This window comes from Cibotium barometz, chromosome 5, assembly GCF_041138505.1.
Source record: "Cibotium barometz isolate CiBa-2024 chromosome 5, ASM4113850v1, whole genome shotgun sequence".
Lineage (NCBI taxonomy): Eukaryota > Viridiplantae > Streptophyta > Polypodiopsida > Cyatheales > Cibotiaceae > Cibotium > Cibotium barometz.
In genome coordinates, this window is record NC_141050.1 from 26,391,745 (window position 1) to 26,680,102 (window position 288,358).

Below are 288,358 nucleotides of genomic sequence, written 5' to 3' on the forward strand. Positions count from 1 at the left end.
AAATGCTAATGAAGTTAATTGGTGAATAGTAGTGAAGAGTTACATAATTTAATAAATGCTATAGAAGTTAATTTCCACTTATATTTAAATTCTAATGGTTTTTATAATTTCTCTCTCTCACTCAAGAAATGGTCATACTCATGACCCATTCTCAATCCAAATGAAGCTTTTCATAAAGCTTTTCCTTAATCCAAGATTAAGCTATTCTTGAGGCCAAATTAATGGCTTTTTGCTATGCTTTTAGTTTATGCACATTGATGATTCAATCCATTATGGATTGATGACCCAATAAGAGACCATTCTAATTGTTTTCTTAATGATCCAATTAGAGACCATTATGGATTGATGATCCAATTAGAGACCATTCTAATTGTTTTCTTAATGATCCAATTAGAGACCATTATGGATTGATGATCCAATTAGAGACCATTCTAATTGTTTTCTTAATGATCCAATTAGAGACCATTATGGATTGATGATCCAATTAGAGACCATTCTAATTATTTCTTTAATAATGAGCTTTATCCCTTAGAAAAAAATTGAGATTTATCAGTCATAGTAGCGGAGCTATGGCAAAATTTTTATAGAAATTACGCATAAAATAAATTCATTCAAAGCATAAAAAGAGGACTTTCTACCATATTCTAGGAACTATCATCCTAGATTAATTAAAAGAATTTTATTACGCATATAGATGTGGATGTATGGATGTGAATATACGATATGCGATGTGAGGGAATCTGAAGTGATGAGATAGAAATGATGTGATGGGATGAGTATACATATAAATGGAATATGGAATAAGTAATGTAGATTGATAAAGGATAATGTGGAAATATGAAAGTTAAAATAGAATTGTGTTGTAAACTGTTGTAAAATACTGTTTGTAAATACTGTTTGTAAATGCTGTTTGTAAATGATTGTTTTATGTCAAGAATGCTGGGGGGAGCATTTTGACCGTCTTGTGATTAAAGTCGTGATGGTAAAGTTGCAACTGCTGACGGGGAGTCAATGAAGGACGTCTCGCGTAGCAAGGTCGGTCGAGGTCTTGACCAGCCTCGGTGCGATTAAAATGGTGAGCTTCCGGTACGGTGGATGAGGGGCCAAGGAAGCGGCCTATGCGTGAAGCGCTAGGTTACCTGCGAAGGATCCTAGAGGGTGCTGACCATACGGTGCTCGGGCTCTGGGTTGCCTAGGATACCCACGCGTGCGTCGAGGAAGATATTGGAACAGAGTTGGAGTTGTTTTCTGAATCGGGCATGGATCTGGTTGATTGACCTTGCTGGTCTTCAATGGATGAGTCCATGGCCCCTTATATGGATCTGTTGGTTGATCTTGCTGATCTTCAACGAGAGTCCATCTTGATAAGTGATTATATTGCCAAGTATTAAAGGCTAGGAACTATCGAAACGGCCCCTGAGCGTTCTAGTTGCCAATGATGCCATATATACTCTGATGAAGGAATGATGGAAAATTATTAAAGGCTAGGAACTATTGAAACGGCCCCTGAGCGTTCTAGTTGCCAATGATGCCATATATACTCTGATGAAGGAATGATGGAAAATTAAGAATCAATGGGATAAATTGGAAGATGGTGATCAATGATACTATGGTTTTATTAAAGGATTGTTTTAAACTGGTTGAATCTGGTTGGAAAAAAGGCAATTTCATATTGGGTGTGTGAGTGGTGTGACTAGTTTTATTTTGCATGAACATCCGGCTAGGGGGCCTTGGAACTCTTTTCCTTGGTACCCGGGACAAAACCTAACCAAATTTTTTAATTGGATCCCATCACTACAGTGGTTGGGCGGTTGGCTAACCCATGGGATCGGATGGGGTTAGGCTGGACTGATGGATCCGTAAACCGAGACTCAAACTTTTGTTTTTACGATAGAAAAAAAAAATATAAATCCCGGACAGTAACTGTTCTATGGATAGGAATCAACGGCTGTGCCTCTTGAATGGGGAAAAAAGCGTTGATCCCAATGATCCAAGTGCAAGTTTCTTCCTTGAACTGACTAAGTATCTTATAGATGTAATCAGATCATCTCGATCAGAAATGATCTTGACTACGTTAGAGTAAAAAGTTATCCTGGTGGAATCGCCCGTGCTTTCCGGTAAAGGAAGTTTTTCCGGGTTCGGTTTTGGAACAACCGACGGATTAGTCTCTTATCCGGATATCCGTGGGCGAGGCCCCGAGTGTGGGATCCCTGTCCCACGCGAGAAGCGCTACTTCCGCTGCCAGTACCCCGAATCCGTTGCTCGGTGGGAACAGGGATCTTACAAACATTCCACACCAATAGATGCAAGGGATCTTCAATGCATAGTCATTCACAGACATACTCTTTTTCTCCACAGTATAAAGTTCATTCTTCAACTGTATCTTTCATGCCTTGGTATTTGTTTCATAGAGTTTTACCAAGGTGTCCCACGGCTCCTTGGGGGACTTGGCATCCTGTATGTGCCCAATCATGGTGTCCTGTACACTGATAGAGAGCTAATACATAACTTTTCTGGCTCCTTGGTTCCAATCCTTGAACTCTTTCACATCTGCAGTAGTCGCATTGATCTCCGGTATCTTCCGTGCCTCTTCATGCTCACCTTCTATGTAGTCCTAATAACCCTTTCCCATTAGGAAATTCATCAACCTGAACCTCCAAGCATAGAAGTTGTTCTTATCAAGCTTCTCAGCAACAATCTGGTTTATGCCATCATTTGACATCTTGCCAGACACACAAATTTACCAGAAATGACACTCTGGTTTGTCCTGCACAAACTGCTCTATTTTCTGCAACGGTACTGTAGTACACTCAAATGTCACAAAACCAGTGACCTCAATGTGCATACATACACCCAATGGCAACTATTGATCTCCTTGCAGCACACACAATGTCTGCACAACCAATCTGTCTTCCTGTAGTTCTTAAAACAGAGTTCTGCTCTGCAGAGAATCGATGACTTACCTGCAGTGCTCGAAATCGCATGCTTTTTGAAAAACGGAGGTCCTAACGTGCCCAAAACGGAGGTCCTAACGTGCCCAAAACGCATTTTCGGCTCGAAAAATTTTATTCGATTAGGACACTATAGTTGCCCTATAGCTTTACTCCCATGAAGAAGGCTCCACAATCAGAGATCGTTTGCCGATGCCTCCTATAGGGCTCCTCCCGGACAAGGGTGTAGTCGCCAACACAAATAGGGAAGAGTAGTTGAAGCTCTTACCCTAGTACCACTTCCTGTGCTTCTCTTGCTTGCAGCTTAGCCCTTAGCATGAACTAGGCTTTGATATACCATGAAAAGATGCAGGGAGAAGAGAGCTTGAGCTCTTGCAAGCACACACATACTCACAAAACCCTAATAGAGAACACACAAGGCGAGAGGCTGAAAATCTTCTTCTTCTTCACACCATATACAAAGACAAGAGTACACACATATGAAAGGGTACTCAACCAAATACATACTAGGGTTCTCTATAGTGTGAACCCAACTAAATGAGCTGGCGCTATAACTATGTCAGTCTCTAGAATGGCTGTCACACTCAACACACCATATACAAAGACAAGAGTACACACATATGAAAGGGTACTCAACCAAATACATACTAGGGTTCTCTATAGTGTGAACCCAACTAAATGAGCTGGCGCTATAACTATGTCAGTCTCTAGAATGGCTGTCACATAGCCTCTCATCCCACTGGCCGCATATCACCCATGATCTCACCAACCATGCCAGTGGTGTAAGTGTAGGGCCTATCCCCCAGCAGGTGAGTCATCAGTGTCCACCACCTCACTAGATGAGCTCAATATCTTAACAATCAGCATCATTCTAAATGTCCCTACCAACAACAGAGCTATGCAGGTTTTTCCTGAGGCCTTTACAGAAATAATCTCCTGATTGTTCAGGTGTTGGTCTCTGATTTACCAACAACTTGTTATAGAGGGTTCTGAATCTCTGTGCATGATCCTTTACTCCAAGTTTTTTTTGTTTTAACTCTCTGAGCTTCTTGAGCACATCCTCAGGCGTTTTCTCTTTTCTGAACTTGGCCAAGAATGCTGCTCTGAGAGCTGCATAATCTACAAAATGTGTTAATCCATATTGAGAGAACCAACTCACAGCTCAACCTTCCAATGTAGCTGCAAAATGCTCCTTCTTCACAGCATCCGAGAACACCCCATAACCACTAGCCTGCCATTTGGTTTCAAATTGACCAACATGGCTGTCAGCATTTGCTTTCTTTGAGCCGCTGAACTTGCCTGGGCCAACCTTTGGGTTTATTGGGGGACCGAGAAGAAGTGGAGGATTCAAAGCCATTACTGGTTGGAGTCTTCTTGTGTCTCCTTACTCTCAACAAATGAGCTCCCAGTGCTACTCTTAAGCCAATGAGATTTGAAATTCTTCTATAATCTTTAGCATTAGTTGTTGATGTCTCTGTTGTCCCTCCTGCAAAGTTAGGTGCACATGACTCTACCTATTCTTTTGCAAAGTCAGGTGCAGGTAACTCTGCCTGTCCTTTTGCAAAGTTAGGTGCAGGTGCTTCTTCATCTGAATTGTCATTTTCAGGGGTATTTGGTGGGTTATTTTCTGGGTGGATATTTTTGCATCTAACGCAAACCTTTCTCCTAATCTACCCTTTAATCTCGTATCATACCCATGAGTAGGTCTTCTGAGATTGTAATCTTCCCCACTCATTCACTGGTTTTCCTAATGCAATGCTTGTGACCACCACAAACCCCACATGCATGAAATTGCTGATAATAGGACTCCTTGAGAATTCTTCTAACCCTTCGTGGACCGTTAACCACCCCAAAAGGCAAAAAGTTTTGCTTTTGTTTGTTCCACACCTGGGTTTGTATGCACCTCACCACGTCTGTATAGGTAAGGAAGGAAATTGTTCTTGCAAGAATTTCTCTGCGTACGCGGCAGATTCTTTTTCTTCTGTCACCCAGTTGTTACTGAACTCTTGTCTCCATTCATCTTAACAGTTCTTCTGTAAATTCCTGTTGTCTTGTCCCTTTCCCATGAACAAGGACCCTAGGTTTAATACTGCAGGATTGCCAAAAGTGTTGAGGGTTAACTTAGCACCAAATAATCTTTACATTAATTCTTCCTGTCATTTCAAGTATTCTGTCTTCAACACAATCTGAACATTTACAGCACTTCATTCAGTGGTAATACATTGATATCTTTTAAATTGAAGGCAAACATGTCGAACATAACACAATAGTAAAAACAGTAAAAAAATGCTTCCAAGTTAACATACATTTTTTCAATAGCTACACACATTTTTATATGTGCATACGGAATTCGAAGCTTAACCGCCTTCACCCATGAAGATCCTAAGAGACATAACATGACATGACTCTTTAACTCATGACTCCCAACATCTCCGGTAAAGGTTTAAAACCTAATAATACTTAATACTATCCTGTAAAGCCATAGGTTTTACAATGTGACCCTCAAGTAAGTACATTCTTCATGACTATCTCGTGTATATACCTTTTTTAATGCACTATACTAAATGTCATGCTTTTATTTAATGTTAGTACAAACTATATAATGCAATATGGTCAAAGGGAATGCACCTTCGCATGGAGCATGTGGATTCTAAAAGAAACACATTTGATTGTGGTGTGATGGCAACTTTTGAGTAAGAAGAAAGTCGAGCTAGTAGACATGATACCAATGTCATAGAGGACAATCTTGAGTATTGTAAAACTATTTAGGATATTCTTGAGGTTGGATTTAGAGCATTTAGTCTATTCATCTTTGATGTCAAATGGCTCAAGGTGATATATAGAGGTGCTCAAGAAACCGTGAAGAAACATCCACCAAATGGGTTCTTTCAAATTGATTCTACCAAGTTTTGGAATGATGAGAAAGATACCTTCATAATACCTCAACATTGTCAACAGGTTAGTAACCCAACCAATCCCAAATTAAATCTTGATGTAGTATAATAAAAGTGTAACCCCTTTGCTTGTGATATATTAGGTTGTGTTTCACGCCGATTGAATTGATCCAAAATGGTGGTATGTTATACAAGTTTCCCCTTGTTCAAAACATATCTTTCAAGATCAAGATGTGGAGGCCGAACCAATAACACCAAGAAGAAACCTAATAGACACTTATTCAGATTGGTAGAAGATAAAGAAAATAGGGAACTCGTGGGACAGATCAAGGATAAAAATGGACAAGACTTGGGGGAGATTGATCAGGTGTAAAAGAATGTTCCTAGCTAAGGACAATCTTTTAGGTTTGATTAAAGGTTGATGCGCCCTATTCAAATTGGGAAAAGAAAAGTCCCCTGGATAGGATGGGCTCTTTGTGGAATTTTTTATTGCTTTTTGGCCTTCATTAAATGAAGTGGTATGGAACATTTGCAGAGAGGAATTTTATACTGGTATCCTAGATAAAGACCTGAAGGAGGGAGTGGTGAAAACTTTGTTAACTGTAATTTATAAAATTCTAGCCAAAGTCATTGCCTTGAGGATCTCTTCTATTCTCTAAGAGATTATGTCTAGGAAACAATATGGTTTCATAAAAGGTAGATCCATTTATGATAACATAGTTACTACTATGTTAGGGAGGGATGTGGCCCAAAGGATTGATCAAAAACGCATTCTGCTTCAACTAGATTTGGAGAAAGCATATGATAGGATCCATTGGTCTTTTGTGTCAAGGGTAATGGATAAGTTGGGCTTTGGATTCAAGATGGCTTCTTGTATCTACACACTTACTCTTGGGGGACACTCTAAATTTCTTTTGAATGGAAGACTTGTGGGAGGGTTTCAGGTCAAGAGGTTAGTGAGATAGGTATTCCCTCTTTCCCCTTTTCTCTTTGCTATTACCTCTCACCCTCTCATGGTGTCCCTTCAAGATGCCTATGAAAAAGGGAGGGTGGCTGGACTAAAATTGAGTGGTGAGAAACTTGTAATTCAATGCTTGCTGATGATTCATTAATTTTTCTAAGAGCACAGAATGATAATTTGATGGTAGGCATTATCCATTATATAGGATTTTGCTAAAGCTTCTGGTTTCAGATGTAACATTCATAAATCCAAGATAATTGGTTTGATTGAGAAAAATGAATTTAATTTGGAAAGATGGGTATGCGAGGTGATTAGGAGAGGCCAAATAATTAGACATATGGGAATTACTTTTGGGGTGGAGGTGACAAATAAACAACTAACTGATTGGGCCGCCCTACGGAGATTCGCTCAGAAGTTGAAGAAATAGGAAGGGGTAAGGGTTCCATTTCATGATAGACTAACCATTTGCAATGTTGGTCTAAATGTCTACATGACGTTTCTATGTCTAGTGATCAACTTTGGTAAAGGTTAGTGGAAGAAAATTATGGGACCTGTAAGTGATTTTCTGTGGAGAAATAGGACCAACACAATAGGAGAGTGGCAGCTTAGCTTGCCTAGGACAAACTGAGTATGCCAAAGAGTAAAGGAGGCATTGGTATCCTCCATCTTCCCACTCATGCCTTAGCTAGGATAGATCTTTTCCTTCCCAATTAAGTGTTTACATCAGGAAGATTCATGGACCAAAATGTTAAAGGAATCAGTAGAATACTCTTAAGTCCTTCTAAAAGACAGATGTCTGGGGCTAAAATGGAAAGACAATTTGCTATCATATGCTCCACTCATGCCTTAGCCAAAATAGCTCTTTTCCTTCCCAAGTTTACATCAAGAAGGTAGATGGCTGGGGCTATAAACTGGAAAGACAATCTGCTATTGTATGCTCCACTCATGCCTTAGCCACCAAAATCTTCTCTTTTCCTTCCCCAGTGTTTACATCAGGAAGAGTCATGGACCAAAATGTTTACATTAGGAAGAGTCATGGACCAAAATGTTAAGGGAATTAGTGGAAGACTCTCAAGTCCTTGTAAAAGGAAGATGGTTGGGGCTAAATTGGAAAGACAAGCTGCTATCGTATGCTCCTCTAAAATTACAAGCTCTCCTTTTTGTAACTTTCTATGTGGCAGATGGAAGGAAGTGTTGAGGCTGATGTTATGGGATGGATGCCTCAGAGCTACAAGTAATTCTATTTTTAGTTTGAGGCTATGGTGGACCCGTAAATTTAATCCCCCTCTAGCACCTTTGGGGACATCACTCTGGCCAAAAAACTGAACAACAAAGGCTTGAGAAGACTGGCTGATTGTTGGGAGTGGTCACTAGTAGGATGGAAAGAGTTGAATAAGATGCTAGAAGAATTTGGATTATTATCAAAGGAAAGGCAGTTGGTGGGATAGGTGTTGACAGAAGTTCAGAAAGAATGGGTTTCTATAGCCTTTGATGAGTCATGCTGGATAAATGATTGGGTGTGGTCTAATGGAGTCAAGTTAGAAAAAGGGATAGCTAAGGCTATATATATGTGGAACTAAGAAAGAGTGAGGTGAATGCAGAATATTGTAACAAAATTTGGAAGGTAAGATGGAATAATATCATCTAGAGGAAGAGGTGGATAAATATGTGGGAAGCTAGAGGGTGTGCATGTGGGCCCAACCTTTAGGACTCAAGGTTTTACAAAGAAAATTCACATGTAGTTGTTATCCCAAGTGTATAACTACTCTGGAAGATGGGAGGAATGCCTTCTCGGATGGATATGGGGTAGAACTCTTCACTAAGGCCCAGGCTATCTTTGAGTTGTTTGCAAGAGATCTTCTATTTATGGATCATAGGTTGATGCATGCAATCCCATTCGACCCATTTTTTGATGTAAATAGAAGTCTATCTGAGGCTTGTCCCATCTGGGTAGAGGTGGTAGGATTACCTCCTTGGATCCGACCAGCGTTCAGCAAAATAGTTGCGATCGGTCCTATTTTGTATCTTCCAAAAGAGGATGTGGGAAACCGCCAGGCTAATAATGTGTGTATTTCATGGAACATCACAATAGAGACTTGTAAAACTGTCATGGTGTATCTAGGTGAGCTAGGCAAATTGGAACTGATTTTGGAATTTGGGCCTTTTCCTAGGGCAAGCTTTAGATGTAGTGGGTTTGGGCATATAGCAAGGAACTATGTAAAGGGGGTACAATCTAAACCAGAGGGGGAAAACAAAGGATAAGCAAGAGACTGGGGTAGATAACACGACTAATGAAAAGGAGGCTTGTAGAAATAGTGTAGAAGAAGATAAAGGAAAAGAGATCCTGGTTAATGAGGGGGATTCGATAGGAGATGGAGGGTGGAGAAAGGTAAAAGGGAAAACAAGCTTAAGACAAGCTAAGGAGGCGGCTAGAAAGAATGTTAATGAAGGTGGGGCTTGGGCTAACAAGCAAGTAAATCATTTGATAGTCTAAGTCCTCTAGTTTATTTGAACCCTTTTAATCCATTAGGAGAGGAGGAAAGTTGGACCTCTTTTGTTTAGAAATTTAACTGGCAAGTGGATGAAGCTTGGAACAAAATACAGAAGGAGGGGGATCATGGGGGGAGTGGGGAGAGGTAGAAATGGTGCGTGAAATTTCTTTAACATGATTTGGCATTAAAAATTATGGTTGCAAGTGGAATGTGAAGGGAATCAAAGATAAAAAGAAGAATGTTGTTTTTTGGGGCTTAGTCAACGAGTGGGGTTTGTCCATTTTGGCTATTCAAGAGCATAATTTATACAGGCCTAAAATTTTGAGAAAAGGTAGATTTAAGGATTGGGTTGTGATGTATGGGGGTGTGAATGGAGGGTATAGTGGAGTTATGACCATTGTTAAAAGTTGTTTAAAACCTAACATCATAGCTAATCATCCTAGTGGTAGAATTTTGGTTGTGGAAATAGTTCTAGAAGGGGAGAGGATTTGGATAATAAATGCTTATGGGGCTTATAATCATAATGTGAGAAGTGGGATGTGGGAATGGATAGGGTCATTTTGGTTGTGGAAATAGTTAAGACAAATTTAGGAATTTTGGGAATTATTCAAGTCCCATTTCTTATAGGATTGGTTGGAAACTCGGTATTTTTGTGTAGTTTGAGCTAACATCTATTTGTTGGTGCACTCTTTGTGCCAATAGATTATATCTTGACACAACTATTTGGCGTATTTGTTTGTAGTTGTATAGATACATACGTGACACTAAACTTAATTGAGATTATACAACACCTTTCATATGAAGAAGATAATGTTAAATACTATCTCCACTTTGAGACATTGAAGTAAAAACATGGGGTTTATTTAATTTGCCAAAAGAATTCTAAATATCATTATAAAAAGGAACCTTAAAAATGAGAGATCTCTAAAGGGTGTGGTGTTAGAAACAACAAAACAAAAAGTAAATCTCAATGACAGTAACAATATGCTAAGTTTACGATTGATCCACAGATAAAAACCCATCTTAGACACTATATCAAGATTATAAATCATGATATATATGCTCAAATTTGAGGGACATTGAAGTAAAAACATGGGATGATAATGCCAAAGAACACTTGTTACATTCAATGAGATTGTTACATTCAAGTTTACAATTTATCCGAAGACAAAAATCCTTCGTCAAGATAATAATTGAGTACAAATTGTATCTCAAACATAGCGTTTTCTCATGTATTGCTCCAATACATACAAAGTTTCTCTATCATAAGCTGCTTCATTTACTAAAGTGTTGCAAGTATACTCCCGTTTGTTCTTTGCATAAATCCAACCAAGTAACCATGCGCTGATTGTTGTCTCCAAAAAACTTTGAAGCTCCTCTATATTTTGATTCCACATCTTTGGAAAAATCAAGTAGGTTCCGGGCATATTCCACATTACATTGTAGAGGGTATCATCAAAAATTAGTGTGTTATTTCCATCCAGGTCATGAAAAATTCTCCATGCTACATCTAAGTTTTTGTGGTATACAAATCGATATCCAATAAGAAGATCCGTCTTTTGACATGCTGCATGCCCTGCTACGACCTTAAACTTTTGATGGTGCCGAGGAAAGCACAACTCAAGAATGCGTCGAGTCCTTTGTAGTCTATTAGTACTCCAGATCCATACCTCAAACCATTGCATACAAAAATCAAGGAAAGTGAATGCATCTTTGCGAATCAAATGCCAAACACTTGTATTCTCTTCCACAAGATGCATATGTTTGGCCCAGTCTGGACATACATCACCATGTTGCATCTCAATGGTCTTAAGTAAAACACCATTGAGTTCAAGTATCAATACTCTTCTTTGTTTCCTTATTGTATCTGGGGGTGGTGGAACTCTTTTGCCTCTAGGTACATAAGTCACCAATGATTGGTGCCACCTCAATAGTAAGTTTTCTGTACACTTGAAATCAAAGCTATATGCTTCAACATATCTTGTTGAAAACAAAATGTTTGGTTAATGTACATTCAAAATTTTGAATAAATATATTATGTGCCAACAACATAAATTCATCCATGATATGGATGGTCTTAAACCTTCATAGACAAATGCTCCAATACCTCATTAGTTCAACCAAAAAAATAAAAGAGCGAGTATATTGTCAATGCTAAATATCATCAAATTTATTGAATATGATGTATAAAAAATTTCACTATTGAGATAATTGAGTCTATCCAAATTAAATTATTATGATATTCATAGCCTTACACCTTGACAAGGCAATATATTCAATAAAAAACAAACACATCTTTATTGCAATCGAATTGCAAATATTGACAAAAGAGATAATCAAATGACAGTAAGTTTGAAGGCATTTGATTTCTTGATACAATAGTGTAAAGATTTGGCTCGTACAATCCAAAAATTAAACCCATCTAAGTACATTGTTTTGGCCAAAGCTTAAGTCTATCTTATGGGCTTTTAGGTACAAAATGGCTCCAAACATTCTGCACCCAACAAGTGTTGATATTTGTACAGATCTCATACTTCAAACTGCACGTTTAGACCTCAGAAATGGTTTCCTTCGACCTGCACAGCAATAACTAGTTTGGGTTAGGTTGGAATCTGATTATACTGTCACTCAATGTTTAATGAAACCAGACATTATCCTTCCCATAAGCTCAAGTAAGCCTTTTGTAGCCTTGATATGTATGCTTTTGCTGCAACTCCACTTATGAGATGACCACGATCATATCCCAAGCGAGTAGCATAAGCAATAGCGTGTTGATCACTCAAAATCCTTCTTTTGTAACACACTTTTAACAAGCTTAGCTGGTCTTTGGATAGTAATGGTACTCCAGCTTTGGATGCCAACATTGCTAGATCCTTGCTTATAGATTCTACTTCTCTTTTTTCCCCTCTTGATTGGACATACTTTAGCTTATCACCATATAATGGTAAGTGTGAAGATGCAGAAGATGAGTTTTCCACTTCTTCTCGCAAAAATAGGGAGGTGAATTGAAGCCATTCTTCCAGTACATCTTGAAAATTGATAAATAAATTATGGCCATGTGTGATAGGAGATTGACCTAGCCGATTAAGCAAAATAATAGACCTAATGTCATTTGTATTATTTAGATTTAAAAGGTAGGGTAGAAGGTCATTGCACAGTACGTAGTCGTGCCCTCCTTGAAAACTTTCAGGGAAGAGACAGTTGTCTTTTGGATTAACACATCCCTTGAAAGGGCTATCATCAATAAGCAATGTATTCTTCTTATTGCAAATATCTTGGAACTGATTCCAAACCTTGAGTAAAGGTTTAAACATAGCCTCAACAGTAGGCTTATCTGGCCTATACACTTTTCGAAGATTATGGATATAACATTCTTCTTGTCCCCACACCATAAAGAAATGATATTTCTTATGTGCATACTGTTCAAGAGTGTTAACATAGGCACAAACATTCTTGTGTAGCATGGTGGACCAAATACCAACATGAAAGTACTGGCAAATCTCATCCAAAAATTCAAAACACCCGGGGCGAATAACAACTGTGGTGCGACCAATATCAATTCGAATACAATTTGTTTGTGGATGCCTCTTCTCTTCCTTGTTGAGTAAAACTCCATTAAGATCAAGTATAAGTGCATGTTTCTTTATGGTGATTGCACGAGGAATATTTTCTGCATACAATACAGAAGAATGATAACACTTTAATGTGTTTACATACTTAACAATATTAAAACAAGTGATCCTATATTATCAATGAGAGCTAATTACAACAAAACATCCACAAGTTTACTTTCGTTTCATGCTCCCATATTCATCTATGACGATGGCTCCTAGACGTGATTGCATTTCCCTATTGATTGGTGAAGATTGAAATACTAATCTATCTCCATCTCTCTCAAAAGAATATAAACTTCCTAGAGGCCTACTCTTTTGTGTATCGGAACGTAGCTCCTCAACACGTTGCTCTATTTCTTGCGTACTTAACTTGTGATTGTTAGAAGCAGCTATACCTGCAAAAACAACTCTCGCTGAGAAACATACTTTTTAACACACAAAATTGCTGAATAAATCATCTTAAATAACATCCTATTGAAAAAGATATACCTTTAGTTTTCTTGGCACCCTCTACCACCACAGAGTCCTTGATTTCAACTATTCTCTCTTTATTCGTAGCATATGTAGCCTCATCAATTTCTTCAACACCCTCTGCCACCCACAGAGTCCTTGATTTCAACTATTTTCCCTTTATTTGTAGCATATGTAGCCTCATCCATTTGTTCAACAATCTCTTCTTGTCTCTCCTTGGTTGCAGAAGTGTCTTGAAGCTCTTCATTGACTTTATCTTTATTCTCACTAACCTCAACATTAACTTTCAAATTAGGAATGTCCTTAGTCTCTTTAGTCCTATCACTTGAAGGCCTTGAAGATGTTTGCAAAGCTGAATCATTGATGTGATCTACCTCCACCATGTTGTCTTCATTATTTCTAGCATTTAAATCATGAGAGTTGATCTCTCTAGTAGGGCTTTCATGATGATGTTCTAGTTGAGCAATGTTATCTTCGTCTTTCCCTTCTTTGTATATATCTGTAAGATTAAAATAAAATGCTATTACTTTTAGGATTTAAATAATACAACAAGGCTAATACAATACTAGTCATTTTTATATCTACACATATACTTTGTATCCAAACTTAGATTACTAAACTTCGACTGATGTACCATAATGAATTAGGAACCATAACATAAGAGTCAAACTTGAGTTTGAGCCTCACTTACAAGGGCAACGTAAAGATTGCTCAACTTGAGATTGTGCCTTGTGTTGGAAGACATCCCCAAGGTTGGACATAAGTGGAGGTACGGTTGAAACTTAAGTTTGAGACTCACCGCTACACTAGGATATGGAGTAAGTGTAATTTCTTAATAGTAAGTGTGCGTCATCATTTGTATTAGGCTCAAACTTAATTTTGAGCCTCACTGCTACACTAGGATATGGAGAAATTTCTTAATAGTAAGTGTGCATCATCATTTGTACTAGACGTTGGCATGAAATAAAGGATAAATAGAATAGAAATATTCACTTTAATAGAAAAATGTTAAAAGTGAATCCAAAAAAGCCAATGTATTAATCAAAAGACAAATTATTAATTCAACAAATCCACACTTTGAACAAAACCTTTGCTAATATTAGTTGTTGATAAGCTCCTTTCAATGATTCGTTGTACATTCATAATAAGCACTATCAATGCACTTTTCTACCTTTCTTTGGTTGAGAGCTTGATGGGCTATGAGCATGGAAAGCCTTGTTGACATCTGTATCCCCAATCTTCTCAACGGCCATAGCAACCCCAACATTTGTAGCTTCCATGGCTTTTGCAGAATCCAATATATCATCACCATTCCCACCTTCATCATCATTTTCATGCCTTCCAATATCTTCAAAATTGTCTTCGGCATCCTCATTGAATAGAGCATCATTCCCTTGGTCCTCTTCATTCCTTTGCCTTGCATCTTCAAAGTCTATAGCATCCCCAACTTCTTTATCATCATCTGTGTCATTTTTGTTGTCAATATCATCACCTTCCTCTTCGTCCTCTGTACTTGGTGGGTCATCAATGTGAAGATTTTGAAGGTTCTCTTTTTCTGCATCATCTAGTGTTTGCTTTTTTGTGCCGCCACTTGCACCACACCACTCTTGCAAGGACGGGTGACCATCTAAAAGAGCAGAGCACTTTGATTCTAATGCCATCGCTTCCAAATCATCTTTGCATAAAGCAATACATCGTCTCTTCTTTAGCAAGCTCTCCTCTAGCACAACTCCACCACAATATATCTCTACAACATAGCTCTGTTCAGGACAAAACCCTGTGATGAGACCATCAATAAAGCCTTTGTCGATGAATTCTCTATTTTGGCCACTAGATCCTGAGATGAATACCTTTTTTGTGAGAACCTTATCAATGGCCTCAAACTTGTCAACCTTGCTGATGAAAAGAATAACAGTTGCAATCTCAACTGTTCCAGATGTCCAGGCATCATCTTTTTGTGTGTGGATCACACCAAATTCATAGTGCACCTTTGTTGACTGGCTAGAAATCCCTTCGATAAGCATTCCAATGGTGATGAAATCAACAAAACACACAAGAATATATTCATATTGTGAGTTTAGTGTGTTCAAAGCAAGTGCCAACTTGGAGAAAAATTCTGACGAGAGCTGCTCCTTTGTACCATGTAGGTCCATGATTGCCAGCTGAAATGGTACATGCTCTTCACTACAGAAGGCTATAATCTTTGTCATATCAAAACCCACCCCCCTAATTTTCCAAGGAATAGACTCTTGTTGAGATACAATACCCATAGATGCTCTATATAGGTGATTCAGTAAAGTTACTACACTTTTTGAAAGTGAAGGATTTTTTTTTGAAGGATTGAGAGCATCCCTAACAAAGGACTGGCTGTAGCTCCTCAATTGATTATACTCATACTCCCCTAGCTTATATGTCTCACACACCTGTTCCCAAGTCATCTTTTCCCTTGTCAGATCAAAATAGAAGGCGGTTATTGCATCTTTGAGAACTCGATCTGTTTTTAGCTTCCAAGCCATCTCCTCCATATCCATTCTTTGATGGGTTTGCTTTCCCTTTTTAAGCAGTATTCTCTTGTCAAGAAGTGATGTTTGAATGTCCAAAACTTCACTCTTCTGAAGGCCTAAAATGCACCTAAACAGCGTTGGGCCTAGTTGGACTGTTCCTGGTGCCTGCTGAATTTGCCCACTCTTCAAAGTTGGAAGTCTGGGATTTTGATCAAGACCTTTAGTTGGAGTTTCGCCCTTTGTATTTGGTAGCAAGCCTTTTGCATAAAGCCTCATGATCTTAACCCAGTTCTGCCATACATCATCATCACATAGAAGCAAGTGTAAATCATTTTTGACAAAGTTCTTATGTAATGTGTGCTCCGTGGTCTCCACAAAGGCCTGCAAAGTTGCAAAGTAAGAAGTTAGCCCCCTCACTATAGATATCACAAAATATTAGGAGGAATTATGCATCTATGGGTTTTCAATCATTTGGAGCTTATGCTCAAACTTGAGTTTGAGCCTCACTTGCAGTGCTAAACTAGTATATAATCGTGATGCTCGATCTTAGGTTTGAGCATCACCTCCGTATGCAAATCTAGCACTTGAAAGTGAGGCTCCAACTTAAGTTCGAGCCATAATTAGATATGCAAGTGCTACACCATCACAGAGAGGTGAGGCTTGAAGTTCAATTTCAAACCAAACTATTAAGTTTATGTAGTTTGAGAAGAAGCCTTACATGCATCTTTCTTATGCTACTGCTATACTTAAAACTATAGATCTATGAAGAAGTAAAGAAGAAGTAATGTAGGTCTATGATTTACCAAGATATAGCAAAGAATCAAAAGAGTACCTTCCAAGACTCGTCCATCTTGGGTTGATTGACACCAGGCAAAGGTTTACTAGGACGACCGTTTGCATGCCATTGTGCTCGAGCTTGTAGAAGTTGATCGAGGAATGGCTCCTTTTGCATTGACTTTGCAACAGATAAATTCGCATCCTTGGAAATGTCACGAGAAATCTTGGGCGGGCAATTTACAATTATCTTACATCTCCTGAACCTGAATTGCTGACGCAGTGGAGGGGTCACTTTAGCCATATTTAGAGCTTGCAAGCTTTTTGCAGCACTAATGGAGTGTTGACCAGAGATAATCCAATATTCAACTTTATGAATATCTTCTTTTGCGAGTTTATCAAGGGGTTGTTTTGTAGCACGATTACAGGGCATCAAAATTGCAAGTATCTCCTCTTGCTTTGGGTCCTCAATAAAGTCTTGGGTCAAAATACGAACCCAATCCTTATTTAACCTTCTATACACATAGTTTGAAGGAGCAGGATAACATTTCATCACATCAATGCTGAAGACCTCATTTAGACCAAAGGGATAATATCCCTTCTTTATTTCTAATGAGATAATTGCATTGCTGCCCTTGTTTAGAGTCTCAACCTCCATTAGCTCGTCCTCGGACGCATCTATCTCCTTTGAACCACTTGCTGGTTTTGTCCTTTGCCTCTTTAAAGAGATTTCCTGAACCTTTGTGGAGTGCTTTGCCTTTCTCTTCTTTGCAAGGGCTTGCTCCTCTTCTTGCACCTGAGAGCCTGCCATGTCTTCAGCTGCTATTGTGCTTACATCAAGGACTTTTATTTTGTCACCCTCCTTTTTATGTTTTGAAGAAGTTGCACCAGCATTTGTAGATGCTTCAAGTGCACTCTTCACTATGGCCGTGCCTTTTTTCTCCACAATTTTCCTAACTTGAGTGGTTGTTGTCTCCTTTTCAGGTATGGACTTTTTTCGTGAATCCAAAGCCTTCTTTGCATGCCTCACTGCTTTCACCAGGTCCTCCACATTATCCACCCCTGAGTCTTCTTGATTGGAAAAGTCAATGATCTTCAATCCTAACTTTACAATACAATTGTCCTTTCCTAGTTTACTGCCAGTCATGTCTGCTGGGTGAAAAGTTTCCAATGATAAGCAAAACTTATTTGCTTTTGTAGTTTCTCCTTCTGGCAATACAGTGCATGTGAAGCATGGATTTGCTCTTGCATCCACATCATCCTTAGCGCCTACCACAATCCCCATATCTCCATATGATGTATCACCTTGAGACAAAAACAAATGGAGGACTCCTTTGAAGTTTGCACTAGCATCGTAGCTATCCACAAACCATTTTACTCCTTCTTTGTTACTCAATTCGAAGGTTTTATCCACCTTAATTCTAGGAGTGACACTTTTAGCTTGAGTTGTTGTTTCGAGAGCATCTAGAGTAAAGATTGGTGCACCATGTGGTTGCGAGGTAGCGGGCGCTCTGCTAGCTTCCATTCCTGTGAAACAAAAAAAAAAGTTTCAAAACCTTAGAAAAAAATGGATTTAAATGCTACATATCAAATCAAAACCTATCAAACTTAAAAAACTTAATGCATGCTACAAAAAGTTATCTTGAATAGCAAGAGCCTCACTTGCATTTACTTAATCTATACAGAAGCTCGACTTGGAGCCTAGATCCAAGTTGTGTACTCATATGCTAGGGGTACGCTAGCATAGAGAGACAAGGCTCAAACTCAAGTTTGAGCCTTAAGGCGAAGTTCCATGTATGGGAGACTTGAACTTAAGTTGGAGTCTTAAGAGGCCAGAGTACAGTAGCATGGAGAACAAAGGCTCAATCTGAAGTTCGAGCCTTAAGGCCAGTGTACACTAGCATCGAGAGCCAAGGCTCCAACTCTAGTTCGAGCCTTAAAGCCGGTGTACACTAGCATGGAGAACAAAGGCTCCAACTCAAGTTCGAGCCTTAAGGCCGAGGTGCACTAGCATGGAGAGCAAAGGCTCAAACTTAAGTTCAAGCCTTAAGGGGCCGGGGTGCATTAGCATGGAGAGCAAAGGCTCAATCTGAAGTTCGAGCCTTAAGGAGCTGCGGTGCACTAGCATGGAGATCAAAGGCTCAATCTGAAGTTCGAGCCTTAAGGGACCGGGATGCACTAGCATGGAGAGCAAAGGCTCAAACTGGAGTTCGAGCCTTAAGGGACCGGGATGCACTAGCATGGAGAGCAAAGGCTCAATCTGAAGTTCGAGCCTTAAGGAGCCGGGGTGCACTAGCATGGAGAGCAAAGACTCAAACTCAAGTTCGAGCCTTAAAGCCAGAGTACACTAGCACGGAGAACAAAGGCTCAATCTGAAGTTCGAGCCTTAAGGGGCCGGGGTGCACTAGCATGGAGAGCAAAGGCTCAAACTCAAGTTCGAGCCTTAAAGCCAAAGTACACTAGCATGGAGAACAAAGGCTCAATCTGAAGTTCGAGGCTTAAGGCCAAGTGTACACTAGCATCGAGAGCCAAGGCTCCAACTCAAGTTCGAGCCTTAAGGCCCGTGTACACTAGCATCGAGAGCCAAGGCTCCAACTCAAGTTCGAGCCTTAAGGCTGGCGAGAGCCAAGGCTCCAACTCAAGTTCGAGCCTTAAGGCTGGGGAGAGCCAAGGCTCCAACTCAAGTTCGAGCCTTAAGGCCGGTGTACACTAGCATCGAGAGCCAAGGCTCCAACTCAAGTTCGAGCCTTAAGGCTGGCGAGAGCCAAGGCTCCAACTCAAGTTCGAGCCTTAAGGCCGGTGTACACTAGCATCGAGAGCCAAGGCTCCAACTCAAGTTCGAGCCTTAAGGCTAGCGAGAGCCAATGCTCCAACTCAAGTTTGAGCCTTAAGGCCGGTGTACACTAGCATCGAGAGCCAAGGCTCCAACTCAAGTTCGAGCCTTAAGGCTGGGGAGAGCCAAGGCTCCAACTCAAGTTCGAGCCTTAAGGCCGGTGTACACTAGCATCGAGAGCCAAGGCTCCAACTCAAGTTCGAGCCTTAAGGCTGGCGAGAGCCAATGCTCCAACTCAAGTTCGAGCCTTAAGGCCGGTGTACACTAGCATCGAGAGCCAAGGCTCCAACTCAAGTTCGAGCCTTAAGGCTGGGGAGAGCCAAGGCTCCAACTCAAGTTCGAGCCTTAAGGCCGGTGTACACTAGCATCGAGAGCCAAGGCTCCAACTCAAGTTCGAGCCTTAAGGCCGGTGTACACTAGCATCGAGAGCCAAGGCTCCAACTCAAGTTCGAGCCTTAAGGCTGGGGAGAGCCAAGGCTCCAACTCAAGTTCGAGCCTTAAGGCCAGTGTACACTAGCATCGAGAGCCAAGGCTCCAACTCAAGTTCGAGCCTTAAGGCCGGTGTACACTAGCATCGAGAGCCAAGGCTACAACTCAAGTTCGAGCCTTAAGGCCGGTGTACACTAGCATCGAGAGCCAAGGCTCCAACTCAAGTTCGAGCCTTAAGGCTGGGGAGAGCCAAGGCTCCAACTCAAGTTCGAGCCTTAAGGCCAGTGTACACTAGCATCGAGAGCCAAGGCTCCAACTCAAGTTCGAGCCTTAAGGCCGGTGTACACTAGCATCGAGAGCCAAGGCTACAACTCAAGTTCGAGCCTTAAGGCCGGTGTACACTAGCATCGAGAGCCAAGGCTCCAACTCAAGTTCGAGCCTTAAGGCCGGTGTACACTAGCATCGAGAGCCAAGGCTCCAACTCAAGTTCGAGCCTTAAGGCCGGTGTACACTAGCATCGAGAGCCAAGGCTCCAACTCAAGTTCGAGCCTTAAGGCTGGGGAGAGCCAAGGCTCCAACTCAAGTTCGAGCCTTAAGCACACTAGCATCAAGAGCCAAGGCTCCAACTCAAGTTCGAGCCTTAAGGCCGGTGTACACTAGCATCGAGAGCCAAGGCTCCAACTCAAGTTCGAGCCTTAAGGCTAGCGAGAGCCAATGCTCCAACTCAAGTTCGAGCCTTAAGGCCGGTGTACACTAGCATCGAGAGCCAAGGCTCCAACTCAAGTTCGAGCCTTAAGGCTGGGGAGAGCCAAGGCTCCAACTCAAGTTCGAGCCTTAAGGCCGGTGTACACTAGCATCGAGAGCCAAGGCTCCAACTCAAGTTCGAGCCTTAAGGCTGGGGAGAGCCAAGGCTCCAACTCAAGTTCGAGCCTTAAGGCCGGTGTACACTAGCATCGAGAGCCAAGGCTCCAACTCAAGTTCGAGCCTTAAGGCCGGTGTACACTAGCATCGAGAGCCAAGGCTCCAACTCAAGTTCGAGCCTTAAGGCTGGGGAGAGCCAAGGCTCCAACTCAAGTTCGAGCCTTAAGCACACTAGCATCGAGAGCCAAGGCTCCAACTCAAGTTCGAGCCTTAAGGCTGGGGAGAGCCAAGGCTCGAACTCAAGTTCGAGCCTTAAGCACACTAGCATCGAGAGCCAAGGCTCCAACTCAAGTTCGAGCCTTAAGGCTGGGGAGAGCCAAGGCTCCAACTCAAGTTCGAGCCTTAAGCACACTAGCATCGAGAGCCAAGGCTCCAACTCAAGTTCGAGCCTTAAGGCTGGGGAGAGCCAAGGCTCGAACTCAAGTTCGAGCCTTAAGCACACTAGCATCGAGAGCCAAGGCTCCAACTCAAGTTCGAGCCTTAAGGCTGGGGAGAGCCAAGGCTCCAACTCAAGTTCGAGCCTTAAGCACACTAGCATCGAGAGCCAAGGCTCCAACTCAAGTTCGAGCCTTAAGGCTGGGGAGAGCCAAGGCTCCAACTCAAGTTCGAGCCTTAAGCACACTAGCATCGAGAGCCAAGGCTCCAACTCAAGTTCGAGCCTTAAGGCCGGTGTACACTAGCAACGAGAGCCAAGGCTCCAACTCAAGTTCGAGCCTTAAGGCTGGGGAGAGCCAAGGCTCCAACTCAAGTTCGAGCCTTAAGGCTGGCGAGAGCCAAGGCTCCAACTCAAGTTCGAGCCTTAAGGCTGGGGAGAGCTAAGGCTCCAACTCAAGTTCGAGCCTTAAGGCTGGGGAGAGCCAAGGCTCCAACTCAAGTTCGAGCCTTAAGGCCGGTGTACACTAGATTGGAGAACAAAGGCTCCAACTCAAGTTCGAGCCTTAAGGCTGGGGCGGGGTACACTAGCATGGAGAGCAAAGGCTCAAACTCAAGTTCGAGCCTTAAGGCCGGTGCACTAGTATGGAGAACAAAGTCTCAATCTAGGTCGAGCATTAACACATAAGTTCTATGTAGAGGAGGCTCGAACTTAAGGTGGAGTCTATATCCAAGTTGTGGAGTCTATCTTGGATCAGTTTTACAGGTTCTTGACATATGTGAAGATACAAAAGAGAGCAGCAAGAGGTGGAAACCATCTACGACGAGCAACGATCGACAAATGACACACTTAGCGTGCAATCAAGTAAGCGTTTATATTAGTGTAGACAATCAATTAAAGAAGGACTTACTTGCTGAAGTCTCCGATGTTGCACAGTCTTGATCTTGACGGATGCTTGAGGTATCCGTGGAAAAGAAACCGCTAGAAACGCAGGGCTGCAGAGACTATTGCTGCGAGAGGTCTGCTCCGGGGTGCGCTTGAAACGCAGGGCTGGATCTGCTCCAAGGTGCGCTTGAAACGCAGGGCTGCAGAGGGCGCGCTTGAAACGCAGCGCTGCAGAGACAGAAGGAGCGGAGAGTATTGCTGCGAGAGATTTGGTCGAGGGTGCGCAGGTTTTTTGTATGGGCGAAACGCGAGGTCGGCCGTTTTTCCTTTCTGCGAGCGAAGGCGGGTGCGCAGGGTTAGTTTGCAAGGTCGGTCGATTCTGCGAGAAGGCGAAAAAAGTTTTTTCGGAGAGAGAAGGCGAAAAAAGTTTAGGGGTCGGAGAGAGGGGGCCGTGGGCGGGCCTGTGCGCCGGAGGAAGGGGGGGGGCAGGGCGGTGCGCCGACGCCGGGAGAGGAGGAGGGCCGACGCGGAAGGGCGGGGCTGTGCGCCGACGCCGGGAGAGGAGGAGGGGGGGCCTGTGCGCCGGAGGAAGGGGGGGGGGGGGGCGGGGCGGTGCGCCGACGCCGGGAGAGGAGGAGGGCCGACGCGGAAGGGGGGAGGAGGAGGACGTTGACGGAGGAGCGCCGGGACGGCCCGGCAGAAAGGTGTTTCGGTTTCGGTTTCATTCCCCAAGCCCAAGCCCAAGCCCAAGCCCAAGCCCAAGCCCAAGCCCAAGCCCAAGCCCAGGCCCAGGCCCCAGGTCCCAGGTCTTTTGATAATAGTCACTATCACTTTTGGTTATATACTCATCTTCATCCACACCCCACTTGCTCTATGGGATTAGGCTAGTTTCCCTCTCTATTCCTACTTGCTTGTGTAATAGACAAGGCTCCAACTCAAGTTCGAGCCTTGAGCTTGACCTTGACCTTGAGATTTTTTGTTTTCTTTCCTATTTTTCTCATACACCCAAATATACTTATAAACTATGCGATTAAAAATTCAACTAAAATCTATATAATGCACAATGGCTCATTCCCCAAGCCCAAGCCCCAGGTCCCATGAGTATAGTTACTTTCACTTTTGGTTATATACCCATCTTCACCCACACCCCACTTGTTCTATTGGATTATCCTAGCTTCCCTCTCTATTCTTACTTACTTGTGTAATAGACAAGGCTCCAACTCAAGTTCGAGCCTTGAACTTGACCTTGACCTTGAGATTTTTTGTTTTCTTTCCTATTTTTCTCATACACCCAAATATACTAATAAACTATGCGATTAAAAATTCAACTAAAATCTATATAATGCACAATGGCTCATTCCCCAAGCCCAAGCCCAAGCCCAGGTCCCAGGTCTTTTGATTATAGTTACTTTCACTTTTGGTTAGTTACCCATCTTCACCCACACCCCACTTGTTCTATTGGATTATCCTAGCTTCCCTCTCTATTCTTACTTACTTGTGTAATAGACAAGGCTCCAACTCAAGTTCGAGCCTTGAACTTGACCTTGACCTTGAGATTTTTTGTTTTCTTTCCTATTTTTCTCATACACCCAAATATACTTATAAACTATGCGATTAAAAATTCAACTAAAATCTATATAATGCACAATGGCTCATTCCCCAAGCCCAAGCCCCAGGTCCCATGAGTATAGTTACTTTCACTTTTGGTTATATACCCATCTTCACCCACACCCCACTTGTTCTATTGGATTATCCTAGCTTCCCTCTCTATTCTTACTTACTTGTGTAATAGACAAGGCTCCAACTCAAGTTCGAGCCTTGAACTTGACCTTGAACTTGAGATTTTTTATTTTCTTTCCTATTTTTCTCATACACCCAAATATACTTATAAACTTTGCGATTAAAAATTCAACTAAAATCTATATAATGCACAATGGCTCATTCCCCAAGCCCAAGCCCACAGGCCCAGGTCCCAGGTCTTTTGATTATAGTTACTTTCACTTTTGGTTATATACCCATCTTCACCCACACCCCACTTGTTCTATTGGATTATCCTAGCTTCCCTCTTAGCAAATTAGCATTGATAGGTGAGATTCAAACTTTGGTTGGAGCCTGAACTCATGTTGAGATTGAATTACATTTATAGTTTTGTGTACTACCGCAAAAACATCGCTTCAGTCTTTCTTATTGAGATTTTGATTTTTTCAGGGATTGGAGGGTCTAAAACAAGGTGCTTCAGTGTTTCTCATTGATGGTTCTGCAAGGAAGGCACGCGGGGTTATTCATTCTATTGATGCATCTCAAACATGTGGTTTTCAATTCATTGGTGAGACATGTGCAGCAATACATGTTCAACAAAGCTTTGATGACACATTTCTCATTCCATTTGCCACAATGGATGCAAGAACAATGTCTCAAGCAGTTGGAAGCATCATCAAATGGCCATTGGTCAACCTTGTTATGGACAGAGACATTACTAATACCAAAGAGGATAATTTTGCGAAACTTCTTGTTGATCAAGAAGATCACTTTATAGATAGGGAGAGCTGGAAAGAGAAAAGTGTCATCCTCTGGGATGACAACAGATCTACAAAACTTGGCAATGGAGTAGTATTGCTGGTCCACCCATACGAGGCTATAAATTGTAGAGAACTAGGGGAGAGTAGCTTGGGTGTCATTGTAGAAGGATCTTTGCATCCAAGTTCAACTTGTGTTTCAGGTTTGAATTTGGTTAGTTGGCCGATCAGGCAACTCACATTTGAGAATGGTGAACCATTAGTGAAGGACACAGAATCTTCTTCTATTGATGAGGGTATTCAAGATCACTTCATGCAAAAAAATATTGACAGCCTAAACAATTCAAGTGATGAAAAAGAGGATGATGATGTAGAGGGCAATGATGGCGATAGTTCTGATGACAAACACCATGATGCCATGATCACTGACTATGATATCATTGAAGGGACAAATAAGAAAAGGAGCTATGTCCATAGGGTAAGGGTAATGAAAAATTACGATAAAACCCATGGAGCTGGCAAAAAATGTGATGTTGCAAACATTCACAACGTCGCAACCATTGATTGTTGCGAGAACCGATGTTGTCAAATTGGAGATAGATCCAAAATCATGCAAGCTAGGGTACACTTTTGGGGACAGAGCTATAGTACACGATACACATTTGTACTAGATTGCATGGGCATGGCCTATAGACAAGGTCAAGATGACGAGTGCTTTGAGTTCACATTTGATGGGAAGAAGGTTTGTAGTAAAGCATGGTATGTAATGCATGGCATCGGTAAGTCAACGTTCTATAGGCTCAGAAAGAAGTTCTTGAATGGTGCATGTAATGTCAGTCATGGCAACAGTGGGATAATACGGAAGGGCATGACACATGTTGAGATGGCAAAATCAATCATACAGGGCTTCATAGATAATAATGCCGATCAAATGCCACATAGGTCAAGGACAACTATGCATGGAGCCCGCGAGACCCAACGTGTTCTACCAACAATGTACAAACAGGTGGGCATATTGCGTGAAGTGAATGACACACTTGTCTCGTTCGAATACCGGCCACTGTCACAACCATCATTCTCAAGATTGTGGAACACAGAGTTCAAGACAGTTAGTTTATCAAAAACTAGCACCTTCTCAAAATGCGACATTTGTACGGCAATCAAGGTCAAGTTGGAATCAACAAAAAATCAAGAGGAGCGTGCCAGATACATGGCACAAAGAAGGGCACACATGTTGAAACAAATGAGTTGTAGAAATCTATACTATGCTTGGAGGAGCTCTTCCGAAATGAACCCAAACAGGTATTTGTGTATTATACATGATAAGATGGACCAGAGCAAGACTGCCATACCACAAATTAAACCAGTTCCTAAATCTCTCAATGGGGTTGAGAGGCTTCCAGTATCCTTAACAGGAATGCTCACTCATGGACATGGACAAACAGCTTATGGTCACTTTGCCTTGGGGTTATGGCCAAGTGATCCCAACTTCACAATTTCATCTCTCTCAAAATGTTTAAGAAACTTAGAAAGAGGAGAGCAACACATGTATGGTGACTTGAGCTCACAAAACTCAGATGCTGAACCACGAACAGATCTTTTTGATTGTGTTTTGTCTACTATGGCCCTGTATCAGCATATGGAAGTACTGAAGGAGAGAAATGCATATTGCAAGCAGAGCATTGAGGATGCAGATGCAGAGACAGAAACAAATGTGGATATAGAGGAAAATTGTTCTTCACATATGCAGTCAGTCTTTCATACTAACACACATGTGCAAGATAGGGGCAATGGAAATGCGTCAAGTTTAATGCCATCAAATTCAAGGACATTTTTTAAGAGATTGCCAAGGACGTTGTTGTTGCAACTTGACAATTGTGGTTCTGAAAATAAGAACCGTTATGTATTTGCCTATCTATCCCTATTGGTTGCACGAGGAGTGTTTGACATGGTGCAGCTTGGTTTTCTTATGGTTGGTCATACTCATGAAGATATTGATGCATTGTTCAGTCGCTTCTCTGAGAAGTTAAGGAAACAAACCATTTTCACATTTCCACATTTGATGAAGATCTTTAATGAGTGTGTTAGCATGCATCCAGCACCCTTTCTCCTACAAAAGGTGGCAGACTTCAAAGGCTTTGTCAAGGGATGCTTACATGATGGAGCCGATAGCTTGATTGGACATTCAAAGCCATTGCAATTCAGGTTTTATATGAGTGATGGAATACCTTTGATGCAATACAAAGTACATCCCAAAAATGTTGATTGGTTACCAGAAAGCGGTATAGAGTTATGGAAGAGAAATGACGAGGGAGGACCCAAGCTTCCTGAAGGTTTTCCAAAAGTATTGCCACCCTTTGAGTATGTTAAGGAAAATGAGAAGGTTGTGGAGGGCTTAAAAAAACATGTCAATTGGTGGAAAGAGCACTTGCAAGAGAAAGGAGACCAAAGTGATTATGCTAAGTGGATCAATCCGGTCCTTGCCTATTGGGAGAATCTTATGCTAAACATGCAAACCCCTAGTGCAAGGGAAGACATTGGATTTTATGACTTTTGGCCAAGGAGTGTATGCAAAAAAGCTGAGCCTCTTAACCTTCAAGTGGAGGATAATGTAGATGAAGGGTTTGATGTAAATGAGGACCATTATTGTGGTCCAATGCGCAACAAACCTGCTGAAGAGTTCAACCCGACTCTTGATGTGTCTAAAGGAGATTTTGCACTTGTACAACCTTGTGATGCAAATTACCCAATATGGTTGGGAGTGACAACAAGTGATGTTGATCAAAACAACAACTCGATAAACTACCTACAAGTTCAGATACAATATTGGGCACCAATTTCAAAGAAGAAGAATGCAAGTGATGTGGAGGTTTATAAGGATTGCTGGAACAAGTATTGGCGAGAGAACATAAATGATCCTCAGCGCTGGGAAGATACTAGCTGCATCATTTGGGCATGGAAGCCCAAGGGTGGACGACTTCCAGAGAAAATCAAGATTCCAAAGGCTATAATACTGAAGGCCAAACAGAATCAATTGAATCAACATGTCAGTGCAGTTGAGCAAGAATGATTTGTTAGCATATGGGCAACTAGCTTCGTAATCTTTTAGCAATGTTGTATGAAGCTACCAAACTCATAGTTCGATCATTATTCAGATTGTAAGGCTTTCTTAAGCTTTTAGATTTATGGTTCACCCATTGTTCAAGAATTTTGATTCAATACAGATGGTGATCTTTTTAATTCTATCACCTAGACTTTCTTACAACTTAAAGTTACATTGAATATCCTTTCTTTGTTAAAGTTTCTGTGTTTGATGGTCAACTGCTGGAGGCTATGTGATATAACAAGCTTAATTCCTGGTGTGCATGTGTGTGTGTGTGTGCAGGCAAATTTACATCCCACCACCAACATCATATACACTTGTTACAAATGTACAATAGTATACAAATCATATCGCATTATTCAAATGCTTGTTGAGAACATCCAATAATAAATCTTGCATATCGTATAGTAAACATTGTATTGGATCTAACAACAAAGAATGCTTGTTGAGAACATCCAATAATAAATCTTGCATATCGCACAGTAAACATTGTATTGGATCTAACAAAGAATTGTCCCAAAATTGTGCATATTTCCCAAAATTCCTAAATTTGAGTTAGTTCTAGAAGGGAAGAGGATTTGGATAATAAACACTTATGGGGCTCATAATCATAAAGTGAGAAGTGGGATATGGGAATGGATAGGGTCATTGCATATTTATGGGGGGACTTTAATATGGTTGAGAAACAGAGGGATAGGTGTGGGGGGAGCATTGTTTTGATGGGTTAAGAGAAGATGAAGTGGGAAGGACTGAGAGGGGGATTGGGCCTAAGGGATGGGTGATTGGGGTTCAGATCTTGGGCACACTAATTTTAGTTTGCAGTATTTTGGGTCATCCTCCAGATTAGATAAGGTCTTTTTTAGTCAACACTATAAGAGAATCATTGTTTTTTGACGGTTAGTTTCCACACTTGGTCGCATCATCGATATGTGCATCGAAATAGGCGTCAAAGATATGCGTGGAAAAATGCGTTGAAATAAGCATGGAAAAAGTCGTCGGAATAAATGTCTAAATAACAGTCAAAATTTTTCTTTAAAAAAAATGAATTTATATATAATATTTGCTAGTTTCCATCCTGGGGTGTGTTTTAGCCTTCTCTCTCTACCTCTTTGCAAGCATATGTGTCTATGAGAGAGAGAGAGAGAGAGAGAGAGAGAGAGAGAGAGAGAGAGAGAGAGAGAGAGAGGGGGGGGGAGCCGAGGGAGAGAGGAGGGTATAACTTCCATCTCTCTCTTTAAAGGAGAAATAATGCTAGCTCCTCCTCCTCATCACTAAGGTGGTGCAATCAAGAAAGTGCTCCATTTTACAATGAAATTAAAGTTCATCATCAACTTGCTCGTCCTCAATGAGATCCATGGCTCCAAATAAATCTATTTCTAGAAAAACTCCATCATTGTTGTCAATTGGTGGAACCACTTGTCTTGTAGTAGTAGAAGGTAATTCATCCATGTCATCATCCTCTTCTAGCTCTAGCATGAGAGTTGTCGATGCATCATGATCATACTCAGCTTGCGTCTCTTCTTCTTCTGGATTATCTCTAATGTCTGTTTCTCGTTCAAGATGTATTTGCTCAATGAGTACAACTTCATCCGATCCTAATCCCGTGTGAGCCTCACCTACTTCCTCAACTAGTATGTCTTCTTCTTGTTCTTCTTGCTGTTCAATAGGTGCTAGTGGTGTATGCTCAACCATCACATGATCTGGGGGAGTTCCTCAGCATCTGGCAAACAGTCAACTGCTATTTTCACCTCTTCAAATATTTATTTTCCATGTGGATTTATTTGAATCACAAACAACCATTTATGATCTGTCGAGTCTTCCACAAAGATGACTTGCTCATAGTGCTTTGGTAGCACAAATGTGTCCCTTTGGTCAGTCCATATCTTTGTGCGGTCTACTTGAAGAAATCTACACTTGTCTTTGTGTACAGTTACTTGCGCCCCTTGAGTTACCAACTTGAACCATTTCACATAAAAAATGAACATATCAAACTTTCTGAATCCAACCTTGATAATATCTTAGATTGTTCCACAATAATCTAGCATGCCTACTTCAGAATCGCCATCACTTGCACTTGAACGACTTTCTTGCATGAAATTAGCCTTCACACCACAATCAAATGTTGTTCTATTTTTATCTATTCCTTCTACTCGAAAGTGACGTCCGCGTGACCAAATTGCCCCAAGATTACGATACTGCAAGCACAATAAATAAGTACTTTTATTGTATAAATTCACGAAAGCACAACATAAATAATTACTTTTATTGTATAAATTCACGAAAGCACAACATAAAAAGACAATGCGTAGATATCTCTAACTCACATACATGGAAATCACAACCATATGCAAGCTCCTCCTCCTCCTCATCACTTATTGATTCACCATTGCGTTTAGCTTGTAATATCGTTTGCTCAAGCCATTTATTAGAAGGAAAGTCTAGAAGAAGTGCAAGTTCTATTGGGTAGTGGGGGTTGTTCGACTCCTTCTAAAACTCAAACGAGCTTGGTCCCTTTGTCTTCACCAAGTTATATCTCTCGATCCATTTCTCCATAGCATGTGAGTTTAAGATGCAAAATTTATTGATTTTCTCACGTAATGCTACGTCCATTGTTCTCACAAGGCCTTTCCCTTGTGGCTCTTCCCCAACTAGTCGATCATCTTCTTCTTGTGTCCATATAGCTGGGTTGAGGAGTGAACATGAGAAATGCATCAAGAGAGAGGAAATTAGATACAAATGGAAAACTTTTAATAACAAAAGGAAGCCAGATGGGTATCTGTTTAAGCTAACTGAGGGGATGAGGGTTAAGGAGGTTATGGGTTGGGTCCTAGATGAAAGTGGTCTGGAGATAGAGGGGATGAGGTTAATAGAGCCAAAAAATGGGTGGAGTTTCTAGGTTCAACTCTCAGTCTCAAAGAAGATTATTCAACCAGAAGGTTCCAAGCTGAGGCCAAATTGCCAGAACAAATTAGCACAGGAGATTGGATCCTGATAGGGCAAAATGGTTGGAGAGAAATATTGAGTTATATGAATGCTGGGATGCCCTTCTAAATCTGGGAAGAGAGAAATCATTTGGATCAGATGGACTATCTATTCAGTTCTTCATTGCCTTCTTCTAGCCATCATTAAAGGAATTTGTATGGAGAATTTGCAGAGAAGCATTCAGGACAGGAAATTTGGATAAGGATTTGAAGGAAGGGTTGGTGAAACTCATTCCTAAACAAAATGCTTGTGATAGATTTAATCATTGGAGGTCTATTACATTGTTGACTCTTATATATAAAATATTGGCTAAAATCATTGCCATCAGGATCACTCCTACTCTTCAAGAGATCATATCTAAGAAACAACATGGCTTTATAAAAGGAAGGTCTATATATGAAATATCTATGCTGCTATGTTGGGGAGAGGTTTGGCTCTGAGAACTAAGCAGAAATGCATCCTTATGCAACTTGATTTGGAGAAGGCTTACAGGGTACATTGGTCATTTGTGGCTAGAGTAATGTAAAAAATGGGGTTTTGATTCATACTGGCCTCTTGTATATACACCCTTACTTTGGGAGGAAATTCCAAGTTGTTGCTGAATGGGAGGGTGGTTCAGGGATTTGAAACAGGTCAGTTAGACAAGGTTGTCCCCTGCTCCTCTAATATTTGCTATTGCTTCTCACCCTTTGATTGTGTCTTTAGAACATGCCTTTGCTGAGGGGAGGGTAATTGGGCTAAAGTTGAGTAATGGGGAACAACTGGTTATTAAATGCTTTGCAGATGACTCATTACTCTTATGAGGGTTGATAATGATAATGTCAGACTAGCTTTAAGCATCATACAGGAGTTTGATGATGCCTTTGGATCCAAATATAATATCCATAAGTCTAAATTAATAAGCCTCTCTGAGGATAATGATTTTGACTTAGAAAGATGGGGCTGTGAGGTTGTTAACAATAGAGGCGACAAATTGTTAGATATTTAGGTGTCCCTTTTGGGGTTGAGGTGGCCAACAAACAGTTAACAGATTGGGAATTGGATAGATTCCATTTGAAACTAAAGAAATGGGAAGGCATCAGAGTTCCTTTCCATGATAGGGTGGCTATATGTAACACAGTATTGGATGCCTATATTATGTTCTTGTGCCCAGTGTTGGATTTTGGAAAAGGACATTGGTAGAGGATTGTAAAACCTATAAAAGACTTTGTATGGAGGAATGCTAGTTCCAATAAAAAGGCTATAGCCTGGCTGGGTTGGGACAGACTTAGTCTGCCTAAAAGTTAAAGAGGCCTTGGTATTCTTCATCTTCCCTCTCACACAATTGCTAGGTTGGCTTTGTTTCTACCCAAGTGTCTTCAGCAAAAGGAGATTTGGACAAGGATGCTAAAAGAGTTAGTGGATTGTTTAGCTATCTATTTTGAAGGTATTTGGCAAGGCCTAGGATGGAAAGATAAACTCTTCTCTTATGCCCCTCTTAAGATTACAGGGTCTTCCTTTTGCAGGATGCTTTGAACCAAATGGAAAGAGGTTTTAGAATTAATGGTGTGGGATGGATGTGGTAGGGCTTTAGGAAATTCTCTACTATGTTCAGGGATCTGGTGGACTCATAAGTTTAATCCTCCCTTTCTCTGCAAGATCCTAGAATAGCCAAAATTTTGAACAACAAATGCTTGAGAAGGTTTTCTGATTGTTGGGATGTTGTATCAGTTGGGTGGAAGGAGCCTAAGTAGCTGGAAGTGGAACTTGGCTTGTCTTATAGGGAAGGGCAACTTGTTAGATATGTATTGGATGAGGTACAGAAACGATAGACCTCCACAGCTGTGGATGAGTCTTGTTGGTTAAGGGATTGGGTCTAAACTAGACAGTGGTGCAACCAAGGCTCTGTACAAAGCATCGAGAAAGAGTGCGGATAATGTTATTTATTGTAATAAAAATTGGAGAGTGAGTTGGAGTTCTAGTTGCTGGAGAATGAAATGGAAGCCAATATGGGAGATTGAAATGCCTATAAAATCTCGGGTCTTTCTATGGAGAGTGTGCATGGGAGCCTTGCCTATTGGATCAAAGTTGATACAGAGAGGAATTTTACCAGTGGGATGCTGTCCTATATGCATGACTGCTTTGGAAAATGGAAAGCATGCATTTTGGGATTGCCTTGCCACATTAGGAGTGCTTGGACCAAGATTGGAAAATGGAAAGCATGCATTTTGGGATTGCCTTGCCACATTAGGAGTGCTTGGACCAAGATTGGAAAATGGATTTATAGTAACTTAGGGGTACATGGGCAATGGGGGACTGTTTATTAGGGAGATGGACAGTCAATGTTGGACATGTTGATTTGATTTTTAATATAGTGAGGTTTTGTTGTTTGTGGGAGATCTGGAATTCCAGGAACTGTATTGTATTTTAGAAGGCTTGTGACACAGGAATTGATGTGAATGGGTTGATATATAAATGTATATGTATGTGTTGGTCCATATGTTTGGTTAACAAGTTGAATGGGGTGGAGCTAGTTCAGATGATTTAGGCCATCTAGACAACCATCACTTGATCTTTTCCTATGGGAGAGACCTTCATTCATACTGGGCTTGCCTAACTGTGTGGTGTATTTGCTTTTAGAGCCTTGCAAAGTTGAAGTTGGAGTCTAAACTAGACAAGTTTGGACCTAAAACTAAGAGATGGTACAAGAAGGCGAAGCAGATAAACTACACTTTTGTTGCCTTTGTTGAGAACCCATCTTGCACTAGACCCATAGTCAAAATCTGGTCCAAGAAAAGGGATGTGTTCGAGAAACCGACACCCACCACAGGTTGCACCACTGAAGCTATGGTTAAAGCCTACATTCTGCTTGGATATCAAATATCTTGGGAAAAAATCTCTTTTGTATTTGAGGATGATAGATGGGATCTGATTTGTAACTTACTTAATAGATTTTGAAGGATAAATTAGCAGTTGTTGTAAGTCTGATATGATGTAATGTTTTTTGATATATATATATATATATATATATAAAGATTCCTTTGGCTTTAAAATCTATTGTTTCTAAGAGAAGAACTGTAAGAAAACTTTTTGTAAGGTGATACCTTTGTTAATATTATATATATTTACCCTTCAAAAAAAAAGGATTTGAGAGGAGCTTTTATCTTTTATTCCTTTTTTTTTGGGGGGGGGGGGGTCCAAAGAGGGATATTATAGCTATACTCATTAAAGAGAGGTGGGGTGTGAGATGGAGGGTTGAGTGTGCCTTTTGTTGGTGTGGTTGGTGGTTTTGTGGCCAGGAGGTGGCCAGGAGGCACCTCCTGGAGCATTATTGAATCTCGCAATAGCTTCTCTCCGTTATCCATGGGGCACCTTGATCGCTCGCACACACATCAAGCTGCAGCGGCCTTGCAAGTTCACTTTTTAACAACTCTCGAAGCTGTTCGCAAACTTGGCTTTTGCTGCGGACAGAGACACCATTTTTCATATCAAATCACCAAAATTATCACCACAAAATTCTGAATTTTTTTGTCCTTGAGAAATTTTCCTCCTCAATAATATCCCGAAATGAGATTTTTGGGCTACGATACCTTGATATTCTTAAGGATTTTTTTGAAATTAACAAGAATAAAATCTACTTGTGTAAATATTGAAAGCGCCATTATATATATAGTTCGCAGGTTGCTTTCGTCCCATCAAGCAAAATTGGCAAATGCATGTCCAAATTCAAATACGGGTTGCACGTTTTTTTTTCTTTCTAAAGGGTCAAATTAAAATCAGATTTTTCGGGGACAATGCATGTGCGCCAAACACTCAATCACTTTGATAGGAGCTATTCACACGAGAGCACCCATTTCAACCTGGAGTTCAGTACATGCACCAATGGACCACCCGTGTTAAACACCAGCTGGGGTGAACTGTTAATAGGACCTCCAGTGGGACGACCTCAGTACGTGCACCAATGGACCACCCGTGTTAAACAACAGCTGGGGTGAACTGTTAATAGGACCTCCAGTGGGACGACCAGTTGGCCTCCCTCTATCTCGTGTGAACAGGCCCATATTAGGCCCTTTCCTCACATATCTATCCATCAGTGATAGCAAAAAAAAATATTTTTCCAAAAAAATGGAAAACTTTTATCTAAAAATAATGGAAAACCTTTATCTAAAAATTGTAAAATTATTTATAAAAAAAATCTTGAAATCTCAAAGTTTTTTTTTCTATAACTTCTCAAAATTTGAATTTGAAAGTATTTGTACTTTCAAGTTTTAAAGTGAAGGTATTTATACCTTCAAGTTTTAAATTTGAAAGTATTTTTCAAAATATAAAGGTACAAACTACACTAAACTGGTTTTTTTCAAAGTATCCAAGATCCATTCATCCGATCCTCTTGTCTAGACTCTATATGCATTCAGTGTGCGTAGCTATTTCATTGTGTATATGCATTCAATCCTCTTGTCTATATGCAATCAGTGTGCGTAGCTATTTCATTGTGGATCTACATTCAAGGTGCCTAGCTACTTCATGTTCCCATAATCCCATTGGTGCCAAGATTACATCAGGTTGAAGTGGCGATCTAGTTTTCCTGTGTGTTCACTTAAAAGAGCTTGGATGGCTTTGGCTTCTTGCATTTAAATTCTGCATTTAATCATCCTCCAACCTTGCAACCAGTCGGAGACTCCGTGGCGCATCAAAATCAACCATGGTCCCTTACTGTGCCAAAATATTTTGGCACACGTAGGCTTTTTCCAACGACCCAGTTGCAATTAGTGCATTTGCCCGTGAGAAAAAGCCCTTAGAAAGTGGGTGATTTTGGTGATTTGTTATGAAAAATTAATGATGAATCAATAGTAAAGCTATAAATAGCCACTGCTCAAGTGCATAGAACAGTGTAGAGTTAGCAATGCTCAGCATACACTTTCATTACAGTTAATATCATATGCAAGCAGGATCAGCAGTCCACATTAGTAGGAAATCTTCCCGACTTCAACGTAAAAATGGCCAGCCCTCGTGGTGTGCTATATACCTTTCCATGGGAACGTTTGGGAAACTGGAAGGTTTGTCTCACGACTACTGGCTTTTTATGCTCGCATCTATGTTAATTAAAAGGTTAATGCGGATACAGTTAATCATATCAAACAGCACAGTTCAAAGTATCTGTAATCGACCTGCTGGGTAAACTTTGTTGTGCGCAGTATCTGATCTTCCTCGCAGTCGCAGTGAAAGCTTATCAAGTGACTGCGCATCACGGAGTGACCATGCTAAGCAACAGTTATGTTCATATCCTAGCGCTGTCCGCCGTTAGATATCTTCTTTTTCAGATATGGTGCACTGCCTCACGCCTGCCTTTAATCTCAAGAAAGTACCAGATTCAAAATAAGGGCATCAAGTTCGAACAAATCGACCATGAGGCTGGCTGGTAATGATAGTGTCACAATAGCATTCCATGCTTTCATCTCATGTTATTAACTAACTAATAAACGCTCATTTCACGAAGCTTCACAATGCTAGAAGGGTTTACTAAGGTCCTACGTTAGTTCGTCTCGCTGTGCATTTGCATGCCACCAAGCCCCGGTCTCGTACCATGCCTCTTCTTTTTCGGCAAAGCAAGCCACAACATAGAGGGACGTCTCTCTCTCTCTCTCTCTCTCTCTCTCTCTCTCTCTCTCTCTCTCTCTCTCTCATATTAGGGTTTTGGGTAGGTTCTAAGGAGTTGCAACGACCTCTCCTCTCTGTCTCATGCCTTCTTTCTTCTCTCTGTGCAGAGTGACCTCTATCTGTGTGTGTGTTGTTGTTGTTGTTACAGAGTGTTTTTAGTAGGTACGAATTACGGTACTTAAGATAGGTACAGAGGGTTCAGACTCTCTAATCCATTTAGGCGACCTGAGGTGATCTGGTCATAGAGGGTTAAATGTCTCTCTTGCAGCAAAAGCAAATTGTCGAATGTCTCTCATTTTCTATTTCCCGCATGCACCGCTACATGCCCTCTCTCTCTCTCTCTCTCTCTCTCTCTCTCGGGCTTAACACAAACACATGGTAGACTACTCTCCCACATGCTCTCTCTTTGAGAGACCAAAGCAAATAACTTGGTGCAGCGTTGTGTGAGGCGTAGATGGGAGGTTGTGCGTAGGGGCCGTAGTGGTTGGCGAGAAAGCGGGTCTGCGTATGTTCTCAGCCCTAAGGTGATCGTGTGCTGTCAATGGCGCCTCGTTCGTGGGAGGGTTGGACATTCATTTTTTAGTCTTTTATTGTTTTCTCTAAGGTTTTCATGATGAGGACTCGGGTTAGATGTGTAGGGGCTACATGATGGACAGCAACACATGGAGCACGTACAACTGAAAAAAAGAACAGAGCTTATGTTAGTCGGCACCTATTATAATGTTGGTGGGTGCTAATTAATGTAACACGAATAGGATACACACATAAAGATAGTCATCATCCATCCTGCCACTAATGCAACTCCAGATTAAAAAATGTCATCTAAATTCCTATTGCTAGATGTGTAGGCATGAACCAACTAGAACTAAAACTATTCTAATTAATGTAACACAGATAGGATACACATAAAGATAGTCATCACCCACCGCCACTAATGCAACTCGAGAATAAAAAATGTTATTTAACTTCCTATTACTAGATGTGTAGGCATGAACCAACTAGAACTAAAACTATTGGTAGCTAAGTTTCCTTGATAAATATCCTATGACTTGTCGGTTTTACAACCTCAAGAAGCTAAATTAACATTAGTTTTCTTCAAGGCAAGGTAAAACTTCAATGGTTTGTTTTTTGAATTTTAGCTACTATAAAAATTACAAGTGTCAGTTTGTTTTAGCACTAGTTATAAGGATTAAAAATATATGATGTTTTTTAGCTAGTAATGAGTTTGGCTACTATAAAAATTACAAGTGTCAGTTTGTTTTTAGCACTAGCTAGGATTAAAAATATATGATGTTTTTTAGCTAGTAATGAGTTTGGAGTGTAAGCTCAGGGGGTTCAACTCAAAAAATATTAGTGTACCACGTGAGTTCAACAGGAGGGGTTTTTTAATTAGATACATTGAGAAAAATTAACACAATTATATTAACATGAGGGGTTTCTTAATTCAATTTTAGAAAAAAATCATTTAGTTCATAAGTAAAGAGGGGTTGTTTTATTGTGGGGAAAATTTAGTTAAGGGGTTTTTAAAATACCTCTTGAAGGCATGTGATACCTAGGGTTTTCTAGTAGTGCACCCCCCGAGAGTGTAAGCATCATTTTTAAGTATCACAATGTTTTAGCACTAGTAATACATATATCAAATGTTAATTATGTCCTAACTATTCATTGCTTTACAAGTGTTTGAACAGGGAGAATGCAATTTTTAATACTGTTATCTTGGCATGGGTTATTCAAGCTTTAGCTCCGGCAAGCTTGTCAACAAATCTTCCGGCATGGAATGGGAGGGGAGTGGCTCTAGCTTTCCTCATGCATGTGGGGCCCATCGAATGGATATACTATTGGGCTCATCGGGCCCTTCATCACCATTATCTCTTCACTCGTTATCACTGCCATCACCACTCCTCCTTTGTCACACAACCCATCACTTGTGAGTCCATTGCTTCTAGCTTTTAAACTTATGTTTAGGTCTATAATTTGGTTTTTTTCTTCTTTCTAAGTTATCAGACTTGGTTTCAAAGCTATCTAAGTCATTCATTTGTGTGCATGCATGTGTATATGGATGGCTATCTAGCAAAATCCTTTATGTGTGGACGAGTGCTATCATAATCACTTATATAATTATGCATCATGTGTGAATAAGTCATTAGTTTGTGTTTGTGCATGTGTAAAATTAGTGGACAAAAGCTAGCATAATTGGCCTTTATGCATCATTCTCACAAACAAGAGATCGTGGGACTGGTGTGGGTTTAAGCCATGGTTGTTGGACTTTGGTTCCCTCATTTGGATCATATGTAGTCCACATCTTTAGCCCACTATCTCTACCACCCATCTTAAATTTCTCAATTGGTACTTATATACTAAATAGAAAACCCAATGCCCAAGATGCCCACTATTAAACAATCAAAATAAGCTCCTAAGCTCGAGGCCAAAGAGTAATCACAAGGATTTTAGGTTTAAAGTCTTCTTGCTTCACACAAGTTTGCTATCCAACCAACATTCTGATATATTATCTGATTATAACTCTTAATGGACATTTTGATATATAATCTAATTAGATACAACTCTTAATGGACATTCTCTTGACCAAATATTTAAAAATACAACTATATGATAAGAAAAAATTATTTGTTGAAACATACATCCATATTTCCATTTTCCATCTAGTGGTACTTCTTTTTTGAATCTCATGTTGTTGAAATTCTATTTGATTATATGTTTTGTATGCTATGTTTTCTATGCTTTTTTCCATCACCCATGCTAGAGAGTCTATTCTATAACATATTGTTTATGTGAAGTTTTGGTCTCTCTTTTCTAATCTCTTGTTGTAATTTCATCTAATTTTGACTCACATGTTTTATTTTTAATGCAGCTAGTAATCACCCCATGTTGGAGCATATGTTCTACAATGCACTTTTTGGGGCAGTTCTTGGAATTCTAATTGTTCTAAGATGTGCCTCTTTTGCATTATTCTACATCTACATATTGTTTATAGACTTCATGAATGCATGGGGACATTGCAATTTTGAGTTCATCCCAATATGGGTTTTCGATAGCATACCGCTCTTGAAATACATCATCTACAGCCCTACGTAAGAGTCTAGCTCATCAAGGATACTATAAATAATTTTGTAAATATATACATTAAAAAAGATTTCAAAACAAGCATATCTTAATGTTCATAGTAGAAAATTTTGTTGTTTTTGAAATAGGATTTTTAAAAAGGAAAATAAACGTTATAAACTTGCATTTTCCAAGAGAAAACTAGGATGACTAAATATTTTGATTTTTTCAGGTTCCATTCCTTGCACCATATGAAGGTGCACACAAATTTCTCACTCTTTATGCCTCTTTATGATTACATGTATGGAACTTTTGATGCAACATCTTATCAACTGCATAGAATGATAAGAAAAGGTAAGACTTTATACCTTCTATTAAATTAAAAAAAAGTATGTGGTAGTTACATCCTTTGGATTTTAGTCCTACTTTTGGTCATATAAACCACAAGGTAGACTAAGTATTAGTAGCTCTTTCTTAAAGTTACTATTTGAGAAACTTTCTCATGTGAATCTTCTCGGCATGGGTTCAAGAGCAGATGGTAATTTTGAACAGAGATTTACTTTATACTTTATCTGATTAGAACTATTCTATGAAATAACGAAGGAGGATTTTTTCCTTCCCTTCTCAATATGAGGATTTTTTTTAAAATTTAAGTGAGCTCTAAGATAAAGTAAAACCATCTTATCTCAAACTCGCTTGATGATTTTATTTATATTCTTCATTTCTAAAAGTTACATTGATATTTTATGGCGTGTAAGAAAATACTCATAGGTAGGTGTATGTGTTGAAGAATCTTAAGTGATGCTTTTCAATATTTACATTTTATATGTTTAGTTAGTTTTATGTAAGAGGATAATAATACAAACAATAATGCCTTGGTGTAGGTGACAAATAGACTTGGTTCTAGTTTTGATATGAACTATTTCACATGAGTCCAAACAAGAGTATATCCAATGGGTATCTAGTTACTAATATAATAGTTAAGTGGGAATTAAAGGCTTGGATTCAAGTTTTGAACCACCAACTGGTAACCAGTTAATGTTCCATGTGAACATGATCTTAGGTGCCTATATTACATAGCAAGTAGAAATAAGGAAAACTCTGCTAGGAGGACCAATGTATAATACAATAAGTAAACTTTGAAGCCACTTGTAATTGTTTTGATTTTTTAGTGCACATGCGTATGCACCTTTTGAGAGCTTGATTTGCTAGTTTCTTGTATAGGGAATAAGAATAGAGTTGATTGTGTGTATGTGACACATGCAACGGAGTTGCTATCAATTTTCCACCTACAATTTGGATTTCAAACATTTGCTGCCCAACCTTACACAAAAAAATGGTATATATGGGCATTATGGCCAATAACATTCCCTATAATGGTGATGGCATGGCTTTTTGCAAAGCCTTTCATTGGTGCTACACACCTCATCGGCAAAAGCTTTGAACTCCAAACATGGGTGATTCCACGTTTCAACTTCCAAGTAAATCTCTAATCGATTTCACTTCTCAATATAATGTACTCGTTCAACTTAATGTCACACTAAGAATTTCTCAAAATTATGCATGTCCGGCACTAACAATCTGTTTTTTCTTTGATTTATATTTAATTACCTCATTATAATTTAGTGTATGTCAACTTGTCCAACAGTATAACATGAGCTCAGAGAAATCAAGGATTAGTGGATGGATTGAAGAATGTATTTTGCAAGCCCAACAAGCTGGTGCAAAAGTCATTGCTTTAGGATTGTTGAATAAGGTACTTAAAAATACTTGAAAAGGGCTTTTTAAAATATGTGGGAAAGAGGGTTGGTCTTATGAACAACCCTCTAGTATATTAATCTTATATACCTATTTTTGTCTTTTTTACCCCTTTATTTTTTTAAAAAAGCCATGGCACCAATTCTTATTATATTTAAGCTATGTAAACTATCATAAAGGGTGTGTTGCACCATTGAGTAGATTTACAACTTCTCTTTATTTACAATGCAACCAATTAACACAAAATAATGCTTTCTCTAAGCACATTGAAGACAAAACGATATTTTAAAAAAAATAATGGTCCATTGACGATTACATTCAGAAGACTTCGGTGTTGCTATTGTTAGGACCGATTACATGAGAAGTTCATGACAAGGAGTAAAGCATTGAGCATACCCATTGTCACTGGAGAAACCTTAGCGGCAGCCATTATTGTTAAGAAGATAATAGCACTCGGGTCGAATGAGATTTTCCTATCTCCAACAGATTCGCGAGTTGGTCGAGCCATTGCTACGTACCTCTGTGAGCAAGGAATAAGAGTTGTGGTATGATGTTACAATATTGTGAAGCTTGCGTTAACAATTATTCTTCATGAAGATATTAATCAAGAACTAGTTGCTAAATTATCACTAGGTTAATTTGGTTCAATTGAGAATCGATTTCCTTTAGTTTTGAACGAGGAGATTAATCGAGAAATAGTTTCTATATTATCAGTACATTGACTTCTCTACGAGGAGATTAATTATTGCGTCATGATGATGATCACTAGGCTTTGCTACCTTCAATGGATCAATTTACGAATCTACGTGAGAAGGTTTCCCCGGGCTTTCAACATAACCTTGCGTATGCTACCGAGTATGAAGATGGAAAGGATTGCAAGGTTAGATCATATCAGCTATCATTTAATTCAAGGATTAAGAATAATTTAGATAATGTATTATCGCTTATGGAATCCTGATAATGTTGTAGGTTTGGGTCGTGGGTGAAGAAATAGTGACTGAAGAACAGAGATGGGCGCCTTCGGGGACTCATTTTTACCCGTTCAATGTGTTCCCTCTACATGCTTGCAGACGAGATTGCAGCTACGAGTGTGTCCCCGGGCTAAGGCTACCTGATTATGCAAAAACCATCAACGCATGTGAGGTAAATATGGGTGGAATTAAATAGATGCTGACCACTATTTATTTTTAGCCAATATCCTTTTTATAAATTGCATGCTAAACCCCCAAGCAAATCATCCCACCATGCCCTCCTTACCCTTTCGCTTTGGTCACTGTAGCTTCTTCTGATGATCACCATCTTTACCGATTCTATTTGTAGCCACAATCTCCAAAAAGGGTAACCTAATATGAACACTTTTGTTAGAATGTCCTTAGTAATATCCTTTTTCTTTTGGAAGAAAGTTTTGTTATTTGGTAGTGATAGCATATCTCACAACTCTAATGACCAGCATGTAAGAGGATACAATGTGTGGTGTATATAAGAGATCACTCATAAAGATCTTTCACATCACAAAACTTTATAACTCAAGGATGATCCGGAACTACTAAAATGGAGGTTGTATGCTAGTAGAAACTAGGGAATAAACTCATGGTGATGACTAATGAATTGTGTGGAGAAGGGAATGGCCATGTATCTTTATAGGCCTACATATGCACAGTAGCCGTGATATGACCATGTAGGTCTATGATCATAGTCGCAAGTGCCACCGTCTGTGGTGTAGACTCGACCCATTACGACGTACTGGATAATACGTAGTAATTTCCCCACCTCCCACGGCCATCTGGGCTCATCTTGGGCCTCATTTGGACCACACAATGTTATGGTAGGGTGTCTAAGAAACTCTATGTGTGGAGGACCATCATGAGATAACGGAGCAATGTAACATGTAGCCTATTTGGAAATGTGCCAAATCTAATCTAAATTGTCTCTAAACCATCTAACCTCATAAGTCACCTTATTGGGTGCTCGAGTTACTCAACCATGGCTACTTCTTATAATGGGGGCCATACAAACATGAGCTAGCTAATTCTTGGATAATATAATATGAGGTGGAGAATTGATATCCAACACATCAAGGTTCACCTTTACTTTTAAAAATAATTCATTGAACATTTTACTTTTGTTTTGAAATTCGAAGGGTGTTTTGGCATATCATCATCCCTTTGATTTGAATTGTGTAAAGAAATATCTAAAGTGTTCTTTGCCTCAAATACATTCAATCTTGGGATTTTTGTTATTAGAAGGTTGCATATAACTAGATATTACACATGCTAATATATGTCTATTATTTTCTCTTGAGATGTTGAGCTTTGTATAACTTCTCAATACTCTCCATAAATCAAACGATAGATATACAATTACCAAAACACTCGGTCTAAATCATCAAAAGAAGTAAATATCGATGTACCTTTTCTTGCAGGATGTAATGCCAAGGTATGTGGTAAGGGCTTGCTATGTAGCGGCCATAGTGCATGCACTGGAAGGATGGCGCCACAATGACTTCATTGAAGAAATCCCTGCATATCGCTTGGAGGCTTCTTGGGAAGCAGCCTTAAAACATGGTTTCTCCTTTCACAACAAAGAGTCATAGGTCATTAATTCTCATATCTTTTATCTTTTCATTATGGTTTTTTCAATGTTATTACCATGAAGGATAAGTGAAAAATTTGTTAGACATTGTGTATCTAACCAAGTCAAGACTTATAACTATGTTGGTTGAGAAACCATCTCTTTCTAGATGGTATATGTGAGTATATTGCTATTGTTGAAGAGAAAACAAAAGGGTCGATATATCAAGAGAACATACTCTACAAAGTCTCAATACGACCAACAAAAATAGTAGGTTTTGCCTCATATTTGTACATACTATAAGAGATTACTATTACATGTATTATATTTGACAATAAAAATCTAATTAGAATCATGTTACATTATCTAAGTTGTATTCTTGATTCAAGTCACATGCCATGTATTTTAATATACAATTTATGTGTTGAATTAAGCAACAAATATTCAAGGATTTGGCTCATGCTTCTATATATATTATAAGAGACTACTTATAAAAGTAATATAACTAGAATTTTAAAGAAAATGAAAGTGGCCTTGCTATGCTATTTGAGTTATATTCTTAATACAAGTCACATGCCACATGTTTTTTTAAACGTAATAATATTAGGGTAAGTTGAATGTGTTCCCTCTACATGCTTGCACATGAGATTGCACCTACGAGTGTGTGCCCGAGCTAAGGCTACTTGATTATGCAAAAACCATTAACGCATGTGAGGCAAATATAGGTGAAATTAAATAGATGATCACCACTATTTATTTTTAGCCAATGCTATTTGAGTTATATTCTTAATACAAGTCACATGCCACATGTTTTTTTAAACGTAATAATATTAGGGTAAGTTGAATGTGTTCCCTCTACATGCTTGCACATGAGATTGCACTTACGAGTGTGTGCTCGAGCTAAGGCTACCTGATTATGCAAAAACCATTAATGCATTTGAGGCAAATATAGGTGAAATTAAATAGATGATCACCACTATTTATTTTTAGCCAATATCCTTTTTATAAATGGCATGTTATTCCCCCCCTTAATCCGTTCCTTTAGACAAAATGACCCCACCATGCCCCCCTTACCCTTTTGCTTTGGTCATTGTAGCTTATAATATGATCAGCATCTTTACCGATTCTATCCATAGCCAATCTTCAAAACAGGGTAAATTAATATGAAAACTTGTTAGAATGTCCATAGAAATATCTTGGAGAAAGTTTTGTTATTTCGTAGTGATAGCACATCTCACGATTTAATGAACAGCATGTAAGAGGATACAACGTGTGGTGTATATAAAAGATCTCACAATTCACACTTCACAATTTACTGAACAACATGTAAGAGGATACAACGTGTGGTGTTTACAAAAAATCACTCATAAGGATCTTTCACATCACAAAACTACAACATGTGGTATATACAAGAGATCATTCATAAGAATCCTTCATAGCAAAAAACTTTAAAACTCAAATTGCACAATAAGAGAGTTAGAGAAGAATATTATATTATTTATTTGATACAATAAATGGCAAATCCTTACACCTGTGTGCTCCTGTGTCGAAGGGTGCTTCGATGGATGATCTGGAACTACTAAGATGGAGGCTATATGCTAGTAGAAGCTAGTGAGTAAACTCACACTCATGAGACTAATGAACTGTGTGGATAAGGGGATGGTCATGTATCTTTATAGGCCTATATATGCTAGGTACCATGATATGAGTCCCACGTAGGTCTATGATCATAGCCGTCGGTGCCACAATCCGTGGTGTAGACTTTGCCCTCATAAAGATGTACTAGACAATACGTAGTAGATTTCCCACCTCCCACAGCCATCCGGGCTCATCTTGGGTCTCATTTGGGCCACACAATGTTATGAAAGGGTATCCAAGAATAAAATCTACTCCATGTGTGGACCGTTATGAGATAACGGTCCAGTGTAGCATGTAGCAAGTTGTCTCTAAACCATCTAGTCTCATAGGCCACCTTCAAGTGTGAATATATATATATGGATGCCGAATGCTTGGGTTTCTCAACCATGGCTACTTCTTATAATGGAGGCCATATAAACGTAAGCTAGCTGGTTCTTGGATAATACAATATGATGGTAGGGCATTAATATCCAACATAGCATGGTTCACCTTACTTCACAATGCATGCACCTTGTCAACCACTTTTAAAAATAATTCATTGAACATTATACTTTTGTTTTGAAATTCAAAGGGAGATTTGGCATATCATCATCCCTTCATTTAAATTGTTTAAAGTAATATCAAAAATTTTATTTGCCTCAAATACATTCAGTCTTGGGATTTTTGTTAGAAGGTTGCATATAAAGTCTAGATATGACACATGCTAATATATGTCTATTATTTTCTCTTAAGATGTTGAGCTTTATGTAACTTCTTTATAAATCTTTAATACTCTCCATAAAGAAAACAATAGATATACAATTAACAAGGTATGTGGTAAGGTCTTGCTATGTAGTAGCAATAGTGCATGCACTACAAGGATGGCACCACAACGCTACAAGGAAAAGCGAATATAGGTGCATTTTTAGACGCGTTTTGACAACGTGCTTTAAATTGTTTACGGGCGCGTCTATAACTACATCTAAAAGCGCATCTACGGACACACATCTATACACGCGTCTATTTACGTGTCTATATTGGTGTCTATAAGCGCGTCTATATTGATATAGATGCGCATATAGATGCGTAAATAGACACGTATATAGACGCATAAATAGATGCTAATATAGACGCCAATATACACTACAAGACAATGCTTCCATACACGCGTTCGATACACGCGATAAGTTACGGGTGCGTGTATGGTCGTGCATGTACATGAGTAATATCGGGCGCGTGTATATAGGCATCTAAATTTGCGTGTATATTGAGTTCATAAACTTGTAAAACAAAGCGTGTATATACGCGTAAACACTGTGTTTTAGATGCAGATATACACGCTTTATTACACGCGAGAGCAAATATTATTTAAGAAAAAATCCATACCTTTAAAAAAATATAAACCATCTCATAGTACATTACAATATATATCATTACACAATCCCACTACATGCATTTACAACAATATATATTCAAAAACAAATCATGAGATGATAATTAAAAGACAACATATACAATAGAATTGTCATCAATTTAGAACGATACAATGATGGATTGTTTTAGGATTCAATCTCATCTTCAATAAGATCCATCCTTGCCAAACGATCAACATCAATATCCATTTGATCAATTTGTAAGGCTATGATTAAATTTATTCCACTATCGATATTCTGTCCATTGATAATGGTACCGATGCCGTGATCATCCTCATCAACATCACCATCATCATCAATGGTAAGGTCATCCTCATGATCATGAGAAATGGCACGCTCATCCTCATTATCATGATCATCTCTTATTTCTTGATCATCGATCACAATATCTTCATTGGCATGTTCGACATCATCTTCATTGCGGCGCCTGCTACATCCTCCATATACTCCATATCAGTGAATGTATTATACATCACTTTGAACGTGGTGCCACAGGGATGATGTACTACCATTTAGTGTCATGCACCATTGGCAGATAGATAACCTACTCAAATACACATATTGCAATGTATTAGCATATTAAAAGTGTCAAGGGGTACGTGAGCTTAGATATATATGTACATGAAACACATTAGTAAAAAAATGCATGCCTCCTCACATTGTTGTGGCAATACAAGCCTATCTTTCTTTGTTTGCCAAAACTTTGTAGAGTCAATAGTTACATAGCCACTTGCATGACGTTTTATTGTTGCATTAGGCCCTTTTTCCGCCACGTTCATTTACCATTTGACATCCAAAACATACATAAAGAAGCGACGAAAGTCAAGCCTAAATATGTTTGGATTGTGCCACAATAATCATACATTTTTCCATTGGCTCCCAAAGCTACTAATGACACCGCAGTCTTGTGTATTCCTCTTATCATCAATTCTTTGTGTTCGAAAATGCTTTCCTTCACACCATATAGCATTGAACATAGTGCATTGGACCAAAATAGAAGAAATATTTGTGTAAGCAATGTGAATAAATATTAAAAGAAAATCACTTATACAATTAATGCAAAACATTAGTTCTACGTACCTTTAACATGCATCCTCGTGCATGCTCCCATTCTTCCGCCGTGATATGGAGCCTCTCATCTCTCTCTACTCTCTCCATTTCCTCATGCAACCAATCAACATGGATATCATTCGGAAGTGTCGCTAGATGCTTAGGGTATGCCTTACGAGAGCCATGTTGCCTCCGAAAGAGAGCTCTTTCTGCTTGCCTTCTTGTCTTTGCATCCTCATATCTTATAACCCATCTGCTCATCACATCACTATTAAGAATGCAAGTTAAATTGAGATCATCAATCAATGCTCTGTCAATTACTTTACTCTGTCCTTTTCCTTGAGACACAATAGAGGTCATCCTCAAGTCCTCTTCATTTCTCCATAGTCGCAGCAAAGAGCTGTCCACTTGACTAAGAAATTCTGAAATATATACAAGAGACTCTTGTATCAATCAACCCTTGGCCATGCTTCCTTCGGGCCTTTCACTTTGCCTCATAAAGTCTTTTAATGTGAGGTCCCCGTCCGCTTGCTCCGGGGCTCCTGCCGAGACGGACTGAAGTGGCGTCGGCCTCCCGCGCATCGCAGGGGTCCTACACACTTGGGGCCTCGCCCGCGGATGTTCAGGACGAGAGGCTAGCCTGGGGGCAGTCCCTCCGAGACCAGGCCTGGAAGACTCCCCTTGCCCGGAAGGCATAGGCGATTCCGCCAAGAAGGTGAAAAATCTTTAACCAGGAGATTACTCTAACAAGTCAAGTCATGACTAAATTAAACTGATCTGACCAAGCCTGAAGTCACATGGTCAGCAGACTAAGAAGAAACTTGCACTATCAAAATCAAATCTCGACCATTCACTATTTGAGGTAAAGGGATACAATCTCCACCGTCCACATATCTCAAACGAGATATTGAGATCAAATCTCCATAGTCCAAATAGCTCGTTCAAGATACAGAGATACAATCTCCACCGTCCAAATATCTCGTTCGAGATACAGAGATGCAATCTCCACCGTCCAAATATCTCGTTCGAGTTACAGAGATGCAATCTCCACCATTCGATCGAGCTATATAATGAATCTTGACCGTCGACATACCTTGGTCGTGGTAATGACTTAAAATCAAAGCCGTCCATGTACCTCGAACGAGATACTAATATCAAATCTCAGCCGTCGATCCTTTACCAACCCTAAAATTAAGTGTGTATCTTGGTCGTATGTTTCACTAACCCTAAAATCCAGAGCGTACATCTTGCAAACCCTAAATTGCATGATGCCACCGAACCTCGATCGAGGTTATAAAACCGAAAAACTTTTTTTTTGCCTCATTGTCAGAAGTCGTTTTCACTCTCCTTGCTCTCTTGATTTGGATTAGCATTAGTGGGCCCATTAACATTGTTTTATAGCTTCATTAGTACTACTTAGCACTAAGCATTGGACCCTTCAAATTGGACCTTTGTGTTAGGCTTAGGTTTTAGCATGGAGGGCCACGAGGAGGGCCGCTCATCTATTGTGGACCTCATCGCGGAGATAGACCGCGAGTTAGCGGCTATCCGTAGGAGTGCTAGAGACACACCATCTACATTACATATCGTGGCAGACTTGGACGTTTGTTACATTAAAGGAGTGGCGCATAGCGAGGCGATGCTTTCGTCCCTTCATAGCCTTCACGATATTGTTTATGTAGATGAGTGGATAGCCCACCATCGCACTGCTCCCGTGTCACATGGCCTGACATATCGTCAGGTCTGTGATCTTGGTCCGATTAGGGATGGAGCCTACTTAGATCTTTTCCTCGATAGTCGTGGGATGAAGCCTGGGGCAGGCAAGTCCCTTACTATTTCGCGGTGTTCACATCCTCGTATGGCGGCACATATCTATAGTCGATATGTTGCCGCATATGGGAGGATGCCGAATAACCGCCAAATTCCCATATACTTTGCAAAGCAATTATATGCGGAGTTTGTCTTATGGGAGGAGGTGGATTATACTAGCCATCGGCCGGGTGGTGGTGCTAGCCGAGGCCGTCTCCAGGACCAAGGTAGGCGGCCTCCACCAGCCCTTCGTACAGTTCCTTCATTTGTGCCTATGTCGACAATAGAGGCTCTTGGCACGAGGTTGGCATCTACGTACGGAGTACCACGGAGAGCATCCAGCACGTGGTGCGCCTGTTCTCACGATCGATACCGACGACGACAGATGTCGAGGTATTTACATATTTATTACTTCATAAGTTTTTTTAGTCATTTATTTACATGTTTATATGTATTTTTCTATATTTTTACATGAGTGGCATGGTTGATTGTGTCACGTAGGGTCCCACACCTACCACTGAGAGACTCACTCAGGAGTTGGTAGAGGCGAGAGCGGAGATTGACCGCCTTAGAGAGCTGCATTACAAACGGCAAAGGCAGCTACTGCAGAGGCACATCATCTACCTAATGAGAGAGACTAATCAATTATTTTTAGGCTTTACTTTTTTGCGTAGGCTCGGACCAAGGTAGAGAGCTCTAGAGCTGAGGCACAGCATCACCAGATTATGGAGCGGATTGCCCAGCATAGGGCAGAGTAGTTGATGCTGCATGTTCGAGAGTTTCGCAGATCCTCGGACGTGATAGTGCCTTACCTACCTTTATATCCACGGCCTGTTACAGAGGTTTTTCGACGACCTCTCCCTCAAGATGCACCACCCTTCCTATGTGATGCGTGCTACGCTCTATGTATCGAGGACATTGACACTTTTGGTGGATATGCCCTGGGATGTGGACTTTCTTTCCATTTGTCTTGCATCACCCACAAGCTAGTACGCTTCTCAGCATGTCCCTCTTGCCGTGCACGCATCGACCTAGTGACATACAGAGTTTTGGCCATTGATGATCTTCACCCAGGCCTCGTTCGAGTAGATGCAGGACTGGGAGGCCTATTGATTTTACATCAGCTACTGACTTGGGACTCGACGCCTTCGATGATAGAGATCAGGAGCCTGAGGTGCCTCCAGAGATTGAGTGGAGCTCACGAGTTTGATGCATACCAGAGAGTCCTACAGGAGAGCCAGATCACAGCATACGAGCGTGTGGGTGGTGCTGGTCCTAGTGGCACCTCGGGTGATGGTGCTAGCAGTAGTGCTGCTTCTCATGAGCAGCGTGTCCTTACTGCAGAGGAGCTTACACGAGTAGAGTGGCAGACATGTACCATTGCAGATTATAGATTTTGGGTTTACAGACAGAGACGTCTTGCATTAGCACGACGTAGAGAGAGGGAGAGGGCTATAGCAGCTTTTGGGACTCGTGAGCTCCCGAGTACACCGGCACCAGCTCACGATCTTGCCTTTGAGGCAGACCTCCCCGCAGACATTCGACGACCCCCGCAGTCGGCATAGCCTCCTCGACGTGCACAGCAGCCTCGACACGCACGTCGATCGTTAGGGATGACGATTTTGATTGGGTTGCCGTTGATAGTGACTAAACTCAGACTAGCTGGGTTAGCTCACTTACATTGTACTTAGATTTATGGGCAGTGACTAACCTCAGACTAGCTGGGGTAGCTCATTTTCATTCTGATGTACTTATTTGATGTTTATATCATTATGAGTTTTTGCATTATTGAGTATCATTACATTTTAGTTGATGTTAGTGATTTTATTAAATTTTTTAACACTTTGGCTATCATATTATTTGTTGAAAATCTCCATCCCATCGTACCCAAACATGCCACGATGGGAACCAAACTTTGCAAGCACGTGGGGGGACCCCACCCCCACATGCATGCAAAGTTTAGTCACAATCGGATCATGTTTGGATTGGTAATTAGCGCACAGTGCGGATTTTTCAAGTCTCTTGGTGCTTAAGAGGCCATGGAAAATCCGGGCCTTCCCCATACCATCATATCCAAACATGCTCCGATGGGGACCAAACTTTGCAAGCATGTGGGGGGGACCCACCCCCACATGCTTGCAAAGTTTGGTCACAATCGAGGCATGTTTGGATTGGTAATTAGCGCCCAGTGCGGATTTTTCAAGTCTCTTGGTGCTTAAGAGGCCATGGAAAATTTGGGCCTTCCCCATACCATCGTACCCAAACATGCTCCGATGGGGACCAAACTTTGCAAGCACGTGGGGGGGACCCACCCCCACACGCTTGCAAAGTTTGGTCACAATCAGAGCATGTTTGGATTGGTAATTAGTGCCCAGTGCAGATTTTTCAAGTTTCTTGGTGCTTAAGAGGCCATGGAAAAACCGGGCCTTACCCATACCATCGTACCCAAACATGCTCCAATGGGGACCAAACTTTGCAAGCATGTGGGGGGGACCCACCCCCACATGCTTGCAAAGTTTGGTCACAATTGGGGCATGTTTGGGTTGGTAATTAGCGCCCAGTGTGGATTTTTCAAGTCTCTTGGTGCTTAAGAGGCCATGGAAAATCCGGGCCTTCCCCATACCATCATATCCAAACATGCTCCGATGGGGACCAAACTTTGCAAGCATGTGGGGGGGACCCACCCCCACATGCTTGCAAAGTTTGGTCACAATCGAGGCATGTTTGGATTGGTAATTAGCGCCCAGTGCGGATTTTTCAAGTCTCTTGGTGCTTAAGAGGCCATGGAAAATCTGGGCCTTCCCCATACCATCGTACCCAAACATGCTCAGATGGGGACCAAACTTTGCAAGCACGTGGGGGGGACCCACCCCCACAGGCTTACAAAGTTTGGTCACAATCGGAGCATGTTTGGATTGGTAATTAGTGCCCAGTGCAGATTTTTCAAGTTTCTTGGTGCTTAAGAGGCCATGGAAAATTCGGGCCTTACCCATACCATCGTACCCAAACATGCTCCGATGGGGACCAAACTTTGCAAGCATGTGGGGGAGACCCATCCCCACATGCTTGCAAAGTTTGGTCACAATCAGAGCATGTTTGGATTCGCCCAGTGCGGATTTTTCAAGTCTCTTGGTGCTTAAGAGGCCATGGAAAACTAGGCCTTCCCCATACCATCGTACCCAAACATGCTCCGATGGGGACCAAACTTTGCAAGCATGTGGGGGGGACCCACCCCCACATGCTTGCAAAGTTTGGTCACAATCAAAGCATGTTTGGATTGGTAATTAGCACCTAGTGTGGATTTTTCAAGTCTCTTGGTGCTTAAGAGGCCATGGAAAATCCGGGCCTTCCCCATACCATCATACCCAAACATGCTCGGATGGGGACCAAACTTTTCAAGCATGTGGGGGTGGGTCGCCGCTTGCAAAGTTTGGTCCCCATCGGAGCATGTTTGGGTACGATGGTATGGGGAAGGCTCGGATTTTCCATGGCCTCTTAAACATGGTATGGGGAAGTGTTAAAAAATCAGAAAACCATGAACATCAACTAAAATGCAATGATCCTCTCAATAATGAGAAAACTCATAATGATATAAACATCAACTAAATACATCAGAATGTGAGCTAACATAGCCACTCTGCGTTTAGCCACTAACTCAAAAGATCAAGGTATTTTGAAAATGAGCTACCCCAACTATTTTGAGATTAGTCACTCCCAAAAAATCTAAGTACAATGTAAGTGAGCTAACCCAGCTAGTCTGAGTTTAGTCATTATCAAGATAGAGATCTAGTCAGCAGCACCCTCTCTAGCTCTCAACTGCTCTAGAATGCTCTCATGGTCATCCACTCAAAGCCGAAAACGAGGGTGAGAACTGTGTTTTCGGCTCTGTACTCGATCAAGAGTGAGCCTGGTAGCAACCACTAGATGAGAGAACTGAAATGCCTCTAACTCCCACTTCCATTGCTGGAACTCAAGACTCCCCCGCCGATGAAGTCAAATCTGTTGGTAGAACCGGCCTGCCACAATCATGCTATGGGCGTCATAAGAAAACCCATGATCATCCACTGTATCCTGGTCAAGGATGCACTTTGGCCTAGTGCAACTCATCAGATAGTAGTCTACTCCCTTGCTATTTCCCTCACTGGCAATAACAGCAAATACATCACCCTCCTGTAGCAAATCTGTTAGGTCATCATAACACCATGAACGTAGGACCTGTGTGCTCATCAGACAACACTGGATGTGAAGGATGCTTGGATCATCGCCAACGGAAGGTGTTGCTCGTTGACGTGCTCTCCACTCTCTCTTTCTCTCACGAGCTACCCTTCTCCTCTCCTCCTCTTGAACTTGGTGGACGGGGGGAAGTCTAGTCCTATCACGTTTCCGACTCCTACGACTTTGAGAACCCATTCTCAAGGAAGCTAAGAGAGAAAATATTATAAAGGCTTAGTACTAGAGATAAGTTTGGGATAGTACTAGAGATGTGTGATTATATAGGAAAAATAGGTTATCCACTTCAAATCTCATTGGATTTCCTATCTAAGATTGATTGGATAATTAAGATAAACATAAAGATAATTAAAGATAAACTATTATCCACTTAAAAATTAATATTATTAATAATATTTATTAACAAGTCTAAATATTTATCATTACTAGATATATCAATATATCTTTAAATATATCTTTTATTTTATAATTATATAACTATTTTTTAATAAAGTATTTTTTTAAACTTTATTCAAATGTTTATTCTACATAAAATTTTTTCAAGAAATATTAAATTAAAAAATTTATTTTTTAAATTAAATAATATAAACTTTAATAATAATATTATTGATATAATTCCAAAATATAATCCTTTAAAATTAGTGATTTTAAATTCTTTTATTTAATAAGTTATATATATTTTGTTATTTAAAATTCTATATTCTATTTCTCTAAATTACTAAATTAACTTTTTCAAAAATATGTTTTTGAAACAAAAGGGGAAGTGGGAAGGAGGTGCCACGTGTCACATGCGTGCATGACACATGGCATTCTCTTGACATGTGGCACTATTATGGTTGATGTGGCAATTCCATGATATGGCATGCCATGTCACCAAGTGCGAGGTGGCATGCAAAGGTGGCAAGAAGATGTGGCATTAATGATGACTAGGATGATGAGGTGGGGAGTCAACTAGGTTGACCATGTTGACATGGAGGGTGGAGGTGGCAAGCTGAGGTGGCAAGCTGCTTATGTGGATCTTCTCGAAGCTCATGTGGACATAAAGTGGCATGCATATATAAGATTTGTGCCTACCCAAGCCTCACACATGGAATGATACCTAAGATTTGAAGTTTACCAAGACTAGATCTCCAAACCTAGCTAGGATTGGTTTTAGACTTGAAAAGGGGAGAGTGGACACGATATGGGAATTTTCACTTGGGAGGATTGAAAATGGACCTTCCCATACTCAAATTAAGCCAAATTCTTTTTAATAAATTCATGGCAACAAGAGTATTGATCCCTAGAGTTTTTAGATTGAAAGATTCAATATTTAATTTTCTAGAATTAAATTACAATTGATTTAATGGGCCTCTAACAGTCATAACAAATTTTCCAAAGTAAATCTATAAAAATCCAACCGTTAGATTTGTAATTTTGCCTTATACCCACATTATTCTAATCTTTCCCAATCTAATCATCACTAGATCCATACAATTTGAGCATTTTAAATGGTAGATGTGGTGGGAGGATAAAATAGTATGCTTTTTAACAATTCTAATACCATTTAAATAATATAGAAAATAGTAGAACACATCAAAAATTACTCGATAAATCGAGTTAAGCTCTATGTTATTTGTATTTGTGATATGCAAAGTGGGAACATCATATGAGTAATAATGTAAAAGTTATAGGCAATTTACTCACATTCATTGTACCTGTCTAAACCTACGAACAGGGCCTGTATACAAACTTGGTTCCCAAAGAAAAGGGGATTTGCAATTACTGGATATTCGATCAGATTATAGTTTTAGGTGACAAACTTTGCATATGATGTTTCATTAGAAGACCTTGAAGTGAAACTCCTTGGCTAACTAGGAGATATTGGCTATTCTTCTTGAAAAAATGCATGTTTTCCAGCTAAAGCCAACGGCGCCCACTACATGAAACTAGATATAACCTCATCCTGCAACCACCCTTATCCAACTAGATTCTTGGTGAGATTGGTCAGGGAAAAACTAGATTAGTTTCGGTAGTCTATTCTTTCCATTTAGTAACTGGAATTGGTCACGAAGTTTTTGTCTGATTTAGTTCGAGAGAAAAACAATTAGGTTTACTGTCCGACCTCACGTAGTCTAACTAAATTCATTCAGTTTAGTTCTACCAGGATTCCTTTCAACTAAACATCTAGTTTTCGGGTAAATATCCATTTAGTGATTTTTCCAATTCAATTATCCAAGATTTTCTTTTTTTCCACATAAATTCTCAACCTTAATTCATTAGGTAGAATTATGATGGAAATTTATCTTTTGACATTAGAATGGCCACTAACTGAGTCCAACTGAGTTCTAGAATTTTCTAGCTTTAGTTTGGCTGAATTTGGACAAGTTCTGGACTAGTTTGGCTCCCTTTTTGATTTGGTTTGATTTAGGAGAGAGGAGAGACAAAAATATCCAATTATTTTTGAGTTTTAAACTCATCTAAGCATGTGAAATAGTCGCCTCCTTAAAAGTCTCCCTTTCCCTTACACATGTGTCAAAAATGCATGATTACTCTAAAATATCTCATTTTTTAATTAATACACCATAATTTTTAACTAATAGACCTAGTACTTGGTCAACTCTTCATCTTATGTGGGCATTTACTCATTTTTGGGTATTTTCTTTTGTTCTTTGGATTCATCTTATCCCAGCACTTGGATAAACCTTATTGGTCCATAGGAACCTTAATTGGACCATAGTCAAAAAAATTTCAAAAATTTGGACCCTTAGACTAAGGTCTTCTGAATCAATTTTAATTAATTTCAATTGCACCTTGGAAAATCTATTTTGATTTTTTGTTTCAGGGAAACATTTTTTTGATATTTGAAGAATTTATTTATCCAAAAATATCCCAATTGTGATTTACCACTCTCTAGAATTTTTTTATCTCACTAGGCAAAATAAGGAAAAATGATATTTTCTTATATTCATAATCATAGAATGATTACAAGGGATTGAAGCAGAGGCTTATTTGATATTCATGCTCTTGAGGGGGAATCTTACATCCTCTCCCACTTGAAAAACGCGAGATGTCCTCATCTCGCAAAGTGGGAGTAATCCTTCGCCAACTCTTCTTCTTTCTCCCAGGTGGCATCTTCTAGAGGGAAGAACTTCCACTTTACTAAGACTTTTCTCAGGACTCTGCTCCTCAGAATCTTCTCCCAAACTTCAAGGATTTCCTCAGGGTTGGAGTACCATCTGGCCTTGAGTTGGAGTCTAGATCAATTGCTCATCATCGAGCACGTGATTTAGGCTAGATACATACTTCTTAAGCAAACTGACATGGATTACATCATGTACCTTGAGATGGGGAGGCAGAAGAAGTTTGTAGGCTAGATCGCCCACTTTCTTTATGACAGCATACGGCCCACAGTATCTGGGAGAGAGCTTCTTGATCTCAAATCTGGGTACTACTAGATCAAAATCAAGGAGCAAGACATCCAAAAGACAGCATTCAATACTCGCAATGGGCATTATGAGTTCACAGTCATGCCGTTTGGATTGACTAATGTCCCGGCAACATTCAATCGTCTTATGCAAGATATTCTCAGAGAATACGTGGATGATTTTGTTCTTGTCTTCTTTGATGATATCTTAGTATACTTAAAGAATGCTGCAGACCATGAAGATCATGTGCGAAAAGTCCTGGACATCCTAAGGAAACACCAACTCTTTGCAACAAAGAAGAGCAAGTGTTCCTTCTCTGTTGAGTAGGTGGAATAATTGGGATTTATAGTGTCAAAGGATGGGATTTCTCCTGACCCTGCAAAGATCCAAGCACTAGTTGAATGGCTAGAACCCAAGTCAGTAAAGGAAGTTAGAGGATTCCTAGGGTTAACCGGATGGTATAGGATCTTTATACCTAGGTATGCTCAGATAGCATCCCCTTTAACTAACCTTCTCAAGAAAAGTACACTTTTTCAGTGGACTGCAATGTGTCAGAGTGCCTTCGAGACAGCCTTAGTAACCAACCCTGTCCTTAAATTGCCAGATTTTACCAAACCCTTTGAGGTAGTTTTACTGATGCTAGTGGATTTTCCTTAGGCGGTGCTCTAATGTAGGAAGGTCATGTATGGCCAATGAATCCAGAAAACTCAGAACACATGAGAGGAATTATGTCGTCCATGACTTGGAGTTACTCTCAGTAGTGTATGCTCTAAAGTTATGGAGACATTATCTTTTGGGACAAAGATTCACCTTGATATGGTAGATCATCAAAGTCTGAAGTGGATCTTCACCCAAAGGGATCTCAACATGCATCAAAGGAGATGGATGAATTTGATTTTGAAATAAAGTATCGGCCAGGAAAAGAAAATGTGGTTGCAGATGTGCTCAGCAGAAAAGCCTCCTTCCTTGCAATTACAGTGGTGTCAAATCCATTGATTAATGAAGCAAAGGAGAAAATCATGCAGGACAAATTCTTTGCCCCTATTGCTACCCTTCTGATGCAGGAAAGCAAGACTCCTTAGGAAATGAGTGGAGTTCTTGGATGAAGGATGCATGTATTATAATAATCGGCTATGTATCCCCAATGATGCGGGAATAAAGGGAAGAATTTTGAGAGAAGCCCATGATAGCCTGATAGTTGGACATCCAGAGTTTATAAAAACCCATATGTCTGTGAAGAAAAGCTTCTTTTGGCCAGGACTCAAAAAGGATGTACTTGATCATGTAAGAAAATGCTTAATGTGCCAAAGAGTCAAGGCAGAGAGAGTCAAGATGCCAGGGAAACTGTAGCCTCTAGACATTCCACAGATGAAGTGAGAATGCATCAGTATGGACTTTGTCACTGGATTACCTTCACTGCAATCAGATTACAACTCCATTTTTGTGGTAGTTGACAGGCTAACCAAGGTTTCCCATGTGATTCCAGTGAAAGAAACATACTCTGCAGTGGATGTTGCCAAAGTTTTCCTTAAGGAGATCTTCAGATTGCATGGTTTACCCAGGAGGATAGTAAGTGACCGAGATCCCAAATTCACATCGAAATTCTGGACTGCATTCTTTGAAGTAGTAGGAACTTTCTTGGATCTCAACATAGCCTACCACCCCAAAACATATGGCCAAACGGAAAGGGTGAATCAAGTAATTGAAGATATCCTTCGGTCATGCTGCAGCAGCAGGGAACCCAAGAAGTGGTTAAGTCATTTACATATGGTCGAATTTGCTTACAATGCTTCTTATCATGGGAGCATTGGGATGAATCCTTTCAAAGCTTTGTATGGACAATATTGCCTTACACCGTTGACTTGGTCTGACCCATTGATCAGAGTCGAAATGTCTAGACAAATGCTTGATGACATGGACCAGCACATGCAATCAATCCGTAAAGATATAAAGGCAGCCCAAGACAGGCAAAAGTAGTATGCAGATAAAAAGAGATCTGAGAGAGAGTTTGAAGAATCACATATGGTCTTCATTCGAGTACGACCAAAAACCAGTCTTAACATTCCATCTTTCTTCTTTTGAAGAGAAAGGTGAGACACTGGGTCTGACGAATCCCTGCTCTAACAATTGTCTTAACTACTCCTTAAGTTCTATGGCTTTAGGGATTGACATTTTGTATGCACGCTAGGCTACCGGTTGAGCTCCGGGGCTTAATTTGATCTCATGATCTACTTCACGAGACGGAGGCATCTCAGTCAGCTCTTTAGGAAATACATCAGCATACTCACTTAAGCACTCTGGTTCTTTAGCCTTGCATTTTATGTCTACCGGATTCATTTTAACAACATACATAGCTTGCCTTTTTCTGAGCCCTTTTAATAATTTGGAAGCCTTGACTAATTGTAGCACTGGGGATCCGAAAATTCCAATTCCTTGAACTTTATTCCCGTGAAGGTCTAGGAAAGAGATGGTTCCTTTGTGACAATGAATATCAGCCTGATTCTTTTGGAGCCAATCTATTCCAAGGATTCCATCATATATTCCCAGGGGTAGGACTCTGAACTGGCACTCTGTTACGTTCCCATCTAAGCTAAACTGAATAAGGTCAGTCTCAAGGTGAGTGAAAAGAATCTTCCCACTGGCTAATTCCACTTGCATAGGTTTCCTTGATTTTTGATTTAGGACTAATTTACGCAGACATCTTGGGGAAATAAAAGAATGAGTACTGCCTGAATCAATCAAAAGCTTGAATTTCTTACCTTGGTACTCTGCTGGAGTCTGGAGGACTGAGAATTGACGGTCATTCCCGTGATGCTTAATTGCTGCATATATCTGTCCTTTCTCTTCCTCCACTTTCTCAGCTATGGTGACTGCTTTGGCTACTGTAGTCTGAGGTGGATCTCTCTCTCTTCGATTATTCCAATTCTAGAAGGGAGTTCGGAGACTACTTTGCATGGAGGCTGCAGGCTAAGCTGGCACTCTTCTGGGGTTACCCTAATTTTTGCGCTGGGGACCCTGATTGGACTAATATGAAGGAGTCTATCTCGAAACTCTGGGACCTTGGATTCCTTGGCCCACAGAAGGAGATGGGAAATCCTTGAGCTGGTGCCCAATTCCTTGACATCCGAAGCATCTCTTCTTGCTTCGAAGGTCTTCCCTTTGCATTCTGGAGAGAGCCGGAGTTCCTGAGAATGTGCTTCCCAGGGGAAAGGTCTTCCCAGGGGAAAGGTCTTCCTTCATTTCTGAAGCTTCCCATCTCCACATTCTGGTCAGGACCTTGGTGTCTCTTTGAAGGTGGAAAGTCGGAAGAAATTCCTGGTGTCTGAAATCTCTTGAAGGATGAGGGAGATGGCTTTGGCGATGAAGGCTTTGGCAAAGTCCTTCGCTATTCTAACAGCTTTTGCCATGGACACTGGCTTGGAATTTTTGACCAGTGTATCCAAGGGTTGGTTCATTCCTTGAATGAACCTGGCCATAAGTTCCTCTTCATCTAGAGGTGGTGAATATTTGAGTAGAAGAGCAAAGACCTAGTGATATTCCTCGATGGTTTTGCTCCCCTGCTTTAGCTCTAAGAATTTGTTCATTTTGGTTTCCAAAAATCCAGGGGGACAAAATCTCTTTCTCAAATAGGTTTTAAGGTCATTCCAAGACTGAGTATTTCTGTCCAGACGGTTGGTGTCACAGTGGTTCCTCCATGCCACCCTGGTTGTTTCCACTATTTTCAGTCTGGCAAGAGCCATTTTGCTTTGCTCATTGTAGCCTAAGACGTCAAAATATTCTTCCATGGCTTCCACCCATTTCTCCACAGCCTCGCCCAGGTTCTCCCCTTCTCATTTGAAGGGTCCTAGCTAAGTCCTATGAAGAGCCTTGCGAACATCAGAGTCAAGCTCATCATCTTCAGAGAGAGGGTCTGGCTAATGGCCATGGTTTCCTCGTCTCATGATTCTGCCAAAAATTATATATTATTAAATTTTTATTTTGATATCGTCCACGAGATCCTAAGCCTCAAGAGGTTTGGAAAACAATTACTTAAACAAGACAATGATCTTATTGGATATCTATGACATATGTTTGATAACAAATTTTTCTTTAACAGTTCGTCCATAAACAATCACTTATACAACAGGGAATGTTTCTCCAAAAAACATTTCTTTATTTATATAAAAGTTGCAATATGTACATAGAGCGGCTCGGCTCTAGAATTCAAAATCTCCTCGGGAGACGCATAAGACGACGGTACTGGGCCATAGCCATGCCTTGATACAAACGTTCACTTATTGACAAGGGGGCTATTATCTTCTCCTTAGGAATAAAGCAACTAAGGAGTCTATAGACTTGGCATGAAAGTTTGAAATTCCAAGGCGTCGAATGATATAGAAAGACACCACGCACCATTTTCAGCTTTAACAGAATCATTGCCAATGAGAGGTTCTGCCACAGCATTGCACACTGGTCGCAAGAGGCATGGACATACTACGTGCAGACCACTTATGCTGTTGTCTCTCCGCTAGGTCAAGAAAATATAAATCCTCGAAATGGCATGCGAGTCTTGCTCGGCTTGTTCGAGTTGAAGCGGAAGAGATGAGATGCTTGAAGGGGAACACAGTCATATCTTGAGACTAGGTGAGGTCGGGAATACCCGATAAATAGGAAACTTCCATCTATAAAAACAATTTCTTTGATTAAAAATTCTTCATTAAAGAAGCTTATGGAATGAAAATACATTATGAAAATGCTTTTTTTGAGTTTTTATTATCAATTTCTGATAAGAATTTGTTTATCCTTATTAGCTTTCAACAACGCTCTGATACCAGTTGTGAGGTCCTCGCCCACCCGCCGCTTCGAGGCTCTTGTCGATAGCGGAAGCGGCGTCGGCCTCCCGCACGGGGCGGGGGTCTTGCACACTTGGGGTCTCACCCATAGATGTCCGGTATGAGAGGCTACGCCGGGGGCCCGGTCCTGGCCCGGAAGACTCCCCTCGCCTGGAAGGCACGGGCGATTCTGCCAGGAAGGTGAAAAATCTTTTAACCAGGAGATTACTCTAACGAGTCAAGTCATGACTAAATTAAATTGATCTGACCAAGCCTGTAGTGACATGGTCAGATCAAGAAGAGACTTGCACTTGGTCCATGGAATCACTGCTTTTTTCCTCATTTTCGAGGCACAGCCGCCGATGATCCCTTCCCACAGAACAAGGTCTTCTCAGGATTTAGATTGATTAACATAACCAATCGTATCTAGTTGTTTCTCAAGAATCCTTCGATCCAGCCTAACCCCATCCGGCCCATGGGTTAGCCAACCACCTGACCACTGAATTGGTGGGATTCCTTTATAAAGATTTGATTGGGTTTTTGCCCGGGTACCGAGGAAAAGAGTTCCCAAGCCCGATTCATACAAAAATCAAATAGTCACACCACATACACACCCAATATGAAATTGCCATTTATAACAGATTCGACTGGCTTTAAGACAATCTTTGAATAAAATCATAATATTTTCGATCATCACCCAATATGAAATTTCCATTTATAACAGATTCGACTGGCTTTAAGACAATCTTTGAATAAAATTATAATATTTTTGATCATCATTTTTCAAAATTCCAAGTCCATTGTTTTATAAAAATGCATCATCTGAACTCTCCGTTGAAGACCAGCTGGCCAACCAACGAGATCCAGTATTAAATTTTTGTTCCCAAAAACCTTTCCTTTTTGTCCATCAGATATCTTCCTCGATGTACGCCTGGGTGTCCTAGCAACCGCGAGCCCGTGCATTGCCTGGTTAGAACCCTCTAGGATCCTCCTTAGGTCTCCTAGCACTTTACTGAGGGACCGCTTCATCAGCCCTCACCCATCGTACCGGAAGCGCACCATTTTAACCGTATCGAGGCTGGTCAAGACCTCAACAGGCTTTGCCGCGGGCGACGTCCCTTGACGACTCCCCGCTAGCTATTCCAATGAACCTCCTTTAGAAAAACATAAGCCAAATGCTTCCTCCTACATTCTGGCGTAAAACAATCCTTTGAAAGAAAAACAGAGTTTCCAATGCAAGTGCGATTCCAGTCTGAGATTGGTTCCAAAGACCCTTTTTCCAATAATTCCCTGTTTCATAAATGAGGATCCTTGATCTCTCATGAGGGTAATCTACCCATCATTTTATCCATTTATCCAACTAGATTCTTAGTGAGATTGGGAAAAACTAGATTAGTTCCAGTAGTCTATTCTTTGGATTTAGTAACTGGAATTGGTCACGAAGTTTTTGTCTGATTTAGTTCGAGAGAAGGACAATTAGGTTTACTGTCCGACCTCACAAGGACAATTAGGTTTACTGTCCGACCTCACATAGTCTAACTAAATTCATTCAGTTTAGTTCTACCAGGATTCCTTTCAACTAAACATCTAGTTTTTGGGTAAATATCCATTTAGTGATTTTTTCAATTCAATTATCCAAGATTTTCTTTTTCCCACATAAATTCATTAGGTAGAATTATGATGGAAATTCATCTTTTGACATTAGAATTTAATTCAAACCCATCTTTTGACATTAGAATTTAATTCAAACCCATCTTTTCTCAATTATCATGGAAATTCATCTTTTAACTAAAATATCAATGCCTATTTTTTTTGAATAAACTTGAAATTCTTCTTTTTCTCATTTCAATGAGTGCAATCCAATTATCATGGGAATTCCTCTTTTTCCTAAATTAAATCTATTAAAATTCTTCTTAAAAATTACATAAAAATAACCATTAATTCCTTTAAGCTAAAAATTCCACTTTTCTCATCTAAACATTTGAATTCCAATATAGTAGGAATTCCTCTTTTATCATTTAAACTTATCTATGCAAAAAGATAAATTTAATTAAATTTTTCTCTTAAAATTTAATTAAAAATCTCCATTAATTACTTTGCACTAGGAATTACACTTTCTTCATTTAATTAATTGGACTCCAATATGGTGGGAATTCCTCTTTCATCATAAAAATTATCTATACAAAAAGATAAATTTAACTATATTTTCTCTTAAAAATTTAATAAAAATCTTCATTAATTCCTTTGTACTAGGAATTATACTTTCCTTATTTAAATATTTGAATTTCAATAAGGTGGGAATTCCTCTTTCATCATAAAAGTTTATCTATACAAAAAGATAAATTTAACTAAAATCTTTCATAAATTATACATTATTTTAGCATTCCAATTTTATTCTCTAAATCATTGGAATGCATGGATTTCCAATGTCTTGGGGATTACTCTTTTAACATAAAAATAAATTACCAAAAATTCATCTTTTTTCTAATTTACTAATTATGCATAATCATAAAAATAAATTTCTTCATGATTACAATGAGAATCATTCAATTAATCTAGAATGATAATTTCTAGAATATGGTAGGAAGTCCTCTTTTCATATTATGAATGAAAACGTTTTATGTGTTTATTTTACAGAAATTTTACCATAGCTCTGCTGCTATTACTCAATTGGATCATTATCAAATTATGGATTGATTCATAATTTCTCTATGAAATAAATATCATAAAAGCATTAAAAAGCCATTATTTTGGCCTCCAATTAGAAAAGCATAAAAATTACTTTTGGAGTAGAGAAATGCTTCATGAGAAGCTTCATTTGGATTGAGAATAGGTCATAGGAATGACTTTTCTTTGGAGGGAGGGAGAGAAATGCTTAAAAACCATTAAAATTAAGCATAAATAGAAATTTATGTGTTTCTTTATTACAATACATTAAAACATTTCAATAATATTCAAAAGCCATTCAAATTAAAGCTTCTCAAGCTTGAGAGGGGTTGAGAAGAAAGAAACATTTAGAAATTATAGAAAAAAGACCATAATCCATTCTTTACCTCCTAAAATGTTGGATTCTTTAGTCACTGTTGTAGAGGCCCCCAACCAATCAATTGGTTTGGTATGTGGTAGGAGTCACCAAGGAAGATTGAAGAGAGAGAGAGAAGCTTCAATCTCTTCAATTTTGTAGAGGTTTTTACAGGATAATAGAAATTAAGCTTAGTGTAGAGTAATATTGGCATAGTTTAATTCACAGAAAATAATACAAAGGAGAGGGTTTATTTATAGGCGAGGGAGGCCACTAACTGAGTCCAACTGAGTTCTTCAATTTTTCAGCTTCTGTTTGGCTGAATTTGGACAAGTTTTGGACTAGTTTGGCTCCCTTTTTGATTTGGTTTGATTTAGGAGAGAGGAGAGAGGAGAGACAAAAATATCTAATTATTTTTGAGTTTTAAACTCATCTAAGCATGTGAAATAGGTGCCTCCTTAAAAGTCTCCCTTTTCCTTACACATGTGTTAAAAATGCATGATTACTCCAAAATATCTCTTTTTTTTATTAATACACCATAATTTTTAACTAATAGACCTAGTACTTGGTCAACTCTTCATCTTATGTGGGCATTTACTCATTTTTGGGTATTTTCTTTTGTTCTTTGGATTTATCTTTTCCCAACACTTGGATTAACCTTATTGGTCCATAGGAAAAATCCTCTTCAATTGTAAAATATACAAGTGGTGGATCTAAAAAATCTTGAAACCTTTCTATTTTTAATTGGACCATAGTCAAAAAAAATTCGAAAATCTAGACCCTTAGGATAAGGTCTTCTGAATCAATTTTAATTAATTTCAATTGCACCTTGGAAAATCTATTTTGATTTTATGTTAATAGGGAAACATTTTTTTGATATTTGAAGAAATTATTTATCCAAAAATATCCCAATTTTGATTTACCACTCTCTAGAATTTTTTTATCTCACTAGGCAAAACAAGGAAAAATGATATTTTCTTGTATTCAGAATCATAGAATGATTACAAGGGAATGAAGTAGAGGCTTATTTGATATTCAGGCTAAGGAGGAATCTTACATTTAAGGTCTTCATGAAGCGCTCTAGGAAGAACATCCAACGTGCATGCACAGTGCCGCACATAAAGCAATTTCGTCCACCAAATGCACAATGAGATGTAGTTGGCTTGTGAGAATGGTTCTCGAAAAATTTTCCTCTACCAAGCAAACCACCTCCACTACCATAATACGTGCATCATCCAATGTGGCTGGATCAATTGCTTTGGAACTAACATATCTGAAAAACAAATGAATAGTACGTTATTCCTCGCCTCATGCACGTTCATTTTGAAAAACTATCAAATCAAAGTGCAAGGTATAATGAAGGGTGATCTAACATGGGTTTTACATGCCTCACAAGCTCGCCCATCTTATAAATACATTTTTTCAAACTTTTGTTTGCATAATGGTCTATGCTAGTAGGTAGTATGAACTGCGCACATAAGAGCTGCGCACATAAGAGCACATGTATATATGGTTTGAGGCATTACAAAATTTAATTTCAATGTATAAGACTTGGAAAACACTTACTTGGAGCATCTTGTGCCAATCGTGGGACTTCAACCCATATAGTTGCTCAACACCTCTTTTTTAAGTGGTTGTAAAGGCTCCCTTCAACGATCTCATGCATCCAGTGGGAGTACGCAAAGTAGTGATGGCCTGCTTTATTTGCTTCTCCTCCTGCTTTGATATAGTCCATGGTGTACGTGAAAGACGAACGTGCCCACCCTCCTCTTGTGGCCAAGCTTGACGCATCCGTCCTGCGACCCGCAAGTCCTCCCGTATGCTGACATTGTTTCGTTTACCAATGTACATGTTTGTCACATTCTTGAAGATGTGCATGGGATGGGTCCAATATGGTAGCCGAAAAAAATGGAGTACCTACACAAGAGATTCCATGACATGATTGCTCTATGTGATCTTTAATCCAATTAGACACTACACAAAAGAAGATTGAAAACATTATCCTACCTGTTCATGCCATCTGGAGGAAGAACATTTGTACTCCCAAATGCGCTTCCAATATTTTGCATGAAGTGTGGAGGAATGTTGCTCTTACTAGCAACATATTTAGGATGATCTGATGGGAGAAATCGATGATGATTATCAAATATGGTCTTACACAAACCATCAGCATACTCATATACTAATGAAGGGCCACAAACAGGACATGCATGTTTACTTGATGTTTTCAAACCTGTTAAAATATAAATAGAAGTTAGAATAATAAAGTCAATAGTTGTAGTTAATATAACCAATAGTATTAGAGTAGGGAGTTATTTGAATTCTTACCAAAACAATTGCTGTATCCTAGAAAGTCATGCATTGTCCACATCAACACTGCTCTCAAGTCAAAGTGTCAAGAGGAGGGAGGCCTACTAACATCCACCACCGCAACACCTCTCCATAGTTCCTCCAACTCATCAATCAACGGTTCGAGATAAACATCCATGTGATTTACTTTATGTTTCCCTGGAATTAGAAGGGATAACATAAGATGTCCCTTCTTGATTGCCATTGATGGTGGAAGGTTGTAATTCACCAACACAACTGGCCACACGCTATATGCGGTGCTTTTGAAACCAAATGGATTCACTCCATCCATACCTAGGCCAAGTCTCAAGTTTTTGGGCTCTGTTTTGAAGCTGGGTCACTCATCTTCATATGCTTCCAAGCAGGAGTGTCTGCGGGAATTTTCCACATGCTATCATCCAATCGATGTGAGGAATTCCATGACATGAGCTCTGCTATGGATTTGCACTTGAACATGTGTTTGATGCGAGGAATTATAGGAAAGTGTCGCAAGACTTTACGAGGTACATCAAAACTCTTCACATCTATTCTATACCTTGTATCTACACAAGTGGGACAATGTCGAGCCTCCTTATGCGTCCCACGAAAGAGAATGAAATCATTGTTGACGCATGCATGTATGCGATCATAATCTAATCCTCCAAGAGATGTCACATAGCGCCTCGCTATGTCTCTTGAGGTGGGTAGTCTATTCCCCTTTGGAAGCATGTTTGATAATAGCCTGCATCCAATATCATCAATTAACGATTAAAACATATTGAGATTTATTGCGAAACCCTTAACCACTAATTCAAATTTACAAGTTAGAATGCTCACTTCAATAATGCGTCAAGACTTGCATTGCTCCATCCATAAACTGTTTGTAGATTGAGTAATTCAAGTGAAGCACGTAAAATAGTGAATGTGCACCCTTCAAATACTGGTGTACTCGATGAAGCCTTGTAAAGATGCTCTTGATCAGTTTCATCGTCGTCCATACCTTTGGGATCATCCCTAAAAAGATGCCGCACCATATCATCAAACACTTCCTCTTGCACCACGACTTTGTGGGGTGCAGGGCTATTGTTATCCCTTTCCCACTCATCTCTGACAATAGATCTCGAAGCTCCAGCATCATCTCGTCGACGCTTTGCATGCTCTCGCCGAGTGTAGGGCACCATGTTAGGGTGTGGTACTGCATCTTGCTCCAATTAGAGTATATATATTAACAACTCCATTAATTTGGACACCATGAGTCATTTGGATACTATCAATTTACATCTACTCATTTCTAAACCTGTTTGATTCCATTCTCCATACATGGAGATGTGATTCAAGGTAATTCGACTTGCTCCTACAATGCATCCTTGACATCGATTGCACATACACTTGATCCTTTGTCCCAACCACACATCGCAATTCCGGGGTGATGCATTGTCTCATCTTCACTAGAACTGCTTAAGGAGGTTGATGACATTATGTGTACAAAATTATGTGCACAAAAGAGCAAATACATAATCATAATCAGTTTTTAATCAAAGTATAAAAAGTCTCTATATCGCGTGTATAACCACGTGTATCTATGCATTTACCCTATGTCAAAACACGTGTATTTGCATTGCAATGTTACCATACACACAATTATACACGCGATCATACACGTAGAGGTCAATGTTATACTTAAAACAAAAGCCACCGCCTACTCCAAAACCCTATTGCATTCTTCACCAAAGCATCACAAGTGCAAGGAGCTTTCATCTTCTTCGTTACCACCAAAGCATCACAAGTGCAAGGAGCTTGTAGGCAGGTGGAAGGAGCATACATATATGGGTGCACACAAAAGCCAAAAAGGAGACTCACTTGTCAAGAGGTGAGTCAGTTGGTCTTGTCTCTTCCCTTCCTTTTCTTTATGCAAATGTCCCTAGTGTCTCTGTCCTTTCTTCTCTTTCCTGCAAGTGTCCCTTTTCTTTATGCAAGTGTCCTTTTCTTTATGTGAAAGTGACGTTGGTCAGTAGGCGGCCCTTTTTGGTACTTTTTTTCGCAGAATCGAGTGTATGCCTGCGTGTACTTTGCTAGATAGTTTTTTCACGCAGAGATACATGCGATCCTGGATGGGATTTTACACGTGATACACTTCATGATGCATGATGCATGATACACTTCATGATACATGATGCATACAAATGGATTCTTTTTGCAGATTCTTCATGGATCCAGGTTCTTCATTCGATCCATTTGCATACGGCACTTGGATGATGGAGATGCTAAATCATTTTGGGTGCCACCCTGGCCCAGTTGAGCTTACAGAGTATATGTATGCCCATCCTCCTCCTAGATTCCCTAGTATAGTCACTCCGCTCCCGAGTGCCCATGTCACTCCACAACCTTCTGTGCCTACAAGTCTGGCGCGACGGGAGACATACCCCTTCCCAGACACTCTCATGCACCCCCTCCCAGGCACCGTCACATCAGGGCAGCTCATAGCCACCATCACGTACTCCCTCATCCACCGTTATGCTTAGTGTCATGTCTACAGTCACGTACACAATCCCCCAATCGTGACTCCACCTGCAGTACAGAGGAGAGCAGACGCCACTGTTGGGAGAGTAGATGCCATAGTAGGGAGAGTGGGAGTGGAGGATGGGGAGGATGCGGCAGATGCTTTGGTGGGTGAGGTGGTAGGGCATGCGATGAGAGAGGAGATAGAGGGAGAAGAGTTGGAGGAGATAGTAAGGATGAGGAGGTGGTGAGAGAGGTAGAGGGAGAGATATACTATGATGTGACGGGTAGGGGCGGGATAGTGATGGATGTGAGGGGGAAAGAGGTAATGGAATACATGCATGGGGTAGTATCAAACTTGTATAGAAATTGTTTTATTAAATTTAAAGATCAAAATAGCCGATTAGTTGGGGAGGTGATAGATGCTGTACATAGTCGGTACCCCAATACCCCACATGCAACATTCTGGGATGTATGGGAAAGGACGTGAATAAGGGAGACCTTAAGTAATAAAAAAGATCTCACCTTAACAAACTCACGTATGATGATGGGGTAAATCAAGCTACGGGTGGCTATCCTACCGAGAAACCTGCCACTGCCCACAAACGCGAGTGGAAGGGAGGCAAAGAAACAAGCAGAGGGTGGCGTGAAGAGCAGGCAGCATGTGGAGGCACGATGGGTCCACATGGAGACCATTGGATCTTTGCATTTTGGATCTGGAGGCGTCGAGTCGTGGGAGGCAGAGTTCATAAGTATCTTGCCACCTTATTTGATTTTTTACTTAATTCATTGATGCGGTGATTGTTTTAATCTTACAAATTGTGTTGATTATGTTACAGCGAGACGGGTTATGGAGGAGGAAACCCACAGCCCACGAGAATGTGTATGCTTGCTGGCATAGCAGACATGACACGTGGGCCCTCTTCAAAACCAAGGAACGTATTACGGACGTGCAGTTTGAGATGGCCACCATGAGACCGTACGGTCGACAGGTACTTGAAAACTCTAAACGAATGATTTTGGTTTATTAAATTTTGAATTATGTATATATATACTTATATATGATATATTACTTGAACAAGCATAAGCTGCTGCTATACCTGTTGATGCTCCTATTGCTGATGATCCACCCGCCATCGCTGCTTCTGCTTCTCCTACTAGACGTGAACAACAGGGTGAGCACTACTCTTTGGATATGTATACCGATGTGAGCTCATCTAATCCCCTGGAGGGAGCAGCTCGTCATCATCTGAGTCTGAGTAGTACTCAGACTTATAGTATCACATCCGTATTGAGGATGTGGTTGTATATATATTTTTGTAACTGAAGCCATGGGCTTTTTTAGAAAAACCAATTTGATTTTGTATATATTTGTTTATATTGAAGCCATGGGCTACTTCGACATATGGACTCCCTTGTGTATATGTTTTTACATAATAAAAGCCATGGGCTTATTTCAGCACACATAAAATTTTGATAGTATTGCATTCATGTCTTTCTTGAATCCTTTATTGATAATGTCGTTCTTGAATCGTGTATTGACAATGCAGAAAGTTTTCTCTGTGGATGGGGCAATGCACCAAAAAAAAATCCAGAGAGTGCTATTGGGTGCTAGAATGCTAGAATAGATTTCAGGCACCAAATACCACTCTCTGGATTTTTTATTTTTGCTCTCTGTTCGCGTGTATCTACGTGTAAAGTTTGCCAAAGTCGTGTTTATATGCGCAGAAAATCTATTAAACATGCGTGTATCGGTGCAACAAAACTGATAAAACGCGTGTATAAGCTCGTGTATCAATGCATCTGACGGGCATCATATATGCGCTTTTACACGCATGTCTGTGGCCACGATTATACATGCACTGATACACGGGCCTACTACTTTCTTTTCACAAGTCATTTTCCATGGCTAACAACGCGGGTATGAGCCCGATCCCTTGTAGTGATAGATGCCTAAATATACGCACATATAGACGCTTAAAATAGATGACATATAGACTCCCAAATAGACTCCCTTATAGCCTCTATTATAGACGCACTTATAGATGCACTCTAGAATTTAAGAAAAATCCAGAGAGCTACCTCTATAGATGTACAGTTGCATTTTCTACACATGCAGCTGCATTTTCCGCACAGGCAGCTCTCTGGTTTAAGGTTTTGCTTACTTGTACATAGACAAATCAAGATCAACAAAGATATCAACATAAAAACTTAAATTAAAGATAGATATGCACAAAAAGATTTGTAAACACTTGGAATATTGATGGTCCTTAATCTTTAAAAATGTGAATTTTGACATCTCATGGGACTGAGAAGCATGCTTCAAGGAGGCACCTAGAAGTCCCATCAAACCCCCATTTTCTTATTCAAAAATTCTCCAAAAGCATGGGATATTTCATCTCTCATCTCTCCTCTTCCAAACTAGATCAAAAAGTGGGCATAACTAGTCTAAATCTTGTCCAATTTGACCCAAACTAAAGCAGGAAGCCTCTTGAAATATCCTTGCCGCCTTCGTGCCACAAATTCGGGGGTGCTAGCAGCGGAAGCACTTCTTGCGCACGGAAGAGCCTCTCACTCGGGGCCTTGCCCACGGATTTAAGGACAAGAGACTAATCCCTCGGTTCTTCCAAAACCGAACCCAGAAAAACTTTCCCCGCCCTAGAAAGCACGAGCGATTCCTCTAGGATATTTTTATTCTAACATAGTCAAGAGCCTTAATTAACCTAACTGATCCGCAGAACCCGTACGTCACATGGTCAGATCAAGGAAAATACTTGCACTTGGATCATAAATACCAACACTTTTCTCCTCATCGAGAGGCACAACCGTTGATTCTTTTCCATAGAACAAGGACTATCTGGGATTTACTTCATCTATCGTACCATAACAGAATTGAGTCTCATTTTTGCGATCCATCCGTCCAGCTAACCCCATCCAATCCCATGGGTTAGCCAACCTCCCAACCACTGTAGTGATGGTATCCATTTAAGAATTTGGTTAGGTTTTGTCCCAGGTACCAGGGAAAGAGTTCCCAGGCCCCCTAGCTGCGCTTCAGGCAAACTTCAAGATAGTCACACCACTTACACACCTAATATGAAATTTCCTTTTCCACAGATTCAGCTGTCTTTAAAACAATCTTTTAATGAAACCATAGTATCACTGATCATAATCCTCCAAAATATCCGATTGAATTCTAATTTCCAACCATTCCTTAATCGGTGCACCTATGGCATCATTGGCAAACCAAAACGCTCACCACCTGTCCATTCAAGGGCCTTTTCAATAGTTCCTAGATCATAATATCTGGAAATATATTCACTTATAAAAATACAGATGGACTGTCCATTCAAGATCAACAAGATCAACCAACAGATTCATATAAAAGAGCCATGGACTCATCCGTTGAGGACCAACAAGGTCAATCAAACAGATCCATGCCCGGTTTTAGAAAACAACTCTAACTCCTTGTTTCATTTTCTTCCTCGAGGCACACGTGGGTATCTTCGGCGACCCAGAGCCCGAGAACCATATGGTCAGCATCCTCTAGGATCCTTCGCAGGTCACCTAGTGCTTCACTCATAGGCCACTTCCTTGGTCCCTCATCCACCGTATACCGAAAGATCACCATTTAAATCGAATCGAGGGTGTCCTCGGCCGACCTTGCTATGCGAGACGTCTTCCATTGACTCTCCGTCACAGATGTTGCAACTTTATCACTTAGGTCTCCACGACCTCATTCACAAGACGGTCAAAATGCTTCCCCAGCATTCTTGACATAAAATAGTCATTTAAAAAAAGGTCATAAATATAGTTTCTAGAACGAACTCTCGTCTTTCCACATTGTTTCACCTCAATCTACATTTCTTAATCCACGTCCAATCATATGTATTCCCATCGTCCTTCATCCATTCTCATCCAATCACATCATATTCCATCTCATCACATCTATCCACATTTATCCTTATCACATCTCATCCATTCGCATCTACCCATGTCCACATCTCATCACATTACATTCATTCACATCTCATCCATTCATATATACCCTAATCCACATCACATCACATCACATCCATTTCACATCACATCTCCTCCATTCCATCTATCCCGATTCACATCACATCACATCGCATCCATTTCACATCACATCTCATCCATTCACATCTATCCCGATTCACATCACATCCATTCACATCCATCACACCACATCCATTCACATCTATTATATTCATTCTCATCACCATCCCATCACATACATTCTATCCACATTACATCACATCCACATCATATCTCATTCATAAACATCCCATCTCATTCATCTGCATCCATCCAGTCATTCACATGCACGACTATTCACATCCATCCATTCATTCACATTCACACCTATCCCTTCAAATCTCATCACATTCACATCCACATCCCTTTACATCACATCACATCCATTCACATCCACATCCATTTACATTACATCACATCTTATCACATCTACATCCACATCCATTTACATCCTATCACATCCACATCCACATTCACATCCATTTACATCCTTTCATATAACCTCAAATCAAATTCTCATCTCATCATTCACATTCACATTTATTTACATCACATTCTTTCACATACACATCCACATCCATTTACTTCACATCTCATCCTTTCACATAACCTCACATCTCATTCTCATCTCATCATTCACATCCACATTCTTTACATACACATCCACATTCTTTACATCACATTCTTTCACATACACATCCACATCCATTTACTTTACATCTCATCTTTTCACATAACCTCACATCTCATTCTCATCTCATCATTCACATCCACATTCATTTACATCACATTCTTTCACATACACATCCACATCCATTTACTTTACATCTCATCCTTTTACATAACCTCACATCTCATTCTCATCTCATCATTCACATCCACATTCATTTACATCACATTCTTTCACATACACATCCACATCCATTTAATTTACATCTCATCCTTTCACATAACCTCACATCTCATCCTCATCTCATCATTCACATCCACATTCATTTACATCATATTCTTTCATATACACATCCATATCCATTTACTTCCCATCTCATCCTTATTCATTTACATCACACCACATCCTATCACATCTCATTCACATCTTATCACATCCATTCACATCCTATCACATCCCATTCACATCGTATCACATCCCATTCACATCTTATCACATCCATTCACATCGTATCACATCCCATTCACATCTTTTCACATCCATTCCCATCCTATCGCATCCCATTTACATCTTATCACATCCATTTCCATCCTATCGCATACATCCCATTACATCTTATCACATACATTCACATCCTATCGTATCCCATGTACATCTTATTCCCATTTAGTAGCTTTTCTTACTTCGATATCGATAATGGGACTTTTTCTAAATTTTTGCCAATTGCTTGGCCTAGATAAATGTTCTTTTTTTCAAAGGCTATTTCCATATTCTTTCTCAATTTCTCAAATGAATTGTATTCAATATTCTTCTTTTGAATAAAAGATTTCATGGGATTTACAAAAATTAATTCTACCCATATTTTCCAATAATGCTCAAAATTATACTTTTGATAAATACTCATAATTTGAATTATGCTAAAAATTCCTTTTTTTTTCCATTTAATGTCTTGGATCTCAAATATCATGGGAATTCCTCGTTTTACATTTAATTGATTGAATTCTAAATATCATGGGAATTCCTCTTTTTATCATCAAATAAATTTATCTAAAATTTCTCTTTTCTTTAATAAAAATATCCATTAATTCAATATATTAAGAATTCCACTTTTCCCATTTAAATGATTGAACTCCAAATGTCATGGAAATTCCTCTTCTATCATTTAAATAAAATTACCATAATTTTCTCTTTTCTTAATTATTTAATTCTGCATAAATCTTAAAAATTAGTTTTTCATTGAATGTGATGAAAATCATTATTTTAGCATAGGATGACCAATCCTAGAATATGGTAGGAAGTCCTCTTTTCACGTTATGCATAAGAATGAATTATGTATCAATTTCTTAAAAATTTTGCCATAGCTCCGCTGCTATTACTGATAATTTTTAATATTTTTGAAAAGAATAAACTTAGTAATACAATTATGATAGTATAACTATCTTCTAAACTTAAATCCAATTTATGGATTGAAATCATAAGACTACCATAATTTTAGAAGCATAAAAGTATAAAAAGCCACTTTCTTGACGTCTAGCGTCACAAGCCTAGAGTTTTATTTGTGAATTGAGAATTTATCAAAATGAGAAGCATCATTTGAATAGACAATTGGTCATAAAAAATGACCATTCTTTTGGGGAGAGAGAGATAAACATAAAAAGCATCCTAATTAAGCATAAATGTAAACTTTTCTTAATTATTCATTACAATAAAAAAAGCTTGATTTGCATCATAAACACTTGCTTCTCTATCTTAGAAGAAGCCCCCAACTGATCAATTGGTTAGTGTGTTGAGAGGAAAGCCCCAAGGATGGTTGAAGAGAGAGAGAAGATCCACTCTCTCCAAAAGTAGAGGATTTTTAAGGGATAATAGAAAATATGAGTATTTTAATGTAATACTGGCATGGTATAGCTCAAAGATGAGAATACAAAATAATGAGGGTTTATTTATAAGTGAGTGAGGCCACTAATTGAGTCCAACTAAGTTCTATAATTTTCCAATTTTAGTTTGGCTGAATTTGGACAAGATTTGGACCAGTTTAGCTCCCTTTTTGATTTGGTTTGATCCAGGAGAGAGAAGAGATAAAAATATCACAATTTTTTTGAATTATACTCTCATCCACATGTGTGAAATATGAACCTACCTTAAAGGTCTCCCCTTCCTTACCAAGGTGTCTAAAATTAATCATTCCTCCAAAATATCTCATTTAAACCTTATCCTTAGTCAACTCTTCATCTTATGTGAGCATTTACTCATTTTTCAGTATTTTCTTTTATTCTTTGGATTTATCTTATCCAAACAATTGGATTAATCTTATTGGCTCATAGGAACCTTAATTGGACCATAATCCAAAATTTTCAGAAAATCTTGACCCTTAGGCTCAGGTCTTTTATACACATTTTCAATTAATTCCAAATTCACATTGGAAAGTTCTTTTTGAATTTATGTTTCACGGGAAACCATTTTAGACACTAGGAGGATTTTTTATATCAAAAAATATCTCAATTTTAGATTATCTCTCTCTAGACATTTTCTCTCTCTAGGCCAAAATAGGGTAAAACAGGATCTTTGTTCTATTTCAGAGAGGGGAATAATTACAAGAACAGAAGGGGAGGCTCTTACACCTTTACACCTCAAAAGCTGGAGGGAGGAATCTTACATCCTACCGCACTTAAAAAACGCGAGATGTCCTCATCTCGCAGCTAGAGGACAACTCTTTTCCTTAAGATCCAACTAATTCTACGGTTCCTTATAGTTTGGTCAACCCAATGGAGTCCTGGGATAAAGATCCCTTCTATAAGAAGAACATATAGAATTCATTATCAGATAATAATTCATTCATAATATATCATTCATATCCTTAAAACAATAATGGTCCATCAGACCAAAAATTCCATCTGAACATTCCTCCATGGGAATTTCAGTTATGTAGGTTTTTAATTTGTCATCCCTTAACTTGATCCACTAGGTCAAGTGTTAACAACAGCAATCTGTCAAAGCACAATCCACTGATCTCATAGTGATTTGCTGAAGTCATTATCGCCATTCCAGTTATTAACATCATTACTGGGATCTGTCCCATTCATCCTCATTGTGGTTTTGTACAACTTATCTTCTTTCAACTAGAATTCAGGAATCATCATCTTTCAATTGGAATCCAAATCAACTCATCAATTCTCAACAACCAGAATTTTAAAATCATATCAACCAGCATTCGAGTTCATCATCTGGATAGCATTTTTGCTTATAATTTCAAGGTCTTAGATTTACTCGTATATACTGCCCCAGTAAAGAGCTGCAGTTATACCCTTGGTATATACAGGTAGTCACGGTCCTTGTAATTATAAGGTAAATACCATCATGTCTAGGCCTCAAGCAAGTCACGGATTCCATACAATTGTGGTACTTCCATTTGAAGACCCAATTACCTATTTATGAATCTTTATTTTGAATATCAAATTGTATAAATTTCATCACACAATTACAACCTTTTATTGCTACTTCATAAATTTTTGACATTTCTAGCTTCTCGGTTGATCCACTTTAGCCAATTCGCTCTGATACCAGCTGAAAGATCCCTGCCCTCTCCGAGCAACGAATTTCCGGGTGCTAGCAGTGGAAGTAGCACTTCTTGCGCAGGGTAGAGCCTCTCACTTGGGGCCTTTCCTACCATGGATATCCGGACAAGAGACTAATCCCTCGGTTCTTCCAAAACCGAACCCAAAAAAACTTGCCCCGCCCAAAAAGCACGGGCTATTCCTCTAGGATATTTTTATTCTAACGTAGTCAAGAGTCTTAATTAACCTAATTGATCTGACCGAACCCATAAGTCACATGGTCAGATGAAGGAAAAGACTTGCACTTGGATCATAGAGACCAACGCTTTTTTCCTCATCGAGAGGCACAGCCGTTGATTCTTTTCCATAGAACAAGGACTATCTGGGATTTACTTCATCTATCGTACCATAACAAAATTGAGTCTCATTTTAGGGATCCATCAGTCTAGCTAACCCCATCCAATCCCATGGGTTAGCCAACCTCCCAACCACTATAGTGATGGGATCCATTTATGAATTTGGTTAGGTTTTGTCCCGCGGGTACCAGGGAAAAGAGTTCCCAGGTCTTTAAAACAATCTTTTAATGAAACCATAGTATCACTGATAATAATCCTCCAAAATGTCATGTTGAATTCTAATTTCCAATCATTTCTTCATTGGTGTACCTATGGCATCATTGGCAACCAGAACGCTCACCACCTGTCCACTCAGGGGCCTTTTCAATAGTTCCTAACTCATAGAACCTGGAAATATATTCACTTATAAAAATCTAGATGGACTCTCTGTTGAAGATCAACAAGATCAACCAACAGATCCATATAAAAGAGCCATGGACTCATCCATTGAGAACCAGTAAGGTCGATCAACCAGATCCATGCCCGGTATTAAAAAACAACTCTAACTCCTTGTTCCATTTTCTTCCTTGACGCACGTGTGGGTATCTTTGGTGAACACTTCGGCGAACACCATATGGTCAGCACCCTCTAGGATCCTTCGCAGGTCACCTAGCGCTTCACTCATAGGCCACTTCCTTGTTCCCTCATCCATCGTACCAGAAGCTCACCATTCAAATCAAACCGAGGCTGGTCAAGACCTCGACCGACCTTGCTACACGAGACGTTCTCCATTGACTCTCCGCCGTCATCTGTTGTAACTTTTTTACATTTACAAGACGGTCAAAATGCTTCCCCAGCATTCTTGACATAAAATAGTCATTTAAAAAAAGGTCATAAATATAGTTTCTAGAACGAACTCTCGTCTTTCCACATTGTTTCACCTCAATCTACATTTCTTAATCCACGTCCAATCATATGTATTCCCATCGTCCTTCATCCATTCTCATCCAATCACATCATATTCCATTCTCATCCAATCACATCATATTCCATTCTCATCCAATCACATCATATGTATTCTCATCGTCCTTCATCCATTCTCATCCAATCACATCATATTCCATTCTCATCCATGTCTAATCACATCATGTTCCATTCTCATCCAATCACATCATATTCCATCTCATCATATCTATCCACATTTATCCTTATCACATCTCATCCATTCGCATCTACCCATGTCTGGATCTCATCACATTACATTCATTCACATCTCATCCATTCATATCTACCCCCATCCACATCACATCACATCCATTTCACATCACATCTCCTCCATTCACATCAATCCCGATTCACATCACATCACATCACATAACATCCATTTCACATCACATCTCCTCCATTCACATCTATCCCGATTCTCACATCACATCACATCACATCCATTTCACATCACATCTCCTCCATTCACATCCATCCCGATTCACATCACATCCATTTTACATCACATCTCATCCATTCACATCTATCTCGATTCGCATCACATCACATCACATCACATCCATTCACATCCATCATTTTTATTCTCATCACCATCCCATCACATACATTCTATCTCCACATTACATCACATCCACATCTATCCACATCATATCTCATTTAGACACATCCCATCTCATTCATCAACATCCATCCAGTCATTCACATGCACGACTATTCACATCCATCCATCCATTCATTCACATTCACACCTATCACTTCACATCTCATCACATTCACATCCACATCTCTTTACATCACATCACACCCACATCCCTTTACATCACATCACATCCATTCACATCCACATCTATTTACATCACATCACATCTTATCACAACCACATTTACATCCATTTAAATCCTATCACATCCACATCCACATCCATTTACATCACATCCACATCCATTTACTTTAAATCTCATCCTTTCACATAACCTCACATCTCATTCACATCCACATTCATTTACTCTACATCTCATCCTTTCACATAACCTCACATCTCATTCTCATCTCATCATTCACATTCACATTCATTTACATCACATTCTTTCACATACACATCCACGTCCATTTACTATACATCTAATCCTTTCACATAACCTCACATCTCATTCTCATCTCATCATTCACATCCACATTCATTTACATCACATTCTTTCACATACACATCCACATCTATTTACTTTACATCTCATCCTTTCACATAACCTCACTTCTCATTCTCATCTCATCATTCACATCCACATTCATTTACATCACATTCTTTCACATACACATCCACATCCGTTTAATTTACATCTCATCCTTTCACATAACCTCACATCTCATCCTCATCTCATCATTCACATACACATTCATTTACATCACATTCTTTCACATACACATCCACATCCATTTACTTCACATCTCATCCACATTCATTTACATCACACCACATCCTGTCACATCCCATTCAAATCTTATCACATCCATTCACATCCCATTCACATCTTATCACATCCATCGCATTCTATCGCATCCCCTTTACATCTTATCACATCCATTCCCTTCATATCACATCCCATTTACATCTTATCACATCCATTCACATCCTATCGCATCCCATTTACATCGTATTCCCATTTAGTAGCTTTTTCTACTTTGATACCGATAATGGGACTTTTTAAATTTCTGCCAATTGCTTGGCCTAGATAAAGGTTCTTTTTTTCGACTGCTATTTCCATATTCTTTCTCAATTTCTCAAATGAATTGTATTCAATATTCTTCTTTTGAATAAAAGTATTCATGAGATTTACAAAAATCAATTCTACCCATATTTTCTAATAATGCTCAAATTTTTACTTTTGATAAATACTCATAATTTGAATTATGCTAAAAATTCCTCTTTTTTCCATTTAATTTCATGGATCTCAAATATCATGGGAATTCCTCCTTTTACATTCAATTGATTGAATTCTAAATGTCATGGGAATTCCTCTTTTATCATCAAATAAATTTATCTAAAATTTCTCTTTTCTTTAATAAAAATATCCATTAATTCAATATACTAAGAATTCCACTTTTCCCATTTAAATGATTGAATTCCAAATGTCATGGGAATTCCTCTTTTATCATTTAAATAAAATTACCACAGTTTTCTCTTTTCTTAATTATTTTATTATGCATATACCTTAAAAATTAGTTTTCCATTGAATGTGATGAAAATCATTCTTTTAGCATAGGATGACCAATCCTAGAATATGGTAGGAGTCCTCTTTTCACGTTATGCATAAGAATGAATTATGTATCAATTTCTTAAAAATTTTACCATAGCTCCGTTGCTATTACTGATAATTTTTAATATTTTTGAAAAGAATAAACTTAGTAATACAATTATGATAGTATAACTATCTTCTAAACTTAAATCCAATTTATGTATTTAAATCATAAGATTACCATAATTTTAGAAGCATAAAAGTATAAAAAGCTAATTTCTTAACCTCTAGCTTCACAAGCCTAGTGTTTGATTTGTGAAATGAGAATTTATCAATGAGAAGCATCATTTGAATAGAGAATTGGTCATACGAATGACCATTATTTTGGGGAGAGAGAGAGATAAACATAAAAAGCATCCTAATTAAGCATAAATGAAAACTTTTCTTAATTATTCATTACAACTGTCACAGAAAATGACAACTTCTATCCACTGATAGACCCAAATCTGCAAGTAGCTTTCTTAACCAAGCTACCTCACATGCTGCTATAGCAGCACCTCTATACTCGGCCTCTGTACTAGATAGAGCAACCGTAGGCTGCTTCTTGCTGCTCCAAGTCTCAGTAGCACTCCCCAAAGAAAACATTAAGCCACTAGTAGATCTTCTATCTGAGATACTACCAGCCCAATCAGCATCTGTACCCATGTACACATATCTCTGTCCCCATTTCATAAAATAGTCCACAATGCAAAGTAGACCTCACATACCCTAGTATGCGTCTCAATGTATCCAAATGCGACTTCCAAGGAACCTGCATAAACTGACTCACCAACCCAACATCATAGCTCAAATCTAGCCTGGTGATCATCATGTAGATTAAGCTTCCTACTATGCACCTATACATAGTAGGATCCTCCAAAATCTCTCCTGAATCTGCACTCAACTTGCCATTCTTATCCAATGGTACTGAGATAGGCTTACAGCCTGTCATACCATACTTGGACAACATGTCCAAGCCATACTGTCTCTGCACTAATCCAATACCATGTGGTGACCTAATCACCTCAATGCCCAAGAAATATCTGAGTTCCCCCGGATCCTTCATCTCAAACTTCTATCTAAGCAAGATCTTTACATCAAAGATCTGCACATCATGGTCCCCTGTAATGATAAGGTCATCTACATAGATGACAACAAGCACAACCCGTCACTATCACTGTGTCTCACATACAGCAAGAAATCTGCATTGGCTACATGAAAGCTAATAGTGACAAGATATTCAGAAATCTTGTCAGACCATGCTCTTGGTGCTTGTTTTAAGCCATACAAGGCTTTCGTCAACCTGCAAACATGCTCAGGGTGACTCACATCCTCATAACAACCAAGTGTGGCTGCAACATATACACCTCTTCCTGCAGATCCCCATGCAAGAATACATTCTTTACATCCATCTGATGTAAAGACCATTGCTTTGACAGAACCATTGCTATCACAACCCTCAATGTTGCCATCTTGGCAACTAGGCTAAAAGTTTCCTCATAATCAATGCCATATGTGTACGCATATCCTTTGGCTACCAATCTAGCCTTGGAACCTGCTTATGCTTCCATCACTATTATGTTTTACTTTGTACACCCACTTGCATCCAATGGCTTTCTTGCCTTCAGGCAATTGCACTAAATCCCAAGTCTCATTTCCATATAGTGCATCCATCTCCTCATCCATAGCTTTCTCCCAACACACATTTCCAATAGCCTCATCAATGCATGTGGGCTCTACAACTTGTACAACTTTTGCCATGTATGCATAGTGATGTGCCACATAACCATCATAGGTAAACCTCTGCACAGGATTCTTCACTCTCCCAGATCTTTGTATCTTTGCATTCATGGCTTCCATAGCCTTCTTTACACCAGGTGTTCTCATAGCTGGTATATCCCAAGATCCTCATCAAGGCTCATCTCTGAGCCACTAGACTCTCTATCAACATGAGAATGCCTTGCAGAAGTGTCAGGCATACTAAGGGCCTCAATCACTTTCTCTTTGCCTTTATGTGATGTACTAATCACATTTGCAGGACGACTGGTATTATGATGCAGCCTTCCACTCCATGGTCTATCAACTGAACCACTAGACTCTCCTAGTCCACTCAAAGACTATGATTGCTGACTTGCATTCTGTGCAACCACATTTCCACTCACATCAGCCCCAACAACAGCTTCTTTTTTAGCAGCATACCAGCTGCTCATCTCATAAAAAAAACATCCCTGCTTACCCTCAACTCACGTGTAGCAAGGTTATAACACTTGTATCCCTTTTCTCAAGGTAATACCTAATAAACACACATTTTTTAGCTTTTGGATCTAGCTTAGTTCTTCTCAGCTCATCTGGCACATGCACATATGCAATGCATCCAAATACTTTCAGATGAGACAAATCAGGTTTTCTGCCAGTAAACCTCTCCTCTGTAGTTACATCATGTATGGCTGCAGTTAGAGTCCTGTTCATGATGTAAACTGGTGTAGAAACAGCCTTAGCCCAATAGCTATGTGGCATATTCTTCTCTCCCATCAGTGCTTGTGCAATCTCAGCAATGTGATTGTTTTTGCACTCAGCAACTCCATTTTGCTGCGGAGTGTATCTGCATGTAAACTATCTCTGAATACCATTCTTCTTCATAAATTCAGAGAACTCATTGGAGAAGTACTCTCCCCCTCCATCTGACCTTAGGCACTTTACATATTTCCCTGTTTGCTTTTCAACCATAACTTTGAAATTCTAAAAATGAGTGAACACCTCACCCTTCTCCTTCATGAAGTATACCCACACTTTCCTTGTGTGGTCATCAATAAATGTCACATAATACGTGCAGCCTCCCATAGAAATGGTCTTCGTAGGACCCCATACATCTGAATGCACAACATCTAGTGCATTTTTGCTCACATTTTTGTCACATTTCTGTCACGTGAAAATACATGCTTTTTTTTCTTTCCAAATTGGCATGCTTCATATATTTTCTACATACCTTCAACTTTAAACTTTAGCAGCCCTGTCACAATTCCTTTAGTCTGCATAGACTTCATTCTCTGCACATTCACATGTCTAATTCTTTTATGCCAAATATCTGTGTCTGCAACAATTCCTGAACCATTTGCAAACATGGCAGCTTCAGGCATGTTTACATTCAATGTAAACATTCTTCCCACTCTGTTGCCTTTTGCAACCAACCTGCACTTGTCTTTAAATTCTTTAACATAACAACCATCAGGGTTAAACCAAACCTACAAACCCTGCTGAATCATCTAGCCAACTGAAACCAGATTCTTTGTTATGTTCGGAACATGAAGTATATCTGCAAGGTACTTCAGTTTGCCATCGTGCATAGACAATGGCACATCTCCAACAACATGGGCAATTGGATGAGCAGTGTCATCCCATGTTTCCACAAAACCTAGTCTTTCAAGGTTTTTCATCTCCTTGAACCACTCCCCCCATGACTTGTCATGTTGTTGCAATTTTGCATTTTGCATGTCAGCCTGCTTCTTATAACAATCTGCCTGCACATGTCCAGTCTTACTACAATAAAAGCATCCACATGTATCATTATACTACCTTTGCCAATTTCCACGACCTCTTTGACTCCCCCTGCCTCTGAATTGGCCTTTTCCACCTGCGTGTTGTTATTGTTGTGAATTCTGGGACTGTTGTTGTTGTTGCTGCTGGCCATAATTCTGATTACCTGCTCGGCCACCTCCTTGGCCGCGTCCACGGCCTCCTCTACCTCGTCCTCTTCTTGAACTTGTGTAAAAGGCCTGTTGCTCTGAACTATTTTTGTTTTGTGAAGGCTGTTGGTCTTCACCCAAGATCTTCTCTTCTATAATCAACATAGACACCAAATCTGTGAAGTTGGGAATGTTTTTCTGAGTCTAAATAGATATCTTGAACGCCTTGTATTGTGGCCCGAGACCACGTAGATAGACTTCCACCTTATCATCATCATCTACTAAAATGCCAATACATGCAAGGGATTCCACAATACCCTTGATCTTCAATGCATAGTCATTCACAAACATACTCTTTTTCTCCACAGTATGAAGTTCATTCTTCAACTGTATCTTTCATGCCTTGGTATTTGTTCCATAGAGTTTTACCAAGGTGTCCCACGCCTCCTTGGGAGGGACTTGGCATCCTGTATGTGCCCAATCATGGTGTCCTGTGTATACTGATAGTAGACTGCCAATACATAACTTTTCTGGCTCCTTGGTTCCAATCCTTGAAATCTTTCACATCTGCAGCAGTCGGATTGATCTCCGGTATCTCTGGTGCCTCTTCATGCTCACCTTCTATGTAGTCCCAGTAACCCTTTCCCATTAGGAAATGTGTCAACCTCAACCTCCAAGCATGGAAGTTGTTCTTGTCAAGCTTCTCAGCAACAATTTGGTTTATGCCATCATTTGACATCTTGCCAAACACACAAATTTACCAGAAATAGTACTCTTGTTTGTCCTGCACAAACTACTATATTTTTTGCAGTGGTACTATACTACACTCAAATGTCATAACCAATGACCTCAATGTGCATACATACACCCAATGGGAACTGTTGACCTCCTTGCAGCACACACAGAGTTCTGCAAGGAATCGATGACTTACCTCGTAGTGCTCGAAATAGCCTGCTTTCCAAAAAACGGAGGTCCTAACATGCCCGAAACACGTTTTTGGCCCAAAAAAAGAGTCCAATAGGACAATATAGTTGCCTTATAGCTTTACTCCTGTGAAGAAATCTCCTCAATGAGAGATTGTTTGCGCGGGTGTCTCCCGTAGAGCTCCCGACAAGGGTGTAGTCGCCAACACAAATAGGGAAGAGTAGATGAAGCTCTTACCCTTATATAGCTTCTTGTGCTTCTCTTGCTTGCAGCTCAGCCCTTAGCATGAACTAGGCTCTGATACCATAAAAAGATACAGGGGAGAAGAGAGCTTGAGCTCTTGCAAGCACATACACACTCACAAAATCCTAAAAGAGAACACACAAGGTGTGTATGTGCTTGAGCTCTTGCAAGCACATACACACTCACAAAATCCTAAAAGAGAACACACAAAGTGAGGCTGAAAATCTTCTTCTTCTTCACACAACACTCAACACACCATATACAAAGATAAGAGTACACACAATATGAAAAGGTACTCAACCAAATACATACTAGGGTTCTCTATAGTGTGAACCCTATAACTATGCCAGTCTCTAGAATGGCTCACATAGCATGTCATCCCACTAGCCACATATCACCCATGATCTCACCAACCATTCCAGTGGTGTGTGGGGCCTATCCCCCAGGCAGATCATCAGTGTCCACCACCTCACTAGATGAGCTCGATATCTTAACATGAAGTAAGTCACAGCATAATTCTTATTCTATGGGAAAGAATCAACGGTTGTGCCTCACTTGAGGGAAAAAGAACGTTGATCTCTATGAACCAAGTGCAAGTTCCTCCTTTGATTCGGCCATGTGAACCATGGGTTCGGTCGAAATACAAAGGATATTTAAGGCTCTTGATTATGTTAGAAAGATTCAAAAAGAAATTACTTGGAGGAATCTCCTATGTCTTTCCAATAAGAATTTTTTTTCAGGATTGGTTTTGGAACCAAAGAATCGAGAGATTAGTCTCTTTCCCGAATATTCGTGGGCGAGGCCCCGAGTAAGTCGCTCTACCCTGCATAGTCGTTATTCCACTGCTTGTTTTTTAGTTAAACTACAGGGTAGGGGTCTTACATCTTTGCCTTTTTGTGATGTACCAACTGCATTTTTAGGATTGGTATTTTGACGTAGTGCCCTGCCACCCCATGGTCTATCAACAGACCCAACACAAGAGGACTCTCTAGGTGCAGTCAATAAACTATGATTTTTGACTTGCATTTTGTGCAATCACATTTCTAGTTACATCAACCCCAACTACATCTTTTCCAGTAGCATACCAATTACTCATTTCATCAAACAAAACATCTCTACTTACCCTCAACTCATGTGTAGTAGGGTTATAGCATCTATATCCCTTTTTCTCAAGGGAATATCCAATAAGGACACATTTTTATGCCTTTGGATCCAACTTCTTATACAACTTATCTAGCACATGCACATAGGCAATGCATCCACAAACTTTCAAGTGAGACAAATCAGGTTTCTTGACACTAAATTTCTCCTCTGGCATTACATCATGTATGGCCTACAATAGGGGTCCTATTTATGATATAAAATTTTGTAGAAACAGCTTCAGTCCACAATAGCTACGTGGCATATTCTTCTCTATCATCATCATCAATGTTTTTGCTATCTGTGTAATGTGTCTCTTTTTCCACTCAGCAACTCCATTTTGTTGTGGAGTGTATCTACATGTAAACTGTCTCTCTGGATGCCATTCTTTTGCAAAAAGTAGAGAACTCATTGGAGAAGTACTCTCCCCCTCCGTCTTACCTTAGGCACTTCACTTTCTTTCTTGTCTGCTTTTCAACCATCACTCTGAAATTCTAAAAATGAGTGAAAACTTCACTCTTCTCCTTCATGAAATACACCCACACTTTTCTCATGTGATCATCAATGAATGTTACATAATACCTGCAACCACCCATAGACATAGTTTTTGCAAGGCCCCATACATCTGAATGGACAACATCTTGTAGATTCCTGCTCACATTTCTATCATGTGGAAATACATGCTTTGTCTACTTTTCAAATTGACATACTTCACACATACTTTCTACATATCATCAACCTTAAACTTAGACAGCTCTATCACATTTTCTTTAGTCTGCATAGACTTCCTTCTTTGTACATTTACATGCCCTATTCTCTTATGCTAAATTTCTGTATCTTCAACAACTCATGAGCCCTATGCAAAAATGACAGCTTTCACTTCAAGCATATTTACATCTAGTGTAAGCATTCTACCCACTCTATTGCCTTTTGTAACCAATGTGCACTTGTCTTTAAAATCTCACATAAAAACCATCAAGGTTAAAGTGCACCTGGAAACCCTGCTCAATCATCTGGCCAACAGAAATTAGATTCTTTGTAATATTTAAGAGGAAGTACATGTGCAAGATACTTCACCTTACCATCTTGCATAGACAATGCACATTTCCAACATGGGCAATTTGATTAGTAGTATCATCCCTTGTTTCAACAAATTCTGGCTTTTCATGATTTTTCATATCCTTGAACCACTCGCCCATAATTGTTCATGTGGTTCAAAGCACCTGAATCCACATACCATACATCATCCTCATTAAATGCGAATACATCATTTTTTGACACAGCATTAAGCACATGCCGCATAATAAACAATCTTTCATTGTCCTCATTACTTCGACTAGAGGACGCATAATTAATTTGCTGCACTTTTCTACTTCTCATGTTATTTTGCTTCTTATAGCAATATTCCTGCACATGCCCAAGTTTGCCTTAATAAAAATAGTCTCGTGTATCATTTGATTGCCTTTGCCAATTTCCATGACATGTTTGACTCTCCGTTCCTCTGGACTTGTGATTCATGGAACTATTATTGTTGACCATAATTTTGATTACCTATTTGGCCACGGCCTCGACCTTGTTGAAATGTCAAGCTCGTATACAGCTGGAGGATAGCACATGGGTGCTGAAAGAGTGACAGTATGGTAGATGGATATCGTGTGGTGTGTTTATGACCGCATCCAGCTGGTCATGTGTGGTGTGGACATTACATTAGGTTTACTTTGTAGTGTGGACATAACACTATGTTGTGTTCTCCTTTGTGTGTGTGAGAGAGATGATGACTATGGCTTCTCTCCTTCTTTATGATTGATGGATATGGATTAGGGTTTGCTTCTCTTGTGTGTGCTCCCTCCTTCTTCTATTTTTTATCATGGTATCAGAGCCTAGAGCTCATTAGTTGTGTTGTGAGAGTGAGTGAGAGAAGAGGGAAGAAGAAGAAGAAGTTGTGAAGATTTCCATTCAAGCTGTGGAGCAAAAGAAAGCTGTGGAGCTCACCTTGGATACAGATCTGAAAGCTAAGGACCACGGGTAAGTGCTACAAGACCCCCCCCTCTGTGGATTGCAGGTAACAAAAAGCAAATAACAGGCAAGATTGGTGTTGCCAAAGCAAGCAGAAAATTTTTGGTTTTGAAGCTTTCATGGAAAGCTTGTGAAGGAATGTATTTTGTCAAATGTATTGGGGCAAATACAAATGAAACACAGAGGTTCTCATGTATTGTGAAAGGACACATGTATTAGCAACACTGGAGCAAACCATTGCATGAAACATTGATGTATTTCAGGAGATTTGTGAAAGAAAAATTCTGGGTTTTTTGACTCCTGCAAACCAGAGAATATATGCCCCGTGGAGGATCAAATGTGGCAATACTACTCAAAATTGGAGCTTTCCCTTCATACCCATGATGCATTAGGTCATTGCTAAGAACCCTATCAATTCAAATGTGAAATGCCCCTCTTCTACAGCCCTCTGGAGCAAGCGGCGCATCTCTGAGCAGAATTCTGGACAGTTTCAATAGATATCATGCCATTCACTCATTACTACACCATTTGATGCCATTCAAAGCTTGGGGAGTTGAGCAAAGGCATTGCTAAGGCATTGTGAAGCTTGGTTGCAGCTCATTTGATGTATTTGAAGCTCATTGAAGTCAATTATCAGAGAGTTGCAGGTTTGCAAAAGTTCTCTCCAAAAACAGAGCATCACTAATCAAGGCATTAATTCTTGTCTATATCAAATTGGACAAATTACTTTGGTACAAGCAAGGAGCTATGAGTTGCTAAACTTTTGATTCAAAAAGTTTTGAATTTGGATCAGATTTGAAGGAGATAGAGCACTTTTAGTGAGAGGTGGTACCTGACATATGCAGAAAAAGGCAAACCAGGGAGCTACAAAACTTGGTGGTTCTCACTCAACTTGAAGAATTTGATCAAACCCTTCTAGTATATGTTGGAGCAATGTGTTATGAAGCCAATGAATGCATAAACATCAAATTTGAACAAGATTTGAAGGAATTAGAGCAAGATCTTTGACTGGTTCTCTGGCAAGAAAAAAAACCAGAAATTTTTTTGTGAAGAAGTATCATTTGTTTTCAACCTTGATCGAGTATACATTGTTGATGAAGCATTGTGGGATCTAAAAGCACATATATTGAAATAATTTTATGTGATTTGGAGCATTACAGGTACTTCATACATTGTGATCAAAGGGGTGCATCTACTACCTTGCAAACATGGGAGATGGTCCGATACAAATTGTTGGAGAGAAGCTTGACAGAACTACCTTTCAAGTGTGGAAGTTTCGAATGAAGAGTTTTTTGAAAGGCAAAGGTTTATGGAGTCTCGTGTGTCGGATGAAGACCTGGAGCCATTTCTACCTCCTCAACCAAATAATGCGCAGTTAGTGGCTCACAAGCAATGGGTAGAGCGGTCTTCAAAAGTGTTGCATTACTTTTCAATATGTGTAACAGATGCCTTGCTTATTCACATCCAAGATGCAGATACACCAAAAGAAGCATGGGATATATTGTGCCGAATGTATGAGACAGACACTAGTGCAAGGAAGATACAACTAAAGCAATAGATTCACAATGTAACATGAAGGAATAGGAGTATACATGAGTATGTTCAGGAAATCAAGGGTTATGCAGATTCCTTGTCATCAATCCATGCCCCAATGGATGATGATGATTTGGTTGCCCTCACATTGCGTGGTTTAGGCAAAGAATACAAATCTTTTGACACTTCCATCTCAGTAAGGTTGGGAGGAATGCCAGACTTTAATGAGCTTGTGTCATTGCTCATTGTGGAAGAATTAAAGCTTGGACTTGGTGGTATGAATATTACAGGTGGTGCATCCTCATCCAGTAATGATGAGCATGCAAGGAATCAGGCTTTTTACTCATCTAGAGGCTCTCGAGGCAGGGGGAGATTTGCCCCCCAAGGCTGTGGAGGACATGGTTGGAATGACAGGTTTAGTCAACCACAATCAAATCAGAATTTTCAGAATTCACAGTCATCATTTGGATCACGTGGAGGTCGTGGATTTCAATCCCATAGGGGGAGAGTTGGAATAGGTGCTCATGGTAGAGGACGATAGCAAGGTCCTCAACAAAATTTGAATGGGATTGAATGTCACTATTGTGGCAAACTTGGACATATGGCAAAAGATTGTTACAAAAAGCAGAATGATGTCAGGAATGGAAGACCACAACATGGAAATTATGCATCTACTAGTAACAATGATGGGAGTTCAAATCATCTTTTTGCAATGAAGCACATTATGGGGACAATGGATTCTCAGAATGCTGGAGATGAGTCATGGTATATGGATTCGGGTGCCTCAAACCACATGACATGTCATGGTGAGTGGTTTGAGAAGATGCAACCATTGGGTACAAATGGTTATGTGGTCAGAGGAGATGATACTCAGCATCTTATAACACACGTTGGCAGTGTGCCTTTGAGAATGCATGATGGAAATGTGAAGAATATGTCAGAAGTGCTATATGTACCATCCATCACAAAGAATTTGGCATCAGTAGGCCAAATGGTTGAGCAGGGACTACAAGTAAGATTCAATGAGAATGGCTGTTTTGTGGAAGACTTTAAGCATGGCTGTAGATTGATTGCCAAGGGCAAGAAGGAAGGAAGGTTGTTCAAATTGGATGCAAGCATACCAGAATTGAGCTCAGCCATGTTTTCAAAGAGCAATGGGATTGTGCAGGATATTGATATGTGGCACAAAAGGATTGGACATGCATATGTCCATCATATTTGAATCTAGGCAATCCACTGACAATGCCTCTTGTTTGCATGTTCTTTAATCTCTGTTTTTGGATGCGTAGCTTATGTACATGTGCCTGACGAAAGAAGAAGGAAGTTGGATCCTAAGGCAGAGAAATGTGTATTTGTTGGATATGCACAGGATCGAAAGGCATACAAATGTTATAACCCTCAAACTAGACAAGTGGTCATCTCACGAGATGTGGTGTTTGATGAGCTTACTAGTTGGTACAAAGCAAAAGATGAGGGATTCATTGAGTCACTTGAGGCAGATGTGCCTGTGAACTTGCCACAAGCAAGTTCTAGTTCTACTACTATGTCTGGGCCAGCAGCAGAAGCTGAGAGTAGCAGTGTACGTCCATGGTCAGGACGTTTGAGGCATGAGAGTGTGAGCACTGGGAGTAGTGCTATGGATAAAGGAAAGAAGAAGGTCGAAGGAATTGGAATCACAGGTTATGAGTCATCTAGTTCAGAGAGTTTGGATGAGGAGCTCGGCATACCTGTTTTACGCACACCTGGTGCTAGGCAGGACAGATATGTGCCCCCACATGCTAGAGTTACAGGTGTACAGAGTGACCCGCATGCATTGCGAAGATCCCAGAGAGTCAGATATCCAGTTAACAGATTAACATATCGAGATTTTGCTATGCACTATGCATACATGACATCTATGGTGAAGCATGTGGAACCTACATATAGAGGCTATTGGAGAGCATGTATGGGAGAAAGCCATGGATGAAGAGATGGATGCTTTGGACAAAAATGATACATGGGAATTGGCTGAGTTACTGTAAGGAAAGAATGCAATTGGTTGCAAATAGGTGTATAAGGTAAAGTGCAAGTCAGATGGCAGCCTAGAGAGACATAAAGCAAGGCTGGTTGCTAAAGGATATGCACAAACTTATGGTCTTGATTATGATGAAACTTTCAGCCCAGTGGCTAAGATGGCTACTATGAGGTCTATCACATCGCACTAGCAGCACAAAAAGGTTGGGCTTTACATCAAATGGATGTAAAAAATGCTTTCTTGAATGGTGAACTACAAGAAGAGGTGTACATGGAACAGCCAGAAGGATATGTACATCCAGAATATCCTACATTTGTTTGCAGGTTAAAGAAAGCAATATATGGTTTGAAGCAAGCACCTCGTGCTTGGAGTGACAAGATCAGCAGATATCTTGTCAGTATTGGATTTGTGGTTGGAAATGCAGACTCTTCACTTTATGTGAAGAAGACACATGATGGTATCGTGATGATAGTCATTTATGTTGATGATTTGATTATCACAGGTGATTGTGGAAAAGGCATTGATGAGGTTAAGGCCTCTTTATGCAAAGAGTTTGATATGAACAAACAAGGGTATATGGCTGGTGCAAAGGCAATATGCACTTGACATGCTGGCAAAGTATGGTATGACAGCATGCAAACCAATGTTGACACCATTAGAGCAAAACATGAAGCTTAGGGCTGATTTGGGTGATGAGATTGATGATATCACCATGTATAGAAAAATGGTTGGTAGTCTTATCTACATGACCATTACGAGGCAAGATCTCAGCTGTGCAGTTGGTTTGGTAAGTCAGTTTATGCAGAGTCCTCGTAAACCTCACTTGGATGCTGTGAGACGTATTCTGAGATACATCAAAACTACCGTGCATTATGGTCTTTTCTATGAGGCAAGAAAAGACATGCATGTCTATGGATATACAGATGCAGATTGGGCCGGTAGTGCATATGACAGGCGGTCTACTAGTGGCTATGTTTTCAGCCTTGGTAGTGGAGCTGTGAGTTGGAGCAGTAAAAAGCAACCTGCAGTTGCTTTATCTACCACAGAGGCAAAGTACCGTGGAGCAACCATAGCTGCATGTGAGGCTATGTGGTTGAAGAAGTTGCTAGACGATGTCAGGTTACAGAGTGATATGAGAGTTGTCATTCATTGTGACAACATGAGTAGTATTCAGCTTGCTAGCAACTCAGTTTATCATGCCAGGACCAAACATATTGAGGTCCACTATCATTTCATCAGAGAGAAAGTGCTAGATGGGCATGTTGATTTGACATATGTACAGACAGATGAGCAGGTTGCAGATATCTTTACCAAAGCACTTGGTAAGGATAAGTTCGAGTATTTCCGTACTAGATTGGGAGTCCTAGAGATGGACATGTCGAGCTTGAGGGGGAGTGTTGAAATGTCAAGCTTGTATACAGCTGGAGGATAGCACATGGGTGCTGACAGAGTGACAGTATGGTAGATGGATATCGTGTGGTGTGTTTATGACTGCGTCGAGCTGGTCATGTGTGGTGTGGACATTACATTAGGTTTACTTTGTAGTGTGGACATAATACTATGTTGTGTTCTCCTTTGTGTGTGTGAGAGAGATGATGACTATGGCTTCTCTCCTTCTTTATGATTGATGGATATGGATTAGGGTTTTCTTCTCTTGTGTGTGCTCCCTCCTTCTTCTGTTTTTTATCAGACCTCTACCTCATGGTCTACCTCCACTTGTGTAGAAGGCCTGTTGCTCCAAACTGCCTTTGTTTTGTGAAGATTGGTCTTCACCCAAACTCTTTTCTTCAATGATCAACATTGAGAACAAATCTGTAAAGTTGGGAATAATCTCTGGAATCTAAATAAATGTCTTGAATTCCTTGTATTGTGGCCCAAGACTGGCCCAAGACCACGTAGACATACTTCCACCTTATCATCATCATCAATAGAAACATCAATAGATGCAAGGGATTCCATAATGCTCTTGATCTTTAAGGCATAATCATTCACAAACAATTAACATATGAACATTCCCCATGGGAATTTCAGTTATATAGGTTCTTGATTCGTGATTCCACAATTGGGTCCACTGGGCCAAAGGTCAAGCTGCGAACAATCTGTTAGCACACGATCCACTAATCTTATAGTGATCTGCTAAAAGTCTTGATCGTCTAATCTTATAGTGATCTGTTGAAAGTCTTGATCATCTTCCAAGTTACTAACATCATCACTGGAATTCTCTCCATTCATCATTGATCATCATGACTTAAACTCATCTACTTTCAACCGGAATTCAAAAATCATCATCCTTCAATTAGAATCTAAATCAATCCATTAATTTTCAACTAGAATTCTAAAAATCATATCCACCAGCATTCGAAAAATGAAATCATCATCTGCATTTTTTTTTCTAATAGAGCATTTCTGCTCATAACTTCAAGGTCTTAGATTCACTTGCATATATTATCAGTAGTATAGAGCTGTAGTTATACCTAAGGTATATACGAGTTTTCACGCTTTGTGTTGGGGTTCATCAACACAAACACAAATACAACAAACAGACACAATTTCTCCACAAGAAACATGTTGAATAGGCAAAAATAGAAATTTAGACACAGCAGAAACTTAATGCACAGATAGAAATTCGACAGAGCAAGGTCACACAAGAGATAAAACACCCTAAAATCTGTCCTTCCTGGCATTGAAATTATTTTGTAGTTCTTGCATTAGTAGCCTGGTTTTTGCATTCGCCTTTCTCTGTTTCTCTATCATATCATCTCTCTCAATGTTCAATGCATTCTGCATGCTACAGAGCCGTTTGTAGAGGAGCTCCTTTTCGGTTGTCTGATTTGCAAGTATCTCCTTTGTCCTTTTTCTAGCTCTTCCTCTGCATTGTCCCCATCCATTTTGAATATCTCAAAACTGCTGATTCAGATCCTCCATGTACTTCTCTGCTTCTTCTCTTTTCTATTTTTATATCTCTACCAATCTTTTAGTAGCCTTAGCTTGCTCTCATGCCTGCAAGGCCTTTGCTTCTGCCTCCTCTACCCTTGCTTGTTGAAAGAACAGTAGAGGGGGAGGAGACACACATAGAGGAGCAAACCCTAACCATAGAGGGAAGCCATCTCCACTCTCACACAAAGCATAAAGCCATAATCCATAATACACACAACACACTATGAGTTGTGTCCACACACTACTAACCCTAGCTAATGTCCACACACTATGACCAGCTGGACACGCGGTCATTTATGTCTCACACATGTTCCTACCTAACATGCCAGCACATAGCATAGTTGGCTCACACTGACATCGAGCTTGAATCTCAACAGCCCCTCTCAAGCTCATGATGTACTGCTGATGAAGATGTAGATGAGCTTGGGATATCAAGACTCTCAACACTCCCCCTCAAGCTCATCCCATGTACTTCCAACATAGTACGGAAGTACTCAAACTTCTCCCTGCTAAGTGGCTTCGTAAAGATATCTGCCACTTGCTCATAGTGAAAATCAACTGTACCATCCAGCACCTTCTCTCTGACAAAGTGATAATGGACCTCTATGTGTTTGGTCCTCGCATGAAACACTGGATTCTTGGCCAACTGTATACTGCTCATGTTGTCACAATGAATGACAACTTTGCCATCAATAGGCTCACATAAATCTACCAAGAGACCCTTTAACCATACTGCCTCACAAGTAGCAATGGCTGCACCCCTGTATTCAGCCTCTGTACTGGATAAAGCAACTGTAGGTTGCTTCTTGCTACTCCAACTCACCACGGCACTTCCAAGTGTAAAAGCATATCCACTAGTAGACCTCCTGTCATATGCGCTACCTGCCCAATCAGCATTTGTGTAGCCATTTAAGCCAAGCTTTTACCACTCTCATAAAGTAGACTATAATGTGCAGTGGTCTTAACATATCTCATAATGCGTCTCACTGCATCCAAATGTGGTTTTCTGGGGCTCTGCATAAACTGGCTTACTAGCCCCACAGCATAACTCAAATCCGGGCGTGTGATAGTCATGTATATGAGACTACCAACCATATTTCTGTACATAGAAGGATCATCCAATTCCTCGCCGCAACTTCACATTTTGCTCCAAAGGTGTACTCATAGGCTTACACCCTGTCATGCCATACTTTGCCAACATATCCAATGCATATTAGCGCTGTACTAACCATGTACCTGCATGACCTTTGACCACTTCTATTCTAAGAAAGTATCTAAACTCACCAAGGTCTTTCATGTCAAATTGCCCACTCAATGCTTTCTTGACATTCATCACATCTGCACCATGATCACCTGTGATAATCAAGTCATCCACATAGATGACGAGTAACACAATCCCATGCTGTGTCTTCTTCACATAGAGTGAAGAATCTGCTATATAGAAATCTGAAATCCAAGTGAGATAAGATATCTGCTCATCTTATCACTCCAAGCACGAGGTGCTTGCTTCAGAACATACAATGCCTTTTTCAATCTGCATACGTGAGTGGGATATCTTGGGTGTACATACCCTTCTAGCTGTGCCATATACACTTCCTCTTGTAGATCTCCATTTAGAAATGCATTTTTGACATCCATTTGATGCATTTCCCAGCCATTAGCTGTAGCCATAGTAATGACTGCTCTCACTGTGCCCATCTTAGCCACTAGACTAAAGGTTTCATCATAGTCCAATCCTTGGGTCTGTGCATAACCCTTTGCTACCAATCTTGCTTTATGTCTCTCAATAGAACCATCAGATTTGCACTTCACTTTGTAAACCCATTTACATCCAATAACTGTCCTTTGGTAATGCAACCAAATGCCATGTGTCATTATGGACCAATGCGTCCATCTCAACATCCAAATGTTGCTTTCTCCCATACATGCTCTCCAATAGCCTCTGTATAGCATGTAGGTTCCACATGCTTCACCATAGATGTCATATATGCATAGTGCATAGCAAAATCTCAATATGTCAATCTGTCAACAGGATATCTGACTCTCTGGGATCTCCGCAATGCATGCGGGTCACTCTGTACACTTGTAACTCTAGCATGTGGCACATATCTATCCTGCCTAGCACCAGGTGTGCGTAAAATAGGTATGCCAAGCTGCTCATCCAAACTCTCTGAACTAGATGACTCATAACCTGTAATTCCAATTCCTTCGACCTTCTTCTTTCCTTTATCCATAGCACTACTCCCAGTGCTCACAATCTCATGCCTCAAACGTCCTGACCATGGACGTACAGTACTACTCTCAGCCTCTGCTGGCCCAGACATACAATCTCATGCCTCAAACGTCCTGACCATGGACGTACAGTACTACTCTCAGCCTCTGCTGGCCCAGTGCTCACAATCTCATGCCTCAAACGTCCTGACCATGGACGTACAGTACTACTCTCAGCCTCTGCTGGCCCAAACATAGTAGTAGAACTAGAACTTGCTTGTGGCAAGTTCACATGCACATCAGCCTCAAGTGACTCAATGACTCCCTCATCTTTTGCTTTGTACCAACTAGCAAGCTCATCAAACACCACATCTCGTGAGATGATCACTTGTCTAGTTTGTGGATTATAACATTTGTATGCCTTTTGATCCTGTGCATATCCAACAAATACACATTTCTCTGCCTTAGGATCCAACTTCCTTCTTCTTTCATCAGGCACATGTACATAAGCTATGCATCCAAAAACTTTGAGGTGTCCAATGTCTGGCCTATAACCTGTAAGCCGCATCTCTGGCATACTTCCATGAATGGCTGCTGTAGGTGTTTTGTTCAATATATACACTACAGTAGCACATGCTTCTGCCCAATAGTAATCTGGCATTCTCTTTTCATTGAGCATCGCCCTAGCCACTTCACATATGACTCTATTCTTTCTCTCAGCCACACCATTCTGCTGAGGTGTATACCTGCAAGTCAACTATCTTCTTATTCCATGCTTCCTCAAGAAATGCTCAAAAGCCTTTGAGGTGTATTCACCACCTCCATCTGTTCTCAAACATTTAATCCAACACCCATATTGCTTTTTTGCAAAATCTTTGAAATCCATGAACTTTTCCAACACTTTACTCTTCTCTCTGAGAAAGTATATCCATGTCATCCTGCTGAAATCATCTATGAATGTCACATAGTATAAACTGCCTTTGATAGATGGGTTTTGTGCAGGACCCCATACATCACTATGTACGATCTCAAGTGGCCTGCTACCCATATTTCCTTCTCTAGGAAACCTCAACCTTGCCTGCTTCCCAAACTGACAGGCTTCACAAACATGCATATTCCCATCATACTTGAATCTAGGCAATCCACTGACAATGCCTCTTGTTTGCATGTTCTTTAATCTTTGTATATTGATATGTCCAATCCTCTTATGCCACATATCAATGTCTTGTACCACATTCTTGCTTTTAGAGAACATGGCTTATTTTAGCTCAGGAATTCCAGCATCCAGCTTAAACAATCTGCCTTCTTTCTTGCCTTTAGCAATGACTCTACATCCATGTCTAAAATCCTCAACGAAGCAACCATGCTTGTTGAAACAAACCTGTAATCCCTGTTCCACCATTTGACCAACTGAGGGCAAGCTCTTTGTGATAGAAGGCACGTACAATACATCTGACATAGACTTTGTCTGACCATTGTGCATAACCAATGGTACACTACCAACATGTGTAATGGCATGCTGAGTATCATCACCTGTTTCCACATCGCCTTTTACATCCATAGGCTTCATATGCTCAAACCATTCACCATGACACATCATATGGTTTGATGCTCCTGAGTCCATATACCATGTATCATCATTCTCAGCATTTGTCATCATCGATCCCACAACATGCTTCATGGCAAACAAATGATTTGCAATGCCATCATTACTGCTTGATGCATAGTTTCCACCATGTTGTGCATAATTTCCACCATAATGACCACCACGTTGTGCTCTACCCCCTCTCAAATCATTCTGTTTGTGAAAACAATCTCTCGCCATATGACCATATTTGCCACAGTAATGGCATTCCACATCTTGCATAGAATTTTGTTGGCCTTGCCAACGTTCTCTACCACGGGGGTTACCTCTGCCTCGCTGAGGTGCATATCCACGACCACCTCGAGCACCATATGAAGGCTGAAAATTCTATTATGGTGACCTATCTTGCCATCCACGACCATTACCACCACGTCCACGTGATGTGAATCTCCCCTGCCTCTAAAGCCTCTCTGCCAGTAGAAAGCCTGATTTTTGCCATTATCATCATGGCTAGTAGATGCATCAAGAAATGAATCACTGAGTTTGATTTCCTCAACTAGCAAGAGTGAAACCAACTCATCAAAGTTTGGTAAACCTGTACTCCTCACGGAGATAGATGTATCAAAAGATTTGTATTCCTTGCCAAGACCACGCAAGGTAATATCCACCAAATCATCATCAGGCATGGGGGCATTTATTGTGGCCAATGCATCTGCAAACTTCTTGATTTCTTGCACATAATCATGTGCTCCTTTTATTCCTTTTCACATTATGTATCTGCTGTCGCAAAAAACTGAGACTTGTGAGCACTCGTATCTGTATCAAACATCTTGACCAAAGTATCCCATGCATCTTTGGGATTTTCAGCTTCCTGTATGTGTATGAGCATAGCATCAGAAATACATATAGACAGATAATGCAGCACTTTGAATGCTCTCTCTGACCATTTATGAGCAATAACCTGCTCTGCTGTGTAGGTTGTCGGGGTAGCTCAGGCTTTGGCTCAGCACCTGTGATGAGATTCCAAAATCCTTTTCCTTTCAAGAAACTTTTTATCCTGTACTTCCATGCCTGGAAGTTCTTCCTATCCAGCTTTTCACCAACAATCTGTACTGGATTATCCAACATGTTTGCTTAATGTGAACCTTCCGCACTCGTCCAAATCTGTAACCGAGCCTTCCTCAGCTCAACCACACTCCAATGAGTGTTCCAGATACTCCAAAGTAGCCAACAATCTTCAAATTTGATGTAGAAAATCAACCTGTATGCATCCAAGATGAACTGTCTCACGCAGTCCAAGATACCCTGTTTTGATGCGCTTTCCAAGGCTCCAAATCACAATGTAGTGGTGCAATCAAGTATGGGCAACTTGCATTGACACCTAAACAACCTCAATGTAGAGTATCAACACCATCTGACATGTGTATATATCAATTTTTGAAAACCCCTTTCTCTATTTTGGGAAAAACCAAAAAAATCAGTAGTAAAATGGCTCTAATTTCTTCAATATTTGTCCAAATTGAGCAACCAGGCATTCATTAGCTTAGCAATAGTGTCCATCAACTCCATGTAAGAGGAATTTGTCCAATTGTATAAGACCAAATATTAATTGCTCAATTAAAATTGATCTGTTTCTCTGCAACTAGGGACAGCCTGTTTAATCAGCTCATTCCCAGCTCAATTAAGCATAATTGATCAATCCAATCACATAGCCCTCTTCTCCAAAGTGTATAGCAACCAATTGCTAAAGCAATTGTGAAATATAACAAACAACCAATGAGAATTTGATCTCCTCGCTTCAAAATGAACACAAAACTGCCCTGTTTCTCTGTAGGAGCTGTGCCGCCTGCTCTACAGGGATTTTGGAGTGGTTATACTATTAATTGATGATGTCTACAAGTGCCCAAGACACCTAGGTATGTGTGCAACCAATCAATGGTTGGATTTTTGCCAAAAACACACTCCAAATGCATCAATTTGTGACTTCCTTTTCTCTGTTTTGTGAGAGCTCAAAAACTAGTAAATTCCACTCATTCAAATGCATTCAAATTGCTCCAAATTTTGTTTAAGGCTTGCATAGGAGTTGCCAATACATCCCTCCTTGTCAAACACATGTGTCTTTTGCCAGATTTGCATTGCCAGATTTGCATGTATTTCCACCATACATCAGTGTTTCCAAACTTTAATGGAAAGCTTCCAAAAACCAAAAAACCCTAGCTAATGTCCACACACTATGACCAGCTGGACACGCGGTCATTTATGTCTCACACATGTTCCTACCTAACATGCCAACACATAGCATAGCTGGCTCACACTGACATCGAGCTTGAATCTCAACATTGCTTCTACACCCTTCCTGAGGGTTCTTTCATGTTGGGCTGTGCATGCTGCATTGGTGGCTTCTTAACTTGCTCAATGCATTTTTAAAGGTGATTCCCCATCAGGTACATTCTAACACTCATTGCTTCTTGAGGTGACAATTGGGATTTTCCATTCAAGAAATTGTGAAAGTTAAGTAGCACGCTCTTGGAGATTGCCTTCGAGAAAGAGATCAAACATTTATTCACTATCTCTATTGCTGCTTGAACATGCCAAAATTTCATTGTTCCCCTCGTATCAGGAAAGAACTGACTTATCTTTTTCAACTCTTTTTGATAATCATCAGGCAAGCTCGAAACCTTGATTCCACCATCTACACTAATCTAAGCATCGATGAATAAATCTAAAACATCCTTTTTCTTCCACTTCTTTTCCAAGAATGATGATGTTGATCCTGTTCAATTAGTCCTTCATCGATGTTGATCTTGTTACCTTTACAGATGATGAATCCATCCTTCGTGTCCATTAAATCTATCAACTTGGTGAAGTTGATAGAGATCTCTCACGAGGAGCTCCCGTAACTCACGATATCAAGACCCGAGGGGGGGGAGATCATGTGAGAAGCTCTTGGATTGTGAAGAGGGGTTTTGGGAAGGATGTGTAAGGAGCTCTCGGCCTCTGCAGAGGGGTTTTGAAGGTTGTGTTGAGGCGCTCTCGGCCTGTGTAGAGGGCACTGACACGTTTTGGAGCTCGGTGCATCGTCTGAGGGGATCGATTGTGAGAGGGGATAGAAGTTGCAAGAAGAGTGCAAGGGAGTGTGAGAGGGGATAGTTGAAGAGTGCAAGGGAGCAAGGAAATGGAAGAGTGGAGGCCTAAGTAGACTGGGGAAGGTAATTAGGCCTTAGCTAGCCACCATGGTGGCATATTGAGGATAGGCCAGGATAGGCCCATTGAATATAATTCACCTTGATTGAAGGTGGCCCGTGATTATTTGGACATCTGCCACACCGAGCTTCTAATTTCCAGCCACACCAAGCTTGCATGCAATTGAGTGGCGGCTCGGATTTGGCATGTGAAATTAAGTGGCGGCTCGGATTTTGATTGAAGGAAGACCACCACCGAGCTTGTATGCAATTAAGTGGCAGCTCAGATTTTGATTGAAGGAAGACCACCACCGAGCTTGCATGCAATTAAGTTCATTGCAGTAAATGACCAGTCACTCATATTATTCAGACCACCACCGGGATTCTAATAGGATTTGGATCAAAGGTGCAGTCGGGTGCAGTCGGCTACATGATTATTTGGATTTCATTAAGATTAGAGTGCCATTAATTACCTAATACCAGTCATGATCATTTGGAGGGCACCATAGAGTCACCACACTAGCATGTGAAATTAAGTGGTAGCTATCAGTTGGAGGGCACCATAGAGTCAATTCAGTCACCATGTTGGCATGTGAAATTAAGTGGCGGCTCGGATTTTGAGTGATTGAAGGAAGACTACCGGGCCTAAGTGCTATCGGGGTGGCATCCGATACTTAATTACAAGTGTAAGATTCCTCCCCAGCCCCTTAAGATGTCCAGTTTCTTCCCCTGTAATCAATCCCCTTTTCAAAATAATAAAAGATCTTATTTCTACCTCTTTTATCCTAGAGAGAGAAAATGTTCTAGAGAGAGAGGTAATTCATTTTTAGATATCTTTGGATGGAAAAATATCCTTTCTTATTAAAATAAATTTCCCCCAAAATAGAAGTTTAAAAAGAAATTCCTAAGGTGCATTACAAATAAATTATAATATGCTCAAAAGACCTTAGCCTAAGGGTCCAGATTTTCTGAAAATTTTGGATTAAGATTCTGAGGGACCAATAAGATTAATCCAAATGTAGGGAGGAGATAAATTGAAGAAATGAAGAAAAACCCCCCAAAAATGGGTAAATGTTCACATAAGATGAAAAGTGGGCTAAGCACCAAAGAAAATAGTTAAAAATTTAATTTTTGACACCTCAGAAAGGGGATTCCCCCTCATGAAGGAGGCACCTTTTTTCTCATCATTACCTCCTATTTTAAATCAATAAAATGAGATATTTCATCTCTCCTCTCTCCTATTTCAAGTCTAGTTCTAAAAAGTAAGCTGAACTGACCCCAAAATAGTCAAAATTGACCAAAATGATCTGGAAAATTCTAGAGTTAGTTTGCTTGGTTTGAGGATCACTTTTTCCTATAAATAGAAGCCTCCCCTTTGTAAAAGCTTAATAGTGTTTATGCACTGTTACTCTACTCCTACACCCAGAGTGCCAATTACATTGAATTTTCTTCAATTGTTTTTGACTTAATCCTCTCCAAAGAAAGTGGTGGCCACTCTTGATCCAAACAAGAGTAGAACCCTCAATCCCTCAAGTCAAGAAAAGCTTACAAACTCCATGTTAGCTAAAATTTCTACTTTTTAATTTCAAATCTATGGTTTTCTGATTTTCTTGTTTTTTATAGTTGATTAAAGTAAATTTGATGCTATGCCTTGATGAAAAAACATCCCCTTCTCTTCTTTGAAATTCAGCCTTTCTTTATCCTAGAATGATTAACAAATAGAGTGATTAATTCTATGCATAGAAAGATGCATAATGAAAAATTTTATTATAAAAGTGTTATTTTCATTGAATTTAATATCTATGTATAGAAAGATGTATAATGGATTTTTTTATTATAAAAGTGTTATTTATATTTAATTTAATTTCTATGCATGAAACGATGCATAATGGGAATTTTTTTTTATTATAAAAGTGTTATTTTCATTGATTTTAATTTCTATGCATAGAAAGATGCATAATGGAAATTTTTTTTGTTTTTATAACAGTGTTATTTTCATTGAATTTAATTTCTATGCATAGAAAGATGCATAATGGAAATTTTTATTTTAAAAGTGTTATTTTCATTGAATTTAATTTCTATGCATAGAAAGATGCATAATGAAAATTTTTATTATAAAAGTGTTGTTTTCATTGAATTTAATCTCTATGCATAAAAAGATGCATAATGGAAATTTTTATTATAAAAGTGTTATTTTCATTGAATTTAATCTCTATGCATAGAAAGATGCATAATGGAAATTTTTATTATAAAAGTGTTATTTTCATTGAATTTAATTTCTATGCATAGAAAGATGCATAATGGAAAATTTTTTATTATAAAAGTGTTATTTTCATTGAATTTAATTTCTATGCATAGAAAGTTGCATAATGGAATTTTTTTTATAAAAGTGTTATTTTCATTGAATTTAATTTCTATGCATAGAAAGATGCATAATGGAAATTTTTATTATAAAAGTGTTGTTTTTATTGAATTTAAATTCTATGCATAAAAAGATGCATAATGGAAATTTTATTATAAAAGTGTGATTCTTGTAAAAATTGATTTTTATGCATAAATAGATGCATAAAGAAATTCTGTTATTCCTATTAAAATTGATTTTTATGCATAAATAGATGCATAAAGTGTTTTTATATCAAAATTAGAATTCTCTTTAATTCTATGTTTAATTTCTATGAGTATTTGATAAATGAACAAGTAAATACTCTGAGAGAGAAATTTCTATCGTTTTATATTCACTCGTATGGTAAAGAGAAAATTCAAGAAATCTATCGAAGTTTAAATATTCACATAAATGATAAATTATTCCTCATCAGAATTCATGATTAATTTATAAATCAGTTAAGTGAATATTCAATGAATGAAATTCAGTAAAATAGTAATTGAAATATCACCCCTTTTTGAGAAAGATAGTTAACGAAAAATCTTATCAAGACTCGAACCCTGAATCAGACTACGACCAAGACTAAACTCTTCGTCAGTTTCGAGGGGGAAAGAAGATGTGACGAGTTCCGAAAAATACACTCAAATCTCTCGCCAAACCTAAAACTAAGTTTGAGACCAATCAAATTGATCTGTGGAGAATCAAGGTTACAGAAATCGAGAAATTATGTTAGGAAATTCAGAATTACGATCAAGAAGTTTTGGGGATACTGATTTAAGATATACTCATCAAACTAAAAACTTGCATAGAAACCCTGTTCTCTTAAAGGACTGTCTTATGCCAGAATGCTGGAGGGAGCATTTGGTATGTGTTTTTCTAAGGGAAGTTTGGTTGCAATAGCTGGCAGGGAGTGTTCAAAGGACAGCTCACGCGGTAAAGCCGGCCTAGGTCTCGACTAGCCTCGGTACAGTTAAAATGGTGCGCTTTCGGTACGATGGACAAGGGCCGACGAAGTGGTCCGTGAGTGAAGTGCCAGGACACCTAAGGAGGATCTTGGAGGGTTTTGACTAGGCAATGCACGGGCTCGCGGTGCCTAGGACACCCATGCGTATGTCGTGGAAGATTGTATGATGGAAAAATGATTATTGTAATCTGTTTTACTGGATCTCATTTACTGACCACCTGGTCTTAACGGAGAGTTGAGAGTGATTCTGTTTTTTGAGAAACAAAGGACTAGATGGAAATTTTGAGTTATGACATCTGTAACCAATAAATATTTTGTCAATGGATTGTTTTATAAGTTAAAGTTTTAAAGAGGAGTGTGTGCGTATTTGTATTCGAAAGCAAAAGTTAAGAAAGGCATTCAATTACAGGTGGGTGAGTAATTGTCAGGTTCTACCGATTCCAGTGGTTGGGTGGTGACTAACCCATGGGCTGCATGGAATCAGTGGAGTTTTAATAATGAAATTGAATAATAGGAATATGCTTAGAACTAGAGTAGTTAAATAAAAACTTGAAGACTTCTCAAATGATTAGATCAATGACTGCGTGATTTTGGTTAGGAAAAAAGTGTTGATTTCTTAAAGTTAAGTTTGTAATCATTTTCCTTCTATTTGGTTTAATCAGGTGAAGGATAGTTTAGCCTCTTGACCCCGTTAAAAAATTCGTTTAAGAAAATAAAAAAGGTGGAATCGTCCCCGATTTTCGGGCAAGGGAAATTTTCCTTTCAGTTTCGGAATGACCACCAGATTAGTCTCATGCCCGGACATTCGAGGGCGAGGCCATGAGTGGGAAACCCTGCCTCGCGCAAGAGGAAGCTACTTCCATTGCTACCACAACGAGGAATCTGCTGGTGCACGGAGGGGGCAGAGGGGTCTCATAGCTGGTATGAGAGTGCTGTTGTAATCTTATGAAACAGTGGCAAAAATTGCCTAAAATTTTAAAGAAAATCTGGGAAATAATGTTTTTACAAGATTATGTTTGAAATGAATTCATAGATTGAAAACTCATAAATTGAACTGGATTTTTAGATAGATAGACCAAATCTGTTTAGCATTCCTAGACTTTTCGAGAGTCAAGATATGATCGCCTTTGCCTTCAAAAATCTCATCAACTCTACTCTACAGCCCAAGAAAGCAGAGTTGTGGCTCGCTTGTCACTTTGAGGATCTATACTTTCCTGATCTAGTAGAGCGATGTCAGCATATGTGGCTCTCCGAAGGGCGAACTATTAACGTCAATACCAATCAGCGTCAAAGACTCAGGCAGAATATCTTGCTAGCCATGATCTTGATAAGGCTAGGAGTTATTCATTATGTCCAACTCTATAATCATTCATTATTCATTATGTCCAACTCTATAATCATTCACCCCAAAATTTTAGAATTTCTTGCCGAATTTTAGACTTCTGAGCTACTTTATTCCTAGGAGTAGAATTACAGCACCATTATCAGTGATGAATCATGTATATCATAGCATGTCCCCATTGAAGTATCACCTTTTTATGCATACGCAATTGAGGTAGTGACTTTTGGATCCGACACGCTCTATCTATATATCAAAAACTTTTGATAATAAATGATGTTTTGCAAAAGATTCCAAATTGATTTCGTGGTTGTGAATATTGGTTAACAAAATTATCAGAGTGAATCTTGTTTTCAAAAATTATGATGGAATACTTATTGTTTAAGAAATAAATCTCAAAAATTAAATAGTCATAAATCTGATGACAAAGTTAAGTTGACAAAAATCTCGTTTTGTAAGAATCATGAGGTGCGCGGTTCGTGCAAGGCAGTCAGATCCTCTTGTTGATGTGATGAAGAGTTAGATCCGGACGTTCGTAAAGCCCTGCATCGATCCCAACCTGGTCCATTCAAGGGTGAAGGGGAACAGTTTAGGAGAAACAGTGGAAAAATGGATCGAGGCAATGGAAGAGTACTTTGATGTAGCCGATTATAATGAGAGGAGCAACATGGCTCTCGCGAGATTAAAAATTATGGAAACGGCCAGGGTCGCATGGAGGAACCATTGCGAGACAAACCGTCTCGACCGAAATACCCAGACTTGGTCGGATCTTAAGGCTTACCTCACGAAGAGGTTCTGTCCTCCGAGCTTCCTCGAAACTAAAATGAATGAATTATTAGAATTGAAGCAGGATAGCTGAACACTTGAAGAATACCATCAGGCATTCGCCCTTCTCCTCAAATATTCTCCACTTTTGGATGAAGCAGCTGATGGCTAGATTCTTTCGAGGAATGAACAAGCCATTAGATACTTTAGTGAAAAATGCCAAACCAGTCTCAATGGCTGAAGCTGTTAGAATGGCTAAGGACTTTGCCAAAGCATTTGTTGTTAAGGTCTTGCCAAAGCACCCTCAAACTTTAAAAGGTTCCAAACCCTGGAAAGTGCTTCAAACTTTCCACCCCCTAAGAGGCAGCAAGGCCCAAATCAAAATCAAGATGCTGGGAGATTCAGAAGTGAAGGAAGACCCTTCCCTTAGAACACTTTCTTAGGAGCCCCACCTTTTTGAAGGACTCAGAGGGATGAGCTTAGAAGTGAAATAGGTGTTTTGGGTGTTAGGGTTTCGGTCACCAGCTTAAAGACTGCCCGACTCCTGCCATGTCAAGAGGACAAGGAAGTCAAGGACCTAGAGTGCAGAGACCAGCCCCTTCGTATCAGTCAAATCAGGGTCCATCTCATCAAATCAGGGTCCATCTCATCAAAATCAGGGCAATCCCAGGAGGAATCTAGCTCAGCCATCTGCCTCTGTTGACAGTAATCTCAGAACTCCCTCCCAGAACTAGGGTAACCAAAGAGATAGAGTTCCATCCCAATCTGCAGGCAGCTAGAGCAATTACGATAGCAGAAGTAGTGGAAGAGGAAAGAGGTCAGATTTATGCCGTGATTGAGAACCAAGGACCAAATCGTCAATTTTCTGTCTTCCATACTCTAGCTGAGGTATAAGGGTAAGTCATTTAAGCTTTTGATTGATTCAGGCAGTACTTATTCATTTATTTCCCCTGTGGATGCTTGCGTAAGCCAGTCTTAGAACAGAAATCAAGGAAACCTATGCAAGTTGAATTGGCCAGTGGGAAGATTCTTTTCACTCACCATGAGACAGATCGTATTCAACTTAATCTAGATGGGAATGTAACTGACTGCTGCCAGTTCAGAGTCTTACCTTTGGGAGTTCTCGACGAAATCCTTGGAATGGATTGGCTCCACAAAAATCAAGCTGACATTCACTGTCACAATGGAACCATTTCCTTCCGTGACCTTCACGGGAACAAGGTTCAAGGAACTAGAGTTTTCAGATCCCCAGATCTGTAATTAGTAAAAGCTTCTAAGTTATTGAAAGGACTTAGAAAGAAGCACCTCATTTATGTTGTCAAAATGAATTCAGTAGACACAAAGTTAAAAGCTAAAGAACCAGAATGGTTAAGTGAGTATGATGATGTATTCCCAGCAGAGCTAACAGAGATGTCTTCGATTTCGGGAAGTAGATCATGTGATAGGATTGACCTCCGGAGCTCAGCCACAGAATTCTCTTTAATTCTATGTTTAATTTCTATGAGCATTTGATAAATGAATAAGTAAATACTCCGAGAGAGAAATTTCTATCGTTATATATTCATTGGGATTGTAAAGAGAAAATTCAAGAAACCTATCGAAGTCGAGATATTCAGATAAATGATTAATTTATTCCTCATCAAAATTTATGATTAATTTATAAATCAATTAAATGAATATTCAATGAATGAAATTCAGTAAAATAGTAACTGAGATATCACCCCTTTTTGAGAAAGATAGTTCAGGAAAAATCTTATCAAGACTCGAACCCTGAATTAGACTATGACCAAGACCAAACTCTTCATCAATTTTGAGGAAAGAAGATGTGACCAGTTCAGGAAAATACACTCAAATCTCCCACCAAACCTAAAACTAAGTTTGAGACCAATAAAATTGATCTATGGATCGAGGTTACAGAATTCGAGAAATTCTGTTATGGAATTCATAATTACGATCAAGAAGTTTTGGGGATACTGATTTAAGATATACTCATTGTATTCAAAAGAAAATCAAACTGAAAACTTGCATAGAAACCTTGTTTTCTTAAAGGACTCTCTTATGCCAGAATGATGAAGGGTGCATTTGGTATGTGTTTTTCTAAGGGAAGTTCGGTTGCAATAGCTAGCAGGGAGTGTTCAAAGGACAGCTCACGCGGCAAAGCCTAGTCTTGACCAGCCTCGGTACAATTAAAATGGTGTGCTTCCGGTACGATGGACGAGGGCCGACGAAGCGGTCCCTGAGCCAGGACACCTAAGGAGGATCCTGGAGGGTTCTGACTAGGCGATGCATGGGCTCGCAGTGCCTAGGACACCCATGCATATGTCATGGATGATTGTATGATGGACAAATGATTATTGTAATCTTTTACAGGATCTCATTGTTGACCAGCTGGTCTCAACGGAGAGTCCAGAGTGATTCTGTTTTTTGAGAAACAAAGGACTGAATGGTAATTTTGAGTTATGATATCTATAACAACCAAATAAATGTTTTGTCAATGGTGTAAGATCCCTGTCCCCACCGCGCAACAAATTCAGGGGTGCTGGGAGCGGAAGTAGCACTTCTTGTGCGGGGTAGGGTCCCACACTCGGGGCCTCGCCCCCACGGATATCCGGACAAGAGACTAATCCATTGGTTTTTCCAAAACCGAATCCGAAAAAACTTCCTTTGTCCGGAAAGCACGGGCGATTCCTCTAGGATAACTTTTCTCTAACGTATTCAAAAGCTTTAATTAACAGAATTGATCTAACCGAACCCATAAGTCCCATAATCAGATCAGGGAAAAGATTACACTTGGATCATAGAGACCAACGCTTTTTTCCTCATTGAGAGGCACAGCCGTTGATTCTTTTCCATAGAATAATTTTTTTAAATCCAGGATTTACCTCATCTATCGTACTATACAAAAATTGAGTCACAGAAATTGAGTCTCGAATTACGGATCCATCAGTCCAGCCTACTAACCCCATCCAGTCCCATGGGTTAGCCAGATCCAATTAGGAATTTTGTTAGGTTTTGTCCTGGGTACTAGGAAAAAGAGTTCCCAGGCCCCCTAGCCAGATGTTCATGCAAACATAAAACTAGTCACACCACTTACACACCCCCAATATGAAATTGTCTTTTTTTCTCAGCATCAGCTATCTTTAAAACAATCCTTTTTAATGAAACCATTGTGTCACTGATCACAATCCTCAAAATCTCTGGTTGAATTCTTATTTCCAATCATTCCTTCATCGGTGTACTTATGGCATCATTGGCAACCAGAATGCTCACCACTTGTTCACTCAGGGGCCTTTTCAATAGTTCCTAGCCATTCATACATCCATATCCACATTCCACATTCATACATCCACATCCACATTCACATTCATACATCCACATTCACATCTACATCCATACATCCATTTTCACATCCACATTCATACATCCACATCCACATTCATACATCCATATCCACATCCACATCCACATCCACATTCACATCTACATCCATACACCCACATCCACATCTACATCCATACATCCATTTTCACATCCACATCCACATTCATACATCCACATCCACATCTACATTCATACATCCACATCCATATCTACATCCACATCCACATCTACATCCATACATCCACATTCACATCTACATCCATATATCCACATCCACATCTACATCCATACATCCATTTTCACATCCACATCCACATCCACATCCATACATCCTTATTCACATCTGAATCCATACATCCATTTTCACATCCACATTCATACATCTATTTTCACATCCACATTCATACATCCATACATCCATTTTCACATCCACATTCATACATCCACATCCACATCCATACATCCATACATCCACATCCACTTATAGAATGTAAGAGAATTCTAATTTTTTGATATAAAGATTCTTTACGCATCTAATTAGGCATAAAGACAACTTTCGAGGAATAACACTTTTATAAAAGTCCCTTTATACATCTATTTATGCATCAATTCAATTTTAAGGAAAATAACACTTTCGAATTAAAAATAAACCTTTTATGCATTTTACTATGCATAAATTCCATTTTAATGAGAATAACACTTTCAAAATAAAAATAAATCTTTTATGCATCTATCTATGCATAAATTCAATTTCAATGAAAATAATACTTTCGAAATAAAAATAAATCTTTTATGCATCTTTCTATGCATAAAATCAAAATTGATAAGAATAACTCTTTTGGATTAAAAGTAAAATTCTTTATGCATCTATTTATGCATAAAATCAAAATTGATAAGAATAACTCTTTTGGAATAAAAATGAAATTCTTTATGCATACATTTATGCATAAAATCAAAATTGATGAAAATAACTCTTTTAAATTAAAAATAAAATTCTTTATGCATCTATTTATGCAAAAAATCAAAATTGATAAGTATAACTCATTTGGAATAAAAATAAAACTCTTTATACATCTATTTATGCATAAAATCAAAATTGATGAAAATAACTCTTTTGAAAAAAAAATTCTTTATGCATCTTTCTATGCATAAAATCAAAATTGATGAGAATAAAACTTTTGGATTAAAATAAATTCTTTATGCATCTTTCCATGGATAAATCCAATTTAGTAGGAATTACACTTTTAGAATAAAAGAATTTCTCTTATGCATCTAATTTATGCATAAAATCCATTTATGATGAAAATCACGCTTTTTATATAAAAAAATCTTTTATGCATACAAATCATTTATGATGAAAATCACTCTTTTAATATAAAAGAATTTCTTTTATGCATCTAATTTATGCATAAATTCTAATTATGATGAAAATCACGCTTTTAACATAAAAAAATCTTTTATGCATATGTTTATGCATACAAATCATTTATGATGAAAATCACTCTTTTAATATAAAAGCATTTCTTTTATGCATAAATTCCATTTATGATGAAAATCATGCTTTTAATATAAAAAAATCTTTTATGCATATGTTTATGCATACAAATCATTTATGATGAAAATAACACTTTTATAATCAAAATAACAATTTCAATATGCTTCCTTCTATGCATAGAATTTAATTCTAAAGAAAGTAACACTTTTTTAATAAAATATTTTTAGTATGCATTTTTCTATACCTAGGATGAAAAATAACACTTTTAGAATACATATACGATGGGAATTACTCTTTTTGAATAGAAAAGTAAAATGTATTTTACACAATTTTAGAAAAATTTTACCATAAACTCCTTTGTATGGCTGACCATTTTTCAAATTTTAACTCTCTAAAATTAATTAGAATTTCACCAAGAGTATTTAAATCATTCCAATGTAAACATTTTCTACTTATTTAAGAGAAACATTATGAAAAACTTGATTTTGTCCATTAATCATTCATCTAGGATAAAGAATGGTTGGATTTACTAAATAAGAGAGGGGAATGCCTTTTTTCCAATGAGGCATAACATCATATTCATTTTAGAGAAGATAAAAATCATAAAAACCATAAAAATTAAGCATACATGGGAATTTATGTTTCCTTACTTCCATTCATCAATTAACTTCAATAGCATTAAAAAGCTATTCCAATTAAGCTTCTCAAGCTTGAGAGGGGCTGAGAAGAGAGAAACATTGAGAAATTATGGAAAAAGATTAAAATTCACACTTTACCTTACAAATTGCTTGATTCTTTGATCACGGTAGAGGCCCCCAACCAATCAATTGGTTTGGTATGTTGATGGATCCACCAATGGAGATTGAAGAAGGAGGGAAGCTCCAATTTCTTCAATTTGGAGAGAATTTTAGAGAATAGTAAAAATTGTCATTATTTCAGCATAATTCTGGCATAGTATAATTCTCCTATTTTTTTTTACAAAGGGCTCAGGTTCTATTTATAGGAGAGGGAGGCTCTAACCAAGACCAACTAATTTCTAGAATTTTCCAGATTTGGTTTGGTTGAATTTGGACAAGATTTGGACCTAGTTTGGTTTTTGATTCGGTTTGATCCAAGAGAGAGAAGAGATGAAAATATCACATTATTTTTTAGTTTAAAACTCATTTAAGCATGTGAAGTAGGCGCCTCCTTGTAGGGACTCCCCTTTCTTACACATGTGTCAAAATGGAATCATTATACCCAAAATATCTCATTTTTTTAGTAATACTCATAGTTTTTTACTAATAACCCTTGTACATAGTCAACTCTTCATCTTATGTGAGCATTTACTCATTTTTGGGTATTTTTCTTCTACAAATTGGATTTATCTCCTCCCCACACATGGATTGATCTTATTGGCCCATAGGAACCCTAATTTAAAATTTTGAAAAAATCTTGATCCCTAGGATAAGGCCTCTTAAACAGATTATAATTTATTTCGAATGCACCTTCTGAAAATCTTTTTGAACTTCTGTTTCGGGGGAACTTATTCAAAGAGATATTTTTCCATCCAAAAATATCCAAAATCTGAATAACCTCTCTCTAGAATATTTTCTCTCTCTAGGCCAAAACAGGTAGAAACAAGATCTTTGATATTTCTGAAGAGGGATTTGACTACAGGGGAAGATGCTGGACCTCCTGAGAGGATGGGGAGGAATCTTACATTCTACACCACTTAAAAAATGCGAGATGTCCTCATCTTGCAAAACTAGAGGAGAATTCTTTTTCTTAAGATCCAACTGATTATGGGTTCCTTATATTTTGGTGAACCCAAAAAGAATCCTAGGATAAAGATCCCTTATATAAAACTCATTATTAAATAACAATTCACTCAGATCATAACATTCAATTCTTTATCACAATAATGGTCCATTAGACCAAATTTTCTCTCTGAACAGTCCTTCATGGAAAATTTTCATTTATGCAGATTTTTAATTTGACCTTACTTTAACTTGATCCACTAGGTCGAGTGTTAAGAGCAACAATCTGCCAGCACAATCCACTAATCTCATAGTGATTTGCTAGAGTCATTAACGTCATTCTAACTACGAACATTATCACAAGGACTTGTCCCATTCATCCTCATTGAGGTTTTGCTTAGTTATTACAATTCAGCCAACCAAAATTCAAAAATCTTCATTTTTCAATCAGAATCCAAATCAACTCATCATTTCTCAATCAGAATTTAAAATCATATCAACCACATTCGAATTCATTATCTGGATAGCATTAATGCTTATAATTTCAAGTCTTAGATTTACTCGTATACACTGCCAGTAAAGAGCTACAGTTATACCCTCGCTATATACGGGTAGTCACGGTCCTTGGAATTATAAGGTAAATACTATTCAACCACCAAAATTCAGAAATCTTCATTTTTCAATCAGAATCCAAATCAACTCATCATTTCTCAATCAAAATTTAAAATCATATCAACCACATTCGAATTCATCATCTGGATAGTATTTTCAAGTCTTAGATTTACTCGTATATACTGCCAACAGTAAAGAGCTGCAGTTATACCCTTGGTATATACGGGTAGTCACGGTCCTTGGAATTATAAGGTAAATACTATCATGTCTTGGCCTCAAGCAAGTTACGGGTTCTATACAATTGCGGTACTTCCATCTGAAGACCCAATTACCAAATTATGAATTTCAGTTTGAACATCAAATTGTATGAATTTTATCACACAATTACAACCTTTTATTGCTTCTTGATAAATTTTTGACATATTTGGCTTCTCGGTTGATCCTCATTACCCAAATAGCTCTGATACCAACTGTAAGATCCCTATCCCCCCCACCACGCAACAAATTCAGGGGTGCTGGCAGCGGAAGTAGCACTTCTTGGGTGGGGCAGGGTCCCACACTCCGGGCCTCGCCCATGGATATCCGGACAAGAGACTAATCCATCGGTTTTTCCAAAACCGAATCCAGAAAAACTTCCTTTGTCCGGAAAGCACGGGCGATTCCTCCAGGATAACTTTTCTCTAACGTAGTCAAAAGCTTTAATTAACAGAACTGATCTGACCGAACCCGTAAGTCCTATAATCAGATCAGGGAAAAGATTGCACTTGGATCATAGAGACCAACACTTTTTTCCTCATTGAGAGGCACACCGTTGATTCTTTTCCATAGAACAATTTTTTTTAAATCCAGGATTTACCTCATCTATCATACTATACAGAAATTGAGTCTCGAATCACGGATCCATCAGTCCAGCCTAACCCCATCCAGTCCCATTGACTCTCCATCACAGCAGTTGCAACTTTAACATATAGATCTCCATGACCTCATTCACAAGACGGTTAAAACGCTACCCCAGCATTCTTGACATAAAACAATCATTTACAAACAGGTCACAATTACAGTTTCTATAATGAACTCTCGTCTTTCCACATTATCCCTTATATCAGTCCACATTACTTATTCCACATTCAATTCATATGAGTACTCATTCTCATCCAATCACATCATTTTCCATCTCATCACATCAGATTCATTCACATCACATATCATTTATTCACATCCCAATCCACATGTCATCACATCTCATCCATTCACTCATATCGAGACGTCTCATCATTTCACATACACATTCGCGTTCATTATTCCCCATACACATCCACATTCGTATATCCACGTCCATACATCCAATTCCACATCTGCATTCATACATACACATCCATATCCACATCCATACATCCATATCCACATTCATACATCCATATCCACATCCACATCCATACTTCCATTTCCACATCCACATCCACATCCATACATCCATTTCCACATCCACATTCATACATCCACATCCACATCCACATCCACATCTATACATCCACATTCACATCTACATCCATACATCCATTTTTACATCCACATTCATACATCCATTTTCACATCCACATTCATACATCCACATCCACATCCACAGCCATACATCCATACATCCACATCCACTTATAAAATGTAAGAATTTTAATTTTTTGATATAAAGATTCTTTACGCATCTAATTAGGCATAAAGACAACTTTAGAGGAATAACACTTTTATAAAAATCCTTTTATACATCTATTTATGCATAAATTCAATTTTAAGGAAAATAACACTTTCGAATTAAAAATAAATCTTTTATGCATTTTACTATGCATAAACTCTATTTTAATGAGAATAACACTTTCAAAATAAAAATAAATCTTTTATGCATCTATCTATGCATAAATTCAAGTTCAATGAAAAGAATACATTTGAAATAAAAATAAATCTTTTATGCATCTTTCTATGCATAAAATCAAAATTGATAAGAATAACTCTTTTGGATTAAAAATAAAATTCTTTATGCATCTATTTATGCATAAAATGAAAATTGATAAGAATAACTATTTTGGAATAAAAATAAAATTCTTTATGCATCTATTTATGCATAAAATCAAAATGGACGAAAATAACTCTTTTGAATTAAAAATAAAATTCTTTATACATCTATTTATGTAAAAAATCAAAATTGATAAGAATAAATCTTTTGAAATAAAAATAAAATTCTTTATACATCTATTTATGCATAAAATCAAAATTGATGAAAATAATTCTTTTGAAAAAATAAAATTCTTTATGCATCTTTGTATGCATAAAATCAAAATTGATGAGAATAACACTTTTGGATTAAAATAAATTCTTTATGCATCTTTCCATGGATAAATCCAATTTAGTAGGAATTACACTTTTAGAATAAAAGAATTTCTCTTATGCATCTAATTTATGCATAAAATCCATTTATGATGAAAATCATGCTTTTTATATAAAAAAATCTTTTATGCATACAAATCATTTATGATGAAAATCACTCTTTTAATATAAAAGAATTTCTTTTATGCATCTAATTTATGCATAAATTCCAATTATGATGAAAATCACGCTTTTAATATAAAAAAATCTTTTATGCATATGTTTATGCATATAAATCATTTATGATGAAAATCACTCTTTTAATATAAAAGAATTTCTTTTATGCATCTAATTTATGCATAAATTCCAATTATGATGAAAATCACGCTTTTAATATAAAAAAATCTTTTATGCATATGTTTATGCATACGAATCATTTATGATGAAAATCACTCTTTTAATATAAAAGAATTTCTTTTATGAATCTAATTTATGCATAAATTTCATTTATGATAAAAATCACGCTTTTAATATAAAAAAAATCTTTTATGCATATGTTTATGCATACAAATCATTTATGATGAAAATATGACTTTTATAATCAAAATAACAATTTCAATATGCTTCCTTCTATGCATAGAATTTAACTCTAAAGAAAGTAACACTTTTTCAATAAAATATTTTTAGTATGCATTTTTCTATACATAGGATGAAAAATAACACTTTAAGTATATATATACGATAAGAATTACTCTTTTTGAATAAAAAAGTAAAACTTATTTTACACAATTTTAGAAATTTTTTGCCATAAACTCCTTTGTATGGCTGACATTTTTTCAATTTTTAACTCTCTAAAATTAATTAGAATTTCACCAAGAGTATTTAAATCATTCTAATGTAAACATTTTCTACTTATTTAAGAGAAACATCATGAAAAACTTGATTTTGTCCATTAATCATTCATTTAGGATATAGAATGGTTGGATTTACTAAAGAAGAGAGGGGAATGCCTTTTTTTAATGAGGCATAACATCATATTCATTTTAGAGAAGACAAAAATCATAAAAACCATAAAAATTAAGCAAACATGAAAATTTATGTATTTCCTTACTTCCATTCATCAATTAACTTCAATAGCATTTAAAAGCCATTCCAATTAAGCTTCTCAAGCTTGAGAGGGGTTGAGAAGAGAGAAACATTGAGAAATTATGGAAAAAGATCAAAATTCACACTTTACCTTATAAATTACTTGATTCTTTGATCACGGTAGAGGCCCCCAACCAATCAATTGGTTTGGTATGTTGATGGATCCACCAATGGAGATTGAAGAAGGAGGGAAGCTCCAATTTCTTCAATTTGGAGACAATTTTAGAGAATAGTAAAAATTATCATTATTTCAGCATAATTCTGGCATAGTATAATTCTCCTATTTTTTACAAAGGGCCGAGGTTCCATTTATAGGAGAGGGAGGCTCTAACCAAGGCCAACTGAGTTCTAGAATTTTCCAAATTCAGTTTGGTTGAATTTGGACCAGATTTGGACCTAGTTTGGTTCCTTTTTTATTCGGTTTGATTCCTTTTTGATTCGGTTTGATCCAAGAGAGAGGAGAGATAAAAATATCAAAATATCTTTTAGTTTAAAACTCATTTAATGTGAAGTAGGCACCTCCTTGAAGGGACTCCCCTTCCTTACACATGTGTCAAAATGGAATCATTATACCCAAAATATCTCATTTTTTAGTAATACTCATAGTTTTTTACTAATAACTCTTGTACATAGTCAACTCTTCATCTTATGTTAGCATTTACTCATTTTTGGGTATTTTTCTTTTACAAATTGGATTTATCTCCTACCCACACATGGATTGATCTTATTGGCTCATAGGAACCTTAATTTAAAATTTCAAAAAAATCTTGACCCCTAGGATAAGGCCTCTTAAACAGATTATAATTAATTTCGAATGCACCTTCTGAAAATCTTTTTGAACTTTTGTTTTGGGAGAACTTATTTAAATACAAAGAGATATTTTTCCATCTAAAAATATCCAAAATCTGAATAACCTCTCTCTAGAATATTTTCTCTCTCTAGGCCAAAACAAGTAGAAACAAGATCTTTGATCTTTCTGAAGAGGGATTTGGCTACAGGGGAAGATACTGGACCTCCTGAGAGGCTGGGGAGGAATCTTACAAATGGATTGTTTTATAAGTTAAAGTTTTAAAGACAAGTGTATGCGTATCTGTATTCTAAAGCAAAAGTTAAGAAAGGCACTCAATTACGGGTTGGTGAGTAATTGTCTAGTTCTACCAATTCTAGTGGTCGGGTGGTGGCTAACCCATGGGCCGAATGGGGTTAGGAAAAAAGTGTTGATTTCTTCAAGTTAAGTCTGTAATAGTTTTCCTTCTATTTGGTTTAATCAGGTGAAGGATAGTTTAGCCTCTTGACCCCATTAGAAAATTTGTTAAGAAAATCAAAAAGGTGAAATTGTCCCTGTTTTCTGGGTAAGGAAAATTTTCCCAGTTTTGGTTTTGGAATGACCACCAGATTAGTCTCGTGCTTGGACATTCGAGGGCGAGGACCCGAGTGGGAAACCCTGCCCCGCCCAAGAGGAAGCTACTTTTGCTGCTACCAACCTGGAATCCAGTACGCGGGCGGAGGGGGCAGAGGGGTCTCAGAACAACAAGGCTTGTGGCCTGGATTTTGATTGACTTCATTAATCTTGATTAGGGTACCATTAATTACCAATCATGATCATTTGGTAGAGTTGATTCAGTCACCACGATGGCATGTGAAATTAAGTGGCGGTGTTAATTTAGTCACCGCGTTAGCATGTGAAATTAAGTGGCGGCTTGGATTTTGATTAATTGAAGGAAGACCACCACCGGGCTTGCATGCAGGGCTTGCATGCAATTAAGTTCAGTGTAGTAAATGACTAGTCGCTCAGATTATTCAGACCACCATCGAGATTCCACCAGGATTTGCATCAAAGGTGCAGTAAATTTTGAGTCGGCTACATGAGTATTTTGGACATTTGCCATCCTATCAAGCTGCATGATTATTCGAACCACCAGTTCCATGAGATTAAGTAGAGTACACAACCAGCCCGGTGGAAGTAGTATTATTTAAGAGACTCCTACTTGGCTATTTCACGATACTGCATCACTTACTTTGTGATACCTCTGCTCTTCACTCTCCTCTACTTTGCTTCATTGCTCATCCGCTCCCTCCATCACCACACCCGCTCCCTCCACTCGCCCATCTGCTCCCTCCAACGCCACACCCTTTCCCTTCAACGACACCATCATCACGCCTTTTAACTCCACCCAAATGCCTCCTCGTATATCACTCTGCCTCCTACTCCTTGTATCGACGTTATCCCCATTTTGTCATCTTCCACCTACAAGGTGGCCATTTTGCATTCAAATCGGCTCTTACTAAATTCACTTGTGCACCATCTTTGAACTCTCGGTCGGTTCCCAACAGGATTCTACATCGTCCATCTATGGGAGATGCATGAAGTAGGCCTCTATTGTGTCGTCTTGTATGGATTCTGTGGATGTTGATGAAGGGATAGCAAGATTCATAGAGGAGTGGTCTCGTCTCACATCATGAGACTGTACTCTACATCCATTTTTGTGTACAAATACATTTTATGCTCGTCTCACATCATGAGACTGTATCATAAATCCTTCTCTGTAAACCCTTTTTGATGTACAAACACAAGGTCAATTTTGCCAATTGTGCTGACTACAATATAAAAAGGATAGAATTTTGCTGCATCCTTTTTTTCATGCGTGTAATCTCGTAAATTGTTCACTTTAAATGAATCTCTCAAATTGTTAACTTTTGATGAATTTGTATCTTTTGTTCTCTCAAATTGTTAACTTCTCATGAATCTGTATCTTTTGTTTCATACATGTCCACATGTGCGAGAGATAGTATAGTGTTGGCCATCGCGCTGGTGGAGATTGAAGGAGCTAGGATTTATTTAACCCTATGTAATGCCACCATGCTGGTGAATCATGCGATAATGCACAGCTTTTAAAGAATTGAATTTGATTAATTTAGGAGTGCAGTATCACAATTGATTGATTGAAGTTGCTGTGATTGGAGGTGGCTTAAAAGAGGGCTCCAATTTGATTCAATTTTGATTACAGAAGATACCTTCGCTGAAGTTTTTTTTTCCCCCACGGCAAAACACAAAAGTTTATTTATGAGAAGAGAAGTTGAAGTTTGTTTCTAAACGAATGTAGAACAACAAATTGAGCACAAATTTATAAGTACAATGGCAGGAGAGATGGAGATATGCGAAACCACGTGGTGGTTGAAATAGAACTTGAAAATATCACCAGTGCGGTTGGAATAGCAACGCGGTTCATTCTTTAAAATAGACCTAGCGCAATGGTATCACCTGCAAACACCAGCGTGATGGTGATTTTCATTAGATTGCATGCAAAAACCAGTGGTGGAGAGAGTTAACCAGTGCGCTAGTGGAGAGAGCCATGTAGTGACATGTGTCTAGCTCTGCGCAATGGGAAAGACCACCATGGTGGAGAGAGTCGCTAGTGGAAAGAGCCATGTAGTGACACGTGTCCAGCTCTGTGTGATGGGAAAGACCACTGTGGGTCTTTTCCAGAAAAGAGCGGGACCAGCAAGGCATGTGGGCTGCATAGTGACATGTGTCAAGCTCTGTGGTGTTGAGAACACGGAGTTTTGGCAGATTGCGTTTGCGTGATGACATTGACTCGTGACAAGGACCGTAAAATGTGCCCGGAGTAAATGCACGTGGTGACGCGTGTCAAGGTCTACTGTAAGATTCCTTCTCAGCTTGAATAATGAAAAAGCTTTTACCTCAATCCCTTGTAATTATCCTCTATTTCAAAATGCAAAAAAATATTACTTTTCCTTGTTTTGGCCTAGAGAGAGAAAATATTCTAGAGAGAGGTAATTTAGAATTGAGATATTTTTAGATATAAAAATTCTCCTAATATCTAAAATATATTTTCCTAAAATAGAACTTCAAAATAAATTTCCCAATATGAATTAGGTGTCAGTTAAATATGTGTATTAAAGGCCTTAGCCTAAGGTTCCACATTTCAGAAATTTCTGGATTATGGTCCAATTAAGGTTCCTATGGGCCAATAGGCTTAATCCAAGTGTTGGGATGAGATAAATCTAAAGAATAAAAGAAAATACCCAAAACTGAGTAAATGCTCACATAAAATGAAGAGTTGACTGAGTACAAGGTTTATTAGTTAAAAATTAAGAGATATTAGTTAAAAAATGAGATATTTAGAAGAAATGATGCATTTTTGACACCTTAGTATAAGGAGGGGAAGCCACATCAATTAGGAACCTTTTTATTAATCATTTCTTGGGTTTTTTAATTTAAAAAAAGTGATATTTTTCTCTCTCCTCTCTCCTAGATCAATAGGATCAAAAAGGGAACCAAACTGGTCCAAATCTTATCCAAATTGAGTCACAAACTGAAGCTAGAAAGCTCTAGAACCCAGTTGGACTTGGTTAGTGGCCTCCCTTACCTATAAATAGACCCTCATTCCTTTTTATTCTCATCTTTGAGCTATACCATGCCAATATTATCTTAAAATAAGCATATTTCTATTATCCCTTAATTTTGCTCTTCTTCTGGGGAGCTTGGAGCTTCTCTCTCTCTCTCCAAAAACTCTTGAAGTCTGCTCTTCTGCTCTAGGTGACCAATTGATTGGTTGGGGGCTTCACTGCTAATCAAGAATCAAGCCAAACTTAGAGGTAAGATTAATTTTTATGGTTATTTTTCAATTATCTCAATGACTTTCTTCTCAACCCCTCTCAAGCTTCAGAAGCTTTCAAAATGATTGTTCTTATTCAAATCAAGATTTCCCTAAGATTTTTAATGTCTAATTAGAATTAAGTTAATCTTTATGCTTATTTGTAATGCTTTCCTTAAGTAAATCTCTCTCTTAAAAATAGTAGACATCTTTATGGCTAAATCTTTAGCAAAAGAATGTTTCTCAATGATAATCTCTTATTTCAAAACTAAACTCTAGGCTTGATGAGCTCGAGATTAAGAATTGATATTTTCATGATTTTGTATTAGTAAAAATAATGGTTACTTCTTTTTTAGATTGTTTATGAGTAAAAATTACTTTAACTCATTCTAAGTGAGAAAAGGATTATCCTAACAAATTGAGATAAGAGGAATGTTTAAATTATCTTAATCAAAGGAGAAAAATCGTAAATATGCTTATAATTATGGTTAAAATTATGATATAAATACATAGTTTAAATTTAAGCTTAAAAGAAGAACTTCTATCATATTTTCATTACAAGTTTTTATTCTTTTAGAAAAAATTGAGAATTTATCAGTAATAGCACCGAAAGCTATGGTAAATTTTTTAGAAAAAAATACATATCTTATTTTTATGCATAATACTAAAAGAGAAATTCCTACCATACTGTAGGTTTAGAAATTTTAAGCAAAAAGAATGATTTTTATCATATTCATGAAAAAATACTTTTTTTGTATTTATGCATAATTATTTAATTAAGAGAAAAGAGGAATTATTGATAAATTTATTTTTTATGCATAGGAATTTAAATGTTAAAAGAGGAATTTCCATGACATTTGGTACTCAATCATATAAATGCTAAAAGAGGAATTTTTGGTATATTCCAAAATAATGGATAATTTTTATTTAATTTAAAAATGAGAAATTTTATGGTATTTAAGTAGAAAAAGGTTTAAATTGATTTTGATGATAAAAGAGGATTTTTCACCATAATTCCACATAAAAAATTAGGGTATAGCCGATGATTAAATTAGTGGAAAGAATATTTTAAGATATTTTTATGTGGATAAATCAACAAATTGATATATACCCAAAATTGGATTCGTGGAAGAAGAGTATTTTTTTAAATTCCGGATACTCTCGTATAGAACTATTTTTTTTTCTATTGTGGTTAGGATGGAAAGAAACTCATAAAGCTAGAATTTTTCTTACGATTAGAAGTTTTGTTAATTCATCTGAAGAAAATCCTTAGGAATCAAAGTTAGAAGTAAACCGAATAATTTTTGGTTAGACCACGACCGCCATGAGAATGGCGGCCAGTAAATTACTTGCCCATCTCTCGAATCTAAATCAAGCAAAAATCTCGTGGACCAATTCCAAATCTTGACACAAAGAATAGACTACCGTTGAATTAGAGTAGTTTTTCTTTAACCAAAATCACCAAGAATCAAGTTGGAAATTCAGTCAAATGATTGGTAGATTACACTGATATGAGTTCAATGATTCTCATAAGAAAATCCGGATTGTGGGAAAAAGGGTTTGGTGAATCAAACTCAAACCGAGAATTCTACTTACATAGAACCTCTGTTTATTTTAAAGGACTGTTTTACGCTAGAATGCTGGAGGAACCATTTGTTTTGTGATTTAACTAAGGAGAGACTCGTTACAACAACTGGCGGGGAGTCATTGAGGGAGGTCGCGCTCGTGCAAAGCCTGCCGTCCGCGAGGTCTTGACCAGCCTCGGTATGGTTAAAATGGTGTGCTTTCGGTACAATGGGCGAGGACCAACGAAGCGGTCCTCCCTGAGTGAAGTTCTAGGACACCTAAGTAAGATCCTAGAGGGTTTTGACCAGGTGATGCATGGGCTTGCGGTTGCTAGGACACCCATGCGTATGTCGAGGAAGATATGGATGAACTAGAAGGAATTACTTTTGTGAACTGAATTTTGATATTGGATCTCTAATGGACTCAATATTTTGGAGGATTATGATCAGTAATACTATGGTTTCATTGAAAGATTGTTTTAAAGACAGCCGAATTTGTTAAAATGGCAAGTTCATATTGGGTGTGTAAATGGTATGACTACCTTGAATTTTTCTTGAAGCGCCGACTAGGGGGCCTAGGAACTCTTTTCAAAAGGTGATGATATGCTCGAAGGTGACTTTCAGGTTTGATCGGATCAGTTTGATTAGTTAAGACTTTGACTCGATAGATTAGTTCTCCCGTTAGATGATTTTCCTGGTGGAATCTCCCGTGCCTTCCGAATGAGCAAAGTTTTTCCGGGTTGCCACCGGGCTAGTCTCTTTTCCGGACATCCGTGGGGGCAAGGCCCGGAGTGTGGATCCTGGCCCCGCAGGAGAAGCTGACACTGCTTCTGTCTCACCGCCGCCCGAGGAGGGGGCATCGCAAAGGGGTGTAGGGGTCTCACAGCTGGTATCAAAGCGTTGTTGGAAGCTAAGAAGGAAAAACAAATTATATCATAAATTTATAATAAAAACTAAGAAAGAGCATTTACGTATTGTGTTTTCATTCCTTAAGCTTCATTAATGTGAAGACTTTTAATCCATGAATTTGGTTTTATAGATGGAAGTTCCATGTTTATCCGATATTCTTGACCTCAGTCAGTCTCAGGATATGACTACTTTCGCCTTCGAGCATATTGACTCGAACGAGCAGAGCCAAGACTCGTAAACCACTTCGAGGATTTATATTTCCCAAACCGGTCGGCTAAGAGAAGACAGCATAAGTGGCACGCAGGGCAATATGTCCACGCCTCTTGCAACCAGTGCATGATGCTGAGGGAGAATATCTCGTTAGCCATGGTCCTCTTGAGCGTAAAAGTGATTCATGGTGCTATTCTGTATCACCCCACACCTCGAGATTTCAGACTTTCGTGCCATATTTATAGACTTCTTAGCTACTTTATTCCAAAGAGTAAGGTTGTAGTACCTTTAGCAATAAGGAAACATTTGTATCAGGGCATGTCTGTAGCCCAGTATGATCATGTTATGTATTTCCCGTGGATGTTTTGACCTTTTGGAGACTAGATGCTCTATGTAAATATTGCAACCTTTATATAAATAAAGAAATATTTGTGGAAAAATTCCATGTTATATAAGTGATTGTTTATTGTATGACGAATTCAAGAAGCAAGATCTGTTCCTCAGACATATGTCATAGATCTCCAATAAGATTGATTATCTTGTTTAAGCAATAACCTCGTAAGTCTTAGGACCTCGTTGACAAAATCAAATAGGAATTTAATAATATATCATTTTTGATAGAATCATGAGGCACACGAAGCATGGCTGACAGCCAGATCCTCTCACTGATGAGAAAGAGCTTGACCCTGATGTTCGCAAAGTCCTTCACAGAACTCAGCCAGGTCCCTTTAAGGGTGAAGGGGAGAATTTGGGCGAGGCTGTGGAGAAACGGGTCAAGGCAATGGAAGAAAACTTTGATGTCACCGGATGCAACAAGAGGAGAAAAATGGCTCTTTGCAAGGCTGAAGATAGTGGAAACAACCGGGGTGGCATAGAGAAACCATTGCGAGACCAACCATATGGATAGGAACACCCAGTCCTGGAATGATCTCAAGACTTAATTAAGGAAGAGATTTTGTCCCCACGGATTTTTGGAAACTAAGATGAATGAATTCTTAGAGTTAACCCAGGGGAGAAAAACTATTGAAGAATATCACCAGCAGGTGTTCGCTCTTCTCCTCAAGTACTCACCACCACTAGATGAAGAGCAGCTCATGGCTAGGTTCATTTGAGGAATGAATGAATCTTTGGACACTTGGGTCAAGAATGCCAAGCTAGTTTCCATGACTGAGTAAGGATGGTGAAGGACTTTGCCAAATCCTTTATTGGTAAAGTCCCGCCAAAGTAGCCCCCTCATCCTTCAAGAGATTTCAAACACTGGGAAGTTATTCCAATCTTCCGCTTCCAAAGAGACACCAAGGTCCCAACCAAAATTAGGAGACACGAAGTTTCAGGAATGAAGGAAGACCTTTTTCTCAAAGCTCTTTCTCAGGAACTCTGGCTCTTTCTAGAATGTAGAGGGAAGAGCTTCGAAGTGAAACTAGGTGTTTTGGTTGTCAAGGGTTTGGGCACCAGCTCAAGGATTTCCCAACTCCTTCTATGGGCCAAGGAAGCTAGGAACCCAGAGTTCAAAGACAGACTCCTTCGTATCAGTCCAATCAGGGTCCCCTGCACCAAAATCAGTCCATCCCCTCCTTCGTATCAGTCCAATCAGGCTCCCCTGCACCAAAATCAGGGCAACTCTAGAAGAGTGCCAGTTCAGCGTGCAACCTCCATGCAAAGTAGTCTCCAAACTCCCTCCCAAAATTGGGGAAACAAAAGAAAGAGAGTTCCACCTCAGAGTGCAGTAGCTAGAGCCGTCACTATAGCTGAGGAAGTGGAGGAAGAAAAAGGACATATCTATGCCGCGATTGAGCATCAGGGGTAGAATCGTTCAATTCTCAGTCCTCCAAACTCCAGTAGAGTACCAAGGTAAGAAATTCAAGCTTTTGATAAATTCAGGCAGTACTCATTCTTTTATTTCCCCACGATGTCTGCGTAAGTTAGTCCTAAATCAAAAGTCAGGGAAACCTATGCAAGTGGAATTGGCCAGTGGAAAGATTCTTTTCACACACCTTGAGACAGACCCTATTCAGTTTAGTCTAGATGGGAACATAACAGATTGCTAGTTCAAAGTCCTACCCTTGGGAATCTATGATGGAATCCTTGGAATGGATTGGCTCTGTAAGAATCAAGCTGACATTCATTGTCACAATGGAACCATCTCTTTCCTTGACCTTCACGGGAATAAAGTTCAAGGAACTAGAATTTCTGGATCCCTAGAGCTGCAATTAGTCAAAGCTTCTAAATTGTTAAAGGGGATCAGAAAGAGGCAAGCTATTTATGTCGTTAAGATGAATCATCTAGACATAAAATGCAAGGCTAAAGAACCAAAGTGGTTAAGTGAGTATGTAGATGTGTTCCCTGAAGAGTTGACTGAGATGCCTTTAACTCGCGAAGTAGATCATGAGATCGAGTTAACCCCCGAGCTCAGCCAGTAGCCCAGTGTGCATACAAAAATCCAGTCCCAAAAGCCATAGAACTTAAGGGAGAATTTAAGATAACTGTTACAGCAAAAGGATTCGTGAGACCTAGTGTTTCACCTTGGGGTGCGCCTATTCTCTTTCAGAAGAAGAAATATGGAACGTTAAGACTCTGTATATTGATTACAGAGGGCTGAATCAATTAACAATTAAAAATAAGTATCTTATTCCCAGGATTGATGAACTTATGGATCGGTTAAGTGGAACCCAAATGTTCACAAAGATAGATCTCAAATCCGAGTACTACCAGATCAGAAGCAAGGAACAAGACATCCCGAAGACAACATTCAATGGGAAGTATGAGTTCACAGTCATGCCATTTGGATTGACTAATGCCCTGACGATGTTTAACCATCTCATGTAAGATATTCTCAGAGAATACTTGGATGACTTTGTTCTTGTCTTCTTTGATGGCATCTTGGTATACTCAAAAAATGTTATAGATCATGAAGATCATGTACGCAAGGTCCTGGAAATCCTAAGGAAGAACCAACTCTTTTCAAAAAAGAGCAAGTGTTCTTTTCTGTTGACCAGGTGGAATATGGGGAAAAAATTTAAAAAATTTAAATTTTTAGGGTTTTTAATCTGCACAATTCTAGGTGGGGGGGCCTCTAAGTTTGGGCCCAGGAGGTAGGGGGACAAGAGTAGTAATTAGGCTCCATTAGCAAACCAAAGCCTAGGCCCCCTAGGGTCAAAGAAGTAAAAAATGTGCACCTAACCCTCTTCCTATTGGTCCATTCCTAATCAGAAGTTAATCCAAGAGGCCCTCTTTGGGTCCAAAAAATCCCTAATGAACTTTCTTGGATCTTAGTACAGCCTATCACCCCGAGATAGATGGCCATACTGAAAGAGTGAATCAGGTAATAGAAGATATCCTTCCATCATGCTATGATAGGGAACCCAAGAAGTGGTTAAGCCATTTTCACCTGGTTGAGTTTGCTTACAATGCTTCCTATCATTGAGATGAGCCCTTTCAAAGCTCTGTATGGACAAGATTACCTTACACCATTGTGAGATCCCCCTGTTCCCACCGAGCAACGGATTCGGGTACTAGCAGCGGAAGTAGCACTTCTCGCACGGGACAGGGGTCCCACATTCGGGGCCTCGTCCACGGATATCCGGACAAGAGACTAATCCGTCGGTTTTTCCAAAACCGAACCCGGAAAAAACTTCCCTTACCCGGAAAGCACAGGCGATTCCACCAGGATAATTTTTTACTCTAACGTAGTCAAGATCATTACTGATCATACTGATCCAACTGCACCTATAACGGTACTTGGTCAATTCAAGGAAGAAACTTGCACTTGGATCATTGGGATCAACGCTTTTTTCCCCATCAAGAGGCACAGCCGTTGATTCCTATCCATAGAACAATTTCTATCCGGGATTTACTTCATCTATCGTAATAATAGAAATTAAATCTCGATTTACGGATCCATCAGTCCAGCCTAACCCCATCCGATCCCATGGGTTAGCCAACCACCCAACCACTGTAGTGATGGGATCCAATTTGGAATTTGGTTAGGTTTTGTCCCGGGTACCAAGGAAAAGAGTTCCAAGGCCCCCTAGCCGGAATTTCATGCAAACATAAAACTAGCCACACCACTTACACACCCAATATGAAAATTGCCTTTTTCTTAGCATCAGCTAACTTTAAAACAATCCTTTAATGAAACCATAGTACCACTGATCACAATCTCCCAATTTATCCAGTTGATTCATAATTTCCCATCATTCCTTCATCAGAGTATCTATGGCATCATTGGCAACTAGAACGCTCACCACCTGTCCACACAGAGGCCGTTTCCATAGTTCCTAGCCCATAATACTCGGCAATATAATCACTTATCAAGATGGACTCTCGTTGAAGATCAGCAAGATCAACCAACAGATCCATATAAAAGAGCCATGGACTCATCCGTTGAGGACCAGCAAGGTCAGTCAACCAGATCCATGCCCGGTTTCACAAAACAACTCTTACTCCTTGTTCCAATATCTTCCTCGACGCACGCGTGGGTATCCTAGGCGACCCAGAGCCCGAGCACCGTATGGTCAGCACCCTCTAGGATCCTTCGCAGGTGACCTAGCGCTTCACTCATAGGCCGCTTCCTTGGTCCCTCATCCACCGTACCGGAAGCTCACCATTTTAATCGAACCGAGGCTGGTCAAGACCTCGGTCGACCTTGCTACGCGAGACGTCCTCCATTGACTCTCCGTCACAGCAGTTGCAACTTTATCAGTTAGGTCTCCATGACCTTAATCACAAGACGGTCAAAATGCTTCCCGAGCATTCTTGACATAAAACAGCCATTTACAAACAGCATTTACAAACAGTTTACAAATACAATTTCTATATTAACTCTCATTTTTCCACATTATCCCTCATTAATCCACATTACTTATTCCACATTCCATGTATATGTGTACTCATCCAATCACCTCCTTTTCCATCTCTTCACTTCAGATTCCTTCACATCACATATCATATATTCACATCCATATCCACATCCATACATCCACATCCACATCCACATTCACATCCATACATCCACATCTACATGCTTATCTCCATTTTCACATCCTCATTTATACATCCACATCCCATATCCACATTCATACATACACATCCATATCCACATCCACATCCACATCCACATTCACATCCATGCATCCACATCTACATGCTTACCTCCATTTTCACATCCTCATTTATACATCCACATCCCATATCCACATTCATACATACACATCCATACATCCACATCTACATCCACATACATACATACATCCACATCCACATTCCACATTCACATCTATACATCCACATCTACATTCACATTCACATACATCCACATCCACATTCCCATACATCCACATCTATACATCCACATTCCACATTCACATCTACATTCACATTCACATACATCCACATCTACATTCACATTCACATACATCCACATCCCCATTCCCATTCCCATACATTCACATTCACATACATCCACATCCCCATTCCCATTCACATCTATACATCCACATCTACATCCACATACATACATACATCCACATCCACATTCACATCTATACATCCACATCTACATCCACATTCACATACATCCACATCCACATTTCCATTCACATCTATACATCCACATCCATTCACATCTATACATCCACATCTACATCCACATTTACATCTATGCATATACATCTTCATGCATATATCCATTTTCATGTTCATACATCCACACTCCCATCTCCATATCCACACATCCACATACATACATCCATTTTCACATTCCCATTTATATAACCCCATATACCTTCACATCTAATCTTTTACATCACATCCATTCTCGCCCTATCACAACCCATATACATCTTATCCTATCACATACACTTCTTACCTCATCCCCCCATACACATCTTAATTCATCTTATCACATCCTAACTTATTTCATAAGCATCTTATCACCTCTTATCACACCTCTTATCACATCCTATCACTTTCCATACGCATCTTATCAATTCTTATCACATCTCATACACCTCTTATCACATCTTATCACATTTCATATCTTTAAAAAAAAAAAAGAGAATTCTTATTTTTGATATAAGATTTCTCTACACATTTATTTATACATAAATTCCATTTAAGGAGACTAACACTTTCGAAATTAAAATCAATCTTTTATGCATCTTCTTATGCATGATTTCAATTTGGTAGGGAGTTATACTTTTAGAATAAAAGAATTTCTCTTATGCATCTAAGTTAAGCATAAAATCCATTTATGAGGAAAATCATACTTTTAGTATAAAAAGAATATCTTTTATGCATACCTATATGCATGAAATCCAATATGATAAAAGTAACACTTTTGATATAAAAATTTTTCCTTTATGCATACTTCTATGCATGAAAATTAAAAATGATAAAAGTAACACTTTTGATATAAAAATTTTCCTTTATGCATACTTCTATGCATGAAAATTAAAAATGATAAAAGTAACACTTTTGATATAAAAATTTTCTTTTATGCATACTTTTATGTATGAAATAAAAATGATAAAAGTAACACTTTTGATATAAAAATTTATCCATTATGCATACTTCTATGCATGAAAATAAAAATGGTAAAAATAACACTTTTGATATAAAAATTTATCCATTATGCATACTTCTATGCATGAAATAAAAATGGTAAAAATAACAGTTTTGATATAAAAATTTATCCATTATGCATAGTATTAAAATTCAATTTCACCATGATTGTAATGAAATTCTTTCAATTAATCTAGGATGATAATTCCTAGAATATGGTAGGAAGTCCTCTTTTTATGCTTTGAATGAAATTATTTTATGCATAATTTTTATAAAAATTTTGCCATAGCTTCGCTGCTATGACTGATAAATCTCAATTTTTCTAAGGGATAAAGCTTATCATTAAGAAAATAATTAAAATGATCTCTAATTGGATTATCGATCCATAATGGATTGAATCATTAATATACATAAACTAAAAGCAAAGAAAAAAGCCATTAATTTGGCCTCAAGCATAGCTTAATCTTGGGTTAAGGAAAAGCTTTATGAAAAGCTTGATTTGGATTGAGAACGGTTCATGAGTATGACCATTTCTTGAGTGAGAGAGAGAATTTACATAAGAATCATTAGAATTTAAACATAAATGAAAATTAACTTCAATAGCATTTATTAAATTATGTAACTCTTCACTACTATTCAAACTTCAATAGCATTTAAAAAAAACCATACCAATTAAACTTCTCAAGCTTGAGAGGGGTTGAGAAGAGAGAAACATTGAGAAATTATAGAAAGATGAATATTCACTAATTACCTTACAACTTGCTTGATTCTTTGTTCACGGTAGAGGCCCCCAACCAATCAATTGGTTAAGTATGTTGATGGAGCCACTAATGGGGATTGAAGAAAGAGGGAAGCTCCAAAAACTAGTGAATTATTAAATGAATTCACAGTTCTTGGCTTAGGTGGAGTAGAGTAACGATGCATAAACACTATATCTTTTTCAACAAGGGGGAGGCTTCTATTTATAGGAAAAATTGAGCTCCTAACCAAACAAACTGATTCTAGAATTTTCTAAATCAGTTTGGTCAATATTTGACCATTTTTAGGTCAGTTAAGCTAACTTTTTGGAACTAGACTTGAATGAGGAGAGAGGAGAGATGAAATATCTCAATTTTTATGAGTTTAAAACTCATTCAAGCATGTGAAATATGCACCTCCTTTAAAGAACTCTTCTTCCTTACATATGTGTCATAATGGAATCATTTTAATATTGTTCATAGTTTTTTTACTAATAATCCTTGTACATTTTCAACTCTTCATCTTATGTGAAATATGCACCTCCTTTAAAGAATTCCCCTTCCTTACATATGTCATATTTTTAATATTGCTCATAGTTTTTTACTAATAATCCTTGTACATTTTCAACTCTTCATCTTATGTGAAATATGCACCTCCTTTAAAGAATTCCCCTTCCTTACATATGTCATATTTTTAATATTGCTCATAGTTTTTTACTAATAATCCTTGTACATTTTCAACTCTTCACCTCATGTGAGCATTTACTCATTTTTGGGTATTTTCTTTTTACAAGTTGGATTTATCTCCTCCCTACACATGGATTGATGCTATTGGTCCATAGGAATCTTAATTTTACCATAGTCTAAAGATTTCTGAAAATCTAGACCCTTAGGCTAAGGTTCTTTATACCTATTTTCAATTAATTCCAATTGCACATTGGAAAATTCTTTTTTGAATTTCTGTTTCAGGGGAACTCATCTGAATTAGAAGAGATATTTTTCTATCCAAAAATATTCAAAATCTGAATATTCTCTCTCTAGAATATTTTTCTCTCTCTAGGCTAAAACAGATAGAAACAAGGTCTTTATATTTCTGAAGAGGGATTGATTACAGGGAAAGATACTAGACATCAAAAAGGGGGTGGGGGAGGAATCTTACATTCTACCCCACTTAAAAAATGCGAGATGTCCTCATCTCGCAAACTGGGATAATTTCGCAAGATGCACGAATATGAGATTTAAAGAAAAATTTTAATCAAGATTAACCACCAAGAAACGTCTTAAAGAGAGCAAGATTCAAAATAAGAACAAGATTTAAACTTTATTCATTCTCGGAACTTATACAGTAAGATAGAAGAACTCTTTACACTTCCATAAGCCCGTCCATCATATGATCACAAAAGCAGTCCTCACAAGCTGCACAAGTATAAGGTAACTCATCTATGGGAATAATTCTGTTGGTTATTGCTGCACCTATCTCAGAGGTATGAGGTGATCTAACAAAAGGACCTCTGAGAGGCAAGCCAAAAACGGGATAAAGGCATATCTTCTCATGAGGAAGAAAACATGCCAGTAAGAAGACCCGCTCAGAAAACCCAAGATGCCTTGATCTCATGACACAGTAATATCGGGGACCCAAACCCAAAGCTTCAATAACCATGGCCAAGCGGACATTGTTACGAAAGTGCTGCTGACCCCAGGGTGTTACCCTAGTTATGTTTTGATAGGTCCGCCATTTGGTTTGCGCTACAGAAGTTCCCAAGTGAGGGAAAAGTGAGCGCTCATACTGCTCTATAAAATCCTTCTTCACAGATTCACTTGCGTCTTGAAGGTGAGGAATCATTATGGATAAAACTAGTTCTTGTTGCCAAGCCATGAAGGAGATTAAGAAAGAAAGGAGATTGATGGAAGTAAGATTACTGTGAGCGACAAGTAAAAGTTACGACTTATATAAAGGAAGGAGCTAGCGTAACTTAGAAGCCAAACGGTAACTTGCCACTGAAGTTTTACCGTCTTTCCATGATTTGGGTTTGACACATTTTTCTATAGAAGGCATTAAGAATTTTGAGATGAAGAGATAAAAGAAGCTTGTAGGCTAAGTCACCTACTTTCATTGAATTCAGATATAAGGCTCACAATATCTGGGGGATAACTTCTTAAACTCCCCAATAGATAAAGAACTTCTTTTGGGCCGTACTCGAATGAAAACCAAAACCTTGGTATCCAAAACACCGATTTTCACTTCTGAACTCATTGTTTTGAATCCTTAAAATAGGCGTGACTCCTGAGAAGTATTCTAGGAAAAGGGTCTTCCTTTTTTAAACAGAAACTTTCTTTTATTTTAGAGAGGGAATAATTATAAGATCAGAAAGGGAGATTCTTACTCCTGTATACCTCGAAGGTTGGGGAGGAATCTTACATTCTACCCCACTTAAAAAGTGCGAGATGTCCTCATCTCGCAAGGTAGAGGACAGCTCTTTTTCTTAAGATCAATTTTTATTCTGGGGTTCCTTATATTCTGGTCAACCCAACAGAACACTAGGATAAATATCCCTTATATAGAACTCATCATTAAATAACAATTCATTCAGATTATATCATTCATATCTTTAACATGATAATGGTCCATTAGACCGAAAAGTTTCCTTCGGAACATTCCTCCACGGAAATTCAGTCAAGCAAGTCCTCAATTTGACATCCCTTAACTTGATCTACCGATCAAGTATTAACAGCAGCAATCTGACAGCACAACCCACTAATCTCATAGTGATTTGCTGAATTCATTATCATCATTTATCATTACAGGGACTCGTCCCATTCATCCTCATTGTGGTTTTGCTCAAGTTATTATATTTCAACTAAATTTCAAAAATCATCATTTTTCAATCAGAATCCCAATCAATTCATCAGTTCCCAAACAGAATTTAAAATCATATCAACCACATTCGAATTCATCAACTGGATAGCATTAATGCTTATAATTTCAAGTCTTAGATTTACTCGTATATACTGTCAGTAAAGAGCTGCAGTATACTCTCGGTATATACGGGTAGTCACGGCCCTTGGAATTATAAGGTAAATACCATCATGTCTAGGCCTCAAACAAGTCAGGGATTCTATATAATTACGGTACTTCCATCTGAAGACCCAATTACTAATTACGAATTTCAGTTTGAATATCAAATTGTATGAATTATATCACACAATTACAACCTTTTTGTGCTTCTTGATAAATTTTTGACATATTTGGCTTCTCAGTTGATCTTTATTAACCAATTTGCTCTGATACCAACTGTGAGATCCCCCTGTTCCCACCGAGCAACGGATTCGGGTACTAGCAGCGGAAGTAGCACTTCTCGCACGGGACAGGGGTCCCACATTCGGGGCCTCGTCCACGGATATCCGGACAAGAGACTAATCCGTCGGTTTTTCCAAAACCGAACCCGGAAAAAACTTCCCTTACCCGGAAAGCACAGGCGATTCCACCAGGATAATTTTTTACTCTAACGTAGTCAAGATCATTACTGATCATGCTGATCCAACTGCACCTATAACGGTACTTGGTCAATTCAAGGAAGAAACTTGCACTTGGATCATTGGGATCAACGCTTTTTTCCCCATCAAGAGGCACAGCCGTTGATTCCTATCCATAGAACAATTTCTATCCGGGATTTACTTCATCTATCGTAATAATAGAAATTAAATCTCGATTTACGGATCCATCAGTCCAGCCTAACCCCATCCGATCCCATGGGTTAGCCAACCACCCAACCACTGTAGTGATGGGATCCAATTTGGAATTTGGTTAGGTTTTGTCCCGGGTACCAAGGAAAAGAGTTCCAAGGCCCCCTAGCCGGAATTTCATGCAAACATAAAACTAGCCACACCACTTACACACCCAATATGAAAATTGCCTTTTTCTTAGCATCAGCTAACTTTAAAACAATCCTTTAATGAAACCATAGTACCACTGATCACAATCTCCCAATTTATCCAGTTGATTCATAATTTCCCATCATTCCTTCATCAGAGTATCTATGGCATCATTGGCAACTAGAACGCTCACCACCTGTCCACACAGAGGCCGTTTCCATAGTTCCTAGCCCATAATACTCGGCAATATAATCACTTATCAAGATGGACTCTCGTTGAAGATCAGCAAGATCAACCAACAGATCCATATAAAAGAGCCATGGACTCATCCGTTGAGGACCAGCAAGGTCAGTCAACCAGATCCATGCCCGGTTTCACAAAACAACTCTTACTCCTTGTTCCAATATCTTCCTCGACGCACGCGTGGGTATCCTAGGCGACCCAGAGCCCGAGCACCGTATGGTCAGCACCCTCTAGGATCCTTCGCAGGTGACCTAGCGCTTCACTCATAGGCCGCTTCCTTGGTCCCTCATCCACCGTACCGGAAGCTCACCATTTTAATCGAACCGAGGCTGGTCAAGACCTCGGTCGACCTTGCTACGCGAGATGTCCTCCATTGACTCTCCGTCAGCAGTTGCAACTTTATCAGTTAGGTCTCCATGACCTTAATCACAAGACGGTCAAAATGCTTCCCCAGCATTCTTGACATAAAACAGCCATTTACAAACAGCATTTACAAACAGTTTACAAATACAATTTCTATATTAACTCTCATTTTTCCACATTATCCCTCATTAATCCACATTACTTATTCCACATTCCATGTATATGTGTACTCATCCAATCACCTCCTTTTCCATCTCTTCACTTCAGATTCCTTCACATCACATATCATATATTCACATCCATATCCACATCCATACATCCACATCCACATCCACATTCACATCCATACATCCACATCTACATGCTTATCTCCATTTTCACATCCTCATTTATACATCCACATCCCATATCCACATTCATACATACACATCCATATCCACATCCACATCCACATCCACATTCACATCCATGCATCCACATCTACATGCTTACCTCCATTTTCACATCCTCATTTATACATCCACATCCCATATCCACATTCATACATACACATCCATACATCCACATCTACATCCACATACATACATACATCCACATCCACATTCCACATTCACATCTATACATCCACATCTACATTCACATTCACATACATCCACATCCACATTCCCATACATCCACATCTATACATCCACATTCCACATTCACATCTACATTCACATTCACATACATCCACATCTACATTCACATTCACATACATCCACATCCCCATTCCCATTCCCATACATTCACATTCACATACATCCACATCCCCATTCCCATTCACATCTATACATCCACATCTACATCCACATACATACATACATCCACATCCACATTCACATCTATACATCCACATCTACATCCACATTCACATACATCCACATCCACATTTCCATTCACATCTATACATCCACATCCATTCACATCTATACATCCACATCTACATCCACATTTACATCTATGCATATACATCTTCATGCATATATCCATTTTCATGTTCATACATCCACACTCCCATCTCCATATCCACACATCCACATACATACATCCATTTTCACATTCCCATTTATATAACCCCATATACCTTCACATCTAATCTTTTACATCACATCCATTCTTGCCCTATCACAACCCATATACATCTTATCCTATCACATACACTTCTTACCTCATCCCCCCATACACATCTTAATTCATCTTATCACATCCTAACTTATTTCATAAGCATCTTATCACCTCTTATCACACCTCTTATCACATCCTATCACTTTCCATACGCATCTTATCAATTCTTATCACATCTCATACACCTCTTATCACATCTTATCACATTTCATATCTTTAAAAAAAAAAAAAGAGAATTCTTATTTTTGATATAAGATTTCTCTACACATTTATTTATACATAAATTCCATTTAAGGAGACTAACACTTTCGAAATTAAAATCAATCTTTTATGCATCTTCTTATGCATGATTTAAATTTGGTAGGGAGTTATACTTTTAGAATAAAAGAATTTCTCTTATGCATCTAAGTTAAGCATAAAATCCATTTATGAGGAAAATCATACTTTTAGTATAAAAAGAATATCTTTTATGCATACCTATATGCATGAAATCCAATATGATAAAAGTAACACTTTTGATATAAAAATTTTTCCTTTATGCATACTTCTATGCATGAAAATTAAAAATGATAAAAGTAACACTTTTGATATAAAAATTTTCCTTTATGCATACTTCTATGCATGAAAATTAAAAATGATAAAAGTAACACTTTTGATATAAAAATTTTCTTTTATGCATACTTTTATGTATGAAATAAAAATGATAAAAGTAACACTTTTGATATAAAAATTTATCCATTATGCATACTTCTATGCATGAAAATAAGAATGGTAAAAATAACACTTTTGATATAAAAATTTATCCATTATGCATACTTCTATGCATGAAATAAAAATGGTAAAAATAACACTTTTGATATAAAAATTTATCCATTATGCATAGTATTAAAATTCAATTTCACCATGATTGTAATGAAATTCTTTCAATTAATCTAGGATGATAATTCCTAGAATATGGTAGGAAGTCCTCTTTTTATGCTTTGAATGAAATTATTTTATGCATAATTTTTATAAAAATTTTGCCATAGCTTCGCTGCTATGACTGATAAATCTCAATTTTTCTAAGGGATAAAGCTTATCATTAAGAAAATAATTAAAATGATCTCTAATTGGATTATCGATCCATAATGGATTGAATCATTAATATACATAAACTAAAAGCAAAGAAAAAAGCCATTAATTTGGCCTCAAGCATAGCTTAATCTTGGGTTAAGGAAAAGCTTTATGAAAAGCTTGATTTGGATTGAGAACGGTTCATGAGTATGGCCATTTCTTGAGTGAGAGAGAGAATTTACATAAGAATCATTAGAATTTAAACATAAATGAAAATTAACTTCAATAGCATTTATTAAATTATGTAACTCTTCACTACTATTCAAACTTCAATAGCATTTAAAAAAAACCATACCAATTAAACTTCTCAAGCTTGAGAGGGGTTGAGAAGAGAGAAACATTGAGAAATTATAGAAAGATGAATATTCACTAATTACCTTACAACTTGCTTGATTCTTTGTTCACGGTAGAGGCCCCCAACCAATCAATTGGTTAAGTATGTTGATGGAGCCACTAATGGGGATTGAAGAAAGAGGGAAGCTCCAAAAACTAGTGAATTATTAAATGAATTCACAGTTCTTGGCTTAGGTGGAGTAGAGTAACGATGCATAAACACTATATCTTTTTCAACAAGGGGGAGGCTTCTATTTATAGGAAAAATTGAGCTCCTAACCAAACAAACTGATTCTAGAATTTTCTAAATCAGTTTGGTCAATATTTGACCATTTTTAGGTCAGTTAAGCTAACTTTTTGGAACTAGACTTGAATGAGGAGAGAGGAGAGATGAAATATCTCAATTTTTATGAGTTTAAAACTCATTCAAGCATGTGAAATATGCACCTCCTTTAAAGAACTCTTCTTCCTTACATATGTGTCATAATGGAATCATTTTAATATTGTTCATAGTTTTTTTACTAATAATCCTTGTACATTTTCAACTCTTCATCTTATGTGAAATATGCACCTCCTTTAAAGAATTCCCCTTCCTTACATATGTCATATTTTTAATATTGCTCATAGTTTTTTACTAATAATCCTTGTACATTTTCAACTCTTCATCTTATGTGAAATATGCACCTCCTTTAAAGAATTCCCCTTCCTTACATATGTCATATTTTTAATATTGCTCATAGTTTTTTACTAATAATCCTTGTACATTTTCAACTCTTCACCTCATGTGAGCATTTACTCATTTTTGGGTATTTTCTTTTTACAAGTTGGATTTATCTCCTCCCTACACATGGATTGATGCTATTGGTCCATAGGAACCTTAATTGGACCATAGTCTAAAGATTTCTGAAAATCTAGACCCTTAGGCTAAGGTTCTTTATACCTATTTTCAATTAATTCCAATTGCACATTGGAAAATTCTTTTTTGAATTTCTGTTTCAGGGGAACTCATCTGAATTAGAAGAGATATTTTTCTATCCAAAAATATTCAAAATCTGAATATTCTCTCTCTAGAATATTTTTCTCTCTCTAGGCTAAAACAGATAGAAACAAGGTCTTTATATTTCTGAAGAGGGATTGATTACAGGGAAAGATACTAGACATCAAAAAGGGGGTGGGGGAGGAATCTTACAACCATGAACTTGGTCCGACCCATTAATCAGGGTCGAGATGTCCAAATAGATGCTTGATGACATGGACTAGCAAATGCAATCAATCCGTAAAGATATTAAGGCTGCCTCGGATAGGCAAAAGGAGTATGCTGAAAAAAGAGATCAGAGAGAGTATTTGAAGAGTCAGATATGGTCTTCATTCGAGTACGACCCAAAAGAAGTTCCTTATCTTTAGGAAAGTACAAGAAACTCTATCATCCCAGATACTGTGGACCGTATGTTGTTATAAAGAAAGTAGGAGATTTAGCTTATAAACTTCTTCTACCTTCCCATCTTAAGGTACATAATGTATTCCATGTAAGTTTACATAAGGTACCCAGCCCGAGTTACGTGCTAATGATGAACAATTGATTTCTCTGACTCAAGGCCAGATGGTACTCCAACCTGAAGAAATCCTTGACGTTCGGGAGAAGGTTCTTAGGAGCAAAGTCCTCAGAGAGTTTTTAGTCAAGTGGAAGTTCTTCCCTTTAAAAGATGCCACTTGGGAGAAAGAAGAAGAGTTGGTAAAAGATTTTCCCCACTTTGCGAGATGAGGACATCTCGCGTTTTTCAAGTGGGAGAGGATGTAAGATTCCTCCTCAGCTCGAATAATGAATAAGATTTTACCTCAATCCCCTGTAATCATCTCCTATTTTAAAATGCAAGAAAATATTGTTTTTCCTTGTTTTGGCCTAGAGAGAGAAAATGTTCTAGAGAGGTAATTCAGAATTGATATATTTTTGGATATAAAAATTTTCCTAATATCTAAGATATATTTCCTTGAAACAAAACTTCAAAATAAATTCTCCAATGTGTATTAGGAATCAATTAAATATGTGTATTAAAGGCCTTAGCCTAATGTCCACATTTTAGAAATTTTTGGATTATGGTCCAATTAAGGTTCCTGTGGGCCAATAGGCTTAATCCAAGTGTTGGGATGAGATAAATCCAAAGAATAAAAGAAAATACCCAAAAAATGAGTAAATGCTTACATAAGCTGAAGAGTTGACTGAGTACAAGGTTTATTAGTTAAAAATTAAGAGATACTAGTTAAAAAATGAGATATTAGTTAAAAAATAAGAGATACTAGTTAAAAAATGAGATATTAAAAAGAAATGATGAATTTTTGACACCTCAGTAAAGGAGAGAAAGCCACATCAAGTAGGAACCTTTTTCTTCATCATTGTTTGGGTTTTTAAATTCAAATAAATGTGATATTTTTCTCTCTCCTCTCTCCTGGATCAAACTGGATCAAAAAGGGAGCCAAACTGGTCCAAATATTGTCCAAATTGAGTTAAACTAAAGCTGGAAAGCTCTATAACCTAGTTGGACCTAGTTAGTGGCCTCCCTCACCTATAAATAGACCCTCATTCCTTTTTATTCTCATATTTGAGCTATACCATGCCAGTATTATCTTAAAATAAGCATATTTCTATTATCCCTTAATTTTTCTCTTCTTTTTGGGAGCTTGGAGCTTCTCTCTCTCTAACAACTCTTGAAGTTTTCTCTTCTCCTCTTGTTGACCAATTGATTGGTTGGGGGCTTCACTGCTAATCAAGAATCAAGCCAAACTTTATGGTTTTTTTTCAATTATCTTAATGACTTTCTTCTTCTCAAGCCCTCTTAAGCTTGAGAAGCCTTCAGAATGATTGTTTTTATTCAAATCAAGCTTTCTCTAAGATTTTTAATGTCTAATTAGAATTAAGTTAATCTTTATGCTTATTTGTAATGCTTTCCTTAAGTAAATCTCTCTCTTAAAAAGAGTAGTCATCTGTATGGCTAAATCTTTAGCAAAAGAATGTTTCTCAATGATAATCTCTTATTTCAAAACTAAACTCTAGACTTGATGAGCTAGAGATTAAGAATTGATATTTTCATGGTTTTGTATTAGTAAAAATAATGGTTATTTCTTTATTAGATCGTTTATGAGTAGATAAAAATTACTTTAACTCATTCTAAATGAGAAAAGGATTATCTTAACAAATTTGGAAAAGAGGAATGTTTAAACTAGCTTAATCAAAGGGGAAAAATCATAAATATGCTTATAATTATGGTTAAAATTATGATATGAATACATAGTTTAAATTTAAGCTTAAAAGAAGAACTTCTATCATATTTTCATTTCAAGTTTTTATTCTTTTAGAAAAAATTAAGAATTTATTAGAAATAGCAGTGATAATTTTTTCAGAAAACAATACATATCTTATTTTTATACATAATACTAAAAGAGTTCTCCTACCATATTGTAGGTTTAGAAATTTTAAGCAAAAAGAATGATTTTTATCATATTCATGAAAGAATACTTCTTTGTATCTATGCTGCATGATTATTTAATTAAGAGAAAAGAGAAATTATTGATAAATTTATTTTTTATGCATAAGAATTTAAATGTTAAAAGAGGAATTCCCATGACATTTGGTACTCAATCATTTAAATGCTAAAAGAGGAATTTTTGGCTTATTCCAAAATAATGGATATTTTTATTTAATTAAAAAACTAGGAATTTTCATGGTATTTAAGTAGAAGAAGGTCTAAATTCATTTTGATGATAAAAGAGGAAATTTCACCATAATTCCACATAGAAAATTAGGGTATACTAATGTCGATGATTAAATTGGTGGGAAAGAATATTTTAAGATATTTATATGTGGATAAATCAACAAATTGATATATACCCCAAAATGGATTCATGGAAGAAGAGTATTTTTATAAAATCCGGATACTCTCGTATAAAATTATTATTTTTAATTCTATTGTGGTTAGGATGGAAAGAAACTCATAAAGTTATAATTTTTCTTACAATTAGAAGTTTCGTTAATTCATCCGAAGAAAATCCTTAGGAATCAAAGTTACAACAAGTAAACCAAATATTTTTTTGTTAGACCATGACTGTGAGAATGGCGGCCAAGTAAGTTACTTGCCTATCTCTCGAATCTGAATCAAGCAAAAACCTTGTGACTAATTCCAAATCTTGACACAAAGAATAGACTACCGTTGAATTAGAGTAGTTTTCCTTTAATCAAAATCACCAAGAATCAAGTTGGAAATTTAGTCAAATGATGGGTAGATTACCCTGATGTGAGATCAATGATTCTCATTAAGAAAATCCGGATTGTGGAAAAAAGGGTTTTGTGAATCAAACTCAAACCAAGAATAAGAGTTTTGTGAATCAAACTTAAACCAAGAATTATACTTGCATAGAACCTCTGTTTTTTTTAAAGAACTAGTTTACGCCACAATGCTTGAGAAAGCATTTGGTTTATGATTTAACTAAGAAGAGACTCGCAAGCTGGTGGGGAGTCGTCGAGGGACGTCGCTCATCACCAGCAAAGCTTTTGCTGAGGTCTTGACCAGCCTCGGTATGGTTAAAATGGTGTGCTTATGGTGTGCTTCCGGTGTACGATGGGCAAGGACCGACAAAGCGGTCCCTAAGTGAAGTGCTAGGACACCTAAGTAAGATCCTAGAGGGTTCTAACTAGGTGATGCATGGACTCACGGTTGCTAGGAAACCCATGCGTACGTCGAGGAAGATATGGATGAACTGGAAGGAATTACTTTTGTGAACTGAATTTTGATATTGGATCTCGTTGGTTGACCAGTTGGTCTTCAACAGAGAGTGCGGATGATATATTTTTGTAAAATAATGGACTCAATATTTTGGAGGATTATGATCAGTAATATTATGATTTCATTGAAAGATTGTTTTAAAGACAACCGAATCTGTTAAAATGACAATTTCATATTGGATGTGTAAGTGGTATGACTACCTTGAATTTTTCTTGAAGCGCCGGCGGTGGCTAGGGAGCTTGGGAACTCTTTTCCTCGGTACCCGGGCAAAACATTGTTGAGATATTGAGCTCATCTAGTGAGGCGGTGGACACTGATGACCTGCCTGGGGGATAGGTCCCACACTTACACCACTGGCATGGTTGGTGAGATCATGGGTGACATGCGACCAGTGGGATGACAGGCTATGTGACAGCCATTCTAGAGACTGGCATAGTTATAGTGCCAGCTCATTTAGTTGGGTTCACACTATAGAGAACCCTAGTATGTATTTGGTTGAGTACATTTTCATATTGTGTGTACTCTTATCTTTGTATATGGTGTGTTGAGTGTTGTGTGAAGAAGAAGAAGATTTTCAGCCTCTCACCTTGTGTGTTCTCTTTTAGGGTTTTGTGAGTGTGTGTGTGCTTGCAAGAGCTCAAGCTCTCTTATCCCCTGCATCTTTTCATGGTATCAGAGCCTGGTTCATGCAGGGGATAAGAGAGCTCTCTTATCCCCTGCATCTTTTCATGGTATCAGAGCCTAGGGGCTGAGCTACAAGCAAAAGAAGCATAGGAAGTGGTACGAGGGTAAGAGCTTCATCTACTCTTCCCTATTTGTGTTGGTGACTACACCCTTGTCGGGAGCTCTACTACGGGAGGCACTGGCAAACAATCTTTGATTGAGGAGCTTTCTTCGCGGGAGTAAAGCTATAGGGCAACTATACTATTATATCGAACAATAATTTTTGGGCCAAAAACATGTTTCGAGCGCGTTAGGGACTTCGTTTTTCGGAAAGCAGGCGATTTCGAGCACTACGGGTCATCAATTCTCTGCAAAACTCTATTTTAAGAACTGCAGGAAGATAGATTGGTTGTACAGACATTGTGTGTGCTACAAGAAGGTCAACAATTACCATTGGGTGTATGTATGCACATTGAAATCACTAGTGACATTTGAGTGTAGTACAGTACCACTGTAGAAAATACAGCAGTTTGTGCAAGACAAAACTAGAGTGCTGTTGCTTGTAAATTTGTGTGTCTGGCAAGATGTCAAATGATAGCATAAACCAAACTGTTGCTGAGAAGCTTGATAAGAATAACTTCCATGCTTGGAGGTTCAGGTTGACAAATTTCCTCATGGGAAAGGGTTATTGGGACTATATAGAAGGTGAGCATGAAGAGGCACCAGAGATACCGGAGATCTATCCGACTGCTGCAGATGTGAAAGAGTTCAAGGATTGGAACCAAGGAGCCAGAAAAGTTATGTATTGTCTCTATATCAGTATACACGACACCATGATTGGGCACATATAGGATGCCAAGTCTCCCAAAGAGGCGTGGGACACCTTGGTAAACGACGAATACCAAGGCACGAAAGATACAGTTGAAGAATGAACTTCATACTGTGCAGAAAAAGAGTATGTCTGTGAATGACTATGCATTTAAGATCAAGGGTATTGTGGAATCCCTTGCATCTATTGGCGTTTTAGTAGATGATGATGATAAGGTGGAAGTCTGTCTATGTGATCTCGGGCCACAATACAAGGCGTTCAAGACGTCTATTCAGACTCGGGAAAACATTCCCAATTTCACAGATTTGGTGTCTATGTTGATTATAGAAGAGAAGAGCTTGGGTGAAGACCAACAGTCTTGAGTGACAAAACAGAAACAGTTCATAACAACATGCCTTCTACACAAGTTCAAGAAGAGGACAAGGTAGAGGAGGCCGTGGACGCGGCCAAGAAGGTGGCTGAATAGGTAATTAGAACTATAGCTAGCAGCAATAACAACAGTCCTAGAATTCACAACAACAACACGCAGGTGAAAGAGGCCAATTTAGATGCAGGGGGAGTCAAAGAGGTCGTGGAAATTGGCAAAGGTAGTATAATGATACATGTGGATGCTTTGCCGCATAGTTATTAGGCTGAGGCTGTTTCTACAAAAGTTTACATCATGAACAGGACTCCAACTCTGCAGCCATACATGATGTAACTCCAGAGGAGAGGTTTACTGGCAGAAAACTTGATTTGTCTCATCTGAAAGTCTTTGGATGCATTGCATATGTGCATGTGCCAGATGAGCTGAGAACTAAGCTGGATCCAAAAGCTGAAAAATGTGTGTTTATTGGGTATTCCCTTGAGCAAAAGGGATAAAGGTGTTATAACCCTACTACACACGTGAGTTGAGGGTAACGCAGGGATGTTGCTTTTGATGAGATGAGCAGCTGGTATGCTGCTGAAAAAGAAGCTGGTATGCAGCTGGTATGCTACTAAAAAAGAAGCTGGTATGCAGCTGGTATGCTGCTGAAAAAGAAGCTGTTGGGGCGGCTGATGTGAGAGGAAATGTGGTTGCACAGAGTGCAAGTCAGCAATCACAGTCTTTGAGTGGGCAAGGAGAGTCCTCATCTAGTGGTTCAGTTGATAGACCATGGAGTGGCAGGCTGTGTCATAATACCAATCCTGCAAATGTGATTAGTACATCACATAAAGGCAAAGAGAAAGTGGTTGAGCCCCTTAGTATGCGTGACATTTTTGCAGGGCATTCTCATGTTGATGGAGAGTCTAGTGGCTCAGAGATGAGCCTTGATGAGGATCTTGGGATACCAGCTATGAGAACACTTGGTGTAAAGAAGGCTATGGAAGAATGCAAAGCTGTGAAGATCTGGGAGAGTGAAGAATCCTGTGCAGAGGTTTACCTATGAGGGTTATGTGGCACATCACTATGCATACATGGCAAAAGTTGTACAGGTTGTAGAGCCTACATGCATTGATGAGGCTGTTGGAAATGTGTGTTGGGAGAAAGCTATGGTGGATGAGGAGATGGATGCACTATATGGAAATGAGACTTGGGATTTAGTGCAATTGCCTGAAGGCAAGAAAGCCATTGGATGCAAGTGGGTGTACAAAGTAAAACATAACGGTGATGGAAGCATAAGCAGGTACAAGGCTAGATTGGTAGCCAAAGGATATGCGCAGACATATGACCTTGATTATGAGGAAACTTTCAGCCTAGTTGCCAAGATGGCAACAGTAAGAGTCATGATAGCAGAGTGGCTGCATCAAAGCAATGGTCTTTACATCAAATGGATGTAAAGAATGCATTCTTGCATGGGGATTTGCAAGAAGAGGTGTATATGCTGTAGCCACCTGGTTATGAGGATGTGAGTCACCCCAAGCATGTTTACAGGTTGAAGAAAGCCTTGTATGGCTTAAAACAAGCACCAAGAGCATAGTCTGACAAGATTTATGAATATCTTGTCACTATTGGCTTTCATGTAGCCAATGCAGATTTCTCGCTGTATGTGAGACACAGTGATAGAGGGGTTGTGCTTTTTTTCATCTATGTAGATGACCTAATCATTACGGGGGGACCATCATGCAGAGAAAAATGAGACTCAATTCTATTATGGTAGGATAGATGAAGTAAATCTCGGATAAAATTGTTCTATGGAAAAGAATCAATGGCTGTGCCTCTCAATGAGGAAAAAAGGGTTGGTCTCTATGATCCAAGTGAAAGACTTTTCCTTGATCTGACTATGGGACTTACGGGTTCGGTCAGATCAGTTTAGTTAATTAAGACTCTTGACTACGTTAGAGTAAATTTATCTTGGCGGAATTGCCCGTGCTTTTCGGGCGAGGAAAGTTTTTCCGGGTTCCGTTTTGGAAGAACCGATGAATTAGTCTCTTGTCCGAATATACGTGGGCAAGGCCTGGTTTGAGGGACCCTGCCCTGCACAAGAAGTGCTACTTCCGCTGTTGCTAGCACCCCTAAATTTGTTGCGTAGAGGGGACAGGGATCTTGCAGCTAGTGTCAGAGCAAATTGGCTAAAGTGGATCAACCGAGAAGCCAAAAATGTCAAAAGTTTATGAAATAATAGTAAAAAGTTAGAAATGTGTGATAAAATTCATACAAATTGATATTTAGACTAAAATTCATAACTTAGTAATTAGGTCTTCAGATGAAAGTACCGCAATTGCATGGAATCCCTGACTTGCTTAAGGCCTAGACATGATGGTATTTACCTTATAATTCCAAGGACCGTGACTACCCGTATATACCGAGGGTATAACTATAGCTCTTTACTGGTAGTATATACGAGTATTACTAAGACCTTGAAATTATAAACAAAAATGCTATCTAGATGATGAATTCGAATGTGGTTAATATGATTTTAAAATGCTGGTTGAGAAATGATGAGTTGATTTGGATTCTGATTGAAAAATGATGATTCTTGTATTTTGGTTTGAAAAGCGTTAAGCTGAGCAAAACCACAATGAGGATGAATGGGAGGAGTCCCTATGATGATGATGTTCATAATACGATAACGACTTCAGCAATTCACTATGAGATTAGTGTATTGTGCTGACAGATTGCTACTGTTAACACTTGACCCAGTGAATCAAGTTAAGGGATGACAAATTAAAAACCTGTATAATTAAAATTCCCATGGAGGAATGCTCAGATAGAAATTTTGGTCTAATGGACCATTATTGTTAAGGATATGAATGATATGATCTGAATAAATTGTTATCTAATGATGAGTTCTATATAAGGAATCTTTATCCCAAGATTCTTTTGGGTTCACCAGACTATAAGGAACCCTAGAATCAGTTGGATCTTAAGGGAAAGAGTTGCCCTCTAGTTTGCGAGAGATGAGGACATCTCGCGTTTTTTAAGTGGGGTAGGATGTAAGATTCTTCCCTCTAGATTTTGAGGTGTGCAGCTATAAGAACCTCCCCTTCTGATCTTATAATTATTCCCCTCTCTGAAATAAAAGAAAGATCTTGTTTTACCCTGTTTAGGCCTGGAGAGAAAAAATGTCTCGAGGGAGGTAATTCAAAATTGAGATATTTTTGGATATAAAAATCCTCCTAGTGTCTAAAATGATTTTCCTTGAAACAGAAATTCAAAAAAAACTTTCCAATGTGCAATTGGAATTAATTGAAAATAGGTATAAAGGACCTTACCCTAAGGGTCCAGATTTTCAGAAATTTCTAGATTATGGTCTAATTAAGGTTCCTATGGACCAATAAGATTATTCCAAATGTAGCGAGGAGATGAATTGAAGAATAAAAGAAAAACACCCCAAAAATGACTAAATGCTCACATAAGATGAAGAGTGGACTAAGGACCAAGACTAAGGACCAAAGAAAATAATAAAAAAAATAAATTTTAACACCTCAGTGTGGGGTATCCCCTCATGAAGTAGGCACCTTTTTCTCATCATAACCCCAAATTTTAAATCAATAAAATGAGATATTTTCATCTCTCCTCTCTCCTATTTCAAAACTAGATCCAAAAAGTAAGCTAAACTGACCCAAAAATGGTCAAAAATTGACCAAGCTGATATGGAAAATTCTAGAATTAGTTTGCTTGGTTAGACGCTCACTTTGTCCTATAAATAGAAGCCTCCTCCTTTGTAAAAGCTTAATGGTGTTTATGCATTGTTACTTTGCTCTTGTCCTAAGCCTTCTACATTGATTTTTTTAATAATTCAATTGTTTTTGGCCTAATCCTCTCCAAAGTGAGTGGCCACTCTTTCTTCAAACAAGAGGAGAACCCTCAATCCCTCAAGCCAAAGGAGAGCTTACAAGCTCCATGTAAGCTAATTTTCTTACTTGTTTAATGAAGAATCTATGGTTTTCTTAATTTTTATGTTTTGCAGATGTTGAATTAAATTCAAATGCTATGCCTTTGATAAAAAGGCCACCCCCCTTCTCCTCTTTACATTCCAACCTTTCTGAATCCTAGAAAGATTAACTAAAGGATTAATTAAACTCTTTTTATTGTTTACTCTTTTGGATTTAAATAAATTATGTAGATTGGAGTTCTATAAATCTAAATTGGGTTAATTTAAGTTAAATAAAGAATGATAAAAATAAGAAATGGTCAGCCATACAAAGGAGGTTATGCCAAAATTTTCTAGAATTTTGTGGAAAAGAAAGTTTGTTTTTATGTTATTCCAAAAGAGTAATTCCCACCATTTTTACATCTAAAAGAAATATTCTAATTACTCCATGTACATATTCACTTATGAATATGCACTTTCTTTGGTGATTAAGATCACCATTAGTGTTTAGCAACACTATTAGTGCTTAAGGGACATTTTTAGCATCTAATGACACTTGCATTGGTGATTAGATTCACCATTAGTGTTTACGAACACTCTTAGTGTTTAGAAACACTCTTAAATGGCTCCCCTTTGCTAGATTAGTTACATCATTAGTGTTAATTAACACTATTAGTGTTTATGAACACTATTATCAAGCTTTTGAAGAAGCTTTCATAGAAAAAACAGGAGCAACCTGGTCTTTTGCTTCTAGTGCGCCACGACGAGCAGCCATTGAGGCTGATTTCTTGGCTATAGAACATTGAGGCTTAGGGCTTCAAAGCCCTAAGCTAATGTGGCTTATAGTTGCACACAGCAGGAGTATAGCTGTACAAACTCGAGCGTTGCACATAGCAGGCGTATAGCTATACAAATAGAGCATTGCAAAACTGTGTGTCAGCTTGCTCATAACACAATGGCACAGTTGAGAGAGGAGAAAACCTTCAATTGACTGTACGTTCCTGAGCGCCCGGTGATGTGCTTCATCTTCCTAGTTGGAAGCAAGCCAAGACATGGCCTCCACAAGTAGCTAGAAGGCCTCCACTGGCTGGGGGTTCATCTCCACAAGTAGTGAGTTATGGATAACCTAGTCTACGCCAACCAAAGTGTGACCTAATCTACCCAAGATCTAGATACCATGTTAAGAAAATATGGTGCTTATGCTAGATCAAGTTGAGTGGAGGAGAGAGACCCAAAAAATACAAGAACAAATCTTGTTTATTAAGTTGCTTATGCATACAACTTGGCCTTTGCCCACACAAATGCCTTCTAGCTTTGCCTTTAAATAGGTGAGCTAGTGGACCATAAGTCCCATTCACACACACACCCTTCTCCTACCCTTTTACATGACCTTAGTCTTTTAATATAATATAATATTCTTCTCTACCTCTGTTATTGTGTAATTTGACTTGTAAAGTTTTGTACTATGAAAGATCTTTATGAGTGATCTCTTATATACACCACACATTGTATCCTCTTACATGCTGCTCACATTAGAGTTGTGAGATACGCTCACTACCAAATAACAAAACTTTCTCCAAAAAGAAAAAGGATATTACTAAGGACATTCTGTTCATATTAGGTTACCCTTTTTTTGGAGATTGTGGATACAAATAGAATTGGTAAAGATGGTGATCATCAAAAGAAGCTATAGTGACCAAAGTGAAAGATGGTGATCATCAAAAGAAGCTATAGTGACCAAAGTGAAAGATGGTGATCATCAAAAGAAGCTATAGTGACCAAAGTGAAAGACGGTGATCATCAAAAGAAGCTACAATGACCAAAGTGAAAGGGTAAGGAGGGCATGATGGGATCATTTTCTTGGGGTTTAGCATGCCATTTATTATAAAAAGGATATTGGCTAAAAATAAATAATGGTCATCATCTATTTCATTCCACCCATATTTACCTCACATGAGTTGATAATTTTTGCATAATCAAGTAGCGTTAGCTCGGGGACACACTCGTAGAGCCGCAATCTCATTTGCAAGCATGTAGGGAGAACACATTGAACGGGTAGAAATGAGTCCTAGAAGCACTATTTTGTGTTAATTGGTTGCATTGTAAATAAAGAGAAGTTGTAAATCTACTCAATGGTGCAACACACCCTTTATGATAGTTTACACAGCTTAAATAGAATAAGAATTGGTGCCATGACTTTTTTTGTAAATAAAGGGTAAAAAAGATAAAAATAGGTATATAAGATTAATATACAAGAGGGGTGTTCTTAAATTCATGAGGTATTCTTCTTTATATGACCATAAGGCCAGCCCTCTTTCCCACATAATTAAAAAATCCCTTTTCAAGTATTTTTAAGTACCTTATTGAACAATCCTAAAGCAATGACTTTTGCACCGACTTGTTGGGCTTGCAAAATAAATTCTTCAATCCATTCATTAATCTACGGTCATGTTATATTGTTGGACAAGTTGACATACACTAAAGTATAATGAGGTAAATATATATGAATAAAAGAAAAAAGAAATTGTTAGTGCCGAACATGCATAATTTTGAGAAATGCTTAGTGTGACATTAAGTTGAACGACTTTCAGCTTCTAAGTACATTATATTGAGAAGTGAAATCCATTACACATTTACCTATAAGTTGAAACATGGAATCACCCATGTTTGGAGTTCAAAGCTTTTGCTGAGATGAGGTGTGTAGCACCAATGAAAATCTTTGCAAAAGCCCATGCCATCACTATTATAGGGAATGTTATTGGCCATAATGCCCATATATACCATTTTTTTGTGTAAGGTTGGGCATCAAATGTTTGAAATCCAAATTGTAGGTGGAAAATTGATAGCAACTCTATTGTATGTGTCACATACACATAATCAACTCTATTGATAGCAACTCTATTGTATGTGTCACATACACGTAGTCAACTCTGTTCTTATTCCCTATACAAGAAACTAGCAAATCAAACTATCAAAAGGTGCATACTTATATGCACTAAAAAATCAAAACAATTACAAGTGGCTTCAAATTTTACCTATTGTATTATATGTTGGTCATCGTAGAAGAGTTTTCCTTATTTCTACTTGCTATGTAATATAGGCACCTAAGACCATGTTCACATGGAACAAATGGTTAGCAGTTGGTGGCTGAAAGCTTGAATCCAAGTGAGCAAGCATCTTTATTAATGCCCAAGGCATAAAAACTCATGACCTCATGTTTTCTAATTCTTCTATATTCTCCCAATGTCTTCTACACAAGCTTTGAACGTATAATAACTTAAGAAGCCCTTAATTCCTCGGGGGGTGCACCTCAAAATATGTAAGTCTACCACGTGCGATCATTAGGTGGGGTTTTTTTAATCCAAAATATTGGGTAAATTTACAGAAATACAATTACAAGTGGGGTATTTTAATTGTACTTTGGAAAAAAAACCGTAAGTTTATAAAGAAAAAGGGGTAGTTTTATTAGCTCAAAATTCACAGATAAGGGGATTTTTAAATACCGCTTGAACGCATGTCGTAGGAGGGGCTTCCATATAGTGGAGCCCCCGAGCTTAATTCCCACTTAACTAATATTAGCAACTAGATACCCATTGGATATACTCTTGTTTGGACTCATGTGAAAGTGGAATAGTTCTTATCAAAACTAGAACCAAGTCTATTTGTCATCTACACCAAGGCATTATTGTTTGCATTATTATCCTCTCACATAACACTAACTACACATATAAAATGTAATTTAAGATCAAAGAATCACTTAAGATTCTTCAACACATACACCTACCTATGAATGTTTTCTTACACGACATAAAATATCAATAAAACTTTTAGAAATAAAGAATACAAATAAAACCATCAAGCAAGTTTAAGATAAGATGGTTTTGCTTTATCTTAGAGCTCGCTCAACTTTAAAAAATTCTTCCTCATATTGAGAAGGGAAGGAAAAAATCATCCTTCGTTATTTCATAGAATAGTTCTAATTGGATAAAAGTATAAAGCAAATGCCTCTTCATTTCCTCCTAAACCCCTGACAAGAAGATTCACGTTAGAAAGTTCCTCAAATAATAACTCAATTAGAATAGTTCTAATTGGATAAAAGTATAAAGCAAATGCCTCTTCATTTCCTCCTAAACCCCTGACAAGAAGATTCACGTTAGAAAGTTCCTCAAATAATAACTCTAAGAAAGAGCTACTAACACTTAGTCTACCTTGTGGTTTATATGACCAAAAGTAGGACTAAAATCCAAAGGATGTAACTACCACATACTTTTTTTAAAATAGAAAGTATAAAGTCTTACCTTTTCTTATCATTCTATGGAGCTGATAAGATGTTGCATCAAAAGTCCCATACATGTAATCATAAAGGGGCATAAAGAGTGAGAAATTTGTGTGCACCTTCATATGGTGCAAGGAATGGAACCTAAAAGAATCAAAATATTTAGTCATCCTAGTTTTCTCTTGGAAAATGTTTTACAACATTTATTTTCCTTTTAAGAAATCCTATTTCAAAAACAAGAAAATTTTCTACTATGAACATTAAGATATGCTAGTTGTGAAATCGTTTTTTATGTACATATTTACAAAATTATTTATAGTATCCTTGATGATCTAGACTCTTACGTAGGGCTATAGATGATGTATTTCAAGAGTGGTATGCTATCAAAAACCCATATTGGGATGAACTTAAAATTGCAATGTCCCCATGCATTCATAAATTCTACAAACAATATGTAGATGTAGAATAATGCAAAAGAGGCACATCTTAGAACAATTGGAATTCCAAGAACTGCACCAAAAAAGTATGTTGTAGAATATATGCTCCAACATGGGGTGATTACTAGCTGCATTAAAAATAAAACATGTGAGTCAAAATTATATGAAATTACAACAACAAGAGATTAGAAAAGAGAGACCAAAACTTCACACAAACAATATGTTATAAAATATTTTCTAGCATGGGGTGATGAAAAAAAAAGCATAGAAAATATAGCATGCAAAACATATAATCAAATAGAATTTCAACGACATGAGATTTATAAACGGAGTACCACTAGATTGAAAATGGAAATATGGACGTATGTTTGAACAAAGAAAATTTTCTTATCATAGTTGTATTTTTAAAAGTCTAGTCAAGTGAATGTCCCCATTAAGAGTTGTATCTAATCACATAATATATCAAAATGTTGTTTGGATGGCAAACTTGTGTGAAGCAAGAAGACTTGAAACCTAAAATCGTTGTGATTACTCTTTGGCCTAGATCTCAGTAGCTTATTTTGATTGTTTAATAGTGGGCATCTTGGGCATCAAGTTCTATATTTTTATATAAGTACCAATTGAGAAATTTAAGATGGGTGGTAGATAGTGGGCTGAAGATGTGGACTACATATGATCCAAATGAGGGAACCAAAGTCCACCAACAACCATGACTTGATGAACCCACACCAGTCCCACGATCTCTTGTTTGTGAGAATGATGCATAAATGTCAATTATGCTAGGATTTTGTCCACTAAATGTACACATGCACACACACAAGCTAACGACTTAGTCACACATGATGTATAATTATATAAATGATTATGCTAGCACTCCATCCACACATAAATTATTTTGCTAGCTATCCATCCACATACACACATGCATGCACACAAGTGAATGACTTAGATAGCTTTGAAACCAAGTTTCATAACTTAGAAAGAAGAAAAAAACAAATTGTAGCCCTAACTATAAGTTAGAAAAGCTAGAAAGAAATGGACTCACAAGTAATGGGTTGTGTGACAAAGGAGGTGATGGCACTAATGAGTGAAGAGATAATGGTGATGAAGGGCCTGATGGGCCCAATAGTATATCCATTCGATGGGCCCCACATGCATGAGGAAGGCTAGAGCCACTCCCCTCCCATTCCATGTCGGAAGATTTGCAAGCAAGGTTGTTGGAGCTAAAGCTTGAATAACCCATACCAAGATAACAATATTAAAAATTGCATTCTCATCTATTTTTAATCCTTATAACTAGTGCTAAATCAAATTGGCACTTGCAACTTTTATTGTAGCTAAAATCCAAATTGAACTATTTACCTTGTCTCAAGGAATGTAAATTTAGCTTGTTAAGTTGTAAAATCGGCAAGTCATAGGATATTTATCAAGGAAACTTAGCTACCAATAGTATTAGTTCTAGTTGGTTCATGCCTACACATCTGGGTAATAGGAAGTTAAACAACATATGCAGGTAATAATTTTTATTTTTATTTACAAAACATGTTTGACCTTTATAATACTTTCTATTTATATATATATATATCTTCACTTTGTGTAGGCACAAAGTGGACAAGAAGGAGGACAACATGACTCGGAGAGTGATGACTCCACCGAGTAGTTTTCCTTGTAGTTTTTCTTCATGTATAGTTTTGGTTATGCAACTATGTTTCTTTTTCAAGCCTCATGTGGCTACCATCATGTATGGACAATATCTTGGACATAAGATGAAATTTTTCATCTTCTTTCTGTATCTATGTTTTTATTCAAGCCTTTTATATGGCTACGATCATGTATGGAGAAATTTTTTGATATAAAATGTAATTTCTATCTTCTTTAAGTTTTTATGTTGATATCTTTACTGATCTTGATTTTTCTATGTACAAGTAAGCAAAACCTTAAACCAGAGAACTGCCTGTGCAAAAAATGCAGCTGCATGTGTAAAAAATACAGCTATACATTTGCACAAGCAGCTCTCTAGAAATTGTTTCTAATTCCAGAGCGTGCCTATAACAAAGGTTATAAAGGTGTCTATTTAGGCATCTATATGCACGTCTGTAAATGCGTTTATATCAGTATAGACACGTAAATAAATGCGCATATAGACATGTGTCTATAGACACGATTATAGACACGCCCGTAACATTTTAAAGCACATTGTCAAAATGCATCTATAAATGCGCTTATGGTCGCTTTTTCTTGTAGTGGGTGATGGGGTTTAGAATTAGCTTAGGCTTAAGCATATATGTATCTAGCTTACGCTTAATGCATAGATTAAGCTCTATGCATAGAGCTTAATCGATGCATAGAGCTTCATCTATGCATTAAGCTCTATGCATCGATCTTAATCTATGCATAGAGCTTAATGCATGCATTAAGCTCTATGCATAGATATTAATGCATGCATAGAGCTTAATGCATAGATTAAGCTCTATGCATAAAGCTTAATGCATGCATTAAGATCTATACATAGAGCTTAATCTATAGATTAAGCTCTATGCATACATTGAGTCTTAATCTATGCATTAGCCCTTCAAATAATTGCGTGTTATGCATGAATCCCTGCATTTTTTCATTCGTTTCTTAGTACTCCTTTTTTTCCCAATCTCTCTCCTTGCCTGAAAATAGACATGAATCCTTGCATCTTTTCATTCTTTTCTTAGTACGCCTTTTTTTCCCAATCTCTCTCCTTGCTTGAAAAGATGCATGAATCCCTACATCTTTTCGTTCTTTTCTTAGTACTCCTTTTTTTTTCCCAATCTCTCTCCTTGCCTAATTATAATATACTTCTTTCTTCTATACACTCTAATAAGCCATTAGGGTTTTCTAATCTCCATTGGTGCATTTATTTATATGTAGGAGGCATTAGGGGCTCTCGTCAGGAGAGCGAGCACACATTTTTGACAAGTAAGAAATCACCCCCTCTTGTGTTGAGATAAGCATCACCACGTTCTCTTTCAAATATAGTAACAATACAATCCTTAAAATCTCTGGTTGAATCCTTATTTCCAATCATTCCTTCATCGGTGTACTTATGGCATCATTGGCAACCAGAACGCTCACCACCTGTTCACTTGGGTGCTTGGAAACATTTTTATAAGTTTACTCACATTATGCATAAAAGAACTATACGCGTGCATTTGAAACACTTATGCATGTATTAAGAGTTCTAATGCTTGAATAGGAGAGCTAAAATATATGTATATATATCTCTTTACATTCATGTGTGCTCTTAATGTATTCATTATAAAGATTTTATACATGCATTAGAGTTCTTAGACATGGTTATTTTTTCATAAGATAGATATTGTGATATATCTTTTATGCATTAGAGTTCTTATGCATAAGAGAGATATTGCAATATCTTTTTCATGCTTATTATACTATTTCATGATAAATTAAGAGATCTAATGCAAAGATCTATATGCATGCATTTAAAACTCTTATGCATGCATTAAGGGTTCTTACGCTTGAATAGGAGAGCTCAAATACATGAATATATCTCTCTATACATGCATAAGATCTCTTATTGCATTCATTAGAGAGATTTTATACATGCATTAGAGCTCTTATACTTGGTTATTTTTGCATAAGAGAGATATTGCGATATCTCTTTTATGCATTAGAATTGTTATCCATAAGAGAGTTATTGTTACAATATCTCTTTTATGCTTATCCTTGAAATATTGTGCTTATGTTTATACTATTGCATGCAACATTAAGAGATCTAATGCATGCATAAGATCTCTATAATGCAAAATATCTCTCTTATATGTAAGAGATATATGCATGCCTAATAGTAGCTATATGCAACATTAGGAGATCTAATGCATGCATAAAATCTCTCTTTTATTAAAGGTTTATTTGAATTATGCATGCATTACAATTCCTTGTGCAAGTATAGTGCTATAATACATACATATAGCTTTGTAATGGATGCATAAGAGATCTCTAATACATGCATATGGCTCTCTAATTCATAAGAACTATATGCTTATCTAATAACTCTTATGCAAAAATCGTAAGGCATTTCTTTTAGATAGTGTTGGGTGGTGAGCCCACTTGGCATTATAGACCACCTATGTGGTTGATCCCCCCTCCCCCCATTGTATGAGAGAGCCTTCCCCTCCTATAAGAGCAGCCGCTTGGAGAAGAAAGAGCATCCTCCTTATCTATGTATTGTTACTCTCACTTCCCAGTTGGGGATGATTTTATACTTAGCCATTTTGGTTGTTTTCTCAGTACTACCTAATAGAAGGATCTTTTTCTCGAAAAAAAATTGTTACACATAAGAGATGTTTAATGTATGCACAATGAGAGCTCTATTAGATCTATAAGAGATCTCTTAATACATGCATATTAGCTCTTATGCATGCTTCCCTAATTTGAATGCATTATAGCTCTTATGAAAGCATTAGAGGTCTTAATGCATGTTTTAGAACTCTTCTACATGCTTATTCTTATGTAAGAGAGCTTTTATGCACATATTAAGAGATCTTATACATGCATACAATATATCCGATGTATGCATTAAAATCTCTCTAATGCATACATAAGAGCTTTATGCTTTTTTTTGTATATTTTATGTTCCTTTTGTTTATAGATATTCTTCCTTGAAAGAGCTCAATCTATCACCCTCTCTTATCCTAACATAAGGATCACCATCTTCTCTTTTTAATACTCAAATGCCACACCCTCATGTGCTTGGGAGCATTTTTAAAAGTATACTCACATTATGCATTAAGATCCGTATGCATCTCTTTAAGCATAGAGATATCACTATGCTCTAAATGTATGGATGCCATGAGCTCTTATACATTAAAATCATAAGGCATAATTGATATGAGCTCTAATGCATTGAAAAACAATAAGGCACTGGTCTAATACATAGAGCTATCCATAGCTCTATGAATTAGAGCTACGAAAATAGCTCTATGCATAACCTAACACATACCTCTATGCATAAGGTTGCATACACTCTTATATATAAGCTCTTTGAATACGTTTATATGCATAAGGTCTTGCATTAGGCATAATAACTTTTTCATAAAGTCTTTTTAATCAAGGCTTATGCATTATGCATAAGAGCCCATGCATGTTAAGGGCTTATGTCATCCATTGATTTGAACTAATGCACTATTTATTCTACATATTTGAAAACAATTTCACTAATTCACTATTTGTCCTATTTCCAGTCTCCATATGATGCTACACATCAATAACTCCCATAATACCTATCCATATCGATCAAGATGTGTTATGACTCATCTTTCTCTTAGCACCATAATTTATGCTTCTTGTATCACCTGATAAATTTCACTACAACAAAATGAGGGTTTAGCAACAAAAATAGCAGTGCGTTTATAACTAGAAGGGTACGGAGATGTCAGGCCTATATCTTTGCTAAACAAACTGCTATTTGCGCTATAAAATGGGTTTGTTGTCAGGCCTATATCTTTGCTAAACACACTGCTATTTGCGCTGTAAAATGGGTTTGTTGCTCAGCTGCAAAATAACATTGCATAATAAAACTAACATAACTTCACATCATCATCGACAAGTGTAATGTAAAACTTGAAAAATACCAAAAAGAAAAGACATTTGCAAACCATGGTTTTAGGAATGTCAAAATTCAATTACAATACTTAGGCAAAATTACATAAGTATATGTTTCAAGAAAACTCATATCCAAGATAAAGCGTGATAAAAACCTATGGAGCTAGGGACTATCTAAATCTCATGCTGTTCGATTGGTATTGTTCCTTGCAACTCTAGCCCCTTCGCTTCTCACATTTCCATTGCTACCAGCATGGACATTTGCACCACCATTTCTATAGTTACATGATCCTAAAACAAAATAAAACTAACACAAGTCAGAATCAATTTTGGAAAAACAAAGAGGTTTAGGGTTTAGGAATGTACTTACTTGCCATGCTTGACAAGCATCTCCTCCAGTAATAACAATATATCCTTCAAGCTATAGACATACAAACAAATGAACATTTTAGAAAGTTGTTATTTAAGATAACCTTCTTTAATTAAAAGATAACATACAATTTGAGGCTACTATATACTTACAAATATTATTGGGATATTGACTCCTCCTTCACATGTAACATCACGCCTCAAGTTATTTTCCATCTATCCAAGAAAAAATATAAATACTTAAAACTCTTATGCATAGGAAACTACCGGCATGCATTGGTTTTGCTACCAGCTTCCATAGATTGCTACCCGCATTCATAGGTTGCTACCGGATTCCATAGGTTGCTGCTGGCATGCATAGGATGCTACCGACATGCATAGGATGCTACCGACATGCGTTGGTTTGCTACCAGCATGCATTGGTTGGTGCTATTATCTTCCATAGGTTGCTATCGACATGCATAGGAAGCTATCGCGCATCCATAGGTTGCTACCAGCATGCATAGGTTACCGGCTTCCACAAGTTGCTACCGGCATGTGTAGGAAGCTACTGACATGCGTAGGTTGCTACACTTGCATGCGTAGGAAGCTATCGGCATGCATTGGAAGGTATCGGCATGCATTGGAAGCTACCGGCATGTATTGGTTGCTACTGGCATGCATAGGAATCTACCGGCATGCGTAGGTTGCTACCGGCATGCATAGGTTGCATGCGTTGGTTGCTATCGGCATGGGTTGGTTGCTATCGGCATGCGTTGGTTACTACTGGATTCCATAGGTTACTATATCGACATGGGTTGGTTGCTACTATCAGCATGGGTTGGTTGCTATCGACATAGTTGGTTGCTACCGGATTCCATAGGTTGCTACCGGCATGCATAGGTTGCTATTGGATGCTACCGACATGCGTAGGAAGCTACCAACATGCATTGGTTGCTACCAACTTCCATACATTGGAAACTACCGGCATGCGCGTGTTGGAAGCTATTGTCATGCATTGCTTGTTATCGACATGCGTAGGAATCTACCAGCATGCATAGAAAGCTATCGGGACATATAGGAAGCTACTCACATGCATAGGTTGCTACCGGCTTCCATAGGTTGCTACCAACATGCATAGGTTGCTACCGGCATGCATAGGAAGCTATCAGCATGTGTAGGAAGCTAACAGCATGCATTGGCGGATGCTACTCGCATGCATTAGTTTGCTACCACCTTCCATAGGTTGCTGCCGGCATGCATAGGTAGGTACTACCTATGCATAGGAAGGTACTACCACCTTCCATAGGTTGCTACCGGCATGCATAGGTAGGTACCAGTATGCATAGGTAGGTACCAGCATGCATAGGAATACCGACATGCATAGATAGCTACTGGCATGCATAGAGCATGGAGCATGGGAAAATAAACAAACCCTAATATTAAAACACTAAACTTACAAACCCTATAACATGCAAAAGCATAAAAGAAGAAACATACAAGAAAGAGATCTCGTACCTTGTGAGGCTTGTATGTGTTAAATAACAAACCCTAATCTTAAAAGCCGTGAAACTTACAAATCCTATAAATATGTAAAAGCATGAAAGAAGAAACATACAAGAGAAAGAGATCTCTTATTGTGAGGCTTGTATGTGTTGAAAACCTACAAAATTAAACCAAGTCAAGAAAAAAAGTATCAAGAAGAATCAAGATCTCTTACTATATGAAGCTTTAATGGAGATCTCTTAATTATAAAGAAAGAAGAGGGAAAAAATAAGAAAAAAAAACTTAAAAGAGAGAAAAGAGAAAGGAAATACTCAAAATATAGCTTTCATGGAAAGCTTGTTTACATAGAAGATAAATGTAAATAGTAGATATACCTTGTTTGAGTTTGAGGAGGATAGGGTAGGAGAGACAGAAGTGATAGACAAGGCACAAACTTGCAAAAAAAAACTGAGAGTACAAGTTTATTGTATTCAAAATATAAAACTACACGGCGGCAAAAGAAGCGACAAAAAAGTGGGATATTTTTACAATATAGCAGCATTTCTTCGCTACTATATATGCTGCTAAGCAGTGTTTTTTTTATGTTGGGCGCAATGAAAATTTGATGTTGGACAGCACAATGATTTTTCACTGCTAAACGCCCTGCTTAGGCAAAAAAGGGATGCGAAGTAACGATAGATCATTGATGAGCATCTTTAAAACCCTCGATATTTTCCTTCCAAAAACGCTACAAAAATGCTGCTATTCTCCCGATGTGTTGTAGTGTTTATACTAATTATTCAAAAATTTGACCTCGTTAACACATGGGAAAGACAATGACACATTGTTTATAGATCTCTCCCTAGGCATTTAAGTTGATATATGTCAACAATGTGTACTTGATCTATTTTCGACCAGTGTAGTTTTTTAATATATATTCCAATTGTATATCTCATATTTAGATATTGACTTGCAAATGGATTAGCATTTTCATTATTTATATCATAGGAAAGTACATATATTGAAGTATGTACAAACAAATTATGTTGCCATTGATACATCCTTTCCCCTTTGTCTTTATCTTCTTTAAATGTGAATCTTTCTCCTTTTGTCTTTATGTTGTTAAATGCGAATCTTTCTCCTTTTGTCTTTATCTTTGTTAAATGTGAATATTGAGTAAGAGCACACACATAGCTCAAATGTAAAGGAGACATTAAAGTGTATTTGATAATTATAAGAGCATTAACGTCACTCCACAAATTTGTGTTCTTTGACGAGCTCACACTACAATAGAATGATGGTTTAGCAGCGCTTTTATAACTAGAAGAGTACAAAGATCTTGGGCCTATATCGCTACTAAACATGCTCCTATATTTGCTGCAAGGGGTTTGCTGCTTTAGCAGCAAAACTAGCAGCACTATTTCGCTACTGGAGCAATGAAAGTACTGCATAATAAAAAAACGCTGGGGTAGACTAGGGAGTTTCTAATGTAGACATAATAAAACTAACATAACTTCACATCATCATGGATAAATGTAATGTAAAACTTAACAAATATTATGCAAACCATGGTTTTAGGAATGTCAAACTTCAATTACAATACTTAGTGGAATTACATAAGTGTATGTTTCCAAAAAAACTCATATAAAAGATAAAGTGTAATAAAAATCTATGGAGCTAGGGGCTATCTATATCTCATGCTGTGTGATTGGTATTGTTCCTTGCAGCTCCAGTCCCTTCGCTTCTTACATTTCCATTGTTACTAGCATGGACATTTGCACCACCGTTTCTAGTTACATGATTCTAAAACATAATAAATCTATCACAAGTGAGAATTAGTTTTGCAAAAACAAAGAGGTTTAGGGTTTAGGAATGTACTTACTTGCCATGCTTGCCAAGCATCTCCTCCAGTAATAACAATATATCCTTCATCTTGCACCCTATCAAATAGAGCTTGCAAACCCCGTTGTAATGCAAAATCATATTCCTCTTGCATAGAAGAGTGGTCCACTTCTTCAAGCTATAGACATACAAACAAATGAATATTTTAGAAAGTTGTTATTTAATATAACCTTCTTTAATTAAAAGATAAGATATAATTTGAGGCTAATATATACTTACAAATATTATTGGGATATCGACTCCTCCTTCATATGTAACATCACGCCTTAAGTTATTTGCCATCCATCCAAGAAAAATATTGTTAGGAAGCTACCGCATTGGATGCTACCGGCATGTGTAGGAAGCTACCGGCATGCATTAGCTGCTACCGGCATGCTACCTGCATGTGTAGGAAGCTACCGGCATGCATTAGCTTGATACTACTGGCATGCATAGGAAGCTACCGGCATACGTTGGTTGCTACTACTGACATGCATTGGTTGCTACCGGCATACGTAGGTTGCTACTGGCATGTGTTGGCTGCTACCATGATTGCTACCGGCATGTATTGGTTTTTGCTACTACTCCTTTACATGTTGTTGCTTCTTCTTTTTCACCTTTTATGGGAGATTCAAAGATTTCTTTAGCAATGAAGCACCTTAAGATGAGCAAGTTTATCATGGCTTTGGATCCCCGCTTGCATGGAAAAGTTCTTAGTAAAGATCCCACTAATTTTCAAGAGGCTCTTCGTATTGCTTTGAAGAAGGAGGCCACTCTTCATATTGAGTCCACATTCCAATCTTCTCTGAGTGTGCCGATCCCACCACGAGTAGAGATAGCCTCAACATCTCAGGTACAAGCTCCATCCTTGGATCATAACATTGCACAACTTATGGCAGAATTTGGTGATTTGAAGTTACACTTAGTCAACGCAAGGCCACCTAGGGTTCCACGAGTTGAGGATAAACCTAGGGATAGAAGTAGTGTCACACATGCTACGAATGTCAAGAGAAGGGGGCACTATTGCACTGAGTGTTTAAAATTGAGGAAAAGAGAGGATAAAAGTTTAGCACTTTTAGAGGAAACATTGATGCCATTAATGGCAAAAAGGGGTCGTAAAACTAGGAGCCAAGAAGAAGAAGAACAAGAAGATAAATCTGAAGAAGAGGAGAAAAATAATAAGAAGAATCATCTAGGAGAAAAATTGGATAATCTGACTTTCCTCTTGGACAAGGATCTCTTAGTTATGATCTCTTAATAGATCTTAGGGAGAAAACGGCACAAATCACATTTGGGTAGCTTTTGGCACTCTCTCCAAAGCTGAGAAAGGAATGGGGTAAGCTAGCTAGCACAAGGGAATCTAAGAAAAAGAAGAAGAGGGATAATGGGACTCCTATGGCTCAAAAGGTGGATATTGATGTAGGAGATGATGTGTCTGTAACTGATGTCATCATTGAGGGGCAAACAATTGATGGAGGTGCATCAATCAATGTCATGAGTGAAAAAACAATGAAAGATGCCTATTTAAAGTTATCTTCTACTAACTCTCCCTATCGCATCAAAACTGCTGATAATACTAGGGTGAAAACCTTAGGAATTTTCAGGAATTTGGGAGTGGATGTATGTGGTATTTCTGTGCCTAGAACTTTCGAGGTCATTCCTACAAAGCCTGATGCTAGTGCTTACCCATTGATATTGGATAGGCCATGGCTTCGCCAAGTGAAGGCAATTCAAAAGTGGGAGACAGGTGATCTTATTCTACAAGGTGAGAATAAGAAGGTCCACTACAACATCAAGAGTTGTCGCAAGAAAGTGGTAAGAGGTGAACCTTCAACTTACGAAAGTTCAGAGTCAGAGTCATCCGATGAAGAGGATACAAGTGGTAGCTCCGAGGGAGTTGCATTTGGTCTTGCCCTAGGAAGGGATCGAGAGGATGCTGAAGACAATGGAGCCTTGGAAGGGAAAGCTTCTTCAACCATGTTCAAGAAAGGAGATATGGACCTCACTAGTCTTCACCAACAAATAGAATGAGCTTCTTCCGAGATGAGTCCATAAACAGGTATTGAAAGGGAGAAATACTTAAAAATGTTGGATGGATTTCCTAAACTTTTTGCAAATAGCTACTCACAAGTACACCAAGTTACCCTAGTAGAGCACAAGATTGATCTCAAGCCCTAAAGTAAGCCAGTGGTACAGTAGCTAAGGCGTTTGGGAGTAGTGCAAAAGAGGAGGTGCTTAAGAATGAGGTAACTAATTTGCTTGAAGCTATATTTATTTTTCCAGTAGAGAATTTAGAGTGGATTTTCCCAGTTGTAGTCACTCTCAAAGTCACTCTCAAAAAGGGTGGAAAATGGCGTGTGTGTGTGGACTTTCGCCCTCTGAATGCATGCACAAAGAGGGATTATTATCCTCTACCCTTTTAGGATGAGATTTTGGATCAAGTTATAGGTCATGAGTTGTATTCATGGATACTTTGGATACTTTCAAATCCAGATTTGTAAAGAAGATCAAAGGAAAACCTCATTTATCACCCCTTGGGGAGTGTATGCCTATAGGGTGATGCCATTTGGCTTGACCATTGCACCACCAACTTTTCAACGCTTCATGAGTCAGGTATTTGCACCTTACTTGGGAAAGGTTATAAGGGTCTTTTTGGATGATTTTTGCATTTATTCAAACCGCATGGATCACTTGGAGAAGTTGAGGTTGGCCTTGAAAAGTATTGATGATGCAAAAGTGTGTCTTAATCCTACAAAATGCGGCTTGGCATGAAGGAAGGTGGTTCTCCTGGGACATGTTATCTCAGAAGAAGGCATAGAGATGGATCCTACGAAGGTGCAGGCAATTGTGGCCCTCCCACCACCTACCAATGTAAGGGAGGTAAGGAGGATTTTGGGTAAAACAAAGTATTACCAATGCTTTGTTGACATGTTCTCTAAGAAGATGTATCCTATAAATCTATTGACAAAGAAGAATGTTTCTTTCCAATAGGGTTTTGATCAAATTCAATCTTTTGTTTGCTCAAGAAATGCATGAGTCAAAGTCCAATTGTGCGAGTCAAAGTCCAATTGTGCAACCTCCTAGGTGGGGGGGAGGATTTTTATGTGAATCCAAGTGTCTCATCACATTCAGTGGGTGCTATACTCTTGCAAAAGGGAGAGCAAGGGCGTATGCAATGAGTGTAATATGCAAGCCGACAACTCACTGATGCCGAGGAGAGGTATGGTGAAATGGTGAAAGGTGGTTTGTCTCGTTTTTTTGCAGTAAAGAAGTTCAGGTAATACTTGTTACCTCACCCTTTTTTCTTCCTCACATCTCAACCTTCTTTACAATTCTTGGTTCGCAAACCCAATCCTGCAGGAGGGAAGTTTGCAAAGTGGATTTGTGAGCTTCAAGAATTCTCTTTCACTTTTATTACAAAAAACACCACTAGGGCCTCTCTTGTAGATTTGCTTACAAGGAAGGAAGAGGAAGAAGGAACACGAACAAAGGAAGACGTATATGAAGATTTGGAGACACCACCAACAACTACTTTCACGATGTATTTGGATGGAGCCTTTAGCCCTTCCAGGCAATGTGGGGCTAGGGGTATAGTTTTATTTGATACAGATGGAAAAGAGGCATGGGCCAAGGATAGGGAATTTCCAAAGGATATATCAAATAATGTGGCTGAGTACAATGCATTAATTTGGGGATTAGAAGATTGCATAAAAGAAGGAATTCAAGAGGTAGAGGTTAAAGGGGATTTGCAATTGGTCATTCGACAAATGAAAGGAGAATATAAGGCAAGGAGTTCTAATCTCCAAAAGGGGAATGGAGTTAAAATAATCTTTTGAGTTTTGTAAATTTGTGCATGTTAACAAGAAGGATAATCAAAAGGCTGATGAATTGGCTATTAAAACTTTGTCTTCTTTCAAAGTAACTATTCTTGCATTAATGGATACAGGTTGGCCTAAGCTCCAAGATGTTCAACACTATTTAGATACAGGATACTTCCCTCCTGGATTGAATTCTCAACAGAAGCAAAGACTTACAAGGAAAGCTCATCCTTACACAATTCTAGGGGATGTTCTTTTTAAAAGCAAGGTAAGGATAAGATTCTTAGGAGGGTAGTGAGCTTGGAAGAATCTAAAAGGATTATGGAATTATGTCATGAATGTTGAGGTCACTTTGCCTCAGCTAGCACAACTCGGAGGATCCTTAACACAGGTTATTATTAGCCTCGACTCAGCAAAGATGTCTATGAGTGGTGCAGAAGATGTGAAGTATGCCAGGCATATGCACATAAGCAATTGGTTCCCGGACGTGCCAATGAGTATCGGCTAAAGATATTTTACCCTCGAGCACCATGGCCAATAGACCCCCAAGACAAGCATGGAGGATCTACTGGGGGGGAAAAGATGTGACATGAAAAATTGATATCTTTCATTTTCAATTTTGTACATATTTTGATGGTTTCTCAATGGTAATAAGGTGGAAGCTTGTCCAAAAAGATTATGGCGCCCACAATGGAATAATGGCGTGGTGATGCGGTGGCTTGGCAACTACCCTGATAATAGCATTCTATCTTCAAATATAATGGTTTTACTTGATTTAGGGTGCACCAATTATAAGTGCCACAAGTATGCTTGATAAATACTTTGGTATGGTAGATAGGCTAGTGATGTGGAAAATAAAAATGGGCCTTCATGCTCACATGGATTTTAATTGTATTATTAATATAGTATTCACCCATAATGCTACAAGTTGGGGAGTGTGGAAGGCATGTGGAGGAGTGTGTGTAGGTGAATGATTGGGAAAGATTCTTCTAGAATGCCTACATGGAAGAGGAGAACTCTGCCATGTGTAAGTGGGATCTCCACCTACATGCCACTTAGACTTGGCTATTATCTCATCACAATTTCAAAGTCAAAAAGTCTTCAATTTACTAATCAATAGAAGACTTAGCCTAAGAGGACAATTGATGGTGACATCTACCCTTATGTCACTGAAGGGTTGAAGGTTTTTATGTTGTAATTTGTAACAATGGAAGAGAGGGTGATTCTCCATCTACCCTTATGTCACTGAAGGGTTGAAGATTTTTATGTTGTAATTTGTAACAATGGAAGAGAGGGTGATTCTCTACCTATAAAAGGAGCCCTCCTCTCCCTTCAAAAAAAAGGAATGAAGCCTCCTTAATTGAGCATTTTGTGTCATTGCCATTCTCTTTTCTTCAAACCCTTATTCAAACACTCTCTTTACATGTGAATGTCTCATTTAGCATTAGCTCCTCATGCTTAACCCAATTTTGGACCTCTTTGATCATTCATGATAAAGGGGATAAAGAGTTATTATCTTGGTGGGCCTATGACTTCTCAAGGTAGCCCTTGCCTTATTGCCACCCTCCTTTGGAGGTACCAATGGTTTTAGCGATAATGAGCATGTGGAAAGACTTTGGGGACCATAGGTAAATCTTTAAAATTGTCCACTGAGCAATGTTAACCCTTACCCTCTAGCTTGAATCATGAAGGAGATGAAAGGCAAGAGGCTATGTGAAAATTGAGGTTTCATGCAAAGAGAGGGAATTGCAGTTTTTGTGGTCTAATACCCAGAATTCAACCGATAATTACTCATCACTTGGGTATTGGTTTCTAAAGTTTATCATATGACTAGGAAGATCTTTATATGCTCTTTCCACTCATGTAACTAATTTCTTGATCCTTTACTTCATTGATGATCAGAGTTTCTCCCAAATTTGCTAACTTTTAGGCGAATTTTGGCAGTTTTATAGTCTTGTATTAAAATGCTCATAACTTTTTTCTCGGTGGCCTGTTTTTAAAAGTTTTTATATAGGCGCGAAGCTCTCTTCAAGCTCTACATACATATGTAATCCACTTTGAAACAGTCTATATGGATTTAAAATTGCAATTCTCTGTGTATCTCTATTTTTATAGAATTTTGGCCATGATTTCTTCTTAATAATAATGATTAATTTCTCTTAATCTCTGATCAAAAAGCAAATCCCAAGTATCTTATCCTCTTGTAAATGATTGCTATATTCTTTTACTTTAAGATGTTCCGTCCAAATTGCCCAATTTGAATGGATGAACCTTACCAACATTCCCTGTATGTTTCCGTTCACATAATCCTGAGTCGGAAGATTTTCTTCCAACAAAGAATTTCCCTCTTGTTTGAAGCTGCAAGACTGGCATAAATTCTTGCTTCTCTTGAGCCTTTCATCTTTCCTTCAATGAATTATGATCTCACCTTTGATGTGTTTATCTTTATCTTAACCTAGGGAGAGAGAGGGAGGTGAGGAGGCTGTGAGGTTTCATACAAGTGTGTTTTGATTCTAAGAAGTGACCGAAGTCAAAACCCCAACTTTGTGTCACATCTTTTGGTGGAAGTGGCGGCGGGCAGGTTTTACTTAGAATTATTCTTTTTTAACCTCAAGGTCTCGCATGATTAAAGAAAAGTGATTTTGAAATAAGTAAATTTTCCTTGTTTTGCTACTCATCTTTTGGTGCAAGATCTTCAACATTTCAGTGTTCCAAGGATCAGAAAGAGAAGACCCAGGGAGTTATCTCCGAGAGTTTAACCGAGCATGTCACTTAACGGGTTGGTCTATGAAGGAGAGGGCAGAAATACTTCCAGATTTCTTGGAGGGTGTGGCCTTAACTTGGCATGAGGCTTTTCCAGAGGAGTCCAAGAATGATTGGGAAAGGTTGACCAAAGCAATGAAGGAGATATTTGGACAGTGGAGTCACCAAATTGTAATAAAGTAGGAACTTTATTCAATAGGGTTAATAATGGGACAAGTCCATGTATAAAAGAGGGGACTTGGACCATGGTTGTAACTTTTGATGATCATTTTTTTAGAAATGGAAACTTATGTTTCTTGGAGCTCATGGCTTCTCTCTTGGCTTGTGGAAGGCTATTTCCATTCTCTTGGTGAGAGACTAAACACACTTAGGCATCATGTTTACATGGTGATTACTCATATTTTTCATGCATTACATCCCTGCATTCCAATTGGTATCAGAGCTCTTGATTTTGATCATGGGCATGCATGGGTTGTTGGGAAAATTTGCTTGAAAATTTGAGTTTCTTTTAATTTTTTTTCTCATTTTCTTGTAATCCTTGAGTGATTCTTGACAAATATTCTCTAATCTTGCTTAATCTCATGGATATGGTGAGCAATTCATGGAAATTGCTTGAATTTTGAGTGATTTTGGCCAATTTTACCATTTTGGACCAAATTTTGGGCCTCTGGACCAAAAATTTGGGGCAGTCGGGCCAAAACTTAGGGCAAGTGACTAATTGCAATTAACTTTTCTGCTAATCACATTTAGTAATCATCTTCTTCTTCCTCAAGCTTTCCATAGCCATGGGATGCTCTTCCTTTACCCGTTTTGATGCCAAACCTTAGGGTTTTTGTAGAGCTCACTGAGATCTTTCATTTGAGTCTCTTCTTGCAAATTTTTTTCTCAAGATTGGAGAGCTTTTGTTCATTCTTCCATGGCTGTGAGAAACCCTAGTATACCTTGCCACATTGACCATATCTTTCATTGCTAAGCTTTTACATACTTAGTAGGCATCATTGCTATTCTAATCATCTCATGAAGGAGGCAAAGAAGAGAAAACGGCGGGCTGCAGCATGCTCACGCCTCAAAATTGCGCTGAAATATGTGGAGGGAGAGCTAGGTGAAGCCTAGCTCTACTACCTCATGAGATGGAAGCCATTCAAGAGGGTTTTTAGCACTTGTTTGGAGCAATTTTCAAGCTATGTTCAAGCACATGGGAGGTGTTCTTTGGCTGCAAATTTCAGAGCAAAAAGAGGCTACGTTTTTTCTTCAACAAGAGGCTTCTTCAACATTTTCTACCATTGAAGCTTTCCGGATGACATTGGTGAGTGATTTGATCAATTTCTTGCAAATTTGAACCATTTGGTGGAGCTTGGAATGGATTAGGGTTGGACACATTCAAACTCCCCTAATTTTCAGAAATTAACCATTAAAGCTTGACCATTCACATGCCAATATTGCTTCTCCATGCATTATTGATGGCAATGGTGAAAGGAATTGATTCCACATGAGCTTGGCCAATTCATAGATCACATTTTGGGGGATTTTCTTAATTATGTCTCATTTGGCATGCCATTGATGGAATAGCAAGCTTATGCAATGTTTTTGGAGTCTCTCATGCTCATCTTGATGCCATATGGACACTATGGATGCTATACATAGCCATGCCAATGCTATGTTTTACAAACGGGCATAAGAGAGCATAAGTTTTGGAAGCATGCATTTGTCAATATGATGTGAAAGGGATTGTTGGAATGCAATTGCAAATGCCTTGATTGTGGTTAACAAATGCTTATGCAAATGCCATGGTGAGGGCATTGTGAATTGTTGGTTTGTGTTGGAGCTTTTGGATGATGGATTGAGGCATGAGTCCATGCTTTATTGATGAGTTCTAAATTGTAAAAGGGCATGAGTCATGCTCAATACTTGTAAGCCAACAAACTTGTTCTATCATTTGATATTATCCACATCATTTTGTACCTACACTCACCATTGCTACCACTTCAAGTTTCTATAGAATCTAGCAATGTGTGAGGGTACCTTGGCATTGGGTTGGAGAGGCCAAGGGGAGAATGGCTTGAACTCTTTGTGCCGTGATTGCCATGGTAAAGCGGTACAAAGGGGGATTAGGTACACCGGTGTGAAGAAATGGCCTCAACCTTCACCTTGGAGGAAAACTTGGTGAAGGGGTGAGAAGAGCTTGGCCGGGAGATCGGCAAGCTTCAACGCGCGTCCTCAACAATCCTCACCATCGACTTTGTGGATGCATTTGGGCAATGGGGCCCCTTTTCCGTCATATTGTGTGGATATTGCAAATGCTTTGATGGACAAAGAGTGCATATGATCTTTCATGACATTGTGGGATACAAAGAGTATTGCATTGTGATTTGAGAAGTTGCATTTTCATTTGAGATTTGGTTCCAATTACAAAGGAGACTCTGGCGGAATTTTTCCAACAAGGGAGCCAAACAAGCTTATTGATTGGAGATTTACCCCATGGATACACTTGAAGAGTTATTCACAACTACCAAGGGGAGAAACACCAATCATTTGTAGCCGGATTGAGCTTTGGGACCGAATTTTGGGAATTTCTGGGATTTTACAAAACCCTAATTCAGTCCTAGGGTTTTTGGGATTAGGTCCGAGTGATTACACGACTCTATTCTACTCCTTGAGAGTTTTCAAATAAGCCATAGAACCCCTTAATCGGATATCACAATCTCGGTCAAAGTAGTCATGTTGACTTTCTGGTCAAAGTCAAACAGAATATACTTCCACTTTGACTAAATCAAAATGCTTTTAGGGGTAGGTTCTATCTTCCGTTAGCTTTCTATAGAGCCGTCAAAATCCTAATTCCGACATATATTTTATGTTTTAGAGCCAAATTACTACTTTCAGCTGTCCCGCACAAACCCTTAAACAGAGAGTACTTGCCCACACCTAATTCTTACTGTGTTCATTTGGGAGGATAGTACACACCATTACCTACCCATAGAACCTTCTTTTGTCCAATTCCGACATCATTTGGGCATTCTACCAACATCTTGCATTTCTTCACTATGCCGAAGGGAAGACCACGCAAGGGTGGGGATGTTGTGCAAGAAATGATCATTGGTGATGAGGACATGGAAGGTAATATGTGTTGAGATTCAAGCTCGATGTCAGTGTGAGCCAGCTATGCTATGTGCTGGCAGATTAGGTAGGAACATGTGTGAGACATAAATGACCGCGTGTCCAGCTGGTCATAGTGTGTGTGGACATTACATTAGGTTTACTTTGTAGTGTGGACATAACACTATGTTGTGTTCTCCTTTGTGTGTGTGAGAGAGATGGTGACTATGGCTTCTCTCCTTCTTTATGGTTGATGATTATGGATTAGGGTTTGCTTCTCTTGTGTGTGTTACATCCTGCTTCTGTTTTTTATCATGGTATCAGAGCCAAGAGCTCATTAGCTGAGCTGTGAGAGTGAGTGAGAGAAGAGAGAAGAAGAAGAAAAAGCTGTGAAGGAAGCCATTGGAGCTTGGAGCAAAGGAAAAGCTGTGGAGCACACACCGGCATCAGATCTGAGAGCTAAGGACCATTGGTGAGTGTAGCAAGACCCACTCTGCGGATTGCAGGTACCAAAGAGCAAGTTAAGTGAAGATTGAAGGGCACAAAGCAAAGGAAAAATTCTGGTTTTTTTTCTCTAAGCTTTCATGGAAAGCTTGAAGTGAATGTATACTCTTGGCAAATGTATACACAAAGGCACATGTATTTTGGCTTGGAAATGCATTAACAAAGTGGGGCACAAGCAACATACAGAATCTTGAAGCAGATTGATGCATACAGATTTGATTAAAATCAAGAGAAAGTGAATTTATGTAAAAGTTTCTGGTATTTCACAAAACCAGTGGACATACCCCCCGTGGAGGATCAATTGCAAGAGCTAGAGGCAAAATTGAGCTAAACCCTTCATACCCAAGGTAGATTAGGTCATTGCTAACAAGCCTATCAAGTCAATTGAGATTTCCCCTCTCTCTACAGCCCACAACAGCAGGCGGCGTTTTTCTGTGCAAATTTCTGAAGAATTTGATTAGATTTCATCTAATTCACTCATTTGGTCACCAAAGTGAATGCTTTAAAGCTTGGGGAGTTTAGCAAAGACATTGCTAAGGACTTGTGATGCTTGGTTGCAGCTCATTTCATGGATTTGGAGCTCATTGAAGTGATTTATCAGAGGTGTGCAGGTTTACAGAAAGTCTGTCCAGAAACAGAGTAGTTTTAATCAAGGCATTAATCTTTGTCTATATCAAATTGGCCAAATTCCTCTGGTACAAGTATAGTCCTATGAGTTGCTAAACTTTTGAATCAAAAAGTTTTGGATTTGGAGAAGATTTGAAGGAGATAGAGCAATTTTAGTGAGAGGTGGTACCTGACAGGTGCAGAAAAATTCAAACCAGAGGTTACAAAACTTGGTGGTTCTCATTCCCCTTGAAGAATTGGATCAAACCCTTCTAGGATATGTTGGAGCAATGTGTTGGGAAGCTAATGCAAGTTGAATCATTGCATTTGGACAAGATTTGAAGGATTTAGAGCATAATCTTGACTGGTTACTGGCGAGAATTTACTGGCGAGAAAAAACCAGAAAATTTTTTGTGAAGGAGTTTCATTTGATTTCAACTTTAATCGAGTGTACATTGTTGGTGAACCATTGTGGGATGTTAATGCACACAATTTGCAAGCATTTGATGTGATTTGAAGAGATTTGGAGCATTACAGGTACTTCGTACATTGTGATCGAAAGGGTACATCTACTCTATTTTTTTGCAACAATGGGAGATGGTCCGATACAGATTGTTGGAGAGAAGCTTGATCGCACTAACTTTCAAGTATGGAAGTTTCGAATGAAGAGTTTTTTGAAAGGCAAAGGGTTGTGGAGTCTTGTCTCGGAGGAAGACCCGGAGCCATACCTACCTCCTCAACCAAATAATGCTCAGTTAACTGGCTCACAAGCAATGGGTAGAGCGGTCCTCGAAGGTGTTGCATTATTTTTCAATATGTGTAACAGATGCCTTGCTTATTCACATCCAAGATGCAGATACACCGAAAGAAGCATGGGGTATCTTGTGCAGAATGTATGAGACAGACACTGGTGCCAGGAAGATACAACTAAAGCAACAGATTCACAGTGTAACACGAAGGAATCGGAGTATACATGAGTATGTTCAGGAAATCAAGGGTTATGCTGATTCCTTGTCATCAATCCATGCCCCAATGGATGATGATGATTTGGTTGCACTCACGTTGCGTGGTTTAGGCAAAGAATACAAATCTTTTGACACTTCCATCTCAGTAAGGTTGGGAGGAATGCCAGACTTTAATGAGCTTGTGTCATTGCTCATTGTGGAAGAATTGAAGCTTGGCCTTGGTGGTATGAGTGTTACAGGTGGTGCATCCTCGTCAAGCAATGATGAACATGCAAGAAATCAAGCTTTTTACTCATCTAGAGGCTTTCGAGGCAGGGGGAGATTCGCATCACGTGGACGTGGTGGTAATGGTCGTGGATGGCAGGATAGGCCTCCACAGCAGAATTTTCAGCCTTCATATGGTGCTCGAGGTGGTCGTGGTTATGCACCTCAGCGAGGCAGAGGTAACCCCCGTGGACGAGGACGTTGGCAAGGCCAACAAAATTCTATGCAAGATGTGGAATGCCATTATTGTGGCAAATATGGTCATATGGCGAGAGATTGCTTTCGCAAACAGAATGATTTGAGAGCGGGAAGAGCACAACGTGGTGGTCATTATGGTGGAAACTATGCACAACATGGTGGCAACTATGCATCAAGTAGCAATGATGGAACTGCAAATCATTTGTTTGCCATGAAGCATGTTGTGGGTTCTATGACAACAAATGCTGAGAATGATGATACATGGTACATGGACTCAGGAGCATCAAACCATATGACATGTCATGGAGAATGGTTTGAGCACATGAAGCCAATGGATGTGAAGGGCTATGTGGAAACAGGTGATGATACCCAGCATGTCATTACACATGTTGGAAGTGTACCATTGGTCATGCATAATGGTCAGACAAAGTCTATGTCAGATGTGCTGTATGTGCCTTCGATCACTAAAAGCTTGGCCTCAGTTGGTCAAATGGTAGAACAGGGATTACAGGTTAGATTCAATGAGCATGGATGCTTCGTTGAAGACTTTAAACATGGATGTAGAGTGATTGCTAAAGGCAAGAAAGAAGGAAGACTGTTTAAGCTGGATGCTGGAATTCCTGAGCTAAAATCAGCCATGTTCTCAAAGAGCAGGAATGTGGTACAGGATATTGATATGTGGCACAAGAGGATTGGCCATGTAAATATACAGAGATTAAAGAACATGCAAACAAGAGGCATAGTCAATGGATTGCCTAGGTTCAAATATGATGGACATATGCATGTTTGTGAAGCCTGTCAGTTTGGGAAGCAGGCAAGATTGAGATTTCCTAGAGAAGGAAATATGAGTAACAGGCCACTTGAGATCGTACATAGTGATGTATGGGGTCCTGCACAAAACCCATCTATCAAAGGCAGTTTATACTATGTTACATTCATTGATGACTTTAGCAGGATGACATGGATATACTTTCTCAGGGAGAAGAGTGAAGTATTGGAAAAATTCATGGATTTCAAAGCTTTTGCAGAAAAGCAGTATGGCTGTTGGATTAAATGTCTGAGGACAGATGGAGGTGGTGAATACACCTCAAAGGCCTTTGAGCATTTCTTGAGGAAGCATGGAATAAGGAGACAATTGACATGCAGGTATACACCTCAGCAGAATGGTGTGGCTGAGAGGAAGAATAGAGTTATATGTGAAGTGGCAAGGGCGATGCTTAATGAAAAGAGCATGCCAGATTACTATTGGGCAGAAGCATGTGCTACTGCAGTTTATATATTGAACAAAACACCTACAGCAGCCATTCATGGAAGCACGCCAGAGATGCGGCTCACAGGTTATAGGCCAGACATTGGACATCTTAAAGTCTTTGGATGTGTAGCTTATGTTCATGTGCCTGATGAAAGAAGACGGAAATTGGATCCTAAGGCAGAGAAATGTGTATTTGTTGGATATGCACAGGATCGCAAAGCTTACAAATGCTATAACCCTCAAACTAGACAAGTAGTCATCTCACGAGATGTTGTATTCGATGAGCTTGCTAGTTGGTATAAAGCCAAAGATGAGGGAGTCATTGACACACTTGAGGCGAATGTGCCTGTGAACTTGCCATCACAAGCAAGTTCTAGTTCTACTATGTCTGGGCCAGCAGCAGAAGCTGAGAGTAGTAGCAGTGTACGTCCATGGTCAGGACGTCTGAGACATGAGAGTGTGAGCACTGGGAGTAGTGCTATGGATAAAGGCAAGAAGAAAGTCGAGGGAATTGGGATCACAGGTTATGAGTCCTCTAGCTCAGAGAGTTTGGATGAGGAGCTAGGGATACCTGTTGTACGCACACCTGGTGTTAGGCAGGACAGATATGTGCCACCACATGCTCGAGTTACAGGTGTACAGAGTGACCCGCATGCATTGCGAAGATCCCAGAGGGTCAGATATCCTGTTGACAGGTTGACATACAGAGATTTTGCTATGCACTATGCATACATGACATCTATGGTGAAGCATGTGGAACCTACATGCTATACAGAGGCTGTTGGAGAGCATGTATGGGAAAAAGCAATGGATGTGGAAATGGACGCATTGGTCCATAATGATACATGGGACTTGGTTGCACTACCAAAGGATAAGAATGTTATTGGATGTAAATGGGTTTACAAAGTGAAGTGCAAATCTGATGGTTCGATTGAAAGACATGAGGCAAGATTGGTAGCAAAGGGTTATGCACAGACCCATGGATTGGATTATGATGAGACGTTTAGCCCAGTGGCTAAGATGGGCACAGTGAGAGCAGTCATTGCTATGGCTGCAGCTAATGGCTGGGAAATGCATCAGATGGATGTTAAGAATGCATTTCTGAATGGAGATTTACAAGAGGAAGTATACATGGCACAGCCAGAAGGGTATGTACACTCTAGATATCCCACTCACGTATGCAGGTTGAAAAAGGCATTGTATGGTCTAAAGCAAGCACCTCGTGCTTGGAGTGATAAGATGAGCAGATATCTTATCTCACTTGGTTTTCAGACTTCTACAGCAGATTCTTCACTGTATGTGAAGAAGACACAGCATGGGATTGTTTTACTAGTCATCTATGTGGATGACTTGATTATTACAGGTGATCATAGTGCAGATGTGATGCATGTCAAGAAAGCTTTGAGTGGGCAATTTGACATGAAAGATCTTGGTGAGTTGAGATACTTCCTTGGCATTGAAGTGGTGAAAGATCATGGAGGTACTTGGTTAGTACAGCGCCAATATGCCTTGGATATGTTGGCAAAGTATGGCATGACAGGGTGTAAGCCTATGAGTACACCATTGGAGCAAAATGTGAAATTGCGGGCTGATTATGGCGAGGAATTGGATGATCCTTCTATGTACAGGAAGATGGTTGGTAGTCTCATATACATGACTATCACACGCCCAGATTTGAGTTATGCAGTGGGGCTAGTGAGCCAGTTTATGCAGAGCCCCAGGAAACCACATTTGGATGCAGTGAGACGCATCATGAGATATGTGAAAACCACAGCACATTATGGTTTATTCTATGAGAGTGGTAAAAGCTTGGACATACATGGCTACACAGATGCTGATTGGGCAGGTAGCGCATATGACAGGAGGTCTACTAGTGGATATGCTTTTACACTTGGCAGTGCTGTGGTGAGTTGGAGTAGCAAAAAGCAACCTACAGTTGCTTTATCCAGTACAGAGGCTGAGTACAGAGGTGCAGCCATTGCTACTTGTGAGGCTATATGGTTAAAGAGTCTCTTGGCAGATTTATGTGAGCCTCTTGATGGCAAAGTTATCATACATTGTGACAACATGAGCAATATGCAGTTGGCAAAGAATCCAGTATTTCATGCGAGGACCAAACACATAGAGGTCCATTATCACTTTGTCAGAGAAAAGGTGCTGGATGGTACAGTTGATCTTCACTATGTGAAGACTGATGAGCAGGTGGCTGATATCTTCACGAAGCCACTTAGCAGGGAGAAGTTTGAGTACTTCCGGACTATGTTGGGAGTACATGGGATGAGCTTGAGGGGGAGTGTTGAGAGTGTTGATATCCCAAGCTCATCTACATCTTCATCGGTAGTATATCATGAGCTTGAGAGGGGCTGTTGAGATTCAAGCTCGATGTCAGTGTGAGCCAGCTATGCTATGTGCTGGCAGATTAGGTAGGAACATGTGTGAGACATAAATGACCGCGTGTCCAGCTGGTCATAGTGTGTGTGGACATTACATTAGGTTTACTTTGTAGTGTGGACATAACACTATGTTGTGTTCTCCTTTGTGTGTGTGAGAGAGATGGTGACTATGGCTTCTCTCCTTCTTTATGGTTGATGATTATGGATTAGGGTTTGCTTCTCTTGTGTGTGTTACATCCTGCTTCTGTTTTTTATCAATATGGATGCAAGGGATGCATTCATCAATGAAGACAATGGGGGCAATGTACATAATCAAATTTCTCAAGGGACACAAGCGGCGGTTAACCATGACACCCTCATGCAAATGCTTGTACAACGGTTGGAGACCTTAGACTCCAAGCTTGATTCTCATTTTGAAACATTATCCTCACGGATTGGTGTAATGGAGGACAAGTTTGGGAAGTCTCAAGCACAAGAAAAGCATGGGAATTATGATGACTATGAGCAAAGAAAAGGCAAGGGCATCTTGAATGAGGATTCCATGAAGGCCGTACAAGAGGATCCATTGGGAGCATCCACTCGGGGATTCATGGCGGATGCACGGAGACCTCTTGTCAAGGACATGTTTCCTCCTTCTTTTCATTCGGGTTTGTCTCACCTCAATGCATCAAAGGTTCCTACCTTTTCTAGGGCAATGCATTCAAGGGAAGAGGATGAGGTGTTTGTGAATGATGAGGAGATTGCACTCGATTGGAATCAAATGTCCTTTGCCCAAAGACAAAGGGATGCTCACGAGAAGTGGATGGAATTGTCGAATATCATCAAGAGGGATTACAAAGACTTTGCACAATTTATGGAGTCATACTCGAAGATGCAAAGATTTAAGCCCTCTACCCAACATGATAACCCATCCCACATATCTTCCAAGGATGTCAAAGACAAAATCTCACTATCAAAGTTCAAAGGTGACGGGTCATCTCCGCAAGAGTTGGAGGAGTGGGCTACCAAGCTTGACACCTATTTCCAACTTTACCCAAAAAGTGAGCGTGATATGGTACAATTTTCCTCCTTACATCTTGAAGATTATGCTCATCACAATGGTGGAGGCACTTGGTCAAACAAGGGAACACGCCATCAACTTGGGAAGGATTGAAGCGGGAGATGAACTTGGCCAGCTTTCTCAAAAGGGGATGATGGTGAGAGGTTACATCAAGAGATTTTTGAAGCTTTCAATGTACGTGGAAGGCTTGAGTGAAGACATGAAGATGAAAAAGTTTGTGCATGGGCTTGAACACTTCATCAAGGCGGATGTGTCGGCTCAAAGGCCTAGCTCTCTCAAAGAAGCTATGAGGTTAGCCGAACTCTATGAGCCAAAGTACAAGAGGTCTCAGCCCATGACCTTCACCAAAGACACACTCAAACCAACCACTACTTCTTACAATTTTGGGAAAGGTCCTACCTCTACATTACCATCCTCTAATCCAAGAACTCCTACATCATTTGGGGGTGGACAGCCAAAGAATGGGATACATCAATTTGATGCCAAAAAGAGTAGTGACTTCATGAAGAAGAAGCCCTTTCAACCCTTCAAGAAGACTCAAAGAATGGATGATCCAAAGATTGAGGAGTTGAGAAGCAAAGGGCTATGTTTCAAGTGCAAAGAGAGGTGGTCACCCGGGCATGTGTGCAAATCAAAGAAGATTGTGGCCACTATGATCCTCATGGATGAGGAAGAGAACAAGGATGACTCTCATGACATTGAGGAATGGGAGGATTGCAATGAAGAAGCACATGAGGAGTCACTTGAAGACCATTCTTTCATCACGGAGGATGGTGAGTTTCCGTTTGATCCGGGAGGTGGAGTTAAGGAAAGCCTTGTGGACGGAGACATGCCTACCAATGCAGAAATTTCAGCTTGCATATGCTCTATCTCACAAGAGTTGTTGGCGGGTTGCAAGAACCCAAGCACACTAAGGTTGGTGGGGACCATCAATGGGAGGGTTGCACATATTCTTGTGGATTCCGGGAGCACTCATAGCTTCATCAACTCTAAATCCATCAACTCTCTCAAACTCAACACAAAGAAGACACTTACAACGTTCCAAGTGCAAGTGGCAAATGAGGAAAGTGAGAAGACTAGCTTGGTTTGCCCTTCTACAAAAGTGGTTTTATCCTCTTCATACACTTGGGAAGGTGATTTGGTGGTTTTGGATATGGGTCCCATCGACATTATCATGGGGTGTGATTGGTTGGCTTCACTTGTTGGTGACATTCACATGAACCTTCAACAAGGTTTCATGAGCTTTCTACATCATGGGCAACAAGTGGTACTTGCTGCAAATGCACCTAAGAAGCTCTCTTTGATCACTCCAAGGCGACTCAAGAAAGAGATTAAGGATTTTGGCACTATCTATGTGTTACATGTTACCCAAGAGGGGATGGAAGGCAGTGGACAGCACATAGATGAGGAAATGGCAACTCTTCTTAAGGAGTATGAAGATATTTTGCAAGTGCCAAAGAGTCTACCACCTAAGAGGGAGATTGACCATGCCATAGTACTTGAACCGAATGCAAAGGTTGTCAACAAGCCTCCTTACCGTTTGTCTAAGGTAGAAAGAGAGGAAGTGGCTAAGCAAGTGCAAGATTTGCTTGCTATGGGTCTTATTCAACCTTCACAATCTCCATTTGCATCTCCCGTTCTCTTGGTGAAGAAGAAGGATGGATCCTTTCGCATGTGCATTGATTATCGTGACTTGAACAAGGTCACAATCAAGAATAGGTATCCCATACCTCGCATTGATGATCTTCTTGATGAGCTCAAAGGGGCAAAGTTCTTCACCAAGATTGATTTGAGATCGGGATATCATCAAATAAGGATGAAGGAAGGTGATGAAGAGAAGACAGCATTTAGGACGGAAAGGGGATTGTTTCACTTCATGGTGATGCCCTTTGGTCTTACAAATGCTCCGGCCACTTTTCAAGCATTGATGAATCGGATATTGGCTCCCCTTCTTTTCAAGTTTGTGCTAGTGTTCTTCGATGACATCTTGATCTATAGCAAGAGCAAAGGGGAACATCTATGTCATGTGAAGCAAGTGTTTGAAGTGTTGAGGAAGCACAAGCTTTATGCAAAGGAGAGCAAATGCACATTCATGGTCAATGAAGTGGAATATCTTGGACACTTGGTGGGTGAGAATGGCATAAGGGCTGATCCTAAGAAAGTGGCATGTGTCAAAGAGTGGCCAACACCAAGCAATACAACTCAATTGAGAGGATTTTTGGGATTATCTTCTTTCTATAGAAGATTCATGCAACATTATGCATCCATTGCGGCACCTCTTACCGACTTGCTCAAGAGGGAGGCTTTCTTTTGGGATTCCATTGCCAACAAGAGCTTCAATGAGCTCAAGGAGTTGCTCACTTCAGCCCCTATACTTGTATGTTCGGATTTTGCAAAGACATTTTATGTGAGGGCGGATGCAAGTGGTAGAGGAATTGGGGCAGTTTTGTATCAAGAGCATGGAGTCATTGCATTTGAAAGCAGAAAGCTTACCGAAAAGGAGATGGGGCTTCATGTTTATGAGCAAGAGATGCTAGCCATACTTCATGCCATCAAGAAGTGGCATCACTATCTTTATGGTGCTCATTTCAAGGTGAGAAGTGATCATAGGGTGCTGAAATTTTTCCTCTCCCAACCAAATCTTTCTCCAAAGCAAAAGAGATGGCTGGCCACACTTCAAGGATATGATTTTGAGATATCCTACACACCCCCGGGAAGGACAATGTAGTGACGGATGCATTGTCTAGAATGTGGGCATGCGCTACAACTTCAATCATGGAGGTATATAGTGAATGGATCAAGGGGATTCAAGAGGAATACCTCATCAATGAAGGTGCTGCCCATATTTATACCAAATTACAGCAAGGTGATGGTGGAGAGTTTCCTCATTACAAGCTTCACAATGGTCTCTTGTGGTACAAGGATAAGGTATATTTGGTTCCTACCTCATTCTACATACCAAAGGTGCTTCATGAGATGCATTCTTCACCACTTTCGGGCCATCTTGGTGTACTCAAAACCTATGATAAAGTGAGCAAGAGTTTTTATTGGAAAGGTATATGGGGACATGTGAAGAAGTTTGTGATGGAATGTGCTTCTTGTCAAAAGAATAAGGATAGCCATCAACTCCCAAGTGGTTTACTTCATCCATTACCTATTCCGGATGGTAAATGGACTCACATTTCTATGGACTTCATCACGGGTCTACCAAAGACAAAGCATGGATGGGATCAAATATTTGTGGTGATTGATAGGCTTACAAAATCAGCCCATTTCATTGCTTCAAAGACCACTTATGGAGCATCTCATATTGCCAAGCAATTTTTGGAACATGTATTCAAGATACATGGCTTGCCACTCAACATAGTTTGTGATCGAGATACCAAGTTCATGGGGACTTTTTGGAGGTCATTATATGAGAGCTTGGGTACTCAAATCACTCCATCTACGGCCTATCACCCTCAAACGGATGGGCAAACGGAGTGCACAAACAAATGGCTTGAGGTGTACTTGAGGCACTATTGTCATGACATGCAAACATCTTGGGATGAGTGGCTTTATCTTGCTGAATTTTGCCATAATTCAAGCAAGCATTTGAGTATTGGCATGTCACCATTTGAGGCTCTCTATGGATATCAAGTACATGTGCCATCGATAGCCTTCCATGAAGACAAAGTGGTCAATCCATTGGCAAAAGAAGAGTTGGAAAGAATGAGACAACTTCTTCAACTTTGCAAGGACAATATGAAGAAGGCTCAAGATGTCATGAAGGCTAATGCGGATGTTCATAGAAGGAATGTGGAGTTTCAAGAGGGTGATTATGTGCTATTGAAGCTTCCCAAGAGTCGGCATAACACTCTCAAAGGTGTAACCAACTCAAAATTGGCTCATAGGTATTATGGACCATACTTGATTATCAAGAGGGTTGGTGATTTGGCCTACAAGTTGGATTTGCCTTCTTCGACAAGGATCCATAATGTGTTTCATGTATCTAACCTTAAGAGGTTTATGGGATCTTTGCCTCAAGAGATGGAAGAGCTTCCACCCATGAATGAAGAAGGTGAGATCATTTATGAGCCGGAGAGGGTTATTGGCAAGAGGACAAGAGAGTTGAGGAATCGGAATATTGATGAATACCTTGTCAAATGGAAGCAATTACCCATGGATGAGGCTACTTGGCAATCATTGGAGTATGTCCAACAACATGGCTTACTTGTGGATGACTTTCCGTAACCAAGTGGTATGGTTTACTTGAGCAAATTGGGTAATATGAGGAGAAGTATACATGCTGTAATTTCTGGACAGCTTTGGGAAGGTCTACTATTGGGCCTATTTTTCTACTCCAACAAGCTTCATGGCGTATCCTAATGAAAGATTATGATGTGGGCTACATATGGCTGAGTGTACATATCATTTTCAGCCCAATATATGGAGTCTAAATGAAGGATTTTCAAGGATCTTCATCGACTAGAAGGGCTGTCATAACAGTCCCACTCATACACTTTGGGCTTGAAGCTTTGTGGACTTGTATACATCCGGATTTTCATTGTATATGTGCTTTGGATGTACTTGAGAACTCTTAACCACTTCCCATTGATTACATTAGAGTCTCATACTTTGAGATTGTACATGTTATTGATTTTGAGGACAAAATCTTTGGGAAGGGATGGTTTGTAATAAAGTAGGAACTTTATTCAATAGGGTTAATAATGGGACAAGTCCATGTATAAAAGAGGGGACTTGGACCATGGTTGTAACTTTTGATGATCATTTTTTTAGAAATGGAAACTTATGTTTCTTGGAGCTCATGGCTTCTCTCTTGGCTTGTGGAAGGCTATTTCCATTCTCTTGGTGAGAGACTAAACACACTTAGGCATCATGTTTACATGGTGATTACTCATATTTTTCATGCATTACATCCCTTCATTCCACAAATGCTTTACTATAGCAATTGGATCAGATTTTCCAAAAGGAAGGAGAGTCAGTTTCTGCCTTTTCAGTGAGGTATGAAGCCTTGTTCATCAAATACAACAAACTGCTTTACATGTTGTTGCTTCTTCTTTTTCAGCTTCTATGGGAGATTCAAAGAGTTCTTTAGCAATGGAGCACCTTAAGATGAGCAAGTTTATCATGGTGGCTTTGGATCCCCGCTTGCATGGAAAAGTTCTTAGCAAAGATCCCACTAATTTTAAAGAGGCTCTTTGTATTTCTTTGAAGAAGGAGGCCACTCTTCATATTGAGTCCACATTCCAATCTTCTCCAAGTGCGTCGACCCCACTACGAGTAGAGATAGCCTCAACATCTTAGGTACAAGCTCCATCCTTGGATCATAACATTGCACAACTTATGGCATAATTTGCTGATTTGAAGTTACACTTAGTCAACGCAAGGCCACCTAGGGTTCCACGAGTTGAGGATAAACCTAGGGATAGAAGTAGTGTCACATGCTATGAATGTCAAGAGAAGGGGCACTATTGCACTGAGTGTTTAAAATTGAGGAAAAGAGAGGATAAAAGTTTAGCACTTTTAGAGGAAACATGCTCAGAAGAAGAAGAGGAAACATTGATGCCATTAATGGCAAAAAGGGGTCGTAAAACTAGGAGCCAATAAGAAGAAGAACAACAAGAAGATAAATCTGAACAAGAGGAGAAAAATAAGAAGAAGAAGAAGTCATCTAGGAGAAAAATTGGACAATCTGACTTTCCTCTTGGATAAGGATCTCTTAGTTATGATCTCTTAACAGATCTTAGGGAGAAAACGGCACAAATCACATTTGGGTAGCTTTTGGCACTCTCTCCAAAGCTGAGAAAGAAATGAGGTAAGCTGGCTAGTACAAGGGAATCTAAGAAAAATAATAAGAGGAATAATGGGACTCCTATAGCTCAAAAGGTGGATATTGATGTAGGAGACGATGTGCCTGTGGATTGATGTCATTATTGAGGGGTAAAAAATTTCTAATGCATACATTGATGGAGGTGCGTCAATCAATGTCATGAGTGAAAAAACAATGAAAGATGCCTATTTAAAGTTATCTTCTACTAACTCTCCCTATCGCAACAAACCTGCTGATAATACTAGGGTGAAAACCTTATGAATTGTCAGGAATTTGGGAGTGGATGTATGTGGTATTTTTGTGCCTAGAACTTTCCCCGTCATTCCTACCAAGCCTGATGCTAGGGCTTACCCATTGATATTGGATAGGCCATGGCTTTGCCTGTAAGATTCCTCCCCAGCCTCTCAAGATGTCCAGCATCTTCCCCTGTAATCAAATCTCTCTTCAGAAATATAAAAGATCTTGGTTCAATTTTGGCCTAGAGAGAGATAATGTTCTAGAGAGAGAGTATTCAGTTTCTAAATATTTTTAGATAGAAAAATACCTCATCTTATTAAAATAAATTTCCCTGAAACAGAAGTTCAAAAATATTTTCAGAAGGTGCATTAGAAATTAAGTATAATCTGTTCAAGATGCATTATCCTGAGGGTCCAGATTTTTTTCGAAATTTTAAATTAAGGTTCCCATGGACCAATAAGATTCATCCAAATGTAGGGTGGAGATAAATAGAAGAATAAAAGAAAAATCTCCCAAAAATGAGTAAATACTCACATAAGATGAAGAGTTGACTAAGGACAAGGTTAATAGCTAAAAAAGAGAGATATTTAGATGAAATGATGCATTTTTGACACCTAAGTATGGGGGAATTCCCCTCATGAAGGAGGCACCTATTTCACATGCTTGAATGAGTTTTAAACTCCCAAATAATGAGATATTTTTATCTCTCCTCTCTCCTATTTCAACTAGATCCAAAAAGTGGACTAAACTGACCCAAAAATGGTCAAAATTTGACCAAACTGATCTGGAAAATTCTAGAATCAATTGGCTTGGTTAGAAGCTCACTTTTTCCTATAAATAGAAGCCTTCCCCTTTGTTGAAACTCAATAGTGTTTTGCACTGTTACCCTGTCTCTCCCAAGTGCCAAAAATAGTGAATTTTACTCATAATTCATTAGTTTTTGACCTTCCCTCTTCTAAAATATTGGTAGCCACTCTTGTTTCAAACAAGAGTAGAACCCTCAAACCATCAAGCCAAAGGAAAGCTCTCAAATTATCCATGTAAGTTGGAGATTCTTCTCTTTTCTATTTCTTTTATGGTTTTTAATGATTTTTGTCTTCTCTAAAATGAAATGATGTTATGTCTCATTGAAAAAAGGCATTCCCCACTCTTCTTTAGTAAATCCAACCATTCTTTATGCTAGCTAATTGATTATTGGATAAAATCAAGTTTTTCATAATGTTCTCTTAAATAAGTAGAAAATGTTTACACTAGAATGATTTAAATACTCTTGGTGAACTTCTAATTAATTTAGTGAGTTAAAAGTTGAAAAATGGTCAGCCATACAAAGGAATTTATGGTGAAATTTTTTAAAATTTTGTGAAATAAATTTTACCTTTTATTAATCAAAAAGAGTAATCCCCATCGTTAGATTATTCTAAAAGTGTCATTTTCATTCATGCATAGAAAGATGCATATTGATTAATTTGTATAAAAGAATGATTTTCAATAGAATTAAATTCTATGAAAGATACTTATTGATAATTTTTCTTATTATGAAAGTGTTACTTTCTTCATTATGGATTTTTATGCATAAAGTAATGCATAGAAGTATATATTTTTTAATTACAAAAGAGTTACTTTCATCATATTGATTTTTATGCATAAAAGAATATTTTTTATTATAAAAGTGTTACTTTTATCATTATTGATTTCTATGCATAAAAGTATGCATAAAATAATATTTTTTTATTATAAAAGTGTTACTTTTATCATTATTGATTTCTATGCATAAAAGTATGCATAAAAGAATATTTTTTTATTATTAAAGTGTTATTTTTATCATTATTGATTTCTATGTATAAAAGTATGCATAAAAGAATATTTTTTATTATAAAAGTGTTACTTTTATCATAAATGATTTTTATGCATAAAAGATATATTTTTTATATTAAAAGTGTGATTTTCATCATAAATGATTTTTATGCATAAAAGATATTTTTTATATTAAAAGTGTGATTTTCATCATAAATGATTTTTATGCATAAACATATGCATAAAAGATATTTTTTTTATATTAAAAGTGTGAAATCTTTCATCATAAATAATTTTTATGCATAAAAGATATTTTTTATATTAAAAGTGTGATTTTCATCATAAATAATTTTTATGCATAAAAGATATTTTTTTATATTAAAAGTGTGATTTTCATCATAAATGATTTTATGCATAAAAGATATTTTTTATATTAAAAGTGTGATGTTCATCATAAATGATTTTTATGCATAAAAGATATTTTTTTATATTAAAAGTGTGATTTTCATCATAAATGATTTTTATGCATAAACATATGCATAAAAGGGATTCTCTTATATTAAAAGAGTGATTTTTATCATAAATGATTTGTATGCATAAACATATGCATAAAAGATATTTTTTTATATTAAAAGTGTGATTCTCATCATAAATGATTTTTATGTATAAATGGATGCATAAAAGAAATTCTTTCATATTAAAAGAGTGATTTTGGTCATACATGATTTTTATGATGAGAAAGTGTGACTTTCATCATAATTAGATTTTATGCATAAATAATGATTATATTTAAATAAGGGTTCTCTTAATCCTCTATTTAATTTTCACAAAAAATAGAAAAATAAATAAGTAGATAATCTGGGAGAAGAAATGCTACCGTTTCATATTCACTAAGATGGTAATGAGAAAATTCAATTAAACTATCGAAGTCGGAGATCGAGATAAATGATTATTTTATTCCTCATAAGAAATTCATATTTTTAGAAATATGTACGCAAATATTCGTCGAATGAAATTTAGAAAAAGAGAAAATGAAATAGTACCTTTCGAGAAAGATAGTTTAGGAAGAACCTTTCCAGACCCAAAGTCTGATTTAGACTATTGACCAAGACCTAATTCCTTCATCAATTTCTATCAATGATGATGTGCCCAGTTCAGGGAAAATGTACTCAAATCCCCCACCGAATCTGAAACTAAGTTAAGACTTTTGATTTTGATCTGAGGATCAAGTTAACAGAATTCGAGGAATTCTGTTTGGAATTCAGACCTGGATCTAGAAGTATTGAGATATGGATTTAAGATTATTCATGGTTTTCAAACAAAATCAAAACTGAAAACTTGCATAGAAAGCCTGTTTTCTTAAAGGACTGTCTTACGCCAGAATGCTGGTGGAGGGAGCATTTGGCAAATATATTTATCTAAGGGAACTTCGATTGCAACGGGGAGTGTTCGAGGGACAGCTCACGCGGCAAAAACCTGCCCAGGTCTTGACCATCTTGGGTATGGTAAAAAATGGTGTGCTTTCGGTGTACGATGGGTGAGGGTTGACGAAGCAGTCCCTGCGTGAAGTACCAAGATACCTAAGGAGGATCCTGGAGGGTTTTGACCAGGCAATGCACGGGCTCCTGGTGCTTACACCCATACATATGTCGAGGAAGATATATATATGTATGTTGATGAAGTGATTATTGTAATCTGTTACTGGATCTCGTTGGCTGACTCCCAACAGAGAGTCCAAAGTGGCACTATTCGTGTGAAACAAGGGATTGAATGGAAATTTTACATTATGAAATCTGTGATCATATCTGTTTTGTTAATGGATTATTTTTATATTAAAATTTTAAAGAGGAGTGTGTGTGTATCTGTTTTCTAAAGCTAAAGTTAAGAAAGGCATTTCAATTATGGGTGGGTGAGTACTTGTTTGGTTCCACCGATTCCAGTGGTAGGGTGGTGGCTAACCCATGGGCCAGATGGTAGGCTGGAATCAGTGGTAGGGTGGTGGCTAACCCATGGGCCGGATGGTAGGCTGGAATCAGTGGAGTTTTAATAATCAAACTAAAAAATCTTAAGATTACGCTAGGATTCAAGTAGTTAGTTAATTCCCTGATAACCCATGGGCCGGATGGTAGGCTGGAATCAGTGGAGTTTTAATAATCAAACTAAAAAATCTTAAGATTACGCTAGGATTCAAGTAGTTAGTTAATTCCCTGATAATTTTCTCAATTGAGTGGATCAACGGCTGTGCCTGATCTTGATTAGGAAAAAAGCGTTGAAGTCACTCAGATGATCAAATTATATCAGCGATAGTTTCCTTCTATCTGGTTTATTCAGGATAGTTTAGAATTGTTCTCGTTATAGAAAAAATTGTTAAGAAAATTCAAAATGGTGGAATCATCCCCGCTTTCCGGGCATGGGAAATTTTTCCGGTTTCAATTTTTGGAGTGACCACCAGCCTAGTCTCGTGCCTGGACATTCGTGGGTGAGGCCCCGAGTGAGAAACCCTGCCCCGCGAATGAGGGGGCTGCTTCCACTGTCAGCTACTGGGAGTCCGGTGCGCGAAGGGGGCAGAGGGATCTCATAGTTGGTATCACAGCAGTAATTACCTAAATTTTTTAATAGAAAATCTGGGAAAGAAATGTTTTTCACTTGTTAATACTATGAGAATGAACTTCAAAAAAATTGAAAACTTATAAATTGAATTGGAAATTTATAGATGCACACCCCGAGCCTATCTGGAATTCCTGGACTCTCTCAAAGTCAAGATATGATAGCTTTTGCATTTGATCACCTCATCAACTCTGCTACGACGACCCGAATGAGCAGAGTGAGACTCGCTCGCCATTTTGAGAGTCTTTACTTTCTTGATGCGACGACGGTATATGTGGTTCTGTGGAGGACGGTGTATTAACATCAGTACCAGTCAGCATCAGAGGCTCAGACAAAATATTTCCTTGGCCATGATTCTAATAAGACTAGGGCTTGTTCAGCACGTTCTACTCTGTGATCATTTACCCAGGAACTTCAGAACTTCATGCCAATTTTTTAGACTTCTTAGCTGCTTTATCCCGAGAAATAGAATTAAAGCACCCCTTTGTGTAATGAATTGTGTGTACCATGGTATGTCTTCTTCACAGTTTCGGTTCTTTATGCGATTATGACTGAGGCGGTGATTCTGGAGCCGAGCTGCTCTATGTACATATTGCAACTTTTATATAAATATAGAAATGTTATCTGGAGAAAAAATTTCCTATTGTATAAGTGATTGTTTACGGACGATTTGATAAAGAAAAATCTGTTATTGGACATATGTCATAGATCTCCAATAAGATCAGTGTCTTGTTTAAGAAATTGTTTTCCGAACCTCTTAAGTCTTAGGATCTCGTGGATGATATCAAAATAAAAATTTAATAATATATAAATTTTTGGTAGAATCATGAGACGAGGAAACCGTGGCCGTCAACCAGACCCTCTCTTTGAAGATGACGAGCTTGACCCTGATGTTCTCAAGGCTCTTCCTAGGACTCAGCCAAGACCCTTCAAAAGGAGAAGGGGAGAACCTGGGCGAGGCTGTGGAGAAATGGGTGGAAGCCATGGAAGAATATTTTGATGTCACAGGCTATAATGAGCGGAGCAAAATGGCTCTTGCCTGGCTGAAAATAGTGGAAACAGCTAGGGTAGCATGGAGGAACCACTGTGACACCAACTGTCTGGACAGAAATACTCAGTCCTGGAACGACCTAAAAACCTATCTAAGAAAGAGATTTTGTCCCCCTGGATTTTTGGAAATCAAAATGAACAAATTCTTAGAGCTAAATCAGGAGAGAAAAACCATCGAGGAATACCATGCCTTTGCTCTTCTACTCAAATATTCACCAGCTCTAGATGAAGAACAGCTCATGGCCAGGTTCATTCGGGGAATGAACGAACCCTTGGACACACTGGTCAAAAATGCCAAGCCAGTGTCCATGGCTAAAGCAGTAAGAATGGCAAATGATTTTGCCAAGCCTTTGTAGTAAAGGTCCCGCCAAAGCCTGCACCCTCTAACTTTAAAAGATTCCAAGCCCAGGGAAGTACTTCAAACTTTCCACCCCCGAAGAGGCAGCAAGGCCCGAATCAAAATCAGGATGCAGGAAGGTTCCAAAGTGAAGGAAGACCCTTCCCCCAGAATACTTTATCAGGATCCCCACCTCTTTCAAGAAATCAGAAGGATGAGCTCAGAAGTGAAAACCGATGTTTTGGATGCCAAGGTTTTGGCCACCAACTGAAAGACTGCCCGACTCCTGCCATGTCCAGGGGACAGGGAAGTCAAGGACCCCGAATTCAGAGACCAACCCCTTCATACGAGTCTAATCAAGGTCCGTCTCGCCCAAGCCAGGGAAACCCAAGAACTCCAGCTCAGCCATCCGCCTCCGTCCAGAGTAACCTCAGAACTGAGGCAACCAAAGAGAAAGAGTTCCACTTCAGACTGCAACAGCCATAGCAATCACAATTTCTGATGTAGTAGAAGAGGAAAGAGGGAAGATCTTTGCTGCAATTGAAAACCAAGGACCTAACTGCCAGTTCTCAGTCATCCATACTCTAGCAAAATATCAAGGTAAGCCTTTTAAGCTTTTGATTCAGGCAGTTCACATTCATTCATTTCCCCTGGATGCTTGCGTAAAATCTAGTCTTAGAACAGAAATCAGGGAAACCTATGCAAGCTAAATTGGCCAGTGGGAAGATTCTTTTCACTCACCATGAGACAGAACTTATCCAGTTCAATCTAGATGGTAATGTAACCGAATGTCAGTTCAAAGTCTTACCTCTAACGGGATCCTTGGAATGGATTGGCTCCACAAAAATCAAGCTGACAAACACTATCACAATGGAACCATTTCCTTCCATGACCTTCACGGGAACAAAGTTCAAGGAATTGGAGTTTTCGGATCCCCAGACCTTCACTTAGTAAAAGCTTTCAGGTTGCTGAAAGGACTTAGGAAGAAACAGCAAATTTATGTTGTCAAAATGAACCCAGTAGACTCAAAGCTTAAGGCTAAAGAACTAGAATCGTTAAGTGAATTTGATAATCTATTCCCAACAGAACTAATTGAAATGCCTCCAATTCAGGAAGTACATCATGTGATTGAATTAACCCTTGGAGCTCAGCCAGTAGCCCTGCACACGTACAAAATGCCAGTTCCTGAAGCCATCGAACTCAAGGAACAGCTTAGACAACTATTAGAACAAGGGTTTGTAAGACCCAGTGTTTCACCTTGGGGTACGCCAGTTCTCTTTCAGAAAAAGAAAGATGGAACGCTTAGACTCTGTGTGGACTACAAAGGTCTAAATCAGCTACTGATAGTTAAGAATAAGTATCCTATCCCAAGAATTGATGAGCTTCTGGACAGGCTAAATGGAGCCCAGATCTTCACAATAATAGATCTCAAATCTGGGTATTACCAGATCAGGATCAATGATCAAGATATACCGAAAACAGCCACATCAATACTCGCTATGGGCATTATGAATTTACTGTCATGCCGTCAGATTAACTAATGCCCCAGCTACATTCAATCGCCTAATGTAGGACATCATCAGAATACTTGGATGATTTTATTCTAGTTTTTTTTTATGACATTCTGATTTACTCAAAGAATGTAGCTGACCATGAGACTCATGTCTGGAAAGTTCTTGAGATTCTAAGGAAGCACCAACTCTTTGCCAAAAAGAGAAAATGCACTTTCTCTGCCGACCACATTGAATACTTGGGCTTGGGCTTTCTGGTATCCAAAGACGAAATTTCTCTCCAGATTTTGCAAAAGTCCAAGCAGTCATAGATTGGCCTCTAAACCAAAGACAGTGAAAGAAGTCAGAGGATTCTTGGGATTGACTGGCTGGTATAGAATTTTTATACCAAAGTATGCTCTCAAAGCTTCCCCCTCACTAACCTTCTCAAAAAGAATACCCCATTTCAGTGGTTTGCCAGGTGCCAGAGTGCTTTTGATAAGCTGAAGACCGCCTTGGTAACCAGTCCCGTTCTAAAGCTACCAGATTTCTCTCTACCCTTTGAGGTAGTAATTGATGCAAGTGGTTTTGCCCTGGGAGGTGCACTCATGCAAGAAGTTCATGTAGTGGCCTATGAATCCCAAAAGCTCAGAACACATGAGAGGAATTATGCTGTCCATGACCTAGAACTACTTTCAGTAGTATATGCCCTGAAGTTATGGAGACATTACCTACTAGGACAAAGATTCACTTTGATGACAGATCATCAAAGCTTAAAGTGGATCTTCACTCAGAAGGATCTTAACATGCACCAAATAAGGTGGATGCAGACCCTGCAGGAATTTGATTTTGAAATAAAGTACTGCCCAGGCAAAGAAAATGTGGCAGATGCCCTCAGTAGAAAAGCCTCCTTGCTTGCAATTACTGTAATATCAAATCCCTTGATTATTGAAGCAAGAGAGAAGATCATTCAGGATAGATTCTTTGGCCCTATTGCTACCCTACTTATGCAGGAAAGCAAAACTCCACAGGAGTTGAACAGAGTTCAAGGGTACAGCCTGAATGATGGCATTATGTATTATAATCGTATGCCATGTAATCGTAGGCCATGCAATCCCAATGATGAGGGAACCAAGGATCAAATTCTGAAGGAAGCCCATGAGAGCCTTATAGCAGGACATCCAGGTTTCATCAAAACCTACATGTCTGTAAAGAAAAGCTTCTTTTGGCCTGGTTTGAAAAAGGATGTACTGAGTCAATGTCTGACATGCCAGAAAGTCAAAGCTCAAAGAGTAAAAATGCTTGGGAAGTTACATCCATTGGGGACATCCCCCAGATGAAGTGGGAATGTATCAGTATGGACTTTATTACTAGATTACCTTCAGTGCAATCAAGTTACAACTCCATTTTTGTGGTAGTTGACAGACTAACCAAAGTTGCCCATCTGATCCTAATAAAAGAAACGTACACTGCAGTGGATGTGGCCAGAGTGTTCCTCAAAGAAATCTTCAGATTGCATGGCCTACCCACCAGGAGAATAGTAACTGATCGAGATCCCAAGTTTACTTCAAGGTTCTAGACTGCATTTTTTGAAGCAGTGGGAACTTTCTTGGATATCAGCATAGCTTATCACCCTGAGACCGATGGTCAAACCGAAAGGGTAAACCAAGTAATCAAAGATATACTTCGGTCTCATGCTGCAAGGAACCCAAGAAGTGGTTAAGCTATCTGCACCTAGTCGAGTTCGCCTACAATGCTTCTTATCACAGAAGTATCGAGATGAGCCCTTTTTAAAGCTCTGTATGGACAAGATTGCTTAACTCCATTAACTTGGTCTGACCCATTGATTAGGTTCGAGATGTCCAGATAGATGCTTGACGACATGGAGCAGCAGATGCAGTCAATTCATAAAGATATTAAAGCTACCCAGGATCGATAGAAGCAATATGCAAATAAGACGAGGACTGACAGAAAGTTTGAAGAAGCAGATATGGTCTTCATTAGAGTACGGCCCAAAAGAAGTTCTCTATCTCTTGGTGGGAAGTACAAGAAGTTATCTCCCAGATATTGTGGGCCATATCTGATTACAAAGAAAGAAGGTGACTTAGCCTACGAGCTTCTTCTCCCTCCTCATCTCAAAGTTCATAATGTATTTCATGTAAGCCTTCTAAAGAAATATGTGCCAAGCCCAAATCATGTGCTTAATGATGAAATCCTAACCTCTTTAACCCAAGGGCAGATGGAACTCCAACAACCTGAAGAAATTCTTGATGTTCGAGAAAAGATCCTCAAGAATAGAATTCTCAGAGAATTATTGGTAAAATGGAAGTTCTATCCTTTTGAAGATGCCACCTAGGAGAATGAAGCCGATCTATTGTGGGATTACCCCCAGATTGTGAGATAAGGACATCTCGCGTTTTTCAAGTGGGAGAGAATGTAAGATTCCTCCCCAGCCTCTCAAGATGTCCAGCATCTTCTCCTGTAATCAAATCCCTCTTCAGAAATATAAAAGATCTTGGTTCTACTAGAGAGATAGTGTTCTAGAGAGAGAGTATTCAATTTTTAAATATTTTTGGATAGAAAAATATCTCATCTTATTAAAATAGATTTCCCTGAAACAGAAGTTCAAAAATATTTTCAGAAGGTGCATTAGAAATTAAGTATAATCTGTTCGAGAAGCATTATCCTGAGGGTCAAGATTTTTTTGAAATTTTAAATTAAGGTTCCCATGGACCAATAAGATTCATCCAAATGTAGGGAGGAGATAAATAGAAGAATAAAAGAAAAATCTCCCAAAAATGAGTAAATACTCACATAAGATGAAGAGTTGACTAAGGACAAGGTTAATAGTTAAAAAAGAGAGATATTTAGATGAAATGATGCATTTTTGAAACCTGAGTATGGGGGAATTCCCCTCATGAAGGAGACGCCTATTTCACATGCTTGAATGAGTTTTAAACTCCCAAATAATGAGATATTTTTATCTCTCCTCTCTCCTGTTTCAACTAGATCCAAAAAGTGGACTAAACTGACCCAAAAATGGTCAAAAATTCACCAAACTGATCTGGAAAATTCTAGAATCAGTTGGCTTGGTTAGAATCTCACTTTTTCCTATAAATATAAGCCTTCCCCTTTGTTGAAACTCAATAGTGTTTTGCACTGTTACCTTGCCTCTCCCAACAAGTGCCAAAAACAGTGAAATTTACTCATAATTCATTAGTTTTTGACCTTCCCTCTTCTAAAAGATTGGTGGCCACTCTTGTTTCAAACAAGAGTAGAACCCTCAAACCATCAAGCCAAAGGAAAGCTCTCAAATTATCCATGTAAGTTGGAGATTCTTCTCTTTTCTATCTTTTATGGTTTTTTATGATTTTTGTCTTCTCTAAAATGAAATGATGTTATGCCTCATTGAAAAAAGGCATTCCCCTCTCTTCTTTAGTAAATCCAACCATTCTTTATCCTAGATGATTGATTATTGGATAAAATCAAGTTTTTCATAATGTTCTCTTATAAATAAGTAGAAAATGTTTACACTAGAATGATTTAAATACTCTTGGTATACTTCTAGTTAATTTTAGTGAGTTAAAAATTGAAAAATGGTCAGCCATACAAAGGAGGTTATGGTGAATTTTTTAAAAAAAATTTGAAATAAATTTTATCTTTTATTAATCAAAAAGAGTAATCCCCATCGTTAGAGTATTCTAAAAGTGTCATTTTCATTCATGCATAGAAAGATGCATATTGATTAATTTTTATAAAAGAATGATTTTCAATAGAATGAAATTCTATGAAAGATACTTATTGATAATTTTTCTTCTTATTGAAAGTGTTACTTTCTTCATTATGGAATTTTATGCATAAATTAATGCATATAAGTATATTTTTTTTATTACAAAAGAGTTACTTTCATCATATTGATTTTTATGCATAAAAGTATGCATAAAAGAATATTTTTTATTATAAAAGTGTTACTTTTATCATTATTGATTTCTATGCATAAAAGTATGCATAAAATAATATTTCTTTTATTATAAAAGTGTTACTTTTATCATTATTGATTTATATGCATAAAAGTATGCATAGAAATCAATATTTTTTTATATAAAAGTGTTACTTTTATCATTATTGATTTCTATGCATAAAAGTATGCATAAAAAAATATTTTTTATTATAAAAGTGTTACTTTTATCATAAATGATACATATGCATAAAAGATATTTTTTTATATTAAAAGTGTGATTTTTATCATAAATGATTTTTATGCATAAACATATGCATAAAAGATATTTTTTATATTAAAAGTGTGATTTTCATCATAAATGATTTTTATGCATAAACATATGCATAAAAGATATTTTTTTATATTAAAAGTGTGATTTTTACCATAAATGATTTTTATGCATAAACATATGCATAAAAGATATTTTTTTATATTAAAAGTGTGATTTGCATCATAAATGATTTTTATGCATAAACATATGCATAAAAGAGATTCTCTTATATTAAAAGAGTGATTTGCATCATAAATGATTTTTATGCATAAACATATGCATAAAAGAGATTCTCTTATATTAAAAGAGTGATTTTTATCATAAATGATTTGTATGCATAAACATATGCATAAAAGATATTTTTTTATATTAAAAGTGTGATTCTCATGATAAATGATTTTTATCCATAATGGATGCATAAAAGAAATTCTTTCATATTAAAAGAGTGATTTTTGTCATAAATGATTTTTATGATGATAAAGCGTGACTTTCATTAGAATAAGATTTTATGCATAAATAGATGCATATAGAATGATTATATTTAAATAAGGGTTCTCTTAATCCTCTATTTAATTTTTGCAAAAATTGGAAAAATGAATAAGTAAATAATCTGTGAGAAGAAATGCTACTGCTTCATATTCACTAAGATGGTAATGAGAAAATTCAATTAAACTATCAAAGTCAGAGATCGAGATAAATGATTATCTTATTCCTCATAAGAAATTCATGTTTTTAGAAATCTGTAAGCAAATATTCATAGAATGAAATTTAGAAAAAGAGAAAGTGAAATAGTACCTTTCGAGAAAGATAGTTTAGGAAGAACCTTTCCAGACCCAAACTCTGATTCAGACTATTGACCAAGACCTAATTCCTTCATCAATTTCTATCAATGATGATGTGCCCAGTTCAGGAAAAATGTACTCAAATCTCCCACCGAATTTGAAACTAAGTTAAGACTTTTGATTTTGATCTGAGGATCAAGTTAACAGATTCGAAGAATTCTGTTTGGAATTCAGACCAGGATCTAGAAGTATTGAGATACGGATTTAAGATTATTCATGGTTTTCAAACAAAATCAAAACTAAAAACTTGCATAGAAATCCTGTTTTCTTAATAAAGGACTGTCTTACGCTGGAGGGAGCATTTGGCATATATGTTTATCTAAGGGAAGTTCGGTTGCAAACAGCTAGCGGGGAGTGTTCGAGGGATAGCTCACGCGGCAAAAACCTGCCCAGGTCTTGACCAGCCTGGGTATGGTGAAAAATGGTGTGCGTTCGATACGATGGGCGAGGGCGGACGAAGCGGTCCCTGAGTAAAGTATCAGGACACCTAGGGAGGATCCTGGAGGGTTCTGACCAAGCGATGCACGGGCTCGCGGTGCTTAGGACACCCATATGTATGTCGAGGAAGATATATATATGTATGTTGACGAAGTGATTATTGTAATCTGTTTTACTGGATCTCATTGTTGACCAGCTGGTCCCAAACGGAGAGTCCGGAGTGGCACTGTTTGTGTGACCCTATGTACATGTGGAAATCAAGCTCTATGGTCCATGAGACAAACCATCCCTTCCCAAAGATTTTGTCCTCAAAATCATACAAGATATTTACACTTGAATTGCAATCTCAATGTAAACCCATGGGAAGTAGAGAGGTCTTCAAAAATGCGCCTTGAATACATTTGGAATAGGGAAACCAAATGTAGTGAAGCCGGCAAACTCCTTCTCCAAAAATAGCATGTAGGACTGTTATGGCAGCAATGTTGTCGATGACGCTTCCCTTGAAATTATTCATGAAACCTCCATAAAAATGAGCTGCAAATGATGCGTAGTAACACCCAAAAGGGTCCCACATGTTTGTCATCGAATCAAATGATCTTCCAAGTGTGTTGGAGTAGATTGGTAACCCCAACAATAGATCCAACCAAAGCTGCCAACCAAAGCTGTCCAGAAATTACAACACATATAAAACCTCATGATATGCCCATTCTTCACATAATAATCATGCCACTTGATCAAGGAATACTTCCATCAAGTAAACCATGTTGTTGAACATACTCCATTGATTTCCAAGTAGCCTCATCTATGGGCAAGCGCTTCCATTTCACAAGGAATTCATCAATGTTCCGGTTCCTCAAAACCCTTGTCCTCTTGTCCACAATCTTCTCTGACTCATGATAATCTCCCCTTCTTCATCCATCGGTGTGGTAACTCTTCAATCTCTTGAGGAAGAGAGCCCACAAACCTCTTAAGGTTGGATACATGAAACACATTATGAATCCTTGTAGAAGGAGGTAGGTCAAGCTTATAAGCCAAATCACCCACTTTCTTAACTACCAAATATGGTCCATAGTATCTATGTGCCAACTTGGAATTGGAAGACCCTTTGAGAATATTGTGATGGCTCTTAGGAAGCTTGAGCAACACATAATCACCTTCCTTGAACTCTATTTTGCGTCTATGCTCATCCGCGCTTGCCTTCATGACTTCTTGTGCCTTCTTCATATTATCCTTACATAATTGAAGAAACTGTCTCATCCTTTCCAACTCTTCCTTGGCTAAAGGATTAACCATTTTATCCTCATGGAAGGCAATAGATGGCACATGCACTTGATACCCATAAAGAGCCTCGAAAGGTGACATCCCAATACTCAAATGCTTGCTTGAATTATGACAAAATTCAGCAAGGTAAAGCCATTCATCCCATGATGCTTGCATGTCATGACAATAGTGCCTCGAGTACACTTCGAGCCATTTGTTTGTGCACTCCGTTTGCCCATCCGTTTGAGGGTGATAGGCTGTAGAAGGAGTGATTTGAGTCCCCACGTTCTCATACAATGTCCTCCAAAAAGTGCCCATGAACTTGGTATCTCTATCACAAACTATGTTGAGTGGCAAACCATGTATCTTGAATACATGCTCCATAAATTGCTTGGCAATGTGAGAGGCTCCATAAGTAGTCTTGGAAGCAATAAAATGAGCTGATTTGGTGAGTCTATCCAACCACCACAAATACTTGATCCCATCCATGCTTCGTCTTTGGCAAGCTCGTGATGAAGTCCATGGAAATGTGAGTCCATTTTCCATCCGGAATAGTCAAAGGATGGAGTAAACCACTTGGCAATTGGTGACTATCCTTATTCCTTTGGCATGACACACATTCCAAAACAAACTTCTTGACATCCCTCCACATGCCTTTCCAATAGAAGCTTTTGCTCACTTTGTCAAATGTCTTGAGAACACCAAGATGACCCAAAAGCAATGAAGAATGCATCTCATGAAGCACCTTGGGAATATAGGATGAGGTTGGAACCAAATACACCTTATCCTTGTGCCATAGTAGACCATTCCAAAGCTTATAATGAGGAAATTCTTCACCATCTCCTTGCTGTAATTTTCTGTAAATGTGGGCAGCACTCTCATTGACAAGATACTCCTTTTGTATCCTTTTTATCCATTCACTATACACTTCCATAATTGATGTCAAGGTGCAAGCCCACATTCTAGACAATGCATTCGCTACTACATTGTCCTTTCCTAGAGTATAGGATATCTCAAAGTCATATCCTTGAAGCGTAGCCAACCATCTCTTTTGCTTAGGAGAAAGATTGGGTTGAGAGAGGAAAAATTTCAGCACCCTATGATCACTTCTCGCCTTGAAATGAGCACCATAAAGATAGTGATGCCATTTCTTGATTGCATGAAGTATAGACAACATCTCTTGTTCATACACATGCAACTCCATCTCCTTCTCGGAAAGCTTCCTACTCTCAAATGCAATGACACCATGCTCTTGATACAAAATTGCCCCAAGACCTCTTCCATTTGCATCCGCTCTCACATAGAATGTCTTTGAGAAATCCGGACAAACAAGAATAGGAGCTGATGTAAGTAAAGCCTTGAGCTCATTGAAACTCTTGTCGGCAATGGCATCCCAGGGTGGTTGCAAGATCAGGGTGCCCAGTTTTGTCCACTCAGGCACCCTGTAAACAATAAAAAAACAGGCATTTGTTTACCTTTAGTGGCTAATCTCTCCTAGTAAATGAAGGAATTTCGTTTCAAGTTCTTTTGTTGGAACATCATATTCAAAGTTGGAAATATAGTTGCATAATTTGATTAAGCATTAGATAGTCAAAAGTCCTCATTTTCTTAGGTACAAAGTCAATGTATACACCCTGTCCCAAATTTGAACTGATTCCATGAAATGCTAATATCTTTTACATATAAACTCATATGAGATTCCCACTTTGTACCTTAGATCTTCACATAATATGGAGCTTAACTTGATTTTTTGAGAAAAGTTTAAGATATTTGTCTATTTTCTTTAAATATTTCAAGGTCTTTAAAGTGTTATAATATACGCCACTTTTTGTACCCACAATAGCTACCACTTAAAATCCTCAATCTTGTAGATCAAAAGAGTGGGTAGATACTGAGACATTAGTAGAATGTGGTGATTAGTAAAAATTACAAATCCAATGGTTGGATTTTTAATGATCTCTTCTTCAAAATTCTTCCAGACTATCAGAAGGCCTGCAAATATTAATAATCTAATTAGTAAAATTACATTTTTGATGTAAATCATCTAAAACCTATAGGGACTAGTGTACTTGTAATGGTGCATCTATGGAAAAATAAATTGGATCACTCTAAGTATGGAAAGATCATTTGTTTATCATTTCATCATATTTTTGATTAATTTTGATTAATTAGACTAATTTATATTAATTTAAGTTATATTGGGTTAATTTAAGGATAAGCATATTTTCTATTATTTGCTTGATCTCATTTTAAGTATCTTGCCCCCCAAAATTTGCTCTCCAAGCATTGTCCCAGTCCAGCATAAACTGGATAAAACTGGACACCCTGATCTTGCAACAACCCCCCAAAAGAAAGCTTCCCTCTTAAGTAGATCGGTAAGAGGTGCCGCAATTGATGCATAGTGCTCCATAAATCTTCTATAGAAAGAAGATAGACCCAAAAATCCTCTCAATTTAGTTGCATTAGTAGGGGTTGGCCATTCTTTGAAGCCCACATGAATGCACACATTTCTGGGAAGCTTCACATTAAAACAACAAAGTAGAGACTAGAATTTGGATTAGCCCTAATGCCATTTTCTCCCACCAACAAGTGTCCAAGGTATTCAACCTCATTCACCATGATGAAAGTGCACTTGGTCTCCTTTGCAAACAATCTATGTTCCCTCATGACCTCAAAAACTTGCTTCACATGTACCAAATGCTCTTCTTTTCTCTTGCTATAGACCAATATGTCATCAAAGAACACAAGTACAAATTTGAACAAGAAAGGAGCCAACACCCTATTCATGAGTGCTTGGAAGGTGGCCGGGGCATTCGTGAGACCAAAAGGCATAACCATGAAATGAAACAATCCTCTTTTGGTCCTAAATGCCGTCTTCTCTTCATCACCCTCCTTCATCCTTATTTGATGGTATCCCGATCTCAAGTCAATCTTGGTGATGAAGAGCTTTGCTCCTTTTAGCTCATCACTCAAGAAGATCATCGATGCGAGGTATGGGGTATCTATTCTTGATGGTTACCTTATTCAAATCACGGTAATCTATGCACATACGAAAGGAACCATCCTTCTTCTTCACCAATAAAACGGGAGATGCAAACGGAGATTGTGAGGGTTGAATGAGAACCCATGGAAAGAAATTCTCGCACTTGCTTTGCGACTTCTTCCCTTTCCACCTTTGACAACCAATAAGGAGGTTTGTTCACAATCTTTGCATTCGGCTCAAGTACAATGGCATGGTTGATTTCCCTCTTTGGTGGCAAACTCTTTGGCACTTGGAAAATGTCCTCATAATCCTTGAGAAGAGCTGCCATATCCTTGTTTATGTGCTGTCCATTGCTATCCATCCCTTGTTGAGTGACATGCAACACATAGACTGTACCAAGAGTTTTGAGTTCCTTCTTGGAGTGATCAAAGAAAGCTCTTTTGGTGTATTTCCAGCTAATACCACAAGCTGTCCATCATGTGAAAAGCTCATAACACCTTGTTGTGAAGGTTCATGTGAAAATCACCAAGAGAAGCCAACTAATCACATCCCATAATCACATCAATGGGCCCCATGTCCAATACTACCAAGTCACCTTCCCAAGCATATGAAGAGGATAAACTCACTCTTGTTGAAGGGTAAAACAAATTGGCTTTTTCATTCTCTCCATTTGCCACTTGTACTTGGAAGGTTATGGGTAGCTCCGCCGGAGATAGTTTGAGAGAGTTGAGGGATTTGGAGTTCACAAAACTATGAGTACTCCCTGAATCCACCAAGATGTGTGCAACTCTCCCACTAATGGTTCCCACCAACCTCAAGGTGTTCGGACTCTTGCAACCCGCCAAAAGCTCTTGTGAAATGGAACATACATGGGCTGCATTTCCTACATCTTTTAGCATATTGTCCCTCAAAATGCATGCATGATCCCTTCCACCGGGGTCGAAAGGAAACATATCCTCTTCTTTGACAAAAGAATGACCCTCCAAGTCTTCTTCATGTGTCTCCTCGCTGCAATCTTCAAACTCTTCCACATCATGAGATAACTTGGAATCGTCATCCTCATCCATAATGATCATAGTAGCCACCACTTTCTTTGATTTGCAAACGTGCGCGGATGACCACCTCTCTTTGCATTTAAAACATAGATAGGCCTTTGCTCCTCAATTCCTCAATCTTAGGATCATCCATCCATTGAGTCTTATTGAATGGTTGAGGAGGCTTCTTGACAAACCCATTGCTCTTCTTAGCATCATTATGAACTCCACTTGTGGACTGTCCACTTCCAAAAGATGTATGGAATTTAGAAGTGTAAGTGGATGTAGAGGAAGGTAGACTTTTCCCCACATTTGAAGAAGTGTGAAATGGCTTATGAAAAGGTACATTGGGCTGAACCCTCTTATACTTTGGCTCATATAGCTCTGCCAACCTCATAGCCTCTTTGATAGTGCTTGGTCTTTGTGCCGAGACATCCGCTTTGATGTATGAATCTAGACCATGCACAAACTTCTTCATTCGCATGCCTTCATTGAGTCCATCCACAAACATAGAGAGCTTCATGAACCTCTTGATGTACTCCCTAACCGACATGCCCTTTTGTGTGAGTTCATACCATTCTTCATGGTATCGGCGGTTAAGAACCAAAGGCGACACAAATGTCATATTCATTTCATGCTTGAGTTCTTCCTAAGTATGTGGCATAACTCCTTCCTTGAGCATATGTCTCCACCATTGATGTGCATAGTCTTCCAAATGCAAGGATGCAAAATGAACTTTGTCCCTTTCACTCTTTGGATAGAGCTGAAAGTATGTATCAAACTTATTCATCCATTCTTCCAACTCATGTGGGGCTGAACCATCACCCTTGAACTTAGAGAGTGAAATCTTGTCCTTTACATCCTTTGACACGATTGACGATGCATTCTCATGATGGTGCGAGGGCTTGTGCTTTTGCATTTGCACAAAAGATCCAAGGAATTGTGCAAAATCCTTGTACTCCCTCTTGAGGAAATTTGGCATTTCCATCCACCTAACATGAGCTTCTCTTTGTCTCTCAATGAATGACATATGTTCCCAATCAAGCTCAACCACACCATATCATACACCTCCTCTTCAAGCATGGCGAAATCAAGCTCTATGGTTCATGACATTATTCTACAAGGTGAGAATAAGAAGGTCCACTACAACATCAAGAGTTGTTTGCAAGAAAGTGGTAAGAGGTGAACCTTCAACTTCCAAAAGTTTAGAGTCAGAGTCATCCAATAATCAAGAGGAGACAAGTGGTAGCTCCGAGGATTCCATCTCAGAAGGGGAGGTGGAGGGAGTTGCATTTGGTCTTTCCCTGGGAAGGGATCGAGACGATGCTGAAGACAATGGAGCCTTGGAAGGGGAAGCTTCTTCAACCATTTTCAAGAAAGGATATATGGACCTCACTAGTCTTCACCAATTGAAAGAACTTCTTCTTGATGAGTCCATAGTAGCAGGTACTGAAAGGGAGAATTACTTAAAAATGTTGGATGGATTTCCTAACCTTTTTGCAAACAACTACTCACAAGTACGCCAAGTTACCCTAGTAGAGCACAATATTGATCTCAAGCCCCAAAGTAAGCCAGTGGTACAGCGGCTAGGGCACTTGGGAGTAGTGCAAGTGGAGGTGCTTAAGAATGAGGTAACTAATTTACTTGAAGCTGGATTTATTTTTCTAGTAGAGAATTTAGAATGGATTTTCCCAGTTGTAGTAGTCACTTCCAAAAAGGGTGGAAAATGGCATGCGTGTGTGGACTTTCGCCCTTTGAATGCATGCACAAAGAGGGATTATTATCCTCTACCCTTTCAAGATGAGATTTTGGATCAAGTTGCAGGAGGTCATGAGTTGTATTCAATGTGTGATGGATACTTTGGATACTTTCGAATCCCGATTTGTGAAGAAGATCAAAGGAAAACCTCATTTATCACCCCTTGGGGAGTGTGCATATAGGGTGATGCCATTTGGCTTGACCAATACACCAGCAACTTTTCAACGCTTCATGAGTCAGGTATTTGCACCTTACTTTGGGAAAGGTTATAAGGGTCTTTTTGGATTATTTTTGCATTTCTTCAAGCCGCATGAATCACTTGGAGAAGTTGAGGTTGGCCTTGCAAAGTATTGATGATGCAAAAGGGTGTCTTAATCTTGGAAAATGCGGCTTGGCATGAAGGAAGGTGGTTCTCTTGGGACATGTTATCTCAGAAGAAGGCATAGAGATGGATCCTGAGAAGGTGCAGGCAATTGTGGCCCTCCCACCACCTACCAATGTAAGGGAGGAGGATTTTGGGTAAAACATAGTATTACCAATGCTTTGTTGACATGTTCTCTGAGAAGATGTATCCTATAAATCTGTTGACAAAGAAGAATGTTTCTTTCCAATGGGGGCCCGATCAAATTCAATCTTTTTGTTTGCTCAAGAAATGCGTGAGTCAAAGTCCAATCGTGCAGCCTCCTAGTTGGGGGGGGAGGATTTTTATGTGAACCCAAGTGTCTCATCACATTCAGTGGAAAAGGGAGAGCAAGGGCATATGCAACCAGTGTATTATGCAAGCCGACAACTCATTGATGCCAAGGAGAGGTATGGTGAAATGGAGAAAGGTGGTTTGTCTCTTGTTTTTGCAGTAAAGAAGTTCATACTTGTTACCACGCCCTTTTTTCTTCCTCACATCTCAACCTTCTTTACAATTCTTGGTCTGCAAATCCAATCCTGCAGGAAAGGTGGAATGGAGAGAGGTATGGTGAAATGGAGAAAGGTGGTTTGTCTCTTGTTTTTGCAGTAAAGAAGTTCATACTTGTTACCACGCCCTTTTTTCTTCCTCACATCTCAACCTTCTTTACAATTCTTGGTCTGCAAATCCAATCCTGCAGGAGGAAAGTTTGCAAAGTGGATTTGTGAGCTTCAAGAATTCTCTTTCACTTTTATTATAGAAAACACCACTAGGGCCTCTCTTGCAAATTTGCTTACAAGGAAGGAAGAGGAAGAAGGAACAGGAACAAAGGAAGAAGTATATGAAGATTTGGAGATACCACCAACTGCTTTCACTATGCATTTTGATGGAGCCTTTAGCCCTTCTAGGCAATGTGGGGCTAGAAGGATAGTTTTATTTGATCTAGAAGGAAAAGAGGCATGGGCCAAGGGTAGGGAATTTTCAAAGGCTATATCAAATAATATGGCTGAGTACAATGCATTAATTTGGGGATTAGAAGATTACATAAAAGATGGAATTAAATAGGTAGAGGTTAAAGGGGATTCGCAATTGGTCATCCAACAAGTGAAAGGAGAATATAAGGCAAGGAGTCCTAATCTCCAAGAATTGTATAAAAGGGCAATGGAGTTAAAAGAAGCTTTTGAGTTTTGTAAATTTGTGCATGTTAACACGAAGGATAATCAAAAGGCTGATGAATTGGCTACTAAAACTTTGGCTTCTTTCAAAGTAGCTATTCTTGCATTAATGGTGGATACAGGTTGGCCTGAGCTCCAAGATGTTCAACACTATTTAGATACAAGATACTTCCCTCCTAGATTAAGTCCTCAACAGAAGCAAAGACTTACAAGGAAAGCTCATCCTTACACAATTCTAGGGGATGTTCTTTACAAGCAAGGTAAGGATAAGATTCTTAGGAGGGTAGTGATCCTGGAAGAATCTAAAAGGATTATGGAATTATGTCATGAATGTTGAGGTCACTTTACCTCAGCCAGCACAAATCAGAGGATCCTTAACACAGGTTATTATTGGCCTCGACTCAGCAAAGATGTCTATGAGTGGTGCAGAAGCTCTGAAGTATGCCACGCATATGCACATAAGCAATTGGTTCCCGGACATGCCAATGAGTACCGGCTAAATATATTTTACCCTCACACACCATGGCCAGCAGACCCCCAAGACAAGCATGATCTGCTGGGGGGAGAAAGATGTGACATGAAAAATTGATATCTTTCATTTTCAATTTTGTACATATTTTGATGGTTTCTCCATGGTAATAAGGTGGAAGCTTGTCCAAGAAGATTGCAGCGCCCACAATGGAATAATGGCATGGTGATGCGGTGGCTTGACGGCAACCTTGATACTAGAATTCTATCTTCAAATATAATGGTTTTACTTGATTTAGGGTGCACACATTGTAAATGCCACTAGTATGCTTGATAAATACTTTGGTATGGTAGATAGGCTAGTGATGTGGAAAATAAAAGTGGTCCTTCATGTTCACATGGATTTTAATTGTATTATTAATATAGTATTCACCATACGGCTACAAGTTAGGGAGTGTGGAAGGCATGTGGAGGAGTGTGTGTAGGTGCATAATTGGGAAAGATTCTTCTAGAATGCCTACAAGGAAGAGGAGAATTCTGCCATGTGTAAGTGGGATCTCCACCTACATGCCACTTAGACTTGGCTATTATCTCATCACACTTTTAAAGTTAAAAAGTCTTCAATTTAATAATCAATAGAAGACTTAGCCTAAGAGGACAATTGATGGTAACATCTACCCTTATGTCACTGAAGGGTTGAAGATTTTTATGTTGTTATTTGTAACAATGGAAGAGAGGGTGATTCTCCACCTATAAAAGGAGCCCTCCTCTCCCTTTCAAAAAAAAGGAATGAAGCCTCCTCAATTGAGAATTTTGTGTCATTGCCATTCTCTTATCTTCAAACCCTTATTCAAACACTCTTTACATGTGAATGTCTCATTTAGCATTAGCTCCTCATGCTTAACCCAATTTTGGACCTCCTTGATGATTCATGATAAGTGGGATAAGGAGTTATTATCTTGGTGGGCATGTGACTTCTCAAGGTAGCCCTTGCCTTATTGCCACCCTCCTTTGGAGGTACCAATGGTTTTAGCGACGGTAATGAGCATGTGGAAAGACTTTGGGGACCATAAGTAAATCTTTACAATTATCCACTGAGCAATGTTAACCCTTACCCTCTAGCTTGAATCATGAAGGAGATGAAAGGCAAGAGGCTATGTGAAAATTGAGGTTTCATGCAAAGAGAGGGAAGTGCAGTTTTTGTGGTCTAATATCTAGATTTCAACTGGTAATTACTCATCACTTGAGTATTGGCTTCTAAAATTGATCATATGGCTAGGAAGCTCTTTATATTCTCTTTCCACTCATGTAACTAATTTCTTAATCCTTTACTTCATTGATGATCAGAATTTCTCCCAAAGTTGCTAACTTTTAGGTGAATTTTATTGTCTTTGTAAGATTCCTCCCCCAACCCCTTTTTGATGTCTAGTATCTTCCCCTGTAATCAACCCTCTTCAGAAATATAAAGACCTTGTTGCTAACTATTTTAGCCTAGAGAGAGAAATTATTCTAGAGAGAGAATATTCAGATTTTGAATATTTTTGGATAGAAAAATATCTCTTATAATTCAGATGAGTTCCCCTGAAACAGAAATTCAAAAAAGAATTTTCCAATGTGCAATTGGAATTAATTGGAAATAGGTATAAAGAACCTTAGTCTAAGGGTCTAGATTTTCAGAAATTTTTGGATTATAGTCCAATTAAGGTTCCTATGGGCCAATAGCATCAATCCATGTGTAGGGAGGAGATAAATCCAATTTGTAAAAGAAGATACCCAAAAATGAGTAAATGCTCACATAAGATGAAGAGTTGAAAATGTACAAGGTTTATTAGTAAAAAACTATGAGCAATATTAAAAATATGAGATATTTGTATCCAAAAATGAGTAAATGCTCACATAAGATGAAGAGTTGAAAATGTACAAGGTTTATTAGTAAAAAACTATGAGCAATATTAAAATGATTCCATTATGACACATATGTAAGGAAGGGGAGTTCTTTAAAGGAGGTGCATATTTCACATAAGATGAAGAGTTGAAAATGTACAAGTTTTATTAGTAAAAAAACTATGAGCAATATTAAAATGATTCCATTATGACACATATGTAAGGAAGGGGAGTTCTTTAAAGGAGGTGCATATTTCACATAAGATGAAGAGTTGAAAATGTACAAGGTTTATTAGTAAAAAACTATGAGCAATATTAAAATGATTCCATTATGACACATATGTAAGGAAGGGGAGTTCTTTAAAGGAGGTGCATATTTCACATAAGATGAAGAGTTGAAAATGTATAAGGTTTATTAGTAAAAAACTATGAGCATTATTAAAATGATTCCATTATGACACATATGTAAGGAAGGGGAGTTCTTTAAAGGAAGTGCATATTTCACATGCTTGAATGAGTTTTAAACTCATAAAAATTGAGATATTTCATCTCTCCTCTCTCCTCATTCAAGTCTAGTTCCAAAAAGTTAGCTTAACCGACCTAAACATGGTCAAATATTGACCAAACTGATTTAGAAAATTGTAGAATCAGTTTGTTTGGTTAGGAGCTCAATTTTTCCTATAAATAGAAGCCTCCCCCTTGTTGAAAAATAGATAGTGTTTATGCATCGTTACTTTACTCCACCTAAGCCAAGAACTATGAATTCATTTAATAATTCACTAGTTTTTGGAGCTTCCCTCTTTCTTCAATCCCAATTAGTGGCTTCATCAACATACTTAACCAATTGATTGGTTGGGGGCCTCTACCGTGAACAAAGAATCAAGCAATTTGTAAGGTAATTAGTGAATATTGATCTTTTCTATAATTTCTCAATGTTTCTCTCTTCTCAACCCCTCTCAAGCTTGAGAAGCTTAATTGGTATGGTTTTTTAAATGCTATTGAAGTTAATTGGTGAATAGTAGTGAAGAGTTACATAATTTAATAAATGCTATTGAAGTTAATTTCCTTTTATGTTTAAATTCTAATGGTTTTTATGTAATTTCTCTCTCTCACTCAAGAAATGGTCATACTCATGACCCATTCTCAATCCAAATCAAGCTTTTCATAAAGCTTTTCCTTAACCCAAGATTAAGCTATGCTTGAGGCCAAATTACTGGCTTTTTTCTATGCTTTTAGTTTATGTATATTGATGATTCCATCCATTATGGATTAATGATCCAATTAGAGATCATTTTAATTATTTCCTTAATGATAAGCTTTATCCCTTAGAAAAATTGAGATTTATCAGTCATAGCAGCGGAGCTATGGAAAAATTTTTATAAAAATTATGCATAAAATAATTTCATTCAAAGCATAAAAAGAGGACTTCCTACCATATTCTAGGAATTATCATCCTAGATTAATTGAAAGATATTCATTGTAATCATAGAGAAATTGATTTTTATATTATGCATCATTGATTTTCATGCATAGAGCTATGCAAAAAAGATTATTATTTTAACATAAAAGTGTTACTTTTATCATAATTGGATTTCATGCATAGAGGTATGCATAAAAGATTATTATTTTAACATAAAAGTGTTACTTTTATTAAATTTTAATTTTCATGCATAGAAGTATGCATAAAGGATAATTTTTTTATATTAAAAGTGTTACTTTTATCATTTTTAATTTTCATGCATAGAAGTATGCATAAAGGAAAATTTTTATATCAAAAGTGTTACTTTTATCATTTTTAATTTTCATGCATAGAAGTATGCATAAAGGAAAATTGTTTATATCAAAAGTGTTACTTTTATCATTTTTAATTTTCATGCATAGAAGTATGCATAAAGGAAAATTTTTTATATCAAAAGTGTTACTTTTATCATTTTTAATTTTCATGCATAGAAGTATGCATAAAGGAAAATTTTTTATATCAAAAGTGTTACTTTTATCATATTGGATTTCATGCATAGAGGTATGCATAAAAGTTGATTATTTTATTATAAAAGTGTTACTTATATCACAATTGAAATTAATGCATAGAAGTATGCATAAGAGTTGATTATTTTATTATAAAAGTGTTACTTTTATCATATTTGGATTTCATGCATAGAAGTATGCATAAAAGATATTCTTTTTATACTAAAAGTGTGATTTTCATCATAAAGGGATTTTATGCATAACTTAGATGCATAAGAGAAATTCTTTTATTCTAAAAGTGTAATTCCTACCAAATTGAATTTATGCATAGGAAGATGCATAAAAGATTGATTCAAAAGTGTCATTCTCATCTAAATTGAATTCATGCATAGGAAGATGCATGAAAGATTGAATTTTAATTCAAAAGTGTCATTTTCATTTAAAATGAATTTATGCATAGGAAGATGCATAAAAGATTGATTCTTACTTCGAAAGTATTAATCTCCTTAAATGGAATTTATGCATAAATAAATGTGTAAAGAAATCTCATATCAAATATAAGAATTCTCTTGTATTCTATAAATAGAAATAAGAGGTGATAGGATGTGATAAGAAGTGTATAAGATGTGATAAGAGGTGATAAGATGCTTATGAAATAAGTTAGGAGGTGATAAGATGAATTAAGATGTGTATGGGATGAGGTAAGAAGTGTATGTGATAGGATAAGGGTTGTGATAGGGCGAGAATGGATGTGATGTAAAAGATTAGATGTGAAGGCATATGGGGTTATATGAATGGGAATGTGGAAATGGATGTATGTATGTGGATGTGTGGATGTGGAGATGGGAGTGTGGATGTGTGAATGTGAATGTGGATGTATGCATGAGGATGTATATGCATAGATGTGAATGTGGATGTATAGATGTGAATGGGAATGTGGATGTGGATGTATGTGAATGTGGATGTAGATGTGGATGTATAGATGTGAATGTGGAATGTGGATGTGGATGTATGTATGTATGTGGATGTAGATGTGGATGTATAGATGTGAATGGGAATGTGGATGTGGATGTGGATGTATGTATGTATGTGGATGTAGATGTGGATGTATAGATGTGAATGGGAATGTGGATGTGGATGTGGATGTGGATGTATGTATGTATGTGGATGTAGATGTGGATGTATAGATGTGAATGGGAATGTGGATGTGGATGTATAGATGTGAATGGGAATATGGATGTGGATGTATGCGAATGTGGATGTAGATGTATGAAAATGTGGATGTGGATGTATGTGAATGTGGATGTAGATGTGGATGTATAGATGTGAATATATGATATGTGATGTAAAGGAATCTGAAGTGAAGAGATGGAAAATGATGTGATTAGATGAGTACATATATAAATGGATGTGGATATGGATATGGATGTGGATGTGGATATGGATGTGAATATATGATATGTGATGTGAAGGAATCTGAAGTGAAGAGATGGAAAATGATGTGATTGGATGAGTACATATATAAATGGAATGTGGAATAAGTAATGTGGATTAATGAGGGATAATGTGAAAAAATGAGAGTTAATATAGAAACTGTTTTGTAAACTGTTTGTAAATACTGTTTGTAAATGACTGTTTTATGTCAAGAATGCTAGGGGAGCATTTTGACCGTCTTGTGATTAAGGTCGTGGACCTAACTGATAAAGTTGCAACTGCTGACGGAGAGTCAATGAAGGACGTCTCGCGTAGCAAGGTCGGCCGAGGTCTTGACCAGCCTCGGTGCGATTAAAATGGTGAGCTTCCGGTACGGTGGATGAGGGACCAAGGAAGCGGCCTATGAGTGAAGCGCTAGGTCACCTGCGAGGGATCCTAGAGGGTGCTGACCATACGGTGCTCGGGCTCTGGGTCACCCAGGATACCCACGCGTGCGTCGAGGAAGATATTGGAACAAGGAGTAAGAGTTGTTTTGTGAAACCGGGCATGGATCTGGTTGATTGACCTTGCTGGTCTTCAATGGATGAGTCCATGGCTCTTTATATGGATCTGTTGGTTGATCTTGCTGATCTTCAACGAGAGTCCATCTTGAATTTTTATAAGTGATTATATTGCCGAGTATTATGGGCTAGGAACTATTGAAAAGGCCCCTGTGTGGACAGGTGGTGAGCGTTCTAGTTGCCAATGATGCCATAGATACTCTGATGAAGGAATGATGGGAAATTATGAATCAACCAGATAAATTGAAAGATTGTGATCAGTGGTACTATGGTTTCATTAAAGGATTATTTTAAAGTTAGCTGATGCTAAGAAAAAGGCAATTTCATATTTTGGGTGTGTAAGTGGTGTGACTAGTTTTATGTTTGCATGAACTTCCAGCTAGGGGGCCTTGGAACTCTTTTCCTTGGTACCCGGGACAAAACCTAACCAAATTCCAAATTGGATCCCATCACTACAGTGGTTGGGCGGTTGGCTAACCCATGGGATCGGATGGGGTTAGGCTGGACTGATGGATCCGTAAATCGAGATTTAATTTCTATTATTACGATAGATGAAGTAAATCCCGGATAGAAATTGTTCTATGGATAGGAATCAACGGCTGTGCCTCTTGATGGGGAAAAAAGCGTTGATCCCAATGATCCAAGTGCAAGTTTCTTCCTTGATTTGACCAAGTACCGTTAAAGGTGCAGTCAGATCAGTTGATCCGTAATGATCTTGACTACGTTAGAGTAAAGAGTTATCCTGGTGGAATCGCCCATGCTTTCCGGGTAAAGGAAGTTTTTCCAGTTTCCGTTTTGGACAAACCGACGGATTAGTCTCTTGTCCGGATATCTGTGGCGAGGCCCCGAGTGTGAGACCCCTACCCACGCATGATGTGCTACTTCCGCTGCTAGTACTCCGAATCCGTCGCATGGTGGGGACAGGGATCTCACAGTTGGTATCAGAGCTTTTTGGTTAATAAGGATCAAGCGAGAAGCCAAATATATCAAAAATTTATCAAGAATCAAAAAGGTTGTAATTGTGTGATATAATTCATACAAATTGATATTCAATCTGAAAATTCATAAATTAGTAATTGGGTCTTCAAATGGAAGTACCGCAATTATATAGAATCCTAACTTGCTTGAGGCCTAGACATGATGGTATTTACCTTATAATTCCAAGGGCCTTGACTACCCGTATATACCGAGAGTATACTGCAGCTCTTTACTGACAGTATATACGAGTAAATCTAAGACTTGAAATTATAAGCGTTAATGCTATCTAGATGATGAATTCGAATGTGGTTGATATGATTTTTAATTCTGTTTGAGAATCGATGAATTGATTTGGATTCTGATTGAAAAATGACGATTTCCGAAATTTAGTTGAAATGTAATAAGCTGAGCGAAACCACAATGAGGATGAATGGGACGAGTCCCAGTGATGATATTCATAACTGGAATGATGATAATGATTTCAGCAAATCACTATGAGATTAGTGGGTTGTGCTGTCAGATTGCTACTGTTAACACTTGACCGGTAGATCAAGTTAAGGGATGACAAATTGAGAACTTGCTTAACTAAAATTTCCCGTGGAGGAATGTTCAAAAGGTATTCTGTTGGGTCGACCAGAATGTAAGGAACCCCAGAATAATTTGGGTCGTAAGAAAAAGAGTTGTTCTCTTCCTACGAGATGAGGACATCTCGCGCTTTTTTTTTAAGTAGGGTAGAATGTAAGAATTCTCCCCAGTTTTTGAGGTATTCAAAAATAAGAATCTCCTCTCTAATCTTATAACTATTCTCTCTCTAATATATAAATTTTTGACAGAATCATGAGACGAGGAAATCGTAGCCGTCAGCAGCCAAACCCTGTCACTGAAGATAACGAACTTGATCTTGATGTTCGCAAGGCTCTTCATAGGACTCAACCAGGACCCTTCAAAGGAGAAGGGGAGAACCTGGGTGAGACTGTGGAGAAATGGGTGGAAGCCATGGAAGAGTATTTTGACGTCACAGGTTATAATGAGCTGAGCAAAATAGCTCTTGGCCGGTTGAAAATAGTGGAAATAGCCAGGGTAGCATGGAGGAACCACTGTGACACCAACCGTCTGAACAGAAATACTCAATCCTGGAACGACCTAAAAACCTATTTGAGAAAGAGATTTTGTCCCCCTGGATTTTTGGAAACCAAAATGAACGAATTTTTAGAGCTAAAGCAGGAGAACAAAACCATTGAAGAATATCACCAGGCCTTTGCTCTTCTACTCAAATACTCACCACCTCTAGATGAAGAACAGCTCATGGCCAGGTTCATTCGGGCAATGAACGAACCTTTGGACACACTGGTCAAAAATGCCAAACCCGTGTCCATGGCTGAAGCAGTAAAAATGGCAAAGGATTTTGCCAAAGCCTTTGTAGTAAAGGTCCCGCCAAAGCCTGCACCCTCTAACTTTAAAAGATTCCAAGCCCAGGAAGGTACTTCAAACTTTCCACCCCCAAAGAGACAGCAAGGACCGATTCAGAATCAAGGTGCAGGAAGATTCCAAAGTGAAGGAAGATCCTTCCCCCAGAATACTTTCTCAGGAGGACCATCTATTTTAAGGATGCAGAACAATGAGCCCAGAAGTGAGAACCGGTGTTTTGGATGCCAAGGTTTTGGTCATCAGTTAAAAGACTGCCCAACTCCTGCCATGTCAAGGGAACAGGGAAGTCTAGGGCCCCGAATTCAGAGACCAATTCCTTCATACCAGTCTAATCAGGGTCCGTCTCACCCAAGCCAGGGTAACCCCAGAAGAACTCCAAATCAACCGTCTGCCTCTACCCAGAGTAACCTCAGAACTCCTTTCCAGAACAGGGGCAACCAAAGAGAAAGAATTCCACCTCAGACTGTAGCAGCCAGAGTAGTCACAATTTCAGAAGAAGTAGACGAGGAAAGAAGGGCAGATCTTTACTGCAATTGAAAAACCAAGGGCTTAACCGACAGTTCTCAAGTCATCCATACTCCAGCAGAATACCAGGGAAAAATCGACCGTTCACTTCCAAGGCGTAAAGTTGAATGTGATTGAAGAAGAAGAAGATGATGAAAGAAATCATACTCCAACTGCGAGATGAGGACATCTCGCGTTTTTTAAGTGGGGTAGAATGTAAGATTCCTCCCCCAACCCCTTTTTGATGTCTAGTATCTTCCCCTGTAATCAACCCTCTTCAGAAATATAAAGACCTTGTTGCTAACTATTTTAGCCTAGAGAGAGAGAAATTATTCTAGAGAGAGAATATTCAGATTTTGAATATTTTTGGATAGAAAAATATCTCTTATAATTCAGATGAGTTCCCCTGAAACAGAAATTCAAAAAAGAATTTTCCAATGTGCAATTGGAATTAATTGGAAATAGGTATAAAGAACCTTAGTCTAAGGGTCTAGATTTTCAGAAATTTTTGGATTATAGTCCAATTAAGGTTCCTATGGGCCAATAGCATCAATCCATGTGTAGGGAGGAGATAAATCCAATTTGTAAAAGAAGATACCCAAAAATGAGTAAATGCTCACATAAGATGAAGAGTTGAAAATGTACAAGGTTTATTAGTAAAAAACTATGAGCAATATTAAAAATATGAGATATTTTGGGTATCCAAAAATGAGTAAATGCTCACATAAGATGAAGAGTTGAAAATGTACAAGGTTTATTAGTAAAAAACTATGAGCAATATTAAAATGATTCCATTATGACACATATGTAAGGAAGGGGAGTTCTTTAAAGGAGGTGCATATTTCACATAAGATGAAGAGTTGAAAATGTACAAGGTTTATTAGTAAAAAAACTATGAGCAATATTAAAATGATTCCATTATGACACATATGTAAGGAAGGGGAGTTCTTTAAAGGAGGTGCATATTTCACATAAGATGAAGAGTTGAAAATGTACAAGGTTTATTAGTAAAAAACTATGAGCAATATTAAAATGATTCCATTATGACACATATGTAAGGAAGGGGAGTTCTTTAAAGGAGGTGCATATTTCACATAAGATGAAGAGTTGAAAATGTACAAGGTTTATTAGTAAAAAACTATGAGCAATATTAAAATGATTCCATTATGACACATATGTAAGGAAGGGGAGTTCTTTAAAGGAAGTGCATATTTCACATGCTTGAATGAGTTTTAAACTCATAAAAATTGAGATATTTCATCTCTCCTCTCTCCTCATTCAAGTCTAGTTCCAAAAAGTTAGCTTAACCGACCTAAACATGGTCAAATATTGACCAAACTGATTTAGAAAATTCTAGAATCAGTTTGTTTGGTTAGGAGCTCAATTTTTCCTATAAATAGAAGCCTCCCCCTTGTTGAAAAATAGATAGTGTTTATGCATCGTTACTCTACTCCACCTAAGCCAAGAACTATGAATTTATTTAATAATTCACTAGTTTTTGGAGCTTCCCTCTTTCTTCAATCCCAATTAGTGGCTTCATCAACATACTTAACCAATTGATTGGTTGGGGGCCTCTACCGTGAACAAAGAATCAAGCAATTTGTAAGGTAATTAGTGAATATTGATCTTTTCTATAATTTCTCAATGTTTCTCTCTTCTCAACCCCTCTCAAGCTTGAGAAGCTTAATTGGTATGGTTTTTTAAATGCTATTGAAGTTAATTGGTGAATAGTAGTGAAGAGTTACATAATTTAATAAATGCTATTGAAGTTAATTTCCTTTTATGTTTAAATTCTAATGGTTTTTATGTAATTTCTCTCTCTCACTCAAGAAATGGTCATACTCATGACCCATTCTCAATCCAAATCAAGCTTTTCATAAAGCTTTTCCTTAACCCAAGATTAAGCTATGCTTGAGGCCAAATTAATGGCTTTTTTCTATGCTTTTAGTTTATGTATATTGATGATTCCATCCATTATGGATTAATGATCCAATTAGAGATCATTTTAATTATTTCCTTAATGATAAGCTTTATCCCTTAGAAAAATTGAGATTTATCAGTCATAGCAGCGGAGCTATGGCAAAATTTTTATAAAAATTATGCATAAAATAATTTTATTCAAAGCATAAAAAGAGGACTTCCTACCATATTCTAGGAATTATCATCCTAGATTAATTGAAAGATATTCATTGTAATCATAGAGAAATTGATTTTTATATTATGCATCATTGATTTTCATGCATAGAGCTATGCAAAAAAGATTATTATTTTAACATAAAAGTGTTACTTTTATCATAATTGGATTTCATGCATAGAGGTATGCATAAAAGATTATTATTTTAACATAAAAGTGTTACTTTTATTAAATTTTAATTTTCATGCATAGAAGTATGCATAAAGGATAATTTTTTTATATTAAAAGTGTTACTTTTATCATTTTTAATTTTCATGCATAGAAGTATGCATAAAGGAAAATTTTTATATCAAAAGTGTTACTTTTATCATTTTTAATTTTCATGCATAGAAGTATGCATAAAGGAAAATTTTTTATATCAAAAGTGTTACTTTTATCATTTTTAATTTTCATGCATAGAAGTATGCATAAAGGAAAATTTTTTATATCAAAAGTGTTAGTATTATCATTTTTAATTTTCATGCATAGAAGTATGCATAAAGGAAAATTTTTTATATCAAAAGTGTTACTTTTATCATATTGGATTTCATGCATAGAGGTATGCATAAAAGTTGATTATTTTATTATAAAAGTGTTACTTATATCACAATTGAAATTAATGCATAGAAGTATGCATAAGAGTTGATTATTTTATTATAAAAGTGTTACTTTTATCATATTTGGATTTCATGCATAGAAGTATGCATAAAAGATATTCTTTTTATACTAAAAGTGTGATTTTCATCATAAAGGGATTTTATGCATAACTTAGATGCATAAGAGAAATTCTTTTATTCTAAAAGTGTAATTCCTACCAAATTGAATTTATGCATAGGAAGATGCATAAAAGATTGATTCAAAAGTGTCATTCTCATCTAAATTGAATTCATGCATAGGAAGATGCATGAAAGATTGAATTTTAATTCAAAAGTGTCATTTTCATTTAAAATGAATTTATGCATAGGAAGATGCATAAAAGATTGATTCTTACTTCGAAAGTATTAATCTCCTTAAATGGAATTTATGCATAAATAAATGTGTAAAGAAATCTCATATCAAATATAAGAATTCTCTTGTATTCTATAAATAGAAATAAGAGGTGATAGGATGTGATAAGAAGTGTATAAGATGTGATAAGAGGTGATAAGATGCTTATGAAATAAGTTAGGAGGTGATAAGATGAATTAAGATGTGTATGGGATGGGGTAAGAAGTGTATGTGATAGGATAAGGGTTGTGATAGGGCGAGAATGGATGTGATGTAAAAGATTAGATGTGAAGGCATATGGGGTTATATGAATGGGAATGTGGAAATGGATGTATGTATGTGGATGTGTGGATGTGGAGATGGGAGTGTGGATGTGTGAATGTGAATGTGGATGTATGCATGAGGATGTATATGCATAGATGTGAATGTGGATGTATAGATGTGAATGGGAATGTGGATGTGGATGTATGTGAATGTGGATGTAGATGTGGATGTATAGATGTGAATGTGGAATGTGGATGTGGATGTATGTATGTATGTGGATGTAGATGTGGATGTATAGATGTGAATGGGAATGTGGATGTGGATGTGGATGTATGTATGTATGTGGATGTAGATGTGGATGTATAGATGTGAATGGGAATGTGGATGTGGATGTGGATGTGGATGTATGTATGTATGTGGATGTAGATGTGGATGTATAGATGTGAATGGGAATGTGGATGTGGATGTATAGATGTGAATGGGAATATGGATGTGGATGTATGCGAATGTGGATGTAGATGTATGAAAATGTGGATGTGGATGTATGTGAATGTGGATGTAGATGTGGATGTATAGATGTGAATATATGATATGTGATGTAAAGGAATCTGAAGTGAAGAGATGGAAAATGATGTGATTAGATGAGTACATATATAAATGGATGTGGATATGGATATGGATGTGGATGTGGATATGGATGTGAATATATGATATGTGATGTGAAGGAATCTGAAGTGAAGAGATGGAAAATGATGTGATTGGATGAGTACATATATAAATGGAATGTGGAATAAGTAATGTGGATTAATGAGGGATAATGTGAAAAAATGAGAGTTAATATAGAAACTGTTTTGTAAATTGTTTGTAAATACTGTTTGTAAATGACTGTTTTATGTCAAGAATGCTAGGGGAGCATTTTGACCGTCTTGTGATTAAGGTCGTGGACCTAACTGATAAAGTTGCAACTGCTGACGGAGAGTCAATGAAGGACGTCTCGCGTAGCAAGGTCGGCCGAGGTCTTGACCAGCCTCGGTGCGATTAAAATGGTGAGCTTCCGGTACGGTGGATGAGGGACCAAGGAAGCGGCCTATGAGTGAAGCGCTAGGTCACCTGCGAAGGATGCTAGAGGGTGCTGACCATACGGTGCTCGGGCTCTGGGTCACCCAGGATACCCACGCGTGCGTCGAGGAAGATATTGGAACAAGGAGTAAGAGTTGTTTTGTGAAACCGGGCATGGATCTGGTTGATTGACCTTGCTGGTCTTCAATGGATGAGTCCATGGCTCTTTATATGGATCTGTTGGTTGATCTTGCTGATCTTCAACGAGAGTCCATCTTGAATTTTTATAAGTGATTATATTGCCGAGTATTATGGGCTAGGAACTATTGAAAAGGCCCCTGTGTGGACAGGTGGTGAGCGTTCTAGTTGCCAATGATGCCATAGATACTCTGATGAAGGAATGATGGGAAATTATGAATCAACCAGATAAATTGAAAGATTGTGATCAGTGGTACTATGGTTTCATTAAAGGATTGTTTTAAAGTTAGCTGATGCTAAGAAAAAGGCAATTTCATATTGGGTGTGTAAGTGGTGTGACTAGTTTTATGTTTGCATGAACTTCCGGTTAGGGGGCCTTGGAACTCTTTTCCTTGGTACCCGGGACAAAACCTAACCAAATTTCAAATTGGATCCCATCACTACAGTGGTTGGGCGGTTGGCTAACCCATGGGATCGGATGGGGTTAGGCTGGACTGATGGATCCGTAAATCGAGATTTAATTTCTATTATTACGATAGATGAAGTAAATCCCGGATAGAAATTGTTCTATGGATAGGAATCAACGGCTGTGCCTCTTGATGGGGAAAAAAGCGTTGATCCCAATGATCCAAGTGCAAGTTTCTTCCTTGATTTGACCAAGTACCGTTAAAGGTGCAGTCAGATCAGTTGATCCGTAATGATCTTGACTACGTTAGAGTAAAGAGTTATCCTGGTGGAATCGCCCATGCTTTCCGGGTAAAGGAAGTTTTTCCGGTTTCTGTTTTGGACAAACCGACGGATTAGTCTCTTGTCCGGATATCCGTGGGCGAGGCCCCGAGTGTGAGACCCCTACCCACGCATGATGTGCTACTTCCGCTGCTAGTACTCCGAATCCGTCGCATGGTGGGGACAGGGATCTCACAGTCTTGTAGTAAAATGCTCATAACTTTTCGCTTGATTGCCCGTTTTTGAAAGTTTTTATATAGGCGCAAAGCTCTTTTCAAGATCAAGTACCTTTGTAATCCTTTTTGGTTTATTCTATATGGATTTAAAACTGCAATTCTCTGTGTATCTCTGTTTTTATAGACTTTTGGCCATTATTTCTTCTTAATAATGATTAATTTCTCTTAATCTCTTATCAAAAAGCAAATCCCATGTATCTTATCCTCTTGTAAGTGATATCTTTTACTTTAAGATGCTCCATCCAAATTTCCTAATTCGAACGTATGAATCTTACCAACATTCCCCGTATGTTTTCGTTCACATAATCCTGAAGTCGGAAGATTTTCTTCCAACAAAGAATTGCCCTCTTGTTTGGAGCTGCAATCTTGCTTCTACTATGTACATGCAGTCCATAATGTGAGCATGCTGTGAGTAAGCTGGCAAGATAAGTATGCTATAACTTAGTGGTGGACTTGTAGTTAGCTAGTGTAGTCTAGTTGTAGAATCACTGGTCAAGATCTATCATGTCAGCATCCTACCAAACACGCCAGTGATGTAAGTGGTGGAAAAGGTCACCCAGGCATATCATGAGTGTCAACTCGTATTTATCTTGACATCTCAACACGTCCTTCTCCTGATCCTGATCCTTCGGTGCCACATCATGCTCCCACCCTAACCTTCCTCCTCTTGACCCTCCTGCTCTCGATCCTCATCCTCCTCTGATGGATCTAGAGATGCCCTTGCCAGGGACTATCAGGTGCAAAAGGAGCAAGAGAGCTGAGTGACAGTAGCCTCTAGCTCATTAATGCTCAACATAGAATACTCTTACATGTCCTCCTCTATTTGAACCTACTCAAACCAAGATTCCACAAGAGTCTCCTGATGGCTATCAAGAGAACTGTCGAGCCATGGTAGATAACTGCTTCAAAGTGGAATTTTAATGTTAGCAATACTGGATCAGAGATCCTAAACATAGCTACAAGGTCATCAAAAGAGGTCAGAAGCATGGTAAACTCTTCAAGCTAAGTGGATCAGCACAAAACTAGCAACAATGCAAGTTGATTGGTCAGCCTCCTTACCTCCATCAAAATTATGACATAAAAGGTATGGTCACTTGAATTGCAATATCATGTGTCTGCTAAAATCAAAAGGCATGGTTTTGGGCATACCATCTCTACAAAAAGTTGATAAAGTATGCAAAGCCTGTTACATTGGCAAGCAGTCTAGAAGCACAAGCATAGCAAGAGGAGTCCTTGACCTCATTCACACAAATGTGTGTGAATTAGCCCACACTCCTTAACTTGGTGGCAATACATACTATGTTTCCTTCATAGATGATTACTCTAGATACACTTGGGTTTTCTTCATGAAATCTAAAGCTGAAGTATTTGGCATTTTCAAAGAGTTTCATGTTATGGTTTAGATCATGATAGGTAAAAGAATCAAGGTTCTCATGTCAGACAATAGAGGAGAATACCTCTCAAAAGACTTTAGCAAATACCTTCTTGAGCATGGCATAAGAAGACAACTGACATGCAGCTATACACCTCAGCAAAATGGACTTGCTGAGAGGAAGAATAGAGTCCTTTGTATGCTAAAGGAGAAGAACCTCTCCAACACCTATTGGGATGAAGCTATCAGCACAACATGCTACCTGATGAACAGATCCCCGCGCACTATAGCACTCCAGGGCATCACCCCATATAAAGTCTTTCATGGACTAGTACATCATCTTAAAATATTTGGCTATTTAGATGTTTCTCATATTCTAGATGTAAATAGTATGAAGACAAGTCAAGAAAGTGTGTGTTTTTTTTGATATAGTAGTGAGCATAAGGCTTACAAACTCTATGATCCAATCAAAAAGGAAACATTGGTGTCAAGGGATGTGATCTTTGATGAGACTGCCAGCTAGACCTTAGCTCATCCATCAAATGCAGACACCCCTTCTTCATCAACTACTCTCAAAGTAGATATAGACTCCATTAAAGAGCTCGAGGAAGAAGATGATGCCCACCAATCAGTCCTCAAGAGGTCTACCAGCAGAGACATAAGGCAACCCCAAAGGCTAACATATCATAGAGGTAACAATTTAGACTTCTGAATAAACAAATTATTCTCTCTTAACATCATTGATGCAGCATGATGAATCCCTCTTCTATGGGGATTCCTGTGATAAGAAATAATGGATAGATGCAATGGACAAAGAAATGACTACATTGCACAAGAATCACACTTGGGATCTATGTGAGCTTCCACCCAAGAAGTAAGTTATCTACATGTTGAGAAAAACAATGTGTGAGGGTGCAACATGAATAGAGCAAGGGGAGGAGCATGCACATTAGAAAGAGGAATAGACTAAGGGTACATTGGCAAAGGTTTATTTGTAAAAGGTGAAGTCAAAGGTCACAAAGGTAGCACATGGAATGTGCAGAGGCACATGTAGTGTGAGAATTTATGAACACGTGGTTCGCAATAGGGTGCACATAAAGCATGGATTGAAGGCCTTCCCAAGGCTATAAATATGGTGAATGAACCTTGATTATTACAATGAGATTATTTTGATTTGTGCTTAATTCCCATCATTATCTTATTTAATCATATTTTTTTATTATCCTAGTTACTATGCTTAATCATGGTAAACATTTTCTTTGATCCACCATGAGCTCACCATGCTTGGATTTGTAACATTGTATCAGAGCTAACCTAGTATTATCAAGCACTAATCACTTATTAACAACTCCCTAATCCAACCTTATCTCCTCTCTATGTTGTGGTCAAAATTTGTAAAGCTCCATTCTACTTGCACTTGTTGCCATTAGCCAAGATATTTTAGCCACACACTACAATCTACTAGGGGCCCCTACGGCAAATTTGCCCTCTTGTGTGAATTTGATGCCGCCCCCATGGACTGGTTTTTTAGCTCATTTCATGGCTATAGACAAAATTACTCTTATTGCTCAAATGGGTAGCTTGCCTATGTATTAAGATATAGGCCTTGGAGTCTTAGTGAACGAGGGTGTAGAAGGTGTGTGGGTGTGAATGGTCCTAAGGGAGCCACCTAACCCTAGGCCACTAGCTTGCCTATGGAAATCACTCTTTTATAATTAAAAAAATGACCAATATGCATCTTTCTATGCATAGAATTTAAATCTAATGAAAATCACCCTTTTATAATAAAAAAATAACCAATATGCATCTTTCTATGCATAGAATTTAAATCAAATGAAAATCACTCTTTTATAATAAAAAAATACCCAATATGCATCTTTCTATGCATAAAATTTAAATCTAATGAAAATCACTCTTTTATATAGAAAAATAACCAATATGCATCTTTCTATGCATAGAATTTAAATCTAATGAAAATCACTCTTTTACAATAAAAAATAACCAATATGCATCTTTCTATGCATAGAATTTAAATCTAATGAAAATCACTCTTTTATAATAAAAAAATAACCAATATACATTTTTCTATGCATAGAATTTAAATTTTAATGGAAATCACTCTTTTATAATAAAAAAATAACCAATATGCATCTTTCTATGCATAGAATTTAAATCTAATGAAAATCACTCTTTTATAATAATAAAACTAACCAATATGTATCTTTCTATGCATAGAATTTAAATCTAATGAAAATTACTCTTTTATAATAATAAAAAATAACCAATATGCATCTTTCTATGCATAGAATTTAAATCTAATGAAAATCACTCTTTTATAATTAAAAAAATAACCAATATGCATCTTTCTATGCATAGAATTTAAAATCTAATGGAAATCACTATTTTATAATTAAAAAAAACCAATATGCATCTTTCTATGCATAGAATTTAAATCTAATGAAAATCACTCTTTTATAATTAAAAAAATAACCAATATGCATCTTTCTATGCATAGAATTTATATTTTAATGGAAATAACACTTTTATAATAAAAATATTTCTTCTATGCATTTTTCTATGCCTAGAATGAAAATAACACTTTTAGAATACACAAATGGTGGGGATTACTCTTTTTGAATAATAAAAGATAAAACTTATTTCACAAAATTTAAGAAAATTTTGCCATAACCTCCGTTGTGTGGCTGACCATTTTTCAATTTTTTCTATCCTCAAGTTACTTAAAAATTATGCCAAATGGTCTAAAGCATTCTAAACTAATCAATTCCACTTTTAAAAGAGAAACAATATGAAAAGTGTGAGATCCCTGTTCCCACCACGCAACGGATTCGGGGTACTAGCAGCGGAAGTAGCACTTCTTGTGCGAGGCAGGGTCCTGCACTCGGGGCCTCGTCCACGGATATCCGGACAAGAGACTAATCCGTCGGTTTTTCCAAAACCGCGAACCGGAAAAACTTCCCTTATCCGGAAAGCACGGGCGATTCCTCCAGGATAACTTTTTACTCTAACGTAGTCAAGACAATTACTGATCAAACTGATCCGACTGTATAACCTATAAAGATACCTTGTCAGATCAAGGAAGAAACTTGCACTTGGATCATTGGGATCAACGCTTTTTTCCCCATCAAGAGGCACAACCGTCCATAGAACAATTACTATCCGGGATTTACAGCTTAATCTATCATAATAACAGAAATTGAGTCTTGATTTACGGATCCATCAGTCCAGCCTAACCCCATCCGATCCCAAGGGTTAGCCAACCGCCTAACCATTGTAGTGATGTGATCCAATTTGGAATTTGGTTAAGTTTTGTCCTGGGTACCAAGAAAAAGAGTTCCAAGGCCCCCTAGCCGGAAGTTCATGCAAACATAAAACTAGTCACACCACTTACACACCCAATATGAAATTGCCTTTTTCTCAGCATCAACTAGCTTTAAAACAATCCTTTAATAAAACCATTATGTCACTGATAACAATCCTCAAAGTCTCTGGTTGAATCCTTATTTCCATTCATTCATTCATCGGTGTACTTATGGCATTATTGGCAACTAGAACACTCACCACCTGTTCACTCAGGGACCTTTTCCATAGTTCCTAGCTCATAGTAACCGGCAATATATTCATATAACAGAATGGAATCTCCGTGGAAGATCAGCAAGATCAACTATTAGATCCATATAAAAGAACACTCACCACCTGTTCACTCAGGGGCCTTTTCCATAGTTCCTAGCTCATAGTAACCGGCAATATATTCATATAACAGAATGGAATCTCCGTGGAAGATCAGCAAGATCAACCATCAGATCCATATAAAAGAGCCATGGACTCATCCGTTGAGGACCAGCAAGGTCAATCAACCAGATCCATGCCCGGTTTCAGAAAACAACTCTTATTCCTTGTTCCAATATCTTCCACGACGCACGTGTGGGTATCTTCGACGACCCAGAGCCCGAGCACCATATGGTCAGCACCCTCTAGGATCCTTCCCAGGTAACCTAGCGCTTCACTCATAGGCCACTTCCTTGGTCCCTCATCCACCATACCGGAAGCTCACCATTTAAATCCAACCGAGGCTGGTCAAGTCCTCGGCCGACCTTGCTACGCGAGACGTCATTCATTGACTCTCCGTTAGAGCAGTTGCAACTTTATTTCTCCATGACCTTAATCCATAAGACGATCAAGTGCTTCCCCAGCATTCTTGACATAAAACAGTCATTTACAAACAGTCACAAAATACAGTTTCTATATCGAACTCCCGTCTTTCCACATTATCCCTCCTCAATCCACAATACTTATTCCACATTCCCTTCATATGTACTCATTCTCATCCATTCACTCATATCGATGACACATTATTTCCCATACACATTCACATTCATTATTCTACATACACATCCATGCATACATCTATTTTCACATCCTCATTCATACATCCACATCTACATACATACATCCACATCCGTATCTACATCCATACATCCACATCCACATCCACATTCACATCCATACATTCACATTCATGCATCCACATCTACATGCATACATCCATACATACACATCCACATTCACATCCATACATCCATACATCCACATCCACATTCACATGCATACATCCATACATCCACATCCACATTCATACATCCACATCCACATGCATACATCCATACATACACATCCACATTCACATCCATGCATCCACATCCACATTCATACATCCATACATACCCGTCCACATTCACATCCATACATCCACATTCATGCATCCACATCTACATGCATACAGCCATATATACACATCCACATTCACATCCATACATCCACATCCACATTCACATCCATACATCCACATCCACATCCACATTCATACATCCACATCTACATGCATACATCCATACATACACATCCACATTCACATCCATGCATCCACATTCATACATCCATACATACCCGTCCACATTCACATCCATACATCCACATTCATGCATCCACATCTACATGCATACATCCATACATACACATCCACATTCACATCCATACATCCTAATCCACATCCACATTCACATCCATACATCCACATCCACATTCATACATCCACATCTACATGCATACATCCATACATACACATCCACATTCACATCCATGCATCCACATCCACATTCATACATCCATACATACCCATCCACATTCACATCCATACATCCACATTCATGCATCCACATCTACGTGCATACATTCATACATACACATCCACATTCACATCCATACATCTACATCCACATCCACATTCACATCCATACATCCACATCCACATTCATACTTCCACATCTACATGCATACATCCTTACATACGCATCCACATTCACATCCACATCTACATCCACATCCACATTCACATCCATACATCCACATCCACATCTACATGCATACATCCATACATACACATCCACATTCACATCCATGCATCCACATTCACATCCACATTCACATCCATACATCCACATCCACATTCATACATCCACATCTACATGCATACATCCATACATACACATCCACATTCACATTCATGCATCCACATCCACATTCATACATCCATGCATACCCATCCACATTCACATCCATACATCCACATTCATGCATCCACATTCATGCATCCACATCTACATGCATACATCCATACATACACATCCACATTCACATCCATACATCTACATCCACATCCACATTTACATCTATACATCCACATCCACATTCATACTTCCACATCTACATGCATGCATCCATACATACGCATCCACATTCACATCCACATCTACATCCACATCCACATTCACATCCATACATCCACATCCACATTCATACATCCACATCTACATGCATACATTCATACATCCACATCTACATGCATACATCCATACATACACATCCACATTCACATCCATGCATCCACATCCACATCCACATTCACATCCATACATCCACATCCACATTCATTCATCCACATTTACATGCTTACATCCATACATACACATGCACATTCACATCCATGCATCCACATCCACATTCACATCCATACATCCACATCCACATTCATTCATCCACATCTACATGCATACATCCATACATACATATCCACATTCACATCCATGCATCCATATCCACATTCATACATCCATACATACCCGTCCACATTCACATCCATACATCCACATTCATGCATCCACATCTACATGCATACATCCATACATACACATCCACATTCACATCCATACATCCACATCCACATCCACATTCACATCCATACATCCACATCCACATTCATACATCCACATCTACATGCATACATCCATACATACACATACACATCCACATCCATGCATCCACATCCACATTCATACATTCATACATACCCATCCACATTCACATCCATACATCTACATCCACATCCACATTCACATCCATACATCCACATCCACATTCATACTTCCACATCTACATGCATACATCCTTACATACGCATCCACATCTACATTCACATCCATACATCCACATCCACATCTACATGCATACATCCATACATACACATCCACATTCACATCCATGCATCCACATCCACATCCACATTCACATCCATACATCCACATCCACATTCATTCATCCACATTTACATGCTTACATCTATACATACACATCCACATTCACATCCATGCATCCACATCCACACTCATACATCCATACATACCCATCCACATTCACATCCCCTTATCACTTCTTAACTCATCCTATCACATCCTAACTCATCTCATATGCATCTTATCACATCTTATCGCTTCCCATATCTTTTATGCATACCTCTATGCATGAAATTCAATTATGCTAAAAGTAACACTTTTACAATAAAATAATCATCTTTTATGCATACCTCTATGCATGAAATTCAATTATGCTAAAAGTAATACTTTTACAATAAAATAATCATCTTTTATGCATACCTCTATGCATGAAATTCAATAATGCTAAAAATAACACTTTTATAATAAAATAATCATCTTTTATGCATACCTCTATGCATGAAATTCAATTATGCTAAAATAACACTTTTATAATAAAATAATCATCTTTTATGCATACCTCTATGCATGAATTTCAATTATGCTAAAAATAACACTTTTATAATAAAATAATCATCTTTTTTGCATACCTCTATGCATGAAATTCAATTATGCTAAAAATAACACTTTTATAATAAAATAATCATCTTTTATGCATACCTCTATGCATGAATTTCAATTATGCTAAAAATAACACTTTTATAATAAGATAATCATTTTTAATGCATACATCTATGCATGAAATTCAATTATGCTAAAAGTAACACTTTTATAATAAAATAATCATTATAAAACTTGACATTAAACAATTAACCATTCACCTAGGATAGAGAATGGTTGGTTTTGTTAGAGGGGAATGCTTTTTTGTAATGAAGCATAACATTTTTAGAGAAGACATAAAGCATGAAAACCATTTAAAGCCATAAAACCATGAAATAAGTGAAAAGAAGAATTTTCAACTTACTAATGACTTTGAAAGCTTTCCTTTGGCTTGATGGTTTGAGGGTTCAACTCTTGTTTGAACAAGAGTGGCCAACCAATCTTTAGAAGAGGGAAATGTCAAGAACTAATGAATTATTAAATAAATTCATAGTTCTTGGCTTGGGTGGAGTAGAGTAACAATGCATTAAACATTATTGTTTTTCAACAAAGGGAAGGCTTCTATTTATAGGAAAAATTGAGCTCCTAACCAAACAAACTGATTCTAGAATTTTCCAAATCAGTTTGGTCAATTTTTGACCATCTATAGGTCAGTTGAGCTAACTTTTTGCAACTAGACTTGAATTAGGAGAGAGGAGAGATAAAATATCACATTATTTATGAGTTTAAAACTCATTCAAGCATGTGAAATATGCACCTCCTTTAATGGACTCCCCTTCCTTACATATGTGTCAAAATGGAATCAGTATACCCACAATATCTCATATTTTTAATATCACTCGTAGTTTTTACTAATAAACCTTGTGCATTTTCAACTCTTCATCTTATGTGAGCATTTACTCATTTTTGGATACCCAAAATATCTCATATTTTTTATATTACTCATAGTTTCTTACTAATAAACCTTGTACATAGTCAACTCTTCATCTTATGTGAGCATTTACTAATTTTTGGGTATCATCTTTTACAAAATTGAATTTATCTCCTCCCCACACATGGATTGATCTTGTTGGTCCATAGGAACCTTAATTGGACCATAATCCAAAAATTTCTGAAAATCTAGACCCTTAGGCTAAGGTCCTTCATACCCATTTCCAATTAATTCCAATTGCACATTGGAAGGTTCTTTTTGAGTTTCTGTTTCAGGGGAACTTATTTTAATAAGATGAGTTATTTTTCTATCCAAAAATATTCATAATCTGAATATTCTCTCTCTAGAATATTTTCTCTCTCTATGTCAAAACAGGCAGAGACGAGATCTCTTATATTTCTGAAGAGGGAATTGATTACAGGGGGAAGATGCTGGACATTTTGAGAGGCTGGTGAGGACATCTACATGCATACATCCATACGTACACATCCACATTCACATCCATGCATCCACATCCACATCCATACATGCACATCCACATTCATACATCCACATCTACATGCATGCATCCATACATACACATCCACATTCACATCCATGCATCCACATCCACATTCATACATCCATACATACCCATCCACATTCACATCCATACATCAACATTCATGTATCCACATCTACATGCATACATCCATACATCAACATTCACATCCATACATCAACATTCATGTATCCACATCTACATGCATACATCCATACATACACATCCACATCCACATTCACATCCATACATCTACATCCACATCCACATTCACATCCATACATCCACATCCACGTTCATACTTCCACATCTACATGCATACATCCATACATACGCATCCACATTCACATCCACATCTACATCCACATCCACATTCACATCCATACATCCACATCCACATTCATACATCCACATCTTCATGCATACATCCATACATACACATCCACATTCACATCCATGCATCCACATCCACATTCATACCTCCATGCATACCCATCCACATTCACATCCATACATCCACATTCATGCATCCACATCTACATGCATACATCCATACATACACATCCACATTCACATCCATACATCCACATCCACATTCATACTTCCACATCTACATGCATACATCCTTACATACACATCCACATTCACATCCACATCTACATCCACATCCACATTCACATCCATACATCCACATCCACATTCATACATCCACATCTACATGCATACATCCATACATACACATCCACATTCACATCCATGCATTCACATCCACATCCATGCATCCACATCCACATCCACATTCACATTTATACATCCACATCCACATTCATTCACCCACATTTACATGCTTACATCCATACATACACATCCACATTCACATCCGTGCATCCACATCCACATTTATACATCCATACATACCCATCCACATTCACATCCATACATCCATACTCATGCATCCACATCCACATCCATATTCTCACCCTATCACAACCCATATACATTTTATCCCATCACATACACTTCTTACCTCATCCCATACACATCTTATCACTTCTTAACTCATCTTATCACATCCTAACTCATCTCATATGCATCTTATCACATCTTATCACTTCCCATATCTTTTCTATATACCTCTATGCATGAAATTTAATTATGCTAAAAGTAACACTTTTACAATAAAATATTCATCTTTTATGCATACCTCTATGCATGAAATTCAATTATGCTAAAACTAACACTTTTATAATAAAATAATCATCTTTTATGCATACCTCTATGCATGAAATTCAATTATGCTAAAAATAACACTTTTATAAAAAAATAATCATCTTTTATGCATACCTATGCATGAAATTCAATTATGCTAAAAATAACACTTTTATAATAAAATAATCATCTTTTATGCATACCTCTATGCATGAATTTCAATTATTCTAAAAATAACACTTTTATAATAAAATAATCATCTTTTATGCATACCTCTATGCATGAAATTCAATTATGCTAAAAATAACACTTTTATAATAAAATAATCATCTTTTATGCATACCTCTATGCATGAATTTTAATTATGCTAAAAATAACACTTTTATAATAAGATAATCATTTTTAATGCATACATCTATGCATGAAACTCAATTATGCTAAAAGTAACACTTTTATAATAAAATAATCATTATAAAACTTGACATTAAACAATTAACCATTCACCTAGGATAGAGAATGGTTGGTTTTGTTAGAGGGGAATGCTTTTTTGTAATGAAGCATAACATTTTTAGAGAAGACATAAAGCATGAAAACCATTTAAAGCCATAAAACCATGAAATAAGTGAAAAGAAGAATTTTCAACTTACTAATGACTTTGAAAGCTTTTCTTTGGCTTGATGGTTTGAGGGTTCAACTCTTGTTTGAACAAGAGTGGCCAACCAATCTTTAGAAGAGGGAAATGTCAAGAACTAATGAATTATTAAATAAATTCATAGTTCTTGGCTTGGGTGGAGACAATGCATTAAACATTATTGTTTTTCAACAAAGGGGAGGCTTCTATTTATAGGAAAAATTGAGCTCCTAACCAAACAAACTGATTCTAGAATTTTCCAAATCAGTTTGGTCAAGTTTTGACCATCTTTAGGTCAGTTGAGCTAACTTTTTGCAGCTAGACTTGAATTAGGAGAGAGGAGAGATAAAATATCACATTATTTATGAGTTTCAAACTCATTCAAGCATGTGAAATATGCATCTCCTTTAATGGACTCCCCTTCCTTACATATGTGTTAAAATGGAATCATTATACCCACAATATCTCATATTTTTAATATCACTTATAGTTTTTTACTAATAAACCTTGTACATTTTCAACTCTTCATCTTATGTGAGCATTTACTCATTTTTGGATACCCAAAATATCTCATATTTTTGATAGTACTCATAGTTTCTTACTAATAAACCTTGTACATAGTCAACTCTTCATCTTATGTGAGCATTTACTCATTTTTGGGTATCATTGTCAGGACTATGGTCCTACGGAAGTCGAAACCTAGCATAAGTTAATAGCTTTCGGAGTCTCGAGAGTATTATTAGTGCTAGCGGGGTTCAGGGGTTAATGGGCGTTAGGGTTTGGTCGATGTGTGTACACATCTAAGTTAGCACGGCTCTTAAGTAAGATGGGCGGCCGGGCTAGGAGGTGTGGACACAGGCCAGGGTTTTTGTATAAAACCCAACGAGGAACCCTAACTCGTCATGGGAGGTGAACCGACTTCCACCCTCTCTTCTTCTCCACGCCTAAGCTATGGCAGCTTGAGGAAGACGCAGCCGTAGAGCGGAGGCGTTACACTGGTATCAGAGCTCGAACCCTAGCATAAGTTAATAGCTTTCGGAGTCTCGAGAGTACTATTAGTGCTAGCAGGGTTCAGGGGTTAATGGGCGTTAGGATTTGGTCGATGTGTGTACACATCTAAGTTAGCACGGCTCTTAAGTAAGATGGGCGGCTGGGCTAGGAGGTGTGGACATAGGCCAGGGTTTTCGTATAAAACCCAACGAGGAACCCTAACTCGTCATTATATGGTTGGGAGGTGAACTGACTTCCACCCTCTCTTCTTCTCCACGCCTAGGCTATGGCAGCTTGAGGAAGACGCAACCGTAGCGGAGGCGTTACAATCATCTTTTACAAAATTGGATTTATCTCCTCCCCACACATGGATTTATCTTATTGGTCCATAGGAACCTTAATTGGACCATAATCCAAATTTTTTTGAAAATCTAGACCCTTAGGCTAAGGTCCTTCATACCCATTTCCAATTAATTCCAATTGCACATTGGAAGGTTCTTTTTGAATTTCTGTTTCAGGGGAACTTATTTTAATAAGATGAGTTATTTTTCTATCTAAAAATATTCATAATGTGAATATTCTCTCTCTAGAATATTTTTTCTTTCTATGTCAAAACAGGCAGAGACGAGATCTCTTATATTTTTGAAGAGGGAATTAATTACAGGGAGAAGATGCTAGACATTTTGAGAGGCTGGGGAGGAATCATACAAAAAGTTTTATTTTAACAATTTGATTACCTATCTAGGATAAAGAAAGGCTGAATTTAAGAATGAAGAGAGGGGGAAAGCCTTTCCAACAAGGCATAACATCATTTTTTTCATTTTAAAGAAAACAAAATTAGAAAACCATTAAAAGGAATAAAGAAAAAGCAAGATTGCTAGCTTACTTGAATTTCTGTGAGCTTTCCTTTGGCTTGATGGTTTGAGGGATCTACTCTTGTTTGCAACAAGAGTGGCCACCAATTCTTTTGAAGAGGGAAAGGTCAAAAACTAATGAATTATCAATAATTAACTGTTAGAGTAATAGTGCATAAAAACTATTAAGCTTCTACAAAGGGGGAGGCTTCTATTTATAGAAAAAAGTGAGCTTCTAACCAAGCAAACTGATTCTAGAATTTTCCAGATTAGTTTGGTCAATTTTTGACCATTTTTTGGTCTGTTTAGCTTATTTTTTGGAACTAGACTTGAATTAGGAGAGAGGAGAGATAAAATATCTCAATATTTGAGAATTTAAAACTCCACCACACACGTGAAATAGGCGACTCCTTCATGAGAGGGAATCCCCACTCTGAGGTGTCAAAAATTCATTTTTTTAGTAAGAGGCCTAATGCTATTATAATGGCTACTCTCATAATATATCCAGAAGTACATCACTTAGGATTTCATCCTATCTTGCTACTACACGCTCTTGAAGTGAGAATCGCCATAAATACTCCGTCACACCATTACAGGCGCCCATCCAAGTAGCTTTGGACACTATTGCTTTATATCTTGAATGTATGACCCTTTGGTGTATCTACCAACCATGACTTCTTGATGTAAGATAATGGAGATAGCTCTTGTTAATCCTAGAATTGGATTAACAATTTCTCTTGGTTAAAAGGCGTTAGTTTTCTTTTATTTATATATATATATAAGAAAATTAATCAAAAAATATTCTTTTCAAAAACAAAAAAGAGAGCTATTCTACACCAAATCTCACACAAACCACCATCAAAAAAATATTCTTTTCAAAAACAAAAAAGAGAGCTATTCTACACCAAATCTCACACAAACCACCATCAAATCCACATCCTTTTCATGGGAAACCACTAATGAAGATAATGGGCAATGTGTTATGCGTAGATTAGAGGCAAAACGATGGAAAAATCCAAGGGATGGTTCCCCGGCATAGCAGCGCCAAAAATGTTATGGCTCACCCTAACCCTCTTTGAAACACATCCAAAAAGAGATTACCTGGTGAACCGCAACTGTCGTGAGGATATTTCCAATGGCCGAGCTCGTAAACCTTGAGGTCTCCAAGCTCTACAACTCCTTGAGAAGCAATTCCACCGCATCTAGCATTCTCACACTACCGTGTTGCACTATGGGTCCTCGTTCCTCCTCTCACCTCACTTCACTCACACACACTCATCACTAATATGCATTAGGGAGAGAGATTAGCAAGAGGATTAGAAAGAGCAAGACTCAATTGCACAATGGAAGAGTATATTGTATTATGAGAGAAATTCACTTATATACATAGCCATAAGTGTTCACACTCACTTAAACTATGGCCGCCCAGGCACTCTAGACTCATAAGAGGCCTAATGCTATTACAATGACTACTCTCATAATATATCCATGAAGTACATCATTAGGACTTCATCCTATTTTACTACTACATGCTCTTGAAGCGGGAATCGCCATAAATACTCTGTCACACCATTATGGGCACTCGTCCAAGCTGTAGCTTTGGACACTATTGCTTTATATCTTGAATGTATGACCCTTTGGTGTATCTACCATGACTTCTTGATGTAAGATAATGGCGGTAGCTCTTGTTAATCTTAGATGTGGATAGCAATTGTTGGGACCATTCATAGAGGAGGTAACGACAACACAAAGGCAGACTTGTAACATCAACACTTCGTTGAGAGGCAAAGGTTAGATGACTTGAGAGCTAAGATTTCTACCACAAGCTAAAGCATTCTCAAGTTGGCATCTTGAGTTCATTTTTTATATTATTTAAATAACATTTCAAGATTAAATGTGGAAAAGGCATCACAAAGAAATGACTCATTCAAAAAGTGGCAAGTTTATTCAAATAAGAAAGTGATGATAGCCAAGATTTCTTTTTTAAAAAAATAGAGAAGAAAAGGGTATTTTCATTATGAGGTTTTTGAGTTTCCTTTTAACCTTTATTATATATATATAAAAGAAAACTAACACCTTTTAACCAAGAGCAAGGCAGCACACATTGCAAGTTGGGTGCCACTTGTGCTCCCATTGAACCACACATGGCATAGTACACAACAAAAGAGCCCCAAAATCTACATATAACAGTCAACATTTGTGTATAAAATCACTTCTACAGTAGTGCCCACGCCTACATGACTGGATGCTTGGCTAAGGCTTCAATTGATATGTTATCAAAAGAACAGAAGTAGGCCCATTAACTCCATAAAAGGCTAAGTTTTTTTGCAAACATCTTTTCAGTCATATAGCTTCACACGTTGAGGTGGTTAAGGCTTTGTATTCAACCTCTTTGGGATGAAAGACTGATTATTTTTTACTTCCTATAACAGCATGAAATGGCTCCTATACCAACAAAGAATGCATTGCCACTAATGCTTCTTTTGTCCCCATGAGACAGGATGCATAGTCAAAATCACTGAATCCATGCAGACTTAGTGTGTCACCTACCTATAAGATACCCCAATGCTGAGCGCCTTTCAAATATTTGAGCACTCTTTTGGCTGTGGTCCATGGCTGTGGTCCAATGAGATTATTTGGGGTTCTGCATAAACTAAGCAAGACTATTTAACTATTTATTGTAAAATAGAGGTCATTCCTAGTGATAGTCAAGTAAATGAGAGAACCAATGAGTTCATCCTTTGTTAGATTTAGATTGGATTCCATTGGTGTAGACACTGGCTTTATAGGTCTCTATACCACAATTCTTGAGAATAGGTCAAACTTCTTGAGAATAGTCTATAGGTACTTTTGCTTAGAGATGAAGATGCCACCCCTGCTGTGGTCTTGGCTACTTCAATCCCAAGAATATAATGTAGGTATCCAAGGTCTTTCATCTCAAACTCAGTTTGTTGAGAGTTTGATTTTGATAGCTGCAATCATGGATTCATTGCTTCTTGTCAAAATCACATCATTAACATTACAAAAGAACAATAACAATGTCCTTTCCTTTCACCATGTAGTAGGGAGTATAATCTGCATTACTCTTTAAAACTTTGAGCTTTGAGATACTCATCATTAATTCTACCATACCAGGCTGTCGGAGCTTGTTTTAGACCATACAAGCTCTTCTGCGGCTTGTAAACAAGATGCTCTATTCTTTCTTTGAACACATAACTTGCAAGATGCTACATGTAGACTTCTTCCTCAAGCTGGCCATTGAGGAAGGCATTGCTAACATCCATTTGCTACAATTTCCACTTATAATAAAGAGAGGCTAGAGAAAGGAGTAACCTGATAGAATTCATCTTGGCTATATTGGTGCAAATGTCTCTTCATAATCAACTCCCTTTTTTTGAGAAAAACCTTTAGCCCCCAAGTCTTGCTTTGTACTTGTCTATCTACCCTTCCTTGTTGTACTTTAGTTTATAGTGTTGCAAATCCAAGCATGGTGAGATCATGGTGGATCAAAGCAAATGTTAACCAATGATGAAGCATATTAATTAGGATAATAAAAAACTTGATTAAGCATAGTAATTAGGATAATAAAAATATGATTAAGCATATTAATTAGGATAATAAAAATATGATTAATTAGGCACAAATCAAGATAATCTCAGTGCAATAATCAAGGTTCATACACCCATATTTATAGCCTTCAATTTCTCTAGCACCCTTAGATGTATCTTGTGATGCATTGTGATGGATGAATCCATCTCCCAATCCAAACGCAATGTTAGCTAATCCTTTTTGAATATGGCTTAACCATTTATTCTTTTCATCCCCTTCATCCTCCGAACATTTTTCCCTTCCATTTACAATCCCCCATAGTCCATCCTTCATTAACATAAATTTAATTTTACCTTGCCATGTGTGGAAGGACTCCCCTTTAAACTTCTCAAGCACAAATGAATTAGTCATTGAGGGTTTTGAGATGGTCTTAACACTTGAGTACTACTCAAGGTCAGTGTCTACTCTCAGTAAAAGCGATTTGATGAAATAAATTAGTGCAAATGCAAAGAATTAATCACCAAACTTTGGGAAATAGCTCATAGTTTTGGTGTAAAAAGTAATTGGTGCTTTTTGGAGAGTGAAATTGAGTGATTAAAACGAGGGAAAAATGGTAGATGATGACATGTAATTCCCCAATGTGAGGTTTGATCCCTCAATTTGAAGAAAATACTAGATTAAATGTCCCTAATTGCTCAATGAGTCAAAAGGGGCAGAAACTGATGATAGAATTGATTCTCTTCAAACACTTGACCATTTACCTTGAAATTTGAACTAGGAGTAGATCTTGTATAGAGGATTAATCACATCCCAAACCACTTTGCCTAATTTTCTCCTGTCGCCTCTGAGAGAATTTGTCAGTTTGCTAGTGAACTGCATATCTGCTTGGTGTGTATACTCTGAGTAATGGAGTATCCTCAAACCTTGTAGTCAAGGTCTTAAAGGCATAGGCAAGCTACCCATCTGAGCAACAAGAGTAATTTTTTCTATATCCATGAAATGAGCTAAAAAACCACTCCAAGGGGCCGCATCAGAAGATTCACACAGGAGGGCAAATTTGCCGGAGATATTCCAGTTGTAGGGGCCCCTAGTAGATTTTAATGTGTGGCTAAATTATCTTGGTTAATGGCAGCAAGTGCAAGTAGAATGGAGCTTTGCAAATTTTGACCACAATAGAGAGGAGATAAGGTTGGATTAGGGAGTTGTTAATAAGTGATTAGTGCTTGATAATACTAGGTTAGCTCTGATACAATGTTACAAATCCAAGAATGGTGAGCGCATGGTGGATCAAAGCAAATGTTAACCATGATTAAGCATAGTAACTAGGATAATAAAAAATATGATTAAATAAGGTAATGATAGGAATTAAGCACAAATCAAAATAATCTCATTGTAATAATCAAGGCTCATACACCATATTTATAGCCTTGGGAAGGCCTTCAATCCATGCTTTATGTGCACCCTAGTGCCAACCATGTGTTCATGAATTCTCACACTACATGTGCCTCTGCACTTTCCATGTGCTACCTTTTTGACCTTTGACTTCACCTTTTACAAATAAACCTTTGCCAGTGTAGCCTTAGTCTATTCCTCTTTCTAATGTACATGCTCCTCCCCTTGCTCTATTCATGTTGCACCCTCACACATTGTTTTTCTCAACATGTAGATCCATTTGCAGCCTATTGCTTTCCTCTTGGGTGGAAGCTCACATAGATCCCAAGTGTGATTCTTGTGCAATGTAGTCATATCTTTATCCATTACATCTATCCATTCTTCCTTATCACATGAATCCCCATAGAAGAGGGATTCATCATGCTGCATCCTCAATGATGTTAAGAGAGAATAATTTATTTATTCAAAAGTCTAAATTGTTACCTCTATGATATGTTAGCCTTTGGGGTTGCCTTCTTATGTCTCTAGTAGACCTCTTGAGGGCTGCTTGGTGGGCATCATCTTCTTCCTTGAGCTCTTTAATGGAGTCTAAATCTGCTTTGAGAGTAGTTGATGTAGAAGGGGTGTCTGCATTTGATGGATGAGCTAAGGTCTAGCTGGAAGTCTCATCAAAGATCACATCCCTTGACACCAATGTTTCCTTTTTGATTGGATCATAGAGTTTGTAAGCCTTATGCTCACTACTATATCAAAAAACACTCACTTTCTTGACTTGTCATCAAGCTTCTTACTATTTACATCTAGAATATGAGAAACATCTAAATAGCCAAATATTTTGAGATGATGTACTAGTCCATGAAAGACTTTATATGGGGTGATGCCTTGGAGTGCTTTAGTGCGGGGATGCCTTGGAGTGCTTTATATGGGGTGATGCCTTGGAGTGCTTTAGTGCGGGGATCTGTTCACCAGGTGGCATGTTGTGCTGATAGCTTCATCCCAATAGGTGTTGGAGAGGTTCTTCTCTTTTAGCATACAAAGGACTCTATTCTTCCTCTCAGTAACTCCATTTTGCTGAGGTGTATAGGTGCAGGTCAGCTGTCTTCTTATGCCATGCTCAAGAAGGTATTTGCTAGAGTCTTTTTGAGAGGTATTCTCCTCTATTGTCTGACATGAGGACCTTGTTTCTTTTACCTATCATGATCTGAACCATAACATGAAACTCTGTGAAAATGCCAAATACTTCAGCTTTAGATTTCATGAAGAAAACCCAAGTGTATCTAGAGTAATCATCTATGAAGGAAACATAGTATGCAGGGATTTCATTAACGTCTTCACAATTTTGTGATCACGTTAACAAAACCTGTTAACATATTAAAACTTGTGATTACATTGTATATTCACATGACCTGAGCAATGACCTGCCAGAACAACCCACTAGTCCCGTAACACCATCGGGCCTCGTGTTTTCCTAGCGGGCTTGCCGGGATATTAGATATCCTGGCGGGCCCGGCGGGAAAACAAAACAACCCCGGCGGGGTTCTGTTCTATTTATAAACATTGCCCGACACCCATCGTGGAACTTTTGGGGAGATAGTCCTTGTTTTGGGGGCGTGATATCTCTCCTCAAAGTACTTGTAGAGGTCTCGAGTTGCTAGAAGTGTCCTCTTGGGAAGAACGTCCTTATCTTAGGGGCTATCGTCTTTCCTTGTAGGCACTCCTAAGGCTATTGAGCCACTCGTCCTTAGTTCTTTGAATTGGGGGTAGGGTGTGGTTCATAGCTAATACTTGCGGAGATTTAGGGACAAAGTTGGAGTCATTCAGCTTTGCATTTGAGCTACGTAGGTAATCTACCTCATTCTGCTTTATGAATGGTTTGATGGAGCCAAGAGTCCTGCTTAGGGGCTTGTATTGGTTCTTGATACATGATATAGTTTAGAGTAGACAAGGGTCTATTGTCCTATACTAGAGTATTGGGCAAGCATAGATCTTTGATTTTTTTTGTGAATGTTAGAGAAGGTCTATTGTCCTATACTAGAGTATTGGGCAAGCATAGATCTTTGATTGTGTAAAGTATCCTTAATTGGGTACAAAAGGTATCCTTCATTGGGGGTGCAATGTGCATGATAGTTTTGAAGTAGTTTTGTAGTCAGACCTTGTAAGATAGTTTCGAAGTAGTTTTGTGTTATGTGATGATCTTTTGTGTTTGTCAAGATAGTTTCGAAGTAGTTTGTCTGCTAATGTATGTTTCGAAGTAGTTTGTCTGCTAATGTATGTTTTGTAATACTTGAGTGACTTTGTTGTTTTTTAATTTGTGTATTCATTGTTATATGCTTGGTTGAATAGGTTATTTGTTGAGATGGAGGACAATGTTGGATCCAGTGATACCTCCAATAGAGTCCAAATTCTAAATAGTAGGAAAAAAAAGGCACATGGGATAGAGTGGCAATATGCAATTAATGTTGGTGATCGATTCATAGATTGGGAGTGTAAGCTATGCCACACAGTAAAATCAGGTGGGACGCCTCAACTAAGAGAACACTTTTTAGGTGGACCGAAGAAAAAGTCATGTACCCACCCCTCTGCACCTGCAGTGGCCAAACGCATAAGAGAAGAAATTCAAAAGAAAGATTCAAGAAAACATTACACTCCTACCGTTAATGTATCAAGGCAGCAAGAACACTGTTGTTCTAATCATCAAACTCCCACTACATCGCTTGCTTGTACTCCGAACGTCAATGTGCAACCAGAAAGTAATCTACCCAGTGCATCTTCCTGCAAGCGGAACTTTGACGTAGGAAATATACCCATGCATCAAACTTCATTGCAAGAAAGCCTATGTCAAGGGCGGCTCAATGATACACAACTCGCCCTTGCTGAAGCGATTTACTTTTCTGCTGGGAGTGCTATGATGATGGTGGACAGTGAGCATTGGAAGAGAGCATGGAAGAAAATTGGTGAGTTTGGACCAAGGTTTTCACCACCTACGTACCATGCTATGCGAAATGATCTATTAGAGAAATGTTATGCGCAAGTAAAAGAACGTGTACAAAGAATAATTCTTAGCAATATAGAGCTTTCTGGATGTAGTATAGTAAGTGATGGATGGTCTAATGTACAAAGAAAACCATTAATTAATATAATGGTTATTTCACCTAGAGGTGAGACTTTCATCCGTGCCGTGGATTCTACTGGTTCAATCAAAACTTGGGCTTACATTGCTCAAGTCATTGGCTCTAGAGGAAGTGGGTGCCAAAGATGTAGTCCAAATCGTCATGGACAATGCAAAGAATTGCAAGAATGCATCCAAAATCCTAAAGCGACACTATCCACATGTTTTTTCGGTGGGCTGTAATACTCATAGTTTGAATCTTGTATTAAAAGATTGGTATAAAAGTGATGATACCAAATGGTTTGCCTCAATTTTTGACACTGCTCGCTAGCTTGTGAGATTCATGCTCAAGAGACAAAGAGTGTTAGATATTTTTTTCGACCGCGCATGTCAGTTATTTTAAAGCTTCTAGCGGAGACTAGGTTTTGCACTCACTTTTACACTTTTGAGTCTCTTCTTCGAAATAAAGATGCAGTTTGCGAAACATTTACATGCATGGCATTTCATGACTGGGAGAGCACTCAACTTGAAAAAGTGAAAGAGAAAATCAAAGTCTTGAAGGCAGCGCTTATGAGAAGAAGTTGGTGGAGCATTGTGATGGATGCATACCATGTAATGATGCCTGTTATGTATGCCGTACGAAGTCTTAATCAAAGAGTGCCTAATCTCAGGAAAGCATGGATGCAATGGTGGACTGTCCAGCGGAGTTTGGAGTGTCCTGAGAAATTAGAGCATTCAGTGGTGGAAAAGCAATGGCGTGTACCATTCTCCAGTAGACAAAGAAAAGTCTTATTGAAGTACTTTCATGCTAGATGGATTGGAGCACATTCACCACTACACAGTGCTGCATACATGTTAGATCCTAAATATTGGAATATGGATTTGATGTCCGACGTTGAGGTGGTGCAAGATTTTTATAAAGTGGTAAAAAACACTTTTTATAATAATGTTGATGATCATGTAAAGTGCATCAAGGAGATGACCTCATTTCGATTGAAAGAGGGTTTATTTTCCAACTCCCTTGTTCAACAAATGGCTAAAGAGCAACCTGCATGGAAGTGGTGGATGATGAATGGTGGTGAGCATTATGCTTTATTGCGCAACCTTGCGATGAAGGTTCTAAGTCAATTCTCTTCAAACTCAGGCTCAGAAAGAAACTGGAGCATGTACAAATATATTCACATTACTATTCGCAATCGACTTCTTGTTGCAGATCAAGCAGATAAACTTGTTTACATGTATTGCAATGAAAAGATCTTGCGAGACATTGAAAGCGAAGAGTATGAAGAAGATATGCCCAGATGGATGTACGATTGTGATGATGTAGTAGACGAGAACTTTGATGTTGGACGCACGTCATGCACTACCCTTGAGATAGAAGACAATTTGGACATTGACTTAGATGAGCTTAATTTAGTAGACGAGAGGGTAAACGGTGAAAGAATTTTGGAGCAAGATACTGACATAGAGGAAGAAGTCATTTCATTAATTTCATAAAAAAAGTACTTGTACAAATGATTGTATTTGGAGAAATTATCAATACAAAAGTAGAATTTATGTCTTTCTTAGCTTTCATCTTGAAATAAATTACGAATTTCAATAGGAGTTGCATCTAAAGGTCCTGGTGGTTTATATTCGCTAGCCATGCCGAAGAACACTGTATAAATACCTTGATTTATTGGGACATTGCACAATGCACATGTGGAAATATTTTGCATTTGCCTCACTAAACATATTAAGTGGTAGTAGTGTCCACAGGGTAGTATATACTGGCCGCTCCACCCATCGAATACTTTGTAACATACAAGACATTGGGGGGTGGAGGAACTAGTAGCCTCAGCAGAAACTCCCACAAGATCAGGATGTATCAAAAAATGAGAGATGTGGTTACCTTGGCACACAGGAGCTATATGTGAAGAGATGGTTTGTACATCTTGGCTAATCTTTGTGAGCTGCTCTTGAATCCCTCTATTGGCCGGGGGAGGAGTTGAGGCTTGAGATAATCGTACAGCTTCTTTCTCCTTCTCTGCTAGCTGTGCCCCTAAGCTTTCTTTGACCTTGTTTAACTCCAATCCAATGCCCTCCACCATGAGAGCAAGCTCCTCCCTTGTGAATGTCACTGTCTCTTCACGTATGTCGTGGGTGTTGACAATGGCCTCTCTGGAGGCGAAGTCCACTGGAGTTTCTAGGATAAATTGTGCATATAGAATCTTAGCAAAATAGAGTAGAGCGTCGGTGTTATGGAGAGGACGATCGTACACCTCCAATAAAATGCGCTCGGCATTAATTTTGATATCATTATGAGTGCAACGCAAAACCTTCCATCTTCCCTTCTTAATCTCGCCATCTGGACATGGCCATATTTCCTTTATCATCTCTATGGTTACGTGTTTATTTATGTCTTTCCATTGGGCATAAGTAGGATTTGTCCATATTTCGACAACCTGCATGCTATTCTCGTAGCTTCGCGGGCTGTCAGTCCATGTGCAAGGGCCTTCATTCGCTCATATACCTTCTTGGCTAACTCTTGATGCTTGTTTGCTTGCGCTTCTGCCATATCTACATGAACATAAATGACTTTAGGATTTTAATGAACTGTAAAGATCAACATAAGATAAATTGACCATTACCCTCAAAAACTTAAAGTTTAACACCACGAGATGAGATATGTATTGCAAAGACTCAATGAGAAATATCCACTTGACTCAAAAAATACTTCAAACAATGCGCGCACATCAAATTTTGAAGAGAAAACATAAACTTAAACACCACAAGAGGAGAGAGATATTGCAAAGACTCAATGAGATAATATTTCAAACAATGGGCACATATCAAATTTTGTTGTCCATCCACAACTCTTGTACTTTCTGCCAAAAGTCATATAAAATTTGTAATAAATATCCTAAAGCAAAAACATCAGATGCAAGAGTGTATGCATCTGCCAAAAATGGATCATAAATTTTCGGGGCTATCCACGGCCGTTTATTTCGCTCTCTGTCTGCGTAGGAGACCGCCTGTGCCACCTTCTCAGGGTTCTTGTCTGCTTCAAATACAAAATTGAGAGACACCCGTTTTTTGGGCACTCTTATCAATAATCCCCAATCGATAATACCTACGCGTGGCTTCAACTCTTTTGTAAAATCCAACACTACATTGAATGGATGTAGGTCGGTATGTACAATTCCTGCCAAATATGCTGCCGCTAGGCCTTCCACCAGGGCATGCATAATATGTGGCATTGTTATTACTATTTGTTTTATTTTAGAAAGTTCTAGATGACTTAAAGGAATATTATTGGGCGGGGGTTTTCTCCATCCTCGATCCAAACAGAAAATTGCTCTGGTGAACTCACTGAATGTGAAGGGGACCTTGAGAAGAGTATCACCAAGTGAGCCGCCATTATAGTATGGGAAAATAGTGATCCAAGGAGATTCTTTTGTGAAGGCAATACACCTGACAATTGATGGGTGTAGAACCTGCATGCCCTGCTCTGCCTGGAAGCTCTCGAACTTGGCGCTGCCTTCTCCTTTGTAGTGCTTTCCGCAAAAAGTAATGTGCTCTGGAAAAAATGATATACCTCTAACTGTATACTCTTTTACCGTGCCAAAAACACCAGAGCCTATTGTTTGCCCTTCGAGCAGAGCCTCATGCGGGACGCCAATGAGGTGTGTGCACATAGAATTGTAGATTGTATGATTAATGGCACCTGTCCTACTCGCATCTGCCTGGCTGGACATTGTAGCGATGTCCTAGGCAATGCACACTCTTTTGGGGAGTGACTCTGCATCCAGCGCCTTCATGCGCTTGCTCTTGGCTCTTTGCTCACTCCATACAGCGTCCCATAACTATAGACGATGCATATTAGCTTCAGGCAGGGTAGCATCTCTAAGATCATTGCATGCTACATGCATGCTCCCCAAAATAGTTCATGTTATATGTTGATGGTTGAAGTCTGCTATCTTTTGTCTATCAAGCAACTCAGCGTTGCCTCCGCGCTTCGAAGTCGACGCTGTGCATTTTCCCATATCTGCTCTAATAGATCTCGCATGAGTATCTCAGACTCATTGATCTTTTTGACAACGTCATCTGCACATTGTGACACTGTGATATGCAAATTGCTTGTAGAACAATTTTACGCTCTTCAAGGGAAAGCATGTTGGTCGTCTTCGTAAATCTAGCAAATATCACTAAACACAACAAAAACAAAATATAAAACAAATTACTGAAATCAACATCAAGCAATACATCATCAAACGTGAGAGAATAGCAACAAGTGTATCATTACTTATCAATGTGCTACCGACTAAGTGCCCCAGGGTAAGCACCATTTCGAAGAATGGCCTTACACACACCCCTCGTGTGGCGGACCACCCACATCCTGCCGTGCATTGTGACAATGGGCGGCTGCCCGCACGAACACACACCCACACAAACACACACACCCATAACTCTCATTACCTGTGTATACTGTCAGCAATATTGTCAGCAATGAACTCCCAAAGGGCCCCCCGGGCCCATATATATAGAAAATTGTAGCCTGTCGGACTAGATGATGACCCCGGTGGGACCCGTCGGGTTTTTAATTTCCCCGGCGGGACCGTCGGGTATTTCAAAATCCCGACGAGATTTTAGCCGGTTATCAGGGAACCTCCCACCGGCTTTTTTGGGAACATGTTAACATGTTAATAACATGTTAACACATGTTATTAACAAAAAAAAATTTGTGATCACGTGAATATAAAATCATTGATAGTATGTATTGCCACCAAGTGAAGGAGTGTGGGCTAATTCACACACATTTGTGTGAATGAGGTCAAGGACTCCTCTTGCTATACTTGTGCTTCTAGACTGCTTGCCAATGTAAAAGGCTTCACATACTTTATCAACTTTTTGTAGAGATAGTATGCCCAAAACCATGCCTTTTGATTTTAGCAGACACATGCTATTGCAATTCAAGTGACCATACCTTTTATGTCATAATTTTGATGGAGGTAAGGAGGCTGACCAATCAACTTGCATTGTTGATAGTTTTGCGCTGATCCACTTAACTTGAAGAGTTTACCATGCTTGTGACCTCTTTCGATGACCTTGTTGCGCTGATCCACTTAACTTGAAGAGTTTACCATGCTTGGACCTCTTTCGATGACCTTATAGATATGTTGAGGATCTTTGATCAAGTATTGCTAACATTCAAATTCCACTTTGAAGTAGTTATCTACCATGGCTCAGCAATTCTCTTTTTAGCCATCAACAAGAGACTCTTGAAGAATCTTGGTTTGAGTAGGTTCAAATAGAGGAGGACATGGAAGAGTATTCTATGTTGAGAATTAATGAGCTAGAGGCTACCGTCACTCGGCTCTCTTGCTGCTTTTGTACCCTGTAGTCCCTAGCGAGGGCACCTCTAGATCCATCAGAGGAGGATGAGGATCCAGAGCAAGAGGGTGTCAGGAGGAGGAGGGTTAGGGTCAGGAGCATGATGTGGCACTGGAGGATCAAGATCAGGAGCAAGACGTGTTGAGATGTCAAGATAAATACGAGTTGACACTCATGATATGCTTGGGTGACCTTTTCCACCACTTACATCACTGGCGTGTTTGGTAGGATGCTAACATGATAGATCTTGACTAGTGATTCTACACAACTGGACTACACTAGCTAACTGTCCACCACTGAGTGCATACTTATCTTTCCAGCGCACTCACTTAGTGTGCTCACATTATGGACCTCATGTACATAGTAATTTAGTACTTATGTTGTATTTCCCTTATCTTTTGGTAGAACTCTTTTGTTAGAAGAAGAACAACAACAAATTTTCAGCCTCTCATCTTGTGTGTTCACTTCTAGGATTTAAATCCATAAATTTGATTTAAGTTTAGAAGATAGTTATACTATCATAATTGTATTACTAAGTTTATTCTTTTCAAAAATATTAAAAATTATCAATAATAGCAGCGGAGCTATGGCAAAATTTTTAAGAAATTGATACATAATTCATTCTTATGCATAACGTGAAAAGAGGACTTCCTACCATATTCTAGGATTGGTCATCCTATGCTAAAAGAATGATTTTCATCACATTCAATGGAAAACTAGTTTTTAAGATTTATGCATAATTAAATAATTAAGAAAAGAGAAAATTATGGTAATTTTATTTAAATGACAAAAGAGGAATTCCCATGACATTTGGAATTGAATCATTTAAATGGAAAAAGTGTAATTCTTAGTATATTGAATTAATGGATATTTTTATTAAAGAAATGAGGAATTTTAGATAAATTTACTTGATGATAAAAGAGGAATTCCCATGATATTTAGAACTCAATCAATTAAATGTAAAAAGAGGAATTCCCTTCATATTTGAGATCCAAGAAATTAAATGGAAAAAAAGAGGAATTTTTAGCATAATTCAAATTATGAGTATTTATCAAAAGTAGAATTTTGAGCATTATTGAAAAATATGGGTAGAATTGATTTTTGTAAATCTCATGATTTCTTTTATTCAAAAGAAGAATATTGAATACAATTCATTTGAGAAATTGAGAAAGAATATGGAAATAGCGATCGAAAAAAAGAACCTTTATCTAGGCCAAGCAATTGGTAAAAATTTAGAAAAAGTCCCATTATTGGTATCGAAGTAGAAAAAGCTAATAAATGGGAATAAGATGTAAATGGGATGCGATAGGATGTGAATGGATGTGATAAGATGTAAATGGGACGCGATAAGATGTGAATGGATGTGATAAGATGTAAATGGGATGTGATAGGATGTGAATAGATGTAAATGGGATGCGATAGGATGGGAATGGATGGGATAAGATGTAAATGGGATACGATAGGATGGGAATGGATGTGAATGGGATGTGATAGGATGCGAATGGAAGTGAATGGGATGTGGTGATGTAAATGAATGTGGATGATATGTGAAGTAAATGGATGTGGATGTACATGTGAAAGAATGTGATGTAAATGAATGTGGATGTGAATGATGAGATGAGGATGTGATGTAAATGAATGTGGATGTGAATGATGAGATGAGGATGTGATGTGAGGTTATGTGAAAGGATAAGATGTAAAGTAAATGGATGTGGATGTGGATGTGAAAGAATGTGATGTAAATGAATGTGGATGTGAATGATGAGATGAGAATGAGATGTGAGGTTATGTGAAAGAATGAGATGTAAAGTAAATGAATGTGGATGTGTATGTGAAAGAATGTGATGTAAATAAATGTGGAAGTGAATGATGAGATGAGAATGAGATGTGAGGTTACGTGAAAGGATGAGATGTAAAGTAAATGGATGTGGATGTGTATGTGAAAGAATGTGATGTAAATGAATGTGGATGTGATGTGATGTGATGTGATGTGATATAAATGGATGTGGATGTGGATGGGATAAGATGTGCTGTGATGTAAATAGATGTGGATGTGAATGGATGTGATGTGATGTAAAGGGATGTGGATGTGAATGTGATGAGATGTGAAGTGATAGTTGTGAATGTGAATGAATGAATGGATGTGAATAGTCGCGCATGTGAATGACTAGATGGATGCGGATGAATGAGATGGGATGTGTATGAATGAGATATGATGTGGATAGATGTGGATGTGATGTAAGGTGGATAGAATGTATGTGATGGGATGAGAATGAATATGATGGATGTGAATGGATGTGATGTGATGTGATGTGATGGATATGAATGGATGTGATATGATGTGATGTGATGTGAATCAGGATAGATGTGAATGGATGAGATGTGATGTGAAATGGATGAGATGTGAATCGGGATAGATGTTAATGGAGGAGATGTGATGTGAAATGGATGTGATGGGAATTGGGATAGATGTGAATGGAGGTGATGTGAAATGGATGTGATGCGAATTGGGATAGATGTGAATGGAGGAGATGTGATGTGAGATAGATGTGATGTGATGTGGATCGGGGTAGATATGAATGGATGAGATATTAATAAATGTAATGTGATGAGATGGACATGGGTAGATGCGAAAGGATTGAAAAGATGCAGGGGGGAAGAGAGCTTGAGCTCTTGCAAGCACACACACACTCACAAAACCCTAATAGAGAACACACAAGGTGAGAGGCTGAAAATCTTCTTCTTCTTCACTCAACACACCATATACATGAAAAGATGCAAGGAGGAAGAGAGCTTGAGCTCTTGCAAGCACTCACACAGTCACAAAACCCTAATAGAGAACACACAAGGTGAGAGGTTGAAAATCTTCTTCTTCTCTACTCAACACTCAACACACCATATACAAGAATAAGAGTACACATAATATGAAAGGTACTCAACCAATACATACATGGGTTCTCTATAGTGTGAACCCGACTAAATGAGCTGGCGCTATAACTATGCCAGTCTCTAGAATGGCTGTCACACAGCCTGTCAGCCCACTGGCCGCATATCTCCCATGATCTCACCAACCATGCCAGTGGTGTGAGTGTGGGGCCTATCCCCCAGGCGGGTCATCAGTGGCCACCGCCTCACTAGACGAGCTCGATATCTCAACACTCCCCCTCGAGCTCAACTCTATCTCATGTACACCAAGCGAAGCCCTGAATCTGCGGAGCTTCTCTGTACCCAATGCTTTGGTGAAGATGTCAGCTACCTGATCCTCTGTGCTGACATAAACAAGGTCAAGGTCTCCTGCTAAGACCTTCTCTCTGATGAAGTGGTAGTGGACCTCTATGTGCTTCGTACGAGCATGAAAGATTGGGTTCCTGGCCAACTGTATACTGCTAATGTTGTCACAGAAAATGACAACTTGTCTATCCACTGATAGACCCAAATCTGCAAGTAGCTTTCTCAACCAAGCTACCTCACATGCTGCCATAGCAGCTCCTCTGTACTCTGCCTCTGTACTCGATAGAGCAACCGTAGGCTGCTTCTTGCTGCTCCAAGTCACAGCAGCACTCCCCAAAGAAAACATGAATCCACTAGTAGATCTTCTATCTGAGATACTACCAGCCCAATCAGCATCTGTGTACCCATGTACACATATCTTTGTCCCAGTCTCATAGAATAGTCCACAATGCAAAGTAGACTTCACATACCGCAGTATGCGTCTCACTGCATCCAAATGCGGTTTCCGTGGAACCTGCATAAACTGACTCACCAACCCAACAGCATAGCTCAAATTTAGTCTGGTGATCGTCATGTAGATCAAACTTCCTACTATGCGCCTGTACATAGTAGGATCCTCCAAGATCTCTCCTGAATCTGCACTCAACTTGCCATTCTGATCCAATGGCACAGAAATAGGCTTACAGCCTGTCATACCATACTTGGACAACATGTCCAAGCCATACTGTCTCTGCAGTAATCCAATACCATGTGGTGACCTAATCACCTCAATGCCCAAGAAATATCTGAGCTCTCCCAGATCCTTCATCTCAAACTTCTGTCTAAGCAAGATCTTTACATCAAAGATCTCTGCATCATGGTCCCCCCTGCCGTAATGATCAAGTCATCTACATAGATGACAACAAGCACAACTCCTCTATCACCATGTCTCACATACAGCGAGAAATCTGCATTGGCTACATGAAAGCCAATAGTGATAAGATATTCAGAAATCTTGTCAGACCATGCTCTTGGTGCTTGCTTTAAGCCATACAAGGCTTTCTTTAACCTGCAAACATGCTCGGGGTGACCCACATCCTCATAACCAGGTGGCTGCAACATATACACCTCTTCTTGCAAATCCCCATGCAAGAATGCATTCTTTACATCCATCTGATGTAAAGACCATTGCTTTGACGCAGCCACTGCTATCACAACTCTCACCGTTGCCATCTTGGCAACTGGGCTGAAAGTTTCCTCATAATCAATCCCATATGTCTACGCATACCCTTTGGCTACCAATCTAGCCTTGTACTTGTTTATGCTTCCATCACTGTTATGTTTAACTTTGTACACCCACTTGCATCCAATGGCTTTCTTGCCTTCAGGCAATTGCACTAAATCCCAAGTTTCATTTCCATATAGTGCATCCATCTCCTCATCCATAGCTTTCTCCCAACACACATTTCCAACAGCCTCATCAATGCACGTGGGCTCAACAACCTGCACAACCTTTGCCATATATGCATAGTGATGTGCCACATAACCATCATAGGTAAACCTCTGCAGCACATGGTTTTTCACTCTCCCAAATCTTCACAGCTTTTCATTCATGGCTTCCATAGCCTTCTTTACACCAGGTGTTCTCATAGCTGGGATCCCAAGCTCCTCATCAAGGCTCATATCTGAGCCACTAGACTCTCCATCAACATGAGAATGCCCTGCACAAATGTCAGGCATACCAAGGGGCTCAACCACTTTCTCTTTTGCTTTACATGATGTAGTAATCACATTTGCAGGGCTGGTATTATGACGCAACCTGCCACTCCATGGTCTGTCAATAGACCCACTAGATGAGGACTCTCCTAGTCCACTCAAAGACTGTGATTGGTGACCTGCATTCTTTGCAACCACACTTCCACTCAAATCAGCCCCAACAGCTTCTTTTTCAGTAGCATACCAGCTGCTCATCTCATCAAAGACAACATCCCTGCTTACCCTCAACTCACGTGTAGCAGGATTATAACACCTGTATCCCTTTTGCTCAAGGGAATATCCAATAAACACATATTTTTCAGCTTTCGGTTCGAGCTTAGTTCTCAGCTCATCTGGCACATGCACATATGCAATGCATCCAAAGACTTTCAGATGAGACAAATCTAGTTTTCTGCCAGTAAACCTCTCCTCTGGAGTCACATCATGTATGGCTGCAGTTGGAGTCCTGTTCATGATGTATACTGCTGTAGAAACAGCCTCAGCCCAATAGCAATGCGGCATATTCTTCTCTTCCATCAATGCTCGTGCAATCTCAGCAATGTGCCTGTTTTTTCGCTCAGCAACTCCATTTTGCTGTGGAGTGTATGTGTATGTAACTTGTCTCCGAATACCATTCTTCTTCAAAAATTCAGAGAATTCATTGGAGAAGTACTCTCCCCCTCCATCTGACCTTAGGCACTTTACATATTTCCCTGTTTGCTTTTCAACCAAAACTCTGAAATTTTGAAAGTGAGTGAACACCTCACTCTTCTCCTTCATGAAATATACCCACACTTTCCTTGTGTGGTCATCAATGAAAGTCACATAATACCTGCAGCCTCCCATAGATATGGTCTTCGTAGGACCCCATACATCTGAATGCACAACATCTAGTGCATTTCTGCTCACATATCTGTTACGTGGAAACACATGCTTTGTTTGCTTCCCAAATTGACATGCTTCACATATTTTCTGCATACCTTCCACTTTAAATTTTGGCAGCCCTGTCACAATTCCTTTTGTCTGCATAGACTTCAATCTCTGCACATTTACATGTCCAATTCTTTTATGCCATATGTCTGTGTCTGCAACAACTCCTGAACCATTTGCAAACATCGCAGCACTCATTTCAGGCATGTCTACATTCAATGTAAACATTCTGCCCACTCTGTTGCCTTTTGCAACCAACCTGCACTTGTCTTTAAAATCTTCAACATAACACCCATCAGGGTTAAACCGAACCTGCAAACCCTGCTCAATCATCTGGCCAACTGAAACCAGATTCTTTGTTATGTTCGATACATGAAGTACATCTGCAAGGTACTTCACTTTGCCATCTTGCATAGACAATGGCACATCTCCAACGTGGGCAATTGGATGAGCAGTGTCATCCCTTGTTTCCACAAAACCTGGTCTTTCCGGGTTTTTCATCTCCTTGAACCACTCCCCATGACTCGTCATGTGGTTCGAAGCGCCTGAATCCACATACCATACATTATCTTTTTGTGCTGCATCAACATTTTCAGACATGGCATTCACAACATGCTGCATAACAAACAACCTTTCATTATCCTCATTATTTCTGCTTGAGGATGCATAGTTGTTTTGCTGCACTTTCCCATTTTCCATGTCAGCCTGCTTCTTATAACATTCTGACTGCACATGTCCAGGCTTACCACAATAATAGCATTCACGTGCATCATTATATTGCCTTTGCCAATTTCCACGGCCTCTTTGACTCCCCCTCCCTCTGAATTTGCCTCTTCCACCTACGTGTTGTTGTTGTTGTTGATTCTGGGACTGTTGTTGTTGCTGCTGCTGCTGCTGCTGGCCATAATTCTGATTACCTATTTGGCCACCTCCTTGACCGCGTCCATGGCCTCCTCTACCTCCTCCTCTTCCTGAACTCGTGTAGAAGGCCTGTTGCTCTGAACTGTTTTTACTTTGTGAAGACTGTTGGTCTTCACCCAAGTTCTTCTCTTCGATAATCAGCATAGACACCAAATCTATAAAGTTGGGAATGTTTTCCCGAGTCTGAATAGACGTCTTGAACGCCTTGTATTGTGGCCCGCCGAGACCACGTAGACAGACTTCCACCTTGTCATCATCATCTACTGACACATCAATAGATGCAAGGGATTCCACAATACCCTTTATCTTCAGTGCATAGTCATTCACTGACATGCTCTTTTTCTCCACAGTATGAATTTCATTCTTCAACTATATCTTACGTGCCTTGGTATTTGTTTCATAGAGCTTTACCAAGGTGTCCCACGCCTCCTTGGGGGACTTGGCATCCTGAATGTGCCCAATCATGGTGTCCTGTATACTAATGGATAGCCAATACATAACCTTCCTGGCTCCTTGATTCCAGTCTTTAAACTCTTTCACATCTGCAGAGTAGTCGGATTTAACCGGTATCTCTGGTGCCTCTTCATGCTCACCTTCTATGTAGTCCCAATAGCCTTTTCCCATCAGGAAATTTGTCAACCTGAACCTCCAAGCATGGAAGTTATTCTTATCCAGCTTCTCAGCCACAATCTGTGTTTTGCCATCATTAGACATCTTGCCAAACACAATTTCACCGAAAACTGCACTCTCATTTTTCTGCACAAACTGCTGTATTTTCTGCACAGCGGTACTGTAGTACTCTCAAATGTCACAACCAGTGACTTCAATGTGCATACATACACCCAATGGCAACTGTAGACCTCTTTGCAGCACCCACAGTGTCTGCACAGTCAATCTGTCTTCCTGCAGTTCTTAAAATAGAGTTCTGCAGAGAATCGATGACTTACCCGCAGTACTCAAAATTGCCTGCTTTCTAAAAAACGGAGGTCCAGATGCGCCCGAAACGCGTTTTCGGCCCAAAAATTGTAGTCCAATAGGACTGTATAGTTTCCCTATAGCTTTATTCCCACGAAGAAAGCTCCTCAATCACAGACTTTGCCGGTGCCTCCCGTAGAGCTCCCGACAAGGGTGTAGTCACCAACACAATAGGGAAGAGTAGTTGAAGCTCTTACCCTCGTACCACTTCCTGTGGTTCTCTTGCTTGCAGCTCAGCCCTTAGCACGAACCAGGCTCTGATACCATGAAAAGATGTAGGGGGGAAGAGAGCTTGAGCTCTTGCAAGCATACACACACTCACAAAACCCTAATAGAGAACACACAAGGTGAGAGGATGAAAATCTTCGTCTTCTTCACTCAACACTCAACACACCATATACAAGATAAGAGTACACACAATATGAAAGATACTCAACCAAATACATACTAGGGTTCTCTATAGTGTGAACCCAACTAAATGAGCTAGCGCTATAACTATGCCAGTCTCTAGAATGGCTGTCACACAGCTTGTCAGCCCACTCGCCGCATATCTCCCATGATCTCACCAACCATGCCAGTGGTGTGAGTGTGAGTGTGGGGCCTATCCCCCAGGCGGGTCATCAATGGCCACCGCCTCACTAGACGAGCTCGATATCTCAACAATACAAGATAAGAGTACACACAATATGAAAGGTACTCAACCAAATACATACTAGGGTTCTCTATAGTGTGAACCCAACTAAATGAGCTGGCGCTATAGCTATGCCAATCTCTAGCATGGCTGTCACACAGCTTGTCATCCCACTGGCCGCATATCACCCAAGATCTCACCAACCATGCCAGTGGTGTAAGTGTGGAGCCTATCCCCCAGGCAGGTCATCAGTGTCCACCGCTTCACTAGATGAGCTCGATATCTCAACACTCCCCCTCGAGCTCAACTCCATCTCATGTACACCAAGTGAAGCCCTGAATCTGCGGAGCTTCTCTGTACCCAATGCTTTGGTGAAGATGTCAGCTACCTTATCCTCTGTGCTGACATAAACAAGGTCAAGGTCTGCCAAGACCTTCTCTTTGACGAAATGATAGTGGACCTCTATATGCTTCGTGCGAGCATGAAAAACTGGGTTCCTGGCCAACTGTATACTGCTAATGTTATCACAGAAAATGACAACTTGTCTATCCACTGATAGACCCAAATCTGCAAGTAGCTTTCTCAACCAAGCTACCTCACATGCTGCCATAGCAGCTCCTCTGTACTCGGCCTCTGGTACTGGATAGAGCAACCGTAGGCTGCTTCTTGCTGCTCCAAGTCACAGCAGCACTCCCCAAAGAAAACATGAAGCCACTAGTAGATCTTCTATCTGAGATACTACTAGCCCAATCAGCATCTGTGTACCCATGTACACATATCTTTGTCCCAGTCTCATAGAATAGTCCACAATGCAAAGTAGACCTCACATACCTCAGAGTATGCGTCTCAATGCATCCAAATGCAGTTTTCATGGAACCTGCATAAACTGACTCACCAACCCAACAGCATAGCTCAAATCTACTCTGGTGATCGTCATATAGATCAAGCTTCCTACTATGTGCCTATACATAGTAGGATCCTCCAAGATCTTTCCTGAATCTGCACTCAACTTGCCATTCTGATCCAATGGCACTGAGATAGGCTTACAGACTTTCATACCATACTTGGATAACATGTCCAAGCCATACTGTCTCTGCAGTAATCCAATACCATGTGGTGACCTAATCACCTCAATGCCCAAGAAATATCTGAGCTCCCCCAGATCCTTCATCTCAAACTTCTGTCTAAGCAAGATCTTTATATCAAAGATCTCTGCATCATGGTCCCCTGTAATGATTAAGTCATCTACATAGATGACAACAAGCACAACCCCTCTATCACCATGTCTCACATACAGCGAGAAATCTGCATTGGCTACATGAAAGCCAATAGTGACAAGATATTCAGAAATCTTGTCAGATCATGCTCTTGGTGCTTGCTTTAAGCTAGACAAGGCTTTCTTCAACCTGTAAACATGCTCGGTGTGACTCACATTCTCATAACCAGGTGGCTGCAACATATACACCTCTTCTTGCAAATCCCTATGCAAGAATGCATTCTTTACATCCATTTGATGTAAAGACCATTGCTGGGTTGTTGCAAGATCAGGGTGTCCAGCTGGACTGGGACAATGCTTGGAGAGAAAATTTTGGGGGGAAAGGTACGTAAAATGAGATCAAGCAAATAATAGAAAATATACATATCCTTAAATTAACCTAATATAACTTAAATTAATATAAATTAGTCTAATTAATCAAAATTAATCAAAAATATGATGAAATGATAAACAAATGATCTTTCCATACTTAGAGTGATCCAATTTATTTTTCCATAGATGCACCATTACAAGTACACTAGTCCCTATAGGTTTTAGATGATTCACATCAAAAATATAATTTTACTAATTAGATTATTAATATTTGCAGGCCTTCTGATAGTCTGGAAGAATTTTGAAAAAGAGATCATTTAAAATCCAACCATTGGATTTGTAATTTTTACTAACCACCACATTCTACTAATGTCTCAGTATCTACCCACTCTTTTGATCTACAAGATTGAGGATCTTAAGTGGTAGCTATTGTGGGTACAAAAAGTGGCGTAAATTATAACACTTTAAAGACCTTGAAATATTTAAAGAAAATAGACAAATATCTTAAAATTTTCTCAAAAAATCAAGTTAAGATCCATATTATGTGAAGATCTAAGGTACAAAGTGGGAATCTCGTATGAGTTTATATGTAAAAGATATCAGCATTTTATGGAATCAGTTCAATTTGGGACAGGGTGTATACATTGACTTTGTACCTAAGAAAATGAGGACTTTTGACTATCTAATGCTTAATCACATTATGCAACTATATTTCCAACTTTGAATATGATGTTCCAACAAAAGAACTTGAAACGAAATTCCTTCATTTACTAGGAGAGATTAGCCACTAAAGGTAAACAAATGCCTGTTTTTTTACTGTTTACAGGGTGCCTGAGTGGACAAAACTGGGCACCCTGATCTTGCAACCACCCTGCTTTGATGCAGCCACTGCTATCACAACTCTCATTGTTGCCATCTTGGCAACTGGGCTGAAAGTTTCCTCATAATCAATGCCATATGTCTGCGCATACCCTTTGGCTACCAACCTAGCCTTATACCTGTTTATGCTTCCATCACTGTTATGTTTTACTTTGTACACCCACTTGCATCCAATGGCTTTCTTACCTTCAAGCAATTGCACTAAATCCCAAGTTTCATTTCCATATAGTGCATCCATCTCTTCATCCATAGCTTTCTCCCAACACACAATTCCAACAGCCTCATCAATGCATGTGGGCTCTACAACCTGCACAACCTTTGCCATATATGCATAGTGATTTGCCACATAACCATCATAGGTAAACCTCTGCACAGGGTTTTTCACTCTCCCATATCTTCACAGCTTTTCATTCATGGCTTCCATAGCCTTCTTTACACCAGGTGTTCTCATAGCTGGGATCCCAAGCTCCTCATCAAGGCTCATATCTGAGCCACTAGCCCTACAGAAATGTCAGGCATACCAAGAGGCTTAACCACTTTCTCTTTTGCTTTACGTGATGTACTAATCACATTTGCAGGAATGGTATTATGATGCAGCCTGCCACTCCATGGTCTATCAACAGACCCACTAGATAAGGACTCTCCTAGTCCACTCAAAGACTATGATTGCTGACCTGCATTCTGACCTGCATTCTGTGCAACCACACTTCCACTCACATCAGCCCCAACAGCTTCTTTTTCAGTAGCATACCAGCTGCTCATCTCATCAAAGACATCCCTGCTTACCCTCAACTCACGTGTAGCAGGATTATAACACCTGTATCCCTTTTGCTCAAGGGAATATTCAATAAACACACATTTTTCAGCTTTTGGATCTAGCTTAGTTCTCAGCTCATCTGGCACATACACATATGCAATGCATCCAAAGACTTTCAGATGAGACAAATCTGGTTTTCTGCCAGTAAACCTCTCCTCTGGAGTTACATCATGTATGGTTGCAGTTGGAGTCCCGTTCATGATGTATGGTTACAGTTGGAGTCCTGTTCATGATGTATACTGTTGTAGAAACAGCCTCAGCCCAATAGCTATGCGGCATATTCTTCTCTTCCATCAATGCTCGTTTTTTCGCTCAGCAACTCCATTTTGCTGCGGAGTGTATCTGCATGTAAACTGTCTCCGAATACCATTCTTCTTCAAAAATTCAGAGAACTCATTGGAGAAGTACTCTCCCCCTCCATCTGACCTTAGGCACTTTACATATTTCCCTGTTTGCTTTTCAACCAAAACTCTGAAATTCTGAAAGTGAGTGGACACCTCACTCTTCTCCTTCATGAAATATAAAGTTGGGAATGTTTTCCCGAGTCTGAATAGACGTCTTGAACGCCTTGTATTGTGGCTCAAGACCATGTAGACAGACCTCCACCTTATCATCATCATCTACTAACACACCAATAGATGTAAGGGATTCCACAATACCCTTTATCTTCATTGCATAGTCATTCACGGACATGCTCTTTTTCTCCACAGTATGAAGTTTGTTCTTCAACTATATTTTGCGTGCCTTGGTATTTGTTTCATAGAGTTTTACCAAGGTGTCCCACGCCTCCTTGGGGGACTTGGCATCCTGAATGTGCCCAATCATGGTGTTTTGTATACTAATGGAGAGCCAATACATAACTTTCCTAGGTCCTTGGTTCAAGTCTTTAAACTCTTTCACATCTGCAGCAGTCGGATTTATTTTCGGTATCTCCGGTGCCTCTTCATGCTCACCTTCTATGTAGTCCCAATAGCCCTTTCCCATCAGGAAATTTGTCAACCTGAATCTCCAAGCATGGAAGTTATTCTTATCAAGATTCTCAGCCACAATCTGGGTTATCCCATCATTTAACATCTTGGTAAACACACAATTTTACTAGAAACAGCACTCTGGTTTGTCTTGCACAAACTGCTGTATTTTTTGCAGGCAGCGGTAGTGTAGTACTCTCAAATGTCACAACCAGTGACTTCAATGTGCATACATACACCCAGTGGCAACTGTTGACCTCTTTGCAGCACCCACAGTGTCTGCACAGTCAATCTGTCTTCCTGCAGTTCTTAAAACAGAGTTATGCAGAGAATCGATGACTTACCCCCGCAGTGCTCGAAATCGCTTACTTTTTGAAAAACGGAGGTCCAAACGCACCCGAAATGCGTTTTCAGCCCAAAAAATGCTGTCCTATAGGACGATATAGTTGCCCTACAGCTTTACTCCCGCGAAGAAAGCTCCTCAATCAGAGATCGTTTGTCGGTGCCTCCCATAGAGCTCCCGACAAGAGTTTAGTCACCAACACAAATAGGGAAGAGTAGTTAAAGCTCTAACCCTCGTACTGCTTCCTGTGGTCCTCTTGCTTGCAGCTCAGCCCTTAGCACAAACCAGGCTCTGATACCATGAAAAGATGCAGGGGGGAAGAGAGCTTGAGCTCTTGCAAGCACACACACACTCACAAAACCCTAATAGAGAACACACAAGGTGAGAGGATGAAAATCTTCTTCTTCTTCACTCAACACTCAACACACCATATACAAGATAAGAGTACACACAATATGAAAGATACTCAACCAAATACATACTAGGGTTCTCTATAGTGTGAACCCAACTAAATGAGCTAGCGCTATAACTATGCCAGTCTCTAGAATGGCTGTCACACAGCCTGTCATCCCACTGGCCGCATATCACCCAAGATCTCACCAACCATGCCAGTGGTGTAAGTGTGGGGCCTATCCTTCAGGCGGGTCATCAGTGTCCACCGCCTCACTAGATGAGCTCAATATCTCAACATGGATGAGATGTGATAAGGATAAATGTGGATAGATGTGATGAGATGGAATATGATGTGATTGGATGAGAATGGATGAAGGCCGATGGGAATATGATGTGATTGGATGAGAATGGATGAAGGACGATGGGAATACATATGATTGGACATGGATTAAGAAATGTAGATTGAGGTGAAACAATGTGGAAAGACGAAAGATCGTTATAGAAATTGTATTTATGACTTGTTTTTAAATGACTGTTTTATGTCAAGAATGCTGGGGAAGCTTTCTTGACCATCTTGTGAATGAGGTTGTGGAGACCTAAGTGATAAAGTTGCAACATCTGAACGGAGAGTCAATGGAGGACGTCTCGCGCGTAGCAAGGTGGACCAAGGTCTTGACTAGCCTTAGTTAGATTTAAATGGTAAGCTTCCAGTACGGTGGATGAGGGAACAAGGAAAAGCTGCCTATGAGTGAAGCGCTAGGTGACCTGCGAAGGATCCTAGAGGGTGCTGACCATACGGTGCTTGGGCTCTGGGTTGCCAAAGATACCCAGGCATGCGTCGAGGAAGAAAATGGAACAAGATGGAGTTAGAGTTGTTTTCTAAAACCGGGCATGGATCTGGTTGATTGACCTTGTTGGTCCTCAACGGATGAGTCCATGGCTCTTTTATATGGATCTGTTGGTTGATCTTGCTGACCTTCAACAAAGAGTCCATATCTGGATTTTTATAAGTGAATATATTTTCAGGTACAATGAGATAGGAACTATTGAAAAGGCCCTTGAGTGGATAGGTAGTGAGCATCTTGGTTGCCAATGATGCCATAGGTACACTGATGAAGGAATGATTGGAAATTAGAATTCAACCAGATATTTTGGGAGGATTATGATCAGTGATACTATGGTTTCATTAAAAGATTGTTTTAAAGACAGCTGAATCTGTAGAAAAAGGCAATTTCATATTAGGTGTGTAAGTGGTGTGACTATCTTGAAGTTTACATGAAGCGCTGGCTAGGGGGCCTGGGAACTCTTTTCCTTGGTACCCGGGACAAAACCTAACCAAATTCCTAAATGGATGCCAATACTACAGTGGTTGGGAGGTTGGCTAACCCATGGGATTGGATGGAGTTAGGCTGGACTGATGGATCCCTAAAATGAAACTTAATTCTATTATGGTACGATAGATGAAGTAAATCCCAGATAGTCCTTGTTCCATGGAAAAGAATCAACGAGTGTGCCTCTTGATGAGGAAAAAAGCATTGGTCTCTATGATCCAAGTGCAAGTCTTTTCCTTGATCTGACCATGTGATTTACGGGCTCGGTCGGATCAGCTAGGTTAATTAAGGCTCTAGACTACGTTAGAATAAAAATATCCTGGAGGAATCGCCCGTGCTTTCTGGGCGGGGGAAGTTTTTTCGGGTAGAAGAACCGAGGGATTAGTTTCTCCAATTGATCAAAAAATTGATGTGATTAGGTGTTTTGATGCATCTAGATGCTCTCAAAACTAAAAACCTCAATTTCCACTACTCATATGATTAATTTAGATCCCAATTAACACATTTTATAAAATTTTAGCCTCTTAAACAAGATTAATCACCCTTAATGACAAAAACCAGTCCATTAAGAGAAATTAGTCAAATTCAAGGGTTTTTTTATGGTTTTAAGAACTTTTTTGAAAGATTAAGCTACTCCTAATACTTGCTAACAGTAATCCAATAAATTTTAAAAAAAAACACACAATTAAACTAGAATTAATGATCTTAGATCTATGTTTAAATTAAAGAGAGATCTATGTTTAATCAATCCAATCAATTTCAACAAAAAACACACAATTAAACTAGAATTAATGATCTTAGATCTATGTTTAAACTAAAGAGAGCTAACATTCACTAAGAAATGCATTCTCTTGCATTGTTTGATGTAATGGATGCAAACTAAGCCTAATACAACTATGTGTGAGTCCTAAGAACCTAAAAAACCTCAAAAACAACAACAAAAACAACAAATTAATCTAAAAATTAAGCAAAAAATATTCCTTTCAAAAACAAAAAAGAGAGCTATTCTACACCAAATCTCACAAAAACCACCATCAAATCCGTATCCTTTTCATGGGAAACCACTAATCAAGATAATGGGCAATGGGTTATGCATATATTAGAGGCAAAACCATGGAAAAAGCCAAGGGATGGTTCCCCAGCAGCAGCACCAAAAATGTTATGGCTCACCTAACCCTCTTTGAAACACATCCAAAAAGAGATTACCTGGTGAACCGCAACTATTGTGAGGATCTTTCCAATGGCCGAGCTTGTAAACCTTGAGGTCTCCAAGCTCTACAACTCCTTGAGAAGCAATTCCACCGCGTCTAGGGTTGTCACACTGCCGTGTTGCAATACGGGTCCTCGTCCCTCCTCTCACCTCACTTCACTCACACACACTCACTATTATGCATAATTAAATAATTAAGAAAAGAGAAAATTATGATAATTTTATTTAAATGACAAAAGAGGAATTCCCATGACATTTGGAATTGAATCATTTAAATGGAAAAAGGTGCAATTCTTAGTATATTGAATTAATGGATATTTTTATTAAAAAAATAAGAAATTTTAGATAAATTTACTTGATGATAAAAGAGGAATTTCCATGATATTTAGAATTCAATCAATTAAATGTAAAAAGAGGAATTCCCTTCATATTTGAGATCCAAGAAATTAAATGGAAAAAAGAGGAATTTTTAGCATAATTCAAATTATGAGTATTTATCAAAAGTAGAGTTTTGAGCATTATTAAAAAATATGGGTAGAATTGATTTTTGTAAATCCCATGATTTTTTTAATTCAAAAGAAGAATATTGAATACAATTCATTTGAGAAATTGAGAAAGAATATGGAAATAGCGATCGAAAAAAAGAACCTTTATCTAGGCCAAGCAATTGGCAGAAATTTAGAAAAAGTCCCATTATTGGTATCGAAGTAGGAAAAGCTAATAAATGGGAATAAGATGTAAATGGGATGCGATAGGATGTGAATGGATGTGATAAGATAAAAATGGGATGCGATAAGATGTGAATGGATGTGATAAGATGTAAATGGGATGCGATAATATGTGAATGGATGTGAATGGATGTGATAAGATGTAAATGGGATGCGATAGGATGTGAATAGATGTAAATGCGATAGGATGTGAATAGATGTAAATGGGATGCGATAGGATGGGAATGGATGTGATAAGACGTAAATGGGATACGATAGGATGGGAATGGATGTGGGATGTGAATGGGATGTGGTGATGTAAATGAATGTGGATGATATGTGAAGTAAATGGATGTGGTTGTACATGTGAAAGAATGTGATGTAAATGAATGTGGATGTGATGTGATGTGATGTGATGTAAATGGATGTGGATGTGGATGGGATAAGATGTGCTGTGATGTAAAGGGATGTGGATGTGAATGTGATGAGATGTGAATGTGAATGAATGGATGGATGTGAATAGTCGCGCATGTGAATGACTAGATGGATGCGGATAATTGAGATGAGATGTGTATGAATGAGATATGATGTGGATAGATGTGGATGTGATGTAAGGTGGATAGAATGTATGTGATGGGATGAGAATGGATGTGAATGGATGTGATGTGATGGATGTGATGTGATGGATATGAATGGATGTGATATGATGTGATGTGATGTGAATTGGGATAGATGTTGTTGCATCAAATGAAGATCAATACAAGGATGCAACAAAAAAGACACTTAGGGCTCTTGTAAAGAGTTCCACTGTGTAGATGAATGTGGGAGAGGGCTTGACAATAATCCCACATGGGAACTTTTGGGAGTTCTAGAATTTTTGTATAAAAGGTGGCTCATTTGAGAGCATGGACACATTGGGCAAACTCATGTTTGAGCTCTCTTGAGACTAGCTCTCCCTCTTCTTCCATAGGGGTGCAAGCTCTTCTCACTCCCCATCAACATTGTTGTAAGTTCTATTCTTTTGTTAATTCAATGCAATGAGTGATGTTTGTCTCTCTTCTCATGTCTATTCTCTAGTATGCATGTTTCTTTGTTGATAGCTTCAAGGTTTGTGTGCATGCTAGGGAGTAAGATCTTGAGAATGAAGGATGCTTTGAGCTTGTGTATGCAATAGCTTAGCTTTCTTCTTGTTTGGATGTATGGATGAATGGAATGTGGAGTTGAGTGAGCAATAGCAAGATTGAGCTTGAGTGTGTGTTGAGTCTATGTCAATAGTAGTAGTTTTCTTAGCATTCTCTCCATCAAATGGATAAGCTTTTGTGCACCGGTACGGGTTGAATCCCTAGCTCCGAAAGGGATGCAAATCCCATTGGATTGAGCTAAGTGTGGATCATACTACTCTTGCTACAAGTGAGAGAGTTTTCCGTCTCTCCATTGGCGCCGCTGCCGGGGAGAGGACTCAAAACCGGTTGAGAAGCTTGCATTACTACCACTATTTCTTTTTATTTTGAGGTTTAGGGCATTGAGTGTGTGATCTCAAGGGCGCCTTGTGTGTTTTCATTTTTTTTGATGAGTAAGAAAAAAATTTAAACCCCATTGCGGTTGAGTAATCCCGCCATTAATCAGAATTTACACACTTTCTATTTTTGTATTTTTGTTGCAAGTTGGTGTGAGATAGGTAGGAAGTAGTGAAGCGGCTTTATTTGCTTTATTGTTTTGTTGTTTTGTTGTTATTGTGTGGGGAGGTGTTTCCATCAAGCATAGCAAAGAAAAAAATAGATATATATATACATATATATAGATCTATTTCATGCGGCTGTAAAACGGTGTTGGAGATGGCATTGAAGGCGGTTTAATATATATATATATATATCTATATATATATATATATATAAATATACAATGGAGAGGTAGTTGCGCAGCAAAGAAAAATATATATATATATATATATATATATATATATTTATATATATGCTAAGGCTTTGAAGGCGAAGCTGTTGAGGCGGCTAAGGTGGCTGCGAACCGTCGAAGAAGAAAGAGGAGAGGTTGCAGATGTGCAGGCAGTGGCCGGAAGCAGAGGCGGCGAGGAGAAATCAGTGGTGGTTGACAGCAGAGGTGGTCGACAGCAGAGGTGGTGACGGCAAGGAGGTGAAAAAAAAAAAGCCACCTGCAGCTGACGGGCTGCGTGGAGGCGACCGGCAAGAGGTGGAGAAGCTAACGGACGTAGAGGCGAAAGGGAGCTGCAGAAGGCGAGTGGAGGCCGGGCGAAGGTTGTGGAGGAGAGTGGTTGTTCCCTGAAGAGCTATAGAAGGCGGCGAGGCCAACAAGCGAAGGAGAGGAATTTTAAAAAAAAAAACACACATAAAACAAAAAAAATCGGCTGGCTGTAGGCATTGCAGAAGGCCGGCGCTGCTGCAGAGCGTAGGCCGGTGTGGAGCTGCAACTAAGGGCGGCTGGGAGTGGAAGCGAAGAAGTGGAAGCAGAAGGACTGGCCGGCTGCTGCTGCTGCTGCAGGGCCGTTGAAGGGCGGAAAGAGGAGTGGCCGCAGCTGTTGGAGGGGCCGGTGACTAGGGTGGTGCAACAGATGAAGAGTGAGCAGAGGCGGAGGCGGTCGTGAAGCAAGAAGCTGTAGCAAGTGAAGAAGCCGTGTGGGGGCCGCCGCTGCAGAAGGCGTGTGGAGGCAGCAAAGATTCCGGAGCCGCACGATCTGCCGCCGGAGGAGATAACGATAAGGTTAGTATTTTTTATTTTTAATTTTTTTAATTAATTTTTTATTTTGTTATTTTGTTTTTGTTTTTTTAAAAAAAAAAGATAAATAAAAGAAAAAAAACATAAAACAAATTAATAAATTTTAAGAAAAAAAGAGATTAAAAAAGAAAAAAGAAGAAAAAAGAAGAAAAAAATAAATAATTAAATTTAGAAAAAAGAAATTTAAAAAAAAGAAAAAAAAGGAATAGTAAAAAAAAAAATTTAAAAAGAAAAAGAAGAAAAAACAATTTTTATTTTTGTATTTTGAAACCATTGTTCATCATTTAAATTTTTGCATAATTAAGGTAGCTTGCATTTTTTATTTTTGTAACTTTATGCATAATTAGTATTTTTTAGTGTGATTCATGATTTTTGTGTAAAATTTAAAAAAATAAAAATAAAAATCATAAAATCATAAAATCATTATTAATTTTTTTAAAAAAAAGAGAAAAAGAAAATACAAATAATAAAAAAAATAGGATAGATAGTTACGCCACACATATTCATTTTAGTTGCCTTTAGTGGTTAGGTAGGGTGAAAAATATATATATATATATACATATATATATATATATATATATTTATCTATTAAAAAAAACACACAAAAACAAAAACAAAACAAAAACAAAACAAGAACGAAACAAAAACACATAAAAAAACCAAAAAAATTTGACCTTATGCACTTGCGATCGGGACGTCTTGTAGATTCTGCCATAGGGCCTAGGGCACCTTCTAGAGTACCTACGCAGGAAAGTGGGACCCAATCGGTAGGAAATTTGGCAGATATTGCTGAAACCCTTTCTGAATCCCAATCCGATACCCTTTCCTCTAGAACAACTAGTTCATTGTCCATGGACAATCTAGGGCCGACAAATAGTCATCCCATAGCCCCAAATAGGACACCCTCAAGATCCTTTAATCCATTTGAAGCCGACACCATGGGGTTAACACTTAATGTGAGACTCCAATATGTCTACACAAATGCTCAAGGAGCTGAGATCTTTAGGGACCCACAACAACGGTATCTTGTTAAGATCGCCGACATATTCTCAGAACTTGATAGAGCACCTCTAGTCAATGACCAGGGTAACATGTATATGGGTGGAGATGGTGTTCGCTACGAAGTCACCTACCACCCAGAAAAGGTAGACAAATTAGGGGAGCTCTCTAAAACCGAGTTCTTAGACTTATCAGAACTTTCCAGAGCAAGGGAGTCTAGAGATGACTAGCTCATTGAGCCGGACATGCCTGGACCATCCAATGCCCAGTCCTCAAAGCCATCCATAGATGATTTACTTCTTGTAGATCTAAATTTGGAAAGGGATAGGAAAGGCAAATGTAAAATGGATCAGGGGGCTGAGAATCAATGGGAGTTTGTACGACAAATTCCAGTGACAAAGGTCTTACAGGATGACCCACTTCAAGAGGTCTATAAGGACTCGTTAGAGGGATATTATGCCACAACTAAATTGCCACAGCTAGATCTTCCTCTAGCTCATGTGGTGGTAGTTGAGAAGCGTGCAGGACACATGAACAGAATAATTGATAAATGGGCCAATGAATACCGAACCTTAGATTGGAAAGAGATTCAGGAACTCACGTGGAAAGGACAACCATTATTTATGGAAGTGTTCTCAACAAATACAGCCAAACCAGGAGAGACAGCCTTTCTTGGAGAAACTGTTGCTCCTCCCCTACGAGAGTTCACTAGAGAGGGACCCTCAACATCTAAGTGTACCACTGCTAGTAGCCCAACTCTAGCACCAAGATATCGTCCTACACCAAATGTGCGACCACAGGTCACACCACACCAACATCTTTCTCACTATAACAATCGGAGGATAGGGGAGCCAACTCGGCCTCCTATAAATGCACCTCCTGAAATGCGGGTGACAAGATCTTTGGAAGGGTTTGGTGAGGCTGGTAATAGGGTACCCACACCGATTTTGGAAACATGTGGACCATCTTTCCAAAGAGAGGAACAATTCCCACTAAGAGCGAGAGGCCGTAGGCCCTATGATGAGTATTCAAGACAAGTAAGGCCATCAACTCTTCAGAAACTGGTAAAGAAGTATGAAGGGTCGGGAGATCCATACGATCAGTTCGAGCTGAGCAAGTGGCTGATAAGCATACTCAAATTGAAGGATTTGGACTCACTCTTGAGGGAAAAGCCCTGGCTTGGTTTCAGGCATTAGAGGCTTCAGACAAAACTTCTTTACGAGTTTTGGAAGAGAGATTCATTGCTGCTTTTTCCTTGATGGGAATTCAACATGACACGGTAGCACACATCTACTCTTTCAAACAAGGCGAGAATGAGAGTGTCAGAGACTGTGTAAATAGAATGAAGCAGTACATTAATCGTTGCCCAGAAGATGAGAAGCCCGCCCAAAGTCGATTAATTTCTCTCTTCTTAAAAGGCCTCAAAAATTCGACACTGCATACACATCTCTATGCGAAGAAGCATACAAGTTTCAATGAGTGTTGCCATGATGCTATGGATTTCACCGATAACTTCAAGTTCCAAGATGGTTCTGGCCCAGAGGTGAAACCTAGAGATCAGTGGGGTGATGACCAAAGATCAGGGTCTAGCGCGCTAGTGAATCCAGACCAGATAGCTAACCTAGTGCTAAGGAGATTAGGACAAACTTATCGTCCACCCATGCAGCCACAACAACAACAGCAGAGAATGAGGAGTGTACTTCCTACAGGCCCTCATCTTTGTGGAGCGTGTGGCGGTGACCATAAAACAGAGGACTGTAATACCTTTTCTCCTCTAGTCACAAACCAACCCACAAAAAAATGGTGCCAAGCCTGTGCTTGGAACTTTACTCACACCACACAGGATTGTACTCGCATTGCAAGAATGAGACAGGAACGTGAGCAGCCGAGGGGTGGAGTGGCTCCACAAATGTATCAACAGTATACTAGTTTTGAACGTAAGCCACCGATGGCACAAGAGCAAGCACGACCTGTTCTTGGTGCTCAACCTCCTGCTCCAGGGACTGCTCCTGTGAGGGTTGTTGACTACGATAATTCAAATATGTGTAGAGAATTGGTAAACCCAGGCTATGTGGAGGAAGAATATGTATCATATTCATCCAAAGAAAATATCTTTGAAAGTCCCGCATACCCAAGCCCAGCACTGGTCAGGGGAACAAAACTCTTTAATGTTGCTAGGCGGCTACCAACCTAGGACTCCAGGCCCCTTAGGTCAATGGCAGCCAAGGAAAGTAGAGGCCAAACCAATGGGCCCCTGTTATGAGTGCGGAGAACCCCATTGGGCTCGTGATTGTCCACATCGCTCAAGGCAAGCATCTCGGTCAAATACAACAGTACAACAGTTTCCACCGATTGAAAGATATTGTCTAGGGTGTTGTGTAGAACACTTCCCAAAAGACTGTCTGCTGAAACCACATGAGGAAGGCACCTCTCAACCAAAGGTCTCACTCAACCTTGTAGGGGCAGTTCCATCACCACCTTCATCTGAGAATGAGGATGTCGTGCCACTTAGAGTCATGACTAGATCACAGACACGAAATGCAGAAATGCAAACTGATGAGACACCTCGAACTAGGGATGCAAAAACAAATCTAGTGGACAAGACCCTACAGTCCAATAGAAAAAAAACCACTCGGAGGAAGAAGAACCGAAGAAAACAAACTAAAAGTACATCCACTAGTTCTCAGGAAACCTCTAAACAAAACATAAGGGATAAAACTTTTACATCCCAAGAAGTGCGTGAGGAACATCAACCTCAACCTGAGCCTAGTGTTAAACAAGATGAGGCTAGTACGACTGAGGATAGTTCTGGGGGTTCTATTTTTGTGGATAAAGTGAATGAGACTCTAGAGGCCATCATTGATGCTCATAGAAGTCGCATTGCAGCTTTATTTGAGCTACCCAAGAAGCTTCAAGAATACCCAAACCCTCGTGAGGAGAAGATCAATCTAGCTGTACATCAGCAACTCATTAGGGAAGCTCAGTCAATACTTGAGGGACCACCACCACCTATTCCTCGGGGCCCGACCTCTCTTAAGCCAACATTAGAAACCATACCGGAAGTGTCATCAAGTAGGGAAATGAAAAGTGAGTTCATTTCACAAGCTCATAGCGAAAGATCGACACCAATTGACACTCCATTGAAAGATGAAATTCTGCCACCACCTAGCCTTGTCTTCCCATACAATGATGAAGTTATTGATGCTAATGAGGACATGGCAAATGAGATGTGGGCCGCAGTAAATGAGAAAGTTAATGAGAACATGTCTTCTGTTAGTTCGCCTCCATTCTCTGAGGTGGATTTTACCAGAGGCACGGAAAACAAATTTAGACACCCAAGCATCCAGGAGGAAGTTCAAACAATTGTTTCTCCTAGAAGTAAGAATACAATGAAAACCTTACCATCATATCTGGGAGAATATGAGAACTGTTCTCAAACCTTGAGGATACCCTCCATGCATAAAAGGTTGACAAAGGAGAAAGATATGAGTATGGTGCAGGCTATTTTGTCAGCACACCAGTGGCTTGTACCTTACCTTTGCTTGATTTGATAAAAAGTCAACCTGAGTTGTGGAATGATATTGCCACATGTTTGTCAGAGCAGGTATTGCTACAAAAGGGTCACCTTGAGTGTACTATACACCCTGAGACAAAGCATGTTATGCCAGTTCCTATCAACAAAGTAGGAAAATTTTGTGAAGACGATCAGGGAAATGCTACCCTCCCATTAGAAGTGCGAAAAGTATCTTCAACTGCAATACTTGATAGTGGTGCAGGAGTGGGCATTGTGACAAGGTCCATTTGGGAAAAGTGGGGCAAACCAGCTATTAGGAGTACAAGGATGCGCTTGCAGCTAGCAGATGGAAGCTTAGAACATCCCCTTGGGCTGCTCGAGAACATATTGGTCACCACATGTGGGATTGAATATGAGCATACCTTTGCCGTAGTGGATTTTGGAAAACATCCAAACTACAAAGTGATATTGGGTAGACCATTCATGCGACAATTTCAAATGATTCAAGATTGGGGATACAATTACTTGTACCTCCGACATGATTCTGTCATCACAAGGGTCAACCTAAGAAATCACTCATATTGTGATGTAACAAGGTCTCCAATAGATGAGTTTGATTCTGCTTCATCTGAGGGCTCAAGAGTTACATTGTCAGATGGGCGAGAAGATCTATGGATGTGTGGAGCCTCATGTAGGGATTTCAACACTGAGAGACTTAAGGGTAATCGAAGTGTATCAGACGAGGCATACATTCCACAACCCTTCCCTGAGCATTTAATTGATCCATTAGAATGGAGTCATGTCCTTGCAACATTATCGACATGTGCTTTACCGAAGCCAATTCAATTTTGTGACTCAGATGGATATGACATTATACCTATACGAATGGTACAACCACGTGCTCTTCTAGATCATTTGTACTATAGGGATACATCCAAAACAACAGCTATGCATGTCGAGGAAGTCTCAGTTGAGAATTTAACACTCAAATCTGTTAATGATGCTGATAAGAAAGAGACACAAGCTCCAAAACAAATGATGTGGATAATTGATGAGTACTCAAGTGAGGGCCATGGCTGGCATGTTCCAACTACTCTAGTTGCTGCTCAAAGAAGGCCGGGCAAGAAGGAATTATCAATGTGGCTACCCAAAGCTGCGTACACACTTGTACCATCTAGTCCAGTTGCTAAGCCTCTTAAGAAGCACATCATTTCCAAGCCTAAACCTCGGATTGTTACTCGATGGGTCCCAAAACATGTTCTCAAAGCACAAGGCTATTATGAGGGTGCAACAGCAATTTGGCTTCCAAAATGCCATGCTTTGACAGGGGTAAAAGAGTGTTTCAGAAAGATTCCAAAAGCCACAATTGATTGTCCATATCAGTGGGTACAAAAGAAATCAACACAAACTCTTCAAGATAAGATAGGTGGTTGTAATAGCACCTACAAATCTACTGGTGTTGATCTTCCTAAAACATGTATTGAAACACCTGTTGTCCCGATTTCTCCTTGTTACATAATTCAACCATCAACTGGTGTACTTAAGACACATCCAACTTCACATGGGTCTCATTTGAGCATAGATTCTAGCATTTCAATGCCTAAATCCTCTTATCTTGCTCAAATTCCTCGACAATTGATAAAATTCCCACCCAAGAAGGACATACCAAAAACTAAAGATAAGGCATTAACACTACAATTAAAGCTCTTTGGTAGATCAATGTTTGAATAGTGTGGTTCCTTATGCCTTTAGAGAATTATGTTCTTTTTGACACGGATCCACCACCAACGCAAGGGTAAGTTCAAACGACTCCACAATAAGATCGACAAGCCAGGGCACTTTTCTCCCACTGGGTTTTTCCCCTCGGCTATATTCGGTGTTTGGCACCAATGGCAAATTTTATTTTCTTTCTTTTCGTGTTTGTTAATAAAAATTTTACAGAAATCTCCATAAAAAACAAGAGCATCAAACACGCCCCAATAGTCCACCTATCGTGCAAACAAATTAGGAAGGGGGGAGACATGCTACGCTTACAAAGATCAAGGAGGAGCAATCTGCACAAAATCAGCAATGCATCAATGCAAACGAACAACATCAACAGGGCACTACAACAGGTGTATTCAAATCTTAATCTTTATTTCTTTATGTGCTCTTATCTTTCGAATATATGGTTTGCATGTTCACACAATATTGGCTGGTTTGAGTTTTTGATTAGTGTTAAAATATGGTGAGTGAATTCTAGACTCTTAGAAGACTTAGTAAAAGATATTTCTATCTAAAGACAGTGTAGGATATATACCAAGGGAGTATGCCAAGTACTTATGTTTTCAAGGTATATTAGTTATCCCTAGTGGTAGTTACCTCTTAGATATGAGCTAGGTGCTAGGAGTCATAAAAATTTATGAAAATATACCCTAAAAATATATATATATATACAAAGTGAATTGAGACATGACGTGTCTACAGCCATGAGAAATGCTTGGTAGGACCTGAGGTTGTCTTAGCACCTTGGGGCCGATGCCTTGGTCGATGCCTTGGTTTCCATGGGGTGAACACTGATGTCTAAAAACTTCAGAAGAAGAACTTTGAGGAATCTATCGCCTTGATAGATGTTGGTAGGACTCGGTGGTACACTATGGGCCCTCAAGACCGATGCTTTCATCTTCAAGGGGTATTCCTTAGGTCATAACAGAAAGAAAAAGGGTCTGTCGCCCTTGAGATACTTAGCGGTCTTTAGATTCTCTTGGCGGAGGTCTCTGGGCCAATGCTTGGGTCTCTTTGGGATAGAAACTTAATCTTTATCACCTTCTACACACATATCAAGAGATATTTAAAAAAAAAAGAAAAAAAAGAAAAAAAAGAGAGAGTCCCAATCACCTTTGCTCATATTTAGGAGTAGGGTTGCCACTTAGAAATAACTTACATACTTATAGGACATTGAGACTGCGGTCATAACCGGCGGTGTACAAAGCACACTTGCCTTTGCATAGCATTATCTACTACTTAAGTCTCACTTTGACTAGTCTTTACTCACCTATTTTAGTACTCGTTAAAACTTTAATCAGCCCTGCACTTGTATGCTCACGTGTGAAATCATCATTGCTGATTTTTCTTTTCTTTTCTTTTCTTTTCAATAAAGGACTTTAATGTATCAATTGTTTTTTGTTGCAGCTCTTGCTACTACCGCGCTCGAGGACGTGCGCAAAATAGGAAGGGGGGAGTGTTGCATCAAATGAAGATCAATACAAGGATGCAACAAAAAAGACACTTAGGGCTCTTGTAAAGAGTTCCACTGTGTAGATGAATGGATGAGATGTGATGTGAAATGGATGAGATAAGAATCGGGATAGATGTTAATGGAGGAGATGTGATGTGAAATGGATGTGATGGGAATTGGGATAGATGTGAATGGAGGTGATGTGAAATGGATGTGATGCAAATTGGGATAGATGTGAATGGAGGAGATGTGATGTGAAATAGATGTGATGTGATGTGGATCAGGGTAGATATGAATGGATGAGATGTGAATGAATGTAATGTGATGAGATGTTGACATGGGTAGATGCGAATGGATTAAAAAGATGTAGGGGGGAAGAGAGCTTGAGCTCTTGCAAGCACACACACACTCACAAAACCCTAATAGAGAACACACAAGGTGAGAGGCTGAAAGTCTTCTTCTTCTGCACTCAACACTCAACACACCATATACAAGATAAGAGTACAAACAATATGAAAGGTACTCAACCAAATACATACTAGGGTTCTCTATAGTGTGAACCCAACTAAATGAGCTGGCGCTATAACTATGCCAATCTCTAGAATGGCTGTCACACAGCTTGTCATCCCACTGGCCGCATATCACCCAAGATCTCACCAACCATGCCAGTGGTGTAAGTGTGGGGCCTATCCCCCAGGCGGGTCATCAGTGTCCACCGCCTCACTAGATGAGCTCGATATCTCAACACTCCCCCTCGAGCTCAACTCCAGCCCTAAATCTGCGGAGCTTCTCTGTACCCAATGCTTTGGTGAAGATGTGAACTACCTGATCCTCTGTGCTGTTATAAACAAGGTCAAGGTCTCCTGCCAAGACCTTCTCTCTGACAAAATGGTAGTGGACCTCTATATGCTTCGTGCGAGCATGAAAAATTGGATTCCTGGCCAACTCTATACTGCTAATGTTGTCACAGAAAATGACAACTTGTCTAGACCCAAATCTGTAAGTAGCTTTCTCAACCAAGCTACCTCACATGCTGCCATAGCAGCTCCTCTGTACTCCGCCTCTGTATTGGATAGAGCAACCGTAGGCTGCTTCTTGCTGCACCAAGTCACAACAGCACTCCCCAAAGAGAACATGAAGCCACTAGTAGATCTTCTATCTGAGATACTACCAGCCCAATCAGCATCTGTGTACCCATGTACACATATCTCTGTCCCACTCTCATAGAATAGTCCACAATGCAAAGTAGACCTCACATACCTCAGTATGCGTCTAAATGCATCCAAATGCGGTTTTCGTGGAACCTGCATAAACTAACTCACCAACCCAACAGCATAGTTCAAATCTGATCTGGTGATCATCATATAGATCAAGCTTCCTACTATGTGCCTATACATAGTAGGATCCTCCAAGATCTCTCCTGATGAATCTGCACTCAACTTGCCATTCTGATCTAATGGCACTGTGATAGGCTTACAACCTTTCATACCATACTTGGACAACATGTCCAAGCCATACTGTCTCTACATTAATCCAATATCATGTGGTGACCTAGTCACCTCAATGCCCAAGAAATATCTGAGCTCCCCCAGATCCTTCATCTCAAACTTCTGTCTAAGCAAGATCTTTACATCAAAGATCTCTGCATCATGGTCCCCTGTAATGATCAAGTCATCTACAAAGATGACAACAAGCACAACCCCTCTATCACCATGTCTCACATACAGCGAGAAATCTGCATTGGCTACATGAAAGCCAATAGTGACAAGATATTCAAAAATCTTGTCAGACCATGCTCTTGGTGCTTGCTTTAAGCCATATAAGGCTTTCTTCAACCTGCAAACATGCTCGAGGTGACTCACATCCTCATAACCAGGTGGTTGCAACATATACACCTCTTCTTGCAAATCCCCATGCAAGAATGCATTCTTTACATCCATCTGAAGTAAAGACCATTGCTTTGACCGAGCCACTGCTATCACAACTCTCACTGTTGCCATCTTGGCAACTGGGCTGAAAGTTTCCTCATAATCAATGCCATATGTCTGCGCATACCCTTTGGCTACCAACCTAGCCTTATACCTGTTTATGCTTCCATCACTGTTATGTTTTACTTTGTAAATCCCAAGTTTCATTTCCATATAGTGCATCCATCTCTTCATCCATAGCTTTCTCCCAACACACAATTCCAACAGCCTCATCAATGCATGTGGGCTCTACAACCTGCACAACCTTTGCCATATATGCATAGTGATGTGCCACATAACCATCATAGGTAAACCTCTGCACAGGGTTTTTCACTCTCCCAGATCTTCACAGCTTTTCATTCATGGCTTCCATAGCCTTCTTTACACCAGGTGTTCTCATAGCTGGGATCCCAAGCTCCTCATCAAGGCTCATATCTGAGCCACTAGACTCTCCATCAACATGAGAATGCCCTGCAGAAATGTCAGGCATACCAAGGGGCTCAACCACTTTCTCTTTTGCTTTACGTGATGTAGTAATCACATTTGCAGGGCTGGTTTTATGACGCAGCCTGCCACTCCATGGTCTGTCAATAGACCCACTAGATGAGGACTCTCCTAGTCCACTCAAAGACTGTGATTGCTGACCTGCATTCTGTGCAACCACACTTCCACTCAAATCAGCCCCAACAGCTTCTTTTTCAGTAGCATACCAGCTGTTGATCTCATCAAAGACAACATCCCTGCTTACCCTCAACTCACGTGTAGCAGGATTATAACACCTGTATCCCTTTTGCTCAAGGGAATATCCAATAAACACACATTTTTCAGCTTTCGGATCCAGCTTAGTCTCAGCTCATCTGGCACATGCACATATGCAATGCATCCAAAGACTTTCAGATGAGACAAATCTAGTTTTCTGCCAGTAAACCTCTCCTCTGGAGTCACATCATGTATGGCTGCAGTTGGAGTCCTGTTCATGATGTATACTGCTGTAGAAACAGCCTCAGCCCAATAGCAATGCGGCATATTCTTCTCTTCCATCAATGCTCGCGCAATCTCAGCAATGTGCCTGTTTTTCCGCTCAGCAACTCCATTTTGCTGCGGAGTGTATCTGCATGTAACCTGTCTCCGAATACCATTCTTCTTCAAAAATTCAGAGAACTCATTGGAGAAGTACTCTCCCCCTCCATCTGACCTTAGGCACTTTACATATTTCCCTATTTGCTTTTCAACCAAAACTCTGAAATTCTGAAAGTGAGTGAACACCTCACTCTTCTCCTTCATGAAATATACCCACACTTTCCTTGTGTGGTCATCAATAAATGTCGCATAATATCTGGAGCCTCCCATAGACATGGTCTTCGTAGGACCCCATACATTTGAATGCACTACATCTAGTGCATTTCTGCTCACATATCTATTACGTGGAAATACATGCTTTGTTTGCTTTCCAAATTGGCATGCTTCACATATTCTCTGCATACCTTCCACTTTAAACTTTGGCAGCCCTGTCACAATTCCTTTAGTCTGCATAGACTTCATTCACTGCACATTCACATGTCCAATTCTTTTATGCCGAATGTCTGTGTCTGCAATAATTCCTGAACCATTTGCAAACATCGTAGCACTCATTTCAGGCATGTCTACATTCAATGTAAACATTCTGCCCACTCTGTTGCCTTTTGCAACCAACCTGCACTTGTCTTTAAAGTCTTCAACATAACAACCACCAGGGTTAAACCAAACCTGTTGCCTTTTGCAACCAACCTGCACTTGTCTTTAAAGTCTTCAACATAACAACCATCAGGGTTAAACCAAACCTGCAAACCCTGCTCAATCATCTGGCCAACTGAAACCAGATTCTTTGTTATGTTCGGAACATGAAGTATATCTGCAAGGTACTTCACTTTGCCATCCTGCATAGACAATGGCACATCTCCAACATGGGTAATTGGATGAGCGGTGTCATCTCCTGTTTCCACAAAACCTGGTCTTTTCGGGTTTTTCATCTCCTTGAACCACTCCCCATGACTTGTCATGTGGTTCGAAGCACCTGAATCCACATACCATACATCATCTTTTTGTGCTGCATCAACATTTTCAGACATGGCATTCACGACATGCTGCATAACAAATAACCTTTCATTATCCTCATTATTTCTGCTTGAGGATGCATAGTTGTTTTGCTGCACTTTCCCATTTTGCATGCCAGCCTGCTTCTTATAACATTCTGCCTCCACATGTCCAGGCTTACTACAATAATAGCATTCACGTGCATCATTATACTACCTTTGCCAATTTCCACGGCCTCTTTGACTCCCCCTGCCTCTGAATTTACCTCTTCCACCTGTGTGTTGTTGATGTTGTTGCTGGGACTGTTGTTGCTGCTACTCTGCTGGCCATAATTTTGATTACTTGTTCGGCCACCTCCTTGACCACGTCCACGGCCGCCTCTACCTCGTCCTCTACCTGAACTTGTGTAGAAGCTCTGAACTATTTTTGTTTTGTGAAGACTGTTGGTCTTCACCCAAGCTCTTCTCTTCTATAATTAGCATAGACACCAAATCTGTAAAGTTGGGAATGTTTTCCCGAGTCTGAATAGACATCTTGAATGCCTTGTATTGTGGCCCGAGACCACATAGAGAGACCTCCAGTCATTCACAGACATGCTCTTTTTCTCCACAGTATGAAGTTCGTTCTTCAACTGTATTTTGCATGCCTTGGTATTTGTTTCATAGAGTTTTACCAAGGTGTCCCATGCCTCCTTGGGGGACTTGGCATCCTGAATGTGCCAATCATGGTGTTCTGTATACTAATGGAGAGCCAATACATAACTTTCTTGGGTCCTTGGTTCCAGTCTTTAAACTCTTTCACATCTGCAGCAGCAGTCGGATTTATTTCCGGTATCTCCGGTGCCTCTTCATGCTCACCTTCTATGTAGTCCCAATAGCCCTTTCCCAACAGGAAATTCGTCAACCTGAATCTCTAAGCATGGAAGTTATTCTTATCAAGATTCTCAGCCACAATCTGGGTTATCCCATCATTTGACATCTTGGTAAACACACAATTTTACTAGAAACAGCACTCTGGTTTGTCCTGCACAAACTGCTGTATTTTTTGCAGCAGTAGTGTAGTACTCTCAAATGTCACATCCAGTGACTTCAATGTGCATACATACACCCAGTGGCAACTCTTGACCTCTTTGCAGCACCCACAGTGTCTGCACAGTCAATCTGTCTTTCTACAGTTCTTAAAATAGAGTTATGCAGAGAATCGATGACTTACCCGCAGTGCTCGAAATCGCCTACTTTCTGAAAAATGGAGGTCCAAACGCACCCGAAACGCATTTTCGGCCCAGAAAATTCCTGTCCAATAGGACAATATAGGTGCCCTATAGCTTTACTCCCGCGAAGAAAGCTCCTCAATCAGAGATCGTTTGTCAGTGCCTCCCGTAGAGCTCCCGACAAGGCTCCCGACACCAACACAAATAGGGAAGAGTAGTTGAAGCTCTTACCCTCGTACCGCTTCCTGTGGTTCTCTTGCTTACAGCTCAGCCCTTAGCACAAACCAGGCTCTGATACCATGAAAAGATGCAGGGGGGAAGAGAGCTTGAGCTCTTGCAAGCACACACACACTCACAAAACCCTAATAGAGAACACACAAGGTGAGAGGCTGAAAATCTTCTTCTTCTTCACTCAACACTCAACACACCATATACAAGATAAGAGTACACACAATATGAAAGGTACTCAACCAAATACATACTAGGGTTCTCTATAGTGTGAACCCAACTAAATGAGCTGGCGCTATAACTATGCCAATCTCTAGAATGGCTGTCACATAGCTTGTCATCCCACTGGCCGCATATCACCCAAGATCTCACCAACCATGCCAGTGGTGTAAGTGTGGGGCCTATCCCCCAGGCGGGTCATCAGTGTCCACCGCCTCACTAGATGAGCTCGATATCTCAACATGGATGAGATGTGATAAGGATAAATGTGGATAGATGTGATGAGATGGAATATGATGTGATTGGATGAGAACGGATGAAGGCCGATGGGAATATAATGTGATTGGATGAGAATGGATGAAGGCCGATGGGAATATGATGTGATTGGATGAGAATGGATGAAGGACGATGGGAATACATATGATTGGACATGGATTAAGAAATGTAGATTGAGGTAAAACAATGTGGAAAGACAATGATTGGACATGGATTAAGAAATGTAGATTGAGGTGAAACAATGTGGAAAGACGAGAGATCGTTATAGAAATTGTATTTATGACTTGTTTTTAATGACTGTTTTATGTCAAGAATGCTGGGGAAGCATTTTGACCATCTTGTGAATGAGGTCGTGGAGACCTAAGTGATAAAGTTGCAATATCTAAACGGAGAGTCAATGGAGGACGTCTCGTGTAGCAAGGTGGACCAAGGTCTTGACTAGCCTCGGTTAGATTTAAATGGTAAGCTTCTAGTACGATGAATGAGGGAACAAGGAAAAGCGGCCTATGAGTGAAGTGCTAGGTGACCTGCGAAGGATCCTAGAGGGTGCTGACCATACGGTGCTTGGGCTTTGGGTTGCCGAAGATACCCACGCGTGCATCGAGGAAGAAAATGGAACAAGGAGTTAGAGTTGTTTTCTAAAACCGGGCATGGATCTGGTTGATTAACCTTGTTGGTCCTCAAACGGATGAGTCCATGGCTCTTTTATATGGATCTATTAGTTGATCTTGCTGATCTTCAACAAGGAGTCCATATCTGGATTTTTATAAGTGAATATATTTTCAGGTACAATGAGCTAGGAACTATTGAAAAGGCCCCTGAGTGGATAGGTAGTGAGTATCCTGGTTGCCAATGATGCCATAGGTACACCGATGAAGGAATGATTTTCCTTGATCTGACCATGTGATTTATAGGCTCGGTCGGATTAGTTAGGTTAATTAAGGCTCTTGACTATGTTAGAATAAAAATATCTTGGAGGAATCGCCCATGCTTTTTGGGCGGGGGAAGTTTTTCCGGGTTCGGTTTTAGAAGAACCGAGGGATTAGTTTCTCCAATTGATCAAAAAATTGATGTGATTAGGTGTTTTGATGCATCTAGATGCTCTCAAAACACTTAAAAACCTCAATTTCCACTATCATATGATTAATTTAGATCCCAATTAACACATTTTCTAAAATTTTAGCCTCTTGAACAAGATTAATCACCCTTAATGACAAAAACCAGTCCATTAAGAGAAATTAGTCAAATTCAAGGGTTTTTTTGATGGTTTTAAGAACTTTTTTGAAAGATTAAGCTACTCCTAATACTTGCTAATAGTAATCCAATCAATTTCAACAAAAAACACACAATTAAACTAGAATACTTGCTAATAGTAATCCAATCAATTTCAACAATTAAACACACAATCAAATCTCACACAAACCACCATCAAATCCGCATCCTTTTCATGGGAAACCACTAATCAAGATAATGGGCAATGGGTTATGCATATATTAGAGGCAAAACGATGGAAAAAGCCAAGGGATGGTTCCCCAGCAGCGGTGCCAAAAATGTTATGGCTCACCCTAATCCTCTAAAGAGATTACCTGGTGAACCGCAACTATTGTGAGGATCTTTCCAATGGCCGAGCTTGTAAACCTTGAGGTCTCCAAGCTCTACAACTCCTTGAGAAGCAATTCCACTGCGTCTAGGGTTGTCACACTGCTGTGTTACAATATGGGTCCTCGTCCCTCCTCTCACCTGACTTCACTCACACACACTCACTATTATGCAATAGGGAGAGAGATTAGCAAGAGCAAGACTCAATTGCAGAATGGGAGAGTATGTTGTATTATGAGAGAAATTCACTTATGTACATGGCCATAAGTGTTCACACTCAATTAAACTGTGGGACCGACCAGGCACTTTAGGCTCGTAAGAGGCCTAATGGTATTACAATGACTACTCTCATTATATATCTATGAAGTATATCACTTAGGACTTCATCCTATCTTGCTACTGTTACCATATTATAGTAGTGATGTGTGTGAACACACTTAGGACCGCCGGGGCACTTTTTCCCTCACTAGGAGGTTTTTTCCCCCGTGCATTGTATATACGCCCATTATCTTCTAGGGTTTGTTATCTTCATTTTTGGCACTCATAATACACTACTGTGTTGTGCTCAAGCTTCCTCATCTTCTTGAAGTTGTGTGTGCATTCCTGTAACCCTAATTCCAACAATTGGTATCAGAGCAGGCTTCCTCCTCCCGGGCAGCATCACCGGCACCTGCCGCTTCATCTCCTCTGATTGCGACGAGGTTTCACGAGCGTCTGCAGGTTAGTATATGCCGTGGGAGAGCCCGTAGGGCTTGGTCGTTTCATAATTTTGATCTGAAGTCATTTCGCCCTCCGTTTTTGCATTCCAAGTACTGCGCAGGCAAAATCGTCCTACTGTGCAGATTTTCTGTCAAGATTAAAATCTGCAGGACAGGTGTCCATTCGTCTGTTTTGGGCTGTGCTACATAGCACAGGTCGATTTTATACAGGTTTACCTCTTACAGACAGCATTTACATCTAGTAGTACAGTCATTGGCCATGGCTGACAACAATGATGTATTCCGCATGTTGGCTGCTGAGGATAAGTTGGATGGCACCAACTATCCATTGTGGGCATATATGATGCGACATGTATTGGTAGCAAAGGGGTTATGGAACATTGTGCAGGGTATTGATGCACGTCCTATTGTGGCTGGGAATGCTGCAAACACATCAGAAACAGGTACTGTTGATGATGGTGCAGGCACAAGTGCTGTAGCAGCTGTTCGAGAACCACCACTTTCAGCAGAGCAGATTCGTTGGGATGGTAGAGATGCGCAGGCTCATGCCTTGATTGTGCTGTCTGTCAAACGTACCATTATCCCACATATTCGCTCCTGCAGGACTTCTAAGGATGCTTGGGATGTACTTGCCACATTGTATCAGGCAAGAAATGAGGCTCGTGTTGCTTATCTCCGAAAACAGTTGGAGAGTGAGCATATGAACGAAGGTGATTCTATGGATAGCTTTT

At 38.7% G+C, this 288,358-nt stretch overlaps 1 protein-coding gene across 1 annotated transcript; it reads left to right on the top strand.

The window, feature by feature from the left end:
* Nucleotides 1–35,540: 35,540 nt before the first annotated feature.
* Nucleotides 35,541–44,084, top strand: LOC147638300 (very-long-chain aldehyde decarbonylase GL1-4-like). The gene is made up of 11 exons (XM_086798212.1): nt 35,541–35,739; nt 35,878–36,101; nt 38,029–38,267; nt 39,210–39,429; nt 39,633–39,754; nt 40,625–40,881; nt 41,049–41,156; nt 41,506–41,703; nt 41,928–42,038; nt 42,128–42,301; nt 43,581–44,084. Exons 1-11 carry the CDS (start codon nt 35,680–35,682, stop codon nt 43,749–43,751), a joined length of 1,884 nt encoding a protein of 627 aa, XP_086654338.1. The 5' UTR covers nt 35,541–35,679; the 3' UTR covers nt 43,752–44,084.
* Nucleotides 44,085–288,358: the final 244,274 nt, after the last annotated feature.

What these genes read in the sequence shown, in the direction of transcription:
- LOC147638300 (XM_086798212.1), top strand. Translation starts at nt 35,680, where the DNA reads ATGGCCAGCCCTCGTGGTGTGCTATATACCTTTCCATGGGAACGTTTG. An exon ending in TTCCACGTTTCAACTTCCAA is followed by an intron (nt 40,882 to 41,048) that starts GTAAATCTCTAA and finishes CTTGTCCAACAG; the next exon opens with TATAACATGAGCTCAGAGAA. An exon ending in AAGATGGAAAGGATTGCAAG is followed by an intron (nt 42,039 to 42,127) that starts GTTAGATCATAT and finishes ATAATGTTGTAG; the next exon opens with GTTTGGGTCGTGGGTGAAGA.